This window comes from Aulostomus chinensis, chromosome 4 (genome assembly GCF_037954235.1).
Source record: "Aulostomus chinensis isolate RoL2024-O1b breed Wild chromosome 4, RoL_Achi_v1.0, whole genome shotgun sequence".
Lineage (NCBI taxonomy): Eukaryota > Metazoa > Chordata > Actinopteri > Syngnathiformes > Aulostomidae > Aulostomus > Aulostomus chinensis.
The window spans coordinates 24282105-24570462 of NC_141323.1; the positions used below are offsets into that span (position 1 = coordinate 24282105).

The 288358-nt window shown below is 43.2% G+C and overlaps 5 protein-coding genes, 1 long non-coding RNA gene, 22 other non-coding genes and 2 pseudogenes across 35 annotated transcripts; 23 read left to right on the top strand and 7 right to left on the bottom strand.

Annotated features, from left to right (window-relative positions):
* Positions 1-37085: 37085 nt before the first annotated feature.
* LOC147263942 (uncharacterized) lies at positions 37086-92673 on the top strand. Of its 6 annotated transcripts, XR_015112510.1 has the most exons (18): positions 37086-37224; positions 62124-62209; positions 69575-69709; positions 71944-72370; positions 72452-72484; positions 72572-72676; positions 73026-73049; positions 74425-74537; positions 75837-76104; positions 77857-77994; positions 81734-81777; positions 81985-82063; positions 82700-82840; positions 83065-83160; positions 85412-85480; positions 85659-85710; positions 86702-86738; positions 90877-92673. XR_015112510.1 is itself a non-coding variant. In XM_086202328.1 (17 exons), the coding sequence occupies exons 2-17, from the start codon at positions 62133-62135 to the stop codon at positions 90888-90890; spliced, it is 1800 nt and encodes a 599-aa protein (XP_086058454.1). In that variant the 5' UTR covers positions 37086-37224; positions 62124-62132; the 3' UTR covers positions 90891-92673. The 6 variants fall into 6 exon arrangements, 5 of the variants coding, with proteins under 5 accessions (XP_086058454.1, XP_086058455.1, XP_086058456.1 ...); XM_086202328.1 differs by lacking the exon at positions 85659-85710; XM_086202329.1 differs by lacking the exon at positions 85659-85710 and having other exon boundaries at positions 81988-82063; positions 90877-92672.
* A 3404-nt stretch (positions 92674-96077) lies between these two features.
* On the top strand, positions 96078-126826 carry LOC147263943 (troponin T, fast skeletal muscle isoforms-like). 2 transcript variants are annotated; one of them, XM_086202333.1, is made up of 15 exons: positions 96078-96431; positions 102456-102506; positions 102624-102970; positions 104688-104750; positions 105184-105204; positions 106712-106774; positions 107080-107101; positions 107194-107254; positions 108906-109022; positions 109116-109193; positions 120817-120930; positions 121016-121128; positions 121221-121311; positions 125077-125114; positions 126680-126826. In XM_086202333.1, exons 3-15 carry the CDS (start codon positions 102796-102798, stop codon positions 126717-126719), a joined length of 996 nt encoding a protein of 331 aa, XP_086058459.1. In that variant the 5' UTR covers positions 96078-96431; positions 102456-102506; positions 102624-102795; the 3' UTR covers positions 126720-126826. The 2 variants fall into 2 exon arrangements, with proteins under 2 accessions (XP_086058459.1, XP_086058460.1); XM_086202334.1 differs by lacking the exon at positions 105184-105204 and having other exon boundaries at positions 96081-96431.
* Positions 126827-126877: 51 nt separating this feature from the next.
* LOC147263944 (dynamin-1-like protein) lies at positions 126878-138496 on the bottom strand. Of its 2 annotated transcripts, XM_086202335.1 has the most exons (19): positions 138245-138496; positions 137712-137853; positions 137417-137463; positions 137260-137331; positions 134327-134413; positions 133789-133951; positions 133557-133677; positions 132595-132726; positions 132061-132267; positions 131755-131875; positions 131470-131625; positions 130745-130834; positions 130542-130634; positions 129433-129486; positions 129245-129316; positions 128562-128693; positions 128369-128478; positions 127762-127921; positions 126878-127674 (listed from the first exon to the last, which is right to left on the bottom strand). In XM_086202335.1, exons 1-19 carry the CDS (start codon positions 138344-138346, stop codon positions 127618-127620), a joined length of 2118 nt encoding a protein of 705 aa, XP_086058461.1. In that variant the 5' UTR covers positions 138347-138496; the 3' UTR covers positions 126878-127617. The 2 variants fall into 2 exon arrangements, with proteins under 2 accessions (XP_086058461.1, XP_086058462.1); XM_086202336.1 differs by lacking the exon at positions 129245-129316 and having other exon boundaries at positions 126879-127674; positions 138245-138495.
* A 91-nt stretch (positions 138497-138587) lies between these two features.
* LOC147263945 (short transmembrane mitochondrial protein 1) lies at positions 138588-143097 on the top strand. Its single transcript, XM_086202337.1, has 3 exons — positions 138588-138744; positions 139015-139068; positions 141535-143097. The coding sequence occupies exons 1-3, from the start codon at positions 138730-138732 to the stop codon at positions 141604-141606; spliced, it is 141 nt and encodes a 46-aa protein (XP_086058463.1). The 5' UTR covers positions 138588-138729; the 3' UTR covers positions 141607-143097.
* A 15187-nt stretch (positions 143098-158284) lies between these two features.
* Positions 158285-162533, top strand: LOC147263946 (uncharacterized). The gene is made up of 4 exons (XR_015112644.1): positions 158285-158400; positions 160446-160557; positions 161299-161447; positions 162305-162533. It is a non-coding gene; the product is annotated as an uncharacterized LOC147263946 (long non-coding RNA).
* A 42639-nt stretch (positions 162534-205172) lies between these two features.
* Positions 205173-205245, bottom strand: trnaf-gaa (transfer RNA phenylalanine (anticodon GAA)). The gene has a single exon. It is a non-coding gene; the product is annotated as a tRNA-Phe (tRNA).
* Positions 205246-208245: 3000 nt separating this feature from the next.
* trnas-gcu (transfer RNA serine (anticodon GCU)) lies at positions 208246-208327 on the top strand. Its single transcript has one exon. It is a non-coding gene; the product is annotated as a tRNA-Ser (tRNA).
* Positions 208328-208946: 619 nt separating this feature from the next.
* Positions 208947-209065, bottom strand: LOC147263949 (5S ribosomal RNA). The gene has a single exon (XR_015115188.1). It is a non-coding gene; the product is annotated as a 5S ribosomal RNA (ribosomal RNA).
* Positions 209066-209354: 289 nt separating this feature from the next.
* LOC147263950 (5S ribosomal RNA) lies at positions 209355-209473 on the bottom strand. Its single transcript, XR_015115519.1, has one exon. It is a non-coding gene; the product is annotated as a 5S ribosomal RNA (ribosomal RNA).
* Positions 209474-216447: 6974 nt separating this feature from the next.
* On the bottom strand, positions 216448-216566 carry LOC147263951 (5S ribosomal RNA). Its single transcript, XR_015115456.1, has one exon. It is a non-coding gene; the product is annotated as a 5S ribosomal RNA (ribosomal RNA).
* A 14142-nt stretch (positions 216567-230708) lies between these two features.
* Positions 230709-230781, bottom strand: trnar-acg (transfer RNA arginine (anticodon ACG)). Its single transcript has one exon. It is a non-coding gene; the product is annotated as a tRNA-Arg (tRNA).
* A 7719-nt stretch (positions 230782-238500) lies between these two features.
* On the bottom strand, positions 238501-239133 carry LOC147263953 (uncharacterized). The gene has a single exon (XM_086202342.1). The coding sequence runs from the start codon at positions 239131-239133 to the stop codon at positions 238501-238503; it is 633 nt and encodes a 210-aa protein (XP_086058468.1).
* A 5201-nt stretch (positions 239134-244334) lies between these two features.
* Positions 244335-244407, top strand: trnak-cuu (transfer RNA lysine (anticodon CUU)). The gene has a single exon. It is a non-coding gene; the product is annotated as a tRNA-Lys (tRNA).
* A 22375-nt stretch (positions 244408-266782) lies between these two features.
* Positions 266783-266855, top strand: trnar-acg (transfer RNA arginine (anticodon ACG)). The gene has a single exon. It is a non-coding gene; the product is annotated as a tRNA-Arg (tRNA).
* A 14775-nt stretch (positions 266856-281630) lies between these two features.
* LOC147263956 (5S ribosomal RNA) lies at positions 281631-281749 on the top strand. Its single transcript, XR_015113383.1, has one exon. It is a non-coding gene; the product is annotated as a 5S ribosomal RNA (ribosomal RNA).
* A 309-nt stretch (positions 281750-282058) lies between these two features.
* Positions 282059-282177, top strand: LOC147263957 (5S ribosomal RNA). Its single transcript, XR_015115161.1, has one exon. It is a non-coding gene; the product is annotated as a 5S ribosomal RNA (ribosomal RNA).
* A 309-nt stretch (positions 282178-282486) lies between these two features.
* On the top strand, positions 282487-282605 carry LOC147263958 (5S ribosomal RNA). The gene has a single exon (XR_015115634.1). It is a non-coding gene; the product is annotated as a 5S ribosomal RNA (ribosomal RNA).
* Positions 282606-282914: 309 nt separating this feature from the next.
* LOC147263959 (5S ribosomal RNA) lies at positions 282915-283033 on the top strand. Its single transcript, XR_015115440.1, has one exon. It is a non-coding gene; the product is annotated as a 5S ribosomal RNA (ribosomal RNA).
* Positions 283034-283343: 310 nt separating this feature from the next.
* LOC147263960 (5S ribosomal RNA) lies at positions 283344-283462 on the top strand. Its single transcript, XR_015113777.1, has one exon. It is a non-coding gene; the product is annotated as a 5S ribosomal RNA (ribosomal RNA).
* A 309-nt stretch (positions 283463-283771) lies between these two features.
* LOC147263961 (5S ribosomal RNA) lies at positions 283772-283890 on the top strand. Its single transcript, XR_015112956.1, has one exon. It is a non-coding gene; the product is annotated as a 5S ribosomal RNA (ribosomal RNA).
* Positions 283891-284200: 310 nt separating this feature from the next.
* On the top strand, positions 284201-284319 carry LOC147263962 (5S ribosomal RNA). Its single transcript, XR_015114445.1, has one exon. It is a non-coding gene; the product is annotated as a 5S ribosomal RNA (ribosomal RNA).
* Positions 284320-284630: 311 nt separating this feature from the next.
* On the top strand, positions 284631-284749 carry LOC147263963 (5S ribosomal RNA). The gene has a single exon (XR_015115453.1). It is a non-coding gene; the product is annotated as a 5S ribosomal RNA (ribosomal RNA).
* Positions 284750-285059: 310 nt separating this feature from the next.
* Positions 285060-285178, top strand: LOC147263964 (5S ribosomal RNA). The gene has a single exon (XR_015113779.1). It is a non-coding gene; the product is annotated as a 5S ribosomal RNA (ribosomal RNA).
* Positions 285179-285487: 309 nt separating this feature from the next.
* On the top strand, positions 285488-285606 carry LOC147263965 (5S ribosomal RNA). Its single transcript, XR_015112957.1, has one exon. It is a non-coding gene; the product is annotated as a 5S ribosomal RNA (ribosomal RNA).
* A 310-nt stretch (positions 285607-285916) lies between these two features.
* LOC147263966 (5S ribosomal RNA) lies at positions 285917-286035 on the top strand. The gene has a single exon (XR_015113780.1). It is a non-coding gene; the product is annotated as a 5S ribosomal RNA (ribosomal RNA).
* A 309-nt stretch (positions 286036-286344) lies between these two features.
* LOC147263967 (5S ribosomal RNA) lies at positions 286345-286453 on the top strand (annotated as a pseudogene).
* A 310-nt stretch (positions 286454-286763) lies between these two features.
* On the top strand, positions 286764-286882 carry LOC147263968 (5S ribosomal RNA). Its single transcript, XR_015113781.1, has one exon. It is a non-coding gene; the product is annotated as a 5S ribosomal RNA (ribosomal RNA).
* A 309-nt stretch (positions 286883-287191) lies between these two features.
* Positions 287192-287300, top strand: LOC147263969 (5S ribosomal RNA; annotated as a pseudogene).
* Positions 287301-287609: 309 nt separating this feature from the next.
* On the top strand, positions 287610-287728 carry LOC147263970 (5S ribosomal RNA). The gene has a single exon (XR_015112753.1). It is a non-coding gene; the product is annotated as a 5S ribosomal RNA (ribosomal RNA).
* A 310-nt stretch (positions 287729-288038) lies between these two features.
* Positions 288039-288157, top strand: LOC147263971 (5S ribosomal RNA). The gene has a single exon (XR_015113782.1). It is a non-coding gene; the product is annotated as a 5S ribosomal RNA (ribosomal RNA).
* The last annotated feature ends 201 nt before the right edge of the window (positions 288158-288358 follow it).

Consider the following 288358-nt stretch of genomic DNA (forward strand, 5'->3'; position numbering starts at 1 on the left):
GAGACGCTTGAACAGATCTGATGGCCAGATCAGTTGGATTTTGGCTTGTAGGCACATAATGCCACTGTTGAGGGGAAGTTGTCTTGCACATACAGAAAACATGGTTGTGTACATACACAAAGAATCGCTTTGATTCATTATATATATAACCGAGGACAACTTTACTGTCACAATAGAACACTCGTAGCATTTCAGCTCTACAGAGCAGTGTTTGGCCACGTGAGTAGCAGAGCAGCACCTAAACAGCGTCTGTGATTTCTTAGAAATCTTTTGCGTCATGTCTGCAGCTTCATTTTAAAGGCTCTGCACTTTTCCAGAGGATGAGATTTATCGTGAAGTGGGCAGTACTTAGCTGGATCACCACAGTTTTTCCTCTCCATCTCTGCTCTATACATTGAGTTTGGACCTGCTGCTGCTGATAAGTCTGTCTTATGGACGGTTTTAGTTGTTCCAACACCATCTCACTTTGCTGTGGGCCTTTCATTATGGAGAAGAGTGCGGCTGTTGTTCATCAAGACAAAGCTGGGGTCATTTTTAGCTTTTGTCTCATGTTTGACAAAGTCCGCAAAGAAGGAGAACGAGGGATAACTTACAGCATACTGTTCTTTATATCTTGACCCAGTAGACATCCATTTTTCTTGTAGGTTTATTGGCAGTTTTTCGACGATGGGGTTAATGCCCCAAGGTGTGTCAAGGTAACTGAGTCCAGGTAAGTACCCATCGTCTTTGGCTGAGAGCAGCTCCATGAGCAGGTCACTAAGTTCTCTTAGTTTAATGTTCTCCCTCGAAGTGAGACAAGGAAAATTGTCCAACCGCTTGAATAGAACACCCCCTATCACTTCAGGGGTGGCGTAGCACTCTCTGAGCCTTGTCCAAGACATCCGTAGTGCCTCTTTGGGGTCAGTGATGTGTACTGCTCAAATTCTTTTCATGTGTTCAGATGGTTCCTTTCCTAGCCATTTTACCAAGAGATCTAACTCTTCACCAGCTGTTAGGTCGAAGTATTGAGTGGCATTAAGGAAGGAGGACTGCCACACTGAAGCTCTCAGGCTGATCATCAAACTTGGTAAGACTTATGGTTACTAACTCCTTGCGTGCCAGACATTTAGCAAATTCTATCACATTAGCAGCTGCAGCAATAGCAGAAGCCTTTGTGTGTGTTGGTGTTGTGAGCGAACCATCATCGTATATTTTGTATTGGTATTTCCTTTTTCATTTTTGGGGTAAAATAAAACCCTCTTTTTTCCTCAAAACCACCTAAATCTCCTTGTCTACCAGCTCGGTCCATTACAATAACATAAAAGTCTTCATATTTAAAATTACTCATGTAAGATACACAAGTGAATTTAAATGAAGCACAATCGAAAATGGCTATAACAACAGAGCTTTATGAGTTATTAAAAGAGGATGTTTGAGATTCCCATTGTCTTCTGTGACAAGCCGGAGATGAATTAGCCGAAGTAGCTGAATTGCATATATATGGTGTTTGAAGACAGAAGGTGCTTCGGTAATTACTGCTCTAAATGACAACAAAACAACTCTTCCAGACAACAGACAATTAAACACACTTGAAATTGCTGAGATATCACACCACTGCATTGCACTAGTGAGATTTCAGAATTAAACTGTGATTAAGTCCAATACATATTCAGCCCCAAAAGCAAAATTAACATTGGAGCCACTCAGAGAGACAAGATGGAGATCAGGAAAGTTGTAAAGATATGGCTTGCAGAAGCTAAAACAGAGGTTGACGCACAGCTTCTGGTGCAATTCCTCAGATGTTATGTGTTGAGTGCTCACAACAAGAAACACGACCCGCTCAAATCATGCTTCGTTGGTAATTAGCAGCGTCGTTGTAACTTTCCCAATAAGTTACAATAGTGATGTTGAAAAAGGCGGCAGATGAGAGGGGGTCCTAAATTCATCTCTCCTCAGAGATTAGAAGGCTTTTTCTGATACAATCTCCTCACTATATAAACATGTACATGTGAAGCATAATACTTAAATCCTTCATGATCTAATATGGCCCAATTCAAAAAATATCAGTTGATGTGAGCACTCAATGTGATGGTTTTGGATTGCATATAAATACCTCTCAGTTTATGAGGACATTCTGTGTTTCATTTAATGCCTCATTGATTTCCATTCTGTATCAACCAATGATTCTCAAACTGTGGTAAGGGTACTCTTGGTGGTATGTGAGCTCCCTCACGTGGTATGCAGAGCCATCCCAGAAATCTTTTTTGGAAAATGAAGCAAATGAAAAACATTTCCTATCAAATAGCATAATGCTTTGGACTGAAAATGTATTGGCTTCACAATAAGTTTTGTCCATTGTCTTCCGCTTATTCCTGTTAAGGGTCGGGGGGGGGGGTGGAGCCTATCCCAGCAGCTACGGGCAAGAGGCAGGGTTCACCCTGGACAGGTCGCCAGTCCATTGAAGGGCCAACTTATAGAGACAAACAACCATTCACACCTACGGTCAATGTAAAGTATCCAATTAGCCTAGTCCCCAATTGCATGTCTTTGGACTGTGGGAGGAAGCCGGAGTACCAGAGAGAACCCACGCAGGAACAGGGAGAACATGCATACTGACACAGAAAGATCCCGTGCCTGCGCCGGGACTCAGTCCCGGCACCTTCTTGCTGGGAGGCGACAGTGCTAACCACTGCACCACCGTGCCGCCAATAAATTTTGTCTTTCTTGAAATATTTATGACCACAGACCACAACAAGGTGAAGTTCATTCATGTTGTTCAACAGAATAACCAGACCCAGTGCTAAGTAGTAGTAAGATACATTCTGATGCATGATATGATTCTAAAACTTTCAGATGTTAGTTCAGTCTTAGTCGCATAACAGCCACATGCGCTTGTCTCCAGAGCTCAGTGCCACATGTGTATCTTGTTTAGGGGCAAGTACTGATTCTGCACTGCTATTAAATATAATTCCGACACAAGTTTCAGCTGTCTGCTGGGCCACTGATTCACATTACTTACTTTCAAATATTTATACCATAATTCAGTGTGCATCATCAGTGATCAATGCATCAGTATATATCAGCTGTTGGCAAAAAGTGTACCTTATAGTAACCACAGAGTTCATCAGACTGACACATACAGTTATACATCCAATAATAAGTTCAAATTCATGAACATATCCTAGCACATTTCATGTTTCCCTTTGTCCAATGTGTGGCCCATCATCAACTTTATCCAAGCCAGTGTGGCCCTTAGTGAAAAAAATGTTGCCCACCCCTGCTGTAGCTGAATAGAGTGCACTTTGTTTATAATATTCGTCACTGGAGTTCTTACATACCTTTAAAGCCAGCTGGTTTTGCAAGATCTTGAAACAACAAATTCACTCAAGAAACTATTTTATAAAAGTTGGAGGCAATGGTATCTTAGAAAAATACTAAAAAAGATAAGAATGCCCTGTTCGTAACATTCTATTTACAGTAAGTTGGTGACAGTATTGTGTATACTGTAAATGACCAATTAATAGCCCGGCGTCAAACTGCCGCCAGGTCTCATATAATGGCGGAGGGTCCGACCTCATTTTGCAAAATAGACGCCTGTCTCAAATAAACGCCCGGTTCGTTTAAACGCCTAGGGGCCATTATTTGAGATTAATTTTATCTTAACTTGATTTCATATAAGATTTTGCAATTTATATTAACTTACCAGTGATTTATGTCGCATGATGTTAGTGCACCGCAAACAGCAAATGTTCAAGCTCACGGTTCCATGCAAAAAAAGAAAAAACAAGGTCTACAAGGTGATAACGCGTCGGCCGTCGACGCGTTGTGAATGTGTAGATCTTCTATTTTGGCCGCATGACACTGTTGTGGAAGTCCAAGTATACGGGCCTCAACTTGTCACGCCCTTTTTCTTACTAATAAAGTGGTCTTGTGTAAAGTGTTCTCTGGACAATCTTGATATTTGCACTCCTGTTCTTTAAAGTACTACAGTATATTGTTATACCTTGTATACCTATTGCTAAAAAAAAAAAATTAATGGCCCAGTGCTGGCCATTGCCAAAATAAATAAAAGCCTGTTACCAATAGACGCCTGGTCTCTTTTAAACGCCTGGGGTCCACATCAATTTTGTAAAATAAACGCCCGGGCTACTAATTGGTCATTTATAATATGTATTTTAAAAAAAAACTCGATCCCCCCCCCCCCCCTTGTGGTGTGTGATCTTCCTCAGGCTTGAGTCCTCCACCACAGGCCTGGGAATTTGAGGGTCATGTGCATGATCTTAACATTTCCTGGGACTGTGCTCAATTAAGGGATGATTCCTTGCTCCACCATTGCCTTCAGTCACCACATCTTTTCTAGCTCCTCTTTCAAGCCTTGGTACTTTTTGAGCCTCCCATGTTCTTTCATCTTCATGTTGCTGTCACTTGGGATCGCTACATCACCACTACCTTCTTTTGTTGTTTGTCAATCAACAAAATGTCTGGTTGGTATGCCATCACCATTGTATCAGAGTAGATCTGGGAGTCCCCCAGGATCTTAGTTTGGTCATTCTCACCTACCTCAGGAGGGGTCCTCTTCTCTTACCTTGTTCATCCCATCAATCTGACATCTCAGGACCTGCCTTACTCTGTTAAGGTTGAGCTTCCTCTTGGCTTCCTCAAGGTTGCTATTTGTCAGTTGAACCCCAAGATACTAGATGCTGTCCTAAACATCTGCAATGCAACCTTCTGGTATTTTATGCCATGCTGATCATCTTCCCTTTCTTTGACACCATCCTACCATACTTATCAAGTCCGAATGACAGTCTGTCGTTGTGATAGATCCTGGTGATAGGGATCATGAAGTTGATGTCACGGTATTTCCTGGCATACAGCTTGATGTCATTCATGTAGACGGGGTGACCTGTTGCCCCTCTTTGGAACCAGTGTCCTTCGCCACGCTTAATAATGATCTGGCTGAGGGGGTTCAGGCTGATGCAGAACAGCAGCAGTGATGGTGCATCATCTGGTATATGCCACAATTGATAGTAACTTGTGCATTTGGTTTTGAGTTGGCTCCCAGAGTTGTTTTCCTCACCCCCCACCCCCCTTCTGTATGGTCCTGTTGATTGTTGTACATTTCCAAGCACGCCAGTATCCATGTGTGTGGCATTTTGTCATAGGCACTCTTGTGTCATTCCAGAAGTTGCATGGTAAGGATGCGCCAGTACAACATGATCTGTATCTGTATCTGTATAACCACCACAATTCCTGGAAATGGGCAAGACCAAAGTTGGTGAGGCTTAACAGGGAAGTGTGTATTTTTTGTGGAATTGGTTTCAAGAAATGAATAGGGATTGATTAGAAGCTGCTGCATTTATCATTTATTTGAAAATTATTTTAAAAAGCCTCAGTTTAAGCTTGAGAAGTTTTTGATCAGAGGACTAAATTAGCTATTTATATAACATAGGAGAAGCCAGGAGAGCAGATTACACATCTGGAATTATTGTGGGATATAGCTGTGGTTTGCTCTTAGAGCCACTCACCACTGAGCATTAATGTTATGTGATGGCTCCTACTCCCATCTGCTCCAGTTTAGTCTCAGCCCTACACAGATCTGTTCTGGTGTTATTACCATGCCCCTGAAAGCACACTTTGTAGGTTCAGTGGAGTATCCCCTATTTAGTCTCCTTGTTTCTGACTCGATAGTGCATGTGTGTGTTTCCTAACTGTCTGTACTGCATGACAAAAAAAGACTTCTTCTTCTTCCCTTGTGCATCTTCTTAAGTTCGGTAGCCAGTGCTGTGTCTTTTCTTGGTATTCTCCAGTGTCTAAGGTATGGTCAAGTCAAGGCAACTCAATTTTATTTATCAAATCACTACGAAAATCTGATGACACTTAACAAGTTCAGTAAGTTTAGCACCATACTCCTTCGCTTAAATTCCACCCAGCAAATCACGATGAGCAAACACATCTTATGACAGAGGTGACAAAATCCTCCTGTTTTAACAGGCAGAAACATCAAGTAGACCCAGGCTCAATGGGCACGGCCATCTGCTTTGACCTGTTAGGAGAAAGAGAGCTGCCCAAAAGATGGGCAAAAATAGAGAAGGATGAGTGAAAGGGACAAAGACCGAGACACAAAAGAAAAGAGAAGGACAAAGATAAAGAGAGAGAGAGAGAGAAACAAGGGGGAGAGAATGACAGACCTGGAATCTTTGTGCTTTTCCACCTCCCAGATCCCTGACTGATGGTGCTGCTAGAGGAGGCCACAGCCCTGAAGCGGCTCAGGCTTCTACCCATAGCAGCAGTTTTTGTAATAGTTCTAGTAGTATTCATATTAGTATTCTCAGTACTATATTAACAGATTTGCAATATAGAAAATGGATGGAAGTGCTAGCAAATGCAATATAAACACAATGCTGATGTTAATGTTAGTAGTAATGTTAGTATGACCTCAGTCTCCTCAGCAGGTGGAGGCGACTCTGGCCCTTCTGGTAGAGGGCACTGGTGTTATCAGTCCAGTCCAATTTATTGCTCATGTGAACACCCAGGTACTTGAATGAGTCCACAATCTCAATGTCAGAGCCCTGGATGTTCACAGCTGTGTGTGGGGGGATGATTCCTATGGAAATCAATCATAAGCGCCTTGGACTTGTTGGGTGTTCAGCAGCAGGTGGTTCTGCTCACACCAGTCCGCAAAGTCTGTGATGACCCCTCTGTACTCCTGCTTGTCCCCCTCTGATATGCAGCCAATGATGGCTGAGTCATCGGTGAACTTCTGCAGGTGACAGAGGTCGGAGTTGTAGTTGAAGTCCACAGTGTAGAGGGTGAACAGGAACAGAGAGAGTCCCCTGGGGGGCCCCGTGCTGCAGGTTACTACATCTGAGACACAGCTGTTTGTCCCCACGTACTGTGGTCTGTCAGATAGGGAGTCAATTGTCCAAGCAGCCAGATGTTGGTCCACGCCGGCCTCCTCCATCTTCTCCCCACAACAGTTATGGCTGGATGGTGTTGAAAGCACTGGAGAAGTCAAATAACATGATCCTCAAAGTGCTCCCGGGGGACTCCAGTTGAGACAGGGCCCGATGCAACAGGTAGATGATGGCATCATCCACCCCAATGCCAGGATGATAGGTGAACTGTAGCGGGTCAAGCGCAGAGCTCACCACAGCACAGAAGTGGCTGATGATGTTCCTCTCCATGGTCTTCATCAGATGAGAGGTCAGGGCAACAGGTCTGTAGTGGCTTGGTTCACTAGGATGGGCAATCTCAGGAACCAGCACTAAGCAGGAGGTCTTCCACAGGACCGGCACTGTGTCCAGGCTTAGGCTCAGGTTGAACAAGACATCAGTTCATAACCAACATGTATGAATGAGAGGACAGAGAGGAGTAGAAAGGCTCTCAGTGCATCATGGGAGATCTCCCAGCAGTCTGATCCTATAGCACCATATCTAAGGACAAACCCACTGCAGCCTGAACTGTAAGCTTTACCCAAAAGAAGGTCTTAAGTTTACTCTTGAAAGTAGAGAGGGTTTGTGCCCAGACCAAAACTGGAAGACAGTTCCACAGGAGAGGAGCCCAATAACTGAAGGTTCTGGCTCCCATTCTACATTTGGAGACTCTTGGACAAGTTTTCCACATCCTGGGAGAAGAGGATTTTTTTTATCCATCCATCCATTTTCTTCCGCTTATCCTTTTAAAGGGTCGCGGGGGTGGGGGGGGCTGGAGCCTATCCCCGTGGCTATCGGGCGAGAGGTACATCCTGAACAGGTCGCCAGTCCATCTCAGGGCCAACATATAAAGACAGACAACCATTCACACTCACAGTCACACCTACGGTCAATTTAGAGTATCCAATTAGCCTAGTCTCCATTTATATGTCTTTGCACCGGGGGAGGAAGCCGGAGTACCAGAGAGAACCCACACAGGCACAGGGAGAACATGCAGACTCTACACAGAAAGACCCTGTGCCTGAGCCAAGACTCGAACCCAGAACCTTCTTGCTGTAAGGTGACAGCGCTAACCACTGCACCACCGTGCCCCCGATTTTTTTTTAATCATTATTGTTATATTGTCCAGAATGTTTGGATGTCTTTTTTAATGAATGCAGTGTATTAATGAAACTGTCTCTCAAATACCTCTCTCAAACAAAGAGTTTTTTGTCTTTTACCAGGCAATATCCAGTATATGAACAGACCTATTTACTCCGTTGCTTTAGCATCATTGACTAATGCTAATAAACTGTTGCTGAAAATTACTTCACAATATGTCCCTTATCGACACAGTGAATCGTCACTTTAACTGTCATGCATCATATCAAAGTTTACAACAGAGATTGCAACCAACTCACAAGCCCCTCCTCTAAGTTATAATGTATCTTCTATTCATGGAGACAGATATCAGATTCATCCGATTTCATTCCCAAATACCCTATATTTAGGGGAGATTCAACTTTGACTCCGAAGTTCAATTTTTAAAACATTGTGTAGAAAAAGAAACGTAAAAATGTGGTCTTTTATCTGTTATACCTTTTTTCATGTAATACCAGATGTGTGATAATTGGATGACAACAGTTTATAGGATTCAGCTCCCAGGATGTTGCTGACTGCACATAAAAAAATGTTGAAATAAAATCAACAGCAAGTGTGATAGTCTTTCAAGACTTTATTTTTTTTGATCCATCAGGAGGATATATGATAAAAGCAAGTTTAATTGACTGCTCTATCAGAGCACAGGCAAGTGCCATAGCAATGGGTTCCTTACGTCACGAAAGCCCTTGAAAGGGGCAGGGTGTAGGGAGTGGGAGCCTGTGCATAGTCCTGATGATTATCCTGTTCCCCACACTGCATGGCATAAGGAGCAAGCAGTTGATACTTCTCAATTAACAGCCCACCAGGGGTTGGGAAACTGCTGCAGTGTGTTTGTGTGTGTTTGAACAGGGGTAACAATGTCTGGAGGTTGGCAAACACACCATACCCACCACATGCTTCAGCCAATTAAAAATCAATTAATCAACTCTAAAGCCTTTGTGTCAGCTAATAGACGATGTGTGCGTGGATTGACAAGGCTCATCACTGAAGTTGATGTTCTTATACCGCCATGCCCATTATATTTCAATAAAATCTGTATCTTTAATCTAGGGGATCTGGATCAGGAGCTAACAGAAAGCAATTTGTTCAGGGTTATAAGTTAATTAGCTTGCGCCTTATGCTTGTTCTCGCATGAAACTATGGTCATTTCAAAACATATTTTGCTTTCCACTGGGTGGAGATTAGGAGGCATTAGCCCTAATTATATACTGTATGCCTTGAAGTAAGATATCGAGATATTTGGAAATGCACTTCTTTGATTTCTTGAAATTGACTGCAGTTAATCTGCAAAGAGACTAGCACTGATGTGGTGCCGAGAGATAAAATTCAGTAATTTATATGATGACCAATCAAAATTAGTTAAATTTGAGAGACCACCAAAAGGGAGGAAAGGGTACCCTTGACTGAGAGATGAAAGCATGGTAACTATACAAAAGGGTTCTGAAGGAAACAAGCCTGGATTGTGTATGAAGGTTTAGTAGAGAAGAGCAATATTACTCTCATTGAAAGGCATCAGCCAGATAGCTTAGTTTAGCATCAAGACTGAAAGCAAAAGGAAGAACCTCTGCTCCATCCAAAAGTAGAAAAAACATATTTTAAGCATAAATCAAGTGTAAGGTGACAATAAGATTCAGCGACCCATTGTCATGAAATCACATGAAGTTAATGGTCAAAATGTTGTATTTATGCTTGTCAAAAAAAACCATACATACAAAGGTTCAGGCTAGCAATTTCCCCATTTCCACTCTTCAAGCTAAAATAAGCTAAAATGCAGTGGGTAGTAGCTAACTGACATGTGACTTGCGTGCTTAATAATTGACACAGACATAAGCTCTTCCGGCGTGTTCACACCAAACGCGACACAAATTTTTCGCGCTATAAGTTTACATGTAAAGTCTATCTCAAGAGGCGATTAGACGCAAATTCACGTGTATACTCGCCGGGCGACGTGAATGACGCAAACCCAAATTTCGCATATTTGCGTCTACGCGCAAGTTGAAAATATCCAACTTGCGTGACAAATTCGTGTGACGTTGTGTCGAGAGAACCTGTCAGCGTCAGTGAAGTCACATCAGTGGTCCTGGCGCCTGTAGTTGGTGTCCATCCGTGGTATCCTGGCACTGATCCTCGCCAACAGGTCATCAAACAGGACCATGGTCAGTCCGAAGAACCGCTGGAAACGGCCGTCGTCCAGGCGCAGGAGAAAGCGGTGAAATTCACCCAGCTGTGTGTGCCTCCAGATTATGCCATGGATCCGAATACAGTAATAATACAATTTCTGCCATATCTGGGACTTCCACAACAGATACAAGCCAGCAAACCGTTGTAACCCAGCTATGGTTGATGATGGAAAGCAATGGCGGAAATAAATAATTCCCGCAGGGGAAAAAACAAATGATCCAGCGATCAAATTCACGCAAATAAAGCGACGCGAAAATTCGTTTGGTGTGAACATGCCTTTATACTTGACAAAAAGCATTTCTTAAACTGTTGAACTATGACTAGGTGTGACTCTTATGTTTAACAAATTATTTCCACTATTACTGTGAACTTTCTTCTTCTGTGTAGGACTCTTTTTGCCTCGAGTCCTCATCCCTGTCCTTAAGAGTTTCTCGTTACCGTGTCTTTATGATAATTATGATGATCATTGTCATCTTCCTTGATCAAATACATCCTTCTCTCTTGCTGCTTATCTTTGCTCTATCTCTATCCATCATTTTCTTCCAGTCCTATTCTGTTTCCTAAACCCATGTACAATCCCCTCTGTTCCACTTTTCCACTCGATTCTTCATGTCTCATCTTTATCTTCTTTCTTTGGTTTTCCCCTTAACCTTCCACCTACTTCCCATCTGGTATATCTGCTCCACTTGCCTTAGGGTAATCTGGATGTACACTTAGCTCAGGAACAGATGAGGTAAGTGGTTCTGCAGAGGTCAGATCTGTGATGGACATGCTGGGTGATACTGACAGGTTCTCCCATTGCCTTGAGGTAGCCGGCAGTGACCTCCAGCCCAGATCCCCTCCTGTGACAGTCCATAGAATCTTCTCAAGGTGGCTGAGCCTGTCTGCTGTACAGAAAATGTGAAACTCAGAGAGAAAGGAGACTTTTTTTTTAACATCCCTCCCTGACACACACTTTGCAGGTAACAACTCTGTGACACCTCCATAAAGGCAAATACATCTCTATCACTAGCCAGCTGTCACCACGTAGACATTGGCACCCACACATATAAGTTGATCAAATGTGTCACTGCCACTCAGTCTCACACGCACACACCCACACACACACACACACACACACACACACACACAAGTACACAAGCAAGAAAACATGCACCCAACCACCCAAACGTGTCTAGCAAACACCTGGCAGGTCTGAGTGGCAGCAGCACGCAGCAGGTGAACACAGCAGAACAGCTCAGCGACAGAGATGTTGCTTTCCACGACGATGCAATTAAAAACACAATAATTGCCGATAAGAAGCAAGTGATGCTATTTTGCTGACACTGGGTTGAAGGATTTAAGACAGCAACATTCTGGCTACTGAAATCTAATTTTTCATATACATTTACAACTCATCTTCATGTATATTGTAAAAAGGATTTTATTGTTCCATGCCCTCTGGCACCCTGTTTTCATCATTTTTAACAACTGTCTGTGGCGTTTTACTTGGCTGCTCATTTGAAATCATGGCATTAGATGTAGCTCTCTTGCTACAACACATCTACCCATAGCAGAGGGCCTCTACCCTCTAGTGGTCAGCTTGGATAATACAATTACTTTAACTATGTCGCCCAAGTGCCAGAGAAAATCTCGGCTGTGCATTAGTGATTGCTTTCAGTCATATTTATATGAATGATAAAGTTTCTGGAGCTCCCTTTTCAGGTTCATAGTTTGTGAGACATGTTGAGTAATCCAAAAAAAAATCAGAACGCCTTACAAAAAAGCACCTTAATTGCGAGGAAGATGTGAAATTGGGTTTGAGGGTTTAAGTCATTGATGTGTAGGGAATCCATGCATGAGGTGGCAAGATGAGTTATTGTGAAGGGTGATCATACATATGTAAATGTTCTCTCATGATCCCACAGCATCCGTCACACTGGAAGATGCTATACTGGCCCATATAATCACTCAGCTGAATTGAGGGCAAGAGGGAAAGAAAGGGAGAGTGTTTTTTTCTTTCCACATCACTATTCAAAGTATAGTAAGAGAAGAGAGCTCCGATGAATTGCTGGGGAAGGCCTCTGAATCATTTTCAAAGACTCTTTTTCTGCCACACAGTGATCTGCCACAGCTCTTTTGGTAAATATTTGACAGTACGGCCATGCATCTTGAGACATGACAAACATCCAAAACGAGATTTTTTTTTTTTTTAGGTCAGCTTCTAGATCACCCTTCTCTGGCTTCTTCTTCTTCTTCTTCTTCTTCTTCTTCTTCTTCTTCTTCTTCTTCTTCTTCTCTGCCCTCCTCCTTTTCACTTCCGTTGCAAAATGCGAAGGACCTGATGGGTAGTGGAGGTTCGTTTGAAATTTGCCCAGGTCGGTGGTAAACACATCAAGAATCTATGAGTGAGCGTGTCAAGAGATAACAGAGGAGCTCATATGCCGTTTACTTTCCACTTGGAAGGAAGATTTGGGCTTTCATCCACACTAAATAAGATGTCACCTTCTGTGACAGAGCAGCAAACTGAGACGATTCAAGAGATGACAATTGTTCTTCAAAGTGTGGGTGTAAATATTTATGAAAATGCCCAAAGTTGCTGCATACTTCTGTGTAGTGACCTCCTGTAGCATGAGGTTATCCTAATTGAAAAGGTGAACTGTGAAACTATTTGAACCTATATTTTATTACCCACTGATGCAGTTGAACACTCGATGTTTCATTCCTGGATCAAATATTGCAAATATTCTCCACTGACATTGAAACATTTGCATATTGATTCACAGTTGACAAAATAAACTTGTGCACTTACACAGGAAGCAGCCCTATATGGCTATAATGAGCAGTGACAATTAAAGGCCTCATGTAATCGATGTCAGAGTGAATTTGTTCTTACATGCCAGATTTTTGTAACAAGATGGGGTGCTGTCAATAGAGATTTGCTCCAGATATTGATTGTCGCTTACATGAGCCAGTATTGGTTAATGTGCATCACGTTCCCACAACAGAGAAAGTGCAATGGAGACTAATTCTGGCTGAACTGGTTCTCTACAACTTTATCGGACCTAATAGATAAAATTGTGAGAAATAGATGAAGTTATTTTTCCAAGAACTGCGTGATCTTCTAATTCTTCACAGCCACAGTATTACAAAGTACAAAGCCAAAAACTTCTGCTTAGCCGTCTGTTAAGCCGTCTGTTAAATTAAATAATTTACTTGTCGGACTTTCTAGATGTTTTCAGACAGAATGGATCAATTGTTGATATGGCAATCATTTTTCCAGGTTGGTGTGAAGCTCAATTAAAATGTTTTGCTTTGCTGCTTTTATCACAATGGAAGTCTTTGGGAAAAAAGGTCTTTTGGGGCTGCAGTGCATATAATGAATGGGGTAGGGACATTATAACACGAAAAAAAGATTTTCATTGTATGAAAAATCAGTACACAAACTTGCGTGCAGCATGAGCCATTAAACATCTGTATGGTATTTACAAAAAGAGGAAAGCCAGGGATCCTATTATAAATTATAGAAATACTGCATGGTTTTATGCCTCTTGCAAAATGAGCATGTCACACTGACCTTTGAACTTTGGCCACCTGAATGTATTCAGTAAATCCTAAAGGAACAGTGGACGTAATGTGGCAAAAAAAAAAAATATGGCAGAGATCTCACACTTATGTGAGATGACTGTGACCTTGACCTCCTTTAACATCAAAATGTTTGAACTTCATCCTTCATTTCCAGTGGACATTTGGGCCAAATTTGAATAAAATCCCTTATGGTGTTCTTGAGATTTTGCATTAAACACAGTGACAATAACAGTGACCTTTGAACACCAAAATATCTTCAATTGATCTTCTAGTGGCAGTGGATTTTTGTGCCAAATCTGAAGAAATTCCCTCAAGGTTAACCAGAGAATGGGATCGGTTAACAAGAATGAGATGTACAGATGGACAAGAAAAAATAAAGGTTTGGTGGTCAATCTGCTTGATATTGACACACCTCCACCAGTGCTTACACAAGTTTGCCCAAAACACTTTGGCTAGATGGGTAATCAGCTGGGGACTACAGGCCATTGATGTTTCGTTCCTTTAACCCCAGGACATGGTGGTGGAGCAACCCCTCTGACACCTGAAGTGTTACTCAAACCCCAGCTCAGATCCTTCCTCTGCAGCTACAACCACAAGCTGTCCTTCTCAGCCTCCTCTGCCAGCTCCTCCGATGCTCTCCAATGCCCAGCTCCTGTGCACCCAAGGTCTCAGAGCAGGCAAAAGGTTGAAGAGCCAACAAAGCCCCACACCTCAACTCCAAAGCGCACTGTACTGTACTGAGGCATGTAAATGATCCTGTGAAGGTTAGGGTTAGATGTGTTTGGTATGAATGTGATGTATGAGGACAGATAGAACGGAAGGTTACCATTGATGGCTTTGTAAATGAAGGTGTACCAATGATGCAGTCTACGGGCAGAGAGAAGTCCAGCTTACCTTTGTGTACACAATGCAGTGATGGGTTAATGCTCTATAGCCAGTAATGAATCTCAAAGCACCATGGTAGACAGTATCCAGCGTATGCAACGTGGTGGAACAAGCAGACGTATATAAAACATCACCATAATCAAGAACTGGTAAAAACGTAGCAGTGACAAGTCTCTTTTTTGAAATAGAAGAGAAACAGGACTTATTTCTGCAATAGAAACCCAGCAACACCTTTAGTTTTATGTTAATATCCAAGAAGTATTGAAGACAGCAAAGAGTGCTGATTGGCCAGCAACCCCACACAGGTCAAAGGTCACTCCCCCGAGGTGGACCAGTTTACTATAATAATCACGACACCATCCATGATCAGCAGGTTTGGGGGGCTTTCCTCTGTGCTTCTTGCCTTTTTGCGCGAGCTCCTTGAGCGGCTGGTCCGTCTCTCCCCTTTTCTTTTCTATTCTGCTTAATTTTTTGTTGTTGTTGTTCTTTAACTTTAGACAGAACTTCTTGTCTTTCCTTGCAACAACTTTTCCTTTAGCAATGTTTTGGTGGCACACGGAGTTTAAAGTGCCTCTCATTTTTTAATGTTAAGGCATCGTTCTGCGTAGCATCTAAATTCTTGATTTTCTACTTTTGGAACTCATCATGGATCGTGGCTCATGTTCACTATACCCTTGACCTCCTGGGAGCCTTGAATCTCCATCCTGACCAGCAGAGAGAAGCCATCGTGCACCTGAGAGGAGCAGCTTTGACGAGCCTGGGACCAGATGGTAGGGAATCAACGCACTTCCCTTCTCCATCCAGCGAATCTATGCGGGAGCCACAGTCGACGAGGCGGAGGCTTTGGAGGCCGTCCTCCCACCAGTTCATTGGAGAGGTATCGTACATCAATGGGAGCAATCCAGCTGAGAACGTAAGGTGGTTACGTTGTTTTTTGCGCTAAACAAAGATCAGTGCTGCATCTTGTCAGGCCTCGACTCCTCTCTCACCGCCAAACTCCGCCAGACTCCGTAGAGCTTGAACAGCCCTCTATTCAGCAGTCTTCTTTTGTTTGTAGGTTCCTATCGTTCATCCTACACACCTTTTTACCGGCTACCTTTTCTTCACTTGACTTCACTTGAAGCTCTGATGAATTTAATAATTCATATCTGCTACTAAATATGCCTTAATTGCTTTGCTGGAATTGTTACTCTGTCTTGAATTGTCTCTTAAGTGTATTAAATCCTCTTAAAATTCCAAGAAGTGTCCCAACTCGTTTATTTATTTGTATGCAAGCCACTGATCCGCAAAGAACTCGTTGATAAGCTATAACCTGAGACTGATCATTTCTCATTGGACGAGACAAAAATATGAGTGGTGCTCCAAGTAACAACTGTGTAAAACATCCTAAAGATATGCCATCATCATCAGCTTATCAAGTCACTACAACCTCCTCCCATGGAATGGTAAGCTCCACCAAATGGACCGTCTTACTCGTCGTGGACCACAACGGCATGTCTGGCCATAGTGATGTTTCTGCTATTTCTCTGGGAAACTGTAGCTTCCTCAGCCTTCATGCTCCATTCAGTGCCTGGAGAGAGAGGCTTTTTCATGCTCAAGGGATGGGCAGCATGGATGTTCTTGCTAGCCTTTGCAAACTGGATGGTTTGTCCTGCCGGGGCAGCTGGCCAACTTTTTGTGTCCTATCAAAATACCTCCACCACCTCTGCCAGCTTCTTCAATGGCATCGTGCTGCCTTCTGTAGTGTCCTTTCGCCAGTGCCATCATGATGCCTTCCCATGATGATGATGCTCCAAGACCATCCTTGCCTTTCCTGTTTGTATCCCTGGCTGACGGAGTGTAGCGGCAGTTGGAGTGTATTCTGTCCGAAGAGGCCCAGGTCGGAGAAGCATTTGGTTAGCCCCAGGCACTTCCTGATGAAGGAGTTCACCAGTCCATCCAGCTTGCTTGCCACTGAGGAAGGGAACTTGCTAAGCTTCAGTGGCCACATCACCCAATGGTAGAGTATGTGCTGATTGTACCAACTTTGTACTTGCCGGGGAGCTCCTGTTCAGGCCAACTGCAAGCTGCTTTCTCCCCACCTCTCCCACTTGCTAGGCTGTGGATGGGATATCTTGAAATCAATGGGTTCTCCTCTCCCCTAAGGTGAAGGTGGTATGATCATGTCTGACCCCTTTCCTGAGAGACAGACTTCACGACTCAGCCGGTTTGATTTTTCATCCTTGTCCAGTCCACTAGCTCATTGATTCTCTTCAGCAGTGTTGCTGTGTATGCTGCTTTCTGGAGGATGGTGGCGATGTTGTCCATGTTGCCTCTCAGTGGTGGTAGTCTTTGACCAGATGACAACTTCACTCCTCCAACCATCTTCCTTGCCCCTATAAGGATGATCTTGAAGGCTGTGATGAACAGGATTGGAGGGATTGAGCATCCCATTGCGATGCCCAATTCAAGCTGCTGCCAGCCAGCGGTGATGTTCTGATTAGCACAGCACATCTGCAGGTCTGCAAAGTACTTGACCACCAGGTCTTTAATGCAGTCTGCAGAAGAAATCCAAGGCGAAGTTGATCCGTTGGTGTGGGACAGACCTATATGCGTCGGCTAGTTCCAGCCACACGACATTGCTGAGTTGCTGACAAACAGAAAGAGAATCTGAGAACGTAATGCGACCAACCTATAGCTGAAACTGGCATAGAGTCATAGTAAGCTTAATCAGAATAACTTCTTTCTCATATCTAAATTTGACAAATAAACAAGATATAAATTAATAATTTACACAGGATTGAAACTGTGAAGGCTGGTCGGCTCACAGCAAGACGGTTCCGGGTTCGGGATCTTTCTGTGTGGAGTCTGCATGTTCTCCCTGTGCCTGCATGGGTTCTCTCCGGGTACTCCAGTGTCCTCCCACAGTCCAAAGACATGCAATTGGGGACTAGGCTAATTGGACACTCTAAATTGACCATAGGTATGACTGTGAGTCTTAATGGTTGTCTGTCTGTATGTTATGGCCCTGTGATGGACTGGCGACCTGTCCAGGGTGAACCCCGCCTCTCGCCCGTAGCCGCTGGGATAGGCTCCAGCCTCCCTGCGACCGTTAATAGGAATAAGCGGAAGAAAATGGATGGATGGATGGATGAAACTGTGAACATTTATTTTTCATTTCAAGACCCTTAAAACTCATTCATACATTGTTTGCTGAAAACTGTCATCTTTCATCATCTTTTTTCAGTATGTTAGGAGTACATTCCTGGCATCACTACACAGTCAAACCACCCGCAGACTTCAAAATTTAATCAGAGGGTCTGTATGAGTTTCTGTGTTTGTAGGGATTGGGGAATCAGTTTGTGGCATCAGTGAGGGCTCTTCGGGGACCCCGCTAATGGGAAATAGTTATGTAAATCCAATCTAATTAAAATAAGCACTATGCTCATCAAGTCTAAGGTATAGTTGGGGAGAAGGGACGTTAATACATATTACCGTACTTCACTTGCATAACCCAATTCACCATCATGCAGCATCTCCCCACACAGTCATATCTGGTTTCATCTCTGAATAAATCCAAACAAATAATCAAGCTGTGTTATTGGGCTAAGCTATATAACAGGGCTTTATTACATTCAGAGCTCATCTTTCAGCTGCAAAACTTCCAGCCGGAGTTTCACTAAAATAAACTCACATTTTTCATTTTCGATTGCTTCATCACTGAGTCACGTTAATAATGTCTGTCATTGTCATCATTGACAAAAATGGCTGAGATAATCAAACCCACATCACACTGACCAGAACTCCTTGCAAGCATAAGCAGAGATGTGAATAGCTACCGCATTTACAGCAGACAACACACCAAAGCCTTCCTTTACCTCACAGTCAGGATTTGCCTAATTGCTCATAAGTACAAGAGCCAAGTTTCAGGATACTCCTTTATGCCATGATTGCAAAGTCATTGATTAGGAGGCTTATTTCTTTCTCTGCGATACAACGCTGAGCCTGTGTGGGTTTAATGTACAGTATGTGCAAGTGTGTAGATGACACATGGAGGGAGCCTTTAATTCACGCTCATCTCCATGATAATTTTGTTCATGTATTCCAAGCTTACGTGAGAGGACTGGATGGATACGTATATCATCTTGCAGTGACTAATGTATTTATAGTTGTATTTCTAATTATGATAATTCGTCTTCGTCTTCGTCTTCGTCGTGAGCCCAGATTGTCCTCACCCCAGCTACTTCCACTAGCTCTTCCGGGGGAATCCTGAGGCATTCCCAGGCCAGCCAAGAGATATAATCCCTCCAGCGTGTCCTGGGTCGGCCCTGAGGCCTCCTCCTGGTCGGACATGCCTGGAATACCTCCTGAGGGAGACGTCCAGTAGGTATCCTCACCAGATGCCCGAACCACCTCAACTGATTACTGACTCCTCTTAACATGGAGGAGCAGCGGCTCGGATAGTTGAACCTCAGATGCAGGAGGAGCAGTGTGGTTGTTGTCCTGGTTGTGTAACTTTGGACCAGCTCTACACTCTTGGCAGGGTCCTTGAGGGTGCATGGGAGTTTGCCCAACCAGTCTACATGTCTTTAGTGGACTTGAAGAAGGCATTTGACCGTGTCTCTCAGGGAATCCTGTGTGTGTGTGGGGGGGTTCCAGGAGGATGGGTATCAGACCACCAGAGCTTGGTCCACATTGCTGGCAGTAAGTCAGACTCATTTCCGGTGAGGGTTGGACTCCGCCAGGGCTGCCCTTTATTCCAGATTCTGTTCATATTATGTACAGACAGAATCTCAAGGCACAGCCAGGGTGTTGACGGGATCTGGTTTGATGAGGCTGCAGGATGAGGTCTCTGCTTTTTGCGGACAATGTAGTCCTGCTGGCTTCATCAGGCCTAAAGCTCTCACTGGATCAGTTCGCAGCCAAGTGTGAAGCAATCGGGATGAGAATCAGCACCTCCAAGTCTGAGTCAATTGTCCTCACCCGGAAAAGGATGAAGTGCCATCTCTAGTTTCCTCCAAGTGGAGTAGTTCAAGTACCTTTGGGGTCGTGTTCAGAAGTGAGGGAAAGATGGATTGTGACAGGCGGATTAGAGCAGCATCTACAGTGATGCAGACACTGCATTGGTCCATCGTGGTGAAGGGGGAGCTGAGCCATAAAGCAAAGCTCTCAATATACCTGTCGATCTATGTTCTTACCCTCACCTATGGTCATGAGCTTTGGGTAATGACCGAAAGGACAAGATCACAGTTACAAGCGGCTGAAATCAGCTTCCAAAATGTGGCTGGGCTCTACCTTAGAGATAGGGTGAGAAGCTCGGCCAACCCAGAGGATCTTGGAGTAGAGCCGCTGCTCCTTCACATCCAGAGGAGTCAGATGAGGTGGCTCAGGCGTCTGGGAGGCACTCTGACCCTGGGGAGGTGTTCAGGGGACGTCCAAAAGGTAGTTGACCTCGGGGAAGACCCAGGACACATTGGAAAGACGATGTCTCTCAACTGGCCTGAGAATGCCTCAGGATACCAGTGAAGGGGTGGACGAAGTAGCTAGGGAGAGGGAAGTCTGCTTGGGCTGCCCCGCAACCCGACCCCAGATAAGCAGAAGAAAATGGATGGATAGACTGAAAGTACAGTAACATACATAACCTAATATTTTTTTACAGTAGTTGTAGAAGTAGCAACAGTAACATTCAACACACTCTACTACTTTGTGATGGACCTGAGCGGCTTCTCCAATTGTAGGGGATCAGGGCAAGCCAGATTCAGGCAAGGAGGTCGAAACACATGAGCCAGCAAAGCTTCAAGTGCCAGAAAACAACATTTTATCTTCAAAAAACAAAACGCAAAGAGCTGCAGACAAATATGGCAGAATCATAGCCTCAGACCAGGCTAGTAGTTTCCCTCTAAGCCCTGCGAGCTGAAATGAAGCTCACTTAAATACCCCTCTACCAAATGGCTAATTGGAGCAAACCACTACTGCAGGGAAACACCAAGACCAAAATGGTTTACCCCTTGCATTTAATACAACAATATACATCACAATCAACCATACACAATTCCCCTTTAGACACATCAAACATTTCCCATATTTACACCACATCTTTTGTACAGTAAGCACATAAATCACAAAAGGTGCAAAAACAAACACACCTAAACACAATGGAACACACACCTCTTGCCCTGCGCTCCATAAAGACCGTCCCTGCAGCGGCATGCGCCTCCGCTGAGGAGCAGTGGAGCCGTACCGGGCATGATGTTGATACTAGTGAGTCCAGGTGAGATAATGTGTGTGTATAGGACCAGAGTCTTGAGCAGAGAGCAGATGAAGAGTGGGATGTGTAGTGGGTACCTCACTACATGCTGGGATGATAGGCAGGAGTGAAAACTGTCGCAGGTGAGTTGTGGGTGAGGCGAGTGAGAGCCGCAGCGCACTGTGTTCTCGACGCCGGCGCACCGCTTGTGTAACCTGTGTCACCAAGCATGGCAGCAACAAACACATCAAAATCATCCATCCATTTTCTTCTGCTTATTCCTGTTAAGGGTCATGGGGGGGCTGGAGCCTATCCCAGCAGCTACGGGCGAGAGGCAGGGTTTTACCCTGGACAGGTCGCCAGTCCATCGCAGGGTCAACACATACAGACAGACAACCATTCACACTCACATTCATACCTACGGTCAATTTAGAGTATCAATCAGCCTCGTCCCCTCTTGATGTCTTTGGACTGTGGGAGGAAGCTGGAGTACCAGAGAGAACCCACACAGGAACAGGGAGAACATGGAGACTCCACACAGAAAGATCCTGTGCTGGAGCTGGGACTCGAACCCAGAACCTTCTTGCCGTGAGGCAACAGTGCTGACCATTGCACCACCGTGCCACCATACACATCAAAACCATACATATAATCATCAAGTCCCTTAAACAATGGTGTGTGTGCGTGCGCATGTGTGCGTGCGCATGTGTGCTTGCGCATGTGTGCATTCGCATGTGTGTGCATTTGTGTCAAAATGTCCAGGCACCGTCCTTCTTCTCCTTCATGAGCCACGTCACATTATGGTGTCCAGACAGGGAGACTGTGAGAAGGGGGTGCTCACCTTCTCACATACTTTAAAGTAGTTCTGAGTCAGAAATGGTAGAGGGTGGGAAGGCTTAGCGTACCTCTGGCAAAAGTCATCAAATAGTTAAAGTCCAGAGTATGGGTTTATCCAGAAGTATTCATCCTCATCCTTTCTTACAAATGATCAATAGCAGCAGTCAAATGTCAAATCACTGCTCCAAGCAGTTACGTCAAGAAAGTTGTTCTATGTGCCAAAACTACTACAAACTTGCAGTTAATATTATTTCGGTGTATATTATGCACAACACTTACTGCAGGTAAAGAGGGTTTGAAGAAAAGTCTATATTATAAGTTTTAAATGAGGTTTGCTAACATTTCCTTCCCACTACCATATATTGTGCAAAAATTGTATCGATATAATGGTATTCATCTTTTTCTGGCCCTGGGAAGGATGGCAAATACATGTGTTCATAATGTATTTTATTATTGCAGTTAAATTCAGTAACAGCTGGCACCCCATCCGGGTGCTAATAAACCATAACTCGTACAAATAACCATACTATTTGCAGTTTGCTACAAGGCAATTTCAGCCTTGTTTCTCAACTATCTGAACCCTCCCTGAGCTTTTCGAATTGGTAGTTAGCATCTGACTTCACATTTGTGCTTTCAGCACAGAGCTGCCTCTTCACAGTTGCTTAAGGAATAATGAAGTGTTAAGTCAGACATAATTATTCAAGGAGAGATCTTGTTTTCATATTTTAAGTGGTTTTGTGATCATCAAAGTCAAATGTAATTTGATTGTTATTGATCGATTTTAATTGTCTTTTGGGTCTTTTGCAATATGGTTAGGAGCCATGATCAAATCTTACATCTTACATCAAATCTTCGGTGCTTGGTTTTGTATGTGTATGAGTATGTGCAGGCAGGCATCAGCAAGCGCCTCTCTTTATTGCAGGAGGTCAGAGCTCATATCGTCCTTCAAATTTTGAGCGAGATTCTTCGAATAAAGCTGCATTTTATTTGTGTCAGATGTAAAATGGTGCATTGGCTCCATTCCCTTTCAAGCCTTCAGATTTGTATTCATTTGCAAACTTGTCGTGTGTGCGTGTGTGCGTGTGTGTGTGTGTGTGTGTGTGTGTGAGAGAGAGAGAGAGAGAGAGAGAGAGAGAGAGAGAGAGAGTTTCTGTGTTTGTGTGAAGGGAGGAATACTGTTTGTGTGTTGGAACCTTCTCCTCTCAAACAAAAGTCACATACACTGTTTCAATGGTGATATGTCTTTGTCTACAGTCCTGACCCTATGTTTTTGTTCAGGGACACTAATAAGGCCACTCACACCAGCACAATGATGTGTCACAATGTAGGTCACAACTTCAGTCTCAGTGTGTAATGTCACACTGCTGACATTAAGGCAGACGGTCTCTTTACTCACGCTGGTCTTTGGTACAGCAGCAAACGCCATTGCTGGAATGCTATTATGTTCCCCAAGCTTCAATTATAGCATCTCTTATAAGTTACTGTTCCACTTCGAAAAATGTGAGGCCGTTTGCCCTCACAAGTAGAAGAACTGAGTCAAAAAGCAGGGGAATCAGAAGATATCTTTCAAAACTTGTTCTGCTTGACCTTCGGTTTTGTTTGTAAAATTTCATCCGATGAGTATTCGCGTGCAGGGTGAACTTTCATCCTCCTTTTCCGGTATTCTTAATGCTGTGCATGATTATGGAGACAGGACCAGCTGTTTTTATCCAGAGACAAGACAGCTTGGACCTTGTCAACCTGGCCCCTAGAGAGGTGGCTGCTAAAGCGGTTTCTGGAGAATTAACAGGACAAGGTAAAGCCAGGGTCAGGGTTGGGAGAGGAGACTTGTATAGCCCTGGGACTGGAACACAATTACATCCTGATAATCAGTGCTGCCTCTGCCAATGGCTCCCTCAGTCAATGTGATGTATGCTAAATTATTGCTGCTCGTAACCAGTAATGCATTAAGCATATAATGATATTGGCTGCTTGCTCTGAGCATGTATGAAGATCAATCATCTCTATTATATGGGTACTAATGATGAAGAGGTCATCACATGACGTGCAAGTGACGTGTTGGACCCTTTGTATCATGTTTCGCCTATTATATAGTAATGCCGTGTTTTCATCAATTTATATTTACATATCAACATCATACCACATCAACAACACCATCCGGTCCGCCTACTTCCACCTTCGGAATATCAACCGTCTCCGCCCATCTCTCACTCCCAGCAGTGCTGCAATCCTGGTCCACTCACTCGTCACCTCCCGTCTGGATTATTGTAACTCACTTCTTTTTGGTCTCCCACACAAACTCCTCCATAAGCTTCAATTGGTCCAGAACGCAGCTGCCCGAATCATCACCAGAACCCCTGTCATCAGTCACATCACCCCCGTTCTACATCAACTCCACTGGCTTCCCATAAAACACCGCATTGACTACAAGATCCTCCTCCATACATTCAAAACCATCCATAACCTCGCCCCTTCATACCTGTCAGACCTTCTCCACACCAACATTCCCACCCGGTCTCTCAGGTCTTCCTCCTCCATCAGCCTCAACGTCCCCTCCTTCCGTCTAACCTCCATGGGGGCTAGAGCCTTCAGTTGCTCTGCCCCTCGCCTCTGGAACTCCCTCCCTCCTGACATCAGAAACACTGACTCCATTGACACCTTCAAAAATCATCTCAAAACTCACCTTTTTAGACAGGCGTATGGCTGAATGCCCTCTCCTGTGCTCTGCTAGGGACTTCTGTTGTTGTTCTTTTAAATTGTGCATGTTTTTTTTTTTATTTTTTTAAACTGTTGTACGGCGACCTTGAGTGCCTTGAAAGGCGCCTTATAAATAAAATGTATTATTATTATTATTATTATTACATATCTTAACATTTAAACCCTTTCAACATGTTACAACTATGTGGTACCCTTTATAACATGCCATATGAATGTATGCCTTCTGCTTCTCTTGCAATGATCAGATCAAAGCTGTCTGTAATGCTGTTGTGCATTTCATTCAGGTGCCTTGGTTATTGACTGAAGTTATTGGAATTATTCCCGGTAGGTTTTCCTCCATCTGCACACTAGGAATATAAGATCAGTTACTGGTGTCCCATGTTGTTAACCAGGTTGTTCTGACAGAGTTTCAGAGTCCATGTCCTTAACTCTTACGGACTGCCAAGGTGGCAGTAGCAAAATGTTCACGTTTTAATGTCCAGTTAAGACTGGGGACTAGTTAACACCGAGTAGTTATTAGTAGCTGAAGCACAGCCCTAGTGTAGACAAAGCATGCGCAGAGAAGCGTGGAGGTTAGCACAGGAAGTCATGCCTTGTATCGTAACAAGCAGCGCTCATTAAAAAGCTCTTAAACTGACAACTTGGACCGATGATTGAACCTCAGACAGATGAAAAATCACATTTTCATTTTTTATGTTGCCCAACACAAAAAAAAGGAAAGAGTTATGCAATGCGAGGCTTTCTGCAAATCCAAACTCCACGTATAAAAGAATGTAAACGTTGTCTTTTGGGAAGACGTGACAAAGCGTAGATTCCTGTTGTTGTTTTCATTTCGTTGGTAATGGGGTTTTTTTTAAATCCCAGCTAATAAAGCTCCGTGTCGCTGCTGAACACGGTGCCCTGAAATTAATTTCCTACCTTAGCATCGCAATACTACACGAGTAATGCTGTTTACATTGTTTGGTGTCATCGTATAATGCCCCCTTTCCCAAAGATACTCTGCATCCATCCATGAAGCATGATGTCATCGTAACAATGGTTGTTAAAATGACAGATACTCCTTAGGTCCAGTGTCCCACAAAGTCAGTTTAGGCAACTTAAAAATCCCATTACAACCTGCTTATGCGAAGCATCTTGCTCTGACCCGGTGAAGTTCTAGGCACATTGTGGATGAAAAGAATGGTTTGTCAATCTCGAGTGTCGACAGACAAAACAGACTGTTACATTTGTCTGTTAATATTTGCTCGAAATGCAGGTGATTCTTTGGAATGTTTCTTGTTTTGTGAATAAGTGAACACAAACCAAAGAACTGGATTACCTTTTACCTGACTTAGCTCAGGTCCACCTAGGGTACAGTTGTTGTCTGGCGCTCAGATACGGCCAACGACCGAAGCTAATTTTCATCCCATTTTATAATTCATATTTAGTGTTTAGCATCAGTACCGAATTTAATGTAGCCTCAAGCAATCGTGTAGTGTAAATTGATATGAATTTTAGTGTCCTGTTTGACCCTAAAATAGTTGACAATAAACCACAGGGGTTTTTTTTTTTCTGTCAATATTCAAACAATTTGTTAGGGTTAAGAAGTTTTGATTGATTGGAAAAGAAGAGATAACTGACAACAAGACAGCCAATTAAGTATTGTTGTGCACTTCACGAATTTGAGTGTGTGTGTGTGTGTGTGTGTGTGTGTGTGTGTGTGTGTGTGCGTGCATGCGCAGGGGTGTGTCTGTGTGTGCGTGCAATCCTTGCCCTCAGGTCTGCCAGAAGGTTCTGATCCAATGCCTTCTGCACAGATGTTTAGGGAAAAATAGACCCTTAGAGCAACTTAAGTCCAAAGGGGTTTTTGCTTACAATTATCTGAAGCGTTGTGACATTTCATGCTGTGAGGGGGAAAAAAAAAAAAAAATTATTCAAGTTCAGATGCCTGTTTCCAGTGCATTGTCTGTTTTTTTCACATAAGCTATTAGCAGGGGGCTGCTCCCCCGCCGACTACCACTGAAGGGTAATCCTCAAAGCATTCTCTGATATCAATTGATGTCTAATGGATGGTTGCTTTGGAATTCCAAGTAAAACGCTCTCTGAGTGTGAATGAATGAAAAGCCTTCACTGTCTCAAGTATGCCCTATAAACATAAACATGGTCGGTTAACAAAGAGAGCTGGTAAGAACTCAGCCATTGACCACACAGCTGAAGAGGTGAGGCTCTCGGGCTTGCTAAAGACATGCGGGTTGGAGGTAAACATAGGGCCATTCAAAAGTAACCTATTTCACTAAATTATACCAACATTTTACTGAATGAGGGAGTAAAATTTGACATGTTGTTGAGACATTGTTTTTCTTTTCGTACAATCATAAAAGTGTGCCTCATTGGTGACTGATGCACAAGAGTTCTCACAATAAGAAACATTATGAAATGATTTCATAAGATAAGAACAATTTTTTTGATTCAGATCATTGATTACTACAACAGATTGGCCATTTTTTTACTCTTTTGAGTTCTCTTGGATCAGGATCTGTCCTTTAACTCCCACAATAAACAAATCACCAAAACTGCTTTCTTTCATCTGCGTAACATCGTTAATATCAGGCACATCCTGTCTCAAAAAAGATGCAGGAAAACTAGTCCATGCCTTTGTCACTTCCAGGCTGGATTACTGCAATTCCCTCCTATCAGGCTGCACCAGTAGGTCCCTAAAGACTCTCCAGCTGGTCCAAAATGCTGCTGCCCGCGTGTTGACGAGAACTAGTAGAAGAGACCATGTCTCTCCTGGACTGGCTTCTCTGCATTGGCTCCCTGTCAAACTTAGAAGAGAATTCAAAATTCTCCTTCTAACATACAAAGTCCTCAACAGTCAGGCTCCTTCATACCTGACAGAACTCATAGTCCCCTATTATCCAGCTAGAACCCTTCGCTCCCAGGATGCAGGGTTACTGGTGGTTCCTAGAGTTCTAAAAGTAGACTGGGAGCCAGAGCCTTCAGCTATCAGGCTCCCCTCCTGTGGAACCGTCTCCCAGTTTCGGTCCAGGATGCAGGCACCCTCTCGACCTTTAAGAGCAGACTTAAGACCTTCCTTTTTGATCAGGCTTATAGTTGGGCTGCTTAGGCTGGCCCTTATATATGCTGCTATAGGCTTAAGCTGCTGGGGATCTCCCAGGGTGCACTGGGCTTCTCTCTCCTCCTCCTTGTCCTGTGCTCATACCTGTTACTAAACTAGTCGTCTTCTCCAGAGCCTTTGTTCTTCCCCACTTCTCAGATGCCTGGCTGCTGCCGCTGAAGAAGGCTCCAGACCCTAATATCAGTGTTAGTGTTTAGTCCTGGTCGTATTTATATCACTATTCTCAAATAGCAATCTGTTTGTTAGCACATAATTGGTTGCATTATGCTGGAATTGATTGCTTGTTTTGAACATGTAGATGTGATCATTGGTAGCAAGCTGTTGTTATTGTTTGCCATCTTTCTCCTTCCAGCCTTTTCATGTCCCCGTCTGTCTATCATTCTCCTCCTTTTCTCTCTCTCTTTATCTCTGTCCCTCTCTTTCCTTCTGTATATGTCTTTCTCCATTACTGTCTCTGTCTCTGCCCCGTTCTCCTGCTCCCCCCCCCCCCCCCGAAAGGTCAAAGTAGATGAATTTACTTCTCCAACCACACCAAAGTAAGATTATCTTGCGTCTGAACTCACAGGAAATATGCAGATTTCTATTCAAATCCATGCACTATCAGATTGTGTTCTGCAGTGATCTGCTCTCATCTTAAATGGATAAAATAAGCATTCACTATTTTCTTTGTTATTGCAGTTTTTCCACAGCGGGATGAAGATTTTAAAGAAAACAGCAGGAAATTAAGAGAAAACACTTGCCTTTTTTTTCTGTCTCTCGGATCCCTTTTGATGTTGGAGCAGAAGATTTATCACCGGCAAATCCTGATGCCGGTGAAAAAGACTGGAAATGTAAGGCCAAAGGCAGTCAAGCCAAGTTTCTTTCAAGACACTGAACCTAACTTGAGTCAATCATTTCGAATAAGCCTGCCAGTTAAAAACACATCAAATGTAAAAGTAAAAGTCACCATTAAAAAAAAAAAAACGTAGCTTGAGTAAAAGTAAAGTCGTTTTTTTAGGGTCACCTTAGCACATGCTTTAAAGTGTGTATGTTCCAGTTGTGTTATTCTGAGATGTCAGATTTAAAAGTACACTTCATTTTCAGCGGGTGCCACGTCGTCTGCCAAATATTTAACTTCAAAATAACTGGTAACTGACGGGCTCAGACTAAAGTGGCGGGGTAAATAGTGGAATAATTCCTTTGAAATATAATCGAGTTGAAGTCCCCTAAAAGGAGAACACTCCGTTAAAGCTGAGATCTTTCAACATTGTATTTTTAAATCCGGAGAATGTGGAATTTCCCAATACATCCTCATTTTTCTCTTCTCGGATATGCAAGATATGCCTTTTTACTCGCTGAGCGGTGCCGTAAACGCATCTTAACGTGTAAAACCTTAAAAGCATCAGGACACAGATCAGTTTTTATAAATGACTTGGAGATTTCGCCAGCGAGGCACCGTGTGACTGTGGTGAGCAGCCAAAGAACAAGAAATCAATGTTTTTCATGGCATTCCATTGTGAATGTCTGGTGTTTATGTTTCTGGTGACCTTCGCTTGGTCACCTCTCTACAAATCATGCTAACAAGACACACACAAACACACACGTCTGTGTCCATATATTTATATATTACATTACATATTACATAAAATATTCTATATGTATTTGTTATTATAGTAATATATATTACATATATTTCCTTTTTTGATAACATGGATCAATAACTTTGAAAGTAGGGTAGATAACTCAGCCATATTCAATGTCTGAGAGCTGCCATGATGTTTGTATTCTATCGTGTACTGAGCGCTGACTGTTTACAGTTCTTTTTTTGTTCAATCAGCAAGACTTTTGCAACAGGAAAAAACATAATATTTACAGATCATCTTTGTGACGCATTGCTTTTTTTTATTATTCTTATTTTTATTAATGATCGGACACGTCAAACAAAAGATTGTAGCTACATTCTGAACTGTTGGTGGCAGTATAGGTCAAAATGTTGACACAATAGGAAATGAAAGCATCCGCCTGCTACTTTTGCACTTTATATGGTCTCCACCAGGGGCTGTCCAAGTGTCACCTTGTATTATTCATCGATTCAGTCAGGAACATTGCCTCAGCTGCCACACAGGCAAAATACATTGCACAGGTCTCATCATAAAATAAAGCTTTATTGAGTTTGATTATATATATATATATATATATATATATATATATATATATATATATATATATATATTTATATATATATATATATTCTCATCTGGAGCAACAATAAGTGAGCAGAAAGTGTTTCAATGGTTTGTTTTAGTAAAACACTGCATGAACGAAACATGACGTCCTTATCTCCTGCGACGGTGCTCATCTTTTTACATTTTTCATGTCGAACAGATGGCATTGCCGTGATTGGACACGGATGCCGGAGATATCAAACGTCCCACATAATCTTATATTCGCTTTGAATGACAAACTGAAGAATTTCAGTCGTCTTGTTGTGTCCTGCTGTCTTCTGTGTCATTGTAGGGAAAAATAAACTAAGAAAGCATAAACTGTTAATATTACAGTCAAAGTGGCTCTTGAGTATCAAAAATAGATTTTTGCCTGTGAAACAAATCCAGAGGAGACAAGCAGATACGTACCCTGGATAGGTGTTGATGTGACGTTGCTGGGATCACAAGAAGCTTTGCAGAGTTTTCATGGGACTTAAACTGACAGGAGGCGCCCACTTCATAGCTAAGTGACACGTCTTCTGTTACTCACTTTTCTTTCATTCTTGCGTATCAAATAAATGAATGTCGCTACATCTGCAGTTTTCTTTCCTGAAGCATACGCCCTGTTGTTGTTTTTTTCCCCACTTGCTGGGTGTTTGCTTTATATTCACCTCATAAGGCCTACTCAATCAAGAAAAACATTTTACATTTAAACAACTGTACTCGTATATTCAGCCATTTTGTAGACACGGTCTCATTCTCCCGGGTAGATGCAGTATTTAATTTAAGTCAACAAACTAGGGACTTTGTGTTCGCTTTGGCTGGATTTAAAGCTGGTGTTTTGGGTACCCCCAAGAACCATCCTGAGGCACATGAACACGTTCAAGAGGTAGGCTTTTAATCTTCGCTTGGGCCTACATTTAGATGATCGCTACAAATCAGCCGCCATCACGTAAATGAACCATGGGTCAAATGGCTTCGTGTTAAGCTGTGTTCATCCCGCAAATTGACAGGAGGCTCAAATTTTATAGATTATTCTTGCAGTAAAGCACACTGGACTCACATCATCAAAGGTTTTATATACATATATATATAACAATTTGCACTTACTCTTTTCAAGTACATTTTACTGTTGCAATATTAAGTACAATTCGCTTGCCACTATCAAGTAAATTTTGATAGTGTTTGCCAAAGTATCCATCGTCATCTTCCGCTTATTCCTACACATTAAGGGTCGCGGGGGGGCTGGAGCCTATCCCAGCGTCAACAGGTGAGAGGCGGGGTTCACCCTGGACAGGTCGCCAGTCCATTGCAGGACCAACATAGAGAGACGAACAACCATTCACACTCACATTCATACCTACGGTCAATTTAGAGTATCAATCAGCCTCGTCCCCTCTTGATGTCTTTGGACTGTGGGAGGAAGCCGGAGTACCAGAGAGAACCCACACAGGAACAGGGAGAACATGGAGACTCACACAGAAAGATCCTGTGCCCGAGCCGGGACTCGAACCCGGAACCTTCTTGCTGTGAGGCCACAGTGCTGACCACTGCACCACCGTGCAGCCCGCCAAAGTATCAAGTAAATGTTATTTTGTTACATTCAGTTTGGATGTCAACTCTAAATCACATAAATTAAGTAAAATCAACGATTTTTTTCCAGCAGCAGGAATGTAATCTATTAAAAAAATATGATAAAAAATATTATTTAAATCTAATATATCTTACACATTCACTGTTCATTCACAATAAATAAGTCGATTTTTTTTTACACTTGCAGTTAATTGGTTGTACTTATTTGTTCTTTTTCTATTTCAATAAATACCAGATTCATATACACACACACACACATATACATAAAAAAATCACAACACAAATACATATTTTTAAGAATCAATGTATTAGAACTACTTTCAGTAAAAAAAACTAAATGTTGTTACAAAAACAAATCAAAAATGTTCTTAGCAAAGACATCTTGAACGTGTCTGTACCGCACGTCTGTAACCTGAGTGTGTGTGAATGTAACCGTGTGAGTGTGTAAATATTGATCCTTTTACTTCGAATTTTCTAGTAGTCCTCCAGATATAATACTATGATGTAGGAATTATTACAGACAATTTTATATAATTTACTACACACAAAAGTCAGTTTTTTCAGCGCAGCATTAAACTTCTATCGTATCGATTCTGTGAAGGTTAAACCCACATCTTTTGAAGTTATATACAGTATTGCATTATATGGAAGTAGATTTGACGGCATCTGGTGCTCTAACTATTCTAAAATCCAAAGATTAGTCTTTGCAGGCCTGACAACAGCTGTAAGTGGCAGACTGAAAATTGATGGAATACAATATATGGATACCTGCTTTAAATAAAGGACAATATCTACATATTTAGTGATGCTACCCCTGCTTGTCAATTTTGTCGAGATACACGGTCACGTGTCCATCCAACTGTCTACTACAGCCATCGTTCACGGCCCGCAATCTAGGCTGACAAAGAAACAACTGTTAGCCCGTTGTTCCAACATCGGTAACCAAAACTACAGCCACAGCCAGAATTTAACGAGATACAACAGCAATGCTAAAACAAAGGGAAACAGGACGACAGGTCAGTGGGGGGATGTCATCATCACCCCTAAACTGAGATTGGGTACCAAGCCCCAATAGATGCTAAGAGCCTGAGGTTAAATCTGGGCCTCCTTTCTAGAGATGAAGGATTTTTAACTCTTGCACTACTGGTCAGTTCTCCTTGGTTTTTGATCAGCGCCGTGTCCGTCCGGCCTCTGTTAACACAGGGGAGCTTAGCTCCTGGTTTCACTCCTCTTGCGAACCATTCTGGACTCTGTGTTTCCATTCAAATCTGTGCAACCCAAAGCTAAATCTGAGCCTTGGTTTAATGACAGAACGCACACAGCTCGACGGGATTGCCACAAAGCTTAGCTTAAGTGGAAGAAGGACAAGCTTCAGGTTTCCTTCCAAATCCTAAAGGACTGCTAGCACTGCCACCAGAGCACCATTAAAGACACCAAAAGAGAATGTCCGTCAAACATCACTGAGTCCAAATGTCACAACCCGCATGTGTTATTCAAAATCAATGACTCTGTTCTTAATGCAAGGGCTCTCTTCTCAGCTCCTGAATCTGACCCTTCTGACCCTGTCCCTCTGAAGCTCTTGGTAAGTTTGAGCCTGTGTCTGTCATTTTTAGAAGATCTAGTTGGCCATATGAAGCCATCAGGTTCTCCCTGAGACATTGTCTCTCCTCATTTCTTGGGAGGTTTTTCCTGGAATAGGGCAATCGGTCTTAGCTATCACTAACAGCAGTCTGTCTTCTGGTGTTGTTCCCTGAAGTTTTAAACTTGAAGTGGCGCAGCCTGGTGGCACGGGGGTGCAGTGGTTAGTACTGTCGCCTCACAGCAAGAAGGTTCCAGGTTTGAGTCCTGGATGGGGCACAGGATCTTTCTGTGTGGAGTTTGCATGTTCTCCCTGTGTCTGTGTGGGTTCTCTCTGGTACTCCAGCTTCCTCCCACAGTCCAAAGACATCAAGAGAGGACGAGGCTGATTGATACTCTAAATTGACTGTAGGTGTGGCTGTCAGTGTGAATGGTTGTCTGTCTCTATGTGTTGGCCCTGTGATGGACTGGTGACCTTTCAAGGGTGAACCCCGCCTCTCACCCGTAGCCGCTGGGATAGGCTCCACCCCCCACGACCCTTAACAGGAATAAGCAGAAGAAAATGGATGGATGGATGGATGATGGTGCGGCCCCTACATAAGGATCCTGACCTTGATCGCTGCATGCTGGCCAGTTTAAGGTCCATCTCCAAGCTGCCTTTTAATTTTAAAATTTGGAGAAAGTTGTTCATGCTTGGTTTAAGTCTTTTCTGGATGAGCATGATGTCCTGGAGGTCTTTCAATCTGGCTTTAAAACTGCACAGCACAGAGTCAGCTCTATTAAGACTTTTTAACGATATCCTTCTGGCTGATGACTCTGGTGACCATCTAATTCTTATTCTGTAGGACATAACTGCAGCATTTGACACCCTGGTTGCTTAGTGATATATCTATACCTAGTGGGCGTCTGTGGTACTGCACAGGAGTGGTTCAAATCATATCTGTCTGACAGAATTATTAGTGTAAGCCTTGGAAATTTGGAGTCTGGCTCTGCTCCACTGTTCCACAAGGGTCAATTTTAGGCCCCCTGCCTCTTTTCATTGTATTTACTGCCTCTGGGCTCCATCCTGAGAGAGCATGGCATCTCCTTTCATTGTTATGCTGACAAAAATCAAATATATGTGCTGCTAAAAAGACAAATGCCTTCTCTCTCACATGACTTCTGTCATGTCTTGAAGACATCAAAGCCTGGATGGCCTTGAATTAAAAACTTAAAAGAGAAAAAAACAGAAGTTATGGTATTTGGCCCCAGCAGCCCTTGTGACCCCCCCCCCCCCCCCATTTATACGGGACCTTTGGCAGACATTGTAAAGCCAAATGTCTCTCAGGTTTTAAGATGGACAGTGATTTTAAATTAGATCGGCAAATTAGTGCTGTTGTGAAGTCCAGCTTTTTCCAGTTTAGGCAGCTGGCAAAGTTCCTTTACTTGCACAACAGCACTTTGAAACAGTAATTCATGCCTTTATCACATCTCAGCTGGATTACTGTCATGCACTTTATTTTGGAGTTAGCAAGTCCTCCCTCACACGTCTGTAGTGAGTGCAATATGCAGCCCCTTGCCTCTTAACTGGAGTACGTAAGAGGGAGCACTTAAGACCCATCCTGGCCTCCATCCATTGGCTGCCTGTGCAGATTCCATTCTAGATTCCATTTTGAGATCCTTTTATTTGTTTTTAAATCTTGAAATGGTCTTGCTCCTCCTTACCTCTCTGAGCTCTGAACCTACATCCTGCTCGGTGCCTCAGGTCAGTGAGACTGCCGTCAAATCAGAAGTTTAGATTGGAAAGAGCTTTCTCTGTTGCGGTTCCTAAATTATGGAATGAGTGACAGTTGCACATCAGATAAGCCTCCTCCATGTCTATTTTAAATCTCATTTTAAAACCCATTTTTATTCCATCCACCCATCCATTTTCTTCCACTTGTTCTGATTAAGGGTCACAGGAAGGCTGGAGCCTATCCCAATGGCTTGACAAGAGGCGGGGTTCACCCTGGACAGGTCGCCAGTCCATCACAGGGCCAACACATAGAGACAGACACACACACTCACAGCCACACCTACAGTCAATTTAGAGTATCAATCAGCCTCGTCCCCTCTTGATGTCTTTGGACTGTGGGAGGAAGCTGGAGTACCACCGAGAACCCACACAGGAACAGGGAGAACATGCAGACTCCACACAGAAAGATCCTGTGCCCGAGCCGGGACTCGAACCTACAACCTTCTTGCTGCGAGGCCACAGTGCTGACCACTGCACCACCGTCCATTTTTAATTCCTTGGCTTTCAATCCTGCATGAAGCTCTGCTCTTGTTTTAAGTGTTTTATGGTCTGATTTTATTCATTGTTTCATTGTTGTTTTTTTATTGTTTATGTCTCTGTTGTTTTGCCAACTTATGCATAGCACTTTGTTTCAAGTGATATATGAATAAAGCTGAGTTGAGTAAAGTAGAACTGAATTTTCTAACTTCCTAACTTAGCATGGTAATAATGTTTGCCGCCGTTTAGCTTTTTTTGATGTCATAATATCGTGCCCCCCTTGTCCCAGAGGTACATGAAGCAAAATGTGAGCGTAATGATAGTTGTTGCCTTTGTGAATTAGTGTCATCAATTGGAGCAGCTCCAGCGGAACAATGGCGCAGTGGTTACCACTGTCACATGACAGCAAGAAGGTTCCAGGTTGGAGCACTGGCTCAAGCACGGGATCTTTCCATGTGGAATTCACATGCTCTCCCTGTGCCTGTGTGGGTTCTCTGTGGTACTCCAGCTTCCTCCCACAGTCCAAAGACATCAAGAGGGGACGAGGCTGATTGATACTCTAAATTGACTGTAGGTGTGACTGTGAGACTGAATGGTTGTCTGTCTCTATGTGTTGGCCCTGTGATGGACTGGCGACCTGTCTGGGGTGAACCCCGCCTCTTGCCTAAATGCTACTGGGATAGGCTCCAGCCCCCCTGCAAACCCTCAAAAAAGGATAAGCAGTAGAAAATGGATGGATGGATGGAGCAGCGTCACTGAGCGTGTTCTGTGTAAAATACTAACACGCGACTGATCTGTGTTTATTTGTGGCACACAGACACTCCATCGATCCAGTGTTCCACAAAGCCAGTTTAGGCAACTTAAAAATCCCAATGCACCCTGCTCATGTTGTGCATGTACGCATGTACTGACCCAGGTGTCGGCTATTTCTGGGCATATTGTGATTGAAAATAAAATTTGTCAATTGTCGTATCAAAAGACAACATTTTTGGAAACACAGATTGCTAAATTTGTGTTAACATTTGCACCAAATACAGGTGACGCTCTGGATGTTTTGTGTCTTGTATGTTGTTGAATTACTCATGTGGTGGGGACTTAAATCACATTTTCACACAAACATGCTACAGGCTTGCATTCCTTATGGGGACAAAGTACAACTTCCTTTAATCTCCATCGGTTAACTTTGGGGTTAACTTGGACTGGGTTTAGGGTAAGGATAGAGCTTGGTTAAAGTTAAGGTTATGGTTAGGCAAGTAATTGTTGTGGGCTGGGTCAGGGTAAGTCTCCAGGACATTGATTTAATAATGCAATGTCCCCTAAAGCAATGGAAATACAATGATGGTGTGAGCGTGTGTGTGTGTGTGTGTGTGTGTGTGAGAGAGAGAGAGAGAGAGAGTCTGAGTGTCAGTGACACATTTGATCAACTTGCATGTGTGGGTGACAATGTCTAGGTGGTGACAACATGCTGGTGAATGAGGCCTATTTACCTTTACAGCGATCAAGGATGGTTTATAAAAGACATCTTTCTGTTCCACCTCTCCGTGATCTGTCCAGTAAATAGGCTCAGCCACCTTGATAACATAATAGCTGTTAGCTTTGAGCTAAATGACAGGGCCGTTTATCTTTTAAACACGAGCTATAAACACGTTCGTTTTAATAGCTTTTTAGGTCATCTCATGCCATGGCTCGAAGCCAATGAGACATTTACACGTACTTCTCCGGAGCCCCCCCACCCAAGGACGATCGAGGACCCCCTCACTTTAGATGTCACGAGTTTTGCAAATACTTTTTCACTTATTTTGGATTTCACAAAGACCGAAGCAGCCTTCGTAGCTCCACGTTCGTCAGCAGCGAGGAGACTGGGGCAGGACAAGAGAAAGCAGATTATGTCTTAAAAGGGAGGAGCTTGGACTGGGGCTGTTTGGTGGTTTGATCACTACTTCTGCGGGAAGTGAAGGACCGACTGACTGCGAATTGGCTCCCTTTCCTCGCCTAAACACTCGATTCAAGAGCTCACGTCCCGTTAGGATCCACAGGTAAGCACGAAAATCTCCCAAGTACCTGCGCGTGGATCACTTTTGACGTCCATGTGCGTCATTTGGACGAGATCGTGTCATGAAAATGGAAGATGAAGTCGCATCATGCTGTCTGTTTTCACGGGACTGCTCCTTTCTTTGTGCGTTGCCAGTAGAAAACGGAGCTTTCCTGCGAGTCGAGTCGTGTAATAACTGTTACGTCAACCGAGGGATTACACAAAGAAATGTGCACCCCTGTAATGCCCGCTCACTCTTTCAGATTCCCATCGAACTAAGGAAAAAGAGGCGAGGGAGGGCGATCGTTAACTCGAGCCAGAGTAGTTTCTCATCATGACATGAAACTACAGCTTGAAGTTTTACTTCGACTCCGCATCCCCAGGGCCCAAAAGAATGTTGTATTCCTGTACTTAATCGTGCTCTATGCTGCTGGGTTGGTTTTTGTTTTTTTTCTTCTTCTTCCATACACTCTGAACGCTCTGAAAAATTAAAATTGATCATGCTGATTCCAAATCTACTGAATATGAAGTTGCACCATTTCACTGGTACACACATGAATCCACTTCTCTTTGTTTCACTTTATCAATTTTTTTTTTTTTTTTTACAATCTCACTGCCTAGAGGCAAAAGGCTCTCGTTCACTTCCACTGTACTCGACTTAGCCAGCAAGTCTTCTGATCTCACCTTTGTTACACAGTACTTGTTTGAAATGGAATATAACAGGGGAGTTAGTGAGCAGCTGTAGATTTTTTTTTTTACTACTTTCTGGCCAGACAGAAAGTAGTAATTGTTTTTGAATTGTATCAAATCATTTGGGCAGTGCTTGAAAAAAGGCAGAGATATTTTCTTGAGTTTCTAGTAAAGCTGTGGCCCAACCTGATGACAGATTAGTGGAAGAGCCTTAGGAATGCAACGCGTACCAGTTCACTAGTTCAGCGCTTCCTGAGCTTTTTATCCCGTGCAGCCTCACAGTCCTGCCAGGTGTCATTGTCATACACACCTCCTCATCTTCCTGATGTCTTTATTAGTTTTGACAGCATGGAGCTGGTATTATTTGTGCCTTTTGTGTGTGTGTGTGTGTGTGAATACTTTTGGCAGGTGGCAGGTTTTCTTTAGAGCTCCCTCTCTGTGCAATAACATTTCAAAATGCATCAATAATATACATCCATTTATGTGTTACATCAAGCCGATCGTGCAGCGAGCATTTAAACTTTGACCCTAGAAACATTTTTAGCGAGAGTGCAAGTTTTTGATAGCTTAACTTGAGTTACAATGTAATTCGTATTGTAATTGTAATTGCTGTTGATGTTTATGATTCCAATTCCACAGTGAATTTCTCCTTTTTTATAATTTATTTGTTTGGTTTTTAATACTTAAAGTGGTAGACTTGACTTTTCGGTCATTACATTTAGCCAACTATTTCAACTTCATATGCACTCTTTGATAATTATTTATGTACTTAAACATGAGCACAAGTTCATGAGTCACATAAGTAGGCTTCGCCTAGCTTTGAATGACATTTTCTGTTTTTACATGCAGGCATACACTTGCATATAGACAGAAAACTTTGGGCTTCACACTAAAGTACATGTAGGGCTTTGCAGTGTAGCAAGAGGGGGATTTTGTAAGTGGCGTGACACGAAACGGGGGTAGTGGAATCAAGGTAATTGCACAGAATGATAACAGGGGGTTTGGTAACGCTGGGAGAGAGCCAGGGTTTGGGCTGGGCAGGCAGGATGTAGGGAACATTGCCATGCATTTCCGGACTCTGGCTCTGGACTACACATTGTGGTGAAGGCTTACTTCGAAGTTAATGTTTGCTGACTCCGTCTCACTCACTCTTCATTTGCCTTCCTTCTCTCTCTAATTTAAGCTGGATCAGATGATCATTGTGTCCAATTAACATCACAATCAACATGTAATCACATGTTAGTGCATTCGTGTCTTCATGTGCAAGCAGTACACACTGGAGGCTGGTTAAAGTTTGATCCTAGATATTCATAATCCAGCAGCATATCAAGTTCCAAAGCAAGAATCCAGAGTTTCCTTGCAAGGCAATACTTTCTTACCACCACCACTAAGGCAGCCAAGCAAGTGGCAAACTGGGTCTCGATTGAGTGGAAAACTGGCAGCTGCAAATTTCTTGCACAAATTTGTGATGGTATTTTTCTAAAATAGACGTTGACCAATATACCGGTCATTCTTGAGGTTTTCTAAACGGGGCTCCAATATTTGTTTGGACTGCGTGCCGACATATCAGTCCACACAAACACTGTTTCTAAACAGCAGGTGCCGGGGCCAATTTTTGGTGTCTTCTGGTAATTAAATAGTGCAAGAATATTTCCTCTGCTGCAGGCTTTTTGACATTTAGCTATGTTTTATGCCCTAGGCAAAAGGAGTGCTTTCTGTTTCATCAAAAGTGTCCTTGGTGTAAGTTGGACCAAATTTGGAGTTAGCGTCCTATAGACAACAGCAGGAGTGGGACCAAGGATTCAAGCCAAACAGCGTGTACATGGCTAACTTGCATATTATGATGAATCTGGAGTTTAGGAGTTCTGCACATGTGACATATACATTCAAAATTCCAGTTATTTAAAAGTAGAATGCTCTTGGGCCATGAAATGTCCCTCTATGTAATTTAGCTTTATATACTAGTTGTTGCTTGGCGTCATGGAACCGAGGTGACATGGAACAGTTCTGTTGGGGGATAACCACCGTGCTCTTGGGTGGTGGAGAACGCTGACAATTCATTTCTTGTCTTCTTTGCTGACCCTTAACATATTCACCGTTCTCAAATCGTCAACCCATGTACAGTGAAAAATTCAAGTATTTCAAAGTGATCGATCCTCCTGGGATCAGTAGCCCCCCCCCCCCTTTTATTTCAGTGCTACTCTTAAAGTCTGACTGTCCTTTGTTCATACAGTACCTGCAGCACATTGCACCACACAAGTCCAGACTAAATGCTACACTGAAACCAGATAAATTGATCAGTCTGTGTTGATATTTGGTTGCACCCCACTGAGATAAGATTAATTGTAGTACTCCAGGATTAGATCCTTACCAACCACAACATTGTCACAGAAATTGATGTTTTCACTTCCTTTGGCCAATTGGAGAACAGCTCTATTCATAAAAGATTTGTTAGCGATGCACCAATCCCATTTTTTTCAGTTCTCATAAGATATCAGTGCAGTTGTTTAGTTCCAGTGTAATTATGATCTGTCGATGCATAATTTGGTTTTGATACCACAGCCAATTTTCTTGAATCTTTTAGTTTTTATTGTTGTTACATCATAAGGCAAAACCTAACACTTCTGCATTAAATTTAAATGCATTCCGAAGTAATATGGATCCGATGCATCAGTGAAATGTCCAGCACATACTCTTGAATAGTATCTGGATCAGTGCCAGGCGGCACGGTGGTGCAGTGGTTAGCACTGTCGCCTCACAGCAAGACGGTTCCAGGCTCTTTCTGTGTGGAGTCTGCATGTTCTCCCTGTTCCTGTGTGGGTTCTCTCTGGTACTCCGGCTTCTTCCCACAGTCCAAAGACATGCAATTGGGGACGAGGCTGATTGATACTCTAAATTGACTGTAGGTGTGACTGTGAGTGTGAATGGTTGTCTGTCTATGTGTTGGCCCTGTGATGGACTGGTGACCTGTCCAGGGTGAACCCCGCCTCTCGCCTGTAGACGCTGGGATAGGCTCCAGCCCCACGTGACCCTTAACTAGAATAAGCAGAAGAAAATGGATGGATGGATGGATGGATCAGTGCCATCACTCTGATTTCCAACTTATTTATGAAGTCAGATTATCTTTGAATAACAACAACATCAGCATCCAATTCCAATATATCCCATCTCTAAATAATGTGTTTTTTTCTCATGTTCCTTTTCTTTGATCATTTTGCAATGCTAAAGCAAAAAGAGGCGAATGAATAAAAAAAAATTGCTCATCTAAAACAATGAAAAGGTAACCTAACTAAACTAGCACAAAACATGATGATTGGGTGATAATTATAGCCTACAAGATACAGGTGGATCACAGCGTGACATAATAACTCAATAATAGGGTAATGTAATAATACCCCACAATTGGACATATTAAATCTTAACGATTTAAAAATATGAACCATGACAAATTTCACACTGAGGACTATTAAGAGCCAGGTGTAAAATTTAAGTCGTAACTTATGCAAATGTTGGAACTATTTCAGATGGTTGAACCCTTAAAATGTTAGTCATGTGTAACCCCTTTATAATAATACTTAAACATTCCTGAAGAAACCTGCAGAAAGTCTGGGCATAAGACACAACGATGTGAGGAGGGGAACTTGAGATCAACATCTCATTGTCATTATCTGACTTTGAATACCTCAGTCATGTTGGTGCTGCTAATTTGCATACTGGTCCTCCATCTGCACGTTGTCAGTTGCCGGGCTCTGCCTGATGTTTCAAAGTTGTAAAGACCATTTTGCTGTTATTTTTTTCGTGCGTGATGATTTAACTCTGGGCAAGGAGGCCTTACTTTGTAACTTGAAAAGTAAAACCTCTCTCCTGACCCACGTGGTCAACATTTCAGGGGGTTTAAGTAGATGATTGATTATGTAAGTGAGGTCAGTACTCGTTAGCAGCACTTCTGATGTCATGGTACAAAGATGCATGTTAGTTCCTTCATTCCCCATTTAGAGTTATTCTGAGAAGTGCACAATTATTGTCAAGAGGGACTTTTAGCCCTTGGGCTTCTCCTCAGCTGATAAAATAAGCACAGGAAATATCTGTGTTAGCTGATTGCCTTGTGTTTTCCTTTGGCATCCTCCCACCAGGACCTCAGACATGCACATTTGTCTCTGTGGCAGAGAAAGCACCTTACACATCACTACGAACAGCTGAACTCTCTGTTGACCTTGTCCCTTTTTCTTTAACATCAAACTTCCTCCTCTCCTGTTCATACTTGCTTCCATCGAAAAGAAAAGGGTTTCTACGATTTCCACCCTTGTTCTTAGTTAACCATTCTTCCCCTAAGCCCTCCCCTCTCCACCCTCTCACTTTTGCCTTCCTCCCGTAGTGTCCCAAAGCTAAACAAACACAGCTAATCAAGAGCCTGTCAAGTCAACTTTTAGTCCCATGTTTTAGGTTAATGGACAATTAAGGGAATGTGGAGATAATAAGGTGATGTAAATCCCAGTGGTATGCGTGTGTGTGTGTGTGTGTGTGTGTGTGTGTGCGCGCGCGCGCGCGTGCGTGCGTGTGTGTGTGTACGTGCTTGTGTGTGTGTGAGAGAGAGAAAGAGAGACCGGTGAGGCCATTTGTTTACACGGTTAGAAAGGTTAACTGCCTTTATGAGGGGAAAACAAACAGGGCAGTATTTCAGTCATTTGTAGCATTGGTTCCCAACTTAGGGGGGTCCTGAGTTAGATGGGGTTGGCGAGATGATTTCCAGAATGAAATCCAGTGGAAAAAAAAAAATAGAAATTGCCTGTTTTAGCCAAGTGTGTCACAAAACCTAGTAAATATAGTAGTTACACTCATTTAGCGGGCTGCTTGCTCATTCGAGGAATCGCTGAGGTATTGGCCAGCTGGGTTATAGAGGTGCAAAGTTTGTTAATTGTGTATGGTGAATATGAAAGAGAATCTGAAGGGTCCTTTTGGATGGCAAATTTTATTTGAACGAGGCTTAGTAAGATCAGGCTTGTATGTGGTAATAATGAGAGTGAGGATTGACCTCATACAATACAATCACTATAACCTTACATGGGTATCACCATAACTCACAGTACTGCAACGAGGTTTAATTATTTTGAAGAACTTTTTGTTTTTTTCCAAAACATAACTTTTGAGTTTTATTTTAACTCTGAAAATACAATGCTGTCAGACATAAATACACCGACAGGCCATGTTCATCTTGCAAGTAAAAATATGGAACAAGTGTGTGATTAATTCATGATGTTTTAACTGTGATTTAAACATTTTCATTTTGGGGTAGTAAAGACACATAAAGATACAGAACATGGAGAAAAACATTAACATGACTGGCAGTTTGTTACAGTTGTTGGTTGTGTCAGAGTTCTTTATTTATTTTTATTGTATTTCTGTAAGTATAGCAATAGCCCCTTGGTGAGAAAAATATCCCTGTGCTGTTTGGACCTTGGTAGGCTGGAACTGAGTGTTCACTGGTTGAAATGCCCTGCAGCTGTAAAATTAGTTCGGGGTGGACTGCTTGTCACTCACTTCTGGCACTAATTCAGGAGGGTACCTTCCTCAATTTTAAATGTTAAATGGACTCATTTTTATATTGCGCCTGTCTACCTTAGCGGCACTCAAAGCACTTTACAGTGTCATCTCATTCACCCATTCACACACGCACACTCACACACTATTTCTGAAACCTCTCTCATCCCTTGGTACTTAGACTCTGTCCATGTTTCTTATATCAAGGATTATACTTGGCAATGGTCAAGTACCAAACTCCTTCAATGAATTTACACCCAACAGTTCTGCATGAGCAAGCACATCCTGCAACAGCGGCGACGAAAACCTTCCTTTTATCAGGCAAGAAGGTTGAGCACATCCAGGCTCAATGAACACGGCCTTCTCCTTCGACCGGTTGGGGGGAAAAAGAGCAGGAGGGTGGGGCAGAGACAAAGACAGATAATGGAGGAAGATATACAGAAGGAAAGAGGGGGACAGATAAAGAGGGAGAGAAAGGGAAGAGACTGATGGACAGACAGGGACGTGAGCAGGTGGAGCTACGGGTGGCCGCTTGAGCCTCTTCAGGTCTGTAGCCTCCTCCAGCAGCACCCGGGATCTGGGATGTGGTGAGCCCGAAGGCTCCAGAGAAGAAGTTTAGGGTTAGGGTAAAGTCTGCTCTTTAAGGTCGAGAGGGTGTCTGCATCCCGGACCAAAACTGGGAGACGGTTCCACAGGAGGGGAGCTTGATAGCTGAAGGCTCTGTCTCCCGTTCTACTTTTAGAACTCTAGGAACCACCAGTAACCCTGCATCCTGGGAGCGAAGGGTTCTAGCTGGATAATAGGAGACTATGACTTCTGCCAAATATGAAGGTGCCTGACTGTTGAGGACTTTGTATGTTAGAAGGAGAAATTTGAATTCTCTTCTAAATTTGACAGGGAGCCAATGCAGAGAAGCCAGTACAGGAGAGACATGGTCTCTTCTACTAGTTCTCGTCAACACGCGGGCAGCAGCATTTTGGACCAGCTGGAGAGTCTTTAGGGACCTACTGGTGCAGCCTGATAGGAGGGAATTGCAGTAATCCAGCCTGGAAGTGACAAAGGCATGGACTAGTTTTTCTGCATCTTTTTGAGACAGGATGTGCCTGATCTTAGCAATGTTACGAAAATGAAAGAAATCAGCCGTAGAGACTTGTTTAACGAGGGAGTTAAAGGACAGGACCAAATAAAACACCTAGGTTCCTTACGGTCGTGCTGGGGGCCAGGGTGATGCCATCCAGGGTACCTATCTCATTAGATAAGGTGTTCCTAAGGTGTTTGGGCCCAGGACAATAACTTCAGTTTTATCAGAGTTTAATAAAAGGAAATTATGGGTCATCCAAGTTTTTGTCTCCTTTAGACAGGCCTCCAGTTTAGTCAGCTGATTTGTTTCATGTGGATGCATTGCTAAGTACAGCTGCGTATCATCTGCATAACAGTGACAATTAATTGAGTGTTTCCTAATAATGTGACCTAGAGGAAGCAGGTATAAGGTGAAGAGGACTGGTCTAAGCACAGAGCCTTGTGGAACACTGTAATTGACTGTAGTGGTTTTAGAGGGGTTATCATTAGTTAGTACGAACTGAAATTGACCTAGTAAATATGACCTAAACCAGTTTAGTGCGGTTCCTTTAATGCCAATGACATGTTCCAGTCTCTGTAGAAGGATATGGTGGTCAATGGTATCAAAAGCTGCACTAAGAGCTAACAAGACCAGCACAGAGACCAGTCCCTCATGTGATGCCAGTAGGAGGTCATTGGAAACTTTGACAAGTGTTGTTTCTGTGCTATGATGAATCCTGAACCCTGACTGGAGAAGAAGAGTTTTCTCTCTAATAAGTAGAATTTTGTCATTAAAGAAGTCCATGAAATCTTTGTTGCCCAGGGAAACAGGAATACTTGGTTCAATAGAGCTGTGCCTCTCTGTCAGTCTGGCTACAGTACTGAAGAGGAACCAGAGGTTGTTCTTGTGTTCCCCCATTAGTACCGAGTAGTAGGCTGCTCTAGTTTTATGAAGGGCTTTCTTATAGCTTTTGGTCCGTTAAGCCTGCATCCATCAATTCAACTAAACAGTCAGGCAGCAGCACAGGCTGAGGTCTGTGTCAGGCTGCGGTCAGGAATAGTGGTAATTGTTGAGAAGTCCATTTATTGTGTTCTCTTTTTGCCTCCCAGTCAGAACACATTCAGGCATTTGCATATGAGCCACTGAAATTGCTCAGGAATGTATTGCAGGCAGAGCAGGGACATAAATACTGGTGCTGCTTGGTCACGCCACGCCGTGGTGGGTGAAGATCCCAGGTCTTTGAGACATGTATATGAACAATTTCTCCAAAATATTTAATGCTCTCATCTATCCGAGGCTTTTGAAGATTAGGACTGCTTTCATGGATTCATTCAGTTTGTATCAGGTAATTTGTCAAAGTTTTTCTCCATTGTCTAACTGGGTGTAGCAAAGGGACAAGGAGAACAAAAATATGGCCTATGAAGCCCATTTTAACCAAGTTTTCTTCAGACAGTTCTCCACAGGGTCCCAGGCTGGCAATGGTGAGCTCTTTACCTCATCAGAGTTCTGCCAGCGATGATTGGAAGAAACACTCCTGTCAGGTTTTTTTGATAAACAGCAGCTCTGTACTGGAGGCTCATTACTGTGATTGAGCAGCTTGATAGCCACTGAGGTGACAGTAAAATGGTACCAATTAAACTCCAGGCTGATACCTGCGACATGCTTTAATGCAGTTTAACCTTGTTGGAGGCCTATGGCACTGTTTCAGTGCTGATGTCCAGCCACACGTGATACAATGCATAAGATTATCCTCTGAATAGACAACTGAGTGCAACCCTTCTTTGTACAAGGAGACCCCCGAAGGGGTTGTAAGCGAGGATTAATTATCCCTGCATTTTGACTGAAGGCTACTTCTCTTGTGATGAATATTGATACATGTCACACAATGGCACTAAGAGCAAAAACTTAAGAATAGTTCGATGTCAAAATATGACATTTGAATGTCATGATATATCATATCAACAAAAATTAAGTCTGTGATTTTAAATATTGTTTAAGTCACAAGCTGTTTTGGCATTTTCCCTCTCTGTTTATTTTTACTGCTTCCTTCTACTTAAAGGTGAATTGGTACACTAAAGTAATAACCACTGATTTTAGAGGAATGTTTACAAAAATATTAATTGTTGAAAGTTCTTAGCATCAAGGACAGTATAAAATGAGTGGAGGAAGCATTCATTTATGGACTCCCATTTTGAAACCTCAAGATTAGCATCACTGCAGTTGCCATTTTCATCTTTTTCAACTGGACATGGCCATATTTGAACAAGAGTGGCGCTCAATCGTGAGGTAGATGCACACTTAGCATACATTGCATTAGCATCTCTTTCCTATAAATGACACAATGTTTTACAAAGTAAACACTATGACTTGAAGATAGTGAGACCATCAATTCCCTAGGAGAGGGTTTCAATTCAAAATATCAATTTTTGATTGATATGGACTCTTTTAAGTGGTACCAATATTGTCTTTTTCCACACTATCAATACCACTTATACCAGCTGCGCTGATTCATGGTCTTCTTTTGACAGCCATTTAACACCCTATCTGTCTATTTGTCTCACTATCTTTAGTGTTAGAATGATAAGTGGCTAGCGCTTTAGTGGACAAAGAAAAGAGCTCTTTGGAAATGCTCTTACTCAAAGGCACCCAAGCATGCCCGTACATGATACAAACAAGTGCTAACAAAATATGTTAATATCTGTTGAAGTCCCGAGGACTTTTAGACAGCAGAGTTTTAGCTGAGAGGAAAATACTTGAGCTCAGTTAACCACACATTGTTGAACTGATTTAATTCACAAGATGAGATAATTGTATAATTGACCCAAAAAGGAAAAAGGGTCTCTAATAGTGACATTTGCATTTTGAGTGTTTCCCCATTGTTCTGTTTACTGCTAGCCAACAGAATCATACGTCATCATGTTGTTGTTTGACTATATTTAACTTGTATAACAACATATATTTTATGCCCCTTTGTTCTGTCAGTTACAGTATATCAAAAATATTATTGAATGTCAAGGTATTAAAGTTAGAGGTTCCAGTTTCATGACAACACTAGGATACATAGCTGTGATAGGGTGCCCATTCTGGCTGGTGTCATTAAACCTACCTGAATGAAAAACAATACTCCTAGACACCTATGTTTTAGAACAATGTGTGTCTGTTATCAAAGAGTCTGTGCATGCATGCTGAAGTCTGGCTTGCTTCCCAGCTGTTTTTTTTTTCTTTCTTTTTTTCCATCGGTCTAAGTGTGGTTTATTCAGGCCATGAACTCCACAGTTCCACTAACTCTTGTGACAGCCACCTGGGAGACCACCTTGGAAAATGGGCCCCTATTAGTGCAGGTTAGACTTAATGACCATTAATAGTACACCGGCCAAGCCAAATTGCAAAAGGGCTCCCCACAGGCAGACATAAAATACCAGTCAATCAAGCTTTCAACATAAACACAAGGTGGGTAGTGGTAGGTATACATTTCGGCACCTTCATGTGTGTACGACATGGCATGGACATGGATCCCTGTGTTTGAGAGCAGCATTTACCCAGGTGGGGGCAGCAGTTTTAAACAAGAGGAAATGGGGGAATCCCCATGGACAGATAAGCGCCAGGGGGGATGGCTGTGGTTTTGGATTTATTTCCCTTTAGCTCTGCTGCTTTGTGAACCAAATCTCATTTCCAGTTATGCTATCAGCTTAAAAATGGCCTGTAGAAAACTCAACAGTGCAACCAGAGGAGCCTCTTAAGAGCACCGCCCAATTATTCACAATTTCATGGCTGTCTGAGATACGTGTTATTCTAATAAATTTAGGAATTAGGAGGCTTAAATACTACACATGTATCAACCTCTAAAGCTGGATTTTATCCTCAATTTACTGGTAAATTCCACTTCATGCTAATGGCATTCAACGATCATTGGGTCTTCCATGGTCTTAATTGACTGTGGACAAGAATTAGTGCGGGTATACACTCTTTAAAATAATATGTCAGTCAATCTGCCCCTGACTGGGTCACTTTTTACTTAGCGTGAGCAGCAAAGCTACCAGAACTGCAGAAGTCAGACGGAGCAAAGTACTATAATCTAGAGAGACAGAAACAAAGACAGAGGAGGAGGGGGAGCTTTGTTATGTCTCATGAAGCTCTAGGGTTTCCTGGAATTTCTTGCAATGGATTCCAAGAGCACAGACAGAGAGAAGGACTAGGCAGACATGGGCAAACTCTGCTGAAGATGTAGTTCTGGAAATTTACAGACAGAAAGGTCTCTAGAAGAATTACTGGTGGTCACTGTAGTCCCTAGATCGACAGAAACCGCATCTGAAATGTGTGCAGGGCATAAGATGAAGCATTACCCTCTCCTGCTGGCCACCTCACCAGTACTAACAGCCATGCGTGAAAATGAGACCTGGTAAAGCCAGTGAACTTTGGTTGTTTTGATTCTTGAAAGGATTTTTAGATTTGAATGGACTGGACTGTATTTCTTGAATGGAAAGAAGAGCTCTGTCAGTGTCCTGACATTGTGTGTCCACTGACTCAAAACCAATGCTAATGCTTCATATCATCTTGTTTGTTTGTTTTTGAGCTAAGTTCTGCACAAGGATGTTGTTTGCTTGTGTTTGTCTTTGTCCAAAAGAAAAATCTTCATATTTCTTATTTCTCATTTCCAGCACCATATCTATGAACCAGTGTGGGTGGACTGGAATCTGAGATTATATTAGGACTAGGGTACCCCACCGCTTTCTCTGCTGACTTCTGCAGTCCTCCATGAAGGGCTGTGCTCTGCCTTTTTCTGTGAGACTCCTCCTTCCTCTTGAACCTTGCAGTGTTGTCTTCCTGGGCTTGTTTGTGTCCCCATTTTGTCTGCCTTACCCTTAAAGAATGGGAGTTGTGTGAAATGAATCGTTCATCCCACAAAATATATATCTTTTTTTTCTTTTCTTTTTTTTTCTTTGGCTGCACGGTGGTTCAGTGGTTAGCACTGTCGACTCACAGCAAGAAGGTTCCGGGTTCGAGTCCCTCTTTCTGTGTGGAGTCTGCATGTTCTCCCTGTTCCTGCGTGGGTTCTCTCTGGTACTCCAGCTTCCTCCCACAGTCCAAAGACATCAAGAGGGGACGAGGCTGATTGATACTCTAAATTGACTGTAGGTGTGACTGTGAGTGTGAATGGTTGTCTGTCTCTGTATGTGTTGGCCCTGTGATGGACTGGCGACCTGTCCAGGGTGAACCCCGCCTCTCGCCTGTTGACGCTGGGATAGGCTCCAGCCCCCCCCCCCCCCCCCGCAACCCTTAATGTAAGAATAAGTGGAAGACAATGGATGGATGGATTTAAAAAAAAAACAATTTTTTAATCCATCCAAATTCCAGAGCCTTTTGGGATTTGGCATTCTTTTATTAGATAGTGACAATATGGAGGTGACAAGACATAAACAGGATGGCAGGTATCAGGCTTTAGACTCAAAATGGGGATGACTCAGTTAATTCTGTTCCTTAACATTTATATGAAAATGATTGGCAAAATATTAAGAGGACCTCTTTTTAATAAGCCAGTACTGTTCAACGGTACCACAAACAGAACTAGAATAGTGGTTAACAGGAAACAAGACAAACGGTTGATGGTGGATAGGTGGAAGGTGTGATATGAACTGAATTTGATAGAAATGCTATTGAATCCCATCCCACTGAATCCGTCATTGCTAAGGATTTTTGGGTAAATTCCAGGTCGGGAAAACTGTTTCACCACAGTCAGAGTGATCTTGAAATGGTTTTTTGTGGAGAAGGGAATTCTCTCAACGCAGTCGCAAATCTTGAAGGATAAGGATTTCTCTGAGAACGTGCCGCTTTTTTTAGTCCACTATCCACTTAGAAGCTTCTTTTCAACCGTGGGAGGAACCACCTTCATTTCACCTGTAAAGAGCAGGATCTAAATTTAGTTCAAGGCTCACTACTTCACTACCAATGTGTAAGTGTTCAACTTTGCAAATATCCTTCTCATAAACGTGAATTGAAATTTTGGATGAAAGTTGACCCAGTTTGTCCTTTTGAGTTATCAATATAATGTGATGTACGTATTATGAGAGTGCCCGGGTGGTCGTCAGAAAGTCGTATTTGGCTTATATTTTATTGTATTTTGAAATATATTTTTAAAAAAAGTAGAGCGTCTCAATATTGATTGTATCCGATCCTATCACAATATATCATGTTCAAATCATATTTTGACACATGTATTGTGATACACATTATATCACCATGTCCATGCCAGTACTTGGCAGGCTTGAGAGTCCCAGCACACCACCAATGAACAACCTGAACTGACACCGATTCCTAGAAAACATGTCGGGGTCACACAAAGGCTCAGAGAGAGAGAGTGAGAGAGAGAGAGAGAGAGAGAGAGAGAGAGAGAGAGAGAGGCAACAGCTTCTTCAGCAGAAAGGCCCTATGTTGTCGTTATTTTGGTGTTTTTGTAGGTCGCATGTGCTTTTTCACCCTTCATCATCGATAAAACCAAACTGAAAGCACTGTTGTGGGATCAGTCTTCCACTGTGAGCAATAGATCTTTGTCTAGTCATCTCACTTATCTACCACCCCACCCACAACCAACCTGCTCCTTAATGTCCTCCCCTCTCTCTCTCTCTCTCTCTCTCTCTCTCTCTAAAACTGAAGTCCAGGTTTTTTCTCAGCTGACATGTTTTTAATAGGCTTTCTCTCTGTGTGGGAGCATTGCATCATGCTTTTCAGCCTCACTCTACACTCATGTATGTTTCCATGTAAGGTATGATGGGAAGATGTTCTTGCTCCGTGTGGCTTGAGTCAGCCACATAACTCACTTCTTATTTTTACCCTTAATTTTTCCCTGGCCGTGGAGGAAAATTTTATAGGAAGCATGTCACAAATGTTCATTTTCTTTTCTTTTTTCAGGGGGAAGGCATAAGGAAAAACACATCAGGAACCTCTCAAGCTTTATGAGAAATGAGTTTTTTATGTTCCATAGAATGTTTCCAGCATGTCGTACACCAGAGGCTGTAGGCTGTTGCGGATCATGCTAATCATGTATGCTTTACATGTTAGCAACTGAGCCTCCATTGCCATCTCTTGTGACTTAAAATCATGAAAATGATTGAAGTTCTGATTCTAGCTCACAGTTCAACGCAGCCAGAGGTGCTGGCTTGCTTTGCAGTTATTCTCACATTTAGTTACCTGGTTATAATAGACATAAGAAAGAAAGAAAGAAACATCTTTCACTGATTTGACGGTTTTTAACGCTCTGTTCCATTCTGGTTTGACACTTTCCCATCCAACTCTGCTTTTTTTTTTTTTTTAATTATCAATTTGTGCTCTTTAGCTGTGGCAGTGGCAGTCCTTCGAGTAAAATTTACTGATCTGGTTCCGCTAGTGTCTCTGGTTAGCTCAATAGTAGCTGATGGATGTTCTATTGAGGAAACGGACTTCTCCTGAGCTTTTATGCACAAAATATGAGGTTTTTGCCCCCTGGAACTGAAAGCAAGAAAAATATATGTGGCGTGTTCTTTCATTCAGTCCTTAAGACCTTTTTTGGCTTCCAATGACAGGCTTTATCCACATTATATCATTCTATAACAATGTACAACGTTAGCAGTTTATTGGCAATGTTTCCTCCTGGTTCGAAATTAGGTTTTAAAACAATTTATTATGTTGTTAAGATGGCTTTCCAGGGATGTGCATCAATATTACACTTATTTATCCTTACTCATCAGCTGTCTGTCATTACTTATGAACAATCATGTTGAAAAGAACTGGCGACCTGTCCAGGGTGTACCCCGCCTCTCGCCCGTTGACGCTGGGATAGGCTCCAGCCCCCCCGCGACCCTTAATGTGTAGGAATAAGCGGAAGATGATGATGGATGGATGGATGTTGTAAAGACTGAATATGTCACGGTGTACCCCGAGCAACTGCTAGAGTACATGATTTTGTCCTTGTTCATAATCAGCAGTCCCATTTATTGAAACAAGAAAATGAAGCATCCACACCCCTGACACTGCAGGCAGCTGACAGAGATGATTAAAAGGAAGATATTATTGTACTTGTTGACATAGGTAACAGTGTGTTACTGTCACACTATAAGTACAGCAAGGTTGTTTATTAACTGAATTATTTGACATACTGTATACGTATTATGTCTGGGGGGTGCTGTCGCAAGAGCGAGCAGGTAAGCTGATTTTGAGCTGCAGCACCAGTGGCAGGGGGCTAAAATGAGTAGCATTTTGGTCCAGTCATTGTATATATTAATTGATATCCACCGTTTAAATTTTTTGAATGAGAACTGGTTTCATCCATCCATCCATTCTATACCACTTATTCATTATTCTGGGGAGAGGCGGGGTTCACCCTGGACAGGTTGCCTGTCGGTCACAGGGCCATTAGGAGCAATCAGGGCTTCCCTATCTTGCTCAATGATATTTCAACGTGGTCACTGGGGGGGATTGAACCAGCGACCCTTCAGTTGCTAGATGGCCACTCTACCTCTGAGCCTCTGATAACTTGTTTCATTTTAAAGCATTTAGTGTGTTTTTTTGATGCAATGATGCAGAGAACGGCATGAAAGGCAAAGCTCAAGTATACCGGGCTCACTTTTAAATTGTGTATGGTTTTTTTTATCTCATTGTTTTAAACTTAGTCTAATGCTGCTGGAGCCTACGGTATGTAGCTCACTACCATTCTTTTTGGCTTCCACCTCACTTGTTATATGGTGTACGATTTAGAGGTGCTGAGTCAGCTTCAAAATGTGCCAGAATAATAAATCGTGCCATGTGTACTAAAAGCATAAATGAAGATTGTTAGTTTGATAAAATACTTCCTTTTTGGCCATAAGTCACGACATAGAGTCTTGGCAGCCGTGCAAAACTAAGATTGATCAAAAAACTTGATTTATTTAATACCAATTGTCATCAAATGACATCGACGACAAAGTCAACCCAATTGAACACTTGTGGCATCAGCTTGGGAGTGCTGTATGTGCTAGAGTTGAGGAATGGGATTCCATCCCCGAGCAAAATGTGGCTAGGTTGGTGACCAGCATGAGAAGGAGGTGCCAAGCTGTTGTGGCTGGGTATGGATCTTCCACACGCTACTGAGGTCCCTGACAGTGTGTTGGTTCCCGTGAAAGAGTGCAATCATCGAATCCACCAAGCAACTCAAAACGAGAGTGAATAACGACAGAAGAACCGCCTTTTTCACCCTGCGACCATTTCGAGAACCGAAACGAGGCTCAAAGGTATCTTCCTCACTGGTCACATAATTTCTTTCCCTACCTGTACTGAGCAAAGCCCAGCTCGACGACCCGCCCTACTCTGCCTCTGATTGGCTAACAGTACCAGGGTGTCATCCTTCTGTATTCCAAGCCTCGTTTTGGTTTCAGTTTGTGACGAGGTGCATAAAGCGAATTGCAGGGGATTTGGGCAATTTTTTGGGGGGACGTTGGCCACACATTTAGCTGGGTTGCTCATTCCACGAATGCACAATCCTTACAAGTTGTACCTTGTTGTAAAGGTAACTCATCAGGCTTTCCAGTAATTTAAAATACAATACCAGTTGGTATAATTAAAGCAGAGAAATAATCCAACGATTTCCGAACTTTCTTTGAGGAGTTTATGCTTTTGGCCACTCATATCAATACAGAAATATGATCCTTGTGCAGCATTTCAAATTACATCATTCTGTCTGCACCTCAGGGCGGCACGGTGGTGCAGTGGTCAGCACTGTCGCCTCACAGCAAGAAGGTTCCAGGTTCGAGCCCCGGCTCAAGTATGGGTTTTTCTGTGTAGAGTCTCCATGTTCTCCCTGTGCCTGCATGGGTACTCTGGCTTCCTCCCAGAGTCCAAAGACATACAAGAGGGAACCAGGTTAATTGAATACTTTAAATTGACTGAAGACGTGGTTCTGAGTGTGAATGATTGTCTGTATGTGTTTACCCTGCGACGGACTGGCATCCCGTCCAGGGTGAACCCTGCCTCTCACCTGAGGGCTGTTGGGATAGGCTCCAGCCTCCCCGCGACCCCTAACAGGACAAGCGGTAGATAATGGACGTTTGTATGTCTGCACCTCCAAGTTTGTCTGACTTAATAGCCCTTAGACCTGCTGCAGGGCTTCAAACAAAAACTGCTGGGATTTTGATCAAACGGGAGAAGATGGTGGGAGTTGCAATTGTCTCACCTTGTTCCCCACTGTTTATAGCTGTGCAGTTACTAACTAACTAATTGGCTGGATGATACAGCAACTCAGACAATAGCACCTTGAAGCTCACAAAACTTTTCAGTATGGCAATTTATTATAAATATGCTATCAACTAAGGGAGACTTTCATTTCACAGTTTTACACTCTGGAAAAATGTTCATTTCAAGTTGTGAGAGACCATTCTCACGTTTGTGTAATGTGAGACAAAGGCAGCAGCTTAGCTTAGCATACCTGGCAAACTTGTCAAAGAAAGGTTGCATCAGTATCCAGCAGCAATTTGTAGATATTAAATATTTGCTTTACGCTTTTGACATTGGAGATGTTGACTTTTGTTGTTGTTGTTTTTTTTCCTTTGGACAGGGTCATTGCTCTTGGTTCAAGCTAATAAATAATGAACTGAATAGTCTGTTGGCTGTATCTTCATGCCCATTTGAACTTAATCAATTTCCTAGCAAAAGAGGGAGTAAGCATATCTCCCAAAATGTGGAACTTTTTCTTTAAAAGGGAATACAAGGGTTCTGTTGTAAAAACAGAAGCTGGAGCCCATTTAGGTAATTCTGTCTTGTGTACTAAATGCACTTTTATTTCTTGCAGCAGTTGTGCTCTATATCTAGCAGCTCTCAAATACAAAGAATGTTCCAGAAAATGTGATAAGTCTCTTGTGAAATGACAGGCCTGCAGACTTTTTTTTTTTTTTTTGTAGTTCAACAGTGGCAGGAGAATGTCAGAGTTGTTTCGTATAGCAAGAAGGGGTGTTCTTGAGGGGAACTTGAGCAGAGGGTTGTGGCATTTGTGAACGCTGCTTTTTCATCAAGAGGAATGTACCATTCTAGGGGGCTCAAAGTGCAGTGCTGAGACAAGATCTCTTGTGTGAAAGTGGAGAAAGCTGTTTGTGTGATTAGAAATGAAATGTTTGCAATGACATGATCATTCTTACGTGATTCCTGAGTTTTGCAGGCATGTATTTGTGTTTTACGGTATATCCAGCATCACCGTATGTCATGTTGTGTTGAGACAAAGCCAAGGCTGTGCTCACTGTGTTGTGAGTGTGAGAGCTCTATCTTGCAGTGCATACAGCATGCAAGAAAACCTTCCTTCTTTTTTTTTCCTTTTACCCAGTTTGGTTACGGGAAAAGGCAGCATTTTTTCCTTCCATATTTGGTCATATGGAGCAGCGCCAGTGAGCAGTAGCCTTTTGATGCAGTACAAACATCCTTATTTTGTGTGGGACTTGTACTTTTTGGAATGCGTCTTCACCAATTTTTCCCCGATTGTGGGAGCTGCATCTTTTTTAAAGGAACACAAGGCTTTTAAAATTCAAAGACTACAGGAGAAGTCACCCTCTTACACTATTGTTTATGATATGGGCAATAGGAAACCAAGTATTAATGCAAATGTCCCTTTGGTGTTTTGGCTTTTAAAGCTCACTGTTTCAGCCAGTGCTATTTCAACTTCTCTTTTGTTAACTTTAAAGTCCCTCAATTGAAGTTCTGAGACATGCCAAAGCTGACATTACAGAGATGGGTTTTTTTTTTCTTCAAAAGTAATAAAGATGGACAAAATGTTTGCTGTTCAATGGTGCAACCCCTCAACAAAACCTGCGATGAAAAGCTGGAAGGTTATAGATCATATCATTGTTGGGGTAAAGTTTTTATTGCACATTAAGTGTGACTTAGCTTCAAGTGTGAGGTCTAAGAACATAGAAACATTCGCTCAGCCTGAAGGGTTTTGCTGGTGAAACGCAGGTGTTTTCAGCCCCCCCCCCCCCCCCCCCCCCTCCAAGAAAAAGGTCACAAGGCCTTAATATCTAACCTGACAGGAACCCCTTAGACTATCATCCATGTGTTGGACTGAGAATTTCATCGTGAAAGAATAGTGTGACATCGTCTGAATGCATGACAACATTTAGTGAACTTATCTTTCTCTCAGCGAAAAGTAAAACGGAGGATTCAAGAATGCTACATCGAGGAAAATAATCCCCGCAACACAGAAAGTATCGAGCTACATTTTCCTTTTTAATCCATGTAAAAGCCAATTATACAAATGCAAGACAGGGTCCTGAGGGTAAAAGTTTATGTGAGGATCCTTTGAGTATTTAAGCCCCCATTTTTTACTGCTTTTGCCATCTTTTTGATCGGCGATGATAAAAAAAAAAATCAATTAATCATAGCCGATCACTACCTAATCTGTGTGATGGGCCAACAAATGCAAAATGATCAAACTGATTGTAAAGAAGCCAGCACTTTTTGTCAGATTAGCTAAAACTACTTTTTTTTTTCCACTTTAACAGATTACCTGGATTGAGAAACTGGGAGCAAAACACAAGTATTCAAGACTAGTTTAAAACAAAACAAAAAAATTTCGGAAAGCATTTTTGTGCTCAGTCAACATAATCTTTCCCTTAGATATACAGTATGCCACCTTTTTTCACCAACATTGTTTGATGAGGTAAAAAAAAAAATGGCAATGCAAACTTTTTAAAATTCATCCTTAAATGCAACATTCCCTCTGGTAACGTCAACTCATCACAAGCTGATGCAGTCATAAGTGATATCTGGTATTACTTTTTAACCTTAAGGTATTCTCTCTTTAAAAACCAATTTCCGTCTTGCTAGGTTGTACCTGGCAGCTAAAGTAAGAATACGGGTGGTTTTAGTTATGATCGTCACCAGATCTTAAGTCTCTAATGACATTGCATCTGAGGCAATGGAGTTTGGAACAATTCCTTTACCTCAAAAACTCTGGCATTTTATGCACTGCAGTGGCTTTAGCTTCTCTGGTTTACCTAGGAATATCTCCTCATCCTCTGCGAAATTTTTCCTCATTCAAGCCGAAGCCACACTCTCAAAAATGCCTTTTGGAAGAGAGAGCGAGGGTAAGTGGAAAGCAGATGGTATTGAGATTGAGTTTAGCTCTGATGCATTTGGCCACCTCCTGTGTTGCACAGAATATAGACATAGCTGAAGAAGTCAGCTTTGACAATTGCAGGTATTTTGTTTGATATTCACTCTGTGGCAGACTGATGCTGGAATAGTAAGGGCGTGTGTAATCCCAACCATGAATAGTGCCTTATGTATAATAGGATCTTCATATTTTATCTGAACACTGGATGCAGCTGTTGGCCAAGCTGCTGTACCATTGGCCTAGAGAAAGACAGTGAAAATAGGGGAAGAGACAAAGGAAATAAAAGTGAGATTAGACAATGGAGTCTGACTAACACTGGGTTCTTATGATGCTGGTAGATTTGTATATAAAGCACATAGCATGAGCGTGCATTTTGACACGTAACTTCTTCATAGGTTATTGATGTATGAACGGGATATTTTACAGTTTTTAAAGAACCATTTTAGCTTGCTTAAAGCAGAACATTCAACAAAATACTGAAAATTGCACTTGCAACACATTTTGGTGTTATCACATAGATATATAAGGCGGCACGGTGGTGCAGTGGTCAGCACTGTGGCCTCACAGCAAGAAGGTTCCAAGTTCGAGCCCCGGCTCAGGCGCGGGATCTTTCTGTGTGGAGTCTCCATGTTCTCCCTGTGTCTGTGTGGGTTCTCTCTGGTACTCCAGCTTCCTTCCACAGTCCAAAGACATCAAGAGAGGACGAGGCTGATTGATACTCTAAATTGACCGTAGGTGCAGCTATGAGTGTGAAAGGTTGTCTGTCCAGGGTGAACCTCGCCCCACACCCAAAAGCCGCTGGGATAGGCTCCACCCCCACCGTGACCTTTAACAGGAATAAGCGGAAGAAAATGGATGCATGGATGGTGGTCCATTGCAGGGCCAACACATACAGACAGACAACCATTCACACTCACATTCACACCTACAGTCAATTTAGAGTATCAATCAGCCTCGTCCCCTCTTGATGTCTTTGGACTGTGGGAGGAAGCTGGAGTACCAGAGAGAACCCACACAGGCACAGGGAGAACATGGAGACTCCACACAGAAAGGTCCCTTGCCCGAGCTGGGACTCGAACCCGGAACCTTCTTGCTGTGAGGGGACAGTGCTGACCACTGCACCACCGTGCTGCCCGTCTCTAATTATCATGAATGTATTTATTAAGTGTAGGCTAGGTATGACAGTTCCAGCCATGTTAATACCAACAATAACAAGTCATCGTTGTTATATTATTTCCCAAGCTCACAGCTGTCAAGCTAACAACACAGGCTATATTATATAGTTATTACTTGTTTATACTCTCATTGCTTCATCAACAAACAAAAAAATCAAACCAGTTTTTAACTGGTACATGATTGAGTCCCTGAATAAGAATATTCCACTCATACCGTAGCTCCATTGCCATAATGTGGTGATTCATGTGCTTGTCCAGAGGTTTTGAAGGGATCATTGCTAGTATCACGGATACACGTCTGACCAATAAAACTCCTCATAAAATGCTATGCTAGCATTTGGAACACTTCACCAGAGCCAAAAATATATTTGCTGCTTCGCCATGCTTTTCCTTCAACTCCCAGACTGTTCCTTAATATTCGTTGTGCCTATATGGCCAATAGGGGTTCGTTGTGATGGTCCTTTTTTAATTCAAGAATTCAATACTTTGTAAGGAGATAGAGGCTTTATAAAGAGGTGTAATCCCAGTGGCTGTCAGGTTAATATCAAGTTGGTTTTTAGGGCTTTTTTAAGAGGCTGAAACTTAGACTCCCAAGTTCTGTGCCAGGGTCTCGACAGGTACTAATTTGACTGGTAAATGTGTCATTATATCCATTGTGGAAGGCTGTGGCAGACAGAGCCTGGGGGACAGGGTGGCTATGAAGGGAGGGTGGGTGGGGTTGATGGATGGATGCAGGATTCAGATGCAGTAAATTGTGGAATAAATGGACAGATGACTTCAACTTAATGGAATTTCCTCTCCCAGATTTCATCTCATTCTGCCTCTTCTACATTTGACCAAGTATGGGTGGTCCCTTCACGGTTATCCACAACATTTACACATCTCTTTGGAAGCTACAGGTTTCCTCTGTGTCTCATTTATTATGCAATTCATTGTAATTTATTATTTCATTCTTGCTTCCATGAATATGAACAATCTGAGAATGTATTCAGTCTATGCTGCCTTTGATGATGCATCAGTGGTCATACATTGTACTTTTTTTGTAATTTTAGTGATTATTTTTTTGTGAATATTAAATTAAAAATCAATTCGAAATATATTATATTCATAATTTCAGAAAAAAATATTTCGTGTCATGATGAAATTGTACTGTAAGCCTTGTATAATGATATGAATCTTATCCTGAGGTTCTTTCCACTTACCAGCCCCTATGATAAGCAACAGCTGTGTAAGTTATATGTGTGTATATATGTACATGTAGCTGTAGCCACTAGCTGTGTTTCCTTAACGTTGCTGCCATCTAGAGGTTTGTGATTACTGTAGATGTCTTTAATTGTTGTCTTCCTCATGAGCTTGTGCGCATGCATACTTGGGGATGTCTGTATGAAAAGGCCTTCTTTGGCCCCTCCTGGATAAGACTGTACACAGCAAGTAAGGACCAAGAGGAAAGTCCTGTGCTGGAAGGCTACTGACATTTTGGTAAACAACACAGGAAGATTTAACAGATGAGATAGGGAGAGAAGGCAGGAATAAGAATGAGGGAGAGAAGGAAGGAGGTCACTGAGGGAAAAAAAAAGGAGGGCCAACTGAGGAGAAGAAGCAGGCATTAGCCTTATTTATCAGCTGAGGCCAGACTGTGGGAGACTCGTGGTAGAATCTCTCCTTGGAGTTGTGACGATCTGGTATGGTGTGAAGCACATTGACAGATAGCTCAAGGTGTGACTATCACAGTCTCCTGTTTGTCCTGCTGAACTGAACAACTCAACATTTTGTATTTTAGATTTCATGCTGTACCGCAATAGACCTGGCTGCTCTGAAAGAGAATTCCAATGTGAATTTGCTTATTGTTTTCTGTCATGCACTTTTGTAATTCCCCTCAAATGCTTAATTAGGCTTTGTCGATGGGGGGGGGGACACTAGACATGCACCTTAGCATAGGCTTTCTTGTGAAAACGCTTTTACCTGATTTAAATTAATTGGCTTCTTGTATGTCCTTATTTTTTTCCATTTCGACAAACTGTTCCCAAGCTCATAAACACAGTATGATTATGTTTTTGATCAACTGTGTGTGGAAGGATTGGCAGATTTGGAACTCAGATAAACAAGACATCTAAATGTGAGCTACATTATTTACCCCTCCGTGCCAAAGACAAACTTAGACTGGAGTCGCCTTTTTTTTTTTTTTCAGGATGTCCATCCATCAGTCTGTGCCATTTTTGTTAACACAATACCTCTGAAATGCATTTAGAGGCTTGCTCCAATTTGGCTCAAATTTCCGTAAGGACTCAAGTGTAAAGCAAAAAAAAAAAAAAAGTGATTATCAATGATCAAGGTCATTGTCGTCTAACATGAATGAATGAATGAATGAGTCTTTGTTTCGAACATGATTTAAAAGAAAATACAAAAAATAAAAAGACAAACAACAGAAAGTATAGGTACCACTGATCAAAAAGGCGTAGGATGACACCTAAGCCTATCATGCCTTACCCCTATCCATCACTTCCAAGTGAGAAATTACATAATGGTGAATATCCACATTGCCAGTAAGTCTCCATTCTTAACAATGGAGCGACACAAAATGAATGAACATCAGTATCTGCAATGTTATACGAAAGAAAAGAAAACTTCAGCTTAGAATGCAGACGTTTGACAATGGTCACCTTCCCTTTCCTGTTTTTTTTGGTAATTTGCAATTATTTCTTTCGATATTTTTTATAAAAAGAGTAATATTTCTGCTTTCCTTCAAATGATCTTCTAGCCCATTCCGCACAGTTACTCCATAGAATGAAATGCACTTCTAAGATGACCAACATAACCCTTTTCAAAGTTGCAGTTACCTTTCAAATGATGTCCCCTGTCCCTCTCTATAAATGATTTTGAAATGTTACCGTTGAGTTCTTGAGTCCTAGCTTGATAGTGACAGTTTAAATTTGAATAAGTCTGTAAACTTTCATGCATTTGACATTTAACAAGTTATTCGTATTTGAGCGTAACGTCTCTTGAATACCTTGAGGAAATTTCTGGACACAAATGTTCACTGGGACACTAGGATCAACTGAAAGCTTTTTTGATGATGTCTCAGTAATGTAGTGAGATATGCACGAATGTATTCTTCAAATATAGTACAAATTTATTCTCGAACTCAAGGACAATCAAAAAATGTATTTGGTCGAAGGTCACTGCGGTAGGCGCACGTCGCTGGGGCAAAGCACAACTGTGATGTGGCATAAGAGTTTTAGCTTTTTTTACACTCTTGGAACACTTAAGTGATATTTTTTTTCTACTCATTTGTCCTTCTTGAAAGGCGGAAATGAACATATCTGGGTTTGATGTTTAAGGGCACAACTATGGAGGAAATGGACTTTGAGCGGCGCCGGGAGCTGAGAAGGCAGAAGCGGGAAGAGATGCGCCTGGAGGCTGAACGGTAAGACCATTTGCTTGTCTCAAAGTGACATTTGCGGACATGTGTTTCAGGTGTCCCCAAAAAGTGATTCAAAAGTCTGGCCTCCCTCATTTGTAACTGCATCCTGAGGGGGCACTGATTCAGCGATTACTTCATGAAGAATTCGCCGGTGTTGTGTAATAAAGCTGTGGTTGTCAGTGCAATGCGCACCTCCTCTGATGTTCATGCCAAGTTGGAACAGGAGTGAGCCAGTGTTGCTTTAATAGCTCAGGGCCTTTTCTGGGTCTTTAAAAACATAGTTCAGCGAATACTGGCTTCCCTGGCCCAGGCTCGGAGAAAGAAAAGGTCGATAAGCGTTCAGATAAGGAATGAGATGACCTTTAAGTTGGAATGTTCAGTCATGGCCTCCCCCTCTTTTTAATTTTCTCTCACCAATGGCCTTCCCTTGATGCAGTGGAAGGAACTGATCAGACTTAAATTCATTTCAACATTAGATTGAATCACAACATGAAAAGTTTAGTAATCAAACTAGTCAAAAGTTGTTGTTTTTTTTTATTGTAAAAACCTGTTGCAGAGTGAACTTACGCATTTCATAGGCCTTTTCACAAAAGCCTCACATGCAGAAACTGGCACGGTCACTTGCCTGTTCGACGTATTTCTTAGTAGAGTTTTATTACAGCCTGTTTATGTGTTGCTGAAGACCTGAATACATATATTGCTGAATGCATCGACTTTCCTCTCTGATAGGTTTTTACGCGAAAAAAATGTGAGAGGCATTTGCCTTCACGATGAACAAGTGAAAATAGTGTGTGAGAGTAAATGGTAAACAGAGTGCACGCTAGGGCTGGGCGATTAATCGGATTTCAATCGTCATCGCGATATCAAAATGTGCGATTAACACATCGTAAAAGTCGTGTTTCCACGATGAGAGGTTCATTTTCACATGCTACGAAAATAAACCAATCACGTGCGATGTTGTTAAATTAGCCGCGCGTTCGGCCCATGGCATTAAAAACAGCCGACAACACCGAGTCCGCATGACGTCAAAGGATTGAGCAACCGTCCATTTCTGTGAGTTTAGCGACCGCGACTCGCAGCCACTCGTTCGCCCTCCCAGAGGCTCTTCAGCGCATCAGGGAATGTCGCTACATGTCAGCACTCCTGCTTGAAACCTAGCAAAGTGAACATGTTGGTGTTCCTGCGTAAGAACTTGAAATAAGGGAAGTGTTAAAGGAGTTTTGGGAAGAATAAATCTCCCTTTCTCTTGATTTAGTGCTTTGACATTACTCACTCCAGTTTTCTCCATCGTAGAACTGTATTTGCCACCTGTTCAGCAAGATGATGGCATTGGCAGGTCTCGATCTTTATAACGGGAGAAATGTTTCATTTGCCAGTTGCCATGTTTTTAATTTATTTTATTGATGTTTTCTCCCAGATATCTTTTAGTTAGAGTCTTGGAAATTGTTTGAATTTGCCAACAGTCAGGTTTGAGCCTTGTGCAATTGCAATATTTTAAAAAGAAAAGCATATGTCGGATACAAATAACTGTTCAATTTCTTCAGTCAATGGGCATAGGCTATGAAATGTTTGTGGTCTATGTTAGCTGTAGATGTTAAAACAGAAAGATATGCTTTCATGTACTGTAGCTAATATGTACCCTTTTGATGCTTCATAAGAAAAAGTTCTGTTCTAGAATGTTCTCCTTTGGGATGGAGTACCCAGCACCAGTAATAGTTGATTGTAGGTTGAAATGTCTGATATTTGGGAAGACAAAACTGGTATCGTTGCATCTCTACTTTGCATCTGCTGCCGTGTTTTGGTGTTTACCTGTTGCCATCATCTATGCCTGATTGCCTTCGATGAAATCTGAACTAACTTCTACCTAATTTAACTGAAGGTGAATGCTTCTGCTTTCCCTTACAAACACACACACACACACACGCGCGCGCACACACACTAGAATTATTTTTGCAGTTTTGCTAGTGAAGATGGAATTTGGCAGAAAATACAGACGAAGAAGAGCCAAAAAAAAGATAAACTGACGAGCCGACGGTGAAACTGAAGAAGACTTTGAAAGTGTCTGAAGAGTAAAGCACCTTTGATATTCACATTTTTAGCTTGCTGGGATTTTGTACCTGACTGTTTACTTGGTCTGAGCAGCAATCATTTCAGCTGGCAGGTGCTGCTCCTGTTGTTGATAAGTTGTTATTGTTATTAAAAAGATTCTATACATTGTCTGCATTTCTGCCAATATATTAAAATACTCTACAATATTTCCATGCCCATTTGGACGAGTCAAAACCACATGACTCATTGGCCTTCCTCCATTCAACCATCAGGGAGCATACTGAAGATGAAGAGTGAAAAGAGAGGGTGTGGAGCTACATAATAAATTCCTGTCTATTATAAGTCTTTACTGGCCAGGTCTCCATGAGCTGTTTCCGTCTTGCTGGGACAGTGAGGTGTGCGTGCGTACGTGCGTGCGTGTGTGTGTGTGTGTGTGTGTTGTGTGCAGAGAGAACAGTGAAGCCTTCCCTGTTTTTTCTTAGATCCCAGGAGTTACACAATGTGCTTCAATTAGAGACATCCATCCATTTTCCACCGCTTATCCTGTTAAGGGTCGCGGGGGGGGGGGGGCTGGAGCCTATCCCAGCAGCCTTCAGGCGAGAGGCGGGGTTCACCCTGGATAGACCTCCAGTCCATTGCAGGGCCAACACACAGAGACAGACAACCATTCACACTCACAGTCACACCTACAGTCAATTTAGAGTATCAATCAGCCTCGTCCCCTCTTGATGTCTTTGGACTGTGGGAGGAAGCTGGAGTCCCAGAGAGAACCCACACAGGAACAGGGAGAACATGCAGACTCCACACAGAAAGATCCTGTGCTGGAGCCGGGGCTCAAACCTAGAACCTTCTTGCTTTGAGGCGACAGTGCTGACCACTGCACCACCGTGCCGCCTCTCCTTCAATTTTCAACTTATTAATGTTTCTGTTCATCAATTTCTCAATCAGTCCCACACACAAAGGCAAAAGCTGGTCCACTGAGTCTTTAAATCATTTTTGTACCAAGAACTGATTGTGAGTCACAGAAGCCATGGTTTCACTCCAAGCTTCATTCTGTCTATCGGTGATCCCATGGCACATCAGAGCATGGAAGTGGTAACCTAGCCAACCAGTTTGTGTCTGCAATCTAAGGAACGTTGATCCGGGTTCATGCTGAGGAAGTTAGCCTTCAGGAGTGTTAGGAGTGTGAAATAGCTTTTTTTTTTTTTTGGGCTTGGGTTCCAAGGAGTCTTTAAGATGTGTGATCTCTGTTCTATTTGACCATAAAGGTTACAATTTCAGGGATGGCTGGTTTGACAACAGCGCTATAGTTGTGTCTGGTGTGGATACTGAGCCAGAAATTGCTTGCTCTCACACTGCCAATCAAGCTTGTTTTGAGTAGACACTGCAAGAGAGAGAGAGAGAGAGAGAGAGAGAGCGTGAACGCGGAAGCTTCTCAGTCGATCTTGTGAAAGGGTCTGTGCTTCGTTACGACTAAGTTGATATGTTGATGGAAATCCGTGTTTAAGTTCCGCAGTATTTTAGGTATTTCAGGAGCAGAACGTGCCATGTGACCAGAAATGAGGAGGTAAAAAAGCATTGATTCGTTGCACCTGAGTTAATTTAGTGGCATCCGCACACATCTTTATGCCTAAAGTAGCATCGTGGGTGTGTGTTTGCTTGATTTATTTCGATCTATAATAGGAGATCACTGTTTTTCTTACTGCTCCGCATTTGTGAAGTTTGACGATTCCAAACTGTGATAGATGCTAGAGACCCCATTGTTACAGGACTGTGCAGCTCCTAAGTCGCTCAAAGTTCATCGAAGGACCATCGCAATAAACGTGTTAAAAGACAGTACTTTGGATGCTAAAAATGATGAATTATATGACATTTTGGACTAAAAATACATAAAACTGTAACGGGTAGAAATTAGAGATTTAGTTCATAGGAAATTGATTCGATAGATTTACGCCGTTTATAATGTACGCGTTGAAAGCAAGCTGAAATGTATTTCTATTTTCTGTGCTTTATAGTTTCACCTTTCCGTATGACGAGGGCAGCTCAGTCTGCTGCAGCTAAACTTTGCTGCTTTGGCAGAGTGACATATGAAGGCCACATGAAATCTAAAATGGCATTCCCAGTGTCAACTTTAGAAAGATGACTTCATCTACGATGTCCCTCCTGTGTCTCCATGTCATGCCACTTCCTCCTCCTTCTCCTTCTACTTCCTGTCATCCTCCAGCTCTTATAAATCCCACCTTCTCCTATTGCTTCTCCTCATGGCGCTCATCTTTCACCTCCTCCTCCGTTGTTTCTCCTTGTCTGCTCTTCTTGACCTCCACCTGCACCACCAGGAAGGACTGAGGAGAGAACACCCATCCTCTGTGATTAACCCACACCAAACGCGCCTCCCCCCCCACACCTTGGTTGAATGGGCCACTCCAAACGTGACCTGGTCCTACATCTTAAACCATCATTTGGACAAGAAGAGTGGATTTTTGATATCAACAACTTGGATAGAACTTTTTCTGAACTTTGAAAAGTGACAGATTTGGTTTGAATGTTTTGTGTGCGGCTGCTCGGTCTGTGAGGTGAATAAAGAGGACAAATCATGTCAAGGGGAACACCATCACAGCTAACATTGTTTATCCTTGAAGCCAGCAAAGAGCAGGGTAATATCTCAGAGAGGCCAGCGTGGGAATGGGTCAGGATTTCTGACGGTACAAACCCCCTCCCTCCTTCCCTCTACATCCCTTCCTTCGCTTGTCTCCCTCTTTCTATCTTCTCTCTCTCTCTCTCTCTCTCTCTCTCGCCTCCATCCCTCTCTCTCTTGGAGGGGTGAGCTAGTCTATTCTCATGGGCTTACGCCAAATTGTTTTCACTTCACATTTTTGAGATATTTTGCTGTTAAACAAAATATTTAGGCAAAGTTCTCCCCAAGAGACGAACGGATTGCTGTGCCTTTTGTGTCTTTGCTCCTTCGCTGTCTGCAACATGTAACGTGTGAAAAAATCTTCGAACGCAAGAATATGAGGACGAATAAAAGCACGCACTTTGTTTCCTTACACACCATCTGCCTGAAAAAAATAGCTTTACAAGTATAGTTCCTATTGGCAGACACCTGAAACTTGTAGCTGAGGCTGCACATCCTGTGTAAGAGAACGTGTCATCTATGATCAAATCGGCAGAATACTCCTTTTTTCCACATTGTGCAACGTACACACCCTTTCCGTTCTAGTTTTTCGTTGTACTTCTGTCCTCGCTTTTTCAGTTCTTTTTCACTCCTTTTTTTCTCCTACCCACTCCCCCCTCCGCCTCTTCTCATATTTCTGTGTCAGTATGCTGATAGAGTTTGGGGCCTAGGTAAGGAGCGGGATATTAAAACAGTGTGTGTGTGTGTGTGTGTGTGTGTAGCCTGTGATTGACAGGAATGCTAATTCAGCTTTTAGGAGCTTGTTCTTCTCTCCTCCTCTGGAATTTTAACCCTGAAGTTGATGTCACTGCCACCAAGGACTCTTTCATTCCATTTTTAGCTGTTTGTCGTTTTTCCCTTTCTCATGACATTTGGTGCCGTCTCTGGGACAGTGCGTTCCTCTGGGAGTTAAGGCAGTCGTGACTTTTTGGTTTGTGGAAACATGTTAAAGACAGATTAATGCATTTACTAGTGGAGAGCAATTCAAATTAAAGTTATTCTTAAATTATTTAAAAAAAAAAAAAAAACAACCTGTTGAAAACTGTTAGTTAAAATTGAAAAGCTCGTCCAGATTCGACATATTTTCTACACTCTGCCTGATGTCAGCTTCTCATGAGTCTGGGCGTTTGCAGATTAATTGGTTCTGTTATGACAAAATTCCTCGTCTGACAGAAAGAATCAGGAGACAGGGAGGCAGGGGACCAGCAGAAGGGAAGGAAATGAAGAGGGAAATCATTATTCACAAGCTGTAAAGCTAACCCTCACATAAACTCCAACAGCTTAAGCTGGGCTAACCACACACGTAGCAATTAACATGCAATAGTACGCATGCTTCACCGGCTGACCTCAAAGGCTGTACCATGATGTCAGGTAGCTAGGCATGTGGTTAGCAGTGGGAGTGTTAAGGTCAGCCGGTGAAACACAGATCAAGCAGGGAACTGAATGAAATTGTCCGGAAACAAAGCAGTTCAGGAACTGGTTTGATGCTGCATTTTCAGTCCTGAGGTGTTAGCAGTGTTAGATAACTGGTCTAGGGCGACATGTTTTTCGCCGCGTCGCCTCTTCTGTCAAACCTCTCTATTTTGGGCCCGTCTCAGTTGTCAATTGTCTCAGTTTCTTGTTCTATCAATCGACATACAGTAGCTCTCCAGGCAACAACAATTTTAGCACAGGCATGGGCCAAGGAACAACCCATTACATTTTTTGGGGCAGCGCCATATTACAGAGGGGGAAAAAAAGCTTCTTTTTTTGAAACTGCCCTGTACTCTGACCATTTAAATTTTCAGTCTACTTTTAACATGGGGGAAAAAAAATTTGTAGGAGGGATTTAAGCAGGAGTTCTGGATAAACATCCATCTTTTTTTTGCGTGAGATGAATGAATACGCCGCCTTTGTCTCACATTGGCCTGCCCTGACATAAACAAACACATTTCTATTGCAACAATTGGTGAAAGCAACGAATGGCTGATATTTAACAAAACGCAGAAAACAGTCTTTGATCAGAGAACACATTTTTCAGTACATAGCGAAGTAATGAGAGGGGCTGAATACATCACCACAACCCATTTTTCACCCCTTTTTTGTATTTGTGTTAGCTGGATTATGCACAAAAAAAAAAAGTCCATTATTCCATTTTGTGTTGTATTTGCCCCAGAAAATAATGGGTCTTCCCTTGTCTCTGTGGTATTTGCGTAATCCCGCTAACACCAGCCAACAAATGGGTGAAAACATCATTTTTGGCAGTTACTCAGTTTCTTGTCATAGTTTTATTCGAAAATGAATACGACTCTGGCGTATGGCCATTGGATAGGAAGTGACGGATATCTAGGAAGGCAGGAAGGTAGGCAGTCGTTTCAAGGACACAAACAAACTTGACACACTATCTTAACAGTTACGAGACTGGAGCTGTTATGTGTTTTTGTTTGTTTTTGTTTTTTTTCCTTTTGCTATCTCACATTTAGCCAGCCGTGTATCCAGACTGACTTTTTATCAGCACAGTCAAAATATAAGTTGTTGAACCACTGACAGCTCAGCTTGATAAGGCATTTAGTCACGATTACAGCCCTGTCTTTGAAGTCTGTAACTGCTGGGCTAAAATAATGAAAAGAAGTAAATCTCAAAATTTTGTTTGTCTTTTCCATCAGATTGTCAAAGAACGACGATGATGAGGAGGAGGCGGCCCGTGAAAGGAGGCGCAGGGCTCGCCAAGAGAGGCTGAGGAGCAGGGATAGTGAGGACCCCAGTGGGCAGTTGGACAGTCTGACCAACAGCAGCCACAGGTAATGGGTTCATCCATCCATGTACTTATATCTTTTTGAGGACTTCCATTGATGTAATTCATTCCCCAGCCCCCTAAATCTAAACCTAACCATCTCAACTGACTGCCTGACCCTTGTTTTTTTTCACAATCTATGTTTTACAATGTGAATTTGTGTGTTTTATCAAATGGAGGAGGTGGCAAGTTTTACGTATGACGACACAGAAGCCGCAAAAAAAACAAAATTTGTGTTAAATGATAATTTAGAATCTTGAACACAACAAGAGAGCGGTTTTCTCCATTTTATTTTTTTAGTATGGTCAGGTGTTGGCTGATGAAATTCACTACAGCTGCTTTTTGATATTTAAGCCAATAAGTGAACAACGGTTCACTAACCAAGTGCAGCTGTCGGTATGGCAGCCAACTCATGATGTCATACCTATCCATCAGAAACATCGCCAAGGAAACAAAGCAGTAAAACTTAACTTTGCAGTTTCACCCTGTGAGATCAATTGTCTTGGCCGCAGCGAAAGTGGCGGGTCGTTCTGACATTCGAGACGCCGCCTTTGCTTTGTGGACGTTGACGTTTGTTTCTCGATGAGCTCAGAGATGCATCCTGGGCCTGGGGAACAACAGAAGGATTGTACAGGAGGATGCTGAGGGAGAACCTGGCCCTCACTAACTGTTTTTTGATTGAGCAGATGCAAGGATAATATTTGACAGACTGTTGGGTACAGCGCAATTCATACAAAGATGGAAGAAAGTTGTATGATTAATTCTGGTGGGGTTTTTTTTTTTTACATTGTGGTAGGAGGTCAGCTGCTGTCTGGAGTGTATTCATCTAGAATGACAAGAATCACGACCAGAATCCAATAGTTCTTTCCAGACTCGCTGTTTATTTTCAGTCTTCACCAATGATTTATTTGAACACATTTCTGTGGCGAGTACCTGTCAATACAGCCAAATGCTTACATTTAGCAGTTTGTCGCCACAAAAATGCTTCTTTTTTTTTCTCCATACATGTGAAAAAGCTGACAATAACATTGCAGGCACCGCACAGATTTTCGAAGCTTTGCTTGAGTATTTGCATACTTTTGAGCATCTTTTGGTACCAGTGGCCTGCTCGGGTCAGATATGAAAATGCTGGTGCCGACGTTGGGATTTTTTTGTTTTGTTTTAAATGGTTATTATTTTTGATTTACTTTGCATCTTCCATTTTAGGGCTCTAAAATATCATAACATGAGGGATCAAATATATTCCATTCCAATAAGTTTTGTGGCCCGACCGAATAATCGGCAGGCTGATTTAATCGGCCAAGTATAGCCATTGGAGCATAATCGGTATTCGGGCAAAAGTTGGCCAATTGACGCTGATTTTAACTTTTAATTTTCACTAATAAGAAGCTGTTAATATGGTGTTTTTCTTCGAAATGATGTCCTTGTGTGTCCAGTAGAGGATCCTCTCATGTCACGCTCCACAGCAACCTCACAGCGTGACAGTAAAGTACTGTACCTAAAGCCAACAGTGCATGCATACTAAAACTTAGCGGTTTGCCTCAGTGGTAAGTTTATAACAACTAGTTTATGGAATCAAACATAACTTAAGGAGGCGCATCACTGGAAATGGGAAACTCATTGTGTCCGTCACGCGTCACTGACATTATCAGACGAGCGTGACGTTATAGGTTAGCGGGTAAAAGAAAAGAAGAATAACCCAGCTAAAATATTAACGACCTTGCTAAACTGTTTAAGGGAGTCGCTCACGGCACCATGACTGATGTCACGGTAACGTTACAGCGCCCCAGCTTAATAGTACACTCACTCAGGCAGCTGGATGCTACCAGACTAGAAAAGAGCGGAGCAAATTAGGATAATGCTTCGCCGCCATGTACAAACTGTTGTAGGCTGCATTTATTTTTCGGCAGCACGGAGAGACACTTAGCAAATCGTTTTACCGGAGACTTTTATGACGCTGTTTGTCCACCTGCCTCTTACCTTACTGACCTCTTAATTAGACACTGTGCAAAGTCATGCACACCAATCTTGACACTGTCAGGGAGACTTATTTATGTTTAGTGAGTCCTCTCTTTCTCTCAGATATTTGAATTTGAGGGTTTTATTGTTTTAAATTTTGGAAGAAATTCCTTTCTAATATTTCCACAGTTTCGCCATCCTGTTAATATTCTGTTCCCACAGAGACGGATATCTTTAGCTAACAAGACCACACTGAAATGACTTCATTTTCTCTCATCACAGTGCGACAGAAACGGTGTCTGTGAGCAGCTCCTACGGAGGAGGCGGTGCAGAAGAGGATGACCAAGCCCTATTGGATCGCATGGCCAAGCGAGAGGAGAGAAGACAGAGACGTATGAAGGAGGCGCTGGAGAGACAGAGGCAGTTGGATGCAGCTGACATTGAGGGCAACAACAATGCTGCTACTGAGAAAAATAATGTGGAGGAAGAAGAGAGGCCCTCCTCATGGCGTAGAGGTCGTTACCGTGACAATGAGGAAGAAGAAGAGAAGACAGCAACTTATACCTTGAGAAGAGAGGAGAGGGAGCAAGAGGAAACCAGAGAGGAAGAGGAGGCTGCTCCTCAGATTGGAAAGGAAGCACGGGAGGGAGTAGATGAAGAGGAGGAGAAAGTGGAGGAGAAGCCAAGAAGGTCTTACTATAGAGAACAGGTGATGCAACGGTTTATTGTACGGTTTTTCTCCACTTTACTTCAGTAAGCGACAGTCTATGAAAATTTGATGTTTCCATAGGAATCAGCCGAAGAGCTTAATATACAAATAAAGGTATGTTCATGGGTTTTTGCATTGCACATCCTTGAATTGGCCTTTGTTCCTTCTTTGAAAAAAAATTGCTGTAATCCTTTGTCATAGGAGCTTGCAGAAGAAGAATCACATTCAGTAGTCAGTTCAAATCAGGTCAAGTCAGCAAATTTAGAGGCTGAGGAGGATGCAGTAGCAGCAGAGGAGCCTGAAGAGGTATCTTGAGGATGATTTTGTTGCTAACACATCAGTGAACAAGTCCTTGATTCTTAGACATGGCAGTGAAGTGGACAATGAGGTACCTGAGGTACCGCACTCACAGGACAATGAGGTACCTGATATGTGGTAAGAATTTCACTTGAGGTGTGACGCACAGGTCCAAAAAAAAAAAAAAATCACTCTTAATCTCACTAATTTCAGTGGCTTGATGTGTGGAAAAAAAAAAACAACAACCAAAAAAAAAAACTTGCAAAACTAAAACACGAAAAAAATCACAACGTTTTTGTAATGGATGCTAGGGCCAGACGCTGAAATTTCTCACATATATCTGCTATTGTTGTCACAGTGTGGTTTGCGCCGCTGCAAGCTGGTAAGCCACGTGGCCAGGTTTTTGATCAAGTTCAATACTATTCCCCACAGTGTGGTCACTGTTGTCTTCTGCATGTTTTTCCCTAAGCTTTGAGACCTCCCACGCTTTACTATTTTTCTGATTCTGCTCCAAATATGTGCTAGAGCTTTGCTATAAGTGGGTATTGTAATCCGCCATCCATTGTTTCCTGCATGCTGACTACCAGTCGAGAGTTTAAGCGGATTGTAGAAGTTGAGAAGCATAATGAACAGAGTTGTAGTAGTCAACAGCTTCATAAACGATAGGTTCCTCCCTTTGTTTCGCTGCAGCAGTTGAATCAGTTTAGAATTTTAAGCCACTTAACTCAGTTTGAATACATTTACAAAGCTTTCGTGCCACACAGTCGGCACTTTTAGATTTGGACTTGACACATTTTCAAGTCCTTTTGGATCATTTTCAAAGCGCCATTCGCAGCTTTCAAAACAAGCACGTCGCAATCAACACACAATCTGGCGGATTTACCTACACAGCACACGTACAGGTATTTGCCATGTCTGCTGAAGGGAGCGTCTGAAGGTTAACTTAAGTTCAAGAATAAAACGTTGTGGAACTCCACGCAGTGTAAGGGATGTCTGATGAATAATGTAAATTCCAATAGTCTCTCTCTTGAATTGGTTCAGGCTGGCATCAGAGATACCCAAACAAGGCTTGGGTCTGTCGATTGACACATCACGAATAATGACGGTGTGCGAAGAGATGGAAAATAAACATTTCCAGGATGATGTGGAAGGTCGAATTTTCAGTTTATCTTCCAAGCCTCAACGAATATCATCACTTATTTGTAGTGAAGTAAAGAATTGGATGGCAGCTACATAGATAAGTATTTGTAGGATGGCTGGGCTTGCCCTTGTTAGGTGGGTTGCCTTAGCCTCGGCGACCTGCTCGGGATCCCAGAGCTCACGTTAGAGATTATATTCCTTCATGTTTCATGGTTTCGCCATCGCCGCTTGTGGTAAAAAAAAAAAAATGGCGTTACAAAACCCACTCGAGCTTTTCTCAAATGCACAAATACACCTTTAGTGCTTCTCCAGACCGCTGCGTAGTTGTTTAAAAGCATGAACGGCGCTAAATAAAATCAAAAGCGAAATAGATCTGTGTTCTGTGTTGGAGGTTAATAATTGTCCTCAACAAAAGGACTGGAGACTCTCCCAGTACAATCACGTGTAAGATATCATCACCAGCGCTCCTGGAGCAGCCACTGTGTGATGTTTTATTTGGAGTCGTGCACCCTGTCTTTCTCTCCCTATTGGTGACATCCTGTGATGTGACATCACATAGATATCCGTTCAGCAGCATTGTCAGGATGTTTGTTCACTATTTGTATGTGTGACTGCAGTTGAGTGAGAGAGGCGGAGCCCGGGAGGAGTGGGAGGAGCAGATGAAGCAAAATGGAGGGCTGCATGAGGAAGGGACTCCCAAACAACACAGGAAACCTGAGAGGACAATCAGGTACACGGACACAACACATACGCACACAAAGTCGCCCCCTGGTTGTTTTATTGAAGGGCCAAATTGAGGAGACCAGATGTGCAATTAAATGAATACCGGTAACCCAAGAGAATTCCTTTCTGTGATAGCTCCGTCTGCTGTCGGTTATTGCCTAGAAAACCAGAATTACTGTCTGTATGTGTTCCTACCCTTCACAAAAGATACGCCTCTCTGGATCTTCAACATCTGTACGAACGTCTAATGTGTTATCATTCAAATATCCTAACGCTTCAGCAAATATCAAATGCTAGAGGGAACTGTGACAGGCAGCTAAATGCAACTAATTTAACAGTGATGTTTTGATAAAGAAGAAACCTTATTGGGGCGGCACGGTGGTGCAGTGGTCAGCACTGTCGCCTCACAGCAAGAAGGTTCCAGGTTCGAGTCCCGGCTCGGGCACGGGATCTTTCTGTGTGGAGTCTGCATGTTCTCCCTGTTCCTGTGTGGGTTCTCTCTGGTACTCCAGCTTCCTCCCACAGTCCAAAGACACCAAGAGAGGACGATGCTGATCGATACTCTAAATTGACCGTAGGCGTGAATGCGAGTGGGAATGGTTGTCTGATCTTGATAGAAATGTCAGCTGAAAAGATCAGGCTACCTGTCACCTACAAACCGTGGTTCTTTTCCTAATTAAGATAACTAAAAGTGAGGAGAAAATGCACATTCCCTCTAAAAGATTGCAAACACAAAATTATGGGGACGAAATCTCATTTATTCTGACAAATATAAAGAATTTTTGTATTTATATCAGCCCTCCAAAGTGTTTCCATTTGCTGAAAAGAGGTAGTTCAATGAGGCAGGAACTTAGTGAGGTCACTGACACTTCTTGGGTTTTTTTTTTTTGTACTGGATGTATAAAACCAGGTAAGTACCGCCAAAGCATCACTAAAACAATTTGTCAGCAAATCAGAATCTGATTTATATCCATGCAAAGTTATTTAGGGTTGTTTTTTTTCAGTGTTTTTTAATTGGCTCGCAGATAAAATCATCAGTGCGAAAGACAAACGTGACACTTAAGATGTGGGGCACGTAATTATTGTGAAGGCCGTGGTTTTTGTGAGGATGTGCAGATGTTCTTTTGCGTATGTGTGTGTATTTATTCATACAAGAGGGAAATCATTTTAGCATGTGATAAATATTCGGCTTGCATCGAATGTCAATACCTTTCTGCCAACTTGTTTTGTATCGTCCCCCTTTCAGTATGTCACCAGCAATTGCAGTGTATGCACGCTCTCACCATTGTTTGTGTGTGTGTCACAGTCGGGGAAGCATGCGCTCCCCTGAGGTGTCCGTCGGTGACGACCAAGACGATGCTGCCCGCCTTGAGGCGGAACGCAAGCTTGAGGAGCTAAAGCGCCGCCGTGACGATGCAGAGAGCGAAGAGTTTGAGAGGATGAGGCAAAAGCAGCAGGAGGCTGAAGCTGAGCTGGAGGAACTAAAGAGGAAGAGGGAGGAGAGGAGGAAAGTGCTGGAGGAGGAGGATCGGCAGAAAAAAATGGAGGAGGCAGAGAGGAAAGCGAGAGAGGAGGTAGAAAAGAGAGGGGTTTTATTTTTCTTCTGATAAGTTCTGCTTCGGTTCTGTTCTATTCCAGCTTGTATCTATTTGATATGTATGTTTGTTGCAATTTCTCACCTAACCTGTTTGGACCTGGCATGAACATGAATCTTGGGTGAGCCAATGTAGAGGACAGCTCTGCATACATCAGTCACTGCTTGCACTGGAGTCGTTTATGAATGCAGTTCAAGAGGCCATCGTTGATGAATTTAGGTCGAAACGTGACAGCCCGTCTGTGTGCCCCTGTTTTCCTCTTAGGTGCTGCTAATAAGGCCTCTTATTTTTACCATTGCAAATTAGAAACGACTCCAAGTAATTGAATTTGTCCCTGACCTGCTTCATCAGAGGGACGAAGTGGAGTGACAAAAACCCGTTTGCTGATTTCCTGTCGTGTCGGGGATGGTTATTGAATTGAGCCCGATCTTTATTGAGCAAGCCGTAAATCTGCGCATCAAATAACCCTTTCACAGATAGATTGGTGGTTCAGATTAAGATTCATTGATGAGTGTTGATATGCTCATTGTCTCTGATGAATAATTCATACGTAGAATTTAGGAGAATTTTGTTATATTCACATGGGTAAAAAGGATTCGAAAAATCATGGTTTCCCGCTGCAGGGACGACAATAAAATCCTGCTTGTGAAATGAAGTAATGAAAATTTCGGATTAATGTTAAACTTAATAATAGAGTCAAATCGAATAAGCCTTTATTGTCATTGCAGAATACAAACACTGTGCAGCAAAGTTTGTTATGACTCTGTACAACAATGCAATATAAAAAGTAAGAAATGGATACAGTGCAATAAAATGCAACAATAGATACAATTAGGACTACCGCCTCACAGCAAGAAGGTTCCGGGTTCGAGCCCCAGCTCGGGCACGGGATCTTTCTGTGTACCCACATGGGTACTTTGACTTCCTCCCACAGTCCAAAGACATGCAAGAGAAGACTTGGCTAATACTGGAATTGAACATAGGAGTGTGAATGATTGTCTGTCTAAATGTGTTGCCCCTGTGATGGGCTTGTCCAGGGTGAACCCAGCCTCTCCCCCAAGGCTGCTGGGATAGGCTCCACCCCCCACGACCCTTAGCAGGATGTGTTCAAAATGGAAAATATTGTTGCTGATGCCGTGTACTCTTGCTTATTTGTGTGTGTGTGTATATATATATATATATATATATATATATATATAGTATGGATTATATTTTTGTTGTTTTTAGTTTTGATTGCTGTTTGCGAGACAAATTACCACTTAGGTACATTTTACACGCTCTGCATGTATAGGTAAAGGTGCATTGCTTAACTGTGGATTTGAAAATCCTTCTAAGAAAAATGGAAATTTCTTAAGGCACGGTGGTGCAGTGGTCAGCACTGTCGCCTCACAGCAAGAAGGTTCCGGGTTCGAGTCCCGGCTCCAGAACAGGATCTTTCAGTGTGGAGTCTCCATGTTCTCCCTGTTCCTGTGTGGGTTCTCTCTGGTACTCCAGCTTCCTCCCACAGTCCAAAGACATCAAGAGGGGACGAGGCTGATTGATACTCTAAATTGACTGTAGGTGTGACTGTGAGACTGAATGGTTGTCTGTCTCTGTGTGCTGGCCCTGCGATGGCCATAGCTGACAGAAAACTTAAAAATGTCTACCTTAACCATCAACATCATAGACTCTACTACTTAATTTCTTTCGGATTTCCATCTGCTAAACTGTCGAAACGTCTCTCTCTGACAGGAGGAGAAGAGGAAGATGAAGGAGGAGATTGAGAGGAGGAGAGCAGAGGCAGCTGAGAAGAGACACAAGGTGGATGATGTTGTGGATGGGGAGGACAAACCATTCAAATGTGTCAGCCCTCGTGGTTCCTCTCTGAAGGTTTGTCCAACGTGACATATTTGTATATTATATATATATATATAATGACATCAGCAGAACCCCCCCCCCCAATTCGGATCCCTCAGTGAGAAATATTCTGCCATGGATTTGCAAACATGTAAAGTTGACGTTTTGTAAACTTGGAACATAATAAACCCAATTAATTCTGTGTGCAAAGCTAAGTAACCAAAAATGCAAATTGTATCTTGTGTTCAAACAGATGAACACACTTTCCTACAGTGTAGATATTGTTTGTTTTGTGTGTGTGGAAAAGGCAAAGCAGAAAAATTTGGATGCCAAACAGTCGCGCTCATAATTCACTAGTATCTTGCTCGAGGACACTTCGACATGGTCACCAGGGTCGAGGATCGAACCAGCGACCCTTCGGTTGCTAGACGGCCACTCTACCCCTGAGCCATGGACGGAGCCATATGCTCGCACAAGGACAGCTCTCCTGTGTTCTGATTTTACATCCTTAAGTTTCTATTTCCAAAAAAAAAAATCTTAAATTGAAATTAACTGTCATGTCACTTGAAAGAGGGAAAATGTTCATGTTTGGGGCGTAAGAACAGAATAAATCGCATCTCATATTGAATGAGTGGCGCATTCAATTTAAAATGTTAAATAACGCTCAAAAGCATACCAGTGGTTTAGTTAAGTTAGGCTTCAGAGAAAAGAAAGACACTTGGTAGGTGCCGAAGCTAAATCTGTGTAATTTACAACTTAATTGTTTTCTGAAAAAAGGTTGGTTGACCCCTTAGCCTTGCATTGCGTAGCCAAAGTGATGACAGTTTCACACTTAACTTTTTGACCTTGGTGAGAAACCAATTTGTCTCCTCACTTATTCTCAGCATTCTCACACACGAGCACTGTCATTGTTGAGTGCAACACAACACGTGTAATTCCTCCAAACAACGATAACTAAGAAGCCAACTGCCTATCTTGTACATTTTTGCTCGTTCTCACATCCTGCCGAGCCTTGCCGTCAGCACCTGGAACGGCCAAATTCCACGAGTAATTCCAAATATTAGGAGACCTGTATCTGCTCTATCATGTGGTTGAGCTCTCTTCATTAAGTGCTCTCTGCCTGAGTTGAGGGACTTTTCGTAAACGATGAGAGACCGGATGAACCAGGAGTCCGTTACGTGCCAATTTTTAAATTCTGCTGACACACATAATAGAAATTGAATCAAATGGCTGCAGTGTTTTATCCCCTCAAATATGAATACCGTAAATTCTGGACTATAAGCCGCGACTTTTTTTCAACGCTTCGTGCCCTGCGGCTTATACTCCGGTGCGTCTTATACGAGGATTTTACCTTCACCCTGGGGTGATGCAGGCAGCGGCAGCAGGCAGTAATTCCCTATTGTTCCTGATGGTAGCTCCAAGTACCGTACTTAGGGAAATTCCTGGCCAAATGTTATGGTAATTTCTCTAAGCACTGTACTTGGACCGTCCAGTCCATGCCGCGGTGCAGTGTAAAAAGAGCGTCACACGATATTTTCAGTCATTTGTACTCACCCTCAAGATGGAGAGCAGAAGAAGGAATGCTTATGATGCAGCTTTCAAGTTAAAGGCAATCAATCTGGCGGTTAAAGATGGAAATAGAGCTGCAGCACGTAAGTTTGGCATAAACGAATCGATGGTGAGACGCTGGAGGCGGCAACATGACGAACTGACCCAATGCAAAAAGACGACAAAAGCTTTCAGAGGTCATAATAGCAGATGGCCCGGACTTGAAAACGCTCTGGAAGACTGGGTCAACACGCGAGAACGGGCGGCCGAGGTGTTTCCGCCGTGCACCGCGGCTTATTTACCGGTGCGGCTTATACGTGTACAAAGTTGATTTTCTCCCTAAAATAAGCATCTGCGGCTTACATAACGGTGCGCTCTATCGTCCGGAATTTACGGTACCTGTTTGCAGCATTGCTAGGAGCCGACCCCCACACTCTGGAAATTTAAAGGGACTTTCAGCCGGGGGAGATATCTCATAAATGACAGCTAAGAGTGGTACTGCCCCCATCTTAGTGAGATCGTAGACTTCGTGTGTGTGTGTGTGTGTGTGTGTGTGTGTGTGTGTGTGTGTGTGTGTGTGTGTGTGTTTGTGTGTGTGTGTGTTAAAACTGAGGTTTGCCCAATTACATGAACAAATTGAAACTTTTTCAGACTGTATGCAAAGCTTACTGCCTGTTACTGCACCACTCACTTGTGGCCTGTTTATTTATTTTTTTTAACGAATTACTAAATGATAGACTTTGGCTTTCTCTTCAGTCCATTGTTTTAAAGGTTTGTTTTTGGCACTTTTGGCAAGTAATTCTTTTTAGTTGTATTACAACCATAAAAATGTATGTGGTTTAAAAGCAATTTCGAATTATTAACAGCGATCATTTACTTAATTACCTGTCAATATAGAGCAGCCTGACTTTTCATCAAGAGTTTTGATTCTGGCTCGATTATTGAAATTCAGTATTCACTGCTTTTTTTTAGCTGTTGGCTTCAACCATTTCTTGCAGGAATGTTAAATGTTTTTGTTCCACAAATATTTCAGTTGCTGTTTGAGTTACGGTAAAGAAATATGCTTCACTGTCGGCAATCACCACCCAGTGGGATACACTGTAAAAGGAATTGCCTACATCCCATCAGTAGTAACCCTTCCGTTGGTGTGGATAGTGTCCTTTAGGAGAGAGGAACATAGGGAAGGAGTGTCTGGCAGGAAGAAGATACGAGTTAACAGGATAACTGTTAAAGCATTCAGATGGCCTGAGTGGGGAATTTCCCGTATTTTCCGGAACTTCCACGTTGGGCATCAAGCGATTACAAGTTGTTTTTTTATCATCAGGAGTCGAAGAGGGCTTTTTTGTTTTCTTCTGTATTTCTTTTATATTTAATTTCTTAATGAGCATCTAAGAAACACATGCATCATGCCCCTTTTAGCCTTTTCCTATATTGCATATTGAGATAAATCATCCTCTCAGATTCCCAAAGTCCAAGGATGAGACGTGTGTGTGTGTCGCATTGAATTTATGAAAAAAAAAAATATGAAAAAAAATCTACAAAGTGATTTGCGTTCATATGTTAATTGATGGCTGCACGGTGGTGCAGTGGTTTGCACTGTTGCCTCACATCCTGAAGGTTCAGGGTTCGAGTCACAGCTCCAGCACAGGATCTTTCTGTGTGGAGTCTCCATGTTCTCCCTGTTCCTGTGTGGGTTCTCTCTGGTACTCCAGCTTCCTCCCACAGTCCAAAGACATCAAGAGGGGACGAGGCTGATTGATACTCTAAATTGACCGTAGGTGTGAGTGTGAGTGTGAATGGTTGTTTGTCTCTATGTTGTTTGTCTCTATGTGTTGGCCCTGTGATGGACTGGGGACCTGTCTAGGGTGAACCCCGCCTCTCGCCTGAACGCCGCAGCGATAGGCTCCAGCCCCCCTGCGGCCCTTAACAGGAATAAGCGGAAGAAAATGGATGGATGGATGGATGGAAGGATGATTCTGCTGTAAATCATTATGGGTTCATCGATAATCAATTAACCACTGCACCACCATGCCACCCAGCAAAATCATTCATATTCAAATGCAGCTGTGGGTATTTTATAAACACATTCCTCTTCCCCGCTACACATCAGTGATAGAGACATGGGACATGTCAAGATTCCTGAGGGATGAAATGTGTTTCAGTGATGTACATTATTCATGTGCAATATTTATTGACCCAGAGCTCTTGTGACGTTTCTCTGCAGATTGGAGAGAGGGCAGAATTTCTGAACAAGTCAGCACAAAAAAGGTAAAAAAAAAAATTTTTTAAAAATCCCCCAGTTCATGTTTTGTCTCTGTAAAAAAAGCTCTTCCGGAGCTTGTAACTCTGACTCCTGTTTTGCTAAGTAGCATGACCGTAACCCAGGGTTGAAGCTATAATACCAAATTGGGTTTGTAAGTGTTTGCCTTTTTTTTTCTTGTGTTCTCTGCTCTTATACTAAATCCATTCCCCCAGCAGCACAGTAAAGATGTCTCATTCTCCTGTGGTGTCCAAGATCGACAACAGGCTGGAGCAGTACACCTCAGCTGCTCAGGTTAGCGTCACATTTACCATAGAGATGCCCAAATAACAAGGTAAAGGAAACAAGAGTAACCTGTAAGGCCTTGTTCAGACTGCCTGTCCACAGGTCAGCATATCTGGATTATATTCAGTTTGACTTTCACAGTCTGAACAGCCAAAAATCACAAGAAATCTGATCATGCGCATTGATCCAACAGGTTTAGGAGTTGAGGTCTGATTACTACAGATGCCTCTCATTCTGGATGTTCTGGGCACTCGCATAGCATTTGCAGAGTGTCACAACAAATCTCATCTAATCACCTGCAAAAAGCAGTATGGACAGATAAAGATTTGATTTAAGACAAATCTGATTTGCCTGCATCAAGAAAGGCCTTGACTTGCATCCCAGAAATCTGTTTCAAGGAAATCTTGTCTCTCTGTTTGAAGACTTCAGTTCCAGTCTTGACATGCTGAAAACCTGATTATGAATCTAAAAATAGCCCAGCTATTTGTTTTTTTTTTTAACTTGCTGTTCATCTGCATACCCAAAGCAAAAAAGTCATATTTCTAAAAGCTCTCTGGAAACATATCAGATACATTGTATTGCCACCAAGGTCACGTATGTTTTTCTTTAAAAAAAAAAATTAAACCCAATGTGTTGCCGTTGCAGAGGGAGAACAGGGAGTCTAGGTCCCCTCGCTCTGGAGCAGTGGACCTACCCATGGTCACTGACAGCATACGAAACATCAAGAGCATGTGGGAGAAAGGCAGTGTGTTCAGCTCACCCGGAGGTGGCGGGAGCACATTCAAGGTACTAGAGGGGTAATTTTGATGAAACTTGTGTAAACTTGTTCACTGTAGGTAAAGGTGTGTGTGTGTGTGTGTGTGTGTGTGTGTGTGTGTGTGTGTGCGTGTGCGTGTGTACATGTAAGTACAGTATAATAAGAGGAAAGAGTCCAATTCACTGGCACTTCCTAGTTAGGCTCATTGCCCGTGACAACTAGACTAGCTTCACCTTTGACCTCGTCCACACAGGAAGCAGCTGTGATGAAGACAGGTGTGGCAGGTCGCATCAACGACTGGCTGAATAAAACTCCCGAGAGCGGCAAAGTGCCGGGAGCAAAGCCGACGGTAGGTTATCTGTGTAGCGACCCCTGTCATAACTGTTAGAGTTCAGGTTTTTTTACAGCTCTGCCTGCTTTTATTTTGATAAGACTCTTCAGGGGCTCTATTTCCTCAGGATCTCAGGATCTACACATCTGCTGTCTATGCTTGTAGAAGAAGAGAATAAAATAAACCCAAGATGTCACCTATTTGAATACTGGTCTTACAGCAATTTTACATAATAATCTATTCAACCTTTTAAGAACCTGCTGTGGTGTCACTCATGCAGTGTTTTTAAAATCTGCAGGTGTTTTATAATAATTTCAAATGAGGCAACAATTGACCTGTCCAGTGTGTGCCCCACCTCTTGCCTGAAGGCAGCAGGGATAGGCTGCAGCCCCCCAGCAACCCTTAACAGGATAAGCGGTAGAAAATGGAATGGAGGGATGGATGGATCGATGCAAAAATTGGTTACTTTGTCCTCTCAGATGTTTGAGAGCTGTGATCTGCCTGGCACCACCTGCTGGGCTTTATGAGAATAACATTTTCAAATGAACATCAACGTTCATTATTAAAACTGTAATAACGTGGATAAGTTAGACGGCACCAGTTTTGAGACATCTGTGTATTTTATCATAAGCTCTGCTAGCACGCAGGGCTGTAGCAGTACGCTAATCTTGTGATATATATCACGATATTCAGCTCACGATACGATTCGATACACTCACATCCTTTTATGAATGATATCAAAGGGACAAAGTGATTTTGGTGACATCTTGTGATTGTTCCATTGACTTGGATTGAATTCATTGAACTGAAAGCAACAATGACACAACATATGGCTCTGACCGGCAGCTTGCAAATGCTGGACAAAAGGAATCAAAGATGTGGTGAGAAAATTAGTTTCGTTTATTAAAACTGAGTGCGAATTGTAGCTTGCAAGCTTTTGAAAAGTAAAGTGAACAATGGAGAGTTTAAGTGCAGCAAGTGGCCTTCTTTGGTAGCCTTTTTTTTGCTTGATACTGAATATATGAGGTAGCTACTAGCCAGTCTAGCCACCAGGTTAACTAAAAATAAACCATGGCAGCCAATTCTTTTTTTTTCAAATAGATAACACAGACAAATGTTGAAATATTGAATATTTCCAAAAGTCTGATGGGAATATTTCAAAAGTTAAGTTAAACTTGAAGATTGAAAAACTGAAAATTGCTGTATTAATAAATCCTTTCTTAAAAATGGACTCCCTTCAACTCCATTTCATAAACCCTGCCCCCTTCCATGATACTCATTCATCCCTGTCAAGAGATGATCGTATAAAGTGCGGAAATAAGTTGTAAAATACCTCAAATCTTTTCTTTTAATACTCATTTCAACTCTCTGTAAACCCTGCAAAACCTGAGCAATCAAATTCCAGGACTCCGAAACTGGAATGTTTCTAGGAATTTCGGAGAAGTTTTTAATAGCATCAAAAAAGAAACGACATCATTTTTTACATATGTGTGTTTTGATTGTATCACAACTTATAAATTCTGCTTTTTTCCCACCTTTTCCTAGCGTTTTTTTTTGCTCTTCACATGCAGAACAAAACATTAACTCTGACACCGATCTTATGTTATTTTCTTCCCCAAGCAGTTTAAAACTGAGAAACCAACATTTGTCCGTTGTAGCCTGCAACAAAGTCATACAGCTACAAACATGTTGTATGATAAAATGAAAATGAAATAAGGCCTTTAAGTGTGTCTGTAAAATGTTAAATGTGTGTTCATGTCAGCAGTTAAGATGTTCTGTTGAAAGTACAGTTGTGTGAGGCTCTATTAGAGACGGAAGAAAGACGTAAGAGTGCATTTTACAATAGATGGAATGGCCAAAATCAAGCAGCTTGTAAAAATATGAGATACAAGGTAGTGTTTTTTTGCATAAATGGCAAAAAAAGAAAACTTTTTTCGTGAACTTTCCGTTTGGTAGGGAAATGTTGAACCATTTTTTTTTTTTACTTCAGATAATGGAGTTTGTCCCAAAAGTTGTTGAAACCTTCAGGGATTCGGTAGCAAGTGTGCCTTTGTGTCAGACTGGAAGTGGGGAGGGTTTGGGCCGAAAAAAGGCTGTTGGTTGCTATGGTACCCTGAAACTTTCTGCTCGGTCGACATTTGCTCCTTATCCGTCAACCTCTCTCGTTCCTTTTCTCTGCTACAGCATGGTGACTATTTCTGAATTAACCCCCGAATGCTTAGCATTGCGGTTATGATGTCTCTTATGGCTCTGTTTGTCTCTCTACTAGGACCTGAAGCCTGTTGATGTCACCAACAAGAGAAGTCTATGGGAAAACAAGGGCACCTCTCCAACCAAAGTAGGTTAGATTGAAGTTATTCACACAACACAAGGAGTAATCCAGGTGAAACGCCTCCGTACGATAAATCCCATTTCTTTTTGTCTTCGTTGTTTGGAGCCTTTCCTTTTTGGTTCCCAGTTGTCATTCAAAAGTATCTCAATGATGGGAGTAACTTGTGTTTGTTTTTGTTTTTAAGAACTCTCATAGCTAGTTCGCCCCAGCATTAGATCTGGAATAATCCTGGAGAGGTAAAAGAGAATCGATTCTCAAAGCTCTTATCACAAAATGACCTCACGCTTTGCTGTCACACTGCTGTTCTTTTCACTCTGTCACTGGCAAAGCTGCATCATAATCACACTCATGGGAGTTTAATTTGACAAATGTGTGATTTGCATGTCTGTTCGGGGACTCCTTTACATGCAAAGTCTCGTCCTTTTGAAGTTTGAAACGTTTCATTTAAGAGCAGCAACTTGAACCTATCAGAATTATGCTGTTGACTGTATTAACATTTTTTTTAAAGCCAACTGTACCAAAAAAAAAAAAAAAAAAAAAAAAATCCAAAAGATTCCAGTTCAGTGCAAATTCTGCATTGTAAATGCTTTAACAGTCTGCCTTTTGTCCAACGCCGGCTGAACGCTTCTCACTGTTGACTGTTTCACTTCTTCTGACTGGCTTTCAGCAACCACAAATCACTATTCCAGTTCAACTGTGCTTTTCATTGCTTTTAATGGAGACGGTTTACTGTGGAAAGAAAGGTGCCTTGCTAAATTGCACTGTGGCAGTTTGACAGCACTGAATCATGAACTCCTTACATCGGGCTAAACCTGGTCTTGTGGAATTTTAAAATTCAAATAAGGGTGTGTTTTTATAGCTGCTTAGCAAAAGGGAAAAAAGAGGATGTTCCACCTACCCACTTTGTTTTTTTACCTCATTGCTAGCATGGTTATGGTGCATTCCTGCAGCCAACAGTTGCTGGGCAGACCAGAGGCTGTGGGACACCAAAGTGAGTCATGGAGTCGGAGGGCACCAGGTGGCGGTCAGCACTGACATAAAATGAGGTGTGGGCAGGACAGGTAGCAGTTCGTTATTAGCTAACGATGCCGTGATGTCAGAGAAGGCAAGTAGAATGAGAACAAAGCTTGATGAGTTCAGGCTTCTTTTCAGGGGAAGGTGATCAATTAGAGGGGCGGTTCTGCATGTGTTGACTGTCCTTGACCTTCCTCTCTTCGTATCTTGTAGGTTGCAGGCAGTGTGGACACCAAATCAGTCACCAACGGTGAGTGTTGCCAGCACACCAGAAACATTTTCGATCGCAACTTCAGAGCTTCTGAGTACGTGTTCAAGGAAACACAGAAATGGGTCAGCAGTTGATGTTTTTGGATGTACTTGTGGCTCCAATATGTCAACTTTTCAAATCTTTTTTATGACCACAACCTTTTTTTTTTTTTTCTTCATTTTTCTGGGTGTTAGAAACTAAAAAAAACTAAAAAAATCGGATTTACTGAACCCACACTCATTGTTTTGCTGAAATAACAGCACTGAAATAAACACACTATGTTGCACACCTTTTATACCCTGACCCAGACGAAAGATTTATAATGATGGAATATCTGTAGTGGTCACTCCAAAAATATGGCACGGTGAAAGAAGTGGCCTTCGTCTCAGTCTTATAACCAAAGACAGATTGGACAAAATTCCCGCAAATAGGAGGGTGCTCCCTTTCAAATGTGGTACTAAGATGCATCCTGAGTGGACAAGTCCAAGTGCAAGTCCAGAACCCGTTGAGATCCAGTCATGTGGACCGCATTCAGAGCTGGTCTGGGCCACAAGTGGTCACTGCATTCAAGAACTGCAAATGTCCCTCGGATCTCATTGGAGGACCGCAGCCGTGTAAGCAGAAGTACATTTTCGTGTACACGAGGCCATTATTAAGTGCATCAAACGTCTTTGTTGATATTTTTCATCCTGCAACAGACCAGGGAAGAGACCCAGCCCATAACATCTGGTCCTGCTTTTGATTTCGGCCAGACACGGCACATGAAGCATCGCTGTATCTCACTAGTCAGGTGTGCCCTTGATGGATTGTGATGGAAACAAGCTTATGAATTGCAACTCCCTATTTTGTTTAAAATCAACCTTAACAGCATATTGCAGGACAGTTAGGGCTCTTAAAGGAAGTAGGATTCATTCAGTGCCTTTATCGTCATTTTCGAGTTGTACAGTGAGATTTGGTGCCTCCAGGGGTATGCGCGCTAACTTCACAAACAATTAAAGACCGTATAACATTTAAAAGCAATGAATAGGTTTAAAAAGAAAGAGTTGACAAAAGCAGAATTAAAAATGATGACGTGGATATCGCAGATTAATGTTGCTCATCAGCAGGACATGTTCACATACCCAGTTTATGATCGCATGTGTAAAGAGTGTCAGTGTTTTTGCACATACTCATCGAGCGGTTATTTAGCAGAATTAAGTTCCGTCATGGCACTTCTGTATAAACTTTTAAGGGATCTGGAATTTCATTTTAGAATCTCTGTAGGGCCTCCCAGAGGGCCACACACATCACAAAGTAGTGGTGGAATTTGCAGGTCGTCAGTAGTGACGAGACAGATTCATCGTCAAGGGCCCCGATCCTACACCTTTTTTCAATGAGAAGAAAAAATGAGTTTCTTTGAAACTTGTATTGTGTGAGCTTGATTCATTTACAGCATGGAAAACAAGTGTTGAACCCGTCACCAATTTTCTTCATAAATATGTTTCTAAAGGTGCGACTGACATGAATTTTGACACCAGATGTTGGTAATAACCCATGCAACCCACGCATGCAAAGAAATCAAGCCATAGATAGATGTCCATAAATTAAGTTGTGTCAAAAAATGTCATGTCACAGTAAAAAAAATATTCAACACACGAAGAAATGGAGGTGCAAAAAAGTATGGAAAGCCAAGACGCCAGCTGAAAGCAACCCTGCCCCTTGTCAGTGCAAGTTAATATAAACTGGTTCAGTTCCAGTTGATGGTCTGTAAAAAGGTGTCTCATTGCCAAGGTGTCATACAAGAAACGTCTCCTGATGGGCAAAAGCAAAGCGGTCTTTCAAGACTGGCTCAACCTTATTGTTGCAAACCATACCGATGGCTTGGCACAGAAAGGGTTTGGCCACGACCAGGTGCTTCTCGCAAGATTTCTGACAGATGAGTTAAAAGAATTAACAGAAGAGTTGTCCAAGAGCCAAGGACCAGTGGTGGAGAGCTTCAGAAAGACCCGGAATTAGCAGGTACAATTGTTTCAAAGAAAACACTAAGATGCACTCAACAGCCATTGCGTACGCACGCCTTCCAAGCAAGACTCCATTGCTGAAGAAAAAACATGTTGATGCTCGCTTAAAGTTTGCTGCAAAATACTGGAAGAACATACTCTGGTCATATGAGACCAAAATTGAACTCTTTGGATGCCAGAATACACACCATGTTTGGAGGTCAAATGGAACTGCGCATCACCCCAAAACAACACCATACTGACAGTGACGTCTGGAGATGGGAACACCGTGGTGTGGGGCTGGTTTTCAGCATACGGCACTGGCAAACTTCATAAAATTGAAGGGAGGATGAATGGAGAAATGTACTTAAGACATTTCGGCAAAACAACGATCCCAAACACAGCCAAGGAAACTCTCACTTGGTTTCAGAGAAAGGAATCACCTGACTTGAATCCGATAGAAAATCTATGGAAGGACTAAAGATCAGAGTTCATAGAAGAGGCCCAGGAAACCTTCAGGATTTGAAGACTGTTTGGGTGGAAGAATGGGCCAAGATCACACCTGCGCCTGCAACTAGTTTCTCCATACAGGAGGCACCTTGAAGTTATTACCAACAAAAGCTTTTGTACTTGGTATTAAATAAATTTAAGTGCGTTCAATCATTTTTTTCCCCCGTCATAACCATTTTATTACACACAACTTAATTTATGGACATCTAAAGTTTGATTTCTTTGATGTGTGGGTTGCACAGATTGTTACCGACATCTGGTGAAAACCAATGTGTCGATAGCACCTTTAGAGGTACATTTACCGAGAAAAACGATGACGTGTTCAATACTTATTTTACCAGCTGTGTGTACCACCACGTTTCCCAAAGCCAATAAATGGACTTATCATAGCCAACGTATGGTCTTTTATAGTTTGTCATTTGTCCTCCACAGCATTTTAGGATGCCACAGTTGCATTGCTTGCTATTTTAGCTCTCGCTCAAGCACAGTCTCCTCCTCCACTCGTTCCTGCAGCAGGCAGAATGGGCCTTCGTCCTTGAGGGTGCACCAGTTTACCCCTATAAACCCCCTCAGCAGCCGCCTCGACACAACTCAAACCTTTCAGCACTGCCACTCGTGTGTCCACTTTTATGGCTCAGATAGCTGTCCTGCCTTTCAAAGTTTTACAGGCAGCATTCCCACCATGCTGGTTTGTCACTTTACTTGCTGGTATGTTGGAATTTTAAAAAACCATCTCAGTCTAACTAGGAGGGAGACTGAGGCTTTGAACTGACTCTGCATTCGTTTCGGGAAATTGGCCTCCAGTCTTAACAGATACATGACACCACATTGGACCACATACACGTTAGCAACCTTGTACTGTCCACATGTTCAGCGTCAATAGTTTCCAAAATTATTTTGACGAGTTTGGAATCAGCTTTGTGGGACAGTATTGAATTTAGAAGTATTTTTTAACCATCTTTATTCAAGTGAAGTCATAATTAGAACGTTGTTCTTCGAAATCTTGAGACAATGTTTCATGATGGTACATCCAATTATTTTGACAGTTTACAAACCCACGACGAAAAGAGCCATTGAAAAATCCCGGCACGTGTGCGGGATGTCTACTTTAATAGATGTTTACAAGGATTTTGTCTAAGACACTTTAATTTGAAGTTGATTCTTATTGTCTTGTGAAGAGGTTTTCAAAATTTGGGGACTTGATTGCGTGGACACTCTTGGCCATAGGTGTTCATACACATCAGTCTGTTTAAAAAAGGGCAGACACTTTCAAACAAAACAAAAGCAGGTTAGGATGAACCATCCATTCGTCACTGTCGATCACTGGCTCGCTTCAAGATTGTTACTTGCATAATCTTATGAATTCAGCCGCCCGGAAGGTCAAGAAGAAGCAAAGAGCAAGCAACAACTAACCCTTGTGAACAAACATCCCCAGTAAAACGAACCCTTTCAAAAGATATTCATTCGATAATAAGAATTGCAACCAAGAAATCAGTATGAATTTTCTGTTTTAACTCCGTTTCAACAAAATAATTTAAACGGGTGGTATTCCATGAAGTGTTCATTGCGTCAGAAATCCAGTAAAGCTGACAAATATATATATATATATAAATGTATATATATAATATTTGATGTGCTTCTTTCACCAGGTATGGGACATTAACATCTTGAAGGAGCTACTAAAACTGAGGACCACAACAATCCAAGACTCATCCTTTGACTTTGTCTTAAGTTACCAAATAATGACCACAATCCCAAAAGGGACCCCGAGGAAAAGGAGGGACAGGAGATACTCTGTCCGAGTACTGTACCGAAACAGCACCGCATGTTTTTGTACAGCCACTATGTTTAGTGCCTTTGCACAATGATATTTGCTTTCTAAAAGAAACAGACGCTGTGAAATTTGGACATTGGTTATAACTAAGTACTTGTTACAATCCTGCCAGCTAAAAAAAAAACAACAACAACAAAAAAGACTGAAATTTCTATTCATCTGTTTTACTGCATTGGGACAATTTTGTTAGAAGATTAATGAAAGATTTCAGACGTCCACCACCCTAAGAAAGAAGTGGGTTAAATCTATTCTCTCCCTCATACTGCTCACTCTCCATCTCTTTTTAAGTTATATTTAAAGGACATTGCTATTTTATTCACCACCACTCACATAGAAATGTAAGCACTTCTAGAATTTAGCTGATTCCACTTTTATTATGTCTTACCAATAGTGTAGCAATGGTTTGAGTAATATATATTATCATGTTTTGAATATGACCTATCATACCTTATCTTATATAACACTTATACTCATAACAAAAAGGCATTTTGCTTTTTTTATGTATCCAGAAACTATTCACCAGCGGGCAGTTACTTTTTGGGATGATTGGAGTATTGAAGGCCATTACAACTTATTATCCTTTTTTTTTTTGCCATTTTATTTATGTTTTTACGTGTTTACTAGCTGTCATGTGGCTTTTATAGCTGTTTGATCACTTTAAAATCTTCAGACATTCCTCTTTATGGCAGGTGCACAAAATGCCTTTGCTGCTTATAACTTCTTTTTTTTTTTTTTTTTTTTTTTAAACGGTGTAGGAAATCAGCCTCTATGCACACTCCTATGCTCATTAATAGCTTTGTGATCGTGGGCATACAAACTAAAGTCAGGGTGCCTAAGCTTTTAACAAGATATCTCAACAATGCATTTGCCTCTATGTATTTTTTTCCGGCCTTATCATCACAACGAAAACATTCATGACAGCTGAGGTACAATACATGATTACCTCATAACTGTTTGACATTCCGATTTTCTTTCCCTGACATGGCCCACTCTCTTTTATAGAGCACAAGCACAGGCTTTTTATAATACGAATGGTTCACCAGGGCATTAAATTGATTAAAACTACTGCTCCAAAATCAGACAATCACATTCCCAGGCTTCATTCGCGGGGCCTCGACCAAAATATTATTTAAGGTTGACCTAACCTTTATGTTTGTAATACAGTGGTTACATTAATGCTGAATTCTTATTTTTTTACAACATTATGTCCATTTTGTGTCTTTTTTTTTTTTTTTTTTTTTAAGTTCTGAGATTTCTATGTTTGATCAGACACTTGTTTGTGTAGCGCCAAGCCTATGCAAATCACACTATTTGTAGTCTCTCTTAACTTAACCTTTACTCCCATTATAGTTTGATGGGGAACTGGATGAATGTTTTAACATTGTACCCTTGACTCAACAACAGCATTAAAGATATTGAGGTATTCCATATTGTTATTTTTCCTTCAATATACACTGTACTATGTGTGACAATTCAACATACAGTATCCTATTATACCCTGTTTTTAAGTAGTCAGTGAGTCACGTACACAAGTGCTGGCTGTGAAAGTACATTTAGCCTGCAATGTAATCGAGGTTGTTCATTTTCAGACGTTAAGTTCATTTTTCTTTGTTTTTTTTTTTTGGAACTGTATTTTTATTAAACATAAAACAACACAACACAGAACATTCCTTGCCAGCGTCACAGAGTATGTATGACAGTTCGACAAAACAAGACAAAACACTGGGGTCCAGAAAGTTGAATAATAATAATAATGAATGAAAAGTAAATGAATAAATAAAGGGACAATTAAGATATTACAGCACTGTGTAGGGTTCCCTTCAGTTAGAGAGGTATCTTGTTATGGGTAGCCACCTCCTCAAAAAGACATCAGACCTTAATTGTAATTGAGCAGTTAAAGCCTCCACTCCAGACACCTCCCCCAGCTTCTGTTGCCATTGTGCCACTGTAGGTGGCTGTAAATTCATCCATTTTATTGTCACCATTTTCCTAGCGGTGATCAAGAGTATGTGTAACAGATACTTTTGGTCCCTGGTGTGCATATCTTTAGGAGTTAAATCGAGAAGAAACTGACTTGGGGTGAATTTTAAGTCGATTCCCAGAACTTTATTTATCTCGTTTTTTTTACCTCCTTCCAAAAAGGAAGCATCACTGGGCAGTCCCAAAATATGTGAAAATGGTCGCCAACCATTCCGCATTTTCTCCAACAGCGTATTGCATTTGAGGCATCTACAAATTTGGAAATCATAGAGGGTGTCTTAAAAAAAAAACGTTTAAAATCGAATCGAATATATTTGGGATTACATAAAACCTTTCAAATGCAACAACAGCCGAACTAATAAAGCACGGTCAAGCAATTTTAATGGAGCAGCTTGATATTCTTGTGTCAGACTTACCGTAGCTTTGACAGCCAATTTAAACATCATCACCGGCAAGAAAAAGCTCAAATGGAGTGGTGTTTTACAGGTGTCAAACTCTAAGGTGTGAGGCACCCCCCCCCCCCCCCAAAAAAAATAAGGAAAAAGGAATCTAGGAAAACAAAAACAGGGTTACAATTGAGTAGGCGTAACTGTCGCTGGGGTTTACAAGGAGGATGGCGAACGAGCTACGTTGCCACCTGGATACCAAAGATGGCCAATGATTGCCCATGTCGAGCGTTGTAGTGAAACAGGTTTTTGATGTGAGAAACGTTGGGGAGGTCAAAGAAGACTTGTAAGATTTTAAACTGCGCTGCAGAGTTCTTCCACTTGGAAATAGATGGAAAACATTTGCCAAATCACGCTTAACACGAGCTAAAATTGACCTTATGGGAATCTTGTGCATTTTGCGGATAAAATATTCAACCAAAGTATTTGATGAAATAACATTTGATGGTGTAGTGCAGAAAATTGTTGGGACTGCCGTCTGGGGACGAAACATGCATGTTTAAAATGTCCCAATACTTAACTTTGAAATTGACAAAAAATAAAATAAAATAATAATGACATGAAGGATTGTATCCAAATCAAATGACCACAAATGTGTTTTCAGTTTTGATCTTAAAATAGGAGACGAAAAAAAATAGGTTGACGGTAAAATGTACGATTGCATTGTCGCCTTTTTACTTATGTGCAGTTGTTGCAATCATTTTATCTCTAGCCAAAAAAAGAGGGCAAAGCTTGCCTTCAGTGAAACAGATTATGAGTAGTCCTTGAAGGCAACATTCCTCTCCAGCTATAACTCCTCTTCTGCCTCCAACAATAGAAGTGTCAGTCATAGAAATGATAACCAGTCACTGAAATGATAACCAGTCATAGAAAAGATATGTGGTCACATGACAGTTAAGGTTGTATTAAGTGTGCGTTTTGGAGTGAGGGGTGATTGACCTCGTCTTTGTGTGGACATTAAGAACACTGTTCCTCAGATATAGAACAGGTAAGAGCTGTGTGAGGTGACCCCAGGGTACTCAGGGAGGAAGTAGCATTTTGCATTCTAATTGCATCTGCAATGAATCATGGTTGCTGTTTTTAATGGAGTCTCTATTAGATACGTGTTGTACAAATTTGAGCGGACTAAACCGGAGTGTTGCCCTAATAAGTAGCTGTTACTCATGAAGTAAAAAAAATGTTGAATCAAACGGGTTCAGATGAGGTCATCGTTGCTTTTCGTCGATGTGTTCTGAAGGTGCCAAGCTCGTTCCGGAGACTGCAGCGCTGATAACACGCTCTAGGCTTCGTCTTCACACAGTGCTACGCTGAAACTAAGAGCCACATGATTCTTGCCCCTGCCAAACTTTGTGTTATTCCTCTAGTTCACCCACACAGGGACTGACCGCATGCATTAAAGCAAATACTTTTGAAAACCCCAGTCACGACAGGCCTAAAACTTTGAATTCCTGACGGGCTTCTGGTCTGTTTTTCCTTCACCAAATGGTATTCTCCTATTCCTGCCTCATGTTTTGCACACTTTCTCTCGTCACTTTCCCCTTGTATTCAACTGGAAATGTAGGCTGTGTCTGTGTATTTTGACAGAAGCTGCGTGGACTAAAAACCACATAGGAACAGTTAATACCACAGTGTTTGAATGCATCATTTCAACAGAAGCACAATTTTGGACTGAAACCACATGCGGGGAATTTTCAAGCAAGGGACTGAGTGTGCAGCTGGCAGTTTGAAACAAGGTGGGTAGGGAGAGAACAACTGCCAGACAGGAGGGCGAGGAGAAGTTCAGGGGAAGCGTGTCAAATTAGTCTCCTTTATCGTTTTAAGTAAATGAAATCCTTTTTTATGATGAGATGTGTGTTGGAGATTAAAGAAAATCTCCGCGGTCGTATTGCCTTTAAAAAAAAGAAAGAAAGAAAGACAAAACATCCCCCCAACCAGCAGCTGACCGTACTGTGCTGACCAAAATAGCATCTGAATGCAGGTGATTTACTGTGACTATGGGGAGGTGAGCCAAACACATTTTTCGAAGGTGTAGGCCCACACTTTTTCAAAAGCACTCTGTATCATTCTCAAAAATAGAACCCCCCCCCCATGTTCAGCCAGAATCTATCCAGTCACGTCCCTGTTAAGTAATGATACTTAGGAGAAAATTACTCAGTGTAATGGCATACAGTCACAATTAATGGCACTGCACGGTGTTGCAGTCCTTAGAGCTGTGGCCTCACAGTAAGAAGGTTGGGAAGGGTTCGAGTCCCGGCTCGGGCGCGGGATCTTTCTGTGTGAAGTCTCCATGTTCTCCCTGTGTCTGCGTGGGTTCTCTCTGGTACTCCAGCTTCCTCCCACAGTCCAAAGACATCAAGAGGGGACGAGGCTGATTGATACTCTAAATTGACTGTAGGTGTGACTGTGAGTGTGAATGGTTGTCTGTCTCTATGTGTTGGCCCTGTGACGGACTGGTGACCTGTCCAGGGTGAACCGCGCCTCTCGCCCGTAGATGCTGGGATAGCGCCCCCCCTCCGCGACCCTTTACAGGAATAAGCGGAAGACAATGAATAAAATAAGTTTGCCATGTAGTGAAAGAGTGGCGTAAAACGTGATGTTACCAACCGTATCTGTATGAGGTTCTCCAGCCTTGTTGATGTTAGTGCATGTGAATGTCGTCCCCCCTCCCTTCCAACCAGTTGGCCCCTCCCACTACTAACAGCGACCGTGAATCAGCAACGTTTAAGTGGAGAGCAAGATGGAACAAAGCAGTCCGAAACGGGCAGCTGAAGACACCCCTCCGGAGTTTACCTCAGAAGAACCACCGTTGTCGGCTCAACAGGCGTCAGATACACAGGGATACGACCAGAGTAAATGTTAGCCGTGCGTTTCCAAGGTGGGGAGACCTGTGACATCTCTAAGGACTCCAGTTTGACTCAAAATTAACTCTTCTTCTCTTGGAAAAGTAAGTAAATCACAGTCATCACATATTATGATTTAGCAGTATGGGCTAAAAGCTGAGGCTTTAGCTGTTAGCAGCTCCGTGCAGGCTGGGAAGGGGCCGTCAGCTGCAGACTGCGGTAAAGCCAGCCTGATTCGAACATCACAGTCGTGTTAAACGATATGCATAAACCAGGCGTTACGACAAGAGCAAGGAGAAAGGGATTTCAATATAGAAAAAAGGGGATCTTCTGGTGTCCCATGTTTTCACATTCATTCAGCCAGTCATGAATTAGTTAATTAATGAGAATGCAAATACATGAATGAAACACGAATTCATAAAATCAAGAATATTAAAGTGATTGCTGAAATGCTTTCTCCTATCACTCATTACCGATTCATTAGGATTGCAAAATGAAAGCCCCGTATGTAAAACGGCTACATAATGAATGATGTTTTGATATCAAGATACATATGAAAGGGAAACTGTCCTCTTCCACGTTGCTATTCACTTCAGAATAATACTACATCACCCCAGGATACCGCCCAGATGAGTTCAGGCCAATCCAATGTAGATTTTCTAAATAAGCACCCTATACATACTTTATCATAATTCAGATTGATATTAAAAGGAAACTTGTTTCCCCATTCAGTTTCATTTCAGAATAAAAGCACCCCACCCCAGGATGCTACCCAGGACATTTCAGGCCAGTCAGATGTCAAATGTGTGGTGTCAATTCAGATTAATGTTAAAAGGAAACTATCACGCTTATCATTTTGTTCTTGAGTGAAATCGGTCTGTGGAAACACTGTCCTTTCAGTCTAGCTATATCTTAGTTGTCATAAATATAGGGCTGTAAATTTGAAACTCTACACCAGGGTGAACTGACATTTCCTGAGTAGTACCCTGGGGTGGTGTACATTTATTCTGAAGTGAAACAGGTTTGCTGAAAAAGTTAATTTTTTAGTATCAATCTGATTTATTATTGAGTATATCTGTTGTACACAGGGCTTTAATTTTGAAACTCTTCATGAGATTGTCCTGAAATTTCCCGGGTGGCACCTTGGGGTGGCTTAGTATTATTCTGAAGTGAAACAGGAGGAAGTGGGAGCTGGCTTCACTGAAGTTACAGCAGCCTGGCTCTGTACGTGATTGCCATGGGTGGACAGGCATCCAAACACAATGCTGGACACAGACTACCAACCATTGTTGGCTGTCACATGGGTTATAATTATATTATATTATATTATATTATGCATTATTAATGCCACATTATCCAATGTGTTATCACCTCAGCAATCCATGCCGACAGAGCTAACACGGGAAATTAGCATGATGAAATAGCCACAGACAAACTGATTGTACAACTATGAGTGTATGTTGTCACGTCAGATCACTACATATTCTTGCTGCAGCAAAAAGGAAGACAATTGACAATGAAGGTCTCTTCGGTTTGCTTGTGTAGCATCAGTTGTTCCAACCGAGAATTTGCTGTGTAGCAACGCGAATCTCTGCTGATGCTCTTTAGGGTCTTTCTGCTGATAATGAAATATCAAGAATGTCCTCTTGCCTGCAGTATTGTGTACTTAGTCGCTTGACACTATCCAGAAAACAGTACATAGATACTGGAACCTCATTTGCCATGGGGGTGTTCACAGCTTCGCTGCACCAGAGGTGACTGGGAACATACAGGCAGAGGGGCTGGGGGGTTGGAGAGCGAGGGCAAAGGGGAGGTGTGGCTCCTGTGCAGGTTCGTTTTGGTGTGCTTGTCGTCCACAATTAAAATTCTAATATAATTGTGTATGTAGTTCTTATAAAGAAAGAAAAAAACAGGATAAAAACTTTTTGATCCCGCAACTGGGAGGTTGGTAGCAAAGCTGATGATGGACAACCCCCATCCCCCTCTGCATGAGACCGTGGGTGCGCTGAGCCTCCAGCCAGAGACTGAACCTCCTCGCTGCAGGAAGGAGCGCTTTGGCAGCTCATTCATCCCAGCAGCAGTGAGACTCTGCAGCACTTCATGATGCTGGGAGTCTCTCGGACACTTTTACCTCCTCCGTCACCTCCACCTGTTGCAGTCACTTACGCACACACAGTGCACCCCCCCCACACAAACACACACACACACGCACATGTACACATATTTATAGTACATGTACACACACACCTACAGCTGACGCACGCACATTTATTTATTATCTATCTACATACCTACAACCCTCCACCTATTTTTGCAAAATGGGTGTATTTTGGTGTCTTGTATGAAGTGTTTTCTACGTATGGAGCTTTGTGTATAATCTTCCTCTCTTTTTTGATATATTTGATTGCTGTTTCTTTCCTTCTTGGAGTTGAGCTGTGGTAACACGCAAATGTCCCCATTGTGGGATCAATAAAGTTCTATCTATCTATCATCTGCCTATCTATCATCTATCCATCTATCATCTATCTGTCTATCATCTATCCATCTATCTGTCTATCATCTATCATCTATCTGTCTATCATCTATCCATCTATCTGTCTTATCATCTATCTGTCTATCATCTATCCATCTATCTGTCTATCATCTATCCATCTATCATCTATCTGTCTATCATCTATCCATCTATCTGTCTATCATCTATCTGTCTATCATCTATCCATCTCTGTCTATCATCTATCCATCTATCATCTATCTGTCTATCATCTATCCATCTATCTGTCTATCATCTATCCATCTTTCATCTATCTGTCTATCATCTATCCATCTATCTGTCTATCATCTATCTGTCAATCATCTATCCATCTCTGTCTATCATCTATCCATCTATCATCTATCTGTCTATCATCTATCCATCTATCATCTATCTGTCTATCATCTATCCATCTATCTGTCTATCATCTATCTGTCTATCATCTATCCATCTCTGTCTATCATCTATCCATCTATCATCTATCTGTCTATCATCTATCCATCTATCTGTCTATCATCTATCCATCTTTCATCTATCTGTCTATCATCTATCCATCTATCTGTCTATTATCTATCCATCTATCATCTATCATCTATCTGTCTATCATCTATCTATCTATCATCTATCCATCTATCATCTATCTGTCTATCATCTATCTATCATCTATCTGTCTATCATCTATCTATCTGTCATCTATCCATCTATCATCTATCTGTCTATCATCTATCTGTCTATCATCTATCTACCTATCTACCTATCATCTATCTATCATCTATCTATCTATCTATCATCTATCAGTCTATCATCTATCTATCATCTATCTATCATCTATCAGTCTATCATCTATCTATCATCTATCTATCTATCTACCATCGATCTATCATCTATCTAGCTGTCATCTATCAATCATCTATCTATCAATCTATCTATCATCTATCTATCATCTATCTATCTGTCTATCATCTATCTATCATCTATCTATCTACCATCGATCTATCATCTATCTAGCTATCATCTATCAATCATCTATCTATCTGTCAATCATCTATCCATCTATCATCTATCTATCGTCTATCTATCATCTATCTATCTATCATCTATCTATCTATCATCTATCTATCATCTATCTATCATCTATCTAGCTATCATCTATCAATCATCCATCTGTCAATCATCTATCTATCTATCTATCATCTATCTCTCATCTATCTATCATCTGTCTGTCATCTATCTATCATCTATCCGTCTATCTATCTATCATCTATCTATCTATCATCTATCTATCATCTATCTGTCTATCATCTATCTGTCTATCATCTATCTACCTATCTAGCTATCATCTATATATCATCTATCTATCTATCTATCATCTATCAGTCTATCATCTATCTATCATCTATCTATCAGTCTATCATCTATCTATCATCTATCTATCTATCTACCATCGATCTATCATCTATCTAGCTATCATCTATCAATCATCTATCTATCAATCTATCTATCATCTATCTATCTGTCTATCATCTATCTATCGTCTATCTATCTATCATCTATCTATCATCTATCTGTCTATCATCTATCTATCATCTATCTATCATCTATCTATCATCTATCTAGCTATCATCTATCAATCATCCATCTGTCAATCATCTATCTATCTATCTATCTATCTATCATCTATCTCTCATCTATCTATCATCTGTCTATCATCTATCTATCATCTATCCGTCTATCTATCTATCATCTATCTATCTATCATCTATCTATCATCTATCTGTCTATCATCTATCTATCATCTATCCGTCTATCTATCTATCATCTATCTATCTATCATCTATCTATCATCTATCAGTCTATCATCTATCATCTATCTGCCGATCTAGCTATCATCTATCTATCTATCATCTATCGTCTGTCTATCTTTCTATCAACTATCTATCATCTATCTATCTGTCTATCTATCTATCATCTATCTCTCATCTATCTATCATCTATCTATCTATCTATCGTCTATCTCTCATCTATCTATCATCTATCTGTCTATCTATCTATCATCTATCCGTCTATCTATCTATCATCTATCTATCATCTATCTATCTATCTATCATCTATCTATCGTCTGTCTATCTTTCTATCATCTATCTATCATCTATCTGTCTATCATCTATCTATCTGTCTATCTATCTATCTGTCTATCTATCATCTATCTATCATCTATCTGTCTATCATCTATCTATCTATCTATCATCTATCTATCATCTATCTAGCTATCATCTATCTATCATCTATCTATCATCTATCTAGCTATCATCTATCAATCATCCATCTGTCAATCATCTATCTATCTATCTATCTATCTATTTATCATCTATCTGTCTATCATCTATCTATCTATCATCTATCTATCATCTATCTCTCATCTATCTCTCATCTATCCGTCTATCTATCTATCATCTATCTGTCTATCATCTATCTATCATCTATCCGTCTATCTATCTATCATCTATCTATCTATCATCTATCTATCATCTATCAGTCTATCATCTATCTGCCTATCTAGCTATCATCTATCAATCATCTATCTATCTGTCTATCTATCTATCATCTATCTGCCGATCTAGCTATCATCTATCTATCTATCATCTATCTATCGTCTGTCTATCTTTCTATCAACTATCTATCATCTATCTATCATCTATCTGTCTATCATCTATCTATCATCTATCTATCATCCATCTATCATCTATTTGTCTATCATCTTTCTATCTATCATCTATCTATCATCTTTCTATCTATCATCTATCTATCATCTATCATCTACCTATCATCTATCTATCATCTATCTGTCTATCTATCTATCATCTATCATCTATCATCTACCTATCATCTATCTATCTCTGTCTATCATCTATCTATCATCTAGCTATCATCTGTCTATCATCTATCTATCTATCTATCATCTGTCTATCTATCATCAATCATCTATCTGTCTATCATCTGTCTGTCTATCTATCATCTATCTATCTATCTATCCATCTATCTATCATCTATCTATCATCCATCTATCATCTATTTGTCTATCATCTTTCTATCTATCATCTATCTATCATCTTTCTATCTATCATCTATCTATCATCTATCATCTACCTATCATCTATCTATCATCTGTCTATCTATCATCAATCATCTATCTGTCTATCATCTGTCTGTCTATCTATCATCTATCTATCTATCATCTGTCTATCTATCATCAATCATCTATCTGTGTATCATCTGTCTGTCTATCATCTATCTATCATCTATCTATCTATCTATCATCTGTCATCCATCTATCTATCCATCATCAATCATTTTTCTATCTATCATCTATCTATCTATCTATCATCTGTCATCCATCTATCTATCCATCATCAATCATTTTTCTATCTATCATCTATCTATCTTCTATCTACTATCTATTTATGTATCAAATTCACATTACAGCAGTCCAAAAGTACAGTGAGGCAACTGATGAACTGAATAAGTAAAAGTCATATTTTAGCATCTAGTCTTTTTTTTTTATTGTCAAGCATCTCACTTCATCATCCCTCCCACTCAGGTAGAAGCAGTCCAAGATGTCAGAAGAACTGGAAATTCTAGAGGAGATGCAGTAAGTAGCCCACCTTCCTACATGACATTTCAGAGGCATTTCTACATGATTCCCGTGAAACGATATGACGCTTCAGACTGATCCCTTGCATCTTTTCTTGTGCTCTCGTCTTCATAGGGAGGAAGGTGAGCAAAGACTAGATGTTTTTTCTGAAAACATCACTTTCAAGCTACTGTGCTGTAAGTTGTCTGGCCCAATTATGTCTCTCAGAAGAAGAAACCCAGCATGAGGGGTAGGATTTTAGCATGTGTGTCTCTGGCCGGTGATAAAAAATGTGTTGTCATTTTTGATGATATGTAAGATCGCTGTTGCATTTTATGCAAATGCTTTCCATACAAGGTGGTGCAGTGGTCAGCACTGGCACTTCGCAGCGAAAAGTTTCTGGGTTCGAGTCCCGGCTCGGGCACGGGATCTTTCTGTGTGGAGTCTGCATGTTCACCCCTGCCTGCGTGGGTTCTCTCCAGGTACTCTGGCTTCTTCCCACCAGGATAGGCTCCAGCCCCCCCCCCCCCCCCCCCCCCCCCGCGACCCTTAACAGGAATAAGCAGAATGCAATGGATGGATGGTTTTCCATACAACTTTAAGCACTTTATTCACTAATCTGTATTCCGCAATCCTCACACAGGTGGAAGCGGCAGTCTGCCGAGTCAAGATTTGATTCATTTTCAAATTTGCCATTTGTCCCAAGAAGAACACTAAGATTGAATTTGGCTTTTCAAGTCATGGGAATTTTTAGTCAAACACTGTTCGCGGCATTAAAAATAGGCATTAGCAGAGATTAAATACTCAATAATGGGCAATCTTTGCTCAATCTAACGCCTTCCTTTTTACCTTAATCGGAACTTGACTTGAAGATTCTCGGTTGACTCAATTTAGTGATGATTTGAACCACTGATTTTAGGGGGGGGCATCATTAATAGTTACTAAGAATTCAAACAAAATACTATTAAGGGCCACAAATGCCACAGTTACCTTTTTGTAAACTGAAAACCCACTGTGGTCATTGTTCTAAAGCCGTGTGTTCAGACTAATTGCATGTGGATCCTTTATATGCGATGATGTTAATAGATGAAGATTGTGAAAAGTTATCTGGATACATTTCGTGGAGGTGGCTGTGAAATTCACAGAACTTTATACCACGAGATAGTATCCTTTCTAAAATATACCCTGGACTCCTGGGGGTACAGGGTCAACGAGAAAAGAAGCATTGCTGATATCTACATAGAAGTTAAGCCCCCATTCATCTCACCCCTGCTAGATGAGAAGAGCAAAATACTTACATTTATTTGCTTCGTCTTCCTTGAGCAAAAGTGTGACAGATTTGATCCGAACACACCTCTCTTGGTTGCGACGCTAAAGCAAACCCTGCTGTGTCCTCTGTTTTACTCTTAATTGGAGTATAATTACAAATTTGAAGAAAACTTGAAACAATTGTGACTGAGACCATAAACGTGTAAAGAAATTTTTTGCTGAGATACTAAATCGAAAGAGAAATCGGATCATTCTGGGATCCTAATACAACTAAAGAAGTCGACCCCTGCTGGGCATTAGAAGCACTACAGGTTGAATTCAATTCATTTGTAAGACGTGGCCATGTCCACTTCTTTTACACAATCTATTGATTAATCCTGGAAACTGCTTGTGTGGACGTCATGATCTGTCTCTACATTTTCAAACCAGAATCTAATCTACTACAACAATAAAACACCAGGAAAGGACAGTTTTTCTTTTAAATTATTTTATATTAACTTTGATCAGAATGAATGTCAGACAATAGCGCTGCTTTCGACGTGTCCCAAGAGACAGTTTCAGATTCGAACCAAATCCAGGCTCGATTTGTAAGCCAGAGTCTCATTTATCCACTACATTCCATGTCATCGCCCTCTTAAAATAATCACCTATGTCATTTTTTTCAAGTTTTTGAGAAAACAAAAAAAAAAACACAACATAACAACAAGGAGTTGGTTTAGGCAAAAAAAACAAAAACAAAAAGGTCAAAAAAATGCCTCACAAAATTCATTGAAGAAGGTGGTGATATGCATGTCACGGAGACACCGAAGAAGAGTTTGCACGATGTGTTTTTGACGGTGATTTTAGAGCCACTGGGGTGTTTGTTACTTTGTTTTGCATATCACTGTCTGAAAAATAACAGAGTATTTTTTTTCTGTATTTATTATGTAGAAGAAGAGGCTGTACCCGAAGAAGAGGTTGCACCCAAAGAGGAGGCCACACCTGAAGTAGAAGGTAATTCGAACATACCCTGTGTGAGTGCCAATATCATTCTGAAGAAGGTGAGCTGAAAGGTTTGAGCTCACAGACTCATTTGTGACACTGACAGCTTTACAAGGGCTTTGGAAGTCACTTTCTCACCTCACTTACACAGAGTCAGTGAACACTCTTCAGTCCGTTTGACAGGCTTGAAAAAATGGTTGGAAAGGTTAGATTTTACTAAACAGCCGTATGCTGGGGGAGTACTTGATGTATTTCTTTGTAAAGCTAGATAGCGACATTGTGGATAATGATGATAGACATGGGTTTCATGAATAAAAAACAGGAGGAACACATAAACATATACATGTATTGTAATTGTGTTAGAAGTTGAAGTTGTCAAGTAAAATGTGGTCCACTGACCTGTTGGAACAGCTTTGATCGCGTTTTCTTCACTTTCTCATATCAGTGCCTCCTTTTGCAGAAGAAGGTAATCATGAATTTCCTGCTGCACGCTTCACTTTGTCCTAAAACATGTTAATTTGCAGCATGTCAGCTAAAAGCACCCATTTACTTGTCGGAACTGAATGAACAATAACTAGCTTTCCTCCTTTACGTGCATCGATCCTAATTACTGTTATTTGATCAAATAACCTTGGCAAAAAGCCTGCAGAAAAAGGTAATGCTCAGTCTTTGCAGGTCATCTACACTCATTTCTAAATAAGCAATTCTTAAGAAGAATTTCCATACCAACCGGAACATGCCATTTTGGGGGGGGGGGGGGGGGGCGTGTCAGTCTTTTGCCATCCTCCCTAGAGCCAAAAAAAAAGGTAGTTAACATTCTTTTCTTTGTGAGTTCATAATGGAGCTGAGACCAGCTGACCGTTAGTGTACTTTCCACAATGAATCAGTCGATGGGAAGCGTTAGCTCACCCCCGTCAAAAGTCATCAAACAGATAAGGCGCAGAATGTTGGCTTTTTCACCAGTAATCCCCTTCATCATTTTCTTAGAAAGATGGCCACACATGCACTTGTTGTCATCAAACATTGGACTTTGGTGCCTGAAGTTACAAAGAGGCTTTTGAGGCTCTGGGTCAAATCACTGCGCCTAGTCAAGAAATTAGCTCTCACTAGGTGTTGTACCTTTGCCATTCCTGCAGGGTGAAAGGTCATGCTTTCACCTCTGGGATTGTCTGTCCATAGATGAGATACTGGAAGATACTAATAAAACATTGTGTGAGCTTATCTCATCGGCCCAGGAAGCTGCATATCGCATGCTCATGTGCTTCCGGAGGTTATGTGGCATTTGTAAACCAGATTTTAAGAGACCGTTAAGAAAGCTGATCCTTAACCTAAGCACACTGAATTCAAGCATGCTTTTACGTAAGCTCTTTCTATTATGACCACCATGTTGTATTGAAAACCTGTTGAACACTGAGTGGGAAATGATTTGGTCCCATAATTATTGACTTACACAGTATGTGTGTCAGTGTGTGGTGCTTTTGTCTGTCTTCTACTGTTCCAAAAGTGAGTTGTTGTTTTTCACTTGTCAGCAGCTGAAGGCAAAGTGGGCCTTTCGTTGAAGATCAAACCGTTCAGCATCCGAGCAAAAATATCTTGAAAATGAACTTAAAACAATGATGAAAAATGGGCATCATTGTCATGTGCCATGTTGTCATTTATCCACTACATTCCATGTCATCGCCCTCTTAAAATAATCACCTATGTCATTTTTTTCAAGTTTTTGAGAAAACAAAAAAAAAAACACAACATAACAGGGAGTTGTTTTAGGCAACAAAAAAAAAAAACTGTCAAAAAATGCCTCACAAAATTCATTGAAGAAGGTGGTGATATGCATGTCACGGAGACACCGAAGAAGAGTTTGCACGATGTGTTTTTGACGGTGATTTTAGAGCCACTGGGGTGTTTGTTACTTTGTTTTGCATATCACTGTCTGAAAAATAACAGAGTATTTTTTTTCTGTATTTATTATGTAGAAGAAGAGGCTGTACCCGAAGAAGAGGTTGCACCCAAAGAGGAGGCCACACCTGAAGTAGAAGGTAATTCGAACATACCCTGTGTGAGTGCCAATATCATTCTGAAGAAGGTGAGCTGAAAGGTTTGAGCTCACAGACTCATTTGTGACACTGACAACTTTACAAGGGCTTTGGAAGTCACTTTCTCACCTCACTTACACAGAGTCAGTGAACACTCTTCAGTCCGTTTGACAGGCTTGAAAAAATGGTTGGAAGCAACCAAATCCGAGCAAAAATGTCTTGAAACTGAACTTAAAACAATGATGAAAAATGTGCATCATTGTCATGTGCCATGTTGATTTTTTTATCCACTCTTTTTGATGTGACAGATGACTCTAAACCCAAACCGAAGTAAGTGCTTTCCTTGGAATTGAATCAGTTCACATGACACAGTTCACATGACTCATCAGTTTGTCATTTTGTCAAATATTTTTGTATTTAAGGGTGTTTGCTCCACCTGTAGCTGTGCCAAAGATACCCGAGGGAGAAAAAGTGGATTTTGATGTAAGTGACACACAGGCTTCATCTAGACACTGACATTACATTATCATTACAAAAGTGAGAGGGTCCATCCATCCATCCATCCATCCATCCATCCACCCACCCATCCATTTTCTATACCTCTTGTCCTGTTGTGATGCTCAGCCTGTAAGGCAGCAATTTTATTGTGTCCAGCCACCCATCCATTTTCTACCACTTATCCTGTCGCGTGGGGGCTGGAGCCTATCTCAGCTGACATTGGGCGAGATGCGGTGTACACCCTTGACAGATCGCTCGTCGGTCGCAGGGCCATGAGTGTGTGTCCACACATACTGATAGGCATTTTTTTTTTTCAGTTAAAAGACTATTCAAGTAGTCATGTAAACAGAAGTCCAGTATTCTTTATAGATTAATGGCGTTTATTGGATAAAGTAATCTGATAGACACAGCAAGATTTTTGTCTTCCATTTTACTCAGTACGTGTATACAGATCAAACTAAAAAGCAATCAATGGGGGCTGCAGGAGTAAAACACCTGCTCGGAGTGAAGCAGAGATGACTTTCAAACTTGGTGCAATTAGGAATTATAATGTCTTCCTGTTAAACTCCTAGACTATATAAATGCTGACAAAAGAGTCTTTGAATGTGACCAAGTTAAGATTTACAAAAAGTGTAGAGTTATTGTCGCTAAATGACAGGCCAAAATACTGTCAGTAGCACCGTGTCGATACCATTCATTAGTGTTGCTAATGTTTACTTCATAAAATATCATGATGAAGGAAGGAAACAGTAAAACAAGATTTATCACATCTTGATTTTCTGCCATGATTGCAAATTAGAAAAATTGACGTAGTGTGCAGCACTTAACCAGATTGGAGCAAAACAACAGCGATCTTGTTCCAGCATTTGTCTTTATGACAAGCCAGCTAGCATGGTTTTGCATGGCTGCATATAAACAGATTTATGAATGGAATATTTATTTTCTCCAGTCATTTACCAAGCTGAGTCTAAAGATTTTTTTCACTTTTGGAATAAGGGCGGCTGCACGGTGGTGCAGTGGTCAGCACTGTCGCCTCACAGCAAGAAGGTTCCAGGTTCAAGTCCCAGCTTGGGCACGGGATCTTTCTGTGTGGAGTTTGCATGTTCTCCCTGTTCCTGTGTGGGTTCTCTCTGGTACTCCGGCTTCCTCCCACCGTCCAAAGAAATGCAATTGGGGACAAGGCTGATTGATACTCTAAATTGACCGTAGGTGTGACTGTGAGTGTGAATGGTAGTTCGTCTCTCTATGTCGGCCCTGCAATGGACTGGCGACCTGTCCAGGGTGAACCCCGCCTCTCGCCCGTTGACGCTGGGATAGGCTCCAGCCCCCCCCCCCCCCCCCCGCGACCCTTAATGTGTAGGAATAAGCGGAAGATGACGATGGATGGATGGATGGAATAAGGGCAAAACACAAAGTCATAGTGGAATATTGAGCGCATGACTAATTGAATGAATTTGCAATTGAAGCGTGATCAGCTGGTGTTTGTTTACATGCATAAAATTTGCCAACCTTTTATATCTAGCTCCAGTGGTGTAGGGTTTTTGTTTGGATCTCCAGTTAAGAGAGACAAGCCTATATCTTGTTTCGGCTGTGGGAAGCCGCTCTCATAAATGTGCTCATGCAAACATGACTGCAGGACATCCATAGAAAGCGCCAGGAGAAAGATCTGACTGAGCTGCAGTCCCTCATCCAGGCTCACTTCATCCAGAGGAAGAAGGACGAGGAGGAGCTCATTGCTCTCGTAAACAGGATTGTAAGTGTTCCAGGAGAGTATTCCCAATGACAGGAGGGATGCGTCAACCTGCAGCATACAGTGACACTTGTTTTTGTGTGTGTGGATGAACAGGAGAAACGCCGTGCTGAGAGGGCTGAGCAGCACAGAATTCGTGCTGAGCTGGAGAAGGAGAGACAGGCTCGTGTTGCTGTGAGTTCCTGCTCATCCTGTTTTTTTGTTGTTGTTTTTTTTCCAGGAAATGGCCCTATGGAAAGTCCTTCACACTGTTGTTCCACCTTATTTACTATTAAGGGTGAGGGGCTTAAGTATATACTGGTGTTACTTTCCTCTGGCTACACAAAGAGACTGATATAATCCCCCAAACATCAACATTTGATACAAACTTATTAGTTATGATCTGAAATATATACAAAACTAGAGAGGTTGTTTTCCCTCTGCAAAGTTAGCCTGTCATAGTGGCGTGACATTTGACCACCAAATTTCTTGAGTCCTGCAGTACCAATGGACTTCATGGTAAATTTGAAAAAAAACAAACAGAACAAAAATTCAAACACTGGGCATTACTGAGATATCACAGTCATGTGAGATGGCAGTGACCTGGACCTTTAACAACCAACATTTTTTCAGTCCATCCTTGAGTCTGATTTAACTTTTTGGGGGGGGGCATTTTTCTTTGGTGATCACATTTTAATCAGATGTTTGGTTTTTATTTTATTTTTCAACATGCAACCACAGGTAAACAGTATACATGCAAGAGGTTTGTGATGTTAGAGAAAACTTGGGGAAATTCCTCCCGAATGGGTTTCTGAGATATCACGACCATGTGAGGTGATACAGTGACTTTCATCTTGGACCTTTGACCACCACTTTCATTTCTCTCCAGTCTCTGGTCCAGTGGACAGTGGAAGTTGCAGGGCTTGTATGATTTCATAATTCCCACGTTTTCATTGCAAAAAAGTCATACATATCTTCGCGGAAAGTTGAAAAAATGTGTTTACCTCATACAAGCAGCAATTTTCCTTGTGTTCAAGACTGAATTCATGATTGTGGGCCCATTGTATATAAATGGATGGTGATTGGGAGGAAGGTTTACCCTGATAGTTGCTGGCAGCTTGTTAAGTCACACTGGAGTCAGCCCTCACATTTTGGTGTTTGACAATACATTGCACTGCAAATTCTTTTTATTTTATTTTTTATCTGATAAGCTGAAAGACTCTCAACCACCAACAAACCTCCTGGTTTAAGTGAATGGCTTCCGTCATTGGCTGTGTGCAGTTGGTACATTTTCCAAAAAGATTTTGTCTCCAGCTCAAGGAAAGATGAAAACCTGTTTGATCAAAGTGTGGAATGCCGTCTTTTCAGTGCGGGTATTACCATTGGTGTGCATTGTCACCTCGCCGTCTTTGTCTTTGTCGTTGTCGTTGTCGTTGTCGTTGTCGTTGTCCTCTGCTTATCCAGTTCGTCCAGGTCGCCGGGGCAGCAGCCTCAGCAAGGAAGCCCAGACTGTCCTCTCCCCAGCCACTTCCAGCAGCTCTTCCAGGGGAATCCTGAGGTGTTCCCCGGGCAGCCAAGAGATATAATCCCTCTAGCGTGTCCTGGTTCGGCCCAGAGGCCTCCTCCCACCTATCCTCACCAGATTCCCGAACCACCTCAACCAACTGCTCTCGACATGGAGCAGCAGCAGCTCTACTCTGAGCCCCTCCCTAATGATTGAGCTTCTCACCTTATCTCTAAGGGAGAACCCAGCCACCTTGCAGAGGAAACTCATTTCAGCCGCTTCTATTCATGATCTTGTTCTTTCTGTCATTACCCAAAGCTCATGACCAAAGGTGAGGGTTGGAACGTAGATTGACCGGTAAATCGAGAGCCTCGCCTTTTGGCTAAGCTCCCTCTTTACTACAATGGACTGGTTTAGCACCTATATCACTGCGGATGCCGCCCCAATCTGCTTGTCAGTCTCCTGCTCCATCCTAACCTCACTCGTGAACAAGAACCCAAGATACTTAAACTCCTCCACCTGAGGAAGGACCTCCCCCCGACCTGTAGTAGGCAGGCCACCCTTTTTTAGCTGAAGACCATGGCCTCATACTTGGATGTGCTGATTCTCCTCCCAGCCGCTTCACATTTGGCTGTGAACTGTCTCAACAAGAGCTGGAGGTCATGGCTTGATGGAGCTAAGAGGACCACATCATCCGCAAATAGCAGAGACGATATCCTCCCGCCACCAAACTCGACCCCCTCCACCACCTGGCTGTGCCTAGAAATTCTGTACTTAAGTGTATGAATAGAACCAGTGACAAAAGGGCAGACTTGGCAGAGTCCAGCCCTCACTGGGAACAAGTCCAACTTACTGCCGGCAACGCGAACCAGACTGCCTTTGTAAAGGGCCATCCACTCCATACTCCCGGAGTACCCCCCCACAGGGTGCTCCTGGGAAGCCCTCTCCAAATCCACAAAACACATGTGGACTGGTTGGGCGACTTCTATCCCAGAGATTGGACACCTTTTCAGAGCCAACTGATAGTCATTCTCCATGGCCTCACCGAACTCCTCCCACACCTGAGTTTTTGCCTTGGCGGCCACCATGGCCACACACCACTTGGCCTGCTGGTACCGATTTGGCTGCCTCTGGAGGCCCACAGACCAGCCATGCCCTGAAGGCCTCCTTTTTCAGCCTGATGGCTACCCTTCATCTCTGGTGTCCACCGGCGGGTTCGGGATTACCGCGGCGACTGGCCCCAGCAGCCTTAGAGCCGCAGCTCCCAGCAGCCACCTTGACAACAGCAGAGTGAAACATGGTCCATTCTGACTCAATGTCTGCGTCTTCCTCTACCACCTGATCCAACTCATCACCAGATTGTGATCAGTTGACAGCTCAGCTCCTCTCTTCAGCAGTAGAGAACATGCGGTCGTAGGTCAGATGTTATGACTATAAAATCGATCACAGACCTATGACCTAGGATGTCCTGTGCCACATGCACCGATGGACATCCTTATGTTCAAACATGATGCTAGTTATGGACAAACTGCGACTTGCACAGAAGTCCAATAACTGCACACCACTCGAGTTCAGGTCAGGCCTGTCGTTCCTTCCTATCACACCCCTCCAAGTCACGCTGTCATTTCCTACGTGAGCATTGAGTGTGGATGGATGAGAAGACCTAACACCTGGGGTTTTCTTGTTTGTTGGCGTGTGTGTGTTTGGTAATTGCTTTGTGCTCGGTTTTGGACTATTTTGTGTTTTGTGACGACTGATTTTGGATTACGGCCTTTGGACTATCTGTTGACACCCTCGATTTGAACTTTACCTGGTTTAAGAAGCTGATTTTTTGGGGACACAGCCTGAAAGAACAGAGCTAGTTGGCAAACTAGCTAGCGGGTAAGAAGGAAACAATTTGTGAAGTTGGGAGAGTATACATCGTCATGCTTGGACATTGCTTGTGGTGTACTCCAGGGGTCAGTACTGGGTCCAAAAATGTTTATCCTTTATATAAATTATATTTGTAAGGTATCAATAATTAAAAATAGTATTGTTTGCTGATGACACAAATATTTTTGTTCTGGGGGGATTTAAACGAGCTTCTGAAGACTATCACTGCAGAAATATGCAAATTAAAGAGATGGTTTGACAGAAACAAGTTATCATTAAATTTAGGTCAACTAAAATCTTGTTGTTTGGTAATTGTAAAAGGGATACTCAAGTGCAAGTAGAAGGTGTGGATATTAAAGAGTTTATGAAAGTAAGTTTATTGGTGTAATAATAGATGACAAAATAAACTGGAAATTTCACTCAAAACGTGTACAAAATAAACTGTCAAGAAGCATCTCAGTACTCAGCAAGGCATAACACATTCTGGACCACAAATCACTCCACATTCTCCACTGTTCACTGGTTTTACCATATTTAAATTACTGTGCAGAGGTTTGGGGCAATACTTATAAATTTTCTTCCGCTTATTCCTGTTAAGGGTTGTGGGGGGGCTGGAGCCTATCCCAGCGGCTACAGGGGAGAGGCAGGGTACAACCTGGACAGATCGCCAGTCTATCCCAGGGCCAACACATAGAGACAGACAACCATTCACACTCACAGTCACACCTACGGTCAATTACGGAGTATCCAATTAGCCGAGTCCCCAATTGCATGTCTTTGGACGGTGGGAAGAAGCCAGAGTACCCGGAGAGAACCCACGCAGGCACAGGGAGAACATGCAAACTCCACACAGAAAGATCCCGTGGCTGAGCTGGGACTTGAACCCTGAACTTTCTTGCTGTGAGGTGACGGGGACAGTGCTAACCACTGCACCACCACCGCCTATACTTATAAATGTATACTACAATCACTATCACTACTGCATAAAAAGAGCCGTAAGGATAATTCATAATGCCGGTTACAAAGATCATATAAATTCATTATTCTTAAAGTCAAACATATTAAAATTCACTGATCTTGTTCACTTTCAAACAGCATCAATTATGTACAAAGCAATAAACAATCTGCTTCCTGAAAATGTTCAAAAATGTTTTTTTAACAGAGATGGGGATTATAATTTGAGTGGGGGAGTACAATCTAAAACATCTTCGTGTCGACACAACATTAAAAAAGTTTTCTATTTCTGTATGTGGAGTGAAGGTGTGGTTGGGTGTGGAGCTCAAGCAATATCCAACCATGACCCAGTTCAAAAAGCGGTACAAAAACATGGTTTTCGCAGGGTACAGGGAGAATGAAGGGTTTTGATGATCACCAGGTGTTTACACAGATCATTTATTCACTTGTTTATTTACATTATTTATTTTCTTTTGTCTGTAAATATGTACATACGTAAATATGTATATTCATGAGGTGTTGGTACATACATTTAAATACCTTCTGTAATTTGTGAGTATGTGTACAGACAGGGCGTTGAAATCAACTGATGATTATTATTACTGAGAAAGGAGAAGGGGCATGATTAAATAATCATCTGCTTCTTCCTACTCCTTTTCGAACTTGTTACATTAACATTGTTTTTGTTGTCTTAACTATTTTGATTTGGGTTTTTTTGGGGTTTTTTTGTATTCTCATTTTCGAAATAAAGCCTTCATTCATTCATTCAAGTCCCTCAGTAGGACAATGAAGTCCCTGGTCGGAGCGCCATCCAGCACCCTTCTCAGGGACTCCAAAAAAGGATGGGTATTCTCAACTGCTGTTTGGCGCACAAGCACAGACAACATTCAGGACCCGTACCCCAACCCAAAGGCACAGGGAAGCAACCCTTTCACCCACCGGGGTAAACCCCAACATACAGAGAGAGTCTGGGGGCTATCAAAAAGCCCACCCCAGCCCTCCGCCTCTAACCCAGAGCGACTCCAGTGAAGGAGAGAGTCCAACCCCTCTTAAGAACTTGGGTTCCACATCCGGAGCTACGTATCGAGGTGAGGCCAACTACATCTAGCTGGTAATGCTCGACCTCTTCCACCGGGTCCGGCTCTTTCCCTGTCAGAAAGGTGACATGCCATGTCCCAAAAACCAGATTTCATGTCTGGGGATCAGAGAGCCAAGGACCCCGTCACCTTGCTATTTCAGGCTAAATGTTCTGGTCCTAATAGCAAGTGTCAGGACAAGCAGCTGTCAGGATCAAATTATATCATCACCATCATGAACTCAGATAAACAATTTAGCTTTGCTATGTGAACCTTTTTATAACCTTACTACAATTGTGTCTCTGGTTCTTCTAATGCTGAGCAGTCTCCCCCAGATCGTGCCTGTCTGATGTGTTCAGGTGGAAGGGTGTCTGGTTTATGCCCCTCAGAGTGAGGTAGCTGGGGTGGAGGATTATCAGGTAAAGATGGCGCCACAGTCGGCAGCCTGTTGCCACAGCTCCCAGTCAAGCCAAGGTTTTCTTGCGTTTTTTTTCTGTTTTAAGATCTTTTCCCAACTCTCTGGGTCGTGTTATTGTTTGTCTTTGTTATTACTATGGACCTGCTAAGTTTAGTAAGAGTAGCAGCATGTCTTCTACTCTTTTTGGGACTTTTCGCCACCACATCTGCGGAAGCTGTGAGCCCCATTGTTTACAACTGGGATCAGCTGGTAGCGTGGAGCAATGGGAGGGTACTCGCAGAGAAGCGACCTGATATTCCAAAGGAATTACGGCGTCGGAGAAGGAGCTGCAGAGCTTGAGCGAAGTACCGTGAGGAGAAGGTACAAACCGAGCATTCCATCTATTCTCATGGGTAACGTAAGATCTTTACCCAACAAGATGGAAGAGCTGACAGCACTAACCAGACTGCAGTGGGCGTACCAGCAGAGCAGCCTCCTCCTGTTCACTGAGACTTGTCTCTCCGTCATAACTTTGGATGGCTTTCGACTGGTGAGAGTGAACCGGAGCGCGAGGGAGAGCGGTAAGAGGAGAGGTTGGGGATTGGTGATGCACGTGAATGAGAGATGATGTAACCGAGGACACATCACTGTGAGGGAGCAGCGCTGTACCAAAGACATTGAACTGTTAGCGGTTAGCGTTCGGCCATACTGTGAAGAAACATAATTTTGGTGTACGTGGTTTGCAGTGAGAGGTGTGATGTGTTTGGATATTGAAGTGCAGTGTACTGTTTTCACCACTGTGGGTCGCAGTTGCGATGCGGAGCGGAGAGCCCGCCAAGTTCAGTCTTGGGTTGTGTGCCTGTCCTGTTTTTTTTTTTTTTACGTGAACGCCGCCGAAGAAGAAGGTTGTACAGATCGATGTAACGTCTAATAAATATGCTCAAGTGAGCTAAAGGAACAACGCCTCTGTCAACTCCCTCTCCGAGTTCAACGCAGAAGCAGCTGCAAAGCTCAACACATACCACCTGGCTCGGGAGTTTTCACCTGTTATTGTGGTGACTGTTTACATCCTGCCCTCAGCCTATGCTATGGCAGCCTGCGAGGATGTTCACACCACTGTCTCTCAGCTGCAGATGGCAAATCCACAGTTCCTTATCATTATCTCTGGGGATTTCAATCGTGCCTCACTCTCCACTACTCTTCCCAACTTCACCCAGTCTGTTGACTGCCACACAAGAGTCAATAAAACCTTGGATTTGCTGTTTGCCAACACAAAGGAGGCTTACAGCTCATCACCGCTCCCCCCGCTTGGCCACTCAGAACACAACCTGGTAATCCTTCACCCCACCTACACCCCCATGGTGACGAGGAAACCCCCCACCAAGAGGAATCACCAAGGTGATAAGGATGTAGTCTGAGGACGGCAGTGAGGCCCTGAGAGACAGCTTTGAATGCACAGACTGGCAGGAACTCTGCAGGCCCCATGGTGAGGACATCGATGCCCTCACCCACTGCATAATGGACTACATTAATTTCTGTGTGGAGAACACAGTGCCAACCAAGAAGGTGCGGTGTTTGTCCGACAATAAAATGTAGGTGACCCTGGAGCTGAAGGCCCTGCTGAATGAGAAGTAGAGGGCTTTCAGATCCGGAAACAAAGAGGAGCAGAGAAGGGTGCGAAAAGTTCTTAAAACATAAGATCCAGGGGGGCAAGGAGAGTTTCAGGAGGAAACAGCTTCAGCAGAGCAAAGTCTGAGAAGTCTGGGGGAACATGAACAAAATTTCTGGACATTTGAGGACAACGGAGGAGCCACAACCTCTGCTGACTGGTGGTGGGCTAATGACCTGAACCTGTTTTCAACAGATTTGACTCAGGGTCACTTAACACCTTACCTACCCCCCAGCTTCCATCAAACTCCCTCCGCATGCTGTTCCCCCTCCCTCTCCTGGTGCAGTGCTGTCGCTACCTGCACTCTCCTCACACCACCCTGTTTCACCCCCATCCACACATCCAAACATATATCCACCCACAACAAAGCCAGCCACATCCCCTCCCCTCCCCCAGCCCAGCTCAGCCTCTGCCTCACAGCTGATCAGGTGAGGAGTTAGCTCAGGAGGACCAAGACCAGGAAGACGGCAGGTCCGGATGGAATCAGCCCCAGACTGCTCAGGGACTATGCAGACCAGCTCTGTTTGTTGGTCCTGCACATCTACTACCAGAGCCTGAGTCTGGAGAGGGCTCCTGAACTGTGGAAGACTTCCTTCATGGTTCCAGTGCCAAGGATCGCTCACCCCAGGGAGCCAAACCACTTCAGACCTGTTGCCCTGACTTGGCACCTGATGAAGGCCATGGAGAGGCTCATCCTGCACCACCTCCACCCACTGGTGAGCTCAGCGCCTGACCCCCTGCAGTTGCTTACCGGCCAGACATCAGGGTGGATGACACAGTCATCTACCTGCTACACTGATCCCTCTCACCTGGAGCAGGTGGGGAGCACTGTTAGGATCATGTTCTTTGACTTCTCTAGTGCCTTCAACACCATCCAGCCTGCAATGCTGAGAGGGAAGCTGGAGGCAGTGGATGAGCAGCTGACCACATGGACCATTGACTACCTCCCCAACAGACCGCAATACGTGAGGCTCCAGAACTGTGTGTCTGTTGTGGTATTCTTCAGCATGGGGGCGCGGTAGGGCACAGTCCTCTCACCCTTTCAGTTCAATCTGTAAAGTTCAGACTTCAGACATAACTCGGACCGCTGCCACCTACATAAGTTCTCGGATGACATGGCCATCATTGGATGCGTATCGGACGGGAACAACCAGGAACACAAGGGGGTCATTAGGGACTTTGTCGACTGGCGTGAGGTCAGTGCCCTGCAGATCAACGCCAGCAAGACGAAGGAGATGGTGATAGACTTCAGGAGGAAGTCACCCCCTACTACTGTTCTTTGGTTCACTTAATGTGCTGACAACCTCAGCTGCTCATGACATGGGTTTTGGGGAGATTTGGATGGGTGTACTATTTAGATGGCATTGTGGTTTGTTCAGGCACATGGGGGCAACTGGAGTTTGGCCGAGGCACGTCCTACAGTTGATCTTACCAAGTGAAAGTTTGCAGGGTGAATGTGATGTGTTTAGGTTGGCTGGTTGGGAAGAGTGAAGATTGCTCAGTACAGGAAAAAAATGAGGTCATTGAATGCTGTCCTCTTCCTGTCACAAAAAAGAGCTAATGTTTTTCTTGGGTCTAGTAGGATGCTACAACTGTTTCTGGTGTCTATTTTACACCAATCAAAATTCTTTGGTTTACGTAAACTCTTTGCTATGACCAAACCAGAGTTTCTCTAGTTTTATTGGTTGAATATTCATCACATCAAAGGTTTGAAAAATGTTTGGGTGGATGCTACCACCAGTAGTGATTGTGTGAGGTTTATCAACCTATGCTTGCTTCCTGTTTGTCTGTGTCCTTGTCACTTTTTCCTCCTAATTTGCTTCTCTCTGCTACCTGGTTGCAGAGGGGAAGTGATAGGTCGACCAGGTTGGGTTGTCAAGTCAATTTTATATAACTCAAAATCACAACTACTTCTCCAGAGCCTTCGGGCTCCCAGCATCCCAGATCCCAGGTGCTGCTGGAGGAGGCTGCAGACCTGAAGAGGCTCAAGCTGCCACCCGTAGCTCCACCTGCTTACATCTCCGTCTGTCCCATCAGTCTCTCATCCTTTCTCTCTCTCTCTTTATCTCTGTCCCTCTCTTTCCTTCTGCATATCTGTCTTACTCCATTATCTGTCTTTGTCTCTGCCCTGCTCTCCTGCTCTCTTTCCCTCCAATCGGTCAAAGCAGAAGGCCGTCCCCATTGAACCTGGATCTGCTCGATGTTCCTGCCTGTTAAAAGGAAGGTTTTCGTCGCTGCTGTTGCAGGATGTGCTTGCTGTTGGAGAATTGTTGGTGTAGATTCATTGAAAGAGTGTAGTACTGGACCTGCTCTACTTGTAAAGTGTCATGAGATAACTTTTGTTGTGATTTGGTGCAATATAAATAAAATTGAGGACTTGACTTGACTAACAGACTACAAAGAGACCTACACTTAAACAATAGACTGTCTCTGGGGCAACATGCACATCCAAAGCCTAAAGAACCACGTGTTGCCAGCTGGAGAAGACAATGAGCCAGCTGAGCGACACCCCCAACATGCGCAAGTGCCAGCTCATCAGTGGCTCTCCCCCAAAATCCATGGCTTCCATTGGTGAAAATCTGCTACAGCCAGTCCCAAACTGTGACATCACCTAAAGTTATATCAGAACAGAAACTCCAGGAACTCACTGCTTTTGGCGTGGACCTTTAGTACCAACAGTGTACCCGTTGCCGATAGAAGTACCAACAACAGCATCTTTTAAGGCAAGGCCTTGTCCCACATGATGAACGCTCCAGTCTAAGAGGTTTCTGTATACAGGGAGTAACTTCTAGGTCTACAGATTTGTATGAGCTGATTTCCACTCTCTGTGGGTGTTGAAGAAAACACAATATAGCCTGGCCTGAGACCACGGATTGATCCTCTCACTTGGATGCCTGTGGATGTGTAACCTGGTAGTTTCAAGAAGGAGGATAACAAGGACTTCGCTTCTTTCAAAGTCAATGCCCTAATTCCCTGCTGTTCGCCGGAATTAGATGCCTCACCGGAGACTAGCCGTCTCGCTGGGAAGACATGGTAGCTGCGGATAGCCACTAACCAACACCACCTCACCTGCACAAAGGACACCATGGAGAGATAAACTAATCGCTTCACCTGCAAGAGTAAGAAGCTTGTAGCTCTGGGCAGATTTTAATGATTAAAGTGTGTTTTGTACTGTTTTCTTTGTCGTTACATGGACCATATACAGTCTGCTGCTGCTGTGAACAGTATTCTGAAATTATTATTTCTTTTTTCTTTCTTATTTATTATTTTTTTTGTGCTGCCATACTTGAGTGAACTGTGATTTGATCTGTCTGCAACAGATCAAACTTTATTGCTCAGCACTCGCAGTCGAGATCAGTACTTGCTGTGTTAGTTAACGGTCCAGACTCACACCGCTCATCAGCTGAGCCGAGCGAGTTTCTGTGTAACACAGAGAAATACTGCTCCTCGACCACGATCGTCAGAGCACTGCTGCTGAACATCTCTACCTTTCTTTCCACTAACACACACATACACACGCATTCTCACACACATGCACACATCTGAGCATCTGGGAGTTTGAATCTCCCGCTCAGTTGTTCCCCTTTTGTTACAGTCATGTGTTCCAGGGGAGCCGCCATTACACTCTGCAGCCCCCCTTCTGGCTGACCTTAACGTGACATGACTGTGATGAGTCACGCCCTCCATTTTGCTCCGCCTCTCCTTGGGCACACACACAAGCATGCGCACACTCATGCACACATACACATATATTTGCGTGTGATCTGTTAGTACTTGTAGCATATGATAGTATTTAGCGGATAGAAGTGATGACAATTGGAGATTGATTTTGCTAATATTAAGAAATCCTGTTGTATTTTAAAGAGAGGTTACCTTGTGTTTTTGCTTGTACATTGTGATAAAAGCAGGTTGATGGAGTAAATGCCGACTTCCACTCCTTTATTGAGCACTCTAGAAATATCAACATTTCCCAAATATTGACTTTTCTGGATGAACACCTTTTGAAACTGCATTCACACTTTGGTTATTGGTCCGGACTCTCCAGTGGTGCCCTGTTTATTATTAATTTTGATAAATAAGCTTTATTAATTTTAAGAATAATTGATAATCCTCTTTGATCATATTAATCATTACCTATAAACGAATTTTGCTCCTGCACTCCACAACATTACAAAGTAGCAAGTCCAAATAGCGATATACATAATGTATATACAGTGTTATTTAACAGTAGTAATCAAGAAAACTGGATGACGATGTTGCCTTTAATACTGGCTAAGCGGGTGGGAGAAAGAAGGTCAGGAGGTGGTGTATCTCTGTTCTTAATGACGGTGTACAATGTACTACAGGAGGAGAAGGAGAGGAGGGAGCTGGAGGAGGCCCGTAAGAAGCAGGATGAAGACGCCAAAAAGAAGAAGGCTCTAACAAACATGACTCAGCAGTATGGTGGTGTCCAGCAAAGAGTTAGTCATCACACACAAACACAAGCATACGAGTAATGTTTCTCTGATTTCTCTGTCATGCAATATATTGCTTTTTCACATCCAGCAAGATGGCAAGAGGGGAGCAAAGAAGCAGACGGAGAGAGAAAAAAAAAGGAAGATCCTGGCAGACAGGAAGAAGCCCCTGAACATTGACCATCTCAATGAGGACAAACTAAAGTAAGGCGGGAATAACAGGGTGTAGTCATTGCCCACAGCTCTTACAGACACATTTTTTAGTTTCTGAATTCCTGCTGTGTTTTTCTCAAAAGGGAGAAGGCCAACGAGCTGTGGCAGTGGCTGATGACGCTGGAAGCTGAGAAGTTTGAACTCAGTGAGAAACTGAAGAGACAGAAATATGATGTAGGTACTGCGCCTCAAGATGTCCGTGTGCCAATTGTCCTGTTAAATGGTACAAAAGCCTTTTTTTGTACAAGCATTTATGTGACATGTTGAAACACATCTGCCTAAGTAACTGAGTTGCAGCCTCATTTTTCTGTGGATCGAAATGAGAGTCGTATGCACTATATCGTTTAAGAAGTCATCATTTAAAAAAAAAAAACATGCTGGCAAGTGACGGGAAGGCCTGTTGGCACCTGTCTATAATGAATGTGGCTTGACTTGCAGATGAATGTGCTCCAAACCCGAATCACTGAGCAGCAGAAGTTGTGAGTAACTGTTAAAGACAAGTGTGAGCCTTTGGTTGTTGTGTAGTTTTTGCTGCCAGTGTGCGAGTTCACAGGCAGCATGAGACCAAGCAGGGTGACCTGACCGCTAAGATACAAGCAGCATGTGAGTGTGTGTGTGGAGATGCCTGCAGTCACATGAATGTGGTCAATCCAGGAGTTAAACAAATCAGGCATTCAGACTGGTATGTATGTTCCTGCAATCAGACCGTGGGATGTCTCTTTCAGAGGAAGGGAAAAAAAACAATGTCAAGCGTCTATCTCTTTTCCTTCCCGACACACAGTCAGATGAGAGGAGTGTATCACTCACAAGTTCAAAGGTCAGATGGAAACTTTACCCAATTCCAAACAGGTTTGGGCCATTGCAATAGGAGCAGTGAGCCTCCAAACAAAGAATGTTAAAATTTTAAACATGCTATTAATCAAAAGTAATCAAGGGGGTGAATATCTACTTTATGTGACCTCATGACTGACAAATAGATGCCAGGTATTATTGATAGACAGGACACAAATAACACTAATTCAGATTAGCTCAACAACAGTGCGCAGAGAGCTTCATGGAATGGGTTTCCATGGTCGAGCAGCTGCATCCAAGCCATACATCACCAGGTGCAATGCAAAGCCTCGGATGCAGTGGTGTAAAGCACGCCGCCACTGGACTCTAGAGCGGTGGAGGCGCATCCTCTGGAGTGACGAATCACGCTTCTCCATCTGGCAATCTGATGGAAGAGTCTGGGTTTGGCGGTTGCCAGGAGAACGGTACTTGTCTGACTGCATTGTGCCAAATGTACTGTAAAGTTTGGTGGTGGGGGGGATTATGGTGTGGGGTTGTTTTTCAGGAGCTGGGCTTGGCCCCTTAGTTCCAGTGAAAGGAACTCTGAATGCTTCAGCATACCAAGACATTTTGGACAATTCCATGCTCCCAACTTTATGGGAACAGTTTGGAGCCGGCCCCTTCCTCTTCCAACATGACTGTACACCAGTGCACAAAGCAAGGCCCATAAAGACATGGATGGCAGAGTCTGGTGTGGATGAACTTGACTGGCCTGCACAGAGTACAGATACATATTTTATACAGTCATTTACAGGTTGTTTTTTTTTTTGCTGATTTAATATGACTTTTTAATGCCAAATTTCTTCCAGTCATGTTGGAAAGAAACAGCTAGCCATCACAACAGATAAGACGGATAAGACATTCTTGAATTGATATTGCTGCTTATTTGGAACAACGACAGCTACATTAACATTCTCAGACAAGATATCACACATACATGCAAGCAATGTTCAAATTCATACCTGTCCATAATGAAATATGTAGACATTCAAAATTAACTCGTAATAATTGGTGAAAAGCAGTAGGTCTGCACTGTACGTACAGTAATGATTATGATACATTAAACAGTCGGATGGCAGCCAGTAGTAAGACCTTCCTGCCATGCTCAGTCTTGCACCTTGCTGCTATCAGCCTGTGACTAAAAGTGTTAAGTCACTTCCAAGGCATGGAGTGGGTTTGGGGGGTTGGTTGTTATAGAGCTCAGCCTCCTTAAGAAATAAAGTCAGGTCTGACCCTTGTATACAGCCTCCACGTGGCTTGGCTTGGATGTCTGCCTTCCAAGGGAAAGGAACAAGGCCATGCTGCTCGGGACTGCACTGGAGTCACTGCTCTGCAGATGCACGTGCTGTGGTCTGCAGGACAACATGGACCTTGAAACACAGGACCACCTGCATCCTCCTGTTCTTTTCACATAACAGCTAAGACTGGATCATAGTTACAGCACTTGAAAAATCAAAGATCATGACTCTCACAGATATATCGCTGTTACCTTCTATATGAGTGTTTTACTTAAAAAACTAAAACTTACCACAAACTTTTTTTAGTAATTATGTATTTGATATGTGTCCAGGTCAGCAAGTTCAATGTTTGTAAAGGGTGACCATCATTTTAGCATGTAATACACTCCTGATCAAAATCTTAAGACCAGTTAAAAAATTTCAAGAATTTACATTTTGCACTGTTGGAACTCAAGAAGGTTCTAAGTAGAGCTTCAAAATTAAAAAAAGAAGAAATGGGAATAAGTGACCAAAAGTTTTGAGCAGGCATTTTATTGAAAACAACAATTTAACTGAAAGAGGCTGTTCATCAGCTGATCAAAAGTTTAAGACCACAGCTCAAAAAAACAAACAAACCCAAAACCTCCTAAAACTGACTCAGTAATGAGTAGCTTCACCGTTATTGTTGATCACTTCAAAAATTCATTTTGACATGCTTGATGCAATTGTTTCCAAAAGCCTAGTGGCAATGTTGCTCCAAGTGGTGAAGATAGCTTCATGAAGGGCATCCACGGTCTGGAACTGATGTCTATTTTTGTAAACGTCCCTTGCCATCCATCCCCAAATGTTCTCAATAGAATTTAGATCAGGGGAACATGCAGGATGGTCCAAAAGAGTGATGTTATTCTCCTGGAAAAAAACTTCTTGGTCAGACGGGCATTGTGAATTGTAGCGTTGTCCTGCTGAAAAACCCAGTCATTTACCACACAGACGAGGGCCTTCGGTCATGAGGGATGCCCGCTGCAACATCTCCACATAGCCAGCTGCTGTTTGACTCCCTTGCACAACCTGGAGCTCCATTGTTCCATTGAAGGAAAAAGCACCACAGATCATGATGGCGCCCCCTCCATTGTGCCGCGTAGAAAACATCTCAGGTGGCATCTCCTTGTCATGCCATGCATTGGAAGCCATCAGGACAATCAAGGGTCAGTTTTTTCTTGTCAGAGAATATGACTTTCTTCCACCTTTGAATGTCCCATGTTTGGTGCTCCCTTGCAAAGTCCAAACGGGCATTTTTGTGGCGTTAAAAGAGACGTGGCCTTTGAAGATGTTTTTTTTAAGCCCTTCCTTCACAGGGCTTCGTCTGATGGTTATTAGGCTGCAGTCAGTACCAGGAATGGCCTTAATTTGGGACGAGGATCGTCCCGTGTAAAGGCGGCACTGTGGTGCAGTGGTTAGCTGCTGTCGCCTCACAGCAGGAAGGTTCCGGGTTCTAGTCCCGGCTCGGGCACAGGATCTTTCTGTGTGGAGTCTGCATGTTCTCTCTGTGTCTGTGTGGGTTCTCTCTGGTACTCCAGCTTCCTCCCACAGTCCAAAGACATCAAGAGAGGACGAGGCTGATTGATACTCTAAATTGACTGTAGGTGTGACTGTGAGTGTGAATGGTTGTCTGTCTCTATGTGTTGGTCCTGCGATGGACTGGCGACCTGTCCAGGGTGAACCCTGCCTCTTGCCTGAAAACCGCTTGGACATACCCTACCAAGCCCAACACATCAACATGAATTATCAGCTCGAACCCGGCCTTCAGAGTCCCTCTTCAGGACTGCAAAGTCCACTCTTTGGTACCTCTGGTGTCTGTGCTTAGCCGATCCTCCATGTTTGTCCCCCGCAGATCAATCAGCTCCTGGCTCGTGTTCAGGTCCACCAGAGGTAAGTCATCACCGTTGAGGAGAATGTTTTTATTTTCATGAAAACAGCTAATATATCATTAAGCTTGCTTTTAATGGTGAAATGGCTCCATCTCATTTTATTCTTCACTTAAAGAGTCTTGAGAACCCTTTCCTGGCTCTCTTCAACGAGCTGATAGTTTCTTTCATTAATTACATTTTTTTTTATTTTGGTGTAGTATTGCCTCCTACATCCAAGGTCTTTTAAGTCCCATCATCTTACCACATACAAAGTACGTAACGTTTCTCCAGTCTTCACCAAGTGAGCTGTAAGCCCAGACTATCGCAGGCACAAACATAACCAATTTCCTATGGTTGCAAACAAGTAAAAATAATGATTTTCACCTGTTAGTCTCAGCCATGGACATTGTTTTGAAAAGTTAAGTGGCAAAACATCTGTTGACTTTATACCAACCGGTAAGTTCCTATGTTCTTTTAAAGTTAAATGTCTGGTAGATGAACAGGGTGAGTCAGACTTCATTGGTGAATGAGTACAAAGGTAAGATTGTAGCTGAAAGAACTCCGTCTTCATTGTCTCCCATTTACCGCGTGTCATGTGTCAACACCCCTCACAGCATGATGACTCAGGATTGGTTCATCCCTCCCTCCAAGCTCACCCTCTTTGATTTCTGTTGCACTTTTCTGAAGGATTGTTAGCACATATGCGTTGTGGGGGGGGGGGGGAGCCATTTTTATATTGATAACTGTACTGGTTATAATGCGAACATACTTGTTCTACTTCTTCATGGCAACATTTATGAAAATCTGGAAAATTGGGCAGGAAGTTGGTTGAATGGATGATGTCACCGACTCTAGTGTCTTATATTTTATCCATGTAAACAGCATATAAGGAGCTCACTGAAGAAGCAGCTAAGTAGAAGTCTGGACCTCAGAAATTTAAAAAAGAAAATCTCTCTTTTTTTTTTTTATTTGAAGTATCAATGCATGGATCCAGGAAAAGCAATAACTTATTTTAAAGTAACTTTAGAGTTTGAAGTGATGTTTAATTTGTGCTACATTACAGATAACCTCTTTATTTGCTCCTCAAGACAATAATGTCTGAGTAAAGGGGCAGCTTTGAATAACCACCATGCAGGACATGACACAAAAAGCAGGAGAAAAAAAGAATAAAATAAAGGTTTTGTCTTTTTTTTTTTTTTTTTAAACCAGGTTGAGATCAATTTTGTAGCCTAAAAGAAATGTAAATGTCCCCATGTTTATGGTAAATAGACTAATTTTTTAGCCTCTCTACCTTAGCGGGCACACAAAGCGCCTTACAGTGTCCTCTCATTCACACACACACTCACACACTGATGGTGGAGGCTGCCATGCAAAGTGCCACCCTACTCATCAGGAGCAAGTATGGGTTTGATATCTTGCTCAAGGACACTTCGACATGGTCACGTGGGGCGGGGGGGAGGTGCGGATCGAACTAGCGACCCTTCAGTTGCCAGACAGCCACTCTACCTCTGAGCCATGCCGCCCACAATCCGTAGAAGCACACATACATACTGAACTAAAATTGTCTCGTTGTCTCTAACCCAACAGTGCCAAAGGAAGGGGCAAGGCCAAGGGCAGGGTGAGATAAACAGGATCATCAGCGGCTCGTCCTCAGGGATAGGGTGGAAAAATGAGCAGTCGCGCTTACACTTCAAAGAGCTGCAACGGCAAATCGTCCACACAATCAATAAAGAGATGTTTGATGCCTGTATGTGTCATTGCCTCTTTGTAAACTCTATGCAAATGAGCCCGAAATCATCAGGTGGCAATACAATGCCTCTTTATTTTCTCTTATGGGAAACATACACAGAGAACACCGTAAATTCCACATGAAAGCTGTGATATGTAAACAGTTAGATGAACAGTGCTCATGACAGTACCCACACAGTTTAATAACACATTAATAAATAAAGGTTCGGCTTTACAGTGTCTGGACCTTCTGTGAAGAAAATAGTGCATACTTTAAAGCGATGGTCTATGTACATGGGATCATGCCAGGGTAGGAATCCATCTAAATTCAGAAGCAAGTGCTACTATGTTCTAACGTTTGAGGCCCTACGATTTCTGACATGACAGCTCAAAGGGTGGGTAATTGCTTTCGCACGATGTAGCCTTAAGCCGAAATATTTGCGGGATTGCTTGTGGAGCTGCCAATAGGGCATCAAAATGTTAATTTTCATGTTGTGCTGAAGTCCGCCCTCCTGCCGGTTGACCGCTTTCTGTCAGAAATGATAAGTAATTTGCTCTAAAAGCCGCCTCTAAAGCCTCACGTTTAACAGTATCGGAAATGATGCTGTGTGTGTTTCCACACCGAGCATTTTTATGGCAGCAGTTTGAAATGAAACTACGCTGACTTTCAGGTAGCCATGAGCTAATAGGACACTTGCATTTGGGCAGGTACCCCCGACAGTTCAAATCCAGTAAATCAAAGTTCGGACGTAGGCATCGAGTGTTGTTCCATTAGGCGTGAAGAGTTTGTTGATATTTCACCACAGATGGGTTTCCCTGATTTCAGCAATCACCTGGCTGGCTTTCTGCAAGGCCTGTGGAGCAAAAACATAAATAAATTGGTGTGAATTTCCATTTCTTAAGGGGTATGAGTCAGACCCTCGGGGGTGGGACTCTTCTACCTGTAGCATGTCGGCAGCCTCCTTGCGCCGCTGGGCCATATCCTCTGACTCAGTCAGCAGGTCATTGAGGAGGCCGGATTTATACAGCTGGCCAACCAGCTCACTCTGAAGACTGTCCTTCACGTGGTTCACCAGGAAGTGCATCACCGCCTTTGGCACACTGTGGCAGACAGAAGGGGAGGAACCGAGCTGAACAGATGGGTAAGAACAAGGCAGCAAGAAGGCCTGGCTGTTGTGTTGGCCCCCAAACCAAGGGGCTCTGGGGCCACATATTTATTTATGTTAAATAAGAGGTATGATGAGCACCAGAGGGTCGAGCAGGACTCAGTAATGGTGGAAGAAAAAAACTAGGGTGTTAGTTGAGAATGTCTGTTTACTGTTTTTTTTTGTCTATCGAGCTATTACTCATTTTTCACTTGAGGTACAGCCTCAGGATTTCAATCATGTGGAGGTCATAGTTATTAATACTGACTCCCTTTTCCAAGTGCTGCCTGCTCTCAGTACAGCAAAAGTGATCATGTCCGGTCCATTATGACATTCAATCTCCTGAGACAGAAGAATAAACAACAGGTAATTCGTATTCACAATAAAAGAAAAAGCCCCCAACCTGTCCTGAATGTTCTTGCGGACAATAAGGAAATACGACTTGATGAGACGCTCGATAACCTCACAGTCCCGCTGCTCACGGGACGACAGCTTCCTGGCAACCGGCACCGGCTTCAGGTAAGGACAGACAACATTATGATCGTCGCCTCGATAAAACAAAAACAGGTCACACTGATATGCGAAAGATGATCTACCACATCAAGTAGGTTGACAGCTCCTTTAAGGGGGCTCCCGGGTCCTGAGCCAGGGGCTTCCTCTCCTCTCTTCAGCATCCCCCTCCAGGTCCCTGTGCCATCCTGTTCACCCTGAGGCCCTCCTGCTGCGGCCTGGAGAGCAGAAACATGACCGACCAAGCAAAATTACTAGAACATGAAGAGTTCTGAAGCTTTATTAAACCAGCCAGAGCACCAAGAGGAGAGCAGCGTTTGCTTCAGGTTCGTAGGGAAAGGAGAGCTGGGGGGGCTGGGTAATGCGGTACAATCAGGATATTCAGGGTAATTATAAGGAGGTTAGACATGAGTAATGCAGCATATTTATTATATGAGCGACCTAAGAGGACCGCCCTTCCTCTGCTCATGGAAATTGTAAACTGCTGATGCACAGTAGCTAGACAGCACGTAGTAAAAGTGAAGCAGAAAAACGACAGGAAAACAGAGACGAAAACAGACGGGCTGGAGAGGTCGGTTTCTGGCAGACAGGTGGACCAGCTTTGGAAATGAGAAACCGGAGGAAACACAATGCTCGTTAGTGCACACAAACTGAGGAGGTGCATGATGTCAGCGGACAAAGATCGGAGAGCATGCCAGCAAACCATGCCACTTCATCCACTCCATTCCCCGCACCGGTCCCGCAGCCAGCAAGCTGCCTATGTGCCCACCTTGGCACCTTCCACGTCTGCTCCAGACGCATGGGGCTCGCCAGAAACCACAGCCGAGCCTTTGCCGACAGACTAGCAGGAATATGAGAGCAGGAATGTAGAGAGACAGGAAAAAGAAGTACTGAGAGAGGGGAAAACAGGGAAGGAGGTTGCAGTTGACGTGACGTGTCGGCAGAGAGTTCTGTTACCTTATCCCTGGGCACAGCGGTGGGCAGCTCCCGCATCCTGTTCCTTCTTTGCTCCTATAAGCACAAAAACACTTGAAACAAAAACCAGTAGGACTTGAAAGTCTAGGAATAAAGGACTGGAAATCAAATGATGACGGACAATGAAAAAAATGCTGTACCCCAGGGTACACAGACAAAAGCGTAATGATTGTGACATCATTTCGACTTTAATTTTGAAATTATGAGTACAGTAATTTCCGGACTGTAAGCCGCTACTTTTTCCCCTGCTTTGAACCCTGCAGCTGATACAACGGTGTGACTGGCGGTTTCTGGTAGGCTGGTTATATTTTAAACAGACGTTACTGCACCTTTAGGCCTACCACGGTGTTACAGGCACTTTTAATTTAGCACTTTTAAAGAGCACTTAATTTAGGCATTGCCTCGTCGAGCGCTGTAAGCTTTGTTTATGGTACGTAGAGGCGGGGTTCACCCTGGACGGGTCACCAGTCCATCACAGGGCCAGCACATACAGACAGACAACCATTCACACTCACAGTCACACCTACAGTCAATTTAGAGTATCAATCAGCCTCGTCCCCTCTTGATGTCTTTGGACTGTGGGAGGAAGCTGGAGTACCAGAGAGAACCCACACAGGAACAGGGAGAACATGGAGACTCACACAGCTGGGGCTCGAATCTGGAACCTTCTTGCTGTGAGGCCACAGTGCTGACCACTGCACTGAACAATACCTATGTAATTATTTAATCTATTTATAATTATTTCTTGTTTTGCACCGCTTTTAAAAATGGGAGATCTAATTGTGACTCAAAGTTGTACTTCTACCATGTTTGTTGGTATTCTTTTGTTAGCTCACAAAAAAAAAATAATTACGTGGTTACATTTCGACTTCAGCATTTCTATTTCACAAATAAGTATCCTGTTGCACGTAAGACAATAGAAAACACCAGCATTTACGTGTCCATACATCAAGATGCAGTGGAATTCAACATTTTATGAGCTCAATCAAATCCCCGTTATGAATCATATGCGAGAATATACACTGTAAATATCCTGTCAATTCAGCAACAAAACTCTCTTTATTTTACAGTAATATGCGGTGGGTACCAACCTCTATATTATTATTCATGACCCCACAGGCGTCTGCAAAGTCCGGATGCTTTGTGTTGATGTAGGCCAGCTCAATAGCAACCAAGTTATGGACCTGCAACGGGAAAAGAGGACTACTTCAGACATTGTATTCCAATGAAGTTCTCCCAAAAGAGATGAACATAAGATGATGAACGCGAAAAAGGGAGATGAATGTGAGGGTACCATTTCATTAGTGATGGGCAGCCTCTTCCTCAGGAGGGAGGTGACCACTTCCACTATGGCCTCATGCAGCTTAGGGAACCTCTGCAGCTCCTGTAAGACAAAACGACATCAACCAGAGAACCCTCTGAGCAAGGCAGACTTTCGGTCCTTAGAACTTTCATCCTTGGACCCTCATGAAGCTACAAGCAGCAATGATCGGACCCTAGTGTGTCGTATTTCTGTGGAGCAAGAGAGCAGTATATTTACGCATAATCATGCTGACAGAAAAATGAAAAAAATAAGAAACGTTTACTAACTGAGGTAGTAATATACGACAGAGGGTTAGGGCCATAGTAAAAAAACAACAGCAACAACAAAAAAACACGGAAACTTCGAGGTTAAAGTCGTAAAACTACGAGTTTTTTCTCCTGAAGTTACGAGTTTAATCTCGTAAATTTACGAGTTTATAAAATTACGACTTTTTTCTCGTGCATTTATGACTTTTTCTCAAACATTTTACGATTTAAATCTCCTAATTTTACGAGTTTATAAAATTACGACATTTTTCTCGTAAACGTACGAGATTAAACTCGTAGTTTTACTACTTTAATGTTGAAGTTTCCGTTTTTTTTGCGTCGTTTTTTTTTTTTTTTACTGTGGCCCCAATCCTCCGTCGTCGTAATGAATCCTTCTGCACATCCACACGGCATGGAGCACCAAAGGACATGTAAGCAGAGCGGAGAAACCTGTGTGCTGTAGTTGCTGCAGTGCTGGATGATCCTCTGCATCTCCTCGTGGACCAGCTCCACACAGCGTAAACTGGGCTCCTCCAGGCGTTTAACCTGCTTCTTCACCAACAGCTCAAAGGAAACCTCAGGCACAAACAGAGATGGACGCGGGCCCTGGTGTGTGTGTGTGTGTGTGTGTGTGTGGGGGGGGGGGTGTTCAGGTTAACAATTCAGGTTCAGTGAGCATGAGATAAAAGTGACTCAAGATCACGGTGACAATGTTGGATCCCATTAATGACTTACCGTTGCGTTCCTTATGGCTGTCAGAATATCTATGGTGCTGAGACCTCCCAGGGGATCCACAGACTCCAACGTTCTGCCAAAGGTCTCATGGAATATGTAACAAATTCTAGCTCCGCCGCACCTGGAGGAGAACGGCAGGGGAATATGAGCTGCAATCTGAACCCTGTGGCGCAGCCTCCTGTCAGCTTCTCCCTCACAGGAGCTGTGCGTGCCTAAACTCGCAAGCTGCATCGCAGCAAAACGATGACGCCAGCTGAATGTCGCGGGCTCAAGAGTACCGCCACGTAGCTACGCGCTGAAACTCACAGTTCTGCCGTCTCGATGTACTTCGCCGTGCCCTCAATGGTGTTGCAATACTCCGTCGCGAACTTCGTGATGAGCTGGAGCAAGGTGGCACTCTGGTCATCCACCGGTTCGCCGTAGCTGCTGAGCAGAGACTGGTACTGGGCTGCCAGGACATTGATGCGCGTCTTGAGCTCAGGAAGACAGTCCCGGATGTGATGCATCAGTAACCTGGCGTTATGATCGTAAAGGGCAACGGGTCATGTGATCATGCAGATATGTCAAATTTGGGGTTTTGTCAAGCAAAATGTCATTTTGTATTAGCTAAGCAGGTACTGACATCGACTTTGTTGACACGGCACACACTCTGTCACACACACGTCATCATCGTAACATGTTTTGATAATCAATCACATCTTATTTTTTCCTTTTACATATATTTCTCTTCTTTCTACTGTCAAAGCACCTGCTGCAAAGTAGTTTACTGTATCTTAAAGTAATTTACAACAGTAGGATAAGGAGGCTTTCATATGTCGTGATGGTGGTGAATACTTGTACCTGTTGAGGGTTCTGGCCAGGTATTTGGTTCCATTTCTGTTGGCCAGAGACGGATATTTCTTCTGCAGGAAAGCGTATTCGTCACGAATCGCATCAGCGACAGACTTTTTGTTGTTGATGTCCAGCTGGCTTCTAAAAGTTCAAGTAAAATATTCATGATTCAGCGATCGGCAGGAGATAGATTTATGTACATCGTTGTTTTCGTCAAATAGCACGGCATGGAACTACCACTTTTTAATAATCTGATGTCGATGAACGGAAGTTTAGTTCGTCACAAAAATGCGAGGAAACCCCAAGGTACTGCATCTGAAACCCTCAAAATGCCTTAATTCTAATGGCTCGGTCATCTTAAGCTTTTAAAACGAAACTCCTTAGCGTGTCCTGTAGATGTTAGCTTCCATGGCTTGGCACATGCTTCTTAATCAAAAATATAGACATAAAAAAATGAATCCGGCTCAGTCGTCTCTTCTGGGCCTCTACACGTGTCGTGGTAACTGCCTGTATTTCCATGTTTTTGTTGTTTGGGTTGTTTGCATCGGTGAGGTCGGGCAGGAATAAAACCCAAAGAAGGAAATACAGCCCTGCTAAGGCAAAACAACAAGCCGATAAAATTTACTTTAAAAGCGCAGTGAATCTCAGTTGGGCTTTCACATACTTTCAAGTACTTTTGGAGTTTTGGTAAGCCATCCTTTGACTGAACAATATCCTAATGTTTTCAGCAGCTAAAGGTTCGCGTTGAATTGGCAGCGGATCCCATTGGCGGGAAAAAAAAACCTCCCTCTGATTGGCTGGTTGACTGAGTGAATGAGTGATGAGAGCAGAGAGCGTTGTACTACACAGTACATGCTACGTGTTACACGTCAGCCTTTTCATCCGGTATTAAAGATGTATTCATGCACACTTGTCACTGCTAGCGTTACAATTACATGACAGCGCGCACTGTGAATAGAATTAACGCAGACCTGTTGACGACTCCGATGAGGCCTAGTTTCACAGGAATGACCCGTCCCATCAACACATCCATGGCGTCCGTGCCGGCATCCATCAGGTCCAGCTTGGTCACCACAGCCAACGTCCTCCTCCCTGGTGACGATGAAGTGTGTCTTAACAACCGCGCACCCGTGTCATCTACCAATAGTTTTTGTCACACCGGATTTTGTGAAATACGCCTAGAACGTTCTCAGACTCTTTTACCGTCGGGGTCGACCTCCCGGGCCACCTTGAGGGCCTCTGAAGTGGCCATGTCTGTGTTAGCTGCGGTGACGGCTAAGATAATACAGTTGGGGTTGGAGATGTGTTTGAGAATTAGGTCTCTGATCTGAACCTCGATGTCCTTGGGCTGATCACCCACGGGCACCTGAAGGAAACAAGACCAGTCAAAGTAAAGACGCATCATCTTTCCCTTCTGTTCCTTGTCACAACAACACTCAGGGATTTCAGTGAGTCAAACAAAGGAGGGGGGGCTAATGAAGCCGCGATTAAAGCGCGCTTAACGGAGGATTGTTTAAATGCATCGAGATCAAGTCAATAATCCCCCACGGTCACCAGCGACATAAAAACATTGACCAAATTCAGATACGAGCCCCATCGGCCGGGAATATCCGGCAAATCTGGTTGTTTTTTTTTTGTTTCTAACGCTAGCTGGTTCTTTTAAGTGCTATATGACAGACCTCATCAGAGGTGAGAGAATCAAAGGCTCATCTCGGGATGATGGAAGGACAGTGTGGGTTACCTTCGTGATTCCCGGCAGATCCACCAGTGTGAGATTAACAACGTGAGGGGAAAATATTTTCAGATGGATGGGTTCATCGCTGATCCCCTGCAGAGGGACGAGAGACAACAAACACGCACGGTGTGTTTGTCAGCCGTTTGAAAAGAATTTGCTCAAAACTAATCTTTAGTTTTTTTTTTGTTAAGGTTTTATCACACTATCGCCCGTCGACGGGAATGACATTATTTAGAGAAATATTTCAATTCCCTCGGTGCCGCCGTCGCTGCTGCTGTTGTTGGGAGTCCGTCAGGTTCAGTTTATGGCCTGTTTGTATGATTGATGTTACAATCGAGTCTTTAACTTTGTCAGCGTCCAAGAATGGTGCGGTAGCACCCTTTCATCCAAATAAACTGAAATACAAAGTGCTTTACAGTACAAGCAGCCGACCAAACTGAAGACTGACATACGAACAATGCATTCAGAGATAGACACTCAAGTCAGCCAGCCGCGCTGATCTTAAGGGATTGAGTACAACAAGAAAACATCCACAGCAAAAGGCAAAGATAATTTTACTGAAGTGAAATGAATTGAGGCTGCACGGTGGTGCAGTGGTCAGCACTGTCGCCTCACAGCAAGAAGGTTCTGGGTTTGAGTCCTGGCTCCAGCACAGGATCTTTCTGTGTGGAGTCTGCATGTTCTCCCTGTTCCTGTGTGGGTTCTCTCTGGTACTCCAGCTTCCTCCCACAGTCCAAAGACATCAAGAGAGGACGAGGCTGATAGATACTCTAAATTGACCGTAGGTGTGACTGTGAGTGTGAATGGTTGTCTGTCTCTATGTTGGCCCTGCGATGGACTGGTGACACGTCCAGGAAGAACCCCGCCCCTCAACCAATGTCAGCTGGGATAGGCTCCAGCCCCCCGCGACCCTTACTAGAAAGGAATAAGCGGAAGAAAATGAATGAAATGAATTGAAACTATGTTTTGCAGTCATTTGTTGTCCGCAAGGACACAGCTCATGAGTAATCCGTGTGTGTGTGTGTGTGTGTGTGTAGGGGATACGTACAACTTAATTAATAAATTGTGTTTCATCAAAATGAGGGGTTTACATCCCAAGTTTGAACTCATTTTGCCACAGTACACTCTCCCTTCCATCAATTCATTTATTTTCTATATCGCTTGTACAGTAAGGGCTGTGTGTGCGTGTGTGTGTGTGTGTGTGTGTGTGTGTGTGTGTGTGTGTGTGTGTGTGTGTGTGTGTGTGTGTGTGTGTGTATGGGAGTGCTGAAGTCTACACTCTGGACAGGTCACCGGTCCATCGCAGAGCCCTAAGGAGCAATCGATCTCAAGGAATATTCCACATGGTCACCAGGGGGAGTGAGGATTGAACCACGCTACCTCAGAGCGATGCCACCCCTCAGTACAATTCTTCTTTGTTTATTTTAACCATTGAGGTTTATGGAATCAAAATATCTTGTCAAGAGATGACTAAATAGTAAAAATACCTCTCAGAATACCCCAATGCAATCCTAAAGGGGTAAAAGCTGATTTTTCTGTTACTGGATTTAGAAGAGGATCGTTGTGTTATCCTGCATAAGTCTTCTTTAGATTCAACTAATACATTTCAATGGGAGCCTATCCCAGCTGACTTTGGGCGTCTACGGGCGAGAGGCGGGGTTCACCCTGGACAGGTCGCCAGTCTATCGCAGGGCCAAAATATTTACAGCCACGCCTACAGTCAATTTAGAGCACTGGTTCTCAAATGGGGGTACGTGTACCCCTGGGGGTACGTGGAGGTAGTCCAGAGGGTACGTGAAGCTTTACAAAAATATATATATTTTTAAAAAAAGCAGTAATCCTAATAATAATTAAGTCTTGAGAAATAGTTATATTAGAAAAAGTTTGATAAAATACAAATGTATGTTCATACACTGAATTTTATATTCAGTATTCAATTTTAATATCCTTAAAAAAAAACAGACTCTCCCAAAACCAAGTTAGTTTGACCCATTGATCCAGCGTCACTTGTCAATAACCTGCCGTTGCCATGGCGACGCACTGCAACGATGGAGATGTGGCTAAAGAGCAGCAGCAATGCGGCTGAAAATACAGAGAAACTCGAGAAAAGGAAGGCGAAACCAGAGCTGACGAAGTACCGCAAGTAGGCACCCAAGGCACTGTGGGGTTTTTTTTGCGGGGAGCAATTAGCCAACGCTAGCAAATCATTGCTATTAGTTGTTTAACTTTAATAAATCTGACACTGATGGCACAGCACTTTACCTCTTTATTTTCTACCAAAAAATGTTTTGCGCGTGTCAGGGGGTACCTGACAAAGAAATATTTCAAAGGGGGTTCATCACTGAAAAAAGTTTGAGAACCACTGCTCTTGAGTATCAATCAGCCTCGTCCCCAATTACATGTCTTTGGACACCTGGAGTACCCCGAGAGAACCCACGCAGGCACAGAGAGAACCCACGCACACTCCACACACAAAGATCCCACGCCCGAGCCGGGACTTGAACCCAGAACCTTCATGTTGCGGCGACAGCGCTGACCACTGCACCACTGCGCCGCCCTTGTCACAGGAGCATAAGGAACAATTGGAGGTTTAGTGTTTTACTCCAGGATACTCCGCCATGGTCACCAGGGGAAATGTGAATCAAACCAGCGACCCTTCGGTTGCTAGACAGCCACTCTACCTCCAGGCCACACCGCCACAGAATTAGAATGTGGAATTATGAATTTCAACTCTCTGTATATAGCATGTTAGTCACTAAGCCTTCGTTTGTCCGCTGCTAGTCTGAAATTTACAGCCACACTTCTAACTGGGAAAAGGAAAACAGAAGACATTACACCACAAACTGCACTAACTTGTAAATACGTAACGATTCGATGTTTACATTTAGCTCTGAATTCCCTCTTAAGATATTCTTTATCCCTCAGTGGGAAACGCTCACCTTGTTATTCCCTGACACTCGCTCTGTTTCAGTTTCAATTTCTTGCCTTATTTCGTCAAAGTCTGTGTAGATCTGGAAAAAAACAACAACATCTAAGCATGCCGAAGGACCATTATTGTGACTTACATTAAATAACGCGTATCATACAAATTCTTACCTTGGTTTTGGTGTGCAGAAACTTTCCCCACTCTTCACCTTCTCTTCCTGTGCAACAGGAGAAAACTTTTCAGGTCACCTCTCTGTGCTCTCAAAGGAAGAAAACAACAGTGACGACTAATCTGAGAAGGAGGGTCATGGCTCATATTAAAGCCCGACCACACATGGACGATAATATTATATCTGGGAAATAAAGCAGCGTGAACAACAGTGTTATAGTGAGGGCAGAGCAAAACTAGAACACCAAGTCTAGTAGATGAGCACAATTCATCTGTACAAAGGTTTGTGGTGCCTACCACCGTCTTCATTTTTCCTTGTATCTCCCGGATCTATGTGGACAAGCTGCAGGATGAGAGGTCGCCTGGTTACAATGCCAGTCCCACGGGGTAACAGGTCTCGGCCCACCAGGCTCTCCAGCACAGAGCTCTTCCCACTGCTCTGGAGTCACACAATACAAATAATTGCACATTTTCACACATTAGCTTTGACCACCTCGCCAGGTGGATTAATGCTGGGACCCTTAATTTTTATTTTATTCTTGTAACCATAGCAATTAACTGGTTTAGTTGAAATGGAGTTATTAGATAGGCCTAATTAAAGATTTTCAAAAAAGATTGTATTACTGCTAGGCACGCTTCAGTGTATATATACACAAGGATTTCTATTTTTAAAAGATTTGCCGACTGTTTGTATAAATCTGGATGAATAAAAACGTAATACCATCGTCTGCAAGCTATACGCACTCATACATTTTCTCGTTATTTTTCGATTCACTGCAATAAAGCAAGGTTATTTACATCGAGCATCAAGACCCATTCGAGCTCTTTACCTGCGTCCCCACCACTGCTATCTGGGGTAGCTGAATAATATCCGCGCCGACTGTGTTGAACACATCCTGGAGCTTGTTTATAACAGGAATGAGAGCCTCCATGGTAGCGGTTTGTGATCAAATTCAATCCAGCAGCTATTATTCTGATGGAGCCAAAGTCATTCAACGTCCCAAAGGCACCACCATTGCAACGACACACGTTGAACGCTCGAGGTCTATCACGCCGCTGGGAGTTGTAGTTCTTTAACGGGGACGACTGCAGGTTATGTTAATGTCAGCACTACACTCGATGTGCTCTGGAAATAACGCGATAGAGCAGTTCCTCGCGGATAATCTGGCGCATGCGCACTTGCAATGTTGATGACAAGTCCGAACTGTTTCAGGGAAGTGTAGCAAGCTCGGTTGATTCGCAAACTTTCACCTTTAATTTTACGTACTGAGTTTATGTCACCGAGTTAATTTTCTGCTGCCGAGGCTTCGTCACCATGCTGCAGTTTCTGGTGAGTTAAAATTGACATTTGTCGTATTCAATTTGTCTGTCGGTGAAGCCAGCTGAGCATTAGCATCATACTTCGCTGGCAGCATAAATTCGAACAAATTTTAGGGCTTAGTCGGAACAGTCAAACTTCACTGTAAACCACCCAAACGCTTCATGATGAATTTTGCTATCGATCAAATGTCTCGGGAATAAACATTCCCTTAAGAACGACCGGTATCAGCTACCTATTTGTCTTTATGTCAGCCCTAAATTCCATTCGTTTGTGTTCCAGGCTGGATTCACCTTGGGTAATGTGGTGGGGATGTACCTCGCCCAAAATTACGATGTGAGTTTTTCAGATGTATTGATGTGTGTCAAACAATGGAATTAGGGCCTGAGCCCTAAAGGAGGCGAAGACCGAATTGGATCTGTTCTTCCTGTCTTTATTCTTTCTCTCTTTGTCTTTCTTTCTTTCTTTCCCCCAACACACCAAATTTGGCACGCACATTAGGTCCTGAAACATTTCATGAGATGTACAAATTAAATGCACGTGTTGCTAGAGTGACAGAGAGGCTGCAATTCCTCTAGTATTTTCTCTGAACCTTTTCATCGGAGCCATACAATCAAACATAACGCCATTTCAACCTCACAGACAGAATTTTGAACAGCAGAAGGTCCCAGCAGCTCTTCCCTTTCTAATGCTGTACATTAATTTGTGTACTTTGCATTTGATGCAGGACACAAGACCTCGCCCCTTCACCACTTGCGTTGCTGAGTGTTTGCATGTTAATGCCCATTATGGGTTTTTGGTCGGTTGATGCCTGAAGTACGACCTATGAAGACCGCAAGCATTACAGGCTTATTAAAAGTGATGTCTGCCATTGTTCTGTGATTGCACCATGAGGTGGATGCGCCAGGTCACAGGCCCATCTCAAAATTCCCTGGGGGGGATTTTCTAGTTTTGACTGTTATCTCCCACCCCCCTTAGACCCAAGACTTCAAACTTGTCACTGCACTTGTTCAAGGCACCAGAAATGGACACGCTAATTTTGAAGTTGATTGAATGAAGGGTCGTTGAGTAAGAATGCAACAACAGAATGTTGTCCCTTGGCACTTAGCGCGTATGTCGTCTTCTCCTGCTGTCGGTTTTATTTTGGTTGACAACCAGTGTGAAGGTGTGTCATAGCAACTTACTATGTTGAAGTGGGGACCGGAGGTAGAACCCTGCAAAAAAAACAAAAACAAAAAAGCAGCATCCATCATTTTGCTCTACTACTAAGAGGATCCTGATTATGCATGGGTTGATGGTAATTTGAGCTCCTTCTTCGCTTTGTTTGACTGTGGAAGAAAAAATTGCCATGAATATCTATAGTTATGAGGGTTGTCAAAAGTACTGATACCCATATAGTATTTGATACTAAAAATTAGTATTTGGATAAGATACTCATTTGAAAAGTATCGATACCAACGGTGCCATCTTAGCCTGCAGTTGACGCACAGCTTCACTCAGCACCGCCACACACACAGACTACCTCTTTGCTCCTCCCCTTAATAGAAGCTCAGTGTGTGTAGGACAGAGCTGGCGAAACATGGCGAGTGCTGCTGCTGGACCTTCGTGACCACTTTTCATCAAATATCAAAAGCAAAAGCGCGGTATTGAAGTATTTCGCTCATGTGGCAAACAGTCAGGGGGAGGTCATAGATATCAACAGGCCTGTTTGCAGGCACTGCTATAAGACAATGGTGACAAAGTCAAGTAGCACTAGCAACTTGACAAAACACCTGAAAGACAGACGCCCCGCTCCTTACACTGAATTTCGAGAGGTCAGTAAAGCCCCCGTTTCAACAACATTGAAGTATTAAGCATGATTATGATTGCTCTCAGGTGGCACGGTGGTGCAGTGGTTAGCACTGTCGCCTCACAGCAAGAAGGTTCCGGGTTCCTTGGGTTCACTCTGGTACCCCGGCTTCCTCCCACAGTCCAAAGACATCAAGAGAGGACGAGGCTGATTGATACTCTAAATTGACCGTAGGTGTGACTGTGAGTGTGAATGGTTGTCTGTCTCTATGTGTTGGCCCTGTGATGGACTGGTGACCTGTCCAGGGTGAACCCCACCTCTCGCCTGTAGACGCTGGGATAGACTCTATAGACTGTAACGGAATATCTAAATGTTGCTCAAATACAGCAATGCTATGTTATGATTGGCTGTTCAGTAGCTAAATGTTATTCGACTAGCTGGCGCGTCGTAGGGAGGGCCTTCTGAACTCAAGGGGTGGGATTTTCCTTTCAGCCCCTTAACCATATCCTACGATACAGTCAGTTGTCATTGATTGCTAGTGAATATACAGTGTGTGTAGAGGCAGCTGGTATGTTAGTTGACGGTTAAATGACTGCTAGCTCATTTCAGCAGCTCTTCTGGCCCCTGTTTTGTTCGGAAATTTGCGCCTATTAATAATAGGCAGGTCTTCTGCATCTTGAAACCATTTACCCAGGCTGTTTCCTTATATTTTATCCAAAAACACTGATCGCTTACAGATGCACACACACACACTCCCCTCTTCATTAAGAATACAATAAATGTGTTTGTAAGAATTTCTGTTCTTTATCAGATGAGGCCACCGTCCCCGCCAAAACTCCCACCGCCGCTATCAAAAGCTCACTTTGAACTCTGTTCAAAACTTGACAGCCCCGCACAACAAAATTGAACTCGTATAAACTTCATAACTATCATCATGGTGCTATCATCATGGTACACAGTATTAGTATAGCTAAGTGTACCAGATTGTACTAATCCACCTTGTCCCTTTTTAGGTTCCCAACATAGCCAAGAAAATCGAAGCCTTCAAGAAAGATGTGGAGGCCAAGAAGAAGCCCCCAGAGTGAGCAGAGTGTCACCAAGTCGCAAGAAATAACAGACTCTACAGAAAAGCTATTTATTTAGAGTTAAAAAAAAAAATGTGTACATTTGATGAAATTACTGATCATATAAAATATTTGAGAATATTTACAGTTCCTAGGACGGCATTTGTTTTTTCCTCTTACTTTTGTAGGCATGTTCTCGGTGTGGCCTTTTTCATAAGAGGGTTTAGATTGGACGAATATGAACCTTGCACTCTCAAGTCAAGTATCACATTACTAGCCTTTTCTATAATGTTTTTTAACTTGCCCAGGATATTCATCTCCACATTGGTCGCACAATTTGTTGGATTGTTCCGCACAACAGCAGTTCCTGATAATAAACTGAAAGTCTTTTAAACTATTAATTTTCCGCTGCATCTTGTCCCACTGCTCCTGTATGAATATGTGGAAGAACAAGCATCACACATAATTAAAGCTGCAAATCTTACATGAGAATTTACACTTTAGTCGGACAATTTGTCCCGAATCCATTGAAACGGGTTGGAAAGTGGTCAGACTTATAGTTTAAATGTCAGAAGCCTCAGTTTGACACAGAGTAGATGTCCAGAGACGGCCTCCCCATTGGTTTAAATTGCAAGGTGCAATGTGGCACGGCAACCTTCGGGGCTTATAGAATCTAAACTGATTGAGTTATTACAAAGTTTTTACCAACTTTTGTTCAGTAGTGTCATAAGTCATGTGTTCAAGTCTGAAGGTGATACCATGAATGCCCTAAGAGGAGGTAGCGTTTGTTCGGGGTCAAAAATTTGGTGCAAAGTCATACTTTCATGTGAATATTGTGGACTTCCTGTTGGAGGTCAGGGGTGTCAGCGTATGATTGGTATCTCTTGATGAGACAACTGAGTTTAGTTTCAATGTCTCTATGACATTCCTACGGGCTGCAGCACCCCTCTTTAGATACCTAGGTGGCGCTGTGGAGAACATTTTGGTTCTTAGGGGGTTATTTTTTACATTTTATCGAATTTTTCACCGGACCTGATGTCTGTGCAAAATTTGGTGAGTTTTTGAGCATGTCTAGGGCGTCAAATTAAGGTCTAAAATGGAAGAGCAAGAAAGACAGAAGAAAGAAACAATGGATGTCATAGGGTTTTTGCCCCTTTGGGGCTCAGGCCCTTGAGGGAGGCCTCATAGACATTCTCCACAGTTGCTGGGCTCACATCACTAGAATAGAACTATGTTCAAGTGAACTTAACACCATAGAGAAGCCCTCAGTTCTCTAAGATCTCCAATATGGACCCCAGGAACATCTCTGTCATTAGCAAGACACCTAACTCCAAATTTAAAAAAAGGATTCATATCATATCTGGCACTTTGTCCGACATAAATTAACCACCCAGTGTGTGAAAATGTATTGCAAATTCATGGGTCATCAAAAAAAAGGCTCTTTTTTCTTTTTTTTTAGAATTGCATTTCATGCAGGATGAAAAGAAGAAATAAAGCAGCGAGTGCCTTCCATCGACTGTGAAGCTTTCAGTTTGTGTGTCCGTGGGTATTTTCTTAAAGATAACATTTCATCCAGGCCAGAAGAAATGTTTTAGGATCAACCAGTAGGTTTTTTTTTTTATCCCCAAATGACCTGAGCGTTGACTTTCATGAGCAATTGACATCACATGTTGCCAATACTCAAAAGGCACAACAATCTGATAGACACTAGAGTCAGCATCAGTCACAGCAGGAGTCCATCTATGCACCAGGATTTCTTTGTCTACCAGATAGGCCACTGTTTCGTCACTTGCTTTGTCTGCACTTACCACACCTTCCAAGCAGTGCAGCGGCGAGGCGTTCACCGGCAGCGTCAGACTGTCTGATGAGAACGCGCTTAGATGAGCAGAACGCACGGGCTCAGCGGCTTTAGAAGGTTAGGAAAGGGACCCCCCCACTCACTTGAGAGACCCAAGCCCGTCCGCCGGGGTGAGCCAAAGGCACCCGCTTCCAGGATTGGGTATGATTTATTAATCATACCCTCATCTTCCTCCACCCATACAGGGGCTGAGCGCTCCATAGATGCGGATGTAGTCCAGGGCACCTCAGGCCAAGTAAAACCGCCAGCAAGGGGTCCACTGCACAACGGCAAGGCCTGCGACCAACCCCAGCCCAACCACCATATTGGGAAGCAGACCACCCATCCTGAGAACACAGGTCAGGCCTCCAGGCCTGCCATGGTACAGTTAGCAACAGGAGTAGCAATGGACCCAATCCCCGCCCCAGTTGCCCCCCATCCCAACATGGGTGCAGGGTGCGTGTTGTGCGTGGGAGTGTAGAGGTGATGATGAGGATGACTAGAATGTAGTTAAAATTGGGGGAGGCACCCAGGGCATGGGAGCCCCAGAGACGGCCTTCTGCTTTGGCCAGTTGGGGGGGAAAGAGCAGGAGAGCGGGGCAGACAAAGACAGATAATGGAGGAAGACAGATATGCAGAAGGAAAGAGAGGGACAGAGATAAAGAGAGAGAGAAAGGGGAGAGACTGATGGACAGACGGGGACGTGAGCAGGTGGAGCTACGGGTGGCAGCTTGAGCCTCTTCAGGTCTGTAGGCTCCTTCTGCAGCACCTGGGATCTGGGATGAGGGGAGCCCGAAGGATCCAGAAGAGAAAATGTTAGTAACACATATGAGTTTGATTTATTATAAGATATTGATAATGAAATCACTTTTAAATTAGCAAAGAAATGGAATCCAGTCATGTCACTGATCTCCTGTCAAGTCACAGATATTTATTTATTTATTTAGCCTTTATTTTACCAGGTAGTCACTTGAGATCAGTTGGTCTCTTTTTTCGAGCGAGACCTGGCCAAAATGGCAACATCTAAAACAAGCAAAATAACACAAAATCAGACAAGAACGAACAAAGCGACGTGGTACAGAGAAAAAAAACAAACAGTGAAACAAGGCCAGAAGGAGATAAGAGTCGAAGCAAGGAGGCAGGGGGAGGCGGGGCTTTACAAAGGGTCACTGAGGAGAGAAGGTCAGGTTATTTCAAAAAATTTCCGTGGATTACTTAAACTTTCTGCTGTGAGGGCAAGATAAAAACTAGATTTGGCCTTTTTTACTAAGGCAGTACATTCGTTCCTTAGACATCTGAATCTGGCCCATAGAGCGTCAGAATTAATCTTCCTTGCTTTGGCCCAAGTTGCTTTTTCTTTCACGTATAAGATTTGACAACTCATGAGAAAACCACCGATTGTCCCTACCCTTGACCCTATATTTCCTGTAGGGAGCGTGTTTATCAATGATAGACAGGAACGCATCCTGAAAGAGACTCCAAGCGAATTCAACGTCAGGTATGAGGGAGACCCTGCTCCAATCACTTAGATACAGGTCATGCCAGAATCCCAGGACGCAAAAGTGCTTTGTGTCGCATTTAGTAAAATAACGAGGTTTCGATTTAGGAATTTTTGTATCCATGACAACCCCAATAACGCAATGGTCGCTCATGTCATTTGCAAAAATGCCAGTCACGGTGTATTTTTGTGGCTTACTCGTCAAAAACAGGTCAGTTCGTGTCGATTTCTGAGGACATTTTGGGTTTGGACGAGTAGGGGAGTTTAATAATTGCGTCACGTTCGTTGAATTACAATGCGATTTAATTTCGTCCGAGGCAGGAGATAACCAATCCCGGTTAAGGTCACCAACCAATCCCGGTTCAGTGTCAGCTATTCTGGACAGAAAATCTGATACTGAACAAAGAGTTTCCTTTACAGCAGAGGGAGGCCTATAGCACCCAACAACTGTGATATTGCACCCTTTAGAAAATTCAATTTGTAAAGCAATCTTTTCTTGCTGTTTTGGTATTGATTGTGACTTTTGTGGGATATTTCGATTAAATATAGGTAGCAATGCCACCACCACGTTTAGGACGATCAATACCACTTCGGTTGTAACCATGGACTGAAATATCAGAATCACATATAGATTTGTTTAACCAAGTCTCAGAAAGTAGAATTACATCAGCATCAGTTGTCTGTGCCCAAATTCTAACAAAATCTATTTTTGGCAAAAGACTACGGACATTTAAGAGAATGATACCGAAGCCAGATCTCGCATTGAAATCAGAAGGTGTCTGAATCACGTCAGGACCAGGGTTCGGTAGAACATTACCAGATAGCAACAGCGTCAACACTATCATGCTACGTAGTTTAGCCATTTTAGTCAGAGCATAGAATGGAGTGCACACTGACATATTCCGATAGTAGACAGTTGCGCTGTGGGAAAAGTCACAAGTTGATTTGGAGCTTCCATAACGCCACGCAAGACGCCAGTTTGTGGACCAGGGACGAGCGGTGGGGAGTGCGCCTCCTCGGACACGCTCATCCAACGACGGCCGCTAAACCCACAGTTCAGCAAAGTCAGAGTAATAAGCAGCGCAACAGGGAACCGCATCATCCACGTTGTACAGTCCAGCGATGTGTCTGGGAAAACGAAAAGTTAATGTGGTGTGTGTGTGTGTGTGTGTGTGTGTGTGTGTGTGTGTGTGTGTGTGTGTGTGTGTGTGTGTGTGTGTGCGCGCGCGCAAGAGAGAGAGAGAGAGAGAGAGAGAGCAGAGGCAAAGGGGAGAGGGATGTAGCGGCTATGGGGGGTACCTGGTCCAAGCACCAGCAAGCAGGCAGACGAGCAGGCAGGCAGACAGAGAGTGGGCAGGTCAGGACGGACGAGGTGAGACGCCCGGCAGCAGGTGAGCTGCAGGAAGGCAGAAGCAGGCAGAGATCAGCTGAAGAATCCCGTAGTTTGATCGATTGACGAACTTCAGGGATAAAAAAGGAGCAGTTTTAAGAGTTTAAAAGACCACGAGGCACCAAAAAAAAAACTATGAAAGCGAATAATTCTCACTGATCCAAACACAACACAGAGACAGAGGCTGCCATCTCGGAAGGGACGAGCAGATATTCTGAATTGACAGAACTGTAAATGCTAACATTCTGATAATGATCTCACTTATAAATTAGCAAAGGAATGGAATCCAGTCATGTCAATGATCTCCTGTCATTGCATAGATTAGGGCCCGACTGTTTCATCAGCCGGCAGAAGAAATCGGTCAATTACAACTCGTTTGAGAATAATCGGTAATCGGCCTAAACTGGCCGATAATCACCGATTTTTTTCAGGAATAAAATGCAGGGAATAAGACATGGTTTCACTTTGAAAGGATCCCCCTACCCGACATTACTCTATTTGTCCAGTGGAGGGTGCACCAACTTCATGTCAAACTCACTAACCACCTCAAAGCACAGCAGAGTGCCTGGACTGGGGCAGGCAGCGGCAGGGGCTCACGGAGGAGACTGTGTCCGCCTCAGAGGTAAATAAACAAGTTTGTGAAATAAACTGATACGCCTTAGAGTGGAGTTGATATTGAAATTATGACACAAGTTAGGTTTATTTTTATTTATTTTTTTTATTATATTTCTTTAGGCTGTTCGTAGACGATCATGCGTGTGAGTGTGGGAGGTTGACAAAATAGTCCCAGACTCACAGCTACAGTCTGAATAATAATAAGAGAATAAATAAATAAATAAATAGCCAGGGGTGTAGTGTAAGCCATGTAAACAGAAACACAGCTAAGGAAAATGCTAAATGTAGGCTACTAGTTCGAAAATGGCCCATGTAACTATACAGATAATTTTAAACAATGCATATTTAATGTCTTGTGTCTCACTGTTCTCTCTCGCTCTCTTTTCTACAGAGGTCAAAGGAAAGTGAGCGTAGCAAGGTGTAGGTGTAGGATTCAAGGCGTGGTTCCACTTCACCAAGGATGCTTCTGGTGAAGCAGTTCGTAATATTCGTGCTGCTTCTGGAAGGCGGGGATCAACCACACAGAGGAAGGGGGGAAAAAAACACGACAAACCTATGGCAACACCTTTCGAACCAAACACAGTGAGGTGTATCTGCATCTGAATTCACAGTGCAAGGAGGCACAGACAGGGTTGTCCCAGACTCAGCCCACGCTCGCACAAGCGTTTGATAGGACCACAGAGTGGACCCCTGATGAGGAGGATTGACAAACTAATCATGGAAATGATTGCCACTGATATCCTGCCCTATGCAGCTGAGGAAGGTGTAGGCTTTAAAAGGTTCATAGTATATTCCACATAATGATGATTGGTAAATTAAGTGTAACAGTGTCAGGTACATTTAATGCAATGACATTTAATAAATTCAACGTAATGATTAATAAATTCGACCTAATAATGTCGAGTAGATTCACTATAATAGCACTATGCAAATTCAACACAAGTATAGGATGTAGTAGTACATGAAAAGTATTTGCTGAAATTTTGGTCATCCAACATTCTTCAAATTCAAATAAAACAGTTTTGTGGGACCGGTTGACATTATTTTATTATATCTTATGTTCTATTTCTTTGAGTGCAGTAATATTGATTTAAAAAAAAATAGTATGTTGTACAAATGATTTCATGTTATAATGAAGAACTTGTTAAAAACTTGTTCTCCCTACATGGTGAGATAAACACTACTTGAAAGGGTAAAATAAAGGGAAAATACACATTTAAGGTCATGTTATTAAATGTTAGTAAGCAGTGTGCCGTATTCTTATTTAAATACGGGTTAAGCTGGAACAGGTTCATTCACAGTTTCATGTTTAATATTCTTAATTTGTTCATATAATGATTGTATTCTGTTGGAACAAAAGAATTCTAATGTCATCAAGATTGAATTGAGATGTTGAGCCTAGAAAATAACATGCTTGTCATAATGTTGAGAAAATACATCCGGTGTTATTAAGATGTTATTATCTGGGATAATGTGGTACAACTTTAAAGAGAGCATATAACTGACTGCATTGCATTCAGAAATAAGATAAGCAGAATAGTAACTAAACCTGTGATGTAAATGCAGGTCAGGTTTTTGGGTTGACAGAGAAATCCTGTGGAGTCGTACAACGGTTCACAGCGCTCTCTGACTGACATCCATCCATCGTCTTCCTCTTGTTCCTGTTAAGGGTCGCGGGGGGGGGGGGGGGCTTGAAGAGTCTCAGAACATCTCCGTCACACCTTTTCAGTGTCACTCTCAATGTCACCTCATCTCAAGGCAAAGTTCCATCCATCCATCTTCTTCCGCTTATTCCTACATTAAGGGTCGCGGGGGGGGGGGGGGCTGGAGCCTATCCCAGCGTCAACGGGTGAGAGGCGGGGTTCACCCTGGACAGGTCACCAGTCCATCGCAGGGCCAACACATAGAGACGAACAACCATTCACACTCACAGTCACACCTACAGTCAATTTAGAGTATCAATCAGCCTCGTCCCCTCTTGATGTCTTTAGACTGTGGGAGGAAGCCGGAGTACCAGAGAGAACCCACACAGGCACGGGGAGAACATGGAGACTCCACACAGAAAGATCCCCGTGCCCGAGCCGGGACTGGAACCTGGAACCTTCTTGCTGTGAGGCAACAATGCTGACCACTGCACCACCGCGAGGCAAAGTTACTGCTGATATTGTGCTGTTCTCTTCACGTAGTAGTCCAGCCCTTCCAAACCTGCCGGTGATCGTGGATTCCCTCACACTGCTCTACGCTGCTATTTTGCATTGGTGCATGTCGTGCTGCGTGTGCTGATAAATATCTCACTTATTGACAAGTAAAGAAATGCAAGTCAGTCATGGCAGTGATCTCTTGTCATGTCTCCGATATTCTGAGTTGACAGAACTGTAGATGCTAACATTCTGATAACAATCTCACTTATTAGTTATAATTAATGAGAGAGATCATTATCACTCAAATGGTTTAAGTAAAATTTGATGCTGCAATATCAATTTTTTTTTAATTTACTTGCTTGCATTGCATCACATTACTCACTAAAATTACGTTATCATTGCCAGTTTTCTTTTGATAAATGTTACCGAATGAATTGACTCTATGCATTTAATGCATATTTATCACATATCACACGACTAAATTACAATGCAATTAACGTGTTTATTTTTCATTTTAAACAGTTCAACAAACAAGTACCGTCACAGTAAATCCACTACTGTAGTGGACTGAAACGCCCAATCTTTTATGGGGCAGCTACAAATTTAACATAGCCATGACTGACATAAACTGAACAATCAGAAGGCGGCACGGTGGTGCAGTGGTCAGCACTGTCGCCTCACAGCAAGAAGGTTCAGGGTTCGAGTCACAGCTCCAGCACAGGATCTCTCTGTGTGGAGTCTGCATGTTCTCCCTGTTCCTGTGTGGGTTCTCTCTGGTACTCCAGCTTCCTCCCACAGTCCAAAGACATCAAGAGGGGACGAGGCTGATTGATACTCTAAATTGACTGTAGGTGTGACTGTGAGTGTGAATGGTTGTCTGTCTCTATGTGTTGGCCCTGTGATGGAGGTCCCCAGGGTGAACCCCACCTGGGGGCTGGAAGAACAAACAGACAGTATTACACAGTATACACCACATCCAATATACACTATTGTGGCAAAATATTAGGGACACTTTCAATAGCATTAGATTGTGCAGATGTCCCAATACTATCCAGCGAAAAACTTGCAACCCTCTGAAACAGAGTCTCAACATTCATTACAGAAATATAATACTCAGATATCCAGGAACGTTTAACACACAAACATGCTCAAAACAACTTGGGGAGGATAGGATACAAACAGCCTCTTAAGCTTGTATATACTCCTATTTAAATGGAGAAAAAAAAGAATGTACAGGTACTGCATTGATAGAAAAAGTGACAGTAAATTAAAGATCTATCTTCAGCAGAAGGTACTGTATTTAAAATAAGATGAAGTATATTTTTTTAAAGAAAAATATCCAGATTTGCATCATACCACTTAAAGTTTGGTATGACTGGGGACAGCAAATACACAGTACTACACATTTTACACCGCATCCAACATAGATCTGGTAACAAAGTCACTTCTCAAATACGCAATTGAAATCGAACAAACCTTCACTCTGAAACAGTGCAATTTCAACATTTAAACCAGTCCTCTAGACTAGTGCACTTTTAAGAATGCAATTAAAACATGAATGAAATGAAATAAAAAATGAACAGCTTAAGGTGTCTAACATTATGGATGAAGAATAACATCTTTACTCTAACAGATGCCTTATTTGACCAAAAATGAGAAAACATTTATGACAGGCAACTTCCCACTAGTAAACCAAGAAGAACTGGAACTTAGTGCTGATTCTTGGTCTTTTTTGGTCCATGCATGATGCCGCATTTTTCTCCTCTCGGATGACAAAGTCAAGACATGCATTTAGGAAAGTAACTTAAACTTCCAGGTGTTTACTTTTGGGGACAGTTTAAATTCATCCAGCTCCAGCAAGAGTTTTTGGAAGACCTCAAAAGTGGAGTGCAAAGTGGGAGGGTATGCCAGGTAAAGGGCATGAATCAGTCCCGTGAGCAGTGAGCAGGCTTTTGCAGTACTGTTGCACCCTGGCAAAATCTCATGGCCTTCGACAAAGATGGAGACATGGACTGGATCCTCAACAGCCCCATGGACGACGAGTGTCTGGAGGATGTAGTAACTGACATCACTCCGACTGTCCTCCTGCATACAACGTACAACTAAAAAGAAGAACGTTACTGAGAAACAAATAATGGAATACATGAATCATTCAAAGTGCCTTCATTATCGGGGAAGAATGAACAAAAGAATATGTCTGTTCCTTTGTCTGCTTTCCTCTCAAAATTGATTTTACCCGTTTCATTAAATTATTATTTTTATGACTCGTTTAAGCAAAAATGTGACAGAGTTGAAGAAGCAAGAGGAAGAAGCATTGTCGTGGGAAGGGTGGGGCTATGGGGACTGCAGTTGTGTGTGGGGAATAGACACCCGAAAACTGTAATAAATCCAAGCCTGGACTTTGGACACTGGTATCTGCAACAACTCCCATCAACTCCTAATCTAGCATCTCTGCTGTGGTCAAACTATTTTACAGAACATTTGACAGACCTGTGGAGCAGTGAGGACAGACATGAGTTGATCCACATGATCCACTGAAGCGCCATTTTCCCCTGCCACTGAGGACACTAACATGAGCTGGAGTTGGGACTCTTGAACTGAACCTGGTATCACAGCGATACCTACTGCTGCAAAATGGAACAGCAACATTGAACCCAAGTACAGGATTGGAGGGAGACTGATGGTCGCTGTTTGGGTTTTTGAAGAACAAGGAGGGCTTTGGTTCAAGCTGGATTCTCAGAGACTATTTCCCCAACCTCTACATTGGCATCTACGCTGTCATCCAGTCACATGACTGAAGTCATCCAGTCATGTGACTGAAGTCATCCATTCATGTCAGTGATGTCACTTGGCAGGACTGTCATTGCCGTCTCATTCTAGAAAAGAATCCAGACTCCACATGTGGCTCCCATGATAACTGATGGACCTCTGGTTGGAGGCTGGACGATGATGTTTGGACTTGAAGGAAAACTCCTTGTCCAAATTTCATTGTGTTCAAATTTCAAGTCCCACAATAAAAAGTAGCTGAATCTGACAGGTGAAGGTTTGGAACTACAAGATGGTTGATGTTTTCTTGACTTGATGCTCTGACTGTCAGGGTAGATGACAGCTTCTTTCTGCTGCTGCATCTGAGTGGCTATGATTGGAGGTTTTACCTCCAAGGTTGTCTGGTTCCAGGGGAAATTTGAAAATTCCAGTCCCAACCTTGGCTGTTCTGAAACTCTTCTCCTGAATCACTCCTGAGCTGCAGCAAGAAAAAATACCAGTGCCCAACCAGATCAACTTCATGGCTGCTGACAGCCTCAGACACTTGATTTCCATCAATCTGGAGCCAAGAAGGCCCTCACCTGTGGTTCTCCTCCAGGAGGGTCCAGGTTCTGTCATTGTGGCTCCTTGTGCCACTGCCAGAGAGCCTCAGCTGCACACTGCAACATTTCAACAGGAGATTTACATTCCTTCAAATGTCCTGACATCTTATTCCAATGGTTCTGTTCCATATTTATATTTCAAAATAAATCACACGATGAAAGCTGCCACAGCTGGTTTAAGTGAGAGATGTAAGGGAAATTCTCCTTGTAGATCATTGAGAGTTGCTAATTCTCTGAAGAATTACAGACTCGGTGTGATGAATCGAGTCTCTTTAATACATGCAGCATGGAGAGAAGACTGCTGAGTGTTCTCTGCCGATCTTTACAATGTCTCAACCTTTATACCATTCAACAACAAAGGGCAGATGGTTTCCCCATCCCAGCAACGACTGTATCACCTGTTCATCAGCTGCTCCTCACTTCCGCCAATTCATCCTGTCTGGTACTGTGGTACATTTGTTCCTTGAGGTCAGGAGATGGTCACAGAGGCTCACGTGATTGACAAAATGCTTTCTGAGACTAATACTTCTAATCTACAGTATCTGTTAATTTAATTCCTACAGAGAACACGCTAAGAGATTTGAAGATCGAAGCGAAGTAAAATCTGGTCAACTGGACGTAAGTTTATCTTGAAGACGTTTCACCTCTCATCCGAGAGGCTTCTTCAGTTCTAGTGAAGAGTGTGGAAACTCCAGCTTATAAACCTATGTGGGAGTGGTCAGTGCTATTGTGGTGGAAACGACCCTCCCGAGACTCACCTGGCCTCTCCAAACGACAGTCGTTGTGCGGAGTCAGGGAGTTTCAGGGGTGGTCGTTAAGGGGTTTCACCGACCACTCAGATGCTAATGGGCTGTGCTGGCATCAGCCGTTCCACATGGGTCTTTCAGCTGAACTCTTTGGGGAAGTTTTGAAAGGACTTGGTTGTAAATAGGTGAAAGGAAATGTCGCAGTCCACCTCCTCTGTTCAAAGATGGTTTCTCTATCCTGACGTGGATGGCTTCTTTAACTCCTCTTTCAAACCATCTGTCCTCTCTGTCGAGAATTTGGACATGGTCGTCCTGGAAGGAGTGGCTTTCCTCCTTGAGGTGGAGGAAAACCGCTGAGTCCTGTCCTCCAGAGTTGGCTCTTCTATGTTGGGCCATGCGCTTGTTGAGGGGCTGTTTGGTTTCCCCTATGTAGAGATCCGTGCAGGCCTCACTGCATCTGACAGCGTATACCAGATTGCTTTTCTGGCTGTGAGGGGTGGGATCTTTGGGGTGAACCAGTCTTTGTCTCAGAGTGTTGTCTGGTTTAAAAGACACAGGGATGCGGTGCTTATTATAGATTCTCCTTAATTTCTCAGAAACCCCTGCCACATAGGGGATCACTATGTTTTTTCTCCTGCCTTCTTCATCTTCCCTCCTCCTGGAGTTCTCCTCCTTTCTGGACCTGGAAGAGGATTTTACAAAGGTCCAGTCTGGGAAGCCACAAGTTTTAAGTGCTCTTTTCAGATGCTGCTGTTCTTTTTTCCGGCCTTGGACGCTGGTGGGGATGGTCTCCGCTCGGTGTTGCAGCGTCCTGATGACACCTAACTTGTGCTCCAGAGGATGGTGAGAGTCAAAAAGCAAGTATTGGTCAGTGTGGGTGGGTTTCCTGTACACATCCACCCTCAGGCTCCTGTCCTCTTGAATGTAGACGTCGCAGTCCAAAAAGGGCAGATGGTTGTCTTTCACATCCTCTCTGGTGAACTTGATGTTGACGTCTACCGAGTTGATGTGTGCTGTAAACGGTTGTACCTCCTGAATCTTGATCTTCACCCAGGTGTCATCAACGTATCGGAACCAGTGGGTGGGGGAGGGTCCACTGAAGGAAGTCAGGGCCCTCTGTTCCACCTCTTCCATGTATAGGTTGGCCACGATAGGAGATACGGGAGAACCCATGGCACAGCCGTGTTTTTGCCTGAACTGAGGGCCCTGACTTCCTTCAGTGGACCCTCCCCCACCCACTGGTTCCGATACGTTGATGACACCTGGGTGAAGATCAAGATTCAGGAGGTACAACCGTTTACAGCACACATCAACTCGGTAGACGTCAACATCAAGTTCACCAGAGAGGATGTGAAAGACAACCATCTGCCCTTTTTGGACTGCGACGTCTACATTCAAGAGGACAGGAGCCTGAGGGTGGATGTGTACAGGAAACCCACCCACACTGACCAATACTTGCTTTTTGACTCTCACCATCCTCTGGAGCACAAGTTAGGTGTCATCAGGACGCTGCAACACCGAGCGGAGACCATCCCCACCAGCGTCCAAGGCCGGAAAAAAGAACAGCAGCATCTGAAAAGAGCACTTAAAACTTGTGGCTTCCCAGACTGGACCTTTGTAAAATCCTCTTCCAGGTCCAGAAAGGAGGAGAACTCCAGGAGGAGGGAAGATGAAGAAGGCAGGAGAAAAAACATAGTGATCCCCTATGTGGCAGGGGTTTCTGAGAAATTAAGGAGAATCTATAATAAGCACCGCATCCCTGTGTCTTTTAAACCAGACAACACTCTGAGACAAAGACTGGTTCACCCCAAAGATCCCACCCCTCACAGCCAGAAAAGCAATCTGGTATACGCTGTCAGATGCAGTGAGGCCTGCACGGATCTCTACATAGGGGAAACCAAACAGCCCCTCAACAAGCGCATGGCCCAACATAGAAGAGCCAACTCTGGAGGACAGGACTCAGCGGTTTTCCTCCACCTCAAGGAGGAAAGCCACTCCTTCCAGGACGACCATGTCCAAATTCTCGACAGAGAGGACAGATGGTTTGAAAGAGGAGTTAAAGAAGCCATCCACGTCAGGATAGAGAAACCATCTTTGAACAGAGGAGGTGGACTGCGACATTTCCTTTCACCTATTTACAACCAAGTCCTTTCAAAACTTCCCCAAAGAGTTCAGCTGAAAGACCCATGTGGAACGGCTGATGCCAGCACAGCCCATTAGCATCTGAGTGGTCGGTGAAACCCCTTAACGACCACCCCTGAAACTCCCTGACTCCGCACAACGACTGTCGTTTGGAGAGGCCAGGTGAGTCTCGGGAGGGTCGTTTCCACCACAATAGCACTGACCACTCCCACATAGGTTTATAAGCTGGAGTTTCCACACTCTTCACTAGAACTGAAGAAGCCTCTCGGATGAGAGGTGAAACGTCTTCAAGATAAACTTACGTCCAGTTGACCAGATTTTACTTCGCTTCGATCTACGATGACCTGGATGAATGAGAACCTACACAGACAGATTTGAAGATGAATGTAAACGTGGGGCTTGAAGCCACCACCCTGAGATTAAGAGTCTCATGCTCTACTGACTGAGGTCGTCAGGCCAGGGCTTCCATGTTCTACAGCATGAAGTGATCAGAGTGAGAGACGTTTGCTGCACACAAGCTCTTCATCAGACTGAGAAAGAAAAGAACAGCGCCATCTTAAAAACAACTGATCATTCTAGTCAGACACATTCACTATGATGCTGCTGAGCCTGAAGGTAGGATGAATAAAGGAGTGTCTGAGAGAGCTTCAACAGACAAACTGTCCAGTTTAACAACAAATACTAGTCAGTATTCATGTTGCTGCCGTGACCCGGATTCAAACCAGGGTTGCTGCAGCCACAACACAGAGTACTGACCACTATAGGATCACGGCCTCCTGGAGGCTGAGGTTTGAGCTTCTATGTCTTTGTCTCACTGAGAGATCAAAGACAATTTGTGTCTACAAAGAAATGCATTGAGACCTGCTGCAGCTCAGCAGACCTCAGCCATTTTTAGGGTGTCTCCATGATTCTCCTTCACATGATTTTCATTCAGAAACAATAGAATTGTCAAATACCACAACAGTTTTCAGCTTGCTGGTAAACAGTATTTCAACTTCCATTCCACTGTGTAATGGCAGTGACTGATGTGTACTATATGCAGTACTAATCAAGTACAGCCCTGACTGATACTTTATCTCCAATGCTAGGAAGGATAAGAATGTTGAAATGGACCAACCAGGAATAGAATCTCAAGTCATGTCTACTTTACTGAGCAGCACTCAGTTAATTTCAGGAAACACAAGACATTTTGACCACATGTCAATGAAGTAGTCAGCATCAGATACCATCAGATACCACCAGATACCATCAGATACCACCAGATACCATCAGATACCACCAGATACCATCAGATACCATCAGATACCATCAGATACCACCAGATATCACCAGATACCATCAGATACCATCAGATACCATCAGATACCATCAGCTCAGTGTGCATGAGGTCATGGTTGCTCATTGAAGAACCAGGGCTGCTCTCTCCACCAATCCACTGCCAACAAGCCAGACAAGTGGGACTGGAAACTGTTCTGCTCAGCAAGTTCATCTGGCATCATCATGACCTGCTCCTCTATCAGGGGCATCCACATTCTTCAATGTTGCCCTGAGTCAGCAGGAGCAGACGCTACCTTTAGGGGCCGAAGTGTTCACACGCAGAACCAGAACACAGCTACAGCTTTCTGTCATTTTCTGTCTCAAATACTTTACAAGTTTCAACTTGGTCCAAAACCTGCTCACCTCTCTGGGTGTCAAGTGTGTCTGCACCGTCTGACCAAACTTCATCAAATGTGTGAGTGTTATTTCCTCAAATCAACTCTGGGCAGTGTTGATTGCAAGAACAAGAAAAAAGTAGAAAAAAGTGCTGTCAAGTCACGTTAGAACCAAGCTCTGGACCAAAGTCTGGTGCTTTTTCAATTTTCAGTCAGTGAGTAATGTTCTATTCATTTATGTAACTCTATCTCACCTTGATACAGAGAGTTGTTTTTAATCTTTTAAATCATGTGACCATCATTATAACAGCTGTTGTCCTTGTTTTATCTGAAAACAAATTTATTCCTGATGAATTCCCACTGACTGTAGCAGAGACTTGTCCTCATCTTTTCTTTCATGCTCTGTGTCCTGTATATGGTTATAATGATGCCCACATTTAAGGTGAATGACAGTTTCAGACATTGTTCTATTTTAACCATTTAACGTGCAATCTTGTGCTTTACCAAAGAAATGTGTAATATTGGGTGCTGGTGTCTCACCTCTGACAGATGAGGTTTGTTGCAGAGCACCAGGAGTAATAAAGCACTACTTTCTCAACAGTTGACAGACAGTGCAGACTGTTTACGTACCTCCTACTATATGTTCCCCACAGAAACAAGGATCTCATAAAGATTCCTGTCAGACAATTTCAACACTCAACTTTCACTCATGGCTGCACAATAAATGATATTAAACATTGGTTACTTCTATTAAATATGAAGCCATCACTCAGCTGTTTACAATGAAGTTCATATCATGAAACAAGGTAAGTTAAAGTTAAAGTACTGTCTTTTGTAAAAATATAAATATCTTTACAAATATAGAATAACTTTAAAAACAAAGTCGCCCCAACGTTTCTTTTGACAGCCCAAACGACTGAGACTAGTTTGATGAGATTTGGACGTGGAGGGGGGGCTGCGTGACGTCAAGGGTCAGAAATGTCTTTTTGAATGACTTCAAAGCAGGTTTAAATGGTTTGTAGTTCCATGGTGTTAATTCGGGTGTTGTTCTCCCGCCTCAGTGAAGCTCAGGGGGCGGGGCTATTTCAGCAGTCACGCGCAGGAACTCTGGGCTGAGTTCCACTCTCCATCTTCACGCGCTGTTTTCTAAGATTCGCGGTGTCCAGAGGAAAACGCAGTGCCTGGAATATTCGGTTTAAAAAAAAAAAAACTAAGTGTATGAACTTCTACAGGTTCTAAAACTTTATATACGCCGCGTATAAAGCCTTAAGTAGCGAGGAAGGCGATTGTTAAAGGCACCTGAAGCTGGTAGACTTTAGCTGAAGTTAATGCTAATGCTACCTAACATTCTTGCTAGTTTATGAACTTTAATGGCAGGAGAATAAAGGGAACTATGTTCTTTTTCTGTACTGCATCAAACATGGAGGTGAGTTTAGTCTCATTTTGTGTATAAAATACTATCACAACATACAGACACAAGGTTTGATGAAACTTCACTATTTAAGGACATTTTTTGTTGAATTTCTTTTTTTTGGAGGGGGTGGGGGGGGGGGGGGGGTGAATGTCCTGTATTATTTTGTTTAATTTGTGCTTCTCTTTTCCTGAGAGTTCATAGTAGCATTATCAGCTTTAGTCAGTAGAGGGCAGTATGCACCTTATTGTTGTTTAGTTTCATGTGTCAAAATAATTTGACCTTGTCTGCTGCCTCTTGCAGGTTTCAACTTGAATGAGAAAGTTTTTTATTATCCACTAATATTGGTAATGGACAAGATGCAAATTCATGATGTAACTGTGAACAAGTTACTGCAATGGTACATTTTGCATTTATTGTGGGGATTAAAAGCTGCTGAAGCAGTTCTTTTTTTTTCTTTTTTTTTAACTTTATTTTTGTTAAACATGAAAAAGACACAATACAGAACAATCCTTGACAGTTTCACAATATATGTAGGACATGGTAGTACAAGAAAAGAGAAAAAAAAAGACAAAAACAAATCAACACCATACTGGGGCTCTGGAAATAAAAAAATGCAAGTGAGAAAAAAATACATAGATAAAATAAGTACATACATGGATAGCTGAGGCAGTACTACGTGATATGGGGTTCCTCTCAGTTGGAGAGATATCTTGCTACAGGTAGCCATCTCCTCACAAAAACATCAGACCTTAATTGTAGCTGAGCAGTTAAAGCCTCCATCTCATGAACCTCCCTTAGCCTCTGTTTCCATTGTGTAACTGAGGGTGGTTGTATGTTCATCCAGTTTATGGTCACAATTTTCCGAGCAATCATCAAGAGTATGTGTAAAAGATACTTTTGATCTCTGGTATACACACTTTCCGGAGTTAAGTCAAAAAGAAACTGACTTGGGGTGAATAGTAGATCAATTCCCAAAATTTTGTCTATCTCTCCTTTTATCCCTTTCCAAAATGGAAACAAGATTGGACAGTCCCAAAATATATGTGAGTGGTCCCCAATAGTTCCACATTCTCTCCAGCAGTACATTGCTGCTGGGTTGTCTACAAATCTGGAGACCACTAGAGGCGTCTTAAAGAACCTTATCTTCATCTTCCAATCAAATTCCTTCCGTATATTACTATTTATACCCCTATGACAACCGTTGCATATTGTTTCCCACTCTCCATGCTCAATTATAATATTCAACTCCAGTTCCCACTTAGCCCTGATATGAAAAGTATTATCTGGTGTATCCAATAACAGCTTTCTATATAGATGGGACACATGCTTCTTATTGGGTAGTTTATGTTTAGTTATATTAATGAAGTAAGTTTCTATGTTTGATGGAGCTATCTTAATTGTATTCCAATCTTTATGACTTGTGATATAATGCCTAGTCTGGAAATAACGGAACATATCACTTTGGGGTAAAAAGAATTTGTCTTGGAGATATGAGAATGGCTGTAGAACATTGTCACAAAACAACTGATCAATGACCCTTAAATCTCTGTCTGCCCATCTCTTAAAAGTGATATCCGTTGTTGAGGGGGGGAAATCCGGATTTCCAGCAATCTGCATAGCCCGTGAAAGGACGGCTTTCCCTCTAATTCTCTTTTGGACTGTCGACCATACTTTTAAAGTGTGTTTCACCCACATATTTTTGATTTCCAACCTGTTCTGAAATTGCTTGCTCAGGAACACTAAAGTGGATAGAGGTATAGTTGGCAGTGAATTCTGCTCTATGTTTACCCATCCTGTCTCCATGTCATTATTAATCCAAGCCACCACTGCTGTTAGTTGCGCTGCCCAAAAATAGTATTTTATATTGGGGAGGCTGAGTCCACCCCTATTTTTCCCAAGAGTGAGCATTTTAAGTCTCACCCTTGGTCTCTTATTCTGCCATATAAATTTAGATATTAGCTTATCTAGCATATTGAAGGCTGCTTGAAGCAGTTCTTCATTTGAAACATTTTGAAACTTAATCCAGCTTTATCTTGTTAAATGCTTTCTTCCTGTAGTTAAAAAAAACAGTTGTGGATTCCCAGCGCAGCTGAACTTGACATTTTTGATGAGACTGAGGCAGCAGTGGAGGAAGATGTCCTCCTTGAACTCCTGGAGGCCAATCCAGACGTAGGTGATGAAGGCAGGGGTCATTATGAAGCTTTGCTGTGAACAAACAGTCAGAAACACATTTTCTCTGATGCAGCTTAACTTGACATGTTAATGAAATCTGGACTGCAGTGACAGAGTTGGGTCACATTTCTGTAACATGTTCAGTTATTAAATACAGGTTACTTGAAAGACTGAAAATGAACTCTCAATGATTTGAACTACTTTGTGGAAAAATAACAAAATGGACGCAGCCATAAAAATGGAGTTTCACAAACATGTCTGTTTCTAGATTTGTCTCCTTTAGATCATTCAACACTATCTCCACTCACACAAACCTCATCACTTTGTCTTAAAAGTAGATTGAACAACCTGGAGATGATGATGTCAGCAGTTTTACATTCTAGAACTTTGGGGTTTTGCTTTACAAGACTGAATACTTAAGAGTTTCCCCTGAAAAACTGGAGTTGTCAATATTGTAATATTTGGTTTGATAACTTTGTTACTGTCCAATGTAATGTGATGTAATGCTGTAGTACCTTGATTCATATTTTTAAGTCTGCTACAATGTTCAACTTGATCATCAAAGCAGATATGAAAATACAAAATAACAGTAATTAAAACCATCAGTCAATGAAAATGCCAGTTTGACAATGACTTGGATTCATAGGATGGGACACAAATTCAAAAATAGTAAACCTTCTTCTTTATCTGTGTTTTTGTTTCACTGTTGTCCTTTGTATTTTTGTTGAACTTTAACAGGAGCGCTTCTATGATGGAAAAGGGGGCTGAATATTTCTGTTCTATCAGACAAAGTCCAGGAGTGCAGTAAAACAGCCGGTCAAGGAAGCAACGGTGCTTCAAGCAAAAGGACCAGAGATCAGCAGCCATGTTGCCTCAGCAGCTTGAAGGTGACTCTTGTAGGGAGACCATTTCATTTCTTGTTCACTCTCCTGATGAAGCTGATGTGTTTCAAAAGATCAAGTTAGGAAGCAGCAAAATGCACCGAGTGACCTCAAGTTAATTTTAGGCTGGAGGAGCGGAGCTCTGGTTCCGCTGGTATCAGCCCGGTCCAGTGTTGTGGATTTCTCTCTCTTCTCTCTAACATTGTAGACCAGCAAAAGCAAGTTAAGAGCAAAAACAGGTTTCTATCTGGTCGTCTCTCTAAATGCTGCACGTCTGTGCTGATAAACGTCTCATGATAGTGGTTTGTCTCCACCGGCCTCCCCCCTCCTCTCTATCAGCCTCTGACTCTCACTTTCACCCAATGTCCTCCCCTTCCTCCTGCTTCTACGGCTGAACAAAGATTTGTAGATTTGACACAAAAATACAAGCCTGTGGTGCAACGCTGCTTCTCACACAGAAATACATGGAAACACTTGGCCCTCAATCTGCTGGTCTGACCAACACATTCACTTGCAGGGTTCTTTTAACAGGCCTGAAATCACCAGTTCAGTTTCCCTGCTTTGAAATATGTGGTGACAATGTGTGAACATGACCAAGTTAAAGGTTGAAGTACTGCAGTTACTACAGATAAGAAGTACCTGGATGATGAAGCCTCTTCAAGACATTCAAGCAAGTCCAGTTGCTTTTATCCTTTAAACTCAAATCTGATCCAGGATCAGTGAGTTGACACTCAGAACTATCATTAAAGTGAATTAGCTTTTTTCCTGTCTGTTCTATTCATGATTCCTCTGGCAGGTTTGTGATTAATATTCCAGGAATGTGTGTCAGTTTTCAGTCTTTTTTTCCTGTTTCCTTCACAAAGATGGGGGATGAAGTCCTGAGTGACGATCAAGAAACTCCCTAAAAATGAGAAGTAACGACAGCAAGGAAATCACCTGAAGTCAGTAAAAGTGTCATTTTAATAAATGGATTTAAAAGTCAGATCAGAGATTTTGTCAGATTTTACTTTTATGAAATGCCTGGGAAAAGCTTGCTTTCATCCTGAGCTCAGGAGGGTTCACTGTTTTGTTGTGCAGTGTTGTGTTTTTGCCTCTGGAATGAAATTTCATTCTTATGTACACTGCTTGTTCTCTCTCTCTCTCTCTCTCTCTCTCTCTCTCTCTCTCTCTCTCTCTCCTCTGACCTTCGTTAGCAGTCCAGTGAAACTCAGCTAATTTATCTGAGGACTTCACTTTGAAACCCTCTGTTTCAGACACGCTGTCGTCTGCCTCCTCAGATGCTGAAACTGTCAGAGGTCCTAAAAAATGTCTGGAGAATCATGGATGAGATTCACCTCTAGTAGGATTTAACAAAACATCTCTGTGTTGTTAAATGCAGTTGACATGAAATGTGTTAAGTTGGTCAGGCTTGTTTTATGAAGTAGGTGTCGTTTTATATCAGGAAACAGGAGATGTGGTGCTGACAATCTGATGCGTCTGCAGCAGTGAAGGAGAGGAAACTGCTCATCTGATCAGAAGATCATGAGTGTCGCAACTCTGATGTGGATGACGTGTCCGACCCTCAGCTTTATCTTTGTATCACTTCAGCACATCAGGAGCTGTTGACACGGACATGAAAAGCTGCACTTAAGAGTCCTGATGAGGAAATAAGAGTGAAGAAACTAGTAGCAGACGATCGGAGGAGCTTGACACTGGACATGGATGGCAGGGTGCTGCTGGTGCTGCTGGTGCTGCTGGTGCTGTGGAGCTCAGGTAGGCTTCCTGTTGGAGGTGTTGTTGATCTGCATGGTTCAGATAGACGTGTGTTTGAAACGGCTCAAATCAACTGGCTCATGTCCTGGAGGCAGCAGCTGCATTTCTGGATTGACTCCCTCACTGTTTGCTCCAGTCGGCCCTCAACTGCTCTGATGTTCTGTGTTCCGTATGTCAAGAAGTCAAATAAATGGACTGTTCTCCAGTTGTAGTGTGCTGGTACAAACACAGTAGTTCAATCACATGAGGTGGCTGAGCTGCTGCTAAACCCAGAGAGTGTCGGTCCACCACAGTCTAACTAGTCTCAGCTTAGTTTCAGATCAACTTGAAAAATATTCTTTTAATTTACATGAAGCAGGAGAGACAAGATAACAGGAACGCTGAGAAAAGACTGAGTGTCAACAACTGAACCATGAAATAAGAAACTAGAATCAAAGACACTGAAGCCACATTTGCAGAAATTGTGTGTGTGTGTGTGTGTGTGTGTGTGTGTGTGCGTGTGTGTGTGGGGAGGGGGGGTTAGAACCAGAAAAGACTTTTTTGCCAATGTTGTGCATTGAGGAGCGATTTGGTCAAAATTATAATAATCAATAATTATGAATATAATTTTTGATTATTGAATGAAATACAAATTAATATTGAATATTAAATAAAATAAAATGAATAAAAAAGAAATAAACTAAAAATAATTTCAACAAATCAATAATTCATTAATAATGAGAGAATGATATTGTGTCAGTGTTGTGTGTAAATTGATGGTGTGTGTGTTGTGTTCATTATCTTTGTATCTAAATCATATTAATAATGAATGATGAATATCTATCATGGTAGGCTGATGAATGACATCTGAAGAAGATCATTGAAAAAAGAAATAGAATAAATGAATGGGTAGAGAAATAAATCCTACTTTAAGGCCTTTTAACATTTGTAATTGAGAACCTCTGGTTTCTATCATACAGAAATATCAATAAAATATAATTCCACAATCATTTTGTACAGCAAAGAATAAACAAACACATAGGAGACAAAGAGTAGAAATATGTAATTAATGACTATCACCATAATAAGAAAAACAATAACCATAGTTGTGATATTAATATAAAGGTGATGTCATCATTAACAACGTTGTTAATGCCAGAACAATAATAGCAAGAGTAGTGATGAGAACCAGAAAACAGTGATGCCACAAAAACAGTGATAATAATAATAATGATAATAATAATAATAATAATGAGAGTGAAGTGTCACATTTCATTAATAACTTGTGTTTGGTAATTATAATGGTGAATGAGGATAAATTGTTCATCTCTGGTTTGCTGTTCCTATTTTTTCCTCCTCCACTTGTAGTGATTCATCAAACAGGATTTGTAGCATTTCTACTGTCAAAAAATATATAAACAAGCAAGTGGACGAGGAGAAAGAGACCAGAACATAGTTATAATGTCTGAAATGATACATTATTAATAATAAAATAGAACAAAATATTGATTGAGTGAGAGTATTAATAATAATAACAATAATAATAATTTCATCATGCAGTAATTCTGTATTATTCAGAATCAATGGTATCCTTTTCAATGCTTTTGTTGTTATCACCACGATCAGTAGAAATGTTTCTAATACAGCAACAATAATATCAAATATAATATAATTATGATATTGTAATGAAAACAATAAATGTATGAACAAATAAAGGCATTTTAAAAAGAATAAAGGGTGAATGGAGCTCGTGTGTGTGTGTGTGTGTGTGTGTGTGTGTGTGTGTGTGTGTGTGTGTGTGTGTGTTGAATGTGTTGGGTGTTTGTGTGTTCAATGTCACTTTGAGGGTTGGAGGTCAGGTTCATTTATTGATGGTAGTGGACCAGGTTTTACTGAAGTTGGTGGTTTCATGGTTGATGGATGCAGACATTTTTCCAGGGATTTCTGCTCATCAGCAGCTTCTTCCACTGTAGGATGTTGAGGTTGTTTGGAGGTTTCCAGTCTAACAGGATGGACTTCTGGGTGATAGTGAGTGCTGGAGGGGAATGCTGGAAGATGGATGATGGAATGGTCGTTGCCTCCTGGCTCCAGTTTGAACTCTTCTCCAGTACGACCTCCATCATTTTTCTGTCCTCAGTAACTGTGATAATTGTGTGTACGTGTGAGCATTTGACACCAGAAAAGACCACTGAGGCAGGTTTACTGGTCACCAGCACCTCTCCTCTCCTGTGACAGGTCTCCTGCTCCTCTCCTCCTCCACTGAGGGAGGGGGGAGGGGGGGCACAGCTCCCTTCTATTTCCTTTAAGTTGGCTCATAGCACCGTAATTGAAAAGGTCCTGGAAACTCATCATGACACAGTTGTTGATCCAGGTCTGAGTGAATATGACCCTCTCAGAGTCTTGGTACTCCAGTCTGGAATTTCAGTTTCAGTTTGTCTTTTCCGTCAGTTCCAAACGTGCTACGTCATTTAATGCCTCATCAAGTTTGTGTTTTTGTTGAATCTTTGTCTAGTCAGGTTTTGTTTTCCATGCCATGCTCCTTACCTGATCTAACTTTGAGTTTCTTTGTTACTTTGTCTAGTCAGGTTCTCCTCTGTAGAGTGAGTTTGAGTTTTTGTAGTTTAGGCTTTTTTCCTCATAAGAGTGGTTTTGATTTGTACTTTAGTAATAAACTTTCTTCATCTGGCACCTTGCCTGGGAGTCGTGGCTTTGGGTTCTCGTCCAAGCTCAAGTCATGACAGGAACAGAGATAAAGTGTGCACTTGATTTATTAGGTGGTACATAATTATTGAAGTGGTAAAATTGTTAAAATGTCAATAATCATATCATAAATCAAAATAATTCTTGGATAATATATCCTGGGAGACATGGTTGTGCAGTGGTCAGCACTGTTGCCTCACAGCGAAAAGGTTCCAGGTTTGAGCCCAAACTTGAGCACAGGATCTTTCTGTGTGGAGTCTGCATGTTCTCCCTGTGTCTGTGTGGGTTCTCTCTGGTACTCCAGCTTCCTCCCACAGTCCAAAGACATCAAGAGGGGACGAGGCTGATTGATACTCTAAATTGACTGTAGGTGTGACTGTGAGTGTGAATGGTTGTCTGTCTCTATGTGTTGGCCCTGTGATGGACTGACAACTCGTCCAGGTTGAACCTGGCCTCTCACAGGAAGGCTGCTGTGAGAGGCTCCAGCCCCCCGGCACCCTTAACAAGATAAGAGGTACGAAATTGATGGGATACATCAACTAACATAACGTGTTACTGTGACAGGCCTAATATACACTCGTAATTTTAGGAGGTGCACTTGTTCACCTGGTGCAATAAAAACATTTTCCACTGAATATGTACAAATAGCCTCGATGATGTATATTAAACATCAATTATAGATTCAAATTTGTCATTGTTCAGAGTACAAGTACTGACATGCAGCTAGCATCCAACCAGAAGTGCAAATCAACTGGAACGTGCAGATGAATCCAAGTATAAATGTGGAATAATGTTGTATTATACAGTTAAGGCAGGAGTGTCATGAGAATCACACCATTAACTTGCTGTGTACATGAGGTTAGATCACATATAAAGAAAGCTAGTATGTTTACTTCAAACCAGAGGTGCTGCCTGGAAATGTAGCATCAGTTTTTATGTATTTAGCTGCTTCTTAAGCACATTTTCTTCTCCCTCCCTGTCGGCTCCACCCTCCTCCAATTGCAGTACTTTTGAGTCCCAAAATGCTGAGGCAGGTGAAGGAAAAGTGCTCTCACTTGACTGGACCTGCAGTGAGCAGTAGAAAGTAAAATGTAAAACTCATCCAGGAAAGCCAATTAGAGGTTGGACTTTTTGGACCAGCAGAGTCTCCATTCTGGGCTCAGGTGTTCCAGTGTGAGGGCCATGAATCTTCCCTCCTGGACTGTGGACGCTCAGGGTCTGGAAACACCTGCTCACCTGGCAGATCAGTTGGACTCATCTGCTCAGGTGGAGCTGTGGTTCAGGTCCTCCTCCGTCCTGTTGCATATTCATGTATTAATGATCCTCTTGTCTCTGCTCAGATGCTGATGATGTCAGGTTGGTGGGAGGAGCAAACCACTGTGCTGGTCGACTGGAGGTGAAACGCCTGGGAGAGTGGAGAGCAGCAGAGACAGACGGGTCCTGGAGCCTGAAGGAAACAGCTGTGATATGTAGATGGCTGGACTGTGGTTCTGCTGTCTCAACACAGGAGAGAGACGAGTCCTCAGAACGACTCATGTGGTTCATCAAATCTGAGTGTGTTCAGTCTACATCAACACTGAAGGAGTGTGTGAGATCATGGAACTCTCCTGGTTCCACCATCCAGGAAATCACCTGCTCAGGTAACATTATTGACACTAACAGTCATGTGACTGAGATCCAGGACAAGTTGACTTTGGCTGTTTACATGAACACAAATATTCCTCTTTTTCTGACAATAACATAACAATTTTTTTTTAACCATCTCGCCAGAAGACTCCTCAATTGCATACTTCTGTGCTTCATACTTTAAATTTTAAGTCTACTCAACTCAAAATGGAAAAATGTATGGATAGTTTTCAAAAATTGAGAAAGCAAAAGTTCCCGGATGACGTACTCCAATCAGTTAAGATTTTGAGTGTGCAACTGTGGACACTTGCTGTGGTGAGAGTCGGCCAACACTGACTTGTATAGAGTCATCTTTACATGAAATAACAGGGACAAGTAGGAAATTCTGTGTGGACACGGGTTTGAAAAGATAAAATCACTTGTCACCAAAATGTTGTGCTAAATAAATCACACAATTAAACTCTACAGACCGTTGCTTCTTCAGCCAGTAGAAGGAGGACATCGTGTTGTTGGTGCCTATTGTGGTGTAACAATGTGCGATGACCCTCCATTTTGCTTTTTTACTGCTTCAGAAATTGACAAACAAGCACAGGCAAAAGGAGGTGGTAATTAGCTGATGCTGATGCGGTGCTCGCCAGTCACAAATCTGTGTAGAAGAAGAAGACATCACGTCATCATTTCTGAAGAGTGCACCGCATGGCAGGATGTGGTTTGGGACAGCACTGCACCCTCGAAACACACGCACTGCGCGATTGAGTACATACTTTGCTTAGAATACTCAGTTTGAAAATTTTACATATGCAGTATGGAAGTATGTGATTTGGTACACAGTAATGCAGTCATGTTACTGTGATCCAGTACAAGTGACTTTGTTTTTTTAACATGCACACAAATATTCACAAAACTCCAGTGTTTTTATTTTTTGCCTTTATTTAGTCCAAGGAAACTCACTGAGAGTGACTCACATTTGCAGGAGCACCCTGATCACATTCACAGTCATAGAACAGCAGCTGCTCAGTACCACCTCTGAGAGCCTTGCTCGAGGGCATCTTGGTGGTGTTAATGAGTGTGGCTGCTTCCTCCTACCAGTCCTTAGGATTGAACCAACAACCTTTTAGTTTCAAGTTCACTTCTCTGTCCTTCAGGCCAGTGGTTGTCTAACTCTTGAAGCAAGTACCTCCATGATGACCATGGAACAGTGTCATAGCGCCTCTGTTCAGCTGCATCAGAGGTGGACAGCATGTTTTCTCAGAGTCAGAGTGAGTCAGAGGCCAACCATCAGACAACCATAGAGAAACACGAAACACTGGAATATTTTATGAATCTGAACTTGTTTTCAAGTGTGTGTGTCAATCTGGTGAACTCTGAGGTTCCAGTGAAAAGATCCACTTGTTGCCAATTACTGCTATAAATGATGCATTGATCCCTGATGAAATACAGTAAATTATATTATGAATAGTGTTTGAGAATATTTGAAAGTAAGGAGCTGGGCAGTGTCTTTGGTATCAGTGCTCTGATGCAGCAGTCAGCTGGAGCCTCTGTTGGAATCATCTTTAATAGCAATACACACTGAGCACAGGTTCCAATAGAAGACCCAGTGTGTGCTGCTCAGGGTCCAGCACAGGTAGGCCAACACACTGTTGCTGTTTGACTGAGATGCACACCAGACAGTTGTAGAATCACACACATCAGAATGTATCTTAGCATCAATCAGGGAAACGCTGGCTCTGGTTCTTCTGTGGAGGCGAGCAGCAGTGACGTGAGTTCATCCTCAGGACAACACAGGAGTTGGGAATCATTCAGCTCCTCCAGGAGCTGTGGCCTCATGACGATCTCTTCCAGGGTTTTCACACTGAACAACGCCAGGGCCGACTTTTCCTTCATCACCATTGTAGTGATTTGCAGTTCCCTCCTGTCAGATCACCTGCTATTGAGCTGCTGGTGTAGCAGATGTTTGTTTTTATTTCCTGACACTCTGACTATTTCCCGTTCATCAGACTGAAAGCCTGAGGGTAGAAACTGTTTTTAGCCTGGTGGTCTCAGCATCCAGGGCTCTGTAGCATCTTCCAGAGGGGAGGGGATCAAACAGTTTGTGACTGGGGTGTGATGGGTCAGCAGAGATGGTGCCTGTCCGTTTCCTGACCCTGGACCGATAAAGGTCCTGGATGACAGGTAGGTCGGCCCCCATGATTCTCTCTGCTGACCCGATTGTTAGTTGCTGTCTGATCCTGTCTTGTTTGGTGGCCGATCCAAACCAGAGTGATGGCTGTGAACAGGACAGACTGAATGACTGCAGTATAGAAGATGATCAGCAGCTCCTGTGGCAGGTTCAACTTCCTGAGCTGTCACAGGAAGTCCAACCTCTGCTGAGCTTTTTTTCTGGACAGTGTCCATTTTGGAGGTGGACTTCAGGTTCTGGGAGATTGTTGTTCCCGGAAACTTGAACATGTCCTCAGGAGACACTGTGTTGTTGAGGATGGTGAGGGGGGAGAGTGTGGGTGGGCTTTCCCTGAAGTCCACTGTCATCTCCACATTCTTGAGCAGGTTCAGCTCCAGGTGGTTCAGACTGCCCCAGTGGACCAGCTGCTCCACCTCCTGTCTGAAAGCAGACTTGGAACCATCCTTGATTGATATAGATACGTATTTTCTTTCAAAATTGTTTGCTATTTTTTCGATAGTATTCATTGTTTCAAAACAATTTTGACTTGTTTAACTTTCCAAAAGATATTTGGGTTTTCCACAGTTTGAGAATCACTGCTTTAGGCTGCCACTGCTAGGATCTGAAAATGGTGGTGATGATAACGTAAACTAGAGATTCCAGTTGTGTTCTCTGGTATCCACATGTGGGATATTAGATGGTTTAGGGAGGAACGAGCAGGAATCATGATTCCCAGCTTCAATAATCACATGAATTATTTCAAAGAGGATAAATTCCTTGCAATTCTATATTTTCCTTCTCACTCTCAGGTTAAATTCCTTGGAAATCTGTGTTTTCCTGTCTCATTTCCAGGGTTTGCTAGTTAACATGTCAGAGGCATGAACAGGTGAGTTCATGTTAACATGAATTCATTCTCATCATGAATCTGCCTCTTGTTGTCTTTTTCAGAGTCTGTCAGGCTGGTGAACGGGTCGGACCTTTGCTCTGGAAGACTGGAGGTGAAATCTAACCAGCTGTGGTCCTCGGTGTGTGAAGAGGACTTTGACATGCAGGATGCAGAGGTGCTGTGTGGAGAGCTGAGATGTGGGACACCTTCAGTCCAAAAGGGGGGACTTTTTGGACCAGCAGAGTCTCCATTCTGGACTCAGGTGTTCCTGTGTGAGGGCCATGAATCTTCCCTCCTGGACTGTGGACGCTCAGGGTCTGGAAACACCTGCTCACCTGGCAAATCAGTTGGACTCATCTGCTCAGGTGGAGCTTTGGTTCAGGTCCTCCTCCGTCCTGTTGCATATTCATGTATTAATGATGCTCTTGTCTCTGCTCAGGTGGAGCTTTGGTTCAGGTCCACCTCCGTCCTTTTGCATATTCTTGTATTCATGATCCTCTTGTCTCTGCTCAGGTGGAGCTTTGGTTCAGGTCCACCTCCGTCCTGTTACATATTCATGTATTAATGATCCTCTTGTCTCTGCTCAGATGCTGATGATGTCAGGTTGGTGGGAGGAGCAAACCACTGTGCTGGTAGACTGGAGGTGAAACACCTGGGAGAGTGGAGAGCAGCAAAGACAGACGGGTCCTGGACCCTGAAGGAAACAGCTGTGATATGTAGACGGCTGGACTGTGGTTCTGCTGTCTCAACACAGCAGAGAGACAAGTCCTCAGAACGACTCATGTGGTTCATCAACTCTGAGTGTGTTCAGTCTCCATCAACACTGAAGGAGTGTGTGAGATCATGGAACTCTCCTGGTTTCACCATCCAGGAAATCATCTGCTCAGGTAACATCATTGACACTAACAGTCATGTGACTGAGATCCAGGACAAGTTGACTTTGGCTGTTTACATGAACACAAATATTCCTCTGTTATTTGACAATGATGATATTCGGTTTTTTAACCTTTATTTAACCAGAGGAAACTCCCTGAGTGACTCACATTTGCAGCATCACTGATAATGTTCACAAAAACATAAAACAAGCTGCTCAGTACAGCCACTGAGGGCCTTGCTCAAGGGCCCCATGGTGGTGGTAGTGAGGGAGGCAGCAGTGCTGCTTGTAGCTCAATCCTGGTGAGACAAAGGTGAAGTGTACTGATGTTTCCAGTAGCTTTTTAATCTGTTCAGCTTTCAGTTGTATTTTAACATAATTTACTGTCTCTCTGTTTCATTCTTGTCTTCAGAAAAAACCCTTCAGAGCTAAAAGACAGATAAATGAAATGAAATCAGTTCTTAATAAAAACACAAATTTTAAACGTCAGATGTGCAACATGAACAATCTACAAAACAATGAATCACAAAAATTAGTCATGTTCACCCATAGTGTGCTCATGTGATGAGGTAGAGAAGCTAACAAGACTGAGAAACAGATGTGACCAAAGCTCATGGTTTTAGACTCCATTGGTTTCCATCAGTCTGCAGGTGAGCCCACTCACTGTCTCAGTCACACCCTCAACCTCGTCCTGTCGTATGGAATTGAAGCCGAACATCAAGTTGTATTTCCACAGAACTCTTTTTAGTCCCCGTCCCAATCTGTCCATCAGTCTCTTCCACTTTCTCTGTCTTTATCTCTGTCCCTCTCTTTCCTTCTATTTATCTGTCTTCCTCCATTTTCTGTCTTGTCCCGCTCTCCTGCTCTCTTTCCCCCTGCTATTCAAAGCAGAAGGCCGTTCCTGTTGAGCCTGGATCTGCTCGACGTTCCTGCCTGTTAAAAGGAAGGCTTTTGTCACTGCTTTTGTGCCTGCTGATGGAGAATTGTTGGGTGTAGATTCATTGAAGAAGTTTGGTACTGGACCTGCTCTACTTGTTAAGTGTCATGAGATAACTTTTGTAGTGATTTGGCTCAATACAAATAAAAGTGACTTGACTTGACTGATGTCAGCATAGCCTTTACCTCAACACACAGATACAAAAAACCCACCCAAAACACAGAACATGGCATCAAACAGATCAATGACAGAAGACCTTGTTCTCATTCCAACTTGGCGCTTCAAAGTTTTGAATGATTCCTACATGTTAGGAGCCTCTACTAAAAAAGGCCTTAAGAAAATAAAAGCTCACAGAGTTTAACCCCAATAATAGCCTATCAGATTCATTTACACTCCTTCTTCCTTCCTCTCCTGATGATTGAACTGACAACCCTCCCATCACAAGTTCACTTGTGTAAACCAGAGATTCCAGTTGAGGTCTCTGATTTAGAAATGTGGGATTTTAAAAACTGGTGTAACCTGGTTAACAATACTGAGAGAGAATCACAGGTTGCATCGGGGAAGTGTGGAAATCCCACCACACTTGAACGCATCGCGCAGCGCACGCGAGATCTCAGTCCGAGCGGCCAATCAGAAACTGTGCTGGGTCTGCATGGTGAAGGCAGACCACGGGCGCACTTTTTCCGACCTCGGCACGACAAGTGGAGCGGCCACAAGTCCGGGAAAAACGCGGAAAGCGAACGAGAGTGAGAAAGGACCGGTGTTCATCTGTGAGCGAAGGAGAGGGCGGACTGCTCTCCGGACGGACGTCCGGCACTCAGGACTGGCGGACAGGGAGAGGCTAATCAAGCACCACGCGGAGAGCCGCGGCGGGGCTCAGGAACTGCGATCTCAGCCTTATACAGGCAGACAGACCAACGGTCAGGTTTTAAAAGGTGGACGGAACGACTGAGGATCCAAGTCATCTGAGCAGTGGGATATGCCTGCGGAGCGGATCTCGGAGAGGACGAGTCGACATCAAACAGATACAACACACACGCATCTACCACAGAACTTTATGGGCCCCAACGAAGTGTTTGTTTTGTTTATTAAGTGTGCACACTAGGTTGTTTGTTTTTTTATTTTGTTTCATACAATCTGTACAACAGGGTGTATTGCAAAATTAATACATGAGCTATTGCTCAATTTACATCCGTGTCACTCCTTGTTGTTGCTCTTCCATCGTGGCTTCTCACAAGTTTGGAATCTTTTGATCGTTGTCAGAGATAGAAACATTTCTTAAATTACTGTAGCTCACTTTGATCCTGTTAAGGTGGTTACAGAATTGGCGAGCTAGCCAGGGGCCATTTTAATTGAGCATCAACATTGAGGTAATAGTCAGTATGGATTTTATACAAAAGTCTGGTGTCAAAATTCTCAATGCAGTTATTGTTAGTGGCATACTTGAGGTAACTGAGCAAGATGAGCAGATCATTGGTTTTCTGAAAGAGTATGGTAAAGTTGAAAGGATCCTCTCCGTTGATGATTCTCGATCCGAATTGTACCAAAACCTGATCGTTGAGTATTCCAGCGGTTCTGCGTTGGAAGCCTTAGAACCACAGTTACCGTACAGGTGCGTAGTGCAAGGTGACCCTACTGTTGTCTATGAAGTGAAGGCACTCAGTAGCGTGTATGCTACCAAAGTTGGAGGTAGTGTGACCAAGACCTACTTAGCTGAGCTCAAGCAGCTCGCTAAAATGAGTGGCAAAGAATATGAAGAAGTGTTGAAAGAGATGATGACTCAGATTGGGGAGGACGTTGAGACCATGCAACCCACGAGTGAAAGTTTCCCTCCTCCACATGTTGAGACCACTGTCTTGTCTCCCCCTGCTCCCAAAGAGCTTCAGCCTCACACTCCCTCTCCAGATGTCCCACCAAGCAGCAATGGTGCCACCGACTCTGTCCCTCTCACTAATGGAAGGAGAGCTCCATCCATTTCATTAAGTGACCTGAACCCCCCGGATATTCAGAAAGTTGTGGTTGAGCATATTGTGCGGAGGCAGGACGCCGTGCCACATATGCAATCCCAGGTGAGGCTCCACTCCTTCTCCGGCAAGACTCCCACACCTAATCATGAAACTAATTATGACATATGGCGCACTCACATAGAGTTGCTCCAAAATGACCCGAGCATGTCCCCCTTACAAATATCCAGAAAAATCCTTGAGAGCCTGCTCCCACCAGCAGCTTAAGTAGTTAAAGGGTTACGGCCCAAGTCACTTCCCGCAGCTTACCTACAGCTTCTTGACTCAGCTTTTGGTACTGTGGAAGATGGAGATGAGCTTTTTGCTCAATTCTTGAATACCCTCCAAGACCCAGGTGAAAAACCATCCACTTACCTTCACCGGCTCCAGTTAATCTTGAACAGAGCCATAAAAAAGGGGGGGGGGGGGGTTTCCCATGATGAAGTAGACAAACAGCTCCTTAAACAGTTCTGTAGGGGGTGTTGGGATAACACCTTACTCGGCACTCTGCAACTTGAGCGACAGAAAACCAACCCGCCACAGTTCTCCGACCTTCTGTTAATGATTCGCTCTGAAGAAGACAGGCAACAAGCAAAGTCCAGTCGCATGAAAACCTATATTGGCATCACAAAATAAAGAGCCCAAGTTCATTTCCAGGGGGCTTATGGTTTTGAGCCGGAAGAGAAGGGCATGAGCAACATCAGCGCCATTGAGGATCTGAGAAAGCAGGTAGCAAGTCTGCAAGGCCAACTAACCACTTTCATGTCACAGAAAAAGACAAAGGGAGTCAGTAATAAAGGATCTACAGGAAAGCCTCAGAGCAGGATCACAAGAGCAGACAAGATGGATACAGGAGTCCAAGGACAGACCAAAAAGAAACAGCCATATCGACCCCAACCCTGGTACTGTTTCAATTGTGGAGAAGATGGGCACATTGCCCCATGTTGCAATGACCTTGCAAACCCCCGCTGGAGGAAAAACAGCTCCAGTGGAACACACAAAATGGTTCAAGCTTGCCTTTAAACGGGTAACAGTCCCAATTGTGGGACAATCAGGGGCTGAGGAGAGTCAACAACGTCCCTTAGACGTAAGCAACGAAGACAAAACTCCTGCTAAGATGAATGAGATCAGACCACCAGCACAGAACGTCCAGGCTCAGACCTGTTCCAGGCTACAACATTCAAAGCAGAACCGACAGTTTCAACTCCCTAAACGGCTAGTCGGAGTTAAGAGCACAGCTCAAGTGACAGTGGAGGGTGAAGAAGTCAACTGCCTTCTAGATTCAGGCTCGCAAGTTACCACCGTACCTGAGTCATTTTACAAGCAGCACCTTTCAGAGCAGGTAATAAAGCCACTTCATGACCTTTTAGAAGTGGAAGGTGAAAACGGGCAGCTAGTGCCTTACTTTGGCTATGTAGAGTTGACTATAACTTTTCCAAAAGACTTCATGGGAGCCCCTATAGATGTGAACACACTTGCTTTGGTCGTCCCTGATACCTCACAATCTCTCCTGCTCATAGGTACAAACACTTTGGACATACTGTTTGACATTCACTCAGAGGCTGGTTTAGCCCATTTGTCAGCCCCTCCCACATGGCTACAAAGTAGTTTTTAAAGTCATTGAGCTGAGACGGAAGCATGCTACCAGCAACTACCAGGGGGTGGTGAGAATGCAAGGCAAGACACCTCAAGTCATACCTGCTGGTGACACTGTAGTGGTGGAGGGAGTCGCCTTTGTCAGTGGTTGTCAGGATGAGAAATCCGTCGTCATTGAGTACCCATCATCATCCCCCCTGCCAGGTGGTTTGCTGGTTAAAGCTGGTCTAGTTGATTTACCCCAGCTACATCCCCATAAGCTGCCAGTCGTCATTAGTAATGAATCTGACCATGACATTGTCATCCCCGCAAAGTGTACTATTGCAGAAATAAGTGCCTATCAGACCATTTTATCAAAAGAACACAGTGCAGTTAACCAGTTAAAATCCCCACAGAGACCCCATGAAGCTCAATCACCTCAAAACCCCACCTTGAGTTTCAACTTCGGCAACTCTCCGGCCCCACCAGAATGGAAGCAACGCATCACACAGCGGCTTCACAGCATGCCCGACACGTTTGCACACCACGACCTGGACTTTGGTCGAACGGAAAGGGTGAGACATTGTATAAAGCTCTCTGACGAAAGCCCCTTTAAACTACGGGCCCGGCCAATACACCCTCAGGACATAGAAGCTGTCCGAAAGCACATTCAAGAACTCCTCGATGCAGGAGTCCGAGTCGCCATTCGCATCACCCATTGTAGTCGTTCGGAAAAAGAACGGCGAGGTCCGGTTGTGCATTGACTACAGGCATCTGAACCTCCAGACCATAAAAGATACCTACAACCTTCCGAAGCTGGAGGACACATTTTCAGCCCTAAATGGTTCGCAGTGGTTCTCTGTCCTCGACTTAAAGTCGGGCTACTACCAGATCGAAGTTGAGGAAGCAGACAAACCGAAGACAGCTTTTGTGTGCCCACTTGGATTCTGGGAATTCAATAGGATGCCGCAAGGAGTGACGAACGCGCCCAGCACGTTCCAAAGGTTGATGGAACGGTGCATGGGGTATATGCACTTAAAAGATGCATTAGTCTTCCTTGATGATGTGATTGTGTTTTCCAGAACCCTTGAGGAGCACGAAGAGAGGCTCATGAAAGTGCTAACTCGTCTAAAAGAGTTTGGGTTGAAATTATCTCCCGAAAAATGTGTTTTCTTTCAGACCTCAGTCCGTTATCTTGGCCATGTGGTTTCCAGAAATGGCGTAGAGACGGATCCTGAGAAAATTTCAGCCCTAAAAACATGGCCGGTACCCCAGACTCTACGAGAGCTGAAGTCCTTCCTTGGCTTCGCTGGGTATTATAGGAGGTTCATTAAGGGCTACTCCAGCATGGTAAAGCCCCTCCACAACTTAACCTCCGGCTACCCACCTCTCCACAAGAAATCAAAAGCAAAACCAACCGACACAAGACAGACAACAAACCACTATCATGACCCAAAAGAGCCCTTTGGGGGGCGCTGGACACCAGCCTGTCAGCAAGCCTTTGAGGCAGTCATTCAAGTTTGACAACAGCCCCTGTTTTGGCCTTTGCTGACCCCCAGTTGCCGTATGTACTACACACCGACGCCAGTACCACCGGGCTCGGTGCTGTGCTATACCAGGAGCAAGAAAGCCGACTTAGAGTCATCAGTTATGCAAGTAGGGGACTGTCCAGAAGTGAGAGCCGCTACCCAGTGCACAAGCTGGAGTTCTTAGCACTCAAGTGGTCAGTTACGGAAAAGTTTAGCGACTATCTCTACGGCAACAATTTCACTGTGGTAACTGATAACAATCCGCTAACTTATATTCTGACCTCAGCTAAACTTGATGCTACTAGCTATAGGTGGCTAGCAGCGTTGTCTACGTTCTCCTTCAAACTCCTCTATCGTCCAGGAAAACAGAACGGAGATGCCGATGGACTATCACGCAGACCCCATGGAGTATTAGCAGACGATCTAAAATCCCAGAAAGTGAGCGAACGCATACAACAATTCACACGACATCTACTCCCTGATCCAATGAACATGGATGTAGTGGACCAGTCTGTTGTGAAAGCGATATGTGACAGGCAGCTCACCTATAGTGTCTGTCCTGATGATGAGAAAGAGGGACCTACGGATCGTTTTGCTCTGGTGGAGGCCCTCACCATCTCCCCAAGTGCGGTCCCTGAAAGCTATGAACGGGAAGAGCAATTTGGTGGACTTCCAACCATCCCTCATCTATCTGAAGCAGAGATAGCAGCTAAACAACGAGCTGATCAGTGTATAAGATATGTTATCGCCCAGATTGAACAGGGGGATACACCACCCCCCACCCTGCGTAATCAACTTCCTGATCTTCCACTCCTTCTTCGGGAACTCAATCGCCTTGAGGTTCGTAATGACCTCCTGTTCAGGAGGCGCCAAGTGGGTTCCCAGATGACGTACCAGCTAGTCCTTCCATCTGAGCTCCGCGACACCGTCCTCACCAGTCTGCACGACCATATGGGCCACATGGGAGTCGACCGGACACTGGACCTCGTAAGGACCAGGTTCTATTGGCCGAGGATGGCTTTGGACGTGGAGAGGAAAGTGAGGACATATGGCAGGTGCGTGAGGAGGAAAGCGCGACCTGATAAAGCAGCTCCCTTGGTCAACATTCGGACCAGTCGACCTCTCGAACTCCTTTGCATGGATTACTTGTCCCTGGAGGCGGATTGAAGTGGGACCAAGGACATTCTGGTAATCACACTAAATTTGCGGTTGCCATCCCAACACCAAATCAAAAGGCCCGCACAGTGGCGAAGTGTTTGTGGGAGAACTTTATGGTACACTATGGCATCCCAGAGAGGCTTCATAGTGACCAGGGGCCAGACTTCGAGTCTCGCACAATTAAGGAGCTCTGTCGAGTAGCTGGGATCTACAAGGTTTGAACAACCCCATACCACCCTAGGGGTAATCCTGTGGAAAGGTTTAATCGTACCTTACTTGACATGTTGGGCACTCTCCAGAATAAAGACAAGTCATGTTGGCGCAACCATGTAAGACCCCTGGTTCACGCCTACAACTGCACCAGGAACGAGATGACTGGCTTCACCCCATATGAACTCATGTTTGGGCGTCAACCCCGCCTGCCAGTTGATCTCGCTTTCAGGTTGCCGGTCCAAGAGGGTCGACAGTCGTCTCATTCTGAGTATGTGCAAAATCTCAAGGAACGCCTCAAGGAAAGCTACAAGATAGCAATGGAAAAAGCTGCAAAGATGGCGCACAAGAACAAAACAAGATATGACAGACAGGTGACAGCTTCGGATCTGGAACCCGGAGACCGGGTGTTGGTCAGGAACGTCCGCATCCGAGGGAAACACAAGATTTCAGATAAATGGGAAACCACCATTCACACAGTGGTGAAGAGGGCAGGTACTCTTCCAGTATACACGGTTAAACCTGAAACTGGAGAAGGTCCCTTAAGGACACTACACCGTGACCTTTTGCTTCCTTGTTGGTACCTACCTGTGGAGGAAAAGACCGAATCTGGACAAAAGCCCAAATCATGCAGGCCTGGAACCCGTGCACACCCTGTGGTAGAAGAAGAGGGTTTCTCAGATGGAGAGGATGATGTTCTCATTCTGTTTGGTTGAGCTACCCTGTTCCAACGGACGGTGACAGCCCTGCACACCCAGATCTGCCAGCGGCCGACGTCGGAGATGTTCCCCATCCTGTTGAGAGTCCTGTAAATGCTCAAAGAAATGACCATCTACCAGATATCGACAACTTACCCGATTTTGACAATCCACCTATATGTGACAACCCACCTGAACACGGCAATCCATCTGATTTTGACAACCAACCCCATTATGACAACTTACCTGACGCGTCCAAAAGTACTTTAGATGGTCCTTTGATGTCCATCGAGTCTAAGCCTGGCCAAAGTGACACTGAATGCTTACCCTTTAGTGGAGACATTTCATCCGAGCAAGCAGATGACACTGCTTTGATTCAGCTCCACTCACCGGAGGGTGATGATCCAGGGGATCATTTCTCAGTTCATGATGAGAATGATAATATTAAAGGAGAAAGCCCCAAAGACGGGAAAGAGGGCGCAAGCCACATGGAAGGAAAAGCTGAAACGGTCCCAATGGATGCAGAGGAAAAGGCAAATACAAATGTTCCTGTTCGGAGATCAGAGAGGAACCGTCAGCCATCACAACGGTTGGAGTACACAGAGCTCGGAAATCCCTTGATCACGGCAGTGAAATCATTCTTCCAAGGACTGTCCGCAGCTTGGGAGGAAGCGATCAGAGAAGAACCTGTACCACCACCTATCCTGTCTCACCGGATAACTGCCCTTTAATTGTGTACCATGCACAGGAACGTGCATGAGTTAAGGAGGGGATGATGTAACCGGGTTAACAATACTGAGAGAGAATCACAAGTTGCATCGGGGAAGTGTGGAAATCCAACCGCACTTGAATGCATCGCGCAGCGCACGCGAGAGCTCAGTCCGAGCGGCCAATCAGAAACTGTGCTGGGTCTGCACGGTGAAGACGGATCACGGGCGCACTTTTTCCGACCTCGGCGCGACAAGTGGAGCGGCCACAAGTCCGGGAAAAACGCGGAAAGCGAACGAGAGTGGGAAAGGACCGGTGTTCATCTGTGAGCGAAGGAGTGTGCACACTAGGTTGTTTGTTTTTTTATTTTGTTTCATACAATCTGTACAACAGGGTGTATTGCAAAATTAATACATGAGCTATTGCTCAATTTCACTCCTTGTTGTTGCTCTTCCATCATGACTCCGAATGAATTTGGAATCTTTTGATCGTTGTCAGAGATAGAAACATTTCTTAAATTACTGTAGCTCACTTTGACCCTGTTAAGGTGGTTACACTGGGATATGAGGTTCAGTGAGTAATGAGCAGGAATATTGTTTCCCAGTTTCAACAGTCACATGAATTTTTCCAAGGAGGATAAATTCATTGGAAATCTGTTTTCCTGTCTCATTTCCAGGGTTTGCTAGTTAACATGTCAGAGGCATGAACAGGTGAGTTCATGTTGACATGAATTCATTCTCATCATGAATCTGCCTCTTGTTGTCTTTTTCAGAGTCTGTCAGGCTGGTGGACGGGTCGGACCTTTGTTCTGGAAGACTGGAGGTGAAATCTAACCAGCTGTGGTCCTCGGTGTGTGAAGAGGACTTTGACATGCAGGATGCAGAGGTGCTGTGTGGAGAGCTGAGATGTGGGACACCTTCAGTCCTGGAGGGGGGACTTTTTGGAACAGCGGAGCCTCCATTCTGGGCTCAGGTGTTCCAGTGTGAGGGCCATGAATCTTCCCTCCTGGACTGTGGACGCTCAGGGTCTGGAAACACCTGCTCACCTGGCAAATCAGTTGGACTCATCTGCTCAGGTGGAGCTTTGGTTCATGTCCTCCTCCGTCCTGTTGCATATTCATGTATTAATGATGCTCTTGTCTCTGCTCAGATGCTGATGATGTCAGGTTGGTGGGAGGAGCAAACCACTGTGCTGGTAGACTAGAGGTGAAACACCTGGGAGAGTGGAGAGCAGCAAAGACAGACGGGTCCTGGACCCTGAAGGAAACAGCTGTGATATGTAGATGGCTGGACTGTGGTTCTGCTGTCTCAACACAGCAGAGAGACGAGTCCTCAGAACGACTCATGTGGTTCATCAACTCTGAGTGTGTTCAGTCTCCATCAACACTGAAGAAGTGTGTGAGATCACGGAACTCTCCTGGTTCCACCATCCAGGAAATCACCTGCTCAGGTAACATTATTGACACTAACAGTCATGTGACTGAGATCCAGGACAAGTTGTCTTTGGCTGTTTACATGAACACAAATATTCCTCTTTTATTCTGACAAAGATGATATTCCATTTTTTAACCTTTATTTAACCAGAGGAAACTCCCTGAGGGACTCACATTTGCAGCATCACTCTGATAATGTTCACAAAAACACAAAACAAGCTGCTCAATTCATCTACTGAGGGCCTTGCTCAAGGGCACCTCAGTGGTGTTCATGAGGGAGGCAGCAGTGCTGCTTGTAGCTCAATCCTGGCCAGACAAAGGTAAAGTGTACTGATGTTTCCAGAAGCCTTTGAATCTTTTCAGCACTCAGCAGTATTTTAACATAATTTACTGTCTGTTTCATCCTTTTCTTCAGGAAAAACCCTCAAGTGCTAAAAGACAGATAAATGAAATTAGCTCCTTTATAAACGTCAGATCTTCATCATAAATATTCTTCACAACAACGAACCACAAAAATTAGTCATGTTCACCCATAGTGTGCTCATGTGGTGAGGTAGAGAAGCTAACAAGACTGAGAAACAGTTGTGAGAGAAGCTCCTGTTAGCATAGCCTTCATCTCAACACTCAATCAAGTTCACTGATTCCCATAAATTGACATCAAACAAATGAAACACAGAGTTCCTTGTTCCAGTTCCAGCCAGGAGCTTCAAATTGCTGCCGGCCAGATTTGCAGGAACTTAACTGGATGCTCTTCAATATAAAAGCCTCAACTCCTGAGAATTACCTTAACAAAATAAAAGCCCACGGGAAATTTTCCCTCAGAAATGGACCGACATTAGAGTCATTTACACTGCTTCTTCCTGCAAATCCTGAGGATTGAACCAGCAACCTTCCAATCACAAGGCAATTTTCTTTCCTTTTCGTAACATGTCAGGGTTGAGGGTTGTGTGGGAGACCCAAATACAGACAATTTTGGGAGGTACACAAAAGAGGTTTATTGAAGCTGGGTGACTGGGGGCTAGACGTGGCGTGAGGGCGAAGGCTTGAAATGTGGCGTGAGGGCGGAGACAAGACGTGAGGCTGGAGGCTTGACCAGTGACGGACGAACTTCACAGTATACAAGACAGAACACACAGCGACATCGAAAACAATGACCCAACAACCTAACAGGGGAAAGCACACGGGTTAAATACGAGAGGGGAAACAAGACACAGGTGGTGCAATCAACCAGGTGAGACACATGAGGTAATCACAGGAGGGAGGTCAGGAAGACAGGACATGACTACAAAATAAAACAGGAAGCACGAGACAGGGATCGTGACATAACCAGTGCTCAATTTTGCAAGGGTCCAGAAGGTGATGAAAACCAGAGATTCCAGTTGTGTTCTCTGATTGACACATGTGGGATATTAGATGATATAAGATCATCAGGGCGGCTCTATGGGGAAGCAAGATCTGTCTCAAACAAATGTCCTGCCCTCTCAAATCAAAATTTTAGAAGTAAAAAAAAAAAAAACACATTTTGATATACGTACAAAATTGATATATTATGAGTTGACAAAATTATCTGCAGTAGCGGAAAAAATGCAAAAAAGGTGCGTGATACAGTCTCAGCTTCCTCTCATCTCCCTGTCACTCAGCTGCACACACATCTGTATTTGTAGAGTCAACTGAGGACCAGCCCGTTGTTCTTCTCACTGTTTGACTCTGTAAGAGAAGTGTTTCTTTCTGGATCCCACAAGCACCACAGTGAGCTGGTCTGCTGCATGGAGCCAACAAAGACCTTCAATGTTGTTGGTTGTCAAGATCTGGATGGATGTTTTATTTTATTCTTTATTTTATTTATTTATTTATTTATTATTGATCAATTTTGTTTTTCAAGACTTGGTGAAGGGATTTTTCTTTAATAACCTGGCCTGCCCTTTTTGTTTTGTTGACATTGGCAATAATGATAAGTGTTATTGTTGGGTTTGAATATATTTGATACAGGCCATCCAATGAAGGTAGATGTCAAGATTTAGTTGTTGTCATCCTAAGAAATGTTTTTTTGTTTTTTTTTGTTTGTTTTTGTTTTCTTTTTTTAATTTTGCCCCGAGGTATTGCCACCTCAACAGGGTCAGGGGGTTTGTGGGCCTCAGTGACCTGAAGAGTTACACCAGCAGAAGCTTAGCCTTCAGGTGGGACAAGTTGGACCAAGTCGGACCGGTCTTCGGGTAAAGGTCTGATAAAGAGCAATCAAACTACATGATAATATTAGTTATCCAGAGAACAATCTACCGCCCACACCCCTTCCCACATCTGTTGCCACCCTTTGCCCCCTTCACATTTCTATCTGCCCCCTTATATGTGACTGTCTAGAACTGGACCTGTTGGATCACATGAATTATTTCAAAGAGGATAAATTCCTTGCAATTCTATATTTTCCTTCTCACTCTCAGGTTAAATTCCTTGGAAATTTGTGTTTTCCTGTCTCATTTCCAGGGTTTGCGAGTTAACATGTCATGTTGTTGACATGAATTCATTCTCATCATGAATCTGTCTCTTGTTGTCTTTTTCAGAGTCTGTCAGGCTGGTGGACGGGTCGGACCTTTGCTCTGGCAGACTGGAGGTGAAATCTAACCAGCTGTGGTCCTCGGTGTGTGAAGAGGACTTTGACATGCAGGATGCAAAGGTGCTGTGTGGAGAGCTGAGATGTGGGACACCTTCAGTCCTGGAGGGGGGACTTTTTGGAACAGTGGAGCCTCCATTCTGGGCTCAGGCGTTCCAGTGTGAGGGCCATGAATCTTCCCTCCTGGACTGTGGACGCTCAGGGTCTGGAAACACCTGCTCACGTGGCAAATCAGTTGGACTCATCTGCTCAGGTGGAGCTTTGGTTCAGGTCGTCCTCCGTCCTGTTGCATATTCATGTATTAATGATCCTCTTGTCTCTGCTCAGATGCTGATGATGTCAGGTTGGTGGGAGGAGCAAACCACTGTGCTGGTAGACTGGAGGTGAAACACCTGGGAGAGTGGAGAGCAGCAGAGACAGACTGGTCCTGGACCCTGAAGGAAACAGCTGTGATATGCAGATGGCTGGACTGCGGTTCTGCTGTCTCAACACAGGAGAGAGACGAGTCCTCAGAACGACTCATGTGGTTCATCAACTCTGAGTGTGTTCAGTCTACATCAACACTGAAGGAGTGTGTGAGATCATGGAACTCATCTGGTTCCATCATCCAGGAAATCACCTGCTCAGGTACCATTATTGACACTAACTGTCATGTTACTGAGATCCAGGACAAGTTGACTTTGGCTGTTTACATGAACACAAATATTCCTCTGTTATTCTGACAATAACATTCCAATTTTTTAAATCTTCATCTATTCAGAGGAATGTCACTGATACCCCTTCACACTGAAACATGCGTGTCTATGCGTGTTTTTTTCCTGCGTTTGTTTTGCATTTGGGCGCGTTCAAGCTTCCAGCAGACGCGGGTCTTAGCTTTCGCTGTGAGGTCTGTGTGTTTTTCTCTATCGTACGTCATCGCGCTGACAACATCATCATTACACATAAAAGTGCACCGGAACACTGAGAGGTAAACAACGACATCATGGAAGTCATCTAGTCAAACGTTAGCATTTGTTGGCATAGTTCATAATATGGCCACTCAGACTGCCCCATGCTGCTCCTGTTCATTCTGTCGTTTACGAGGAAGAACTGTTTTTTTAAGGGCCTTGAGCTTACAATTCTACAATTTCATTTAGCAGACGCTTTTGTCCAAAGCGACGTACAACACAAGCAAGAATTTAGACTTAATAAAGGCAAAGTCCATAGGAAGCGTGAAAGTGCTTCAGTTGTGATTTGGTCACAGGTACTGCCATCTAGTGGCAGAAGAAGTGTCGCCCCCCCCCCCTTTTTTTTTTTTTTTTTTTTTTGACAGACATACAACATGACACAACACAGTTAGTGCTACATAGTCACTAAGTGCTGGGTCTTGGACCTTCTGACTTGTTCTTCCCCAAAGAGGAGAAGAGTCAGGTTAAGTGCCTCGGTGCTCTCTGAACAATTGAGTCTTCAATTGTCTCTTAAAAGTAGAAAGGGACTCAGCAGAATGCACAGAGTTGGGTAGTTCGTTCCACCGTTTGGGAACAACAGAAGAGAAGAGTTTGGCTCGGGATTTGGAGCAGCGCTGGGCTGGAAGCACCAGGCGTCTTTCGCATGCAGAGCGTAGTGGGCAAGAAGGAGAGTAGACCTGGATCAGGGATTCCAGGTAGGCTGGAGCCGTTCTTGTGATTGTTTTGTAAGCCAAGAGAAGTGCCTTGAATTTGATCCTGGCTGCCACTGGAAGCCAGTGAAGAGAAACCAGCAGCGGGGTGACATGTGCCCTTTTGGGCTGGTTGAAGACCAGACGTGCTGCTGCATTCTGGATCATCTGCAGAGGCTTGAATGAGCATGCAGGGAGGCCTGCCAGAAGAGAGTTGCAGTAGTCAGTGTGTGAGATGACAAGAGCCTGAACCAGATGCTATGTGGTTTGTTGGGTCAGGAAGGGTCTGATCTTCCTGATGTTGTAGAGGGCATAACGGCAAGACCGAGAAACTGAGGCCACATGAACCTTAAAGGTCAGCTGGTCATCAATCATGACACCCAGGTTTCTGGCTGAGTTTGTGGGCGCAAGTATGCTAGAGTCAAGTTGGACACTGACCTGAGGCTGAACAGATGGACAAGCTGGAAAGACCATAAGTTCAGTCTTAGAGAGATTCAGTTGAAGGTGGCGTTCCTTCATCCACGTGGAGATATCAGCCAGACACGCTGATATACGATCTGAGACCGTTCTGTCATCAGGTGGAAAAAAGAGGAAAAGCTGAGTGTCGTCAGCATAACAGTGGTAGGAGAAGCCATGGGAGCGGATCACTGCACCCAGTGAGGTGGTGTACAGAGAGAAGAGAAGGGGACCAAGCACTGACCCCTGAGGAACCCCAGTCGATAGGCCATGTGACCTAGACACCTTTCCTCGCCATGACACTCTGAAGGATCTGCCTGTTAGGTAGGACTTGAACCACAACAGGGCAGAACAAGATATGCCGAGCTCAGAGAGTGTGGAGAGGAGAATGTGATGGTTCACCGTGTCGAAGGCAGCAGACAGGTCCAGCAGAAGTTGGACAGAGCACTGACCAGCAGCTCGAGCTCGTCTCAGTGACTCAGTGACTGACAGGAGTGCAGTCTCAGTGGAGTGGTCACACCTGAAGCCAGACTGAAAAGAGTCAAGTAGGTCGTTGTTCCGCAGATGTTCAGAGACCTGGTTAAATACTGAGCGCTCCAGTATTTTTGACAAGAATGGCAGAAGTGATACTGGCCTGTAGTTTTCAACCTTGGCAGGGTTGAGATGAGGCTTTTTGAGCAGTGGGGTGACACGAGCCTGCTTAAAAGTAGCAGGAAAAATGCCAGTTTCCAGGGAGGAATTGACAATGTGTGTGACTACAGGTTTGATAGTGGGCAAAATGGTCTGCAGGATGCTGGTGGGTATTGGATCGAGAGGACAAGTTGTAGGTTTTGAGCTCAGGAGAAGTCTGGAGACTTCATCTTCGCTCAGGGGAGCAAAGGAGAAGAGTGAAGCAGCAGTGGCAGGTTGGTACTGACTGTACTGGTCAGGCTCAGAGAACTGGTTGCTGATTGCAGCAACCTTTTCAGAAAAAAAGGAGGCAAACATGTCTGAAGTCAGCGCAGTGGAAGGCTGAGCAACTGGAGGAGAAAGTAAGGAGTTAAACGCCATAAACAGTTTTCTGGAATCAGAAGTGGCACAGATCTTGTTTTGATAGAAGGCTTTCTTAGCGGACTGTAAGCATGAGGTGAAGGAAGCAAGTTTCTGTTTGTATAAGGACAAGTCAGTTGGTTCTTGGGATTTACGCCACTTTCTTTCTGCTGCCCTGAGTCCAGCTCTTTGTTCTCTCAGAACTTCAGAGAGCCATGGACTTGGTTGTTTTATCTTGGCTGGTTTGGACACCAGGGGGCAGAGTTTGTCCAGAGAGGATGCCAGAGAGGAACGGAGTGTTTGTATAGCCTCATGCACAGAAAGTGAGGAGAAGTGCGAGTGGTTAGGCATGATGGAGTTCACCTCATCAGACAGCTGTGCTGCTGTGAGGGATTTCAGGTTTCTGCGGAAAGAAACCGTCTGTGTGGGTGTCTGCAATTGCGGAAAGGCAGCTGCAAATTTGACCAAGAAATGGTCTGACAGATGGAGTGGGGTAACTGTCACATCTGTTATGGAGCAGTTACGAGTCAGCACCAAGTCAAGGACTTTACCAGCTTTGTGGGTGGGAGGAGAAGGAGCTAGTTTGAGTGCAAAGGAGGAGATGAGTGCCAGGAAGTCGTTTGCCAGAGTTCTGTCAAGGTGAATGTTCATGTCTCCCATGACAATCACTGGTGTGCCATCATCAGGGATGTCAGAGAGTAACATGTCCATCACCGAGACAAAGTCATCCAGATTACCCCCTGGTGGGCAGTACACAACCAGAACATATGCTTTAATGGGAGCAGTGACACTTAAAGCATGATATTCAAATGTTGTCTCGCTGTTCGACGGGCGTAGTGCAGAAAAAGACCAGTTCTCAGGAATGAGCATGCCAGCACCGCCTCCTCGTCCAGTAGAGCGAGGGGTGTGGCTTAGTGTGGCGGACTCAGAGAGTGCAGCTGGGGTAGCAGTGTTTTCTGGGTGGATCCATGTCTCAGTCAGGGCTAGGACCTGAATGTCTGAGAGTTTCATCAGTGAACTGATGAATTCTGTCTTGTTGACTGCGGACTGACAGTTCCAAAGACCAAACGTGACCAAGTGTGGGCTGGGACCACTTTGTGGGAGTGCGGACATGTTTTGCGGATTGCGTTTTCGGTACACTGTGCGTTTTTTCCGATTGCCAAGAATGTGTGTGCGACACAATGTGCGATACACTTAAGTCGGACAGGCGGCAGCAGTAGTCGTGTCCTAGCTCGATGGACTTGCGCAGGTAGACTCGCAGGTCTTTACCTTTTGTGGTCTTAAATGCTTTCGCTGACGCTCAAGCGCAGTCTGTGCTGTTAGATACCTGACCACAGTCACAGCTGTTTCCAGCTTGACTAATTGCGCCCGGCTGATCCGCCCCTGTTTGATTTCACTTGCAAAACAAGCAATAGAGGGTGTGACCCACGTCAGCTGACCTCACCTATTGTTGCAGAGAGAAACCGAAACTCCAGTGCCAAGCACCTAACGACCCACAACACAAAAACAAAACCGAGCAAGTTTCAGCTTACCTAAGATGGCTCAACCTTCTTCTGTCTAAGATTCAGTGCTTGTTTGCTGAAGTTCAGATTTTACTCTCTTTATAAGCTAGGCTTATAGTGAAATCCCGCCCCTGTTTGATTTCACTTGCGAAACAAGCAATAGAGGGTGTGACCCGCGTCAGCTGACCTCACCCATTGTTGCAGAGAGAAACCGAAACTCCAGTGCCAAGCACCTAACGACCCACAACACAAAAACAAAACTGAGCAAGTTTCAGCTTACCCAAGATGGTTCAACCTTCTTCTGTCTAAGCTTGTTGATGTCCTGCCTGGTGGTCCAGTCAAACCCACGCTCCCTCAAAATGCCGGTGATGTTCCCACAAATCACTGTGTCCTGTACAGTTCCAGAAATCTGCCACCAGATCTCCTCTTCACCTCAGATGATGAGCAGCTCAGGGACTGCACGATCTTGCCAGTGTGCTGCCATGATCGACAAAAAAGATGTGCAAGATCGCTGTTCAAGTTGTTGATAAACACGGTTGCACTTGCGCAGTTCACGTTTGGGTTCCCGATTGGTTGGAGTTTCCAAGCACAGATTTAATTCACGTAAGATCACGGGCTGAAATGTCAAGTCGACTCCTTCAGGGTGCCCAAACACCCGTGTTCACCCGCGTTATTTGGTGCAGTGTGATAGGCCTTCAGTGACTCACATTTGCAGGAGCACTCTGATAATGTTCACAAACATGTTAGAGGCATGAACAGGGAGTTCATGTTGACATGAATTCATTCTCATCATGAATCTGCCTCTTGTTGTCTTTTTCAGAGTCTGTCAGGCTGGTGGACGGGTCGGACCTTTGCTCTGGCAGACTGGAGGTGAAATCTAACCAGCTGTGGTCCTCGGTGTGTGAAGAGGACTTTGACATGCAGGATGCAAAGGTGCTGTGTGGAGAGCTGAGGTGTGGGACACCTTCAGTCCTGGAGGGGGGACTTTTTGGACCAGCAGAGTCTCCATTCCGGGCTCAGGTGTTCCAGTGTGAGGGCCATGAATCTTCCCTCCTGGACTGTGGACGCTCAGGGTCTGGAAACACCTGCTCACCTGGCAAATCAGTTGGACTCATCTGCTCAGGTGGAGCTTTGGTTCAGGTCCTCCTCCGTCCTGTTGCATATTCATGTATTAATGATGCTCTTGTCTCTGCTCAGATGCTGATGATGTCAGGTTGGTGGGAGGAGCAAACCACTGTGCTGGTAGACTGGAGGTGAAACACCTGGGAGAGTGGAGAGAAGCAGAGACAGACAGGTCCTGGACCCTGAAGGAAACAGCTGTGATATGTAGATGGCTGGACTGTGGTTCTGCTGTCTCAACACAGGAGAGAGACGAGTCCTCAGAACGACTCATGTGTTTCATCGACTCTGAGTGTGTTCAGTCTACATCAACACTGAAGGAGTGTGTGAGATCATGGAACTCTCCTGGTTCCACCATCCAGGAAATCACCTGCTCAGGTACCATTATTGACACCAACAGTCATGTGACTGAGATCCAGGACAAGTTGACTTCGGCTGTTTACATGAACACAAATATTCCTCTGTTATTCTGAGAATGACATTCCAATTTTTTAAACCTTCATCTATTCAGAGGAATGTCACTGATACCCCTTCACACTGAAACATGCGTGTCTATGCATGTTTTTTTTTCCTGCATTTTTTTCTGCATTTGGGCGCATTCCAGCTTCCAGCAGACGTGGGTCTGAGTTTTCGCTATGAGGTCTGCATGTTTTTCTCTATCATACGTCATCGCGCTGACAAGGTCATCATTACACATAAAAGTGCACCGGAACACTGAGAGGTAAACAAATGACAGCATGGAAATCATTGAGTCAAACGTTAGCATTTGTTGGCATAGTTCATAATATGGCCACTCAGACCGCCCCATGCTGCTCCTGTTCATTCTGTCGTTTACCAGGAAGAACTGTTTTTTTAAGGGCCTTGATCTTGTTAATGACCTGCCTGGTGGTCCAGTCAAACCCGCGCTCCCTCAAAATGCCGGTGATGTTCCCACAAATCACTGTGTCCTGTACAGTTCCAGAAATCTGCCACCAGATCTCCTCTTCACCTCAGATGATGAGCAGCTCAGATGATGAGCAGCTCAGGGACTGCACGATCTTGCCAGTGCGCTGCCATGATCGACAAAAAAGATGTGCAAGATCGCTGTACAAGTTGTTGATAAACTAGGTTGCACTTGTGCAGTTCACGTTTGGGTTCCCGATTGGTTGGAGTTCCCAAGCACAGATTTAATTCACGTAAGATCATACACATAGAAATTGTTTGAAAAAAGGAGTGAAATCTTTCGGCAGAGGTCAAAACTTTATTGAGAGATGAGTGAGCAGCTCTCTCAGCCCAACCCAATTCATTTATTCATTTATTTTTAATTTTCCGGAGCTTCCACAATGACAGCCTGACAGGAGGCACAGTGACAAAATCAGAATTCAACAGGAAGGTAGATCTACGTCAACGGGTCAAATTGCAGGAGACCTGAGACAACACAGGGTGCCTTTTTCACACTGCAGGCGAGCTGAGCAGAAAAGAGGTGAGCAGCTGAACACCCGGGTCACTTGGAGGGTCAGGGGACATGGGCTGAAATGTCAAGTCGACTCCTTCAGGGTGCCCAAACACCCGTGTTCACCCGCGTATTTGGTGCAGTGTGAAAGGGGCTTCAGTGACTCACATTTGCAGGAGCACTCTGATAATGTTCACAAACATGTCAGAGGCATGAACAGGTGAGTTCATGTTGACATGAATTCATTCTCATCATGAATCTGCCTCTTGTTGTCTTTCTCAGAGTCTGTCAGGCTGGTGGATGGGTCGGACCTTTGCTCTGGCAGACTGGAGGTGAAATCTAACCAGCTGTGGTCCTCAGTGTGTGAAGAGGACTTTGACATGCAGGATGCAGAGGTGCTGTGTGGAGAGCTGAGATGTGGGACACCTTCAGTCCTGGAGGGGGGACTTTTTGGACCAGCAGAGTCTCCATTCCGGGCTCAGGTGTTCCAGTGTGAGGGCCATGAATCTTCCCTCCTGGACTGTGGACGCTCAGGGTCTGGAAACACCTGCTCACCTGGCAAATCAGTTGGACTCATCTGCTCAGGTGGAGCTTTGGTTCAGGTCCTCCTCCGTCCTGTTGCATATTCATGTATTAATGATGCTCTTGTCTCTGCTCAGATGCTGATGATGTCAGGTTGGTGGGAGGAGCAAACCGCTGTGCTGGTAGACTGGAGGTGAAACACCTGGGAGAGTGGAGAGCAGCAGAGACAGACGGGTCCTGGACCCTGAAGGAAACAGCTGTGATATGTAGACGGCTGGACTGTGGTTCTGCTGTCTCAACACAGCAGAGAGACGAGTCCTCAGAACGACTCATGTGGTTCATCGACTCTGAGTGTGTTCAGTCTACATCAACACTGAAGGAGTGTGTGAGATCATGGAACTCTTCTGGTTCCACCATCCAGGAAATCACCTGCTCAGGTAACATTATTGACACTAACAGTCATGTTACTGAGATCCAGGACAAGTTGACTTTGGCTGTTTACATGAACACAAATATTCCTCTGTTATTCTGACAATGATGATATTCCATTTTTTAACCTTTATTTAACCAGAGGAAACTCCCTGAGTGACTCACATTTGCAGCACCGCTCTGATAATGTTCACAAAAACACAAAACAAGCTGCTCAGTTCAGCCACTGAGGGCCTTGCTCAAGGGCCCCATGGTGGTGGTAGTGAGGGAGGCAGCAGTGTTGCTTGTAGCTCAATCCTGGTGAGACAAAGGTGAAGTGTACTGATGTTTCCAGCAGCCTTTTAATCTGTTCAGCTTAGAAAAACAACAATTTTAAACGTCAGATGTGCAACATGAACAATCTACAAAACAATGAACCACAAAAATTAGTCATGTTCACCCATAGTGTGCTCATGTGGTGAGGTAGAGAAGCTAACAAGACTGAGAAACAGTTGTGAGAGAAGCTCCTGTTAGCATAGCCTTCATCTCAACACACAATCAAGTTCACTGATTCCCATAAATTGACATCAAACAAATGAACGACAGAATTCCTTGTTCCAGTTCCAGCCAGGAGCTTCAGTGTCTTTAATAGGATCAGCACACATTAGGGAAACCCTGTTTAACCTCACTTCATTCTGTGAAGGCATCAAATTGCTGCCTGCCAGATGTGCAAAACAGGAACGTAACTGGATTCCCTTCAAAATTAAAGTCGAGAATCCTGAAAATTACCTGAACAAATTAAAACGCCTCGGGAAATTCCATCCATCCATCGTCATCTTCCGCTTATTCCTTACTAGTATGGGTCGCAGGGGGGCTGGAGCCTATCCCAGCATCTACGGGCGAGAGGTGGGGTTCACCCTGGACAGGTCGCCAGTCCATCGCAGGGCCAACATACAGAGACGAACAACCATTCACACTCACATTCATACCTACGGTCAATTTAGAGTATCAATCAGCCTTGTCCCCAAATTGCATGTCTTTGGACTGTGGGAGGAAGCCGGAGTACCAGAGAGAACCCACGCAGGAACAGGGAGAACATGCAGACTCCACACAGAAAGATCCCGCACCCGAGCTTGGACTCGAACCCGGAACCTCCTTCCTGTGAGGCCACAGTGCTGACCACTGCACCACCGTGCAGCCCGCCTTGGGAAATTTTCCCTCAGTAATGGGCCTACATTAGAGTCATTTACACTGCTTCTTGCTGCAAATCCTGAGGATTGAACCAGCAACCTTCCAATCATAAGTTAATTTTCTTAACTTTAAGCCACCAGTGCTTGATTTTGCAAGGGTCATAATGGTGATGAAGACCAGAGATTCCAGTTGTGTTCTCTGATTTACACGTGTGGGATATTAGATGATATAAGAGCATGTGAATTATTTCAAAGGCGATAAATTCCTTGCCTCTGTGTTTTCCTGTCTCATTTCCAGGGTTTGCTAGTTCACATGTCAGAGGCATGAACAGGTGAGTTCATGTTGACATGAATTCATTCTCATCATGAATCTGCCTCTTGTTGTCTTTTTCAGAGTCTGTCAGGCTGGTGAACGGGTCGAACCTTTGCTCTGGCAGACTGGAGGTGAAATCTAACCAGCTGTGGTCCTCGGTGTGTGAAGAGGACTTTGACATGCAGGATGCAGAGGTGCTGTGTGGAGAGCTGAGATGTGGGACACCTTCAGTCCTGGAGGGGGGACTTTTTGGAGCAGCGGAGCCTCCATTCTGGGCTCAGGTGTTCCAGTGTGAGGGCCATGAATCTTCCCTCCTGGACTGTGGACGCTCAGGGTCTGGAAACACCTGCTCACCTGGCAAATCAGTTGGACTCATCTGCTCAGGTGGAGCTTTGGTTCAGGTCCTCCTCTGTCCTGTTTCATATTCATGTATTAATGATGTTCTTGTCTCTGCTCAGATGCTGATGATGTCAGGTTGGTGGGAGGAGCAAACCGCTGTGCTGGTAGACTGGAGGTGAAACACCTGGGAGAGTGGAGAGAAGCAGAGACACGCCGGTCCTGGACCCTGAAGGAAACAGCTGTGATATGTAGACGGCTGGACTGTGGTTCTGCTGTCTCAACACAGCAGAGAGACGAGTCCTCAGAACGACTCATGTGGTTCATCGACTCTGAGTGTGTTCAGTCTACATCAGCACTGAAGGAGTGTGTGAGATCATTGAACTATCGTGGTTCCTCCATCCAGGAAATCACCTGCTCAGGTAACATTATTGACACTAACAGTCATGTGACTGAGATCCAGGACAAGTTGACTTTGGCTGTTTTCATGAACACAAATATTCCTCTGACAATGATGAGATCCTGAATTTGATGAGGGTCATGTTGATGATGTAAAATACGGATTCCAGATGTTTCACATTAAGCAGAGAGACCAGAGTGTCTCAAATACGTGTTTGTGTGTGTGTGTGTGTGTGTGTGTGTGTGTGTGTGTGTGTGTTTGTGTGTGTGTGTGTGTATGTGCGTGTGTGTGTTGGGGGTTCAGCATCATCAAGCAATAACAAGAGGAAGGTGAGTCAGGAAGGGAAGTTTCATGGTTCTTGTTTTTTCCGATGAGTTTCAGCAGGATTAGTAGCTGAGAAAAATGGGTGAATATTAGAATGATGATTTCCTGATGTCTCCACAGAGTCTGTCAGGCTGGTGGGGGGGTCCAGTCTGTGCTCAGGCAGACTGGAGGTGAAGTCTAACCAGTCATGGTCCTCTGTGTGTGAGGAGGATTTTGGCCTGCAGGATGCAGAGGTGGTGTGTAGAGAGTTGGGGTGTGGGGCTCCGTCCCTCCTCCACGGGGGCCCGTATACAGACATGGAGACCCCAGTCATGGCAGCAAAGTTCCAGTGTGGTGGAGATGAATCTGCTCTGCTAAACTGTGGAAGGTCTGGCTCAGTGAGGAAGACCTGCTTACCTGGGAAAAGCGTTGGCCTCGTCTGCTCAGGTGAAGGTCATAGATCTGCTTCATCTCACTGCTTTACTTCTACCACTCATGATTCCTGTGTCTGCTCAGAGCCTGATGGAGTCAGGATGGTGGGAGAGTCCAGTCGCTGTGCTGGGACCCTGGAGATCAAACACCAGGGAGAGTGGAGACCAGCGGCCCCTGGGGGTCCTGAATGGCTCCACCAGTCTGCCTCTGCAGTGTGTAGACGGATGAATTGTGGCTCTGCTGCTTTAACAAATAAAAGAAGGGACTCGCTATCCAGGCCTGTGTGGTGGATCAGGTCTTCTTGTGTCCAGTCAGCATCTGGACTGCGGGAGTGTGTACTGCAGACTGATAGAGTTCATAGTGATACCAGTCTGATGGTGGTGTGCTCAGGTAAAACTGGACATTTCAAACAAGCTGCTGCTTCCTCGATGACACCAGCACATCTGCTGATTCAGCCTTTCTTCTGCTCCCCCCTCCACAGATTTGCTGGTCCAGCCAAACATCTCCTTCTCTGCCTTCACTGACGGCGTCTCTGAGGTGAGGCAGCAGGAGACTCTGCTGCTCCGGGGCTCCAACTTCACCATCAGTTGCTCTGTTGAACCACAGTACCCAGGAGGCCTGTTCCAGCTCATCTTCTCCACCTCCAGCACGGCACAGAACTACACCCTACCAGCGCTCAAGCACTCCGCCCAGTTCCTGTTCTCAGCAGCAGACCACACCCACCGAGGGAACTACAAATGTCTTTATCACCTGTCCCATGTTTTCCCCCATCACTTCTCTTCTGAGAGCCAGGAGCTCCACCTCATCATAGCAGGTGACAACAGGACCAGCTGGAGTCAGACAGAAGAATGTGACCCTGACTACATTTACATGCACTTTCTACTCCTCTGTTCTCCTGCTTCTTGTTTTTAGCCTGAAAATGACAACATTCTGATGAAGCTGTTTACATGACTATGGAAAATAGTCCAGCTAGCTAATTCTAACTAGCTAGGCTAGTCTGAGAGATGAAGGGCGGAGCTAAAATTCACTGTCACGTTGATCATTTTCTTGATAGTCCAACAGGCTCCTTAAGAACAACTTTGGACTCAAATGCCCCGTTAAAAAAGAAATCTATAAGTCCAAGGAAACAAGCACCTTGGTACAATTCAGAAAGCAGACACCTGTAAAGTGTCATGAGATAACTTTTGTTGTGATTTGGCGCAATATAGATAAAACTGACTTGACTTGTCATTTGTTTGTCTCCCATCCAGTTAAAGTGTCTCACACTGTGAGACTCTACACTTTTAATTCCTCCTGAAGAACATTCATGACAGAAAAGCCTCAAACCTAAATAATATTGGTCTGTCCTACGTTTTCATTGAGAAATGCTCAGTTTTGAAAACCCACCCAGAATAAACTCTTTCTAGAATCCTGATTAAATCTGGACTGTTGTCATTTTCAGAATAACAGTGGAACGATGGCGGACGTGTAAAAATAGTCTGTGTTAAATGAATCCACCAACCTTCTGGGAAATATGCTTCTTGTCCATCATCCCCAGAACCAGACAAGGAGACAGAGACTCTCCTCTAGAGAGCTGAGACCCTCGCTAGTTAGCTTAGCACATTGAATAGTAGCGGTTGGGAAGTGTTAGCAAGTGTTAATAGTTTCTCCAGAAACATTTGTTCGTCCTATCATTTGCTCATGTGAAGGTCCCACTTCAAACTCAGTGTCAGAACGAACCTGACAGGAAACGATCTCGTTGCAAGAGGCCCCAGACTTGAACTGGACAGTTTGAACAAACAGGAAACAAAGAGAGAGGAAACGGCATGAGGTTCAACACGTTGGTGAAATCAAACCAAGAAAGTTGTAATTACATGTTCTGTGTGTCCATGAGGGAGCTGAGACCAGCAGAGACCAGCAGACCATGAGTTAGCTTAGCATAATGAATGGTAGTGAGTGGGAAGTGTTAGCATCAACTGTCTCAGGATCTTGATGTTGGTTTGTCCTGCAGTCCTCCTCCTCCTCCTCCTCCTCCTCCTCCTCCTCTCTTACAAAGTCGGCCATGATCAGTAGCAGCAGTCGCTCTCCTGCTCCAACAAACATTTGGTTTTGGTGGCCAAATCACTGCTCCCGGTCAGGAAAGTAGTCCCAGCTATGTGTCTGATTCTAAAATTAGAATGTCTGTTAAAAGTGATCCACAAGCCCAGATATATGAATGCAGGTGTAGCGGCTCCAGACTGAGGGGTATCTGGACGCTACATGTGATACCCAGGATGAAGACTGAGGATCAATGAAGAGAGAAACGATGGATGAACGTCTTCTCAAGTCCGTTTGATTTCTGAGGCTTCGTTGGGCCTGTGGGAAAAATCTCTCAGCCTAACCCACGTAAGCGTCAGAGCTCCACCTACTGGTCAGGTGGAATAAATTCAAAAAATAGGGGGTGTCTGTTTTATGTGAAAACGCATTAAATCCCAACATTTTCTGTCTGTTTACATTAAAACTTTTATTTTCATTTTTTTCAGTTCCTTCCACAGGCAACGACTGTTTGGGACTTTTATGCTAACACTTCCCACCTCCTACCATTCATTGTGCTAAGCTAACTAGCATGAGTCTCAGCTCCTAGAGAAGGGTCTCCATCTTCTAGTCTGGCTCTGGGGATGATGGACAATCAGAGACTTCTCCTAAAAGTTAGCGTGTTCCTTTAACATGCAGCCTTCCATCAAGAACCTTCAACCATCAACATGTCTGTGGTGGTCAGTGGTGATGTCATTGATCAAATGTGATGATTCTAAATGTTTTTCAGTGCCTTTAAGTGATTTCATCATCAGAGCGTTCATCCACCATCTGATCCTGGGGTCATGTGCTGTCTTCTTCTACCGCTACTTCAAGGTAACACGACGTAGCTTCGTAGTCCTTGGCTATGAGCAGTTGTTTCAGCAGCAACTGGAGGTCTGAGCTGTCATGTCTTCCAGGCCAAAATGGAGCGGCAGACAGGACACCAGGAGAACATTGAACTCAACGCTGGTGATGCTACAGAGGAAGGCTTGGTTGATGAAGAGGCTGGAGTTCACCACCAAGACACCACGGACGTGTGAGTGCAGCGCCGCCACAACTGAGCTCCAGGCTTCTTCTGCTTTCACCGTGATGATGTTTAAAGCAACAGGACGTCTCCTCATTGCAGTCTTGTGGTTTTTCTCATGTTTTCATGATCGTCCATCTCTGTTCTCAAGGTCACGTCTCAGTTCTGGCCTGTTTTATGAGATAGATCAAAGGTTATTGAAGGTCCCTGAAATGAAAACTCCATGTTCTCAGTTCTGATCCTGCATCTCTGTGGTCATGGCTCATTTATCTCTCCATACATGACAAACCAAAAACATCCCTTTTCCAGTGTTTTCACATCAAACTCCCTGTTTTTCTTTTTTTCTCTTCCTGTTAAAACAATCCAAACATTTGAGGACTCATCCTTCCCTCAGTGGTGTCGACTCATTTTCCATCCAATGGAAACGTCTCCTCAGATTTGGATGCCCCTCCCCCATCCACCACATAATGCACTGTGGCCCCAAAATACTTTTTTCCCATAAACATCCAAGAAGAAGTGTCTGTAAAACATTGGATTGATTGTTTTAGTCTCTACAGCCCAAACTGACTCGTTCCACTGACAGAATAAAACTGATGGAAAGTCTGAAGGGACCATGATTCCATTTTTGTACCCACTTTTGTTAGCAGCAAGCTAACAAGTAGCCAGAGCAGGTCAAGTGAACATGTTCTGCTGTGCAGGGGTGCGTTCACTGCTTCTGGCTCAAGTAGAGGTCACATCCTGTCACATGACCCATGAGGACAGAGGTTCTGTTCATCATCAGAACTGTTGAGGAGCCGTCTGAGCACATTTTGTTGAAAAATAATCACAAAATCAACTTTAAACAAGTTCCCATCTACCAGCATAGCAGAGATCAGCTCATGGTCCAATACTGGGCCTCCTCCTGATTAGTAGGCTGGATTTTTACAGTGAACATTTGAAGTCACCAAATGAGAGATGGAAACAAAATGAAGTCCAGTTTGATGCTGGAAAACCACTTCTTTGACAAAACTGTTTTTCTCAGCTTTCGTTAAAAAATGACAGTTTTTTCATGAAACCATCCTTCATTCAGGTGTTGATGAAAAATATAATAGACTCACTGACAACAAATCTTTTGAAATGAAAACAGACACCTTGGTCTTTGTTCTGATGAGCTCTGATGTTGTTCAACTGTTGGTCTCTGAGCCTCAGCACCCCTGCCTGTTTGAAGGCGTATTCTGTCCAAGTAGAGCTCATGATGTGTTCATCTGACCAAAATAAAAATGGATGAAAATGTCAAGAACCTCCCTCCCAAATGTGATGTCTTCCACTGAAACACCTCTGGAACATTGAGAGGTTTCCTCCTCCAACAGTCCTGTCTTCTTACCAGCTTTGCTCTCTCACTACTGTTTAGTGTTGGAGAGATTTTGTTCTGTGACACCTGTGAGGAAGAGACTTCTATTCTTCTTCATGATGTCATGACCTGATTTCTGGAGTGAAAGTAGTTAGTGTGATGTCATAATGAGCTCCATGATTTTCTGTTATTTTTGCTAAGAGTTTAATTGTTTCACCTGTACATGCGTAGTTAAGCCAGAAGGGGGCAGTTTAGCTCATAGAGTGCTTGGTGACGTGAAAAATCTGTAAAAAAATGTGTTCTTTTTCTGCGGTGGTTCTGCTGATGCTTCCAGTTCTTGCCAATGCTGAAGTAATAAAAGAAGGTGTTGTCCAGCAATGCTGTCTGTCTTCATGGTGTCTCATTGACTCCTTCATCTACATATCAGGCCACAGCAACAGTGCTGTCCCTCACTACACAACATAGACACTGAGATTCCCACTAATGATGAGTCAGCACATCCTGACTGTTATGATGACCTCAGCCTGAATGCTCCTCCTTCTTGAGATGCCAGACCTCAAAGGACTCCAGTTTGACTCAGAGTCACTTCTTCTTCTCTTGGACAAATAAATGGATGAACAAACACTAACATATCAATCACGATTTAAACCCACTGGCAAAACCAATGTTTCCACTTTGTTGATTTGTATAATTTCCTTCAATAAATACAAGTGGGTGGAGCCCAGATGGTCCAAACCTGTTTCCTGTCTCCTGTCATTGTGGAGAGTCTCTGTTCTGTCCTGCTGCTGTCCAGTTGTCTCTACTGAGCCAACTCAGGCTCACACCCTCTTCATCAAAACATGACGTTTGGTCGAGTCCTGTCACATCAACAGGTGACGTGGAGGAAGTCATCAGGAGACACGGCGATGTACAGCTATGTGACATCAGCAGAACTGTGGAAGTTTATACTGAGTCTCCTGATGACAAGTGGCAGTATACAGATATTAAAGAGGGTCTGAGCTAAAACTGAACCTTGGGAACTTCAACCTTTGATCTCAGAGTTTTGTGTTTGATCTTAGAATTCTTTCTTTGATCTCACTTTGATTCCTCAATGATTTCTTTGTGGACACAAATTGTCTTTGATCTCTCAATGAGACAAAGACATAGAAGCTCAAACCTCAGCCTCCAGGAGGCCATGATCCTATAGTGGTCAGTACTCTGTGTTGTGGCTGCAGCAACCCTGGTTTGAATCCGGGTCACGGCAGCAACATGAATACTGACTAGTATTTGTTGTTAAACTGGACAGTTTGTCTGTTGAAGCTCTCTCAGACATTCCTTTATTCATCCTCCCTTCAGGCTCAGCAGCATCATAGTGAATGTGTCTGACTAGGATCAGAACCCTCAACCTGTAGGGCTGTGGTGCAATGAGAACACATCTGACAACGGATCAGAGGAGTGTCTCTTTGACTCCTGGAAAACTCCATTTAAAGCTGAGAGGAACTTGTTCTTCATCACCAAATTCCCTCCCTGCACATTGTCTCTCGAAAAGCATTCAAATCAAAGTTGAACCTTTGACAAAAAGCTCCCAGTAGGTGATGCAGGCTCCACCTCGCTCTTGGTTCTGGAACCTCACCAGTTGAAGCTTTCTCACCACTTGGATCTCATGTTTCTGACATCTCTGAGCTTGTTTCCTATCCACCTGTCTCATATTGATGAGGTCATACAGCCTGATGATGTCCATGGTTCTCCTTTGAGTGGTTCCTTCTGGGAGAGTTCTCTCTCTGTAACTTGTGTGTGTGTTTGGTCGTATCCTGTTTCTCCTTGACAGCACTTTAGTGTTTTTACCACTGGTGTGACTGACTCTGGAGAAATTTCTTTGTGTGTATTGATGGACACGGGCCAAGCAGAAATTTCCCACAATGCCATAAGGCGGTGTTTGGTCATTGTTGAGCAGGCGTCAGTCTGACAACAATGTCATATTATTTTGTTATCACTTGACCAGACCCAAAAGTAGGCTCCAGGTATCAGTTTCTTCTCAATGCTAATGTCTGCTAGCTTAGTCTGCTACTTTGATGGCTCTGACTACAAAAAGGTCCAGACCCCTGGATATGGTGGTTCCTACCTAAACGTAGATTCTGTCAGCTCATGTTTTGAAATCAACTCACCATGAACACAAGTAGATTTCAATGGACTGCAAATGTGTCTCATTTAATGGTAAACATGTCAAATATAAATTCCATCACCTGAGGAGGTCTGCTGCTGGAATTAAGCTCCAGATATTCACAAGATATTCTAGATCTTAAAATAAAGCATTTTTACATTTGATTTATTTTTCATTAGCCTGCTTCATGTGGTGTGATTTTATGCATCTTATATTAAATAGAGCTTCTTCAATGATAGTCCCTGAGGATGTTGGATGATATAAAAAGATGATATAAAAAGAGTGTCGTGACTTGATAAACTGGTGATGACGGCGTATCTTTAGAATGTTTTATCCAGTTGTTACTCTGGGCTCCACTCGTTGTATTTTTGTCTCGTCCAACGAGAAACGATCAGTCTCAGGTTTAAGCTCATCAATGAGTTCTTGTGGATCAGTGGCTTGCATGCATGAATGAGTTGGAACACTTCTTGGAAATTAAAGAGGATTTAATACAATTAAGAAAACACTTAAGACAGAGTGATAATTCCAGCAGAGTAATTAAGGCACTTATTGAGTAGCAGGGATGAATTAGCCTCCATTTATCTGAGCTTCAAGTAGACAGCAAAGAGGCAGGTGGAAAGGTGTGTAGGATGAACGATAGTGACCTCCAAACAAATGAAGAGGACTGAGTGGAGGCTGACCAGCTCTACGGAGTCAGGCAGAGTTTGGCAGTGAGACAGGAGTCCAGGCCTGAATAGGTGAAAACCAACGTAACCGGCTGACGTTCTCAGCTGGATTCTCCCATCGATGTACGATGCCTCTCCAATGAACTGGAGGGAGGACGGCTTCCAAAGCCTCCACCTCGTCGACCGTGGCTCCCGCTGACATTCGCTCGATGAAGAAGGGAAGCGCGTTGATTCGCTACCCTCTGGTCTCAGGCTGCTGGCTGCCTCGACTAAGCTGCTCTTCTCCAACACAAAGGTGGCTTCTCTCTGCTGGTCAGGATGGAGATTCAAGGCTCACAGGAGGTCAAGAGTGTAGCAACCGTGAGCTGAGATCGATGATGAATTACAAAAATAGAAAATTTAAAAAAAAAATTAGTGGAATAGAAAAGAAAAGGGGGAGAGCCGGACCAGCTGCTCTAGGAGCTCAAGCACAAAGGGCAGAAACAAGAAGCACTGAAGAGAGCGCCAGCAGTGGATGGTGTCACCACTGATATAGTAAACTGGTCTGCCTCAGAGCAGTGACCTTTGACCTGTGTGGGGTTGTTGGCCAATCAGCACACTTTGCTGTCTTCAGTCCTTCTCAGATATCAACAAATGAAGCTGGTTGAACAGACAGCAATCATCATCACTCAGAGACATCACCTGGAGAGGAAGACTGCTCAGAGTTGTGACAATGACAGTGAAGAGGCAAGGAAAGATGGACAACCACAGACAGTGAAACATTCGGAACATCATGTTTATACACGTGTGTGTGTGTGTGTGTGTGTGTGTGTAAGAATCAGAATCTTTTCTTTTTGCTATACGGGGGGGGGGGGGGGGGGTACAGTGAAAATAGTTAGATAGAGCGCTCTTCCAGAGCAACCGTGCACCACAGAATGCAGATACAAAGAAAAGATCCAAAAGATAAAAGATAAAAGCAAGATAAAAGACACTGTTAGAACAGAAAGATCCATAAACCCACCAACAAGAGGTGTGTCTGGTACAGATGTGGAATTATTGGCTCACACAATGTTGAGGCAACTGGGAAGAAGACAAACAAAAAAGGCTTGTGTGATTCAGACATTCATCAAAAATGGTCCTGTAGAACTGTTCAATGTGTCATGACTTCTATCCATTTTCTTCTGCTTATCCTGTTCAGGGTCATGGAGGGGGTGGAGCCTATCCAAGCAGCTTTTGGGCGACAGGCCGTGTTCACCCTGGACAGGTCACCAGTCCATCACAGGGTTAACACATCCACAGACAAACATTCAAAGCCAGACTCAGGAGGATCTCTCCACCCTACAGACTGTAAAGGAATCATCAAAGATGGCAGTTGGAGTTCTGTGGATCTGTGCTGGATTCCTCGTCCTCACGGACCAGAAGTCTGTCTGAAATACTACACTGATTGATGATCTTTACATGAATCTGTAAATGCTTCTAAAATTAAGAGAAAAAAAATCCTATCTTCTTCATGTCTCAAGCCAAATCACATCAAGAGTTCTTTTATGATAATTTTTTTAACCGGACGTCTGCTTTGACTGGTTGGTTGTTGAAACAGAGCAGGACAGGACAGACAGCAGAAGACAAATATAGAGAAGAAAAGACAAAAGACAGAGAGAAAGGAGGGAGAGAATGACAAAAAGATGGGAACAAGATGAGGGAGAAAGACAAGCAGAGAGAAAGACAGAGGGATTGAAGACAGACACACAACAAACAACAGCAACAGCAGCAGCAATAATAGTAAACTCGCTGCCAATGATAACGTCTCCTGGTCACTGAAGCAATCAACTTCAGCATAATAGGAGGCTTGAAGAGCCAGGAAATAAAATATAAGCACAATACTGATGTGAATGTCAGTGCAATACTGAGAACACTGATATGTAGACGACTAGTAGGGGCAGTGCAGTGGTTGGCACTTTCACCTGGCCCTGTGATGGACTGGCGACCTGTCCAGGGTGAACCCCTCCTCTTGTACTGAGGCTGCTGGGACAGGCTGCAGTTCCCTCTGAGACCCTGAACAGGAAAATCTGTAGAAAATGGATTGATGGATGGAGTTTGCTGTGTTTAGAGGGATTTTCCTGTTTCTCTTGATCACTTCTTCAATCTGAAAATACTTTCCAATTGAACAGTTAGAAAAATTTAACTTTTTGCAAAATGGGGGTGGCCGGTTCTTCACATTTGACCTGCAGGAACAGTCTCAAGACAAGAACACTTCTACTTGTGATGATGACAGTTTGTTCAACACTAAACTTCATCCAGTACCATGTTGTTAAACACTGGAACACCAGCATAGCACCTGAACAAGGACTTGAACCCTGGACCCTCAGATTAAAAGTCTGATGCTCTACCGTCTGAGCTACTCAGGCTCTTTCTACAGTTTTTAGACAGGAAAAGAAACACCTGTGAAGGTCAAACTGCTGCTTTCTTGACTTCTTCAATCCTCCATGTTAAAGTCCACCATGCTTTTGATTGGCTCTGATTCTCTGTGGCAAAATCCAACAAGAGGCTCCAAAAATGTCTTGAATGTCATAAGAATGCACAGGACAAGATGTTTGTTTCCTTCATGTCTGCAGTTCCTCCACTGGAAAGTAAAGTCAATGCTGTTCCTCTGCTGAAACCTGGGATCGGACCAGGGACCTTTAGATCTTCAGTCTAACGCTCTCCCAACTGAGCTGTTTCAGCTCTGAGGGAGGGCCCTGCTTCTCTCATTTTATAATCTCTTCCACTCTCACTAGAACTTAGAGAGGATTTGAGCTTCTGAAGTCATGACACATTGAACAGTTCTACAGGACCATTTTTGATGAATGTCTGAATCACACAAGCCTTTTTTGTTTGTCTTCTTCCCAGTTGCCTCAACATTGTGTGAGCCAATAATTCCACATCTGTACCAGACACACCTCTGGTTGGTGGGTTTTATGGATCTTTCTGTTCTAACAGTGTCTTTTATCTTAAATATGCCACTTTCACATGAAAACATCAATAACAGGACAATATCAATACTATTATTGCTGCTGTTGCTGTTGTTGGTTGTGTGTCTGTCTTCCATTCCTCTGTCTTTCTCTCTGCTTGTCTTTCACCCTCATCTTGTTCCCATCTTTTTGTCATTCTCTCCCTCCTTTCTCTCTGTCTTTTGTCTTTTCTTCTCTATATTTGTCTTCTGCTGCCCCAGGATCAGCTTCTATCACTCAGTGGTCCAGAACCATTATGAAGCCTGATCATGAATGTGAGCAAAGCTCTTGGAACAGGCCTGCTGCCACCACAACTAAGATCCTGCAGGTCACTAGAAACTCCAGTGTCCAGCTTACAAGTGGACTTTCCTCTGATCTGTGGTGGTGCTGAGTTTAGCAAACATCTCCAACAAGAAGATGAAGGAGGCCATCAACTCCTCCAAGCTCAACATCTATACTGGCTTTACTGGGAGATCAGGAGGTCAAAGCAGATCTCCACCCTCCACCTCAGATGGTTTCTACTCACAGAGATGAGGGACCAGTTCAAACCAGCTACCTGGAGCTCCCTTAAGCCATTGTCCACCCCCCCCCCCCACACACACACACAGCCTGTCTTTGGTATAAAATGGTCTGTCAAGTTCACGTTGGAAGATTTCTCTGACTCGATTGTGAATAAAGAGATTCTTCATCTGACACCTGAGTCTTGATCCACTGATTCCTCTGATCCACCTCTTTCTGCTCCAACAAGGCTGACATGGATCAGGTGGGTCCATGTCATCCAATCAGTCAGTCAATCAGGTATTTGACTGCTTGTTGGTTGTAATTCCATAGAGTTTAATCTCAAATGTTATAGAATTAATTACAACATCTTAAAGACCTTTGTCCAACACTTGAAACTCACCTGTCTGTGGAGGCCCAACTGGCCTTTGGTAGTGAGGTGGTGGATGCATGTGTATGAAATGAGGCTCGTGTTGCTGTGAGGAGCCACTAGAGGGAGACACCTGTCGTTCCTCCCAGCTGACAATGAGGCTTCACAGCTGCATTTGAAGCTGTCCTTTATGAGTCACAACTGTCTTGAGCTCAGGAGCCAAACTCACCGAAAAAATATGCAAGTGGCTCTGGACAAAAGCGTCTGCTCAATGAAATTGTAGGATTGTAGAATTCTATAAATGTAGAATATAATTGTAGAAATGCTCTCTCTCACCACCCCCCAACGTCTGTGCCAGGGTCTCTGGCCAGTGGTCAATGGCTCCTATCACCTGCCCAGGATGGATCCAGCTTGCTTGTCTTTTTAATTCTGCACTTATTAGAGACCTGGAAAAAAAAGAATGCTGAAAAAGAGAAAATAGGACCTCACACAAATGGGCTTGTGACATAATTTTAAAGAATTGTGTAAATGTGAATCTTTTACAAATGTGTGTGTGAATGTGGTTGTTGTGGCCGAGTGGTGAAGGCGATGGACTAGAAATCCATTGGGGTCTCCCTGCTCAGGTTGGAGTCCTGCCAACAACGTTAAAGTGTTGATGTTCTGGAGGAGACAACATCTGATCTTTTTAGATCCACGAGTCAAAGGTTTTCTTTAAAGGGCTGTAGAAGCTGAGGATGAGGGAGAGACAGAATTTCAAACCATCTTCGTGAGGACATTTTGAAAAATGATGACATTTTGCCACAGTTATTATTGACTTGGAACACTGCAAAAATATCCCTTCTCCAAAAACCCTCCTCTTCAACTTTGTACCCAAGTTGTCTCCTCATCAGGCACCACAGTGTCCAGGATGTTCAGTCAAAAAGTCATTAATGATTTTAAAAATGTCAATAAAACACAAAATAAGGCTTGAAATAGGTAAAATCACCATCTGTAGACTGGACCAATATGCTGATGTGATCCTTTGATTAGTTTAGGATCAGTCAGAGATCAAAGACTGAAGCAGGAGATCAATGCTCAGAACCCAGAGATCAAAGACAGAATTCAGACATCAGAGACAGAATTCAGACATCAAACACATACCTGATGGAGGCTCCACCCCCCCCCCCAGACAGTTTCCATGTAAGTCGTAAGTTTTATTTTTAAAGCGCCAAATCACAACAAGTGTTATCTTCTTTTTATTCTTTTTATTAAAGATTGAAGCTCCATACAAGACAGAGTTTGTAGACAAGAACATCACAACCAGGGAAGCTTTCACTTCTTTTGACGGACAGCTTTGATTTCAGGTTCGACCTCTGTAATATTGAAAGTAAAGTAAATGAAGCACCTGTGAAGGTAAAACTGATGATGTCATGACTTGTTCAGTCCTCCAACATTAAAGTCCAACAAGCTTTTGACTGGCTCTGATTCTCTGTGGCAAAATCCAACAAGAAGAAACAGAAAATCTTGAGGTTGTCTCACTTTTTTTTTAAAAAGAAACTCTGCATAGGACAGTGATAGGATGATTGTTTCCTTGGATGAAAAAGTCTGGTACTCTCATCTTCTTAAACATTTACTTGTTCAATCAGGACAAGAGAATCTGAGCTTGGATGTCATTTTGTAGTAAAAGGTGAATTAAACTTGTAAACATCAGCTGGTGTTCACTCTGATGATGTGTCGATGGTCTGTATTCTGCCTTCTGTAGCACGATGCTGCTGGGAAGAAGCCTGATTATGTCAGAGTTGTGTTCAGTGGCTCCTGCTGGGTCCATTTCTGACAAATAGGCTCCAAAGAGTTCAGGTGTTTAAAAGCTCAGAGTTGCTGTCAGCAGACGAGGTAGCCGAGTGGTTAAGGCGATGGACTGCTAATCCATTGTGCTCTGCACGCATGGGTTCGAATCCCATCCTCGTCGTAAGCGACTCTGGTTTCTACTCCTAGATTATGGAATTACGTTGAGGCTTTTAACTGACACAGATACCAGTTGAGTCAACTTCCCTTTCACAACCTGACCAAAACAACTCTGACACCCAGAGCTCACATGTGTCAATCACCTCTGTAGAAGGTCCCGCCCCCACAGAGCTATAAATCCTCCCATCAGTGAAGAAAACTGAAGACGCCTCTTGGATGAGAGCTGAAGCATCTTCAAGAAACCAGAAACAGTCCACTTGGTATGTTTAAATAATTCTACAATTCTTCAATTCATTCTTGTCTTGCCACTGTGAGACTGTAGCTGCAGGTCAAATGTGAGATAAAAATGACTTAATGACTTTAGTGACTTAATTTCATGTGGCATGCAATTAACAAAAGACCAAAAATAACACTGGTCAAGTTAATTTTATTTATATTGCACCAAATCAAAACAAAACTTATCTCATGACACTTTACAGGAAGAGCAGGTCCAGTACCAAACTCCTTCAATGAATCTACACCCAACAATTCTCCATCAGCAAGCCAAATAGGTGTCCTGTCAATACAACGAAAAGAATGTTGATGTCATCGGGAGAAAAGTACAGCATCTGCCAAAACAAAAAAGCTTACAGCACCTGGTATTCCCAGGCGGTCTCCTTTCCAAGTACTAACCAGGCCCAACCCTGCTTAGCTTCCGAGATCAGACGAGATCGGGCGTGTTCAGAGTGGTATGGCCGAAAACCCTTGACTCTGAAACACATGGGCTCTATATCCATTTCACACACTTTACAACCTCAGAAAAAAAGTGGTGCGCAACAGCCTCAGGGTCTTTTCACACGCCAAAAAGGTGTCCTGTCAATACAAAGAAAAGAATGTTGATGTCATCTAGAGAAAAGTACTGCATCTGCCATCTGTCTACTTCAAATTTCACAGCTGCAGAAAGGCACTTCAAGAAAAGGTGTGTGAGGGAAGCTCGCTCATGCTGGTCCCCAAAGACTCAAAGCGGCCCTTTCCTCACAATGAAACAAAAAAGCTTACAGCGCCTGGTATTCCCAGGCGGTCTCCCACCCAAGTACTAACCAGGCCCGACCCTGCTTAGCTTCCGAGATCAGACGAGATCGGGCGTGTTCAGAGTGGTATGGCCGTAAGCCCTTGACTCTGACACACATGGGCTCTATATCCATTTCACTCACTTTACAATCTCAGAAAAAAAGTGATGTGCAACAGCCTCACGGTCTTTTCACACGCCAAATAGGTGTCCTGTCAATACAACGAAAAGAATGTTAATGTCATCTAGAGAAAAGTACTGCATCTGCCATCTGTCTACTTCAAATTAACCACTGCATGACATTCAATTTCAAAGCTGCAGAGGGCGCTTCAAGAAAAGGTGTGTGAGGGAAGCTCGCTCATGCTGGTCCCCAAAGACTCAAAGCGGCCCTTTCCTCACAAAGAAATAAAAAAGCTTACAGCACCTGGTATTCCCAGGCGGTCTTCCATCCAAGTACTAACCAGGCCCGACCCTGCTTAGCTTCCGAGATCAGACGAGATCGGGCGTGTTTTTTTTTTTTGTCTTTTATTATCAAAAATACATCATACATTTTTACCAACTGTACATTCTTATTTACATGACAAAATTTAACAATTATATAAAAAATAAATTCCTTCAGGAAAGAAATCTTACCAAAAAAAAACCCCCACCCTTGATACACCTCGAACTTGATGAAAACACCATCAGAGTTTTTTTTTTTGTTTTTTTTTTTTAATTAAGTTAAATTTAGACAAATAAACCAACACTATGTGCCTACAGCCACTGGAGCAATGCAGGTCATTCCAAAAAAATAAATAAATAAAAATTAAAGAGAGACAAAAAAAAACTCATGGGACTAAAAAGAACAAATTCCTGTCGTGAAGTGTCACACACACAAATTTTTTTTTTTTTTTTAAATGAAATTTTATCAAAATGAAATGTTAAACACACCAAAAACATAAACCACCCAATTTGCTCACCCCTTTATTAAATTTGAAAAATACTTTGCTTTATAAAAAAAAGAGACTACTTAGCTGGGAATTTGAAGAGAAAACATACCATTGTCAATCTTGTTTATTTCAATTTTGCCATTTGCTATGTTGAAAAATGTGTTTTTCCTGCAGAAAGTGTTTTCAAAAATATCCTTGTCCATGTCATGTAAGATTTGTAGGTGCGTCAAGAGTGTTGTGTAAAAAACCCCAAATATGTTTATTTTCTTCTTTTCATAGAGAGCGTAGTTTCTAGTTGTCCATATTGATTTTTTTGCAAAAGTGAGTATGGTATTTATGAGAGTCCTGTTCTGATCCTTTTGTTTCAGTGTTGTACCAAAGAGAAGAGTCCATGTCCATAGTGTTTCATCTGTCAAACTGAAATTGCAGTGCTCTTGCAGTAGCATCCTTATGAAATTCCTGAATTTATCCGATTCCTTGCAGTTGATGAATAGATGCTCCTGGTCTTCCGGTTCTTTATTGCAGATTTGGCATGTCCTACTGTAGTTTTCCTTATTAATCTGGTGTAATTTGATTCCTGTGAAAATTCTCCTGTGTCTGATATTGAATTCTAGCTTGAAAGTATTGCTGTCCATGTAAGGTATGTTAAGGTTTTGCCAGATTTTTCCTATCGGTATTCCCTTGAATAATTGTGCCCAGTGTTTTTCTGCTTTTGGAGTGCGTTTAATTGAGTTAATCCCTATGGTGTACCAGTCCTTTGTTTTCACCTGTGACAGCTCTTTCCCTGTGTACTGTGTGACAAGCTCAAGCGGTGGGAGTTCGGGGTCTGCTCTCGATTTGTCCGTGATGATTAAGTTTCTCCACAGTGAGGTTATGTTTCTGTTGATTTTGTTACCTAGTCCATTTAGGTAATCCTTTCTGCACGGTGTCCCTGTTTTTTTGAGTTGGGTTGTGACTTTCCTGAGACTGAACAGACCCCTTTCCCCCACCACTTGACCGACCCTTGTTATATTATGTTGCTGAAGTGCCCTGCATTTAAGTGTCCTACCATTGTGTGTGAAAAAGGTGCTTTCGAGAAAAGGTAACTGCAGCACATGACTTTTCTGACTGCACTTAGGCCTGAGGTGGGGCAGGAATTTGCCCCATGCCTCTAGCACCTCCTGGTAGAACATCGGTAGCGAGCCATGGCTTTTCCCAGGAAGGAGGTGATAAAGAGGGAGTTTCTCCCCCTCCCCGTACTCAGCCAGGTAGCCCGCCATTGTGTCCTCCCAGGGGTACTGCCTGTTCCAATCGAGAAAATTTCTAACTAATTTGGCCCTGAGTGCATCTTTTTTTGCACTGATGTCAATTAGTCCTAATCCCCCCTCCCTTTTATTAGCAATTATCACCCGATGAGCGATCGAATTTCCCTTTCCCCTCCAAAGGAAGGAGGAGATCGCTTCATTGAGCGAATTTAGTGCCCACTGCGGTAGCTCACAGGCCCCCAAAACATGATTAATTTTTGACAGTATTAAGGCATTGATGACAATTATCTTTCCTCTCAGGCTTAAACCCCTACTTCTCCATAAATTAAGTGTATTTTCTACCTTTTTTACAAGTTCTCTCCACCCTAAGTCCCTGGCTTCCCCTTCATTTTTACCAATGTATACACCCAGTATTTTCCTGTATTCTTTAGTGCTAAAACCCCAATTATTTTTTAAACTATTTTTACCGAATTCCATCATTTCTGACTTATTTCTGTTAACCTTAGCTCCTGATGCTTTTTCATATCTTTCTAGATGTTTTATAATATAATTTAAATTTTCTTCATTTTTAAACATTATATTGATATCATCCGCAAATTGTGCTATTTTAACGACTTTGTCTCTATATGTTTTTATACCTATAATATTCTTATCATTCATTATACTTAAAGCTAGTGGCTCAGCAACAATACTGTATAAAAGAGCTGAAAGCGGGCATCCTTGCCTTACCGATCTTTTTAATTTGATCTTTTCTGTTAGTTGTCCATTTATCTTTATTTGACTGTATGCGTTATCGTATAATAATTTAATCCATCTAATAAAGCCTTCACCGTATCCAAATCTTTTTAAAGTTTTATATAAGAAAAGATGTTCTACTCTGTCGAATGCTTTCTCCAAATCAATTCCGAGCAGATACCCCCCCTGTGCTGCCATTGTCCTGACGGTATCCTTTATTGTAAGGATCGTATCTATGATGTCTCTATCTGGTATGCCGTATGCCTGTGTATTACCAATAATGGTTCCTATTGTAAGTTTAAGCCTGTTTGCCAGTGTTTTGGTCAGTATCTTGTAATCTGTATTGAGTAAACTTATTGGTCTATAGTTTGTTATATCCTGTTTTGAACCTTTATTTTTGTAGATAAGTGAAATTATTCCTGCAGTGAATGTATTGGATGTTCTCTGTTCCCGTTCCATTGAGTGGTACAATGACAGCAACAGGGGAGCTATCTGCTCTTTGAAACAAATATAAAATTCTGCTGTTAAACCATCTACCCCTGGACTTTTGTTTTTATTTAAGCTATCTATTGCCGTCTTTATCTCATTAATAGTAATTTGTGCATCAGACCATTCCTTATCCTCCACTGAAATACTAGTTTGGATATTTGATAACAACTTGTCTACCTCTTCGCTATTGCTATATCCATTATCAAATAATTCTTTATAAAACTCTGTAGTTACTCTTAGTATATTTTCTTGATCGTCATATTCTTTTCCAGTTATATCGTTGATTTTTTCTATTATAGTTTTGTTTTGTTTTTGCTTTTCGAGCCCCAAAAAATATGCGGTGCATTTTTCTCCTTCTACTAAATTTTTAACTCTGCTTCTTATCATTGCACCTCTGCATTTTATTTTTTCTATGTTTCCTAGTTTTGCTTTATATAATTCATAGTTTTCTGTGTTTCTGTTAGGTTTTTTATCAAATAATGCTATTTCATGATTGATTAATTTTCTTAGTCGATTTTCTTCCAGCTCCTCTCTCCACTTTTTCTCTTTACTATAATTTATACTACTTCTTTTAATTCTTTGCTTTAGAATTTCCCACTTTTCTATAAAATTATTTTCTATTTTCATTTCAATTTTTGCATAATCAAGCAGTTTTGTGATTTTTTTAACGTAAGTTGAATCTGCCAGGAGGCTGGAGTTGAGGCACCAGGTACCTCCCCCCCTGAAACCTCCTGCAGCACCCAAGTAACACTCAATTGTTGCGTGATCACTCCATGCGTTATAATTATATTGTATTTTATTGATCTGTTTTGTTGCTTCAGGGGCCGCTAGACATAAATCTATTCTGGCTTGTTTCATTTTTCCCTGCACAACCTGTCTTCTGGAGTACTCTTTCTTGAATGGGTTGTGAATTCTCCATACATCTGTCAAATTGTGAATATTCATTAAATTATATAGCTCAGTTCTGCTTGTGTCATTCTTGTATACATTGTTAATTGATATATCATCCTTAGTTAATGCGATATTGAAATCTCCTATTATTATGGTTCTATGATCTATCCATCTGCTTATACTATTTAGAAACATTTTCCTTTCCTTTTCACAGTTACTGGCATATATGTTAACAATTCTGTATGTTCTATTGTTTATGCAAACATCTATAATAAGTATTCTACCTTTCTTGTCATGATATATTAGCTTGCTATTGGTACTTATAGTCTTTTTTACTAAAATAGCTACGCCACAAGATTTACTTGTGCCGTTGCTAAAAAAGACATCTCCTTCCCACATTTTGCTTGCTGCCGCCACGCTATCCCCTTCCCACCTTGTCTCCTGTAAGCAGAGAATGTCACACTTGCTTTTAAGTAAAATGGCGGTCATCCTGCCATAAGTGCGGAGTCCATTGACATTAAGGGAGTGCAGCAGAAACATGGTCAGACCAAAAAAACCTTTAAACAGCCAATTTTCCCTCAAGATTTTTTACCTCTCCCTCCTTCTTTCTTCTGTTTTTTCTTCATCGCAGCATCTTTTATTGAGGTGTGCTTTTTCCGAATATTTTTGATTGTGGCAAAGTCCATTTCCGAGTCACTGTTTGATCTACTCTGAGGAGGGAAGGTGGAGGGCACATTTAAGGTAGGTACCCTGGTGGATGTGGCTGCCGCCGGCTGCAATTCTCTTGGGGTATCCCCCACCTCCATTGATTCCAGGAGTTGAGAAGGCTCCGGCTCCTTTTCGGACCCGTTTCCTCCTCCATCCTTTCCTCTCTGCTGTGGGCCTGAGTCAGTGCTCATGTCATTCAGACTTGAACCAAGCCTTGTGCCTGGGCTCTGCACCACTTTAGGAGGGCTCTGGGTTCTCTGAGGGGCGTAACCCTCACCGGCAGCCTGCTTGGCGGCGCCACTACCCACCTCGTCATCTTCCTCCTCATCCTCCGTTCCTCCCTCACTTAAACCTTCCATCTCACTGTACAGCTCCTCAGATCCAGATTCCACCACAATATCCTCATCACTACAATTACAATTACATTCATCAATTTTGTTCCAACACACCTCACATTTCTGTATCTTATTAGGTTTCCTGTTGCACTCCCTTGCATAATGCCCCTGGACACCACACTTATGGCAGGAGAACTCAGGACAGTCCCTTAGGATGTGCCCCGGCTGGAGGCACATCCTACACACCCTAGCCTGCCTATCATGTATGACCCTGAAATATTCCGGTCCTATTGCTGTGTCAAACCGTGCTGAATAAGGCAGAGATTGGACTTTATCTGTAAATTTTACTTTGAGAAACCGCGTCCCATCAGCAATTTGCGTACCCGGCCACATCCTCCTCCTTATAGTTGATGCCGCTGAGACTCCCCACCCTTCTAGCTTTTGTAAAATTTCCTCATCTCTGATGTAAGCTGGTAAGCTTAAAAAAGAAACCATGAGTTCATCATTACACAGATCTTTGACATGCACTGTGTTGTCCCCAATTTTGAAACCATCTAGGATTCTCTCTTTCCCTTTGATGTGTGACATGGTAATTTCATATTTCTGCGGCCCTGTCGCCCTACAGGCTATTAAACCTCCACACAGTGCTCTTATGCATCTCATTAATTCGAGAACTGGGACTTCATCCTGCCCAGTTACCTCGACACTGACCGTCAGTTCTCTGTCATACTTGTGGTCGCCACCCGCAGATTTCGCCGCTCCATGTCGCTGCTGCTGCTGCCTTTCCCCACCAGACGCCGCATCTCTTTCCGCCGCCAATTCTCTCTCACTCTCCGTCGCCTCTCCAGTAGCTCCTCGCTGCCCAGGTCTTCTCGGAACCACTTCTTCAGCTCTGTTCTTCAGGCCACCAGCTCTCGTTGCCTGTGGACCGGCTCCAGCGCTCCTTCCACACATCTCCTCTGAATCAGCCGCTGCTCACCGTCTTTCCCCCGCTGTCGCTGCGGAAGCCGCTCTCGCATTTCCCTCCGGCAGTTTTCCTTCCGACTTCTTCATGTTTCGTTTCTGATTGTTTCTTTTAACAAGCAACCATTTTTCATTTTCTTCACCTGTTTGTGCGTTTATGTCAAGTCCGTTTTCCATGCTCGTAATCTGAAATCCGTTTGCAGAGTTCAAATCCATTTGGTCCGTCCGAAAGTTTTTCATTAGGAAAAAAAAAACTCAAATTGACCTCCCCCGATCAGTATAAAAATTGTCGGGGGGAAAAAATGTTCACTCTAAAAACGAACCAAAAATGCACGGAAAATAAGGAAGAACAATGAAAAAGGCTGAAAAAAACGAAAGAAATGGGAAAAGCGGAGTCCGCGACCTCCGTGTGTCGTGCTGTCAGCGTACCGTCTGATTGGCGCATGCGTGTTCAGAGTGGTATGGCCGTAAGCCCTTGACTCTGACACACATGGGCTCTATATCCATTTCACTCACTTTACAACCTCAGAAAAAAAGTGATGCGCAACAGCCTCAGGGTCTTTTCACACGCCAAATAGGTGTCCTGTCAATAAAAGAAAAGAATGTTGATGTCATCGAGAGAAAAGTACTGCATCTGCCATCTGTCTACTTCAAATTAACCACTGCATGACATTCCATTCCAAAGCTGCGGAGGGCGCTTCAAGAAAAGGTGTGTGAGGGAAGCTCGCTCATGCTGGTCCCCAAAGACTCAAAGCTGCCCTTTCCTCACAAAGAAAAAAAAAAGCTTACAGCACCTGGTATTCCCAGGCGGTCTCCCATCCAAGTACTAACCAGGCCCGACCCCGCTTAGCTTCCGAGATCAGACGAGATCGGGCGTGTTCAGAGTGGTATGGCCGTAAGCCCTTGACCCTTACACACATGGGCTCTATATCCATTTCACTCACTTTACAACCTCAGAAAAAAAGTGAGGCGCAACAGCCTCAGGGTCTTTTCACACGCCAAATAGGTGTCCTGTCAATACAACGAAAAGAATGTTGATGTAATCGAGAGAAAAGTACTGCATCTGCCATCTGTCTACTTCAAATTACACGCTGATTGATATTCAATTTCAAAGCTGCGGAAAGGCGCTTCAAGATCAAGTGTTGAGGGAAGCTCGCTCATGCTGGTCCACAAAGACTCAAAGCTGCCCTTTCCTCAAGCTGAAGTCAAAAGAATTGCAAATTAATCCTTCACAGGTACTTGTTCACGGAGATGGATGAAATAAAAATTGAATATATTCTCGTATTATAAAAATACAATGAACAAAATTATTAACAATGAGTAAGAGGATTTTCAAAACAAAACAAACAGTGTCTTTCTTGGTTCTGAGCTTTCGTTCCACTTAAAATAAAAATCTTTTTTAGTTAGATAGTTTAACATAAAATACCCTCAATTCATCCTTAACACCTCAATTGTAAGGAAAAAACAGTTTCCTCTACAAAAGATAACCCTTTTGTTTTTTTAAATATACATCATATTTAATCCCTTTCAGAATCCTTAAGTTACTTTCTAATACGGTATTCTTTAATTTACAACAACTAAAACTCAATATTTTACCTGTGGGCACACACACATTCATATGAAAAACCTTAAATTAAATTTTTACCTGTTTCAGGCCTGTTTATTGAAGCTCGTGTGCGGTCGGGGCTTCACAACTGTAATGGCCGCTTCACTCGCAGCTGAGCACACAATAAAAGCAAGTGCATGTGTATGTTAGTCCTCACAAATCCAGGGTTTTATTAGAAGGGGGAGAACGGGAATGGAGGATGAGAGTCTGAATGGTAATGGCAATGGCGGTGGAAGTCACAATCCAAACACTCACGCAATGGCGGGACAGCGAAAGTCACGAAGAAGAAAACACAGCAGGACAGGGCACAGCAGAACAGCAGAGCCATCGGATGGAAACCCGTCTCTCTCTCTCCAATGTCCGTCTCCTTCAAGCATATTATCTTAATTTAGCCACAATTATCAAACATTATCTCGTGTCGAATTCGCATTACCTTTACTTTCGCTCCAAAAATATTACAACGCTAAAGCTACGATCTGCAGGCACATCAGCACGGAATGATATCCCTAGCTAGCACGTCGCTAACCATGTACACATCCAGTCTCTTTTCACTATAACAGTTAGATAAAGCGCAAATACAGGCATAAATATTCACCTCTCGAAGGTCACACAGAAGTTTACATCAGGACCACCAGTCGTCGACCTCCAAAATAAACTTAAATGCTCTCCACACAAACGATGCCTCCCCTCTTCGCTCTCTGATTATTGCCTCTGTTTCTCTCCCCATGCGCGCTAACTACTCACCTCACAAACCAGCGCCACTAGTCCCACCCCTTACACAGTATCTTTCCTCTGATTGGCTTTTGCGGTCTTAATACACCCAAAGATAAAACAGGAATGAAATGATTGACAGGTAACAATTGAGGTTACATATAAACACGGCTTCTTCCCCTCTCCTTATTCTCAGATCACTGATCTTTTCCAGACTCAGAGAACTTAAAGACCTTCATATGAATTTATTTTTTAACTGTAAATAGTTTTACTTTTTAAATGTTACATATTATATTTATGCTTTTAACCTTCTCACATTATAACCAATTTTAACGATCATGAACTCTATTTATTTTTGAACTTTTTAACACATCTTTTTATGCTTTTTATGCGATGTAATTTATTTGATTTTTGTACACGGCTACATGTTGTATGATAACAAGAGTGTATATTGTTTACAATGTGTTACAGTCAATGGGTGGCACGGTGGTACCGTTGTTAACAGTGTCGCCTCAAAGCAAGTTCAAGTCCTGGCTCGAGCACAGGTTCTTTCTGTGTGGTGTGTGCATGTTGTCCCCGTGCCTGCGTGGGCATTCTGTCTGCAATGGACTGGCTACCTGTCCAGGGTGAAACCTGCCTCTCACCTGAAAGCCACTGGGAAAGGCTCCAGCCTCCCCCTGCAACCCTCAACAGAAATAAGCTGGGATGCATGGAAGTATAGAAAGCGGATACAATGAAGCGCATACAAATTTTTCGAATGCACGAAAAAGTCTCACCTTTTGTTTTTTTCATATTGGTTAGTTTGGAAGCATGGAATTTCTGACAAAGCCTAAGTTTGTATTGTTTATTCACTGATTTTTCTGACAATTTACAAACAAAGCTTTCAAAACTGAGAGGACAAGCAGTGGTGTTTAAGATCAACACCCAACATGGGGCTTGAACCAACAACCCTGAGACTAAGAGTCTTGTGTGCGACTGACTGAGCTAATCAGGTTACGTCAGTGTAAGTCCCATAGCATGAAGTGGTCAGAGTGAGAGACTCACAGTCCTGTGAGTGATCACCCACCCATCTATCCATCCATCCATCCATCCATCCGTCCATCCATCCATCCATCCATTTTTCCGCTTATCCTGTTAAGGGTCACAGGGTGGGGCTGGAGCCTATCCCAGAAGGGACATTACCTTGGACAGGTAAGCAGTCCATCGCAGTCCACCGCAGCCAACAAATATTGACAGACAACCATTCACACTCACAGCCATACCTACGGTCAATTTAGAGTTGCATTTCCATTTGCATGTCTTTGGACTGTGGAAGGAAGCTGGAGTACCTGGAGAGAACCAGCACAGGGAAAACATGCAGACACTCTCAGGATTTATTCCAATGAAGCGCCGAAAAAAGGAGTGTTGGAACTCACTCAGATGAATGAGACATTATAAGCCATCAAATATATACATGTAGATGTAGTGTTGGAGATCCAAGAAAAGAGGGAGAAAAGAGAAGAGAAGAAGAAGAAGAAGAAAAAAACAGCTTCTTTGACCAGATAACATAGTTGTCTATTTCAATGTTTGAGGTCTGAAAAAATAACTGATTAACTGTGAAATGTGATGGACAGGCAAGTACTTACTAGGATCAGGGCAGCTGGAAAATAGGCTCCTGCATCTGTAGGCAATATCAGAGACAAAGAAAAATCAACACAAATGAGCAGGCACTTGAACGATGCTAAAACCACTCTTTTTTAAACAAATACAACCACAGCTTCTGCTCTATGGCCTTAAGTACACTGTAATCATGCCATCAGACAGACTCATGCCAGAGCAGTAGCCTAGCACAAGATGGAGGAACGTAATTGCATGTAAACACAGTCGGTGTGCACTCATCTTAATATGAACCGACTTAACTGTTGTGTGACACGTATATTGTGTGTACTGCAAAATGGTTCAGTCTATCAGAAAGCTTCATGAATTCACAGGCAAAATACAGATGTCGCACACATTAATTTGTGGAGGCTCGAGATGTAAAAAGTAAAGTCAACTCTCTGTGTTTTTTGGATTAATTTGCAAGCATTTTCAACATTTTGGCTAGCTGCTAAATCTGGCTAGCATGATGTGCACCGAGTGTAATTATCAATGCAAATGTGGCAGGATGAGAGGTCCCATCCTAGCAGTGAGACTGGTTGGTGATGCCTGACTTGGCTTGTACCATCATTAGCCAACCAGTGTGAGGTGCTGCTCTATAAATAGGGGCAGCATCTACCTGGTCAATCTCTTGCTCTTGGGGTCCGCGGTCCTCCCACTTCCTGGTCACCTCGCTTCCGCCTCTGATCGCCTCACGTCTGCCTTCTCGCCACCGTCTGTGCTGGTATGTAGCAGTAGCTCCCTGTAGCTCGTGTTGCATGCTGATCATGCACGTTTTTCATATTCACGTGTTTAATTGTAGGCGTCCGGCTTTTGGGACACGGTCCCTTAATCGCCGCTAGTGGGGAAACACCCCCCCCCCCCCATCTGACGTGCAGAGGCTGTTTGCCACAGCATACTAGCTGTGAAACCCTTTGCTCTGCATGCGTGCGATCTACACCTGATTGGCACAGCTGGTGAGCCGTGACACTGAGGAAGAACTAGCTCCTGCTTTGCTCTGACTGCTGTTTGCTACAGACTACCCTGCTTTGCTCTGGCTGCTGTTTGCTACAGACTACCCTGCTTTGCTCTGGCTGCTGTTTTGCTACAGACTACCCTGCTTTGCTCTGGCTGCTGTTTTGCTACAGACTGTCCTGCTTTGTTACAGGCTCCTGCTCTATTAGCCTGCTCTGCTACTAGCCTGTTCTGCGACCTACTGGCCATCTACACATGTTTTGCTTGTTTGTTTGTTCACTGTTTACTGTGTTCACTGGAGTGCTCTACTTCTGCGTTAACAAATTGGAATCCGCTGTGTGTTGAACTGGAGGTTGTTTCAGTAATTCACCTTGTTTAACCAGGGTCTGCCAGATCCTGATGTCCACCGTGTGGCGCCACTGAACTGTACTTCATGGTGCTCTGAAGGTTTGGATCTGCATTGTTTCCCATTCCTCCGCTTGGGCTTCAGGGTGTAGCAAGCTGCTGGACGGCTATCCGTTAGCTCCCTGGTCTAGCAATGGAGAAATGAACTCGTTTCTGGTTATTTTGGGTTGTATTATTTTTCCTTGCTAATTTGTGTTTAATAATTAAATCTTGTTTCTCGAATTAATTTTTAAATTGTGGTTTGGTTCTGGTTTTTGTTTGTTTTTTTTTAGTTTTGGTGTTAAATTATAATTCTTGTCATTTCGTTTCAGGTACTGGAAGCTCACGGTCCTGGCGTCTCTTTTCCTCTTGTGTGCTGTGCACCCCTGTTTTGCTTTAATCATGTGTTTTTAAATGTGATGTCCCAATTGATCAGGGTGTCTTCTGCCTTGGGATCCCTCACCCCCACTGGTAAGCTCCAGACTTGTTTAGATTCATTCTTGTTCTCTTTTTAATCTGCTGGCCTGTTTACAATAAAATATTTTTGTCAGGGAACCACATCTCCTGCCAATTAGTAAATGAACCTGTGAGTGCCTTTTGGTCGGTACGTTAACTATTTCCTTGGGCAAAATTCCCAAGGTGGCGTTGTCCGGCTTTGGTCACTTTTATATTTTAATAAGTGCTCCCCCCACTCGTGTGTGTCGCCACACAAACTGGAAACTTCACTTAGCCTCCACTGGCCTACAAACTTTGCGCCAGTGTCTACAATAAATGCAATCGCTACTCACCAAATGACTGAGATTGAGATGGATGATAACCAAGGCTCTGGCCTCACGTGCAGATCAGGAGATTCTCCTTGCGTCCATAAGGCAAAGATACTGCATGATACTCTTGATTTATTTACAGTGAAGTACTGTATTTTAGCATTACAGCATAGTTCTGTTAAACAGTCATGGGGTGTAATTTAACAGATTCCTATTAGAATTAACGGCAAAGTACTGTGTTTTTATAAACGGTGATACTGTTGAAATCTTGTAGTACACTGCAAGCAATTGCTGTAAATTTACAAGTCCCACCGCTTTCATAAAATTCATCACTGGATTCAGGACGACCCCTGCTGCTCGGCCCCGGTGGGCGGGAGGAGGCTCAGGCCCAAACAACGCTGACTGCAGCTTTAATTTAATCCTAGGTTGATGTAATACTCTGATAAATCAGTGGTACTTATTTCATGATTTTCATAGGAATAAATTAAGAATAAAATGCCAGTTCATGGTGAAGCTAAAATATACATAAATAAGTATTTGTTATGAAGAAGATATTAAAATGTAAATAAAATTTGTTTAAAATTAGTAACTTTCAAAAAAACATCATTTCACGGGGTGTGAATGTCTTTAAAAAATGTTAAAGTAATTCTATTACGTTAGGTTACGTGCGTGAGTTCATGACCTTTAGTGTTTACACTTCCGGGAGAAACGAGCGCGAGGAAGGAGCATCGTGTAATGGCGTAACGTTATCGGAGTTTCGAGACTGCGTGTCGTCGGAGAGGAGTTTTTATCGGTAACGGACTGTGAACTGTAATTGACCGACGTGATCGGAGTGCGTGAGTGGGATTCTCCGCCACCGATTGTGTTTTGAGCACCAGGCAAGTCCAGTTACAGAAGCTAGCGGGAGCTAGGCTAACGCTGTCCACGCTGAAGGGAGACGACGCTGCACGGACGGGACAGGAGCTTCGGATAGTCGCCTCGGGAGAGAGTCGTTAACGGAGGATGTGCCGCTGCTGCCGAGTCACGGAGGTCTGTTGCTGCGGGCTGCTGCGAGCGGGACGGTTGCTGCCACAACGAGCGAGGGATTCATCGGCTGCGGTCCGGTATTGTTGACTTCACCGACACACGGGGGGATCTGGTAAAGGTTTCCATCATGAGCTCCAACTAAAGCGGGCCAACGAAAGTAAACATGAGTGCACTCGAAATAAAATTAGACAGTTGAAAAAAAGACAAACAATATACCCCGGGGTTCTTTTTATTTTCTATAGTCTTGTTTGTTGAATGTGTTTTTCTGCAAGCCTTTAATACATTTTCTAAACTGAAATCTTGTGGTGTTTCATTGAATTTGTGTGTTGTTACTGAAGCTTTACAGCAGTGTTTAAAGGTCAAGTGTACTCCCCATAGCCTCCATTTGAATATTTAAGAGTGAGAATCATACTTTGCCCTAGATTGATATTAATTATTCCAGATGGGACTTTTACCATACAAGATATTTGAAATGAGTTAAAGTGTTCCCTGTAAGCCTAAGGTGGGTTTTAATATTGGAGCCGGTGGTAAAAGGGTTACATTTAGAAATCTAAACCCCTGCTACCATGAGCACACATGGAAATAAAGACTCAACTTACCGCTCGGTCTACTTCAGCTAGCACACTGAACAATACTGTTGTTTACTTGCTAGCTGATAAGTGAGCAGCTGATGTTTGCAATAACATTGAAATAAACTAAAAATAGAGTCAATAGCTCAAATCCTATCACCACCAAAGGAGCCACGTCTTTAACACTTCAATCTCATAGCGACTCCTCAGGATTTCTTCTTCTCTCCATTGCATTTTGTAGGAGGCTCCTGCCGGTCCACACTGCCTTCCCCCTAACAGATTCAGCTACTGAGACTAAAGTTCGTTAGTGAGCTCAATGCATAAAAGTGACGTAATATTTGTTGAAAACTAAATAGGCGTGAAGCTGTAACCTCACATGAACACTCGAAGTCTATATTTCAGCTGCATGTGAAGAAATCAGCATAAAATCCTTGTGTTGGTGTTTAAACCTGGACTACCAGAACCAGGCTAAGAGGTGTTTGTCTGTTAGCTGTGAAGCAAACTGAAACATGAAGGCTTTGAGGGTTTGTTTACAACACAAAGAAAGATTCAATGCTCAAACTGCCAACTCTGTAAAAAAAAATTTTTTTTTTTACAAATCTCAGTTTATTTCTTCATGAAGATCTTAATGAGGCAATCAGCACCAGAGCACTAAAGTTAAAATTAGTAACACCGTCACTAACGATGGATTTATTTGACCCAATGTAGTTTTCCTGATCAAATATAGTTTTCATCAAAATATATTTTATAATTATTTCCCAATATGCAACGTCACATAAATGAAAAAATGGAGGACCCTATAAAATGACCTGACGTCAGTGTTCAAGGGTGAAGTCATTTTTGGAATGAAGAAGAGTTCATCCAGCTTTTTTTGCCTCGTGTCTCTGAACCAGTTCATTTGTTGTGTCCACGCCGTTCCGTGTTTAACATGTTTTATGTAACATGAATAACATATAATATACAAATATATACATGACATAAATTATATATAGACACAGATAAACATCAATAACCAGTGAGAGAAGTCATGTGATTCTCCGACCTCTCTAAGCTGCATCGCAGTGCTGGAGGAGTGCTGACATCATCATTTATGGTTCCTTGCTGGATGAAGGCCTAAACTATGGAGTGAAATCTACTGCCTTGAACTCACTCTTCATTTCTGCTCAGGCTTTTCCTGCCAGCAAGGCAGTGGCAAGAAAAGCAGTCAGCTGATGTCCACAGCTCAACATGAGAAGGACACATTTCTTTTGAAGAAAAAACATTTCAAGGAGTTTTTCCTGCCAATACAGGACAACACCCACTCACAAACCAGTGCTGGACAAGTTCCTTCAAAGCTGTCATGCCTTATTTCTTACTAGTTACTGTCATTTTAAAATAATTGGTTCCATTACGATTGTGTCTGCCAGCACTTGGTGACTGTACAGGAGGTCTGGGGACCGCAGGGCCACAACAAGCCCATTTCCTCAACTCTCCATTGAGTACAGAGGTCCCCAAGTATGGACCAGTGAGGATAAATGTGATAGTGTAGAAGTCCTTTTGTTCTTCAACTTGTCCAACTTGATGGTGAGTCTCCTTTTATCAAGGATTACTGAATGCTTGTGTTATTCATGGCATTGTTAACACTTTATAAACCCTTCATTCAGAGCTGTAAAGAACCTTTAACCTCATATCCCAGACATCAAAGTGGGCCACTAACCGGTGAGATGAAGCTATGCTATGCTGCTACATTCTGAAGAGGTAAAGTAGCAGGTTCTGAGAGTGATGGCTAACCTGGATGTGTTCATCTCCTACTTTAATATCAGCGTCCCAACTTGGAGCTCTGACCACCTCCAGCTTTTTGTTCCTGTTTCTGCTTCAGTCAACAGGGAACTCAAACCTGCAATAGAATCATCAACAACAATGGATTAGAAAACAGAGGAAGACAAAATATCATAAACTTACAAAGCTGAGAAATGTTCATGAAGAATAAATGCACACATTATGATTGAGGCCAGAAAGTAAAACTCCACACCAAATGTATTTTGACATGTAGGGATAATGAACTTGAATGTGTTGAAATAGCAGATGAATGAATCCACTATCACAAGATGGCGTCACAGATCTCACCATCAAGTTGGACCAGTTGAAGAACAAACAGACTTCTCCACGATCACATTTATCCTCACTGGTCCGTACTTGGGGACCTCTGTACTAAATGGAGAGTTGAGGAAATGGGCTTGTTGTGGCCCTGCGGTCCCCAGACCTCCTGTACAGTCACCAAGCGCTGGCAGACACAATCGTAATGGAACCAATTATTTTAAAATGACAGTAACAAGTAAGAAATAAGGCATTACAGCTTTGAAGGAACTTGTCCAGCACTGGTTTGTGAGTGGGTGTTGTCCTGTATTGGCAGGAAAAACTCCTTGAAATGTCATGCAAGTTTTTTCTTAAAAAGAAATGTGTAAAACATTCATTAACATCCAGGCCCAAAGAGAGGGCAACGCTCCAGGAGTCTTTGATCTCTGAATGCTGAGCATTGATCTCCTGCTTCAGTCTTTGATCTCAGACTGATCCGAAACTAATCAAAGGATCACATCAGCATATTGGTCCAGTCTACAGATGGTGATTTTACCAAGTGCACTACAGCAGTCCTTGTTGCTGTCTGCTGTTGTGTCACAGCAAAGTAAGGAAACAGCCTGACGGTCCTCAGGAGGAAATTCAACAACCTCCAAAGATGGAGGTGAATCTAGACCTGCTCATGTTTACTGTCCTTGATGAACTTGACAAACACACCACATGTCACACACTCTACAGTTTCAATCTGTTGAGAACATGAAACGTGTGGCCCCAGTGACCCTGCATGAAATTTTTGTCCAATTCAAATTTTGATTCATGACCCAGAACCACTCAAAACCCCTGAAAAATAAAGGTTTGGGTGCATTAAAGACATAAATAATAACATCATCATGTTTCAAGGGGGCTGCAGGATGGTGTAGTGGTTAGCACTGTGGCCTCACAGCAAGAAAGTTCTGGGTTCGAGTACCGGCTCGGGCGCAGTATCTTCTTGTGTAGAGTCTGCAAGTTCTCCCCGTGCCTGTGTGGGTTCTCTCTGGTATTCCGGCTTCCTCCCACAGTCTAAAGACATGCAATTTGGGGAAAAGGCTGATTGGATTCTCTAAATTGACTGTAGGTATGAATGTGAGTGTGAATGGTTGTTTGTCCCTGTATGTTGGCCCTGTGATGGACTGGTGACTGGTCCAGGGTGAACGCTGCCTTTTGCCCGTTGACACTGGGATAGGCTCCAGCTCCCCCCGACCCTGAACAGGAATAAGTGGAAGAAGATGAATGCATGTTTCAAGGTTTTCTTCCCTCAAATCTGAAGGTCAAGCTGCATTATTTGCAGTGCTCATTAGCAGGGGAATTAGCTCCAATGGTAGAGTGCTAGCTTAGCATGTGAGAGGTAGAGGGATCCATGCCCTCATTCTCCAGAATACTTTAGCTTGTTCTGTTGATCAGAGGAGCTGCTGTGTGATGAATGCTGATGTTTGTCCACTGCTGTGATAAAGTGTCACCCTGTTACTGATACTGACCATTTCAGCTAATTCCCCTGCTAATGAGCACAGCAGATAATGCAGCTTGACCTTCATGCATGGTTGGATGAGCGTCACCAGGTGAAGCTTCTCTGGTTGACCAACATGTGGAATCTCTTTCAATACTCCAGTGGTGGTTTAAGTGGTGAAAATATGGATTAGTCACTGGAAGTGTGTGTGTGTGTGTTTAAAAAGGCAAAAAAAACTTTTTTCAGCAATAGAACTTTAATACAAACGCAAAATGAAAAGCAGAAAAGGCCAGAATCCAAAATATGGATTTACAGAGGAAGCGTGCTGGGCCCAGGACCCAGAGGTTGATGGATCAAAACCATCCTCTACTAAAAGAAGGGAATAAATAAACTTGGTTGTTTTGAAATGTGAATCTGTTAAAGAGGGGTGGAAATGGTGAGGTAGTCATTGTCCCTTCTGTTTTATTACAGAGACATCATTGTTACTTAAATAATTTTAATTCTTTACTTGAAGATTCACGCTTTTTCGCTCAAAATGTATAAAACTTCTTGCATGTTGGTGCCCCATCACACACAACAGGTGCACTTGTACTCTTTTCACCTCTGACCCACAAACATTCATAGTCTTCCAGTGAACGTCCAATTATCTTCTGAAATCAGTGATGCATCTTTCCCTGCTGAGACTCATTATCTCTGACTGTGACTAGCATGTGCTAGCAGAATACAGCACTCCTTCTTCATTATCTGTCTTTGTCTCTGACCAGTTCTCCTGCTCTCTTTCCTCCTACCAGTCAAAGCAGACATCTTCGCCTACTGATCTTGGATCTGCTGCCTGTTCCTGCCTGGTAAAAGAAGGAACCAGCACCTGATTCTACAGGCTGAATTAACTCCAGGACGTTGGCCAGCCGTGTCAGTTGAAACCTTATTTGTCCAAATAGAGAAAAAATAAGTCTGATTGTTAATGAAAGATGTCATCATGGCTTTGAAACTGTGGTTGGGGACAAGCCAACATGAGCACATTCATGGAAGAATAGCAATAAAAACAGGAAGTGTTAGTTAGCAAGTACTCACCAGTCTTTCACTATCATACATGAGTTTAGTGGAACAAAATGGCTGCTGCTGACTTTGCTGCCTGGTGGTGGATCACTCTTGCCCATCCTCACAGGCCTTGATGGAACCAAAAAGGCGACTTCCTGGAGAAGATCTTCCAGGGGGTCCAGGTTAAAGCGGTGCCCCAGCTGGCACCAGGTGCTGACCCAGGTCCTGCATGTGAGATACTGTCAGTTCTGTTCTGCCCTGCTCACAACCACAGGCTGGTGTTGAGGCCTGCAGCAACCAGGGCCCCAGTCACCAAGTGTATAAAGGCTGGTCATTGTGGCAGTGGGAGGAGTCAAAATGAAGACAGACCAATGTGAGCAGGACGTGACTGCAAAAGTAAGAAGAACTTGACCATGTTTCCTACAGTACCCAGGAGGCTTGGTAGTTGTTGAAGGAAGCTCCAAAAGCAAAGAGCAGACAGCAGGATATAAAAAGAAAAGATCCAGACACTAAAACTACAAGTAGAAACAAGATGAAATACTAAAAGCTTTGGAAAGATACTCCAAGGTTGTATATACATTATTATATACACTACTATTCTCATTGACTCCTAAAGAGGGAAAGGAAAAATTAGAATGTGGATCAGATCAGCTGATTTCAGTGTTAAGTCCATCCCTCCATCCACTTTCTATTCTTATCCTTTAAGGGTCACGGGGGGGGGGGGGGGGCATCAGTCTCATGCAACCTAAACTAAAACTTCAGTCAGATCAAATTCAGATTAAAGCAAGAGTTTCCAGATCAAAGTCAGAATTCCTGATGATGTCATCAGGGCTTTGACAGTACCTAGAATTCTGTCTTTGATCTCAGGAGGACATGAAAGAAACACAATTGAGGAAAGTATAAGAGAGCACATTCAGCTTCATTAGAAACACTTGAACTGTTGAACAGTAGAATTTGTTTGAAACAGTTTACAACACTGAGTGACAGGATTGAAGAGGGAAGATTTTTCTACTTAACATTTAATTCTAACTTAAAACTGGGGATGAACATTCTCAGTAGTTCATATACTAATATACAGAGTAAGTCATGTCATTCCCTTTTGGAAAAAAAAACAAGAAAAAAAACATGTGAAGCTCCTCCCCCCAGCTCCAGATGGTACAGACAGATATGAGAGTGACAAGGAAGCAAAGAAGTGTTGTGCTCCTCTCCAGTGCTCTTGTGTTGTTGTGTTCTTCTCAGCTCCATCATGAAGACGTGCTGGCAGTGGGCGCTGGTGGAAGTTTGCAGCTCTCACTGGAAAGTCCTGAGGCTCCTCCCATTCTGAAGCAGGCAGTTGCTCCTAGCCAGCCGACACTTTCCCTCTCTTGTGTAGGAGTGAAGAACAAAATCAAAATAAAGAATCATCACTCTTTCATTGGGGGAAATTTTTTCTCATTCTAAAAATTCAACAGCTTCTATCATTTCTTTTACAGAATATGTCAGTGATATACTCGGATTTTCTGTTGTGCTGTCAAATTAACTTTTATCGATGCTTCACACTTCAGGTGTGAAAGTTTTTCAGTGGGAAAGACATGAGAATGAGGACGAGGCTGATTGATACTCTAAACTGACTCTAGGTGTGACTGTGAGTGTGAATGGTTGTCTGTCTTTATGTGTTGGCCCTGCAATGGACTGGCGACCCCTCCAGGGTGAACCCACTTCACGCTGAAAGCTGGGGAGACAGGTCCCCCCACCCCACAACCCTTAACAGGATAAGTGGAAGAAAATGAATGGATGGATGAATGAATGAATGGATGGATGGATGGATGGATGGATGAATGGATGGATGGATGGATGGATGGATGGGCTACAGTTCAGTCACTGTGTCTCTTGTTCCCACAGTGATTTGATGCATCCTACCAACACAGCAGGACTCACCAGGAGACAATGGATTGTCAGTCATTTTTCACTGACAGTGCTGGAGCCGGAGCCCACAAGGTCACAACTGGCATTGGTGGACTCCAGGATATGTTTGGACCTACAGAAATGCACAACCTGTTAATGACAACACTTTCATATATTTAGCCCTGCTCACAGATCTCTGATACAATTTTCAAGTCATACAACAGGTTCAATGTTGACCCTTCGACCACCGTTACACTGAAGCAGAGTTCAATGGCAGTGTTGCATATGTTGGGAGGAGCCTGTGGCTCTCGGTTCAGAGGATGATTTGAAGAATTTGTTGTTGCTGAACTGTTTATGCTTCAATTTCTGGACGTTCACTGGTGGAATGTTTGTGGGTCAGAGGTGAAAAGAGTACAACTGCACCTTTTTTGTGTGATGGGGCACCAACATGCAAGAAGTTGTCAAACATTTCCAGCAAAACAGCATGAAAATTCAAGTTAAGAATTAAAATTATTGAATTCAGCGTTTAACTACCAGGCCTCTGGAATAAAACACAAGGAACAACTGACTACCTCACCATTGACTTCACACTGATAACCAGGAGGTAACGTGGTAGTCAGAGCAGCGATGCTCAGGTCTGTGGACTGAACAATGTCCTCTCATTCACACACACACCACTCTTTCACTGGGGCTCCTTTCTCCTTGTTCTGACACAGAAATTCAACAGCTTCTGTCATTTAGTTTACAGGAAATGTTGATGACACTCTGGGATTTTTTGTTCTCCTGCTGTCACTGTCAAGTGCCAGCTTAACGTGAGAGGTAGCAGGATCCATGCATGTGTTCATGTTTCCAGCAGACAAGGAGGAAACCTTGGAGGATGTCAGTGACTTTTAGCAGTGGTTCACACTTCATCTTCTCAGTATAAAGTTTAAAGCGAGCTGGCCAGGAGTTGAACCTAGAATCTTCTGATCCGTAGTCAGACGCGTTATCCATTGCGCCACCAGCCCTGTGAAGAAGCTGCTATGTTCATGTGTGCTTGGTTTTACAGAAAATCCCAACAACGTGGTGGCATTTTCAGGGGACACAATGGTGCAGTGGTCAGCACTGTGGCCTCACAGCAAGAAGGTTCAGCTCTCCTCTGTATTTGGTTGCTAGGAACTTGAATCAGTCCTCAGTGGAGCGGTGCTGCTGAGGCTGAGTGAGGCTTGAGTGAGGGACTGAGCAGGAGCAAACAGGTTCAAGCAGGTTCAGGCAAACTCCACTCAGTCCACCAACATCAAAGCAGAGGAACTGAGTTCATCTAACAAAATGGATTCATATCATCTCCACTTGGAATGCTCTGGAACTACAAGTACACTTAAAATGGCCGACTTAAGACAACAGAAGGAACTTTGAAGTAGATTTGATTTATTTAAGTCAGTGACAGTCATTTTTTTCAAGAATTTAGTTCAGGTAACTTCATTGTTTTACTAAGATGAGCTTAATGTTATAACATTGAAACAAGATCTTCATGTGTTGATGGATCCATCACAAATACGAGCCTTCCCAGTCTGTCAGGTGGTAGAATTCAGTCAGCACCAATAACAGGAGAGTCAGAGTTTAGAAACCAAAGACAGACATTAAAGTCTCACATTAAAGTGTTATATCTTTGAAAATATACTGCAATACATGAAATATTATATTTCCATGGATGGAAACCTCGTTCTTATATTCTTTAATATACTGCAATAGTAATGGACCCTCTATGACACTGTAGTGATGAATCTATCAAGGAGTACAAATTATTATAATCAGAGAATTTTGAAGTCAAGTTTGAGATCAGTTTGATCCTCTCTCTCCCTCTCTCTCTCTCTCTCTCTCTCTCTCTCTCTCTCTCTCTCTCTCTCTCTCAGGAGCTTTTCAATGAATATTTTAATAAAACGGAACAGGAGACTGAAGAGTGATCACTAAAACCCACAGGCTGAATGGGACATCTTTTAAAAATATTGAACCACTGAGTAAAACCATAGAAGCGCTCCTGTCTCGTCGGTGCTAACAAGTTAGCTGTTGAGTGAGTCCAGCTGTGCTGTCTAGGAATCCTGGTAAAAAGCCTCCACACATCAAACAGCTGGTGTGTTGGTGGATCTGTGGATCCTGCTGGAAGAAGCAGGATGGAGCTCTGAATGGTTCCTGTCTAAAAGAGCTTCTCTGTGCAGCTCCCATCAGCTCCTAAAAACAGGAAACCAGCAGATTCAGTGTCAAAAGCTTTCCTGTCCACCATTTGTTGGTGCAAAGACATTTAAAAACACCAGTTGAACATTTTCCAAAGTTTTCTGTGTAGGTTCTCATTCATCCAGGTCATCGTAGATCGAAGCGAAGTAAAACCTGGTCAACTGGACGTAAGTTTACGTACCGTAGTTTAAAACTTACATCCAGTTGACCAGATTTTACTTCGCTTCGATTTTCCAAAGTTGCTCTCACCTTCTTTCAAACACCTGGAACGATTTCCTCCAAACCAAAAGAAACTGGTGAAAAAACAACAACAAAAAACTCCTGGAGAATCAAACTCCACCCTCTACTCCAACTGGATTTGGGACTTCAAATGACCTCCATTAAAAGCCTGCCTGCATCCCCATTCACTGACTGTTGTGCTGTGGGTCTCCTGGACAAACATGGCAGGGATCCTCTAGATCTCCAGGAGTTTAAAAAGAGCAACTCTTTTAAAATGGGTTCTGGCTCCATTCAGGTTTAGAGAGCTGAGATTAAAATCACACATGAATAAAAGAGGGAACCCAAGAAAACAAGTCAGCGTGAAAGAGGAGCAGATTTTAAAACTCCTCATCATTTCCACCTCCAGGAGTGAAGCCCCCCGGGACCCAAGAGGCTCCAGCTGGCAGAGTTCTCACTCATTTCTCCACCACCTCGCTAACCTGAGCTGTAGCATCTGAGAACAAATCAGTGACCCCCTTCATTCCAGAGCCGACTCCACAAACTCTGAGCCCCACTTTACCCACAGCAAGCCGGCCTCCTCAACACTGCATGACACACGACGACTAAATTGAAGACTGAGGAGTCTCATCAAGAGATCTGTCACATGCGTCTGCTGTGGAGGGTCAATCTGTCCGTCCACATTCAGACCATTGATGCAACGACTCTGCTATGATCAAACTACTCAGGATGAAACAGACCAATGTTGACATCAAGTAGCAACTCAGCAGCTGATCAACAGAGTCCTAAGCACCAGTAGAGCCTGTTCATCATCCCTGGGTGATCTTAGAATTCTTTCTTTGATCTCACCTTGATTTCTCAATGATTTTTTTGTACACACAAATTAGGAGTTGATGGGAGTTGTTGCAGATACCAGTGTCCAAAGTCCAGCTTGAACCCAGTTTGTGCCACTTATTTGTCAAGCTAGCAGAGATTCTTTTCACTGCCAAGCTAAAGTGACTTCTGTCAACAAAGGTAAACATACAAAAGGATATTTCTACTGTCAGTTCAATATTTTTATCAAACTCCTTTTTCATAGCTTCAACCTTCCTCTTGTGTTAGCTTTCTGTTCCCATCTCTGATGTTAAAAGGTCGGTTTTGACCCACATCTTCAATCAGCTGTCAAATAAACTAAAAACAATTTTCTATCATCCATGTTGTTTCCCATCTCTTGGTTACCTTGTTAGGCTTCCTTATCCATGGAAATATTGATTTGAATATTTTGTTGTGGGCCTCTGGACCTTTTTTAGTCAGTAAACCCTCGATTTCAGTTTAAAAAATTATCAAATGAACCTCAAGAAAATCATAGAAATAAACAAAAGGTTGTTGTGTTTGCTGACCATTACTGAGGGGTGTTAGAACACATCTCTGACATGGATTGGTTTTATTTATTATTCATTTTAATATTATTAACTATTGTAACATCCATGGTGTTATGGGTCAGTTTAGACCCTCATATATTTACTTCAAGAAAAAGACAAAAAAGTATTTTTTTCAGCAACAGAACTTTAATACAAACACAAAATGAAAAGCAGAACAAGCCAGAACCCAAAATATGGATTTGCAAGGTCAAACAAACAACAACCAGTCAAGCAAATCAAACCAACAGAAACCAACTACTGGTTCAAAACCAGTAAAAAACAAAAACAGAGGAAAAGTCTCTGTGTGTTTAGATGCGTGTGTGTGTGTGTTTAGATGTGTGTGTGTCAAAAACTGACACTTTATTTTTTTGACAACTTGAGCCAACAGTGGTGGTGTCTGTCAAAGAGGTGGAGCTCTGTCCTTCACCTGCAAGATTTCAGCAGGCAGCTCAGGTCTAGTTTTCTTCACTGTGCCACCATGATAAGTTTCCTCCTGAGAAGTTCTTTTCCAAGGTCATAGCTGGTAAAAGAATTGTCACAGTGATACTGGGACCCTGCAGTCCAGTCATCATATCCAGGACCTCACTGGACATGGCCGTCTTTGTTTGTTTTGTTGTTGTGCAACGTGAGAGAACGTGACAGACCATTTTATACCAAAGACAGGCTGTGTGTGTGTGTGTGTGTGTGTGTGTGTGTGTGTGTGTGTGTGTGTGTAACCATGTTAAATTCTTTTAAATAAATATGTTTCAACCTGCTATTATTTGTATGCTGTATGATTTCTGAAACCCAAGACTAACTCAGGTGTACATACTGCAACCTAAAGTATGGTAATGAGGAGAATGATGAAAAATCCACAAGGTGATCAGAAAATAATAAATGTATTCAGGAAAACAAAATCATCTCTGAACATGTGTGATTGAAATATGTCAGTGGGACTGGCAGAATCTGGCTTTACCACAAAGTGTCTCATCAAGAGATCTGTCACATGCGTCTGCTGTGGAGGGTCAATCTGTCCGTCCACATTCAGATCATTGATGCAACGACTCTGCTATGATCAAACTAGTCAGGATGAAACAGACCAATGTTGACATCAAGTAGCAACTCAGCAGCTGATCAACAGAGTCCTAAGCACCAGTAGAGCCTGTTCATCATCCCTGGGTGGGCTCGAACCACCAGCCTCTCGGTGAACAGCCGAGCGCACTGATCGGTTGCGCAACAGAGACTCTGAGTCTGCTGTTTTTCATGAAAACCAAACATCTGTTAAAATGACTCAATATTTCAAATGCTTTTGTTGTGAAGCCCTGGATGGAACACATTCCATGAAAATGCTTCTTTTATTGTGAGGCTTGGCCTCCAAATCAGTCCACACATTCAACACTGATGTCATCAGATCAGAAGGAGTGGCAGTGTTGTGTCTGTCTGTGTGTTTCTGGTTCCTCTTCCTGCCTCTGCTGTCTTTTTTCAGGTCTTCTTCATGGTCTGGCTTCTTCTACTTCCTCGAGGGGTTGCTCTCACCTTGTGGAAGCCTTGTCAACTTGGTGATTCCAAGATGGCTGCTACATTTATTTTTCATTACTGTTATGGTGTTGATTCACTACACGCCCACATTGTTGTCCTAATTAGAGAAAAAGGTTATATTTCCATCAAAGTGTCCTGCATAACTCTCAGCAAGTAACTTCATATGAGAGGTAACTTAGTGTGGAGAGTAGAAAATACTTGAAGTGTGAAGACTGAGAATACTTCAATATGTGAGCCTGTGTACTTGAGCTTCAGGTAAGAGTAGAAAATACTTGAAGTGTGAAGACTGAGAATACTTCAATATGTGAGCCTGTGTACTTGAGCTTCAGGTAAGAGTAGAAAATACTTGAAGTGTGAAGACTCAGAATACTTCAATATGTGAGCCTGTGTACTTGAGCTTCAGGTAGTTTTGAATCTAAATTGGCCTCCCAGGCCCAAACGTGGTGGTTCAAATGTGTCCAGACTCCCCAGGTGAACATTTCCAGTCCCACTAACCTCCTGTGTGCAATGCTGCTTGAACTACGTCTTCATTTTGGTGCGTTCAGAGCAGTTTGAAGTTTCTTAATTCCATTTGAAAACTAATAACATGTTGGATTATTCAGCAGAGAGCACAGAGCTTTGGTCGGAAAGAAAATCAGCAGCAGACCAACGAACACGACAAGGAGCAAAACTGCATCCATCCATTTTCTACTGCCTCCTGTTAAGGGACATGGGGTGGGGGGGGGGTGAGGGGGTGGAGCCTTCTTGCTGTGAGGTGACAGTGTTAACCACTGCACTACCGTGCCACCCCAATATAAAACTGGGTTTCCATTTATGGTTATTCAACATTTAATATATTGCTCTGTATTTTTGTTTTATTAGAGAGACTTTAATGTCTGTCTTTGATGTCTAAACTCTGACTCTCCTGTTATTGGTGCTGACTGAATTCTACCACCTGAAAGACTGGGAAGACTCATATTTGTGATGGATCCATAAATGTATGAAGGTCTTGTTTCAATGGCAGGACTCCATCAGAGCAGCCTCCTCCTGGTAGAACAGCTCTACTCATCAAGCCCCTGACTCCAGACTCTTCTTGGTGAACTGATCAGAGGATCAAAGTAGAGAAGCAGTGACACAAAGGGAAACTTCCTCATTCCCTGAACGCAGCTTCATCAAACAGAGCAGTTGCTAACTCTTCACCTGTAGTAGTGATGTCACCAGGACAGGAAGTTGATCAAACACGTGAAGTTTGACTCAGATCGACCAGGCAGGGAGGAGTTATCAGATTGATTGTTGTGATGAATCATCAAACTCTCCATCACGCCATGGTCTCAGCGTTTGACCTGAAGTCCCAGGCTTCAAGGGTTCTCACCAAACTCTCAGGGTGGGTCTGACCACGTCTTAAGGAAGTAATTCCATCAGTATTAAACTCAATGCCATGTCTCATTACTACAGAGATCCCTGATTCTGAGTGGAGTCATTTGGAGGTTGACCTCATCGTAGGTAAAACTGCAGGTTCACTCCCAGCAACTCCAGACTCCATTGCTTCTTTAAAAGAAGATAATTAAACACCAGAGAACAGCTGTGTGGTGTCACTCCAACACCAGGCAACTAAAGCAAGAGGCAGAATCGTCTTCAAATGTACAAGAAGGCCCTCAGTGAAGACAGAGCTGCCTATTATTCATCACTAACAGAGGAAAATAAAAACAGTCCAGGTTTCTTTTCAGTACTGAGCTAAACTGACAGAGTCCTGACTCTGTAGACCCTGGATTCCTTCAGCTCTCAGTAGAGACGACTTTAGCAGTTTCTTTGATGACAAAATGTGAACTATTAGTATAAAACTAATCAGCTGCTGCCCTCAATAGATTCTGATTGACCTGTAAACTCAGTAAACATAGAAACTGCTGTTAAACCAGATATTTATTGAGACCACTTTTATCAAATTAACAGTTCAGAACTTAAGTCAGTGATTACTTCATCAAAACCTTCATCCTGTCTCTTCGATTGTTTCCTACTAGGCTGCTTAAGGAAGTCTTTCCCTCAGTGAGCACCTCTTTATTAAATCTGATGAATCTGTCTTTAGGAACAGGATATGAACCACAGTCCTTGAAGGTAGCTGTCATTAAAGCGCTGCTGAAGAAGTCTCCTCTAGACCCTGAGGTTGTAGCCAATTACAGACTGATATCTAACCTCTCCTTTCTCTCTAAAATCCTGGAGGAAGCAGTTGCTCATCAGCTGTGTGACTTCCTCCATAACAAGAGTTTACTTGAGGGTTTCAGTCTGGTTTTAGAGCCCAGCACAGAGACAGCACAGGTAGAAATTACTGACACCTTGAATTTCATCAGATCATGGCTTTCAGTCTGTACTCATCCTGTGAGACCTCAGTGCTGCCTTTGACACAATTGACCATCAAATCCTGCTACAGGGACTTGAACACTTCAACGCTTCCTTTTGGTCATTTTATTCAAAAACACTCCGTAAATTTCCATTGTTACTCAGATGATATTCAATTCATTCATCAACAAAGCCGGATGAAGGCCAACATTTATCTAAACTGCAAGCATGCATTCCAGACATAAAGGCCCGGATGACTTATAGCTTTTTACAGTTCAACTCTGATAAGACAGAAGTTCCTGTGCTTGGCCCCAAACCCTTCAAGGCACATGACTGAGTGATATCACTGCTCTGGATGGCATCACTATGGCCTCCAGCAGCACAGTGAAGAACCTAGGGAGTTCTATTTGGTCAGGATTTGTCCTTCAGTTCCCACATGAAACAAATTTCAAGGACCGCCTTTTTAAATCAACAAAATATCTGAAATTAGAAACATTCTGTCTCAAGATGTTGCTCAAAAAATAGTCCATGCATTTGTTACTTCTAGGCTGGACTATTGTAACTCTTTATTATCAGGCTGCACCAACAAGTGGTTGAAGACTCTGCAGCTGGTCCAGAATGCACCTGCACGTGTATTGACAGAAACTAGGAGGAGAGACCACACCACCCAAGTCTTAGCTTCGCTGCACTGGCCTCCAGTAAAATCCAGAGTTGTGTTTAAAATCTTTCTGCCTGCTTTTGAAAAAACAAACCTGATGTATGTTCTTGTATGATAATTATTTGAATGATTGCAGGGATGTATTTTTGCAGCATCCAAAAGTAACCTGGTTTCAGCCCATACAGCAAGTTAGCTCCCAACACAGGTTGAACTGAAGTCACGTGGAACCTCATGTCTTTCATGATGTTTCTGGTGTTGCAGCAGGTATCTGGAGGGTGGGGAGCTGTTCATTCCTCCTAGTTGGAAGCACCTGGGCCCATTTTTGGTTCATCGTTGTGTTTTTTTTTTTTTAGTTAAATACATTCATTAATTGGCTTTCAACCTGCGTCTCCCACTCTTTTGTCACAGCTTCAGTGCCACATTTTGACAAATGTTTTCTCCCCAGTGTGTGTTCTTATGTGTCTTTTCCAGTTTCCCTTTACTGAGAATCTTTTACCACAAACTGAGCAGGGAAATGGTTTCTCTCCGGTGTGCGTTCTCATGTGCTTTTCTAGATTTCCCTTTTCTGACCATCTTTTGCCACAAACTGAGCAGGTTAATGGTTTCTCCACAGTGTGCGTTCTCATGTGCCTTGTTATTTGTCCCTTTTGTGAGAATCTTTTGCCACAAATGGAGCAGGGGAATGGTTTCTCCCCAGTGTGTGTTCTCATGTGGTTTTTCAGATATCTCTTTTCTGAGAATCTTGTGCCACAAACTGACCAGGGGAATGGTTTCTCTCTCGTATGTGTTCTCATGTGGTTTTTCAGATATCTCTTTTCTGAGAATCTTGTGCCACAAACTGACCAGGGGAATGGTTTCTCTCTCGTATGTGTTCTCATGTGTCTTTTCAGATATCTCTTTTCTGAGAATCTTGTGTCACAAACTGAGCAGGGGAATGGTTTCTCTCCAGTGTGTATTCTCATGTGTGTGGTCAAATATCCCTTTGAGAATCTCCTGCCACAAACGGAGCATGGGAACATGTTCTCCCCAGTGTGTTTTCTCATGTGTTCATCCAAACTCCCTCTGTTTCTAAAACTTGTACTACATGTGGAGCACTGAAACGGATGCTCATCCTCACTGACTTCTGTTTGAGATTCAGATGGACATAACATCACATTCTTGATGATCTCTGATTCTCTTTCAGTCTTTACTTTTTGCTCTTTTGAGCTGCAATGAGTCACTTCCTGTCCTGGCCTCGATTTCTGAAGCAAATTCTGTCTTGAGCAAAAGAGTTCCTTGTGCTCTCAAAGAGCTGCAATAGTGACATCAGTTCAAGCCGGCAAAACGACTCCTGCTCTGGTCCTGCTAAGTGTTGTGATGCTCTGTGTTTAGCTGACAAGCTAGCAGCTCAAGACTCATTGATCTGGACTGAAACTGCATTTAAATGAAAAAATAAGGCTTCATTTGTGTCTGCATGAGTTTTGCCTTTGTATTTTGTTCTCTAAAGCGACTGTAACATTGGTTAATTCTGACGTGACTCATTTGGATATCATGTGACTTGCTGCAGGAGAGAGAGACTGCTGAAATCTGTGTGTGTGTGTGTGTGTGTGTGTGTGTGTGTGTGTGTGTGTGTGTGTGTGTGTGTGTGTGTGTGTGTGTGTGTGCTGACTGTGTTTTAATGTTGAAGTGTTAATTATAATGTTGTATGCATTTCTTTGGAGGCTTTATATTAAATCAGGAGTGTAACAGGGAAGAAGCCAATAGTTTTAGGTTGCTTTTAATTTATCTGTTTATTTTCTTGTGAAGGAAAGCTTGTTTGTAGATTACATTCATGAACCAATTAACATCATTAATATATTTTGTTTTTCTGTAATTGTTAATTTCAAGTTAGCTGCCAAAACATCCATTTTGATGTACACATTTACTTTATTTACATTATTATTATGTTAATTTTTGAAAGTTTTTTTAAAGACACACACATAAGAAAACAAACTAGTACAGCTGTGGTCCTGGAGACAGAGACACTGCTGAAGTGTGTGCACAAAATTACTACTTTAAGAGTTGACAAAATTATCTACAGTAGCTGAAAAATGTGAGTGATACAGTATCAGCTTCCTCTCATCTCTCTGTCACTCAGCTGTGTGTGTGTGTGTGTGTGTGTGTGTGTATCTTCTTAGGCTGCACAGCGCGCACACACACACACACACACACACACACACACACACACACACACACACACACACACACACCCCTCCCAGCTCCACTACCCTCCGTCAACTTCCAATCACTGTTTGGATGCAAACGACCCAAGATGGAGCCTGTCAGGTTTCAGCACCAACACTGACTTCTGCTGCGTTCGGTTGCACTCAGAATATGAAGATTCTCTTTCTCTCTCTCCCTTAAGAAAATAACAGATTCCCCACAAACTGAGTATGAACAAGAGTTACTACAGTAACTGAAAAATCCTCTGGAAAAGGCACCAATGACATGATAGGTTACACCTCTTCTCACTCTTTCCCTCCTGAGTCCGTGCCCTGTCACTGATGCGTCTTCAGCATCTTGGGAGAGTTCCTTCTCTACTTTGTCACGGCTCCTAACCCCCTACAATCGCACCATGTTCCATAAAAGAAAGAGGAACAGGTGATGTTGGTCCATGAGAAGTCCATCACAAATGACTTGGATATGGAGGATTTGACAGAGTTCTGCAAAGGGAAACAGGAGACTGTTGTTGTAGAATGGATTGATGAGAAAGGAGAGTGGAGCTGTTCAGGTGCTTGCAAAACAAACAAGCTTAAAATGAGACGAAAAGACAGAAAAAGAGATTTAATACAATGCTGACCCTTTTTAGTTTTGTTGATATTGGCTTTATTGAGAGGTCTTATTTTATTACTTTATTTTGCAAATTAATCTACGAATTAGACCATCCAATGAAGATAAATTTTATGTTGTTGGTTGTCAAGATCTGGATGGATGTTTTATTTTATTCTTTATTTTATTTATTTTCTATTTATCAGTTTTGTTTTTCAAGTCTTGGTGAAGGAATTTTTCTCGAATAACTTGGCCTACCCTTTTTGTTTTGTTGATATTGGCAATAGTGACAAGTGTTATTGTTGGGTTTGAATATGTTTGATACAGGCCATCCAGTGAAGGTAGATGTCAAGATTTAGTTGGTGTGATCTGAGGAAGAATTTTTTTTTTTAGTTTTCTTTTTCCTGTGTCCAAGGATATCACAAACCCCATAGAATCCATGCCTCTCGTCATTTTTGTTGTTGTTGTTTTCTATGCGTGACTCCCCCACTGCCAGAGCTCTTTTCATCTGGGTTCACGTACCTCCAGTGTCTGCAGCTCCGTTTACGTCACTGTGATTAGTCCTGATATCTAGCAGTGCTAGAATGTCCAGTTTTTTAGCAGATGTCGCATGCGACCTCCCAGTCCACTGTCTTTGAGCTGTTCACACCTCATTACTTTTGTCGCGGCGGTGGTTAGTGCCTCACCTTGATTTGGGGGAGGAAAGTCGCCGACGCCTAAAATCTTGTGAACTGGGCTTTAACCTTCATGTGGGACAAGTGGGACCAAGTTGGACCGGTCTTAGGGTAAAGGTCTGATAAAGAGCAATCCAGTTACATGACAAAATCAGTTATCCAGAGAACCACCTAACACCCCCACCCCTCCACCCCACCACACTCTTTCCAACCTCCATCACCATGTGCCCCCTTCCCATTTCTGTCTGCCCCCTTACATATGCCTGTCTAGAACCGGCCCTGCTGCAGCTCCACTTCCTGGGCTGAATTCGGGGCCCAGCAGGTCCCTGGCGGGGACTCACCTGCTCTGTAGAGCCTGACTCGGGGCTTCAGCACGGCATCGAGCAGCAACCTCTGCCGGCGGTTCTCCCGCTCGTACTCCGCCACGGTTTCCTCCAGCAGAGCCACGATCTGCTCCGCGGCCGCCGCCAGCCGCTCGGTGAGCAGCGCTCTCAGCACCGGGACTCCAGCCGCTGAGTCTCCTTCTCCCAGCTGCAGCAGGAAGTCTTCAGCGGCGGCGAGGATCCGCTCCTGGACAGACACCCGCAGAAGCTGCGTGGCACACATGTTGCGGCTCTACTGGTGCCACTCAGCCTTCAGGAAACACAGACCGAGATCGGGGGTTCACGGACTTCTCCTTCTTTCCTTTTTTGAAAATGTCCCGCTTTCTTATGTTTCTTCATCTTCCTCTCCTTCTTCTTCTTCTTCGGTTGGCATCCAGCTTATTTGCCCATTCCCGCCACCTTCTGTTCCAGAGTGTGGACCAAACAGTCACTTCCAGTCTTCTTCCGATCCTAACCAGATCTACTACAATATTCGACCATCATGTCTATCATTAAATTCCTCATCCCTCACCTGTGTCCCCTACTGCCACCTCAGATATCCCTGCTCGACCTGCTCCTCTTCCTGACATCCCTCACACAAGCCTGTCTGGTGCTTCCCTATCAGTTTCAGTGGTTTATTTCCTGCTCTGACAAGTCAAGACTAAGGAGATGATTGTGGACATGAGGAAGGAGAGGAGACCTCAGCAGCCACTGTTCATCCAGGAGCTTGAAGTGGAGAGGGTGTGCAGCTTCAAATACCTGGGTGTCCACATCAGCCAGGACCTCACCTGGACACTTAACTCCACACAGCTGGTGAAGAAGGCACAACAGTGGCTGTACTTCCTTTGGAGGCTGAGGAAATTTGACATGTCGCCTAAGATCCTCAGCAACTTCTACAGCTGCATCACTGAGAGCATCTGAGCAGCTGCATCACAGCGTGGTACGGCAGTGCTGCTGCTATGGACCGCAAACGCCTGCAGAGAGTGGTGGAGACTGCTGAGGAGACCACCAGGACTCCACTGCCCCCCCTGCAGAGCATCGACCACCACAGTCCACAGCAGAGCTGCCTCCATCTTGAAGGACCCCACCCACCCCAACACGTCTGTTCACACTTCTACCCTCAGGCCGGAGGGACAGAAGTGAGAAATGCAGAACCACAAGACGAAAGAAGTCTTTCTTTCCCTCTGCAATCAGACTCCTAAACTCCTAACAAAACTACCTCAGGACCCAACTTGAACTCTGCCTACACGTGAACAATTTTTGTTTTTGCAATACTCAAATATTTGGCACAGTACTGTTTAATTGCACTGTTTCCTCACTTCTCTACTGTCATTGTTTATTGGAAATTTATCCAAAAAAAAGTAATTTCTTTTTATATTCCTAGCATAAGGAATATACGTTTCTATACTGTACATATGACAACAAACACTTTGAATCTTTAATCTTTGAATCTTGAGTTTTGTGTTTGATCTTAGAATTCTTTCTTTGATCTCTCCTTGATTTCTCAATGATTTCTTTGTAGACACAAATTGTCTTTGATCTCTCAATGAGACAAAGACATAGAAGCTCAAACCTCAGCCTCCAGGAGGCCGTGATCCTATAGTGGTCAGTACTCTGTGTTGTGGCTGCAGCAACCCTGGTTTAAATCTGGGTCACGGCAGCAACATGAATACTGACTAGTATTTGTTGTTAAACTGGACAGTTTGTCTGTTGAAGCTCTCTCAGACATTCCTTTATTCATCCTCCCTTCAGGCTCAGCAGCATCATAGTGAATGTGTCTGACTAGGATCAGAACCCTCAACCTGTAGGGCTGTGGTGCAATGAGAACACATCTGACAACGGATCAGAGGAGTGTCTCTTTGACTCCTGGAAAACTCCATTTAAAGCTGAGAGGAACTTGTTCTTCATCACCAAATTCCCTCCCTGCACGTTGTCTCTCGAAAAGCATTCAAATCAAAGTTGAACCTTTGACAAAAAGCTCCCAGTAGGTGATGCAGGCTCCACCTCGCTCTTGGTTCTGGAACCTCACCAGTTGAAGCTTTCTCACCACTTGGATCTCATGTTTCTGACATCTCTGAGCTTGTTTCCTATCCACCTGTCTCATATTGATGAGGTCATACAGCCTGATGATGTCTATGGTTCTCCTTTGAGTGGTTCCTTCTGGGAGAGTTCTCTCTTTGTAACTTGTGTGTGTGTTTGGTCGTATCCTGTTTCTCCTTGACAGCACTTTAGTGTTTTTACCACTGGTGTCTCATCTGTGATACACCTTTTATTTTACTGTTTTGTCAAAGATGAAGGTGTGTTTGTTGTCATTCATTAATCATGTGATTGCTCATGTGACTGTGAGTCTGATGAATTGCTTGTGTGCAGCAAACGTCTCTCACTCTGATCACTTCATGCTATTGAAGCTACTCAGATGTAGCCTGACTAGCTCAGTCGGTAGAGCATGAGACTCTTAATCTCAGGGTCGTGGGTTCAAGCCCCACGTTGGGCGTTCACTTAAACATCACTGCTTGTCCTCTCACTTTCTGCAGCTGTGATTGTGAATTGTAAGAAGAATCAATGAATAAACAACATGAACACAGGCTGTGTCTGCAGCTGCACCTGACTCAGAATGAAAAACCACTATGTACTCAATTGTATCCACTGTCCATACTGACTCTGGAGAAATTTCTTTGTGTGTATTGATGGACACGAGCCAAGCAGAAAGTTCCCATAATGCCATAAGGCAGTGTTTGGTCAGTGTGGAGCAGGCGTCAGTCTGACAACAATGTCATATTAGTTTGTTATCACTTGACCAGACCCAAAAGTAGGCTCCAGTTATCAGTTTCTTCTCAATGCTAATGTCTGCTAGCTTCGTCTGCTACTTTGATGGCTCTGACGACAAAAAGGTCCAGACCCCTGGATATGGTGGTTCCTACCTAAACGTAGATTCTGTCAGCTCATCTTTAGAAATCAACTCACCATGAACACAAGTAGATTTCAATGGACTGCAAATGTGTCTCATTTAATGGTAAACATGTCAAATATAAATTCCATCACCAGAGGAGGTCTGCTGCTGGAATTAAGCTCCAGATATTCACAAGATATTCTAGATCTTAAAATAAAGCATTTTTACATTTGATTTATTTTTCATTAGCCTGCTTAATGTGGTGTGATTTTATGCATCTTATATTAAATAGAGCTTCTTCAATGATAGTCCCGGAGGATGTTGGATGATATAAAAAGATGATATAAAAAGAGTGTCATGACTTGATAAACTGGTGATGACGGCGTATCTTTAGAATGTTTTATCCAGTTGTTACTCTGGGCTCCACTCGTTGCATTTTTGTCTCGTCCAATGAGAAACGATCAGTCTCAGGTTTAAGCTCATCAATGAGTCCTTGTGGATCAGTGGCTTGCATGCATGAATGAGTTGGAACACTTCTTGGAAATTAAATTAAAATAAATTAAATTAAATTAAAGAGGATTTAATACAATTAAGAAAACACTTAAGACAGAGTGATAATTCCAGCAGCGTAATTAAGGCACTTATTGAGTAGCAGGGATGAATTAGCCTCCATTTATCTGAGCTTCAAGTAGATGGCAAAGAGGCAGGTGGAAAGGTGTGTAGGATGAACGATCGTGACCTCCAAACAAATGAAGAGGACTGAGTGGAGGCTGACCAGCTCTACGGAGTCAGGCGGAGTTTGGCAGTGAGACAGGAGTCCAGGCCTGAATAGGTGAAAACCAACGTAACCGGCTGACGTTCTCAGCTGTATTCTCCCATCGATGTACGATGCCTCTCCAATGAACTGGAGGGAGGACGGCTTCCAAAGCCTCCACCTCGTCGACCGTGGCTCCCGCTGACATTCGCTCGATGAAGAAGGGAAGCGCGTTGATTCGCTACCCTCTGGTCTCAGGCTGCTGGCTGCCTCGACTAAGCTGCTCTTCTCCAACACAAAGGTGGCTTCTCTTTGCTGGTCAGGATGGAGATTCAAGGCTCACAGGAGGTCAAGAGTGTAGCGACCGTGAGCTGAGATTGATGATGAATTACAAAAATAGAAAATAAAAAAAAAAAAATTAGTGGAATAGAAAAGGGGGAGAGCCGGACCAGCTGCTCTAGGAGTCAGGGGTGCACATAAGCGGTCCGCATGCGCGCATGCGTAAGGAACCTGGACAAATGCGCTCGGCTTCAAAGGCTTTTATACGCTTTTGCGTACGAAACACGAAAATAATTACTTAGCGGGGCCTGTCTCTTTGACATTTTGAGAAGTGCTTTTGCCCGCGGTCGGTAGCAGTCGGTACGCAAAAGCGTATAAAAGCCTTTGAAACCGAGCGCATTTGTCCAGGTTCCTTAACCATTTGCGCATGCGGACTGCTTATGTGCACCCCTGGTTATAGTAAACTGGTCTGCCTCAGAGCAGTGACCTTTGACCTTTGTGGGGTTGTTTGCCAATCAGCACACTTTGCTGTCTTCAGTCCTTCTCAGATATCAACAAATGAAGCTGGTTGAACAGACAGCAATCATCATCACTCAGAGACATCACCTAGAGAGGAAGACTGCTCAGAGTTCTGACAATGACAGTGAAGAGGCAAGGAAAGATGGACAACCACAGACAGTGAAACATTCGGAACATCATGTTTATACACGTGTGTGTGTGTGTGTGTGTGTGTGTGTGTGTGTGTGTGTGTGTGTGTGTGTGTGTGTGTGTGTGTCAGAATCAGAATCAGAATCTTTTATTTTCGTTGAGGGGGGGGGGGTTCCAGTTAAAATAGTTAGATAGAGCGCTCTTCCAGAGCCACCGTGCACCACAGAATGCAGATATAAAGAAAAGATCCAAAAGATAAAAGATAAAAGCAAGATAAAAGACACTGTTAGAACAGAAAGATCCATAAACCCACCAACAAGAGGTGTGTCTGGTACAGATGTGGAATTATTGGCTCACACAATGTTGAGGCAACTGGGAAGAAGACAAACAAAAAAGGCTTGTGTGATTCAGACATTCATCAAAAATGGTCCTGTAGAACTGTTCAATGTGTCATGACTTCTATCCATTTTCTTCTGCTTATCCTGTTCAGGGTCATGGAGGGGGTGGAGCCTATCCAAGCAGCTTTTGGGCGACAGGCCGTGTTCACCCTGGACAGGTCACCAGTCCATGACAGGGTTAACACATCCACAGAATAACATTCAAAGCCAGACTCAGGAGGATCTCTCCACCCTACAGACTGTAAAGGAATCATCAAAGATGGCAGTTGGAGTTCTGTGGATCTGTGCTGGATTCCTCATCCTCACGGACCAGAAGTCTGTCTGAAATACTACACTGATTGATGATCTTTTCATGAATCTGTAAATGCTTCTAAAATTAAGAGTAAAAAAAATCCTATCTTCTTCATGTCTCAAGCCAAATCAAATCAAGAGTTCTTTTATGATAATTTTTTTTAACCGGACGTCTGCTTTGACTGGTTGATTGTTGAAAGAGAGCAGGACAGGACAGACAGCAGAAGACAAATATAGAGAAGAAAAGACAAAAGACAGAGAGAAAGGAGGGAGAGAATGACAAAAAGATGGGGAACAAGATGAGGGTGCAAGACAAGCAGAGAGAAAGACAAAGGGACAGGGGGATGGAAGACAGACACACAACAAACAACAGCAACAGCAGCAGCAATAATAGTAAACTAGCTGCCAATAATAACGTCTCCTGGTCACTGAAGCAATCAACTTCAGCATAATAGGAGGCTTGAAGAGCCAGGAAATAAAATATAAGCACAATACTGATGTGAATGTCAGTGCAATACTGAGAACACTGATATGTAGACGACTAGTAGGGGCGGCACGGTGGTGCAGTGCAAGGCAAGGCAAGGCAAGGCAATTTTATTTGTATAGCCCATTTTCACATACAGTTTGTCTCAAAGGGCTTCACATGGCATCATAACAACATCCTCTGCACTTAGACCCTCATATCGACTGAGGAAAAACTCCATAGAAAACCCTTTTAACAGGGAAAAATCTGAGAAACCTCAGGGTGAGCAACAGAGGAGGGATCCCTCACCCAGGACGGACAGACGTGCAGTAGATGTTGCTACAGACAAGAAAACAGTTTACAATGCAAAATGTGGGAAACACGGAAATGTTAATAACAGCTGAAGAAGAAAGCTTCTGGTAGGGGAGGCAGGGAGAGCAAGCCAGCTTGATGGGGGACTGGATGGCAGACTGGTTCATGGAAGGGGAGCGCAGGCCGGTGTAACAGTAGGGAATAAGAGGGGGGGGGGGTGATGGAGGCGGCGGTTGGGGCTCTGGTGGATCTGTGGAAACACAGAGAGACTGCGAGACACCAAGGCCAAACTACAAAGTGCAACAAGTAATGGTAATGACAGTTCCAAAAATGTGCAGGGAGGAGAGGAGGAGAGAGGGGGAGAGGAGAGGAGAGGAGGGAAGGGCTCCATGTAACCTGATGTGTCCCCCAGCAGTCTAAGCCTGTAGCAGCATAGCTATCAATGGTTCAGAGCTACCTGAACCAGTCCTAGCTGAAGGCTCTGTCATAGAGGAAGGTCTTAAGCCTGGACTTAAACATAGTTAAAGTGTCTGCCTCTCTGACCCATGGAGAGAGCTGGTTCCAAAGTAAAGGAGCCCGGTAACTAAAGGCTCTACCTCCCAGTCTGTTTTTATTGATACTGGGAATCACTAAAAGACCTGCATTCTGGGAGCGGAGTGCTCTGGTCGGACAGTAGGGACTAATGAGCTCTTTCAAATAGGATGGAGCTTTATCATTGAGAGCCTTATAAGTCAGCAGAAGGACTTTGAAGTCGATTCTAGATCCTACAGGAAGCCAGTGGAGAGAAGCTAAAGTGGGAGAGATGTGTTCTCTCTTCTTAACTCCCATCAAAACCCTCGCTGCAGCGTTCTGGACCAGCTGGAGACTCTTTAGGGAGTATTTAGGACATCCTGACAGGAGAGAGTTGCAGTAGTCCAGCCGAGAAGTGATAAATGCATGCACCAGTTTTTCAGCATCACTCTGGGAAAGGATATTCCTAAACTTAGCGATACTTCGCAGATGGAAGAAGGCGGTCCTGGTCACATGCTTTATGTGGGAGCTGAAGGAAAGGTCATGGTCAAAAATGACCCCAAGGTTCCTTGCGGTTGTACTCGGAGTGAGGGTGATGCCATCTAGAGTAGAGATCCGATTCAAGAGTGTGTCCCTGTGGTGTTTAGGTCCAAAAATGATTACCTCAGTTTTATCTGAATTGAGCATTAAGAAGTTAGAGGACATCCAGGATTTAATGTCTTTCAGGCAGTCTTGCAGATGAGTAAGCTGGCTTGTGTCGTCTGGCTCCATCGACAAGTAAAGTTGTGTGTCATCTGCATAACAGTGGAAGTTGATCGAGTGCTTCCGGATTATGTCACCTAATGGGAGCATGTAAAGAGTGAAGAGAATCGGTCCTAAAACTGAACCCTGTGGTACACCATATGTAACTCTGTTATACAGTGACAGTGGTTGGCACTTTCACCTGGCCCTGTGATGGACTGGCGACCTGTCCAGGGTGAACCCCTCCTCTTGTACTGAGGCTGCTGGGACAGGCTGCAGTTCCCTCTGAGACCCTGAACAGGAAAAGCTGTAGAAAATGGATTAATGGATGGAGTTTGCTGTGTTTAGAGGGATTTTCCTGTTTCTCTTGATCACTTCTTCAATCTGAAAATACTTTCCAATTGAACAGTTAGAAAAATTTAACTTTTTCCAAAATGGGAGTTGCTGGTTCTTCACATTTGACCTGCAGCGACAGTCTCAAGACAAGAACACTTCTACTTCTGATGATGACAATTTGTTCAAAACTAAACTTCATCCAGTACCATGTTGTCAAACACTGGAACATCCACAGCACCTGAACAGGGACTTGAACCCTGGACCCTCACATTAAAAGTCTGATGCTCTACCATCTGAGCTACTCAGAATCTTTCTGCAGCATTTAGACAGGAAAAGAAACACCTGTGAAGGACAAACTGATGCTTTCTTGACTTGTTCAATCCTCCATGTTAAAGTCCACCATGCTTTTGATTGGCTCTGATTCTCTGTGGCAAAATCCAACAAGAGGCTCCAAAAATGTCTTGAATGTCATAAGAATGCACAGGACAAGATGTTAGTTTCCTTCATGTCTGCAGTTCCTCCACTGGAAAGTAAAGTCAATGCTGTTCCTCTGCTGAAACCTGGGATGGGACCAGGGACCTTTAGATCTTCAGTCTAACGCTCTCCCAACTGAGCTGTTTCAGCTCTGAGGGAGGGCCCTGCTTCTCTCATTTTATAATCTCTTCCACTCTCACTAGAACTTCGAGAGGATTTGAGCTTCTGAAGTCATGACACATTGAACAGTTCTACAGGACCATTTTTGATGAATGTCTGAATCACACAAGCCTTTTTTGTTTGTCTTCTTCCCAGTTGCCTCAACATTGTGTGAGCCAATAATTCCACATCTGTACCAGACACACCTCTTGTTGGTGGGTTCTATGGATCTTTCTGTTCTAACAGTGTCTTTTATCTTAAATATGCCACTTTCACATGAAAACATCAATAACAGGACAATATCAATACTATTATTGCTGCTGTTGCTGTTGTTGGTTGTGTGTCTGTCTTCCATCCCCCTGTCCCTCTGTCTTTCTCTCTGCTTGTCTTTCACCCTCATCTTGTTCCCATCTTTTTGTCATTCTCTCCCTCCTTTCTCTCTGTCTTTTGTCTTTTCCTCTCTATATTTGTCTTCTGCTGCCCCAGGATCAGCTCCTATCACTCAGTGGTCCAGAACCATTATGAAGCCTGATCATGAATGTGAGCAAAGCTCTTGGAACAAGGCCTGCGGCCACCACAACTAAGATCCTGCAGGTCACTAGAAGCTCCAATGTCCAGCTGACAAGTGGACTTTCCTCTGATCTGTGGTGGTGCTGAGTTTAGCAAACATCTCCAACAAGAAGATGAAGGAGGCCATCAACTCCTCCAAGCTCAACATCTATACTGGCTTTACTGGGAGATCAGGAGGTCAAAGCAGATCTTCACCCTCGACCTCAGATGGTTTCTACTCACAGAGATGAGGGACCAGTTCAAACCAGCTACCTGGAGCTCCCTTACGCCATTGTCCCCATCAGCTAACATCTGGATCTGGACCTGCACCGGTGCTGATTTGTGTCTTGAGTCCCCAGAGTTTGTTGAACCAGAGAGGCTTCAACTGGTGACGGTCATACAACCAAGTGTGAAGGTGAGCCTGCATTGTCTGATCTGGAGCTAACAGGGGAATTAGCAAGTGCTCTGACTGTTCTAGAGTTGCTGCTTAGTTGAATTTGAATTTATTTGTTGAAATGTTCCAGTTTCTATGAGGTCAGGGAAGATTGGTGTGGATCTAAAGGTCCCTGGTTGGATCCCAGGACATTGTTTTGGCTCATTTGAACATTTTCAAACCCTCGTTGCTCAGATTTTACATGAATTTGATCATGACTTTTGGACAAATGTTTTGTTTATTAATTAAATAATCACTTCAGTTATGAATTTAGTGAGTCACCCAGACTTGGTCAATAACAAAAGTTAGTCTGGTTATTATTCAGTTTCCAGTCAGTAGGGACACACACACACGCACACACACACACACACACACACACACACACACACACAGCCTGTCTTTGGTATAAAATGGTCTGTCACGTTCACGTTGGAAGATTTCTCTGACTCCATTGTGAATAAAGAGATTCTTCATCTGACACCTGAGTCTTGATCCACTGATTCATCTGATCCACCTCTTTCTGCTCCAACAAGGCTGACATGGATCAGGTGGGTCCATGACATCCAATCAGTAGGTTTCTCTTCTCAATTAATTTTCTTCATCCCAGTTTAGATTGATTCTTCTCAGCCTAATGAAGGAGCATCTGATCAGGTGTTTGACTGCTTGTTGGTTGTAATTCCATAGATTTTAATCTCAGATGTTATAGAATTAATAAGAACATCTTAAAGACCTTTGTCCAACACTTGAAACTCACCTGTCTGTGGAGGCCCAACTGGCCTTTGGTAGTGAGGTGGTGGACGCATGTGAATGAAATGAGGCTCGTGTTGCTGTGAGGAGCCACTAGAGGGAGACACCTGTCGTTCCTCCCAGCTGACAATGAGGCTTCACAGCTGCATTTGAAGCTGTCCTTTATGAGTCACAACTGTCTTGAGCTCAGGAGCCAAACTCACCGAAAAAATATGCAAGTGGCTCTGGACAAAAGCGTCTGCTCAATGAAATTGTAGGATTATAGAATTCTATAAATGTATAATATAATTGTAGAAATGCTCTCTCTCACCACCCCCCAAAGTCTGTGCCAGGGTCTCTGGCCAGTGGTCAATGGCTCATATCACCTGCCCAGGATGGATCAAGCTTGCTTGTCTTTGTAATTCTGCACTTATTAGAGACCTGGAAACAAAGGAATGCTGAAAAAGAGAAAATAGGACCTCACACAAATGGGCTTGTGACACAATTTTAAAGAATTGTGTAAATGTGAATCTTTTACAAATGTGTGTGTGAATGTGGTTGTTGTGGCCGAGTGGTGAAGGCGATGGACTAGAAATCCATTGGGGTCTCCCTGCTCAGGTTGGAGTCCTGCCAACAACGTTAAAGTGTTGATGTTCTGGAGGAGACAACATCTGATCTTTGTTAGATCCACGAGTCAAAGGTTTTCTTTAAAGTGCTGCAGCAGCTGAGGATGAGGGAGAGACAGAATTTCAAACCATCTTCGTGAGGACATTTTGAAAAACGATGACATTTTGCCACAGTTATTATTGACTTGGAACACTGCAAAAATATCCCCTCTCCAAAAACCCTCCTCTTCAACTTTGTACCCAAGTTGTCTCCTCATCAGGCACCACATTGTCCAGGATGTTCAGTCAAAAAGTCATTAATGATTATAAAAATGTCCATCAAACACAAAATAAGGCTTCAAATAGGTAAAATCACCATCTGTAGACTGAACCAATATGCTGATGTGATCCTTTGATTAGTTTAGGATCAGTCAGAGATCAAAGACTGAAGCAGGAGATCAATGCTCAGAACCCAGAGATCAAAGACAGAATTCAGACATCAGAGACAGAATTCAGACATCAAACACATACCTGATGGAGGCTCCACCCCCCCCCCCCAGACAGTTTCCATGTAAGTCGTAAGTTTTATTTTTAAAGCGCCAAATCACAACAAGTGTTATCTTCTTTTTATTCTTTTTATTAAAGATTGAAGCTCCATACAAGACAGAGTTTGTAGACAAGAACATCACAGCCTGGGAAGCTTTCACTTCTTTTGATGGACAGCTTTGATTTCAGGTTCTACCTCTGTAAAATTGAAAGTAAAGTAAATGAAGCACCTGTGAAGGTAAAACTGATGATGTCATGACTTGTTCAGTCCTCCAACGTTAAAGTCCAACAAGCTTTTGATTGTCTCTGATTCTCTGTGGCAAAATCCAACAAGAGGAAAAGAAAATCTTGAGGTTGTCTCACTTTTTTTTTTTAAAGAAACTCTGCATAGGACAGTGATAGGATGCTTGTTTCCTTGGATGAAAAAGTCTGGTACTCTCATCTTCTTAAACATTTACTTGTTCAATCAGGACAAGATAATCTGAGCTTGGATGTCATTTTGTAGTAAAAGGTGAATTAAACTTGTAAACATCAGCTGGTGTTCACTCTGATGATGTATCGATGGTCTGTATTCTGCCCTCTGTAGCACGATGCTGCTGGGAAGAAGCCTGATTATGTCAGAGTTGTGTTCAGTGGCTCCTGCTGGGTCCATTTCTGAAAAATAGGCTCCAAAGAGTTCAGCTGTTTAAAAGCTCAGGGTTGCTGTCAGCAGATGAGGTGGCCGAGTGGTTAAGGCGATGGACTGCTAATCCATTGTGCTCTGCACGCATGGGTTTGAATCCCATCCTCGTTGTGAGTGACTCTGGTTTCTACTCCTACATTATGGAATTACTGTGAGGCTTTTAACTGACACAGATACCAGTTGAGTCAACTTCCCTTTCACAACCTGACCAAAACAACTCTGACACCCAGAGCTCACATGTGTCAATCACCTCTGTAGAAGGTCCCGCCCCCACAGAGCTATAAATCCTCCCATCAGTGAAGAAAACTGAAGACGCCTCTTGGATGAGAGCTGAAGCATCTTCAAGAAACCTGAAAAAGTCCACTTGGTAAATTTAAATAATTCTACAATTTCTTTAAGCTTTTGTCCAAAGCCACGTGCATGTATCACATGTATATAATATATATGTGATACTCTTTCATCTACTCATGAACCAAAAATGCAGTCTAATACCAGTAAATTTGTGCAGAAAAATGTCATTTGTGCTCCTTCTTTTATTTATTTGTTTATTTAGTATTTTTTAATGTATTTTCTTTCAATTCACATTTTGTCCATTAATTTCATAATCACTCTTCACAGTCGCCATCTCATCACATGACTAAAGTTTGGGTTCTGTATTGGTGGTAAAATATCCTTCCATGCCCCTCACTAGTTTGCACACAGAAAAGCATATTTTACTGGTTTCAAATCTCTTAGTGTGTTCTCTCTCTTAAACCAGCTGTGGCAGCTTTCATTGTGTGATTGATTTTAAAATATAAAGATAGAACAGAACCATTGGAAGAAGATGTCAGGACATTTGAAGGAATGTAAATCCCCTCTTGAAATGTTGCAGTGTGCAGCTGAGACTCTCTGGCAGTGGCACAAGGAGCCACAATGGCAGAACCTGGACCCTCCTGGAGGAGAACCACAGGTGAGGGCCTTCTTGGCTCCAGATTGATGGAAATCAAGTGTCTGAGGCTGTCAGCAGCCATGAAGTTGATCTGGTTGGCCACTGGTATTTTTTCTTGCTGCAGCTCAGGAGTGATTCAGGAGAAGAGTTTCAGAACAGCCAAGGTTGGGGACTGGAATTTTAAAATTTCCCCTGGAACCAGACAACCTTGGGAGGTAAAACCTCACATCATAGCCACTCAGATGCAGCAGCAGAAAGAAGCTGTCATCTACCCTGACAGTCAGAGCATCAAGTCAAGAAAACATCAACCATCTTGTAGTTCCAAACCTTCACCTGTCAGATTCAGCTACTTCTTCAGGATCTGTGACGCCATCTTGTGATAGTGGATTCATTCATCTGCTATTTCAACACATTCAAGTTCATTATCCCTACATGTCAAAATACATTTGGTGTGGGGTTTTACTTTCTGGCCTCAATCATAATGTGTGCATTTATTCTTCATGAACATTTCTCAGCTTTGTAAGTTTATGATATTTTGTCTTCCTCTGTTTTCTATTCCATTGTTGTTGATGATTCTATTGCAGGTTTGAGTTCCCTGTTGACTGAAGCAGAAACAGGAACAAAAAGCTGGAGGTGGTCAGAGCTCCAAGTTGGGACGCTGATATTAAAGTAGGAGATGAACACATCCAGGTTAGCCATCACTCTCAGAACCTGCTACTTTACCTCTTCAGAATGTAGCAGCATAGCATAGCTTCATCTCACCAGTTAGTGGCCCACTTTGATGTCTGGGATATGAGGTTAAAGGTTCTTTACAGCTCTGAATGAAGGGTTTATAAAGTGTTTACAATGCCATAAATAACACAAGCATTCAGTAATTCTTGATAAAAGGAGACTCACCATCAAGTTGGACCAATTGAAGAACAAACAGACTACTCCACTATCACATTTATCCTCACTGGTCCATACTTGGGGACCTCTGTACTAAATGGAGAGTTGAGGAAATGGGCTTGTTGTGGCCCTGCGGTCCCCAGACCTCCTGTACAGTCACCAAGCGCTGGCAGACACAATCGTAATGGAACCAATTATTTTACAATGACAGTAACAAGTAAGAAATAAGGCATTACAGCTTTGAAGGAACTTGTCCAGCACTGGTTTGTGAGTGGGTGTTGTCCTGTATTGGCAGGAAAAACTCCTTGAAATGTCATGCAAGTTTTTTCTTAAAAAGAAATGTGTAAAACATTCATTAACATCCAGGCCCAAAGACAAGAGAGGGCAACGCTCCAGGAGTCTTTGATCTCTGAATTCTGAGCATTGATCTCCTGCTTCAGTCTTTGATCTCTGACTGATCCGCCGAAACTAATCAAAGGATCACATCAGCATATTGGTCCAGTCTACAGATGGTGATTTTACCAAGTGCACTACAGCAGTCCTTGTTGCTGTCTGCTGTTGTGTCACAGCAAAGTAAGGAAACAGCCTGACGGTCCTCAGGAGGAAATTCAACAACCTCCAAAGATGGAGGTGAATCTAGACCTTCTCATGTTTACTTTCCTTGATGAACTTGACAAACACACCACATGTCACACACTCTACAGTTTCAATCTGTTGAGAACATGTAACGTGTGGCCCCAGTGACCCTGCATGAAATTTTTGTCCAATTCAAATTTTGATTCATGACCCAGAACCACTCAAAACCCCAGAAAAATAAAGGTTTGGGTGCATTAAAGACATAAATAATAACATCATCATGTTTCAAGGGGGCTGCAGGGTGGTGCAGTGGTTAGCACTGTGGTCTCACAGCAAGAAAGTTCTGGGTTCGAGTACCGGCTCGGGCGCAGTATCTTCTTGTGTAGTGTCTGCAAGTTCTCCCTGTGCCTGCGTGGGTTCTCTCTGGTACTCTGGCTTCCTCCCACAGTCTAAAGACATTCAATTTGGGGACAAGGCTGATTGGATTCTCTAAATTGACTGTAGGTATGAATGTGAGTGTGAATGGTTGTTTGTCCCTGTATGTTGTCCCTGTGATGGACTGGTGACTGGTCCAGGGTGAACGCTGCCTTTTGCCCGTAGACACTGGGATAGGCTCCAGCCCCCCGAGACTCTGAACAGGAATAAGTGGAAGAAGATGAATGAATGTTTCAAGGTTTTCTTCCCTCAAATCTGAAGGTCAAGCTGCATTATTTGCAGTGCTCATTAGCAGGGGAATTAGCTCCAATGGTAGAGTGCTAGCTTAGCATGTGAGAGGTAGAGGGAACCATGGCCTCATTCTCCAGAATACTTCAGCTTGTTCTGTTGATCAGAGGAGCTGCTGTGTGATGAATGCTGATGTTTGTCCACTGCTGTGATAAAGTGTCACCCTGTTACTGTTACTGACCATTTCAGCTAATTCCCCTGCTAATGAGCACAGCAGATAATGCAGCTTGACCTTCATGCATGGTTGGATGAGCGTCACCAGGTGAAGCTTCTCTGGTTGACCAACATGTGGAATCTCTTTCAATACTCCAGTGGTGGTTTAAGTGATGAAAATATGGATTAGTCACTGGAAGTGTGTGTGTGTGTGTGTGTGTGTGTGTTTAAAAAGGCAAAAAAAACTTTTTTCAGCAATAGAACTTTAATACAAACACAAAATGAAAAGCAGAACAAGCCAGAACCCAAAATATGGATTTACAGAGGAAGCGTGCTGGGCTCAGAACCCAGAGGTTGATGGATCAAAACCATCCTCTGCTAAAAGAAGGGAACAAAATAAACCTGATTGTTTTGAAATGTGAATCTGTTAAAGAGGGGTGGAAATGGTGAGGTAGTCAGTTGTCCCTTTTGTTTTATTACAGAGACCTCATTGTTACTTAAATAATTTTAATTCTTTACTTGAAGATTCACGCTTTTTCGCTCAAAATGTATAAAACTTCTTGCATGTTGGTGCCCCATCACACACAACAGGTGCACTTGTACTCTTTTCACCTCTGACCCACAAACATTCATAGTCTTCCAGTGAACGTCCAATTATCTTCTGAAATCAGTGATGAATCTTTACCTGCTGAGACTCATTATCTCTGACTGTGACTAGCATGTGCTAGCAGAATACAGCACTCCTTCTTCATTGTCTGTCTTTGTCTCTGACCAGCTCTCCTGCTCTCTTTCCTCCTACCAGTCAAAGCAGACATCTTCACCTACTGATCTTGGATCTGCTGCCTGTTCCTGCCTAGTAAAAGAAGGATCCAGCACCTGGTTCTCCAGGCTGAATTAACTCCAGGATGTTGGCCAGCCGTGTCAGTTGAAACCTTATTTGTCCAAATAGAGAAAAAATATGTCTGATTGTTGATGAAAGGTGTCATCATGGCTTTGAAACTGTGGTTGGGGACAAACCAACATGAGCACATTCATGGAAGAATAGCAATAAAAACAGGAAGTGTTAGTTAGCAAGTACTCACCAGTCTTTCACTATCATACTTGATTCTAGTGGGAAAAAATGGCTGCAGCTGACTGTGCTGCCTGGTGGTGGATCACTTTTCACCATCCTCACAGGCCTTGATGGAACCAAAAAAGCGAGTTCCTGGAGAAGATCTTCCAGGGGGTCCAGGTTAAAGCGGTGCCCCAGCTGGCACCAGGCGCTGACCCAGGTCCTGCATGTGAGATACTGTCAGTTCTGTTCTGCCCTGCTCACAACCACAGGCTGGTGGTGAGGCCTGCAGCAACCAGGGCCCCAGTCACCAAGTGTATAAAGGCTTGTCATTGTGGCAGTGGGAGGAGTCAAAATGAAGACAGACCAATGTGAGCAGGACGTGACTGCAAAAGTAAGAAGAACTTGACCATGTTTCCTACAGTACCCAGGAGGCTTGGTAGTTGTTGAAGGAAGCTCCAAAAGCAAAGAGCAGACAGCAGGATATAAAAAGAAAAGATCCAGACACTAAAACTACAAGTAGAAACAAGATGAAATACTCAAAGCTTTGGAAAGATACTCCAAGGTTTTATATACATTATTATATACACTACTATTCTCCATGACTCCTAAAGAGGGAAAGGAAAAATTAGAATGTGGATCAGATCAGCTGATTTCAGTGTTAAGTCCATCCCTCCATCCACTTTCTATTCTTATCCTTTAAGGGTCACGGGGGGGGGGGGGGGGGGCATCTGTCTCATGCAACCTAAACTAAAACATTAGTCAGATCAAATTCAAATTAAAGCAAGAGTTTCCATATCAAAGTCAGAATTCCTGATGATGTCATCAGGGCTTTGACAGTACCTAGAATTCTGTCTTTGATCTCAGGAGGACATGAAAGAAACACAATTGAGGAAAGTATAAGAGAGCACATTCAGCTTCATTAGAAACACTTGAACTGTTGAACAGTAGAATTTGTTTGAAACAGTTTACATCACTGAGTGACAGGATTGAAGATGGAAGATTTTCTACTTAACATTTAATTCTAACTTAAAACTGGGGATGAACATTCTCAGTAGTTCATATACTAATATACAGAGTAAGTCATGTCATTCCCTTTTGGAAGAAAAAACAAGAGAAAAAACATGTGAAGCTCCTCCCCCCAGCTCCAGATGGTACAGACAGATATGAGAGTGGCAAGGAAGCAAAGAAGTGTTGTGCTCCTCTCCAGTGCTCTTGTGTTGTTGTGTTCTTCTCAGCTCCATCATGAAGACGTGCTGGCAGTGGGCGCTGGTGGAAGTTTGCAGCTCTCACTGGAAAGTCCTGAGGCTCCTCCCATTCTGAAGCAGGCAGTTGCTCCTAGCCAGCCGACACTTTCCCTCTCTTGTGTAGGAGTGAAGAACAAAATCAAAATAAAGAATCATCACTCTTTCATTGGGGGACATTTTTTCTCATTCTAAAAATTCAACAGCTTCTATCATTTCTTTTACAGAATATGTCAGTGATATACTCGGATTTTCTGTTGTGCTGTCAAATTAACTTTTATCGATGCTTCACACTTCAGGTGTGAAAGTTTTTCAGTGGGAAAGACATGAGAATGAGGACGAGGCTGATTGATACTCTAAACTGACTCTAGGTGTGACTGTGAGTGTGAATGGTTGTCTGTCTTTCTGTGTTGGCCCTGCAATGGACTGGCGACCCCTCCAGGGTGAACCCACTTCACGCTGAAAGCTGGGGAGACAGGTCCCCCCACCCCACAACCCTTAACAGGATAAGTGGAAGAAAATGGATGGAGGAATGGATGAATGAATGGATGGATGGATGGATGGATGGATGAATGGATGGATGGATGGATGATGGATGGATGGATGGATGGATGAATGAATGGATGGATGGATGGATGGATGGATGGATGGATGAATGAATGGATGGATGGATGGATGGATGGATGAATGAATGAATGAATGGATGGATGATGGATGGATGGATGGATGGATGGATGGATGGATGGATGAATGAATGAATGGATGGATGGATGGATGGATGGATGGATGGATGAATGGATGGATGGATGGATGGAAGGGCTACAGTTCAGTCACTGTGTCTCTTGTTCCCACAGTGATTTGATGCATCCTACCAACACAGCAGGACTCACCAGGAGACAATGGATTGTCAGTCATTTTTCACTGACAGTGCTGGAGCCGGAGCCCACAAGGTCACAACTGGCATTGGTGGACTCCAGGATATGTTTGGACCTACAGAAATTCACAACCTGTTAATGACAACACTTTCATATATTTAGCCCTGCTCACAGATCTCTGATACAATTTTCAAGTCATACAACAGGTTCAATGTTGACCCTTCGACCACCGTTACACTGAAGCAGAGTTCAATGGCAGTGTTGCATATGTTGGGAGGAGCCTGTGGCTCTCGGTTCAGAGGATGATTTGAAGAATTTGTTGTTGCTGAACTGTTTATGCTTCAATTTCTGGACGTTCACTGGTGGAATGTTTGTGGGTCAGAGGTGAAAAGAGCACAACTGCACCTTTTTTGTGTGATGGGGCACCAACATGCAAGAAGTTGTCAAACATTTCCAGCAAAACAGCATGAAAATTCAAGTTAAGAATTAAAATTCTTGAATTCAGCATTTAACTACCAGGCCTCTGGAATAAAACACAAGGAACAACTGACTACCTCACCATTGACTTCACACTGATAACCAGGAGGTAACGTGGTAGTCAGAGCAGCGATGCTCAGGTCTGTGGACTGAACAATGTCCTCTCATTCACACACACACCACTCTTTCATTGGGGGTCCTTTCTCCTTGTTCTGATACAGAAATTCAACAGCTTCTATCATTTAGTTTACAATAAGTTTACGTACCGTAGTTTAAAACTTACGTCCAGTTGACCAGATTTTACTTCGCTTCGATTTTCCAAAGTTGCTCTCACCTTCTTTCAAACACCTGGAACGATTTCCTCCAAATCAAAAGAAACTGGTGAAAAAACAACAACAAAAAAACTCCTGGAGAATCAAACTCCACCCTCTGCTCCAACTGGACTTGGGACTTCAAATGACCTCCATTAAAAGCCTGCCTGCATCCCCATTCACTGACTGTTGTGCTGTGGGTCTCCTGGACAAACATGGCAGGGATCCTCTAGATCTCCAGCAGTTTAAAAAGAGCAGCTCTTTTAAAATGGGTTCTGGCTCCATTCAGGCTTAGAGAGCTGAGATTAAAATCACACATGAATAAAAGAGGGAACCCAAGAAAACAAGTCAGCGTGAAAGAGGAGCAGATTTTAAAACTCCTCATCATTTCCACCTCCAGGAGTGAAGCCTCCCGGGACCCAAGAGGCTCAAGCTGGCAGAGCTCTCACTCATTTCTCCACCACCTCGCTAACCTGAGCTGTAGCATCTGAGAACAAATCAGTGACCCCCTTCAGTCCAGAGCCGACTCCACAAACTCTGCGCCCCACTTTACCCACAGCCAGCCGGCCTCCTCAACACTGCATGACACACGACGACTAAATTGAAGACTGAGGAGTCTCATCAAGAGATCTGTCACATGCGTCTGCTGTGGAGGGTCAATCTGTCCGTCCACATTCAGATCAGTGATGCAGCGACTCTGCTATGATCAAACTACTCAGGATGAAACAGACCAATGTTGACATCAAGTAGCAACTCAGCAGCTGATCAACAGAGTCCTAAGCACCAGTAGAGCCTGTTCATCGTCCCTGGGGGATCTTAAAATTCTTTCTTTGATCTCACCTTGATTTCTCAATGATTTTTTTGTACACACAAATTAGGAGTTGATGGGAGTTGTTGCAGATACCAGTGTCCAAAGTCCAGCTTGAACCCAGTTTGTGCCACTTATTTGTCAAGCTAGCAGAGATTCTTTTCACTGCCAAGCTAAAGTGACTTCTGTCAACAAAGGTAAACATACAAAAGGATATTTCTACTGTCAGTTCAAGATTTTTATCAAACTCCTTTTTCATAGCTTCAACCTTCCTCTTGTGTTAGCTTTCTGTTCCCATCTCTTATGTTAACAGGTCGGTTTTGACCCACGTCTTCAATCAGCTGTCAAATAAACTAAAAACAATTTTCTAACATCCAAGTTGTTTCCCATCTCTTGGTTACCTTGTTAGGCTTCCTTATCCATGGAAATATTGATTTGAATATTTTGTTGTGGGCCTCTGGACCTTTTTTTAGTCAGTAAACCCTCGATTTCAGTTTAAAAAATTATCCAATGAACCTCAAGAAAATCATAGAAATAAACAAAAGGTTGTTGTGTTTCCTGACCATTACTGAGGGGTGTTAGAACACATCTCTGACATGGATTGGTTTTATTCATTGTTTCGTTTTAATATTATTAACTATTGTAACATCCATGGTGTTATGGGTCAGTTTTGACCCTCACATATTTACTTCAAGAAAAAGACAAAAAAGTATTTTTTTCAGCAACAGAACTTTAATACAAACACAAAATGAAAAGCAGAACAAGCCAGAACCCAAAATATGGATTTGAAAGGTCAAACAAAAAACAACCAGTCAAGCAAATCAAACCAACAGAAACCAACTACTGGTTCAAAACCAGTAAAAAACAAAAACAGAGGAAAAGTCTCTTGGTGCAACAACATGCATGTGTGTGTGTGTGTGTGTGTGTGTGTGCGTGTGTGTGTGTTTGCAGTTGAACCACAATCCGTTTGTCCTGCTGTCCTGACTGCTTGGGCAGACCTGACTCCTCTTTCTTCTGGAATCCGGTGGCCTGAGTGGGTCTTGGCTGTGGCTGTTCTGGTTGGTGTTGAGGCAGGGCTGCTGAGGAGGATGCTGGCGTGGTTGCTCTCTGTGTTGCTGATGGCATGGATGGAGTGCTGGGTGAGCTCTGCAGCTGTCTGAGCAAGGCTGCAGCGTCTGGGTCTCGGGGCATCCGTTCCCTTCCCTCGATGTGTGGCTTGACCAGGGAATTTCCCAGCTCCTCCAGAAACATTCTCCACTTGCTTTTCTTGGTTCCACTCTTGGTGGATGTGGGTCCACAACACCAATGCATTCTATGCAGACACATCAAGGATGCTGCAAAACACAAGAATCCACCCTGAGACTTTCTCTTCAACCGTGTTGAGGTCTTCATGACTGTGATGATGCAGGTTGTCTTTCTTATTTTCGTCTTACAAATATTTATAAATAAATAAATATATAATAAATGTTATATTTAGAAAATCAGACAGCACAAAAACAGAAAATGGCGCCATATCATTTACATTTTCTGTCATACATCTGAATGTGTAGACTCTTTTTTTATAAAACCCCTCCACTCTGTAGGGCTGGTGGTACAATGGACAACGCATCTGATTTCAGCTCAGAAGATTCCAGGTTCAACTCCTGACTTGGCTGAAAGTGAATGTGGAGCAACTTGTCCTGCCAATATTCCATCCTGATATCCTCATACCAGCTATGACCTTGGACAAGAACTTCTCAGGAGGAAACTTATCATGGTGGCACAGTGAAGAAAACTAGACCTGACCTGCCTGCTGAAATCTTGCAGGTGAAGGACAGAGCTCATGTTGTCAAAAAAATAAAGTGTCAGTTTTTGACACACACACATACACACGCATCTAAACACACAGAGACTTTTCCTCTGTTTTTGTTTTTTACTGGTTTTGAACCAGTAGTTGGTTTCTGTTGGTTTGATTTGCTTGACTGGTTGTTGTTTGTTTGACCTTGCAAATCCATATTTTGGGTTCTCGCTTGTTCTGCTTTTCATTTTGTGTTTGTATTAAAGTTCTGTTGCTGAAAAAAATACTTTTTTGTCTTTTTCTTGAAGTAAATATATGAGGGTCGAAACTGACCCATAACACCATGGATGTTACAATAGTTAATAATATTGAAATGAATAATAAATAAAACCAATCCATGTCAGAGATGTGTTTTAACACCCCTCAGTAATGGTCAGGAAACACAACAACCTTTTGTTTATTTCTATGATTTTCTTGAGGTTCATTTGATAATTTTTTAAACTGAAATCGAGGGTTTACTGACTAAAAAAGGTCCAGAGGCCCACAACAAAATATTCCAATCAATATTTCCATGGATAAGGAAGCCTAACAAGGAAACCAAGAGATGGGAAACAACTTGGATGATAGAAAATTGTTTTTAGTTTATTTGACAGCTGATTGAAGACGTGGGTCAAAACCGACCTGTTAACATAAGAGATGGGAACAGAAAGCTAACACAAGAGGAAGTTTGAAGCTATGAAAAAGGAGTTTGATAAAAATCTTGAACTGACAGTAGAAATATCCTTTTGTATGTTTACCTTTGTTGACAGAAGTCACTTTAGCTTGGCAGTGAAAAGAATCTCTGCTAGCTTGACAAATAAGTGGCACAAACTGGGTTCAAGCTGGACTTTGGACACTGGTATCTGCAACAACTCCCATCAACTCCTAATTTGTGTGTACAAAAAAATCATTGAGAAATCAAGGTGAGATCAAAGAAAGAATTTTAAGATCCCCCAGGGACGATGAACAGGCTCTACTGGTGCTTAGGACTCTGTTGATCAGCTGCTGAGTTGCTACTTGATGTCAACATTGGTCTGTTTCATCCTGAGTAGTTTGATCATAGCAGAGTCGCTGCATCACTGATCTGAATGTGGACGGACAGATTGACCCTCCACAGCAGACGCATGTGACAGATCTCTTGATGAGACTCCTCAGTCTTCAATTTAGTCGTCGTGTGTCATGCAGTGTTGAGGAGGCCGGCTGGCTGTGGGTAAAGTGGGGCGCAGAGTTTGTGGAGTCGGCTCTGGACTGAAGGGGGTCACTGATTTGTTCTCAGATGCTACAGCTCAGGTTAGTGAGGTGGTGGAGAAATGAGTGAGAGCTCTGCCAGCTTGAGCCTCTTGGGTCCCGGGAGGCTTCACTCCTGGAGGTGGAAATGATGAGGAGTTTTAAAATCTGCTCCTCTTTCACGCTGACTTGTTTTCTTGGGTTCCCTCTTTTATTCATGTGTGATTTTAATCTCAGCTCTCTAAGCCTGAATGGAGCCAGAACCCATTTTAAAAGAGCTGCTCTTTTTAAACTGCTGGAGATCTAGAGGATCCCTGCCATGTTTGTCCAGGAGACCCACAGCACAACAGTCAGTGAATGGGGATGCAGGCAGGCTTTTAATGGAGGTCATTTGAAGTCCCAAGTCCAGTTGGAGCAGAGGGTGGAGTTTGATTCTCCAGGAGTTTTTTTGTTGTTGTTTTTTCACCAGTTTCTTTTGATTTGGAGGAAATCGTTCCAGGTGTTTGAAAGAAGGTGAGAGCAACTTTGGAAAATCGAAGCGAAGTAAAATCTGGTCAACTGGACGTAAGTTTTAAACTACGGTTCGTAAACTTACGTCCAGTTGACCAGATTTTACTTCGCTTCGATCTACGATGACCTGGATGAATGAGAACCTACACAGAAAACTTTGGAAAATGTTCAACTGGTGTTTTTAAATGTCTTTGCACCAACAAATGGTGGACAGGACAGCTTTTGAAACATTTTAATGCCACTGTTCAACACTGAATCTGCTGGTTTCCTGTTTTTAGGAGCTGATGGGAGCTGCACAGAGAAGCTCTTTTAGACAGGAACCATTCAGAGCTCCATCCTGCTTCTTCCAGCAGGATCCACAGATCCACCAACACACCAGCTGTTTGATGTGTGGAGGCTTTTTACCAGGATTCCTAGACAGCACAGCTGGACTCACTCAACAGCTAACTTGTTAGCACCGACTAGACAGGAGCGCTTCTATGGTTTTACTCAGTGGTTCAATATTTTTAAAAGATGTCCCATTCAGCCTGTGGGTTTTAGTGATCACTCTTCAGTCTCCTGTTCCGTTTTATTAAAATATTCATTTAAAAGCTCCTGAGAGAGAGAGAGAGAGAGAGAGAGAGAGAGAGAGAGAGAGGGAGAGAGAGAGAGAGGGAGGGAGAGAGGATCAAACTGATCTCAAACTTGACTTCAAAATTCTCTGATTATAATAATTTGTTCTCCTTGATAGATTCATCACTACAGGGTCATAGAGGGTCCATTACTATTGCAGTATATTAAAGAATATAAGAACGAGGTTTCCATCCATGGAAATATAATATTTCATGTATTGCAGTATATTTTCAAAGATATAACACTTTAATGTGAGACTTTAATGTCTGTCTTTGGTTTCTAAACTCTGACTCTCCTGTTATTGGTGCTGACTGAATTCTACCACCTGACAGACTGGGAAGGCTCATATTTGTGATGGATCCATCAACACATGAAGATCTTGTTTCAATGTTATAACATTAAAGCTCATCTTAGTAAAACAATGAAGTTACCTGAACTAAATTCTTGAAAAAAATGACTGTCACTGACTTAAATAAATCAAATCTACTTCAAAGTTCCTTCTGTTGTCTTAAGTCGGCCATTTTAAGTGTACTTGTAGTTCCAGAGCATTCCAAGTGGAGATGATATGAATCCATTTTGTTAGATGAACTCAGTTCCTCTGCTTTGATGTTGGTGGACTGAGTGGAGTTTGCCTGAACCTGCTTGAACCTGTTTGCTCCTGCTCAGTCCCTCACTCAAGCCTCACTCAGCCTCAGCAGCACCGCTCCACTGAGGACTGATTCAGGTTCCTCGCAACCAAATACAGAGGAGAGCTGAACCTTCTCTCTGTGAGGCCACAGTGCTGACCACTGCACCATTGTGTCCCCTGAAAATGCCACCACGTTGTTGGGATTTTCTGTAAAACCAAGCACACACACATAGCAGTTCCTTCACAGGGCTGGTGGTGCAATGGATAACGCGTCTGACTACGGATCAGAAGATTCTAGGTTCAACTCCTGGCCAGCTCGCTTTAAACTTTATACTGAGAAGATGAAGTGAGAACCACTGCTAAAAGTCACTGACATCCTCCAAGGTTTCCTCCTTGTCTGCTGTAAACATGAACACATGCATGGATCCTGCTACCTCTCACATGTTAAGCTGGCACTTGACAGTGACAGCAGGAGAACAAGAAATCCCAGAGTGTCATCAACATTTCCTGTAAACTAAATGACAGAAGCTGTTGAATTTCTGTGTCAGAACAAGGAGAAAGGAGCCCCAATGAAAGAGTGGTGTGTGTGTGAATGAGAGGACATTGTTCAGTCCACAGACCTGAGCATCGCTGCTCTGACTACCACGTTACCTCCTGGTTATCAGTGTGAAGTCAATGGTGAGGTAGTCAGTTGTTCCTTGTGTTTTATTCCAGAGGCCTGGTAGTTAAACGCTGAATTAAATAATTTTAATTCTTAACTTGAATTTTCATGCTGTTTTGCTGGAAATGTTTGACAACTTCTTGCATGTTGGTGCCCCATCACACAAAAAAGTGCAGTTGTACTCTTTTCACCTCTGACCCACAAACATTCCACCAGTGAACGTCCAGAAATTGAAGCATAAACAGTTCAGCAACAACAAATTCTTCAAATCATCCTCTGAACCGAGAGCCACAGGCTCCTCCCAACATATGCAACACTGCCATTGAACTCTGCTTCAGTGTAACGGTGGTCGAAGGGTCAACATTGAACCTGTTGTATGACTTGAAAATTGTATTAGAGATCTGTGAGCAGGGCTAAATATATGAAAGTGTTGTCATTAACAGGTTGTGCATTTCTGTAGGTCCAAACATATCCTGGAGTCCACCAATGCCAGTTGTGACCTTGTGGGCTCCGGCTCCAGCGCTGTCAGTGAAAAATGACTGACAATCCATTGTCTCCTGGTGAGTCCTGCTGTGTTGGTAGGATGCATCAAATCACTGTGGGAACAAGAGACACAGTGACTGAACTGTAGCCCATCCATCCATCCATCCATCCATCCATCCATCCATCCATTCATCCATCCATCCATTCATTTTCTTCCACTTATCCTGTTAAGGGTTGTGGGGTGGGGGGACCTGTCTCCCCAGCTTTCAGCGTGAAGTGGGTTCACCCTGGAGGGGTCGCCAGTCCATTGCAGGGCCAACACATAAAGACAGACAACCATTCACACTCACAGTCACACCTAGAGTCAGTTTAGAGTATCAATCAGCCTCGTCCTCATCCTCATGTCTTTCCCACTGAAAAACTTTCACACCTGAAGTGTGAAGCATCGATGAAAGTTAATTTGACAGCACAACAGAAAATCCGAGTATATCACTGACATATTCTGTAAAAGAAATGATAGAAGCTGTTGAATTTTTAGAATGAGAAAAAATTTCCCCCAATGAAAGAGTGATGATTCTTTATTTTGATTTTGTTCTTCACTCCTACACAAGAGAGGGAAAGTGTCGGCTGGCTAGGAGCAACTGCCTGCTTCAGAATGGGAGGAGCCTCAGGACTTTCCAGTGAGAGCTGCAAACTTCCACCAGCGCCCACTGCCAGCACGTCTTCATGATGGAGCTGAGAAGAACACAACAACACAAGAGCACTGGAGAGGAGCACAACACTTCTTTGCTTCCTTGTCACTCTCATATCTGTCTGTACCATCTGGAGCTGGGGGGAGGAGCTTCACATGTTTTTTCTCTTGTTTTTTTTTCCAAAAGGGAATGACATGACTTACTCTGTATATTAGTATATGAACTACTGAGAATGTTCATCCCCAGTTTTAAGTTAGAATTAAATGTTAAGTAGAAAAATCTTCCCTCTTCAATCCTGTCACTCAGTGTTGTAAACTGTTTCAAACAAATTCTACTGTTCAACAGTTCAAGTGTTTCTAATGAAGCTGAATGTGCTCTCTTATACTTTCCTCAATTGTGTTTCTTTCATGTCCTCCTGAGATCAAAGACAGAATTCTAGGTACTGTCAAAGCCCTGATGACATCATCAGGAATTCTGACTTTGATCTGGAAACTCTTGCTTTAATCTGAATTTGATCTGACTGAAGTTTTAGTTTAGGTTGCATGAGACAGATGCCCCCCCCCCCCCCCCGTGACCCTTAAAGGATAAGAATAGAAAGTGGATGGAGGGATGGACTTAACACTGAAATCAGCTGATCTGATCCACATTCTAATTTTTCCTTTCCCTCTTTAGGAGTCATGGAGAATAGTAGTGTATATAATAATGTATATACAACCTTGGAGTATCTTTCCAAAGCTTTTAGTATTTCATCTTGTTACTACTTGTAGTTTTATTGTCTGGATCTTTTCTTTTTATATCCTGCTGACTGCTCTTTGCTTTTGGAGCTTCCTTCAACAACTACCAAGCCTCCTGGGTACTGTAGGAAACATGGTCAAGTTCTTCTTACTTTTGCAGTCAAGTCCTGCTCACATTGGTCTGTCTTCATTTTGACTCCTCCCACTGCCACAATGACCAGCCTTTATACACTTGGTGACTGGGGCCCTGGTTGCTGCAGGCCTCAACACCAGCCTGTGGTTGTGAGCAGGGCAGAACAGAACTGACAGTATCTCACATGCAGGACCTGGGTCAGTGCCTGGTGCCAGCTGGGGCACCGCTTTAACCTGGACCCCCTGGAAGATCTTCTCCAGGAAGTCGCCTTTTTGGTTCCATCAAGGCCTGTGAGGATGGTGAAGAGTGATCCACCACCAGGCAGCACAGTCAGCAGCAGCCATTTTGTTCCACTAGACTCAAGTATGATAGTGAAAGACTGGTGAGTACTTGCTAACTAACACTTCCTGTTTTTATTGCTATTCTTCCATGAATGTGCTCATGTTGGCTTGTCCCCAACCACAGTTTCAAAGCCATGATGACATCTTTCATTAACAATCAGATCAAATTTTTTCTCTATTTGGACAAATAAGGTTTCAACTGACACGGCTGGCCAACGTCCTGGAGTTAATTCAGCCTGTAGAACCAGGTGCTGGTTCCTTCTTTTACTAGGCAGGAACAGGCAGCAGATCCAAGATCAGTAGGCGAAGATGTCTGCTTTGACTGGTAGGAGGAAAGAGAGCAGGAGAGCTGGTCAGAGACAAAGACAGACAATGAAGAAGGAGTGCTGTATTCTGCTAGCACATGCTAGTCACAGTCAGAGATAATGAGTCTCAGCAGGTAAAGATTCATCACTGATTTCAGAAGATAATTGGACGTTCACTGGAAGACTATGAATGTTTGTGGGTCAGAGGTGAAAAGAGTACAAGTGCACCTGTTGTGTGTGATGGGGCACCAACATGCAAGAAGTTTTATACATTTTGAGCGAAAAAGCGTGAATCTTCAAGTAAAGAATTAAAATTATTTAAGTAACAATGAGGTCTCTGTAATAAAACAAAAGGGACAATGACTACCTCACCATTTCCACCCCTCTTTAACAGATTCACATTTCAAAACAACCAAGTTTATTTTATTCCCTTCTTTTAGTAGAGGATGGTTTTGATCCATCAACCTCTGGGTTCTGGGCCCAGCACGCTTCCTCTGTAAATCCATATTTTGGATTCTGGCCTTTTCTGCTTTTCATTTTGTGTTTGTATTAAAGTTCTATTGCTGAAAAAAGGTTTTTTTGCCTTTTTAAACACACACACACACTTCCAGTGACTAATCCATATTTTCATCACTTAAACCACCACTGGAGTATTGAAAGAGATTCCACATGTTGGTCAACCAGAGAAGCTTCACCTGGTGACGCTCATCCAACCATGCATGAAGGTCAAGCTGCATTATCTGCTGTGCTCATTAGCAGGGGAATTAGCTGAAATGGTCAGTAACAGTAACAGGGTGACACTTTATCACAGCAGTGGACAAACATCAGCATTCATCACACAGCAGCTCCTCTGATCAACAGAACAAGCTGAAGTATTCTGGAGAATGAGGGCATGGATCCCTCTACCTCTCACATGCTAAGCTAGCACTCTACCATTGGAGCTAATTCCCCTGCTAATGAGCACTGCAAATAATGCAGCTTGACCTTGAGATTTGAGGGAAGAAAACCTTGAAACATTCATTCATCTTCTTCCACTTATTCCTGTTCAGGGTCTCGGGGGGGAGCTGGAGCCTATCCCAGTGTCTACGGGCAAAAGGCAGCGTTCACCCTGGACCAGTCACCAGTCCATCACAGGGACAACATACAGGGACAAACAACCATTCACACTCACATTCATACCTACAGTCAATTTAGAGAATCCAATCAGCCTTTTCCCCAAATTGCACGTCTTTAGACTGTGGGAGGAAGCCGGAATACCAGAGAGAACCCACACAGGCACGGGGAGAACTTGCAGACTCTACACAAGAAGATACTGCGCCCGAGCCGGTACTCGAACCCAGAACTTTCTTGCTGTGAGGCCACAGTGCTAACCACTGCACCACCCTGCAGCCCCCTTGAAACATGATGATGTTATTATTTATGTCTTTAATGCACCCAAACCTTTATTTTTCTGGGGTTTTGAGTGGTTCTGGGTCATGAATCAAAATTTGAATTGGACAAAAATTTCATGCAGGGTCACTGGGGCCACACGTTTCATGTTCTCAACAGATTGAAACTGTAGAGTGTGTGACATGTGGTGTGTTTGTCAAGTTCATCAAGGACAGTAAACATGAGCAGGTCTAGATTCACCTCCATCTTTGGAGGTTGTTGAATTTCCTCCTGAGGACCGTCAGGCTGTTTCCTTACTTTGCTGTGACACAACAGCAGACAGCAACAAGGACTGCTGTAGTGCACTTGGTAAAATCACCATCTGTAGACTGGACCAATATGCTGATGTGATCCTTTGATTAGTTTCGGCGGATCAGTCAGAGATCAAAGACTGAAGCAGGAGATCAATGCTCAGCATTCAGAGATCAAAGACTCCTGGAGCGTTGCCCTCTCTTGTCTTTGGGCCTGGATGTTAATGAATGTTTTACACAATTCTTTTTAAGAAAAAACTTGCATGACATTTCAAGGAGTTTTTCCTGCCAATACAGGACAACACCCACTCACAAACCAGTGCTGGACAAGTTCCTTCAAAGCTGTAATGCCTTATTTCTTACTTGTTACTGTCATTTTAAAATAATTGGTTCCATTACGATTGTGTCTGCCAGCGCTTGGTGACTGTACAGGAGGTCTGGGGACCGCAGGGCCACAACAAGCCCATTTCCTCAACTCTCCATTTAGTACAGAGGTCCCCAAGTACGGACCAGTGAGGATAAATGTGATCGTGGAGAAGTCTGTTTGTTCTTCAACTGGTCCAACTTGATGGTGAGATCTGTGACGCCATCTTGTGATAGTGGATTCATTCATCTGCTATTTCAACACATTCAAGTTCATTATCCCTACATGTCAAAATACATTTGGTGTGGAGTTTTACTTTCTGGCCTCAATCATAATGTGTGCATTTATTCTTCATGAACATTTCTCAGCTTTGTAAGTTTATGATATTTTGTCTTCCTCTGTTTTCTATTCCATTGTTGTTGATGATTCTATTGCAGGTTTGAGTTCCCTGTTGACTGAAGCAGAAACAGGAACAAAAAGCTGGAGGTGGTCAGAGCTCCAAGTTGGGACGCTGATATTAAAGTAGGAGATGAACACATCCAGGTTAGCCATCACTCTCAGAACCTGCTACTTTACCTCTTCAGAATGTAGCAGCATAGCATAGCTTCATCTCACCGGTTAGTGGCCCACTTTGATGTCTGGGATATGAGGTTAAAGGTTCTTTACAGCTCTGAATGAAGGGTTTATAAAGTGTTAACAATGCCATAAATAACACAAGCATTCAGTAATCCTTGATAAAAGGAGACTCACCATCAAGTTGGACAAGTTGAAGAACAAAAGGACTTCTACACTATCACATTTATCCTCACTGGTCCATACTTGGGGACCTCTGTACTCAATGGAGAGTTGAGGAAATGGGCTTGTTGTGGCCCTGCGGTCCCCAGACCTCCTGTACAGTCACCAAGTGCTGGCAGACACAATCGTAATGGAACCAATTATTTTAAAATGACAGTAACAAGTAAGAAATAAGGCATTACAGCTTTGAAGGAACTTGTCCAGCACTGGTTTGTGAGTGGGTGTTGTCCTGTATTGGCAGGAAAAACTCCTTGAAATGTTTTTTCTTCAAAAGAAATGTGTCCTTCTCATGTTGAGCTGTGGACATCAGCTGACTGCTTTTCTTGCCACTGCCTTGCTGGCAGGAAAAGCCTGAGCAGAAATGAAGAGTGAGTTCAAGGCAGTAGATTTCACTCCATAGTTTAGGCCTTCATCCAGCAAGGAACCATAAATGATGATGTCAGCACTCCTCCAGCACTGCGATGCAGCTTAGAGAGGTCGGAGAATCACATGACTTCTCTCACTGGTTATTGATGTTTATCTGTGTCTATATATAATTTATGTCATGTATATATTTGTATATTAATATGTTATTCATGTTACATAAAACATGTTAAACACGGAACAGCGTGGACACAACAAATGAGCTGGTTCAGAGACACGAGGCAAAAAAAGCTGGATGAACTCTTCTTCATTCCAAAAATGACTTCACCCTTGAACACTGACGTCAGGTCATTTTATAGGGTCCTCCATTTTTTATTTATGTGACGTTGCATATTGGGAAATAATTATAAAAAAATATATATTTTGATGAAAACTATATTTGATCAGGAAAACTACATTGGGTCAAATAAATCCATCGTTCGTGACGGTGTTACTAATTTTAACTTTAGTGCTCTGGTGCTGATTGCCTCATTAAGATCTTCATGAAGAAATAAACTGAGATTTGTAAAAATGTTTTGTTTTTACAGAGTTGGCAGTTTGAGCATTGAATCTTTCTTTGTGTTGAGAACAAACCCTCAAAGCCTTCATGTTTCAGTTTGCTTCACAGCTAACAGACAAACACCTCTTAGCCTGGTTCTGGTAGTCCAGGTTTAAACACCAACACAAGGATTTTATGCTGATTTCTTCACATGCAGCTGAAATCTAGACTTCAAGTGTTCATGTGAGGTTACAGCTTCACGCCTATTTAGTTTTCAACAAATATTACGTCACTTTTATGCATTGAGCTCACTAACGAACTTTAGTCTCAGTAGCTGAATCTGTTAGGGGGAAGGCAGTGTGGACCGGCAGGAGCCTCCTACAAAATGCAATGGAGAGAAGAAGAAATCCTGAGGAGTCGCTATGAGATTGAAGTGTTAAAGACGTGGCTCCTTTGGTGGTGATAGGATTTGAGTTATTGACTCTATTTTTAGTTTATTTCAATGTTATTGCAAACATCAGCTGCTCACTTATCAGCTAGCAAGTAAACAACAGTATTGTTCAGTGTGCTAGCTGAAGTAGACCGAGCGGTCAGTTGAGTCTTTATTTCCATGTGTGCTCATGGTAGCAGGGGTTTAGATTTCTAAATGTAACCCTTTTACCACCGGCTCCAATATTAAAACCCACCTTAGGCTTACAGGGAACACTAACTCATTTCAAATATCTTGTATGGTAAAAGTCCCATCTGGAATAATTAATATCAATCTAGGGCAATGTATGATTCTCACTCTTAAATATTCAAATGGAGGCTATGGGGAGTACACTTGACCTTTAAACTCTGCTGAAAAGCTTCAGTAACAACACACAAATTCAATGAAACCAACACAAGATTTCAGTTTAGAAAATGTATTAAAAGCTTGCAGAAAAACACATTCAAACCTTGAATAAACAAGACTATAGAAAATAAAAAGAACCCCGGGGTATATTGTTTGTCTTTTTTTCAACTGTCTAATTTTATTTCGAGTGCACTCATGTTTACTTTCGTTGGCCCGCTTTAATTGGAGCTCATGATGGAAACCTTTACCAGATCCCCCCGTGTGTCGGTGAAGTCAACAATACCGGACCGCAGCCGATGCATCCCTCGCTCGTTGTGGCAGCAACCGTCCCGCTCGCAGCAGCCCGCAGCAACAGACCTCCGTGATTCGGCAGTAGCGGCACATCCTCCGACTCCTTCGGCAGCAGTGACGCGTCCTCCATTAACGACTCTCTCCAGAGGCGACTATCCGAAGCTCCTGTCCCGTCCGTGCAGCGGCGTCTCCCTTCAGCGTGGACAGCGTTAGCCTAGCTCCCGCTAGCTTCTGTAACTGGACTTGCCTGGTGCTCAAAACACAATCGGTGGCGGAGAATCCGACTCACGCACTCCGATCACGTCGGTCAATTACAGTTCACAGTCCGTTACCGATAAAAACTCCTCTCCGACGACACACAGTCTCCAAACTCCGATAACGTTACGCCATTCACACGATGCTCCTTCCTCGCGCTCGTTTCTCCCGGAAGTGTAAACACTAAAGGTCATGAACTCACGCACGTAACCTAACGTAATAGAATTACTTTAACATTTTTGAAAGACATTCACACCCCATGAAATGATGTTTTTTTGAAAGTTAAATTTTAAACAAATATTTTAATATCTTCTTCATAATACTAATGTAAATTTTAGCTTAACCATGAACTGGCATTTTATTCTTAATTTATTCCTGTGAAAATCATGAAATAAATACCACTGATTTATCAGAGTATTACATCAACCTAGGATTAAATTAAAGCTGCAGTCAGCGTTGTTTGGGCCTGAGCCTCCTCCCGCCCACCGCAGCCGAGTAGCAGGGGTCGTCCTGAATCCAGTGATGAATTTTATGAAAGCGGTGGGACTTGTACATTTACAGCAATTGCTTGCAGTGTACTACAAGATTTCAACAGTATCACCCTGTTTATAAAAATACAGTACTTTGCTGTTAATTCTAATAGGAATCTGTTAAATTACACCCCATGACTGTTTAACAGAACTATGCTGTAATGCTAAAATACAGTACTTCACTGTAAATAAAACAGTATCTTTGCCTGATGGACGCAAGGAGAATCTCCTGATCTGCACGTGAGGCCAGAGCCTTGGTTATCATCCATCTCAATCTCAGTCATTTGGTGAGTAGCGATTGCATTTATTGTAGACACTGGCGCAAAGTCTGTAGGCCAGTGGAGGCTAAGTGAAGTTTCCAGTTTGTGTGGCGACACACGAGTGGGGGGTGCACTTATTAAAATATAATAGTGACCAAAGCCGGACAACGCCACCTTGGGAATTTCGCCCAAGGAAATAGTTAACGTACCGACCAAAAGGCACTCACAGGTTCATTTACTAATTGGCAGGAGACGTGGTTCCATGACAAAAATATTTTATTGTAAACAGGCCAGCAGATTAAAAAGAGAACAAGAATGAATCTAAACAAGTCTGGAGCTTACCAGTGGGGGTGAGGGATCCCAAGGCAGAAGACACCCTGATCAATTGGGACATCACATTTAAAAACACATGATTAAAGCAAAACAGGGGTGCACAGCACACAAGAGGAAAAGCGACGCCAGGACCGTGAGCTTCCAGTACCTGAAACGAAATGACAAGAATTATAATTTAACACCAAAACTAAAAAAAAAAAAACACAAACCAGAACCAAACTCAAACCACAATTTAAAAATTAATTCGAGAAACAAGATTTAATTATTAAACACAAATTAGCAAGGAAAAATAATACAACCCAAAATAACCAGAAACGAGTTCATTTCTCCATTGCTAGACCAGGGAGCTAACGGATAGCCGTCCAGCAGCTTGCTACACCCTGAAGCCCAAGCGGAGGAATGGGAAACAATGCAGATCCAAACCTTCAGAGCACCATGAAGTACAGTTCAGTGGCGCCACACGGTGGACATCAGGATCTGGCAGACCCTGGTTAAACAAGGTGAATTACTGCAACAACCTCCAGTTCAACACACAGCGGATTCCAATTCATTAACACAGAAGCAGAGCACTCCAGTGAACACAGTAAACAGTGAACAAACAAACAAGCAAAACATGTGTAGATGGCCAGTAGGTCGCAGAACAGGCTAGTAGCAGAGCAGGCTAATAGAGCAGGAGCCTGTAACAAAGCTGGGTAGTCTGTAGCCAAACAGCCAGAGCAAAGCTGGGTAGTCTGTAGCCAAACAGCCAGAGCAAAGCAGGGTAGTCTGTAGCCAAACAGCAGCCAGAGCAAAGCAGGGTAGTCTGTAGCCAAACAGCAGCCAGAGCAAAGCAGGGTAGTCTGTAGCCAAACAGCAGCCAGAGCAAAGCAGGGTAGTCTGTAGCCAAACAGCAGCCAGAGCAAAGCAGGGTAGTCTGTAGCCAAACAGCAGCCAGAGCAAAGCAGGGTAGTCTGTAGCAAACAGCAGCCAGAGCAAAGCAGGAGCATCTGGCAAAGCAGGATAGTCTGGCAAGACAGCGCCCGGTATCAAAGCAGCAGCTAGTTCTTCCTCAGTGTCACGGCTCACCAGCTGTGCCAATCAGGTGTAGATCGCATGCATGCAGAGCAAAGGGTTTCACAGCTAGTATGCTGTGGCGAACAGCCTCTGCACGTCAGATCGGCGGGGGGGGGGGGGGGGGTGTTTCCCCACTAGCGGCGATTAAGGGACCGTGTCCCAAAAGCCGGACGCCTACAATTAAACACGTGAATATGAAAAACGTGCATGATCAGCATGCAACACGAGCTACAGGGAGCTACTGCTACATACCAACACAGACGGTGGCGAGAAGGCAGACGTGAGGCGATCAGAGGCGGAAGCGAGGTGACCAGGAAGTGGGAGGACCGCGGACCCCAAGAGCAAGAGATTGACCAGGTAGATGCTGCCCCTATTTATAGAGCAGCGCCTCACACTGGTTGGCTAATGATGGTACAAGCCAAGTCAGGCATCACCAACCAGTCTCACTGCTAGGATGGGACCTCTCATCCTGCCACATTTGCATTGATAATTACACTCGGTGCACATCATGCTAGCCAGATTTAGCAGCTAGCCAAAATGTTGAAAATGCTTGCAAATTAATCCAAAAAACACAGAGAGTTGACTTTACTTTTTACATCTCGAGCCTCCACAAATTAATGTGTGCGACATCTGTATTTTGCCTGTGAATTCATGAAGCTTTCTGATAGTCTGAACCATTTTACAGTACACACAATATACGTGTCACACAACAGTTAAGTCGGTTCATATTAAGATGAGTGCACACTGACTGTGTTTACATGCAATTACGTTCCTCCATCTTGTGCTAGGCTACTGCTCTGGCATGAGTCTGTCTGATGGCATGATTACAGTGTACTTAAGGCCATAGATCAGGAGCTGTGGTTGTATTTGTTTAAAAAAGAGTGGTTTTAGCATCGTTCAAGTGCCTGCTCATTTGTGTTGATTTTTCTTTGTCTCTGATATTGCCTACAGATGCAGGAGCCTATCTTCCAGCTGCCCTGATCCTAGTAAGTACTTGCCTGTCCATCACATTTCACAGTTAATCAGTTATTTTTTCAGACCTCAAACATTGAAATAGACAACTATGTTATCTGGTCAAAGAAGCTGTTTTTTTCTTCTTCTTCTTCTCTTCTCTTTTCTCCCTGTTTTTTTGGATCTCCAACACTATATCTACATGTATATATTTGATGGCTTATAATGTCTCATTCATCTGAGTGAGTTCCAACACTCCTTTTTTAGGCGCTTCATTGGAATAAATCCTGAGAGTGTCTGCATGTTTTCCCTGTGCTGGTTCTCTCCAGGTACTCCAGCTTCCTTCCACAGTCCAAAGACATGCAAATGGAAATGCAACTCTAAATTGACTGTAGGTATGGCTGTGAGTGTGAATGGTTGTCTGTCAATATTTGTTGGCTGCGGTGGACTGCGATGGACCACTGACCTGTCCAAGGTAATGTCCCCTCTGGGATAGGCTCCAGCCCCACCCTGTGACACTTAACAGGATAAGCGGAAAAATGGATGGATGGATGGACGGACGGATGGATGGATGGATGGATGGATGGATAGATGGGTGGGTGATCACTCACAGGACTGTGAGTCTCTCACTCTGACCGCTTCATGCTATGGGACTTACACTGACGTAACCTGATTAGCTCAGTCAGTCGAGCATGAGACTCTTAGTCTCAGGGTTGTTGGTTCAAGCCCCATGTTGGGTGTTGATCTTAAACACCACTGCTTGTCCTCTCAGTTTTGAAAGCTTTGTTTGTAAATTGTCAGAAAAATCAGTGAATAAACAATACAAACTTAGGCTTTGTCAGAAATTCCATGCTTCCAAACTAACCAATATGAAAAAAACAAAAGGTGAGACTTTTTCGTGCATTCGAAAAATTTGTATGCGCTTCATTGTATCCGCTTTCTATACTTCCATGCATCCCAGCTTATTTCTGTTAAGGGTTGCAGGGGGAGGCTGGAGCCTTTCCCAGTGGCTTTCAGGTGAGAGGCAGGTTTCACCCTGGACAGGTAGCCAGTCCATTGCAGACAGAATACCCACGCAGGCACGGAGAGAACATGCACACACCACACAGAAAGAACCTGTGCTCGAGCCAGGACTTGAACTTGCTTTGAGGCGACACTGTTAACAACGGTACCACCGTGCCACCCATTGACTGTAACACATTGTAAACAATATACACTCTTGTTATCATACAACACGTAGCCCTGTACAAAAATCAAATAAATTACATCGCATAAAAAGCAGAAAGAGATGTGTTAAAAAGTTCAAAAATAAATAGAGTTCTTGATCTTTAAAATTGGTTATAATGTGAGCAGGTTAAAAGCATAAATATAATATGTAACATTTAAAAAGTAAAACTATTTACAGTTAAAAAATAAATTCATATAAAGGTCTTTAAGTTCTCTGAGTCTGTAAAAGATCAGTGATCTGAGAATAAGGAGAGGGGAAGAAGCCGTGTTTATATGTAACCTCAATTGTTACCTGTCAATCATTTCATTCCTGTCTTATCTTTGGGTGTATTAAGACCGCAAAAGCCAATGAGAGGAAAGTTACTGTGTAAGGGGTGGGACTAGTGGCGCAGGTTTGTGAGGTGAGTAGTTAGCGCGCATGGGGAGAGAAACAGAGGCAATGATCAGAGAGTTAAGAGGGGAGGCATCGTTTGTGTGGAGAGCATTTAAGTTTATTTTGGAGGTCGACGACTGGTGGTCCTGATATAAACTTCTGTGTGACCTTCGAGAGGTGAATATTTATGCCTGTATTTGCGCTTTATCTAACTGTTATAGTGAAAAGAGACTGGATGTGTACATGGTTTGCGACGTGCTAGCTAGGGATAGCATTCCGTGCTAATGTGCCTGCAGATCGTAGCTTTAGCGTTGTAATATGTTTGGAGCGAAAGTAAAGGTAATGCGAATTCGACACGAGATAATGTTTGATAATTGTGGCTAAATTAAGATAATATGCTTGAAGGAGACGGACATTGGAGAGAGAGAGACGGGTTTCCATCCGATGGCTCTGCTGTTCTGCTGTGCCCTGTCCTGCTGTGTTTTCTTCTTCGTGACTTTCGCTGTCCCGCCATTGCGTGTGAGTGTTTGGATTGTGACTTCCACCGCCATTGCCATTACCATTCAGACTCTCATCCTCCATTCCCGTTCTCCCCCTTCTAATAAAACCCTGGATTTTTGAGGACTAACATACACATGCACTTGCTTTTATTGTGTGCTCAGCTGCGAGTGAAGCGGCCATTACAGTTGTGAAGCCCCGACCGCACACGAGCTTCAATAAACAGGCCTGAAACAGGTAAAAATTAAATTTAAGGTGTTTCATATGAATGTGTGTGTGCCCACAGGTAAAATATTGAGTTTTAGTTGTTGTAAATTAAAGAATACCGGTTTAGAAGGTAACTTAAGGATTCTGAAAGGGATTAAATATGATGTATATTTTAAAAAAACAAAAGGGTTATCTTTTGTAGAGGAAACTTTTTTTCCTTACAATTGAGGTGTAAAGGATGACTTGAGGGTATTTTATGTGAAACTATCCAACTAAAAAAGATTTTTATTTTCAGTGAAACGAAAGTTCAGAACCAAGAAAGACACTGTTTGTTTTGTTTTGAAAATCCTCTTACTCATTGTTAATAATTTTGTTCATTGTATTTTTATAATACTAGAATATATTCAATTTTTATTTCATCCATCTCTGTGAACAAGTACCTGTGAAGGATTAATTTGCAATTCTTTTAACTTCAGCTTGAGGAAAGGGCAGCTTTGAGTCTTTGGGGACCAGCATGAGCGAGCTTCCCTCACGCACTTCTTCTTGAAGCGCCTTTCCGCAGCTTTGAAATTGAATGTCATGCAGCGTGTAATTTGAAGAAGACAGATGGCAGATGCAGTACTTTTCTCTAGATGACATCAACATTCTTTTCTTTATATTGACAGGACACCTATTTGGCGTGTGAAAAGTCCCTGAGGCTGTTGCGCATCACTTTTTTTCTGAGGTTGTAAAGTGTGTGAAATGGATATAGAGCCCATGTGTGTCAGAGTCAGGGGCTTACGGCCATACCATTCTGAACTCGTCTGATCGCGGAAACTAAGCAGGTTCGGGCCTGGATAGTACTTGGATGGGAGACCGCCTGGAAATACCAGTTGCTGTAAGCTTTTTGGTTTCATTGTGAGGAAAGGGCCGCTTTGAGTGTTTGGGGACCAGCATGAGCGAGCTTCCCTCACACACCTTTTCTTGAAGCGCCCTCCACAGCTTTGGAATGGAATGTCATGCAGTGGTTAATTTGAAGTAGACAGATGGCAGATGCAGTACTTTTGTCTCGATGACATCAACATTCTTTTCTTTTATTGACAGGACACCGATTTGGCGTGTGAAAAGACCCTGAGGCTGTTGCGCATCACTTTTTTTCTGAGGTTGTAAATTGTGTGAAATGGATATAGAGCCCATGTGTGTCAGAGTCAAGGGCTTACGGCCATACCACTCTGAACACGCCCGATCTCGTCTGATCTCGGAAGCTAAGCAGGGTCGGGCCTGGTTAGTACTTGGATGGAAGACCGCCTGGGAATACCAGGTGCTGTAAACTTTTTTGTTTCATTGTGAGGAAAGGGCCGCTTTGAGTCTTTGGGGACAAGCATGAGCGAGCTTCCCTCACACACCTTTTCTTGAAGCGCCCTCTGCAGCTTTGGAATGGAATTTCATGCAGTGGTTAATTTGAAGAAGACAGATGGCAGATGCAGTACTTTTCTCTCGATGACATCAACATTCTTTTCTTTTATTGACAGGACACCGATTTGGCGTGTGAAAAGACCCTGAGGCTGTTGCGCATCACTTTTTTTCTGAGGTTGTAAATTGTGTGAAATGGATATAGAGCCCATGTGTGTCAGAGTCAAAGGCTTATGGCCATACTAATCTGAACACGCCCGATCTCGTCTGATCTCGGAAGCTAAGCAGCGTCGGGCCTGGTTAGTACTTGGATGGAAGACCGCCTGGGAATACCAGGTGCTGTAAGCTTTTTTATTTCTTTGTGAGGAAAGGGCAGCTTTGAGTCTTTGGGGACCAGCATGAGCGAGCTTCCCTCACACACCTTTTCTTGAAGCGCCCTCCACAGCTTTGGAATGGAATGTCATGCAGTGGTTAATTTGAAGTAGACAGATGGCAGATGCAGTACTTTTCTCTAGATGACATCAACATTCTTTTCTTTTATTGACAGGACACCTATTTGGCGTGTGAAAAGACCCTGAGGCTGTTGCGCTTCACTTTTTTTCTGAGGTTGTAAATTGTGTGAAATGGATATAGAGCCCATGTGTGTCAGAGTCAAGGGCTTACGGCCATACCACTCTGAACACGCCCGATCTCGTCTGATCTCGGAAGCTAAGCAGGGTCGGGCCTGGTTAGTACTTGGATGGAAGACCGCCTGGGAATACCAGGTGCTGTAAGCTTTTTTATTTCTTTGTGAGGAAAGGGCAGCTTTGAGTCTTTGGGGACCAGCATGAGCGAGCTTCCCTCACACACCTTTTCTTGAAGCGCCCTCCACAGCTTTGGAATGGAATGTCATGCAGTGGTTAATTTGAAGTAGACAGATGGCAGATGCAGTACTTTTCTCTAGATGACATCAACATTCTTTTCTTTTATTGACAGGACACCTATTTGGCGTGTGAAAAGACCCTGAGGCTTTTGCGCTTCACTTTTTTTCTGAGGTTGTAAAGTGAGTGAAATGGATATAGAGCCCATGTGTGTGAGAGTCAAGGGCTTACGGCCATACCACTCTGAACACGCCCGATCTCGTCTGATCTCGGAAGCTAAGCAGGGTTGGGCCTGGTTAGTACTTGGATGGGAGACCGCCTGGGAATACCAGGTGCTGTAAGCTTTTTTGTTTCATTTTGAGGAAAGTGCAGCTTTGAGTGTTTGGGGACCAGCATGAGCGAGCTTCCCTCACACACCTTTTCTTGAAGTGCCCTCCACAGCTTTCGAATGGAATGTCATGCAGTGTGTAATTTGAAGTAGACAGATTGCAGATGCAGTACTTTTCTCTAGATGACATCAACATTTTTTTCTTTGTATTGACAGGACAACTATTTGGTGTGTAAAAAGACCGTGAGGCTGTTGAACATCACATTTTTTTTGAGGTTGTAAAGTGAGTGAAATGGATATAGAGCCCATGTGTGTGAGAGTCAAGGGCTTACGGCCATACCACTCTGAACACGCCCGATCTCGTCTGATCTCGGAAGCTTAGCAGGGTCGGGCCTGGTTAGTACTTGGATGGAAGACCGCCTGGGAATACCAGGTGCTGTAAGCTTTTTTGTTTCATTGTGAGGAAAGGGCCGCTTTGAGTCTTTGGGGACCAGCATGAGCGAGCTTCCCTCACACACCTTTTCTTGAAGGGCCCTCTGCAGCTTTGGAATGGAATTTCATGCAGTGGTTAATTTGAAGAAGACAGATGGCAGATGCAGTACTTTTCTCTCGATGACATCAACATTCTTTTCTTTTATTGACAGGACACCGATTTGGCGTGTGAAAAGACCCTGAGGCTGTTGCGCATCACTTTTTTTCTGAGGTTGTAAATTGTGTGAAATGGATATAGAGCCCATGTGTGTCAGAGTCAACGGCTTACGGCCATACCACTCTGAACACGCCCGATCTTGTCTGATCTCGGAAGCTAAGCAGGGTCGGGCCTGGTTAGTACTTGGATGGGAGACCGCCTGGGAATACCAGGTGCTGTAAGCTTTTTTGTTTCATTGTGAGGAAAGGGCAGCTTTGAGTGTTTGGGGACCAGCATGAGCGAGCTTCCCTCACACACCTTTTCTTGAAGCGCCCTTCGCAGCTTTGGAATGGAATGTCATGCAGTGGTTAATTTGAAGAAGACAGATGGCAGATGCAGTACTTTTCTCTCGATGACATCAACATTCTTTTCTTTTATTGACAGGACACGTATTTGGCGTGTGAAAAGACCCTGAGGCTGTTGCGCATCACTTTTTTTCTGAGGTTTGTAAAGTGTGTGAAATGGATATATAGCCCATGTGTGTCAGAGTCAAGGGCTTACGGCCATACCACTCTGAACACGCCCGATCTCGTCTGATCTTGGAAGCTAAGCAGGGTCGAGCCTGGTTAGTACTTGGATGGGAGACCGCCTGGGAATTCCAGGTGCTGTAAGCTTTTTTGTTTCATTGTGAGGAAAGGGCAGCTTTGAGTGTTTGGGGACCAGCATGAGCGAGCTTCCCTCACACACCTTTTCTTGAAGTGCCCTCCACAGCTTTCGAATGGAATGTCATGCAGTGTGTAATTTGAAGTAGACAGATTGCAGATGCAGTACTTTTCTCGAGATGACATCAACATTCTTTTCTTGATATTGACAGGACAACTATTTGGTGTGTAAAAAGACCGTGAGGCTGTTGCACATCACATTTTTTTTTGAGGTTGTAAAGTGAGTGAAATGGATTTAGAGCCCATGTGTGTGAGAGTCAAGGGCTTACGGCCATACCACTCTGAACACGCCCGATCTCGTCTGATCTCGGAAGCTAAGCAGGGTTGGGCCTGGTTAGTACTTGGATGGGAGACCGCCTGGGAATACCAGGTGCTGTAAGCTTTTTTGTTTCATTTTGAGGAAAGTGCAGCTTTGAGTGTTTGGGGACCAGCATGAGCGAGCTTCCCTCACACACCTTTTCTTGAAGTGCCCTCCACAGCTTTCGAATGGAATGTCATGCAGTGTGTAATTTGAAGTAGACAGATTGCAGATGCAGTACTTTTCTCTAGATGACATCAACATTTTTTTCTTTGTATTGACAGGACAACTATTTGGTGTGTAAAAAGACCGTGAGGCTGTTGAACATCACATTTTTTTTGAGGTTGTAAAGTGAGTGAAATGGATATAGAGCCCATGTGTGTGAGAGTCAAGGGCTTACGGCCATACCACTCTGAACACGCCCGATCTCGTCTGATCTCGGAAGCTTAGCAGGGTCGGGCCTGGTTAGTACTTGGATGGAAGACCGCCTGGGAATACCAGGTGCTGTAAGCTTTTTTGTTTCATTGTGAGGAAAGGGCCGCTTTGAGTCTTTGGGGACCAGCATGAGCGAGCTTCCCTCACACACCTTTTCTTGAAGGGCCCTCTGCAGCTTTGGAATGGAATTTCATGCAGTGGTTAATTTGAAGAAGACAGATGGCAGATGCAGTACTTTTCTCTCGATGACATCAACATTCTTTTCTTTTATTGACAGGACACCGATTTGGCGTGTGAAAAGACCCTGAGGCTGTTGCGCATCACTTTTTTTCTGAGGTTGTAAATTGTGTGAAATGGATATAGAGCCCATGTGTGTCAGAGTCAACGGCTTACGGCCATACCACTCTGAACACGCCCGATCTTGTCTGATCTCGGAAGCTAAGCAGGGTCGGGCCTGGTTAGTACTTGGATGGGAGACCGCCTGGGAATACCAGGTGCTGTAAGCTTTTTTGTTTCATTGTGAGGAAAGGGCAGCTTTGAGTGTTTGGGGACCAGCATGAGCGAGCTTCCCTCACACACCTTTTCTTGAAGCGCCCTACACAGCTTTCCGATGGAATGTCATGCAGTGTGTAATTTGAAGTAGACAGATTGCAGATGCAGTACTTTTCTCTAGATGACATCAACATTCTTTTCTTTGTATTGACAGGACAACTATTTGGTGTGTAAAAAGACTGTGAGGCTGTTGCACATCACATTTTTTTTGAGGTTGTAAAGTGAGTGAAATGGATATAGAGCCCATGTGTGTGAGAGTCAAGGGCTTACGGCCATACCACTCTGAACACGCCCGATCTCGTCTGATCTCGGAAGCTTAGCAGGGTCGGGCCTGGTTAGTACTTGGATGGAAGACCGCCTGGGAATACCAGGTGCTGTAAGCTTTTTTGTTTGATTGTGAGGAAAGGGCCGCTTTGAGACTTTGGGGACCAGCATGAGCGAGCTTCCCTCACACACCTTTTCTTGAAGGGCCCTCTGCAGCTTTGGAATGGAATTTCATGCAGTGGTTAATTTGAAGAAGACAGATGGCAGATGCAGTACTTTTCTCTCAATGACATCAACATTCTTTTGTTTTATTGACAGGACACCGATTTGGCGTGTGAAAAGACCCTGAGACTGTTGCGCATAACTTTTTTTCTGAGGTTGTAAAGTGTGTGAAATGGATATAGAGCCCATGTGTGTGAGAGTCAAGAGCTTACGGCCATACCACTCTGAACACGCCTGATCTCGGAAGCTAAGCAGGGTTGGGCCTGGTTAGTACTTGGATGGGAGACCGCCTGGAAATACCAGGTGCTGTAAGCTTTTTTGTTTCATTGTGAGGAAAGTGCAGCTTTGAGTGTTTGGGGACCAGCATGAGCGAGCTTCCCTCACACACCTTTTCTTGAAGTGCCCTCCACAGCTTTCGAATGGAATGTCATGCAGTGTGTAATTTGAAGTAGACAGATTGCAGATGCAGTACTTTTCTCTAGATGACATCAACATTTTTTTCTTTGTATTGACAGGACAACTATTTGGTGTGTAAAAAGACCGTGAGGCTGTTGCACATCACATTTTTTTTGAGGTTGTAAAGTGAGTGAAATGGATATAGAGCCCATGTGTGTGAGAGTCAAGGGCTTACGGCCATACCACTCTGAACACGCCCGATCTCGTCTGATCTCGGAAGCTTAGCAGGGTCGGGCCTGGTTAGTACTTGGATGGAAGACCGCCTGGGAATACCAGGTGCTGTAAGCTTTTTTGTTTCATTGTGAGGAAAGGGCCGCTTTGAGTCTTTGGGGACCAGCATGAGCGAGCTTCCCTCACACACCTTTTCTTGAAGCGCCCTCCACAGCTTTGGAATGGAATGTCATGCAGTGGTTAATTTGAAGAAGACAGATGGCAGATGCAGTACTTTTCTCTAGATGACATCAACATTCTTTTCTGTTATTGACAGGACACCGATTTGGCGTGTGAAAAGACCCTGAGGCTGTTGCGCATCACTTTTTTTCTGAGGTTGTAAATTGTGTGAAATGGATATAGAGCCCATGTGTGTCAGAGTCAAAGGCTTATGGCCATACCACTCTGAACACGCCTGATCTCGGAAGCTAAGCAGGGTCGGGCCTGGTTAGTACTTGGATGGAAGACCGCCTGGGAATACCAGGTGCTGTAAGCTTTTTTATTTCTTTGTGAGGAAAGGGCAGCTTTGAGTCTTTGGGGACCAGCATGAGCGAGCTTCCCTCACACACCTTTTCTTGAAGCGCCCTCCACAGCTTTGGAATGGAATGTCATGCAGTGGTTAATTTGAAGTAGACAGATTGCAGATGCAGTACTTTTCTCTAGATGACATCAACATTCTTTTCTTTTATTGACAGGACACCTATTTGGCGTGTGAAAAGACCCTGAGGCTGTTGCACTTCACTTTTTTTCTGAGGTTGTAAATTGTGTGAAATGGATATAGAGCCCATGTGTGTCAGAGTCAAGGGCTTACGGCCATACCACTCTGAACACGCCCGATCTCGTCTGATCTCGGAAGCTAAGCAGGGTCGGGCCTGGTTAGTATTTGGATGGGAGACCGCCTGGGAATACCAGGTGCTGTAAGCTTTTTTGTTTCATTGTGAGGAAAGGGCAGCTTTGAGTGTTTGGGGACCAGCATGAGCGAACTTCCCTCACACACCTTTTCTTGAAGCGCCCTCCACAGCTTTCAAATGGAATGTCATGCAGTGTGTAATTTGAAGTAGACAGATTACAGATGCAGTACTTTTCTCTAGATGACATCAACATTCTTTTCTTTGTATTGACAGGACAACTATTTGGTGTGTAAAAAGGCCTTGAGGCTGTTGCACATCACATTTTTTTTGAGGTTGTAAAGTGAGTGAAATGGATATGGAGCCCATGTGTGTGAGAGTCAAGGGCTTACGGCCATACCACTCTGAACACGCCCGATCTCGTCTGATCTCGGAAGCTTAGCAGGGTCGGGCCTGGTTAGTACTTGGATGGAAGACCGCCTGGGAATACCAGGTGCTGTAAGCTTTTTTGTTTCATTGTGAGGAAAGGGCCGCTTTGAGACTTTGGGGACCAGCATGAGCGAGCTTCCCTCACACACCTTTTCTTGAAGGGCCCTCTGCAGCTTTGGAATGGAATTTCATGCAGTGGTTAATTTGAAGAAGACAGATGGCAGATGCAGTACTTTTCTCTCGATGACATCAACATTCTTTTTTTTTATTGACAGGA

Coding starts and splice junctions, on each gene's coding strand:
- LOC147263944 (XM_086202335.1), bottom strand. CDS start 138,346: ATGGAGGCTCTCATTCCTGTTATAAACAAGCTCCAGGATGTGTTCAAC. Junction 134,414..137,259: donor GAGTGTCAGGGAATAACAAG/GTGAGCGTTTCC, acceptor GTCCCTCTGCAG/GGGATCAGCGATGAACCCAT. Junction 127,675..127,761: donor AGGCTGCCGACATGCTACAG/GTAGAAGAGTCC, acceptor TTTGCTCCACAG/GCCTTGCAGAAAGCCAGCCA.
- LOC147263943 (XM_086202333.1), top strand. CDS start 102,796: ATGATATGTAAGATCGCTGTTGCATTTTATGCAAATGCTTTCCATACA. Junction 102,971..104,687: donor CCTGCGTGGGTTCTCTCCAG/GTACTCTGGCTT, acceptor TTTATTATGTAG/AAGAAGAGGCTGTACCCGAA. Junction 105,205..106,711: donor GCCTCCTTTTGCAGAAGAAG/GTAATCATGAAT, acceptor TTTATTATGTAG/AAGAAGAGGCTGTACCCGAA.
- LOC147263953 (XM_086202342.1), bottom strand. CDS start 239,133: ATGAGAAAACACACTGGGGAGAACATGTTCCCATGCTCCGTTTGTGGC.
- LOC147263945 (XM_086202337.1), top strand. Junction 139,069..141,534: donor ACCTCGCCCAAAATTACGAT/GTGAGTTTTTCA, acceptor GTCCCTTTTTAG/GTTCCCAACATAGCCAAGAA.
- LOC147263942 (XM_086202328.1), top strand. CDS start 62,133: ATGGAGGAAATGGACTTTGAGCGGCGCCGGGAGCTGAGAAGGCAGAAG. Junction 72,485..72,571: donor AGCTTAATATACAAATAAAG/GTATGTTCATGG, acceptor CCTTTGTCATAG/GAGCTTGCAGAAGAAGAATC. Junction 85,481..86,701: donor AGGGCACCTCTCCAACCAAA/GTAGGTTAGATT, acceptor CGTATCTTGTAG/GTTGCAGGCAGTGTGGACAC.